We start from the raw sequence: 209,988 nt of genomic DNA on the forward strand, positions 1-209,988 counted from the left end.
TAAGCAGCATCTTGTTCTCCAGTTCTATGGGTTGGATCCTGATTTATCATGCTTAGGGCAAACCCATTGAAGTCAATGGGTCTTAAGTTAGTCATAACTGTTTCATTGACTTCAATGGGTCTACTCTAAAGATTAGAGTTGACCCTATGTCTACATTTCTGAGTTGCTGTTTTGCACCTGGCTGCAGTTGGAGGACCTTAGGTTTCTAAAACTACATCCTGTACACCTCATGTCTGCCTACCCCTGTTCTACAGAACCCAAACTAACCTAAACTGATCCTTAGGCCGGCTCTCAGTCAGACACTAACTAGATTCAGAGGTGCCTAGCTTTTGGAGGGGTGCTATAGAGTTTGCCTATAACCCATGCTCGTCCACCTTCAGTGCCACACTGTCTCTGAGGCAGGCCTGGGCCGGCCTCGCCTGTTGCTCTTGAGCGCAGAAATCAAGGCCTCACTTTCTGCAGGCTGGGGGAGGGGGCCCCTTGGCATTCCCAGCACCAAGTCACCATAGCGCGTGGACGGTAAGGAGCCGAGTCATTGGGCGTGCTGCAGAGGAGGTGGTGCCCTGCCGCTGCTTTGTTGTTGAGGTGGTCGAGAGAGGCGGAGGGGCTGTTCACGGGAGGGCCGCTGCAACCAGTCAGAATTTCATTCTGCCTCCTCAGCACGGGAAGATGATAGCGGGGACAACTCGCTATTGCTGTCTGTTATCTTAAAATAGCGAGGAAGCAGCGTGCGTATTTGTCTTCTTAACAACCGTTAGGTCTGGCGATGCCCGTCCCCGCAGGGTGCTCGGTGGGCGGATATCCAACTGGCGGCTTCGCCAGGTCTTGTTCGGCTCTGAAGAACAACAGGGAGCGGTCCCAGCCCGGAAGAGGAAGAAGCAATCACTGTAGCAGGGACGCGAGAGAGCGCAGCTGCCTCCCCTGCTACGTGGAGCTTGGAGAGCTGCGCCGCCTTGTCCGGAGGAGCTTGGACAGCTGCGCTTTCCTTGTCCCGTCTGGACGGAAACAGTGGCCAAGTGCGGCCGTCTGCACTCCTCTGTCCAGCAGGTGGGCTTGCAGGCAGCGGGAAGGGCGGGCGCGCGCCGCGCCAGGGAATTCCCTTTCTCCGCGCCCGCGCTCCAGCCCGCCCCGAGAGGCGCCTTTTTCTGCGTCGTGCCTCTCTTTGGGCGTTCCTCCTCCCAGTTGGAGACTTTGGGAGACAGAACTTTGGGGGATTCCCGGGAATAAGCGGGATGATGGGTTGGCCTCTCCGGGTGTAGGAAGCCAGGACCGACCGTCTGGCTGCATCTCGGTGCTGGAGGACCAAATGCAGCTGGATTACTCTCCAGCTGGATTCATACTGACCACCACGGGAGAACGAAAGAGCGCTACGGAGGGTTCCTTCTTTAAGGAAAGGCGGGGGAGGGGGCGGTGTTGGGTGAGAGTGGCGGTCTAGAGGAGCCGGAACGGGACACGCGCGGAACTTTTTCTCTATTTTAGTCCCCACTCCAGCCTTCCCCCTTCCTCTGCCTTCTCCCTCCTTTTGTAGCAGCTTCCCGGATTTCAAAATCTGGAGATCTCGAAAAGTTGCCCACAATTTTGTGCATATTTGCATGTTCCTAATAAAGGTATAGCATGGCCATGGATTTTGAATTTTTCACATGGACGAGCATGGCTTTCTTTGTTTTTATGTATATGATATCAGTAGCTGATCTTCTTATAGAGATCAATACGGACAATTCTATACTTTCAGATAAGTTCTGAACAAGTTCTACATTTGCATATTAATATTTTCAGTATTGTTTGAAGTGGCTTTAATCCTGCTGCATCTACGTTTTTGCCATTTTAAACTATATTTGAACAGTTGCTTTTATTTTTATTCATATTTTGTAAGCATCCCTGAGAATAGTAGCACTGGATGGCAGGATATCAAAGTTCTAATAAAGGAAGTAATTTCAAAAACTATATGGAGAGGTCCAGGACAACATTTTGCTAATCCGCTGTCTGAATTGCTTTTTAAAGGGTGATTATTATTATTTTGCTTACAAAATAGTACTGGAGCCCAGAGAGACATTTTCTAGAGAACAGAAGGAGTTTCTTGAAATCCTTCTCTGGGTTGCTTCACACCCATCATGTGGCATCTTTCCTTTGGGTAAAGACAGAAGCAACATTTCAGTTGTGCTGGAAGCAGTTTAGTGTGCACATTCCAGAATGTGTTCTAAATGTATCAAATGTGCGTTCACATCACTTCCTCCACAATCCAGAGGATGGAGACTGTTGTAACAAACTAAGTGTGAAATACAAACTCTTTGCTGCAAAATAGACCTCATTTTCAGGGTATTTTTCTATACCTGTTTATGGAGCATGTCATATGTAAAGTTGCAGTTACAGAGCACCTGTTAAGTCTAATGTGAAACTTGCAAGTGTTCAGGAAGTACAGTATGTCTTTTAAACAAGACATCTGATGTAATGCACAAAGTCTCCTTTAGATATTAATTTTTCATTTACTTTCTTCCTTATCCAATATGTTGTAATTTCAAAGCCTGTGTTTGAAGAATAATGTAAACCACACTCAAGTCAGATATGTGTTCTGTATATACTGTGGCTTTAAAAGGAAAACATGCTTTTATTAGAGATAGTGTGAACTGAATTATTTTGTGTGTAAGAGGGTGAGAGTGGCAGTGTAGTGTGCTATGAATGGTTTGGTGCTGTATCCTCTGTGTATAGGGTACAGGGGAAGGTCACCTTTTCAGAGCTGTGCCTTATGAAACCTGAAATGTTGGATCTCCAAACTAGATGTCAGAAAACAAAAATGGGATTCTAAAATTTCAGTGAATTCTGGATATACATATCCAACCCTTCTGGGTTTTCAGTGCCTACTGAAAACATAGCTTTTCCAACAGGGATTCCCAGGAAGGCAATCTTGTCCTTTGTATGAAGACTTGCTTTTTGTATGTCACTTAGAAATTTCTTTAAGTCATAAATACCATTAAATAAATAAATAGTTCTTCTTCTGATTTAGGATACTTGCCAGATTTCAGATCTAGCGTGTAGTGATCACATCTTTAGTTGTGTGTGGAACAGCATATACATTATAATGAGTAGTACAGGCTTGCATATGTATGGCCTATTCCTGCAGTCCTTATACCACCAACATGGCTGAAAGTGTTTCAGAAATCTGTAATGTTGCATATTTGCTCACACCATAATTTATGATGTTGTGCAGTATACATGTATTTCCAAATTCAACATTGTGTGAACCGGCCAGTGGCAAATATTCCCTTCGAGGGAAAGGTTCTCAAGTGTGTGGTGGGTGGCTGAACAGATCTAGGCTCTCTTGGATGTGTCTGATTTTCTGAGTCCATTTCAGTCACTCTTCAGGCCTGCTTATGGCATAGGAACATGCTTGATCACCCTGAGGGATGACTTCTGTTGGGAGAGGGACAGGAGAAATGTAATGCTGTTGATTCTTCTGGACCTCTGAACAGCTTTTGATACCATTGACCATGGTATCCTCTCTGGAGCATCTGTCAGAGTTAGGTGAGAGCAGGACAGCTTTCTGGTGGTTCCACTGCTGCTTGGATGGATGTTTTCAGAAGGTGGTGCTGAGCGATTTCTGCTTGATTCCGTGGCATCTTTGCTTTGGGGTACCACAAGGTTTCATCTCATCTCCCGTGTTGTTTAACATATACATGAAACTGCTGAGTTAGGTCATTCAGGGGTTTGGAGCGCATTGCAGACGACACGCAGCTCTATTTCTCCTTTGGATCCAGATGAGGCTGCGGAAGTGCTTGTTCACGGTAATCAACTGGATGAGGGCTAACAAACTGAAGCTCAGTCCAGACAAGACAAAGGCACTGCTAGTGCATAGCTCCTCAGATAGGATGAGAGGGATTCAACCTGTTCTAGAGGGGCTTGCACTTCCCCTGAAAGATCAGGTACATAGCTTGGGGGTGATCCTGGATCCATCACTGTCATTAGAGGTTCAAGTGGCCTCTGTGGCTCAGAGTGGCTTTAACCAGCTTTGACTGATATCCCAGCTATGACCCTGTCTGGATCCAGGACATTACAGGCCAGTTAGCTTAGCATCTGTTCTGGATAAATTGGTTGAAAGCATTATTAAAAATAAAATTAGTAAGAATCAACATGGCTTCTGCAAAGGTAAGATCAGCAATTTTGTATTTGAATTCTTTAAGAACTCCAGGATGGGCCTGGTGAAGCCTTGATAGTTATTGGGAAACTAGAACAGTTTATTTTCATCAGGTGAAAGTGAAATGGCTATATTCAGTAGGCAGAGTGCAAATATTCATATTTGAGAAATTATCAGAGTGGGTCTTAATTCCCATAGAAAAGCCTCCTTTGATTCAATGTATCTGGTAGATGCATTGATTCAGTTTAGAAATTAACTGTATGGCAAACATGCTTACCTTATACCCAGATTATTAATGGTAATCTAGTTATTATTTAAGAGAAATGTAATATTTACATAATTTTCTAAAAAAATTAAATCCAATTTAAAATGTTAAAAACCTATTTCTGAATTATTTTTTTTTTAAAAATTGATTGTTTTCCACTGCGCTATGCTGTTTTTCTGTCGTAATTAACTCCTCTGCCATGCCTGGCCCAGCTCTACCACCACATAAGCACAGAACAACTATCTAATCCAGCCTGTATCTTTGCACATGTGACTTATTTAGAGACGCATAGGGGACAGAGGAAGCTACTGGTACATAGCTGGTTCAGAACACAGGCCCATTTAGCCTAGTATTGTTGAGACTGACTGACAGTGCCTCTCCAGGGTTTCAGGCAAGATTCTTTCCTAGTCCTCTCTGGAGATGCCAGGGATTGCACCTTGGTACTTTCATGTCATGCCTCCCTCGGACTCCTCTGAGGACGAAGGGGAATGACAGGCTCCAGACCCAGGGGAAGGGACCAGCGCAGGAGCCTGAGCCCCTTCACCGCCTGTGGATGTTCCATGTCCGGCTGCAGCCCCCCCACAAAGGAGTCAGAGGGCAAAACGCCCCCAACCCCCACAGAGTGAAGGAGGCTGCATGTAGAAGAACAAGGGAGGCGAGCCTCCCTCTGTTTAAGACAGAGAGGCTCTCAAGAGTGTTTGCTTTTAACTAGTTTATGGCTTCGGCCCATTAACTCCACAAATGAAAGATGGAGTGGTAAAAAAAGTTTGCAGTTTAATCATTGTTAGTTTTATATTCTTGTATTGAATGTGTCATTTTAATGTTCATGTTTTTCTATTTTGTGTGTTTGTTGGAAACCATGTTTAGTATTCTTTTAATAAAAATGCAGGATATAAAAAAAACTAAACTCACTAAAATACTTCATTAATTGCAGTAATATTTGATCTAGGAGGGCATGAGTAAGAATAAGTTACTTCAGGAAGTTACTTCAATTCCTCTTTTCTTTCTCTCCTTCTTTAGAACAATTTGTATTTCAGAACACAATCAGTGAAAAGATGTCATTGGAAGAAAGCAGAAGGCCTCTCAAGGGGTCACTGGGAACTGAAGAGGGCTCCACTTGTGTAATCACCATAGTCTTTATTGCACTCCTGATAGACCTCTTAGGTTTCACCCTCATCTTGCCACTCCTTCCTTCAATACTGGATCATTACAGCAAGAATGATGTAAGTTAGAACTAAGCCATATTTATACTCTCACTCATCAGGTGTGAACACTACAATTGTATATTATTGGTAGAGTTTGGGAGGGGTTTTGATATGAGATACTGCGGAAGAGAGCTCCCATTTCTGCATTATGGTCACTGGCTCTGTACACTGAGATTCCTAGCAACCCCTCGGTACTTGGATCATTTGTAAAGGAGAGCAGCATCAAAATTGATTCATATACACATTTATATACAAACACATAGAGATGTGGGCAGGTTTTAGAAGAGGCCTTCCATATCTCCAGCACTGTGATCTGGAAGGAAGCACAAACAATTTTCCTTCAAATGGAGGATATTTGGTATCTTCCCCTCGCCCCCTCATTTCTCTTGATATTTGATTAGGAAATATTGGGAACGTTGCTCTGCCTTCATCTCCTCTCCCTGCCCTTCTAAACGTGTTGGAAAGGCTATAAATCATGTTCCCAGCCCCATTTCCCCATTTTGAAATCGGCAGAGACACATTTCCTCTTCCTATTCACAGACTTCCCTTAGTTCTGTGCATGACTATGCACCAAAAGTGCATCTTGAGCTAATTAGTGCAAAAGTGCATCTTGAGCTTAATAATTCCTACTCAATTCAGCATTTGCTGGTTTTTCAGTGAGGCTGAACTCGAACATACTTTTCTGAAGATTTGATTTGCTCTGTTCTCAACTTCTGTTATCTAAATAGTTTTTTGGAACACCACCTTGAGAGTATTATGGCCTAAAGGAGGTTTATAAATACTTTAATACATTTATTTATTTATTTATTATTAATAAATAAATTTATTATTAATACATAATAAATTTATTTATTTATTTTAAGTATTTTACTCCATTTCCTATAACACTGCAGTGAATTTTAACAGTGAGTGCCTATTTTAGCTGTTATCGTTACCTTAATAGTGAGACAATTTACACTTAGAATTGTGATTTTATTTTGTTTTTTTCTTTTTGTTATACGTCACCATAAGTAGGAAGGTAATACAGAAAATACATACAACTGCTTGTAGTGTTCTGTTTAGTGGATGCGAGGCATAAGATTAGTAAAGGAAGAACATAAGGAGTTCCTTCTGTTGTGACATAGTTTGAATTAAGTGAGGGGGTGGGGCGGGGTAGGGTAGGGTTAAGCTATTCCCTTTATTTTCATTAGCTTGCCTGTGTCTGAACCACTAGGAGCACAATCCTATGCAGTTTTAGACAGAAAAAAGTCCCACAACTCCCAGCACTCCCCAGCCAGCATGGGTGCATGGCTGGCTGGGGAATGCTGGGAGTTGTAGCTGTCTAAACCTGCATAGGATTGCACCCTAAGTTGCTAAGTAAAGAGTAAGTTGGGAAAATGATACAGATATTACAAATCTTGTTAAGATCTCATGATGGCAATGGGTATAGTCCTTCATTTATATGAAGGCCTCTTGTAACATCTATTTTAACAGACACCAGCATAGTTTATACTGCTTTTCCAGACCCTGTGGGAAGTGTTCTGTGACTTATCTGGTCACAATGAATCTTGGGGCTAAACTAAATATGTACTGTGCAGCTGACCCTCACCTGTTTTTAACCTCAGCATAAGCATGCAGGGCCCAATCCAGATTGGGACCACTGCACATAGGTAGGGGAGGTTTAAACCTTCCCACCCAGCCACTCCCCCCCCCAAAAAAAATTTGCCTCCCACACACATGGAGGCTAAAAAAGAAAAAACCTTTAACTCTTTTTTTTTTTAGCCCTGGAGCTTTTTTTAAACCCACATGTGGTGGTTCTGATCCAGATTGAGGCCCTGCATGATTTCACTGAGGCAAAAAAGAAAAGAAAAGTGAGGATCAGCTGCATATGATGTATTTAACATAACGAGCAATTTAGCCCTTAGCTGTAGGGGGAGTTGCAAGCTGGTGCCAGTACAGTGCTATAGTCACTGGCCTAGTTTCAGATCCTTCTGTAGCCACCTATTCTCAGACAGTAACTTTTATTTGGGCTATCTTGCAGTTTCAGTTTCCTGTCTGTTTAAAAAGGAAATAATACCATCCCGCACACATCAGCTGGAAGGGAGGCTCATGCCTTAATAAGTTTGTTAGTTTTTAAGGTGCAGGCCTTAGGGGGTGGGTGAGCTGGCTGGTTGCCCGGGGCACCAAGCTGAGCCAAAGTGGTGCCAAGGTGAGCTCAGTGGCTGTGTTTTTTGAATGTCCTGTCTGCAGTGAGCGAGGGTAGCAGAAAGCTAGTGTCTGTAACCGTTCTTTCAAGGTTCTACAGGTTGTTTGGGTACTAACTACAAAAATTATCTCCCTTCAATTAGTTTTAAAGTATTTTTTTCCCCATTCACACTTTGATATCATTTGTGCTAGGTAATAATCAGTGGAACACAGCTTAACTCTGAGGCAATAATATTTTACGTAGCTGTATATGAAACAGAACAGATGCTAATTTGAGGCTTAAGCTAGCTGTAAAATGGGTCCTTAGGAGGCTGGAAGGGAGGGGCTGCTTATTAGCTAGGTCCACAGCCCAACTGTAAGGGAATCTAAACCAATCATGGTAAGGTAAACTCTTTATGCCTGGGCAGCAGTAGAGATGAGATCAGCTAGGCAGGTTTATAATTGGCCCAGGTCAAGTAGCCCCGGTTACAGAGCTTGTTGTAAAGAGAGATGGGACAGGGAAGGCTTTTAAGAGGGATTCTGTGGCAGAGCAGTGACCTGTTCTTGTCATAGAAAGAACTCCAGGCCCTCCAGGGAAAATGTTCAAGGAATGAGTGGAGTGAGTGAACACCACCTAGAATTTCCAGGTAAGATGCCACTGGAGAGTAATTTTCTGTGGCGATTACCAAAGGTAAATGCATAGGAGTGGTGTGAGGCCAATGGCCAGAGCTTAGAGGAGGAATTCTTCCTTCCTGAGTAGTGGAGAAGGCCAGCAGCAGGTCACAACCAGAAGACCTGTGAGGCTGAGCCCCAGGAAGCAGAAAGAAGCTCTGCCAGATGGGCTTGGAATCTGGAGGAGGTACTCAGCAGAAGAACAACCCCTATTCCCTTACCTGCATGAAAGAAAAAAGGAAGCACATCTATCATTCTGTTTAATCCCTGGGCAAGAAAAAAGTGCAGGCGAGAATTCTCAGATACAGTTCGTGCATGCAATATTTCTCACATGTGGGCCCCCAGCTTTGTACACACGTGCATGCGTCCTTGTAGGGGGCAGCAGCAGGGCCACCAACATCACACCTGCACTAGGCTCCATAAACCTTCTGGGTCATCCTGCAAAGCTGCCCATGGGGTCAGGCAGGCGGTGGATAGCAAAGGCACTGGATGCTATTGTACATTTTATTATTTTTGTTGTAACAGGCTAGAACAGCTACTCCTTAGGAATCCTGTTCTGAGGAATACCAATATTATGAATAGTTAAAACCTAGCTTTTCAAAATAAGTCTGTGTTAGATAAACCTGTTGAGAGAGTCCATTCAGGGGTACTATTCCTAGTTTCAGTTTTGAGTGTGGAAGGGGGAGAAACTTCAACATGCTGATGAGATTCAAAGGCATGCTTTTGAAACTATTCAGGATTAAACTGCAAAAGACTGTGTGTTTTAAAAATATTTGTTATGGTTTCTTTTTACACTTCACAATAACCAGAAATATACCTTCCCACTAAATGATCACACATGGCTGGAGCAGGGAAATGGCTGCCACTCCCCTGCCTTCCCTGAATAGCTCCCCTGAATAGCTCCCCTGAATTCATTCCACCTGTGCACATTGCTTTTCTTCTACAGGATGGTTTCTACATGACACTGCAGGATGGGGTGGACTGGTTCACTGAAGTGGTTGGTGTGCCTACAGAAAGGAAGTACAACAGCGTCTTATTTGGAGGTATGAAAGAAGTTTCAGTATAGGACTGTTTTAAGGACAGTAGCTAGGTTTGTTCGTAGTTTGTGAGGAACACAGAACCTTATACGTCTGGTACTAAATGCAATTCAGTCATTTGTGAGAAAGTACTGGCTTGTTGTATTGTCCTCTCCTTCCCCACTTGCAGAGGAGGGTGGAGGTGGACTGGCGGGAGAGGGAGGCACCCACTAATGACATTGGATGCATGATGTTTGCCAGCTCATCCACCAGTCAGCTGGTGCCACCGCTGTGATCAATTGAGGAAAGGAGGGCAGAGACCATTTAAATGGCCTCAGAAGCCAGCCAAGGTGGGGGAGGGGAGGATGAAGGAGAAGGCAGAGCCAAAGGGAAACCGAAGAGAGAACCTGGCAAAGGAGGGCAGAGCCACACACGGTCAAGGTGGGCTACGGGAGGTGTGCTGCTATGGCGCCTCTGCCCTGCCTCATTCATAGAAGCTTACAGAAGGTCCAGACAATATTGTTTTCTACTTGTGACCCTCCCATGTTTTCGTAGCTCTTCTTCCATCTTTTTCCTTAATGCATAAAATCTGTTAAGGAGAAAAAGAGGGAACAGCTGAACAATGCCTTTTGATTGCAAGTGCTTGGCATCCTCTGCTGAGAGCACTCAAGATGAATGATCTATTAGCATTCTTATTCACTTTCTAATGCAATGAGTGAGCTTCTTTCCCATAAGCACACAGGATCACACTAATTTACTCAGAACTCACTTTTGACATTTTAAAAACACCTTTTTTTAAATAAAGAGGTATCATGATACATCTTTGATATGAAATTATTATTGTTATTTAAGGGAACTTAGCACTGTTCTGAAAATGCCCAGAGTTCTGAAATGATGTTTACCACAAAATGTTTGTTACTGGTCTCAGTGTCTGATAGGCTTATAAACGTGTAGGAGAACAATCGTATGGCCCCTAGACAGCGACTTAGGGGCCCCAGGATAGTTCGGATTCTGACCTTGGAGCTCATAATCAGGCCTTTGGCCCTCCCCTCACAGCCTGTGTGGAAAGAACCATGCAGGCTCCCTCTCTGAGGTTGGGAACGTAACCTTGGAGAGGGGGAAGGAGGGCATCTTGATGGGAGAGGAGGAGACTGGAGAGACCTCCCCAGCGCCCTTCCCCCCCTCCATGATGCCCAGCTAGACAGTCAAAAAAGCCTGTCTAGCAAAAATGCAGGGTAGGAGGATGGGGAGGCAAAGGTCACCTCCATCACTCCTCCCACCCTGCATAAAGCGATCATAAGCCTCCATGTTCGGAGGCTTTCGATCATCGCAGTAGGATTGCTACCTAAATTGGGGACAGATTACTTACTCACATTTAAATTCTGGAGCCTGTAAATTTTTAAATGACATTTGCTCAGTGTCATCCAGTGAAGCATTTTCAGGTGATGAAGGCCTTCTTGTGTAGGTTCATAGAATCATAGAATAGAATAGTAGGGTTGGAAGGGGCCTACAAGGCCATCGAGTCCAACCCCCTGCTCAATGCAGGAATCCAAGTCAGAGCATCCCTGACAAATGGCTGTCCAGCCTCGTCTTGAAGGCCTCCAGTGTGGGAGAGCCCACCACCTCCCCAGGTAATTGGTTCCATTGCCGTATTGCTCTGACACTCAGGAAGTTTTTCCTGATGTTCAGTCGGAATCTGGCTTCCTGTAACTTGAGCCCATTATTCCGTGTCCTGCACTCTGGGATGATCAAGAAGAGATCCTGGCCTTCTTCTCTGTGACAACCTTTCAAGTACTTGAAGAGTGCTATCATATCTCCCCTCAGTCTTCTCTTCTCAAGAGTGTGTAAGAGCTGGAACTCTCAAAGGCCTGCTCTGACCAATTTGCTGTACATTTTGAAGATAAAGTTGTTTGCAGTCATACCAATTTCACCGTCATAGTTTTGACAGAATCTGATATGGTGGAGCTAGCGTACAGTCTAGTCACGTTGTTATGGCTCCCTTTTGGCTTGTGCTGGCTGCTTGGAGGTTTGAGGATTATCATATGTTCCCTTGATCCTTGCCTATCCTGACTAGTGAAATCTGCCAGAGCTGGGTTGGAGATATGGACCTTGGACTTCTTGAGGGATGGTGAAATTCCCACTTCCTTGAAGGAGACAGCAATGAGGCCTTCATTAAATGAAACAAATTTAGATTGAATATTTTCAGATCATTCTTGGGCAAGGTGTCAGAGTGTGTGGTAGCTTCTCAACTCCAGTCACTGCTGGATAATGCTGATTATTTAGATTTATTCCAAGTAGTTTTTCAACCCTGCTTTGGGATGGAAACAGCCTTGTTGCCTTGCTGGATGACTTATACCAGATACCAGGGAACGAGGGGCGGGGGTACAGCCCTGTTGGTTTTCCAGGATCTCCCGGTAACTTACAATACCATCAACCATGATATCCTCTTGACCATCTATCCAGGCTAGGATTAGAAGGTGCAGTGTTAAAGTGGCCTCAGTTCTTCCTGGAGGATCTGTCCCAGAAAGTGGTGCTAGGGGACTATTGCTCTGCCCCATGGACATGAGCATATGGCAGTCTTCCCCAACCTTGTGCCCTCCACATCTTTTGAACTACGGCTCTTACCATTTCGGACCACTGGCAATGCTAGCTGGGGTGGAGGGGAGTTGAAGTCCAAAACATCCAAAGAGCACCAGGTTGAGAAAAGCTGGCTTACGGGGTGCCACATGGTTCTGTCCTTTCCCTATGCTTTTTAATATCTACATGGAATCACGGGGGAAAGTCAACTGGAGGTTTGAGCTAAGGTGTCATCAATATGAGGTTGACCCTCAACACTACCTCTCATTTCCATCTACCCATCCCAGGGAGGCTGTGGTACTCCTGTGATATTCTGCAGGCAATTTTTGAATGGATGAGGGCAAACAAGCTGAAATTTAATCCAGATAAGACAGAGGTACTGTAGGTAGAGAAACCAACTACTCCCACCCCCTGACATCTTCCAAGCTGCTGACATCTTCCAGGCTGCTGGGGGCATGGGGGGACAATCTGGCCCCCAGATCAAAGGTGACTCCCTGTCCTTCCACTAGAGCATGAATAACTGAAACATAGTCCACAGTCCACAGCCAGGTAAAGACAATGAAAGCTTTTAGTGAGCATACCTGTAATATTACATACATTTGTTGGATTCATACTTGACATTTTTAGGAGTAATGCTTACAACAATTTAGGTATACACCTAAAAAACATGTGACGTGGTCCATAGGCATATATAGCCTTGAGTAGAGGACTGACCTTGATGCTGTCGAACCCACAATGTGTCTAATTATCAATCTTTTCCAGGTCTGATTGGCTCCATATTTTCTATCCTTCAGTTTCTTGCCTCTCCACTAACTGGTGCTGCATCTGATTACTTTGGGAGAAGACCAGTCATGCTGTTGACTGTGGTATGTCTGTTGATGGGAATAGAAAATGTGCAGTGGATATTTTTCCGTTGCAACTATGACACGAAAAAGGGGGAGGGGGGGAGAACAACAAAACAACAAATATCAATTCACAGAGATCATTCACAATACCATGAATAAAAAAGGGTTCACCACTTCTATTTCAATGTATACATTAATATAGGTGGTCCATATATCTAAATAAGATGAGATTGATGACTGTAGGACATGTGTTCAAACACAGAGAGAACAGTAAGATCCTCAGACCATTGAATGATAGGTGGTGGGTGTTTATCTTTCCAGGCTTGAAGTGTGAGTCTCTTTGCAACAGTAAGGGCTCCCCACATCAGTTTTTGCTGTCTGTCTATGCTCACATCACAGGAATATAATTTAAAAGGGCATAAACATTTGCAATTGTCACAGATTTTTCAAGAACAAAATGTATGCAAGCAATAACTTCCAATGAGAGAGAAGCCACTGAGGGGCATGCCCATATCATATGCCTCAGCACGGCACTGTCTGCATTACATCAGCAGCATCTAATGGAGGAGCCAGCTTCTTCTTAACAAGCCTCTATGGTGTCTAATATACACAAAACATCAATTATTGTTGGATCAACCTTAAATCTACAGAAATGGAGCTTTGCATTGATTAGGCTGTATAGAGCATTCTAGTTCCCTTTCCCATCCATCTCTAACAGTCTGAGCAACCCTTGTACGACATTCGAAAAGACATTTATGAACAGCTATTGTAGGCTTAGCTTTCTATGAAGAACCATTTAATTCCTCCAGCACTGTAGGAGGTGCTGAAGCACTCATGCTGATGACCCATAAATAGATAGCAAAAGGTGCTGTAGTTGAAGATATTGCCACTCAGCAGCAGGCAGAACATTATATCTAAGATGCAATATTGAGAATGGTAAAAATTATTCATTCAATCCTACTAACTGATCTAACCCTGCATTGAGTGCAATTTGTTTGTAGAAAGGCAGGGTATAAATCAAATAAATAGCATACAAATTCCATTGTCGACCCAACTCCTTCACAAAAAAGACTGCCTCTCTATTTTCAAACCAGGATTCCCCCATAAGGTTAATTTAGCATGAGAATAATGGTCACAAAGCAGCCGTCAAGACTTTATACACCATATATCTCTAGCTCCTGAGACTGCAGGTAGAACCATTCCTTCAATAGATCCTAGTGCTATCCAACCATGAAGTAGTGCCAAATAAGTTGACTCCAGAATAACCCATGGAGGAGTAATAGTGGAAAAAGATGGTTGCAATTTGTATGAGTTAAAAGCTATGCCTTATGGTATAAGGTAAGATCTGGAAAATTAAGTCCTTCTTCCTGATTGGCAATACCACCTCCTTAAGTAAAAAGTGGGGAGGAGAAAAAAACAATCCCCCGGAACTTCCAAAACGCTGCATGAAGTTGTTGAAAATACATTTGGGGAATACATAAAGGAATATTGCACAATATATAAATTACCCATGGCAAGACAGTAATCTTAAGTATCTTAACCTTACCTCAAGTATTTAAGTTAAGTGATGCCCATCTAGATCAAGAGATATTCCTGCCAGCAATACACTTAAAATCAAGTTGATAATTTGAGAAATATCTCTAGGCACTAATATACCAAAATATGTTTAGCTTTGGGATACCAGCATAATTTTCATTTAGCAAATACACCAGGTGACTTGATATCAGCTAAAGGAATTAATTCAGATTTTGACCAAGTGATAGTATAGCCCGAAAGCGTGCCAAAGGTATCTATTCATCTTATTAATTCCAGTATTGAAGATTCTAACCTAATAATAATAACAAATCATGTGCATAGAAGGCCATTTTATATTCAACCTGCTCAAGCCATAACTTTTTCTACTCTGCCTAATTGCTTACACCAAGGGTTCAAAGCACAAATCAAATTTCAAAGGTGAAAGAGGACAGCCTTTCCTTGTACCCTTCTCTAAACAAATGAAGCTTGAAAGAATTCCATTTATCATCACTTGTGACATAGAGAAGAGCAAGATAATTCCAATCCATCTTAAACATTCCTACAGAAAACCAAATTTTATTAAAGTAACAAACATTTTTTTAAATATATATATCGGTAGCAACAAATACATACGGAATGCATATATATGAAAATATAACTTACTAGCAAGTATACATAGGCTTCAACAAAAGCAGACCAGATATCCAGAGAAGTATCTATTTGAAGGTGGCGTCTATATGCCACCCGTTCAAATGTTGAAAATGTTGTAAGGTCCTCAATCCATTGCAATATAGGAGGTGGGCGTTTATTCTTCCAATGTTGTAATATCAGCTTTTTAGCTGTTAAGAGAGCATGGATAATCCATTTATGCTGACCATTAGTTAATTTCCATGAAGCAGGTAAATAATTTAAAAGAGTGTTCACCAGTGAATATTAAAGACTGTTCCAGTACAAAATTTATCTGTATAATAACCTCCTCCCCCAAAGAAGCAACTACTGGACATTGCCTGCATTGCACAGCCAGCAGTTAGCTGAATTAGACATTCCCTTATTAAAGAGATGTTGCAGTGTCCAATAGAAATGAAACAAACATTTTTGCTGAATAAGACACACCCTCAGATCCATAGATGCAGTAGGTATAGACACAGCAACAATTCACTCATTAGATAGAATGGTACAGTCCAACTCCCGATTCCATTCCTGCTTAAAATCCTGTATATCATATTTATTCGCCAATAACAAGTATTTATAGACATGGATCGTGGTTTACTTTTCCAGACTAACCTTAATAAATGCTTCCAATAAGGATGGAGACTCTGATGCTGTAAAAGCAGCTGGGCAAAACCAAGATCCTAACAAATGCTGCAATTGCAAGTATTGCCATTCAGCCATAGCTGGCAAGTCCTATTGGGCATGAAGACAGAAAATGACAAAAACTCATCATTGGCACGTACCAGTTGATGATCTAAAGTAAAAAAATCACCTTATCTGTCCATGTTCACCACAAAAACATTTTCTCACCAATTTTTAGAACTGGATTGCCCCATAAAGTCAATTTAGCATGAGAAAAGGGATCAATGTGTAATTGAAGTGACATTATATGCCACATATATGTAATTGTAGGAACTGTGGGAGGGACCCTATGCATTCTTGTATGGTTAGAAACTAATGCCATCCATTTAGAGAGAGGAACCAGACAAGAAGATTCCAAAACAGGTCAAGACAGGAAAACCAAAATTCAGTTTGAGTCAGCAGATAAGCCTGAAGATATAAGGCAAGATCTGGAAAACCAAATGCACCTTCTTTTAACTGGAAGTTGCATCCTTTTCAGAGGTAATCTTGGTGGAGAGCACCTCCCACCCACCCCCCACCCCGAATTTATGAAACAAAGCATTGGTTTTCTGAAAACTTTTCCCAAGTATAGATAAGGCAATCCCATGTAAAACATAAACAAGCCGAGGTATAGCATTCATCTTAAGGGTATTTACCTTACCCCAGACATAACATAAACCGCCAATACATTTTGTCAAAGGTTTGCTCAGGATCAAGTGAGATCATTGCAGCCAAATCTGTTCTTTTAGTACTCAAAGCAATCAAATTTACTACAAGCCTTAAATTAGCTGCTCCCTGTCTTTGGTGATAAATCACACTTGATCATGATGTCCCAATGCTGAAGTCTATTGGCAAGGATTGCTGTTAATATTTTAGCATCTGTATTGATTAAAGAAATTGGCCTATCATTTGCAGTTGGTGTGATCTTTGCCAGGTTTGGGAATAACTGATATATAAGCAATCATATAACAATACTGGTAAAATTCCTGATTCAAAGGCCTTACGAAAAAGACAAAGACGCTTAGGAGTCAAAACATCTAAGTTAGCCATATACCCTTCTATAGGAAAACCATCTGAACCCAGAGGTTTCTCAGGTGTGGGCAGGCTGATAAAGGGAGAGGTGCTTCTGCACATATTTGGGTTTTAAAGGTAAACACCAGCACCTTGCATTGAACTCAGAAGCGAATAGGCAGCCAGTGTAGCTCCTTCAGAATGGGTGAAACCAGTTCTGTCAGAAGTGTCTGGCTGCACTGGTTACAATTCTGGCTGCCCTGTTAAGCACTCACTGAAGCTTCTGAGTCATCTTTGAGGGTTGCCCCACATACAACACATTATATGTGTTTATGTGTCACATTATATGTGAGGGTAGCCCCACATACAACACATTATACAACACATACAACTGGGAAGTTATCAGTGTCAGGTCTGGGGCATGGGTGGCAGGTGTCCTTGGCAAGAGCACCGGGACCAGGATGGATGGAGGTGGGCAGAGAGCAGAGGTTCCCTGGGCAAGGATCAGACCCAAACAAGGCATGGCAGGGCTAGAGGCGAAAGCAGAGTCCAAACAGGCAGGGGTAAAGAACCAGCAAGGCGTAGCAAAGATAAGGAACGAGCAACTGGAACATGATGCTGCCACCAAGATAACTTGTGTTGCTCTGGCAAGGTTTGTATGGAAGAGGAAGCTCCTTAGAGAACTCCCTGATGCTTCCAGCTGGTCTGCATTAGAGGGCCTGGGAGCACCTGCAGGGCCAGGGCCTAATCCTGCAAATACTGTGAGCCAGGCTGCCTTCTATGTCTGGCCCCCAGGTGGAGCTGCAGAGCTTCCCAGACTGAGCAGATCCTGACAATCAGCGTCTGAACTACTGTGGTTAGACGATCCCAGTCCAAGGACAGTTCTGCTTGGTGGACCAGCCAGAGCTGGTAAAAGGCACTACTAGCCACTAAGGCCACCTGGAGCTAAAGCAACCAATTTGGATCAAGGAATACCCGCAAGCTATGCACTTGCTCTTTCAGAGGGAGTTCAACCTCTTCTGGAACAGGCTGCACACCCAATTCCCAGACATGAACACCTACTCACAGGGCCTCCATCTTGTTGTGATTCAATCTTTATTGGCCTTCATACTACACATTTTTTAATCTACCACCTGTACAGCCTCACCTGACTCAGATGGAACAGAGAAATAGAGATGGGTGTCATCACATATTACTGACACCTCACTCCAAATCCCCTAATGACTTCACCCAGTGACTCCATATACATGTTAAATAACGTTGGTGGCACAGTTCTGCCACTTTATCCATAATGAAATTATGGTTGAGGACTGTTTTATTATGAATGTAGCTGGGATTACAAGCAGCACCCCCAGGCTTGAGGGTATGTTAATAGGGCAACCTCAATTCCCTGTAGAGGGAATAGCTCTTAAATGTCTTACTGCACTTCCCCTCATCTGGCTAGTCCAACACCCTGTGCCATACCTCCTTCTGTCTGTGCCTACTATAATAGGGGTGTCCCCACATTCTCCCTCATCATTCCCATTGCCCAAGCACATAATGATACCAAAAACCACCTCCTAAAGCAGCTGACTTAACAACCAGGATAAATTATCACATTAAAAGTGCAGTCAAGTTGAAGTGCAGCACAGTCAGATTAAAATGAATCAAAGAGCAGTACAGTCAAATAAAAAGTTGATCACAAAGTACAGCAGGGAGTCCTCTTCCCACAAGCCCCCAGTAGCCAAGGGCAGGGCTTTGGATAGGGGCAGGGCCTTGCCTGAGGCCCCATGGCCAGATGGGATGGCCTCATGGGCCAAATTGGCCCACAAGCCTGAGGTTCCCTATCCCTTGTTTAGTTGATTCAACTTTTAATCAATAAGAACACACACATTCAGTAAAAGTACTTATTTTAACAAATGCACATGGCAAGCACGATCGTAAGATGCAGTCCCTATTTCTCACATAAGAGGGAATCACTATTCTAAGATGATTGTTTTTAGATAATGCACATATTGTCATAGCAAAGTAACAGCACAATCTTATACTTATTGTTGTTGGGAATACTTATCTACCCAGATGTAAGTCCCATTAAGTTCAATGGGGTTACTCCCACGTAAGCAGGTATAAAATTGCACCATAAGTCTGCTTCTTGCTTCACAAAGATTGTTTTATCTGAATGCAAGTTTAATTAATAAAACACATATGATTAACATTAGCCCTCCTGCAGTCATCTGGCACTTCCCCCGTCCTCCATTATTTCTCAAAGATAATAGACAGTGGTTCTGAGAGCACTTCTGCCAGTTCCTTTATGACTCTAGGATGCAGTCCATCTGGCCCTGGAGATTTGAACTCATTCAAAGTAATTAGGTGTTCCTTGACCATCTGCCTATCGATATCAAGCTGCAATCCTGCCCCTTCAGCCTGAACTTTGCCTTTGCCAGGGGGGCCATAGACCCTCTTTTGGGAAAAGACTGAGCCAAACTAGGAATTGAGCACTTCTGCCTTTTCTTTGTCATCTGTTATCATTTTGCCATCCTTACTGAATAGCTGAACCACCATTTCTTTCCTCTTTCTTTTACTATGCACATATCTGAAGAAAGCCTTTTTGTTGCTTTTAGCATGCTTTGCTAACCTCCACTCGTTCTTAGCTTGACGCCATCCCTGCAATTCTGTGCTACCTGCCTGTACTCTTCCTTTATTGCTTGGCCTTCTTTCCACTTCCTATATGTGTCCTTTTTTGTTTTCAGGTCATCCCTAAGCTTTTTGTGAAGCCACATTGGCTTCTTCTGTTGTCTTCCACCTTTTCTTCTTGTTGGAATTGTTTGTAATTGTGACTCCCTCCCATCTTGGACTCCTTTTCTCGTCAGAGTCGCTTGCCCTGTGACCTTACTTATCATTGTTCTGAGTTTATTAAAACTGGCTTTCCTAAAATCCAGGGTACACATTTGGCTACACTCAGCATTTGCTTCCTTTTAGAACCAAGAACTCAAGTATAACATGGTCGCTTTCCCCCAGAGTTCCTGTAACTGCTACTTTATCCACTAAGTCATCTCTGTTGATTAGGATCAAGTCAAGGATAGCCGATCCACTAGTTCCTTCCTCTACTTTCTGTAGGAGGAAGTTATCAGCAACACAAGTCAGGAATTTCTTGGAGGGGCCATGTTTTGCAGAATTTGTCTCCCAACAAATATCTGGGAAATTGAAGTCCCCCATTGCTACTACATCATGCTTCCTTGAAACATTGGCAATTTGCTTTTCAAAAGTTTCATCCTCGTCTTCTCCTTGGTTGGGTGGCCGGTAGTAGACTCCGACCACCATGTTCCTTTTATTCTTTGCTGCATTTATTTTAACCCAGATGCTCTCGATGGGGCTACCAAGCTCACCCTCCTGTATTTCTGTGCAGAGATATGTATTTTTAACATATAGTGCAACCCCACCTCCCTTTCTGTTCCTCCTGTTCTTTTTGAACAAGTTATAGCCTTCAATTGTTCAGTCGTTCAGTCGTGTCCGACTCTTCGTGACCCCATGGACCATAGCACGCCAGGCCTTCCTGTCCTGCGCTCTCTCCCGGAGCGTGCTCAAGTTCATATTCATTGCATCCGTGATGCTATCTAGCCATCTCATCCTCTGCCGTCCCCTTCTCCTTTTGCCTTCAGTCTTTCCCAGCATCAGGGTCTTTTCCAGGGAGTTTTCTCTTCACATTAGGTGGCCAAAATATTGGAGCTTCAGCTTCATTATCTGTCCTTCCAATGAGCAGTCAGGGTTGATTTCCTTTAGGATGGACTGATTTGACCTCCTTGCAGTCCAGGGCACTCGTAAGAGTCTTCTCCAGCACCACAGTTCGAAAGCATCAATTCTTCAGCGCTCAGCCTTCCTTATAGTCCAGCTCTCACAGCCATACATTACTACTGGGAAAACCATAGCTTTGATTAGACGGACCTTTGTCGGCAAGGTGATGTCTCTGCTTCTTACTATGCTGTCTAGGTTGGCCATAGCTTTCCTCCCAAGGAGCAAGCGTCTTTTAATTTCATGGCTACAGTCACCGTCTGCGGTGATCTTGGAGCCCAAGAAAGTAAAATCTGTCACTGCTTCCATTTCTTCCCCTTCTATATGCCAGGAAGTGATGGGGCCAGATGCCATGATCTTAGTTTTTTTAATGTTGAGTTTCAAACCAGCTTTTGCACTCTCCTCTTTCACCCTCAACAAGAGGCTCTTGAGATCCTCTTCGCTTTCTGCCATTAGGGTGGTATCGTCTGCATATCGGAGGTTGTTGATAATTCTCCCGGCAATCTTAATTCCGATCTCTGATTCATCCAACCCGGCATTTCTCATGATGTACTCTGCATATAAGTTAAATAAGCAGGGTGACAATATGCAGCCTTGTCGTACTCCTTTCCCAATTTTGAACCAATCGGTTGTTCCATGTCTGGTTCTTACTGTTGCTTCTTGACCCTCGTACAGGTTTCTCAGGAGACAGGTAAGGTGGTCTGGTACTCCCATCACCCTAAGAATTTGCCACAGTTTGTTGTGATCCACACAATCAAAGGCTTTAGCGTAGTCAATGAAGCAGAAATAGACGTTTTTCTGGAATTCTCTTGCTTTCTCCATGATGCAGCGAATGTTGGCGATTTGATCTCTAGTTCCTCTGCCTCTTCGAAACCCCGCTTGTACTTCCGGTAGTTCTCGGTTCGCATACTGCTGAAGCCTAGCTTGTAGGATTTTGAGCATCACCTTGCTGGCATGTGAAATGAGCGCAATTGTGCGGTAGTTTGAACACTCTTTGGCGTTGCCCTTCTTTGGAATTGGAATGTAAACTGACCTTTTCCAGTCTTGTGGCCACTGTTGAGTGTTCCAAATTTGTTGGCATATTGAATGCAGCACTTTAACAGCATCATCTTTTAGGATTTTAAATAGTTCGGCTGGAATACTGTCATCTCCGCTAGCTTTGTTGTTACTAATGCTTCCTAAGGCCCACTTGACTTCACTCTCTAGGATGTCCGGCTCAAGTTCAGTGAGCGCACTATCATGGCTATCAGGGACATTCAAATCTTTCCTGTATAGTTCTTCTGTGTATTCTTGCCACCTGTTCTTAATCTCATCTGCTTCTGTTAGGTCCCTGCCTTCTTTGTCCTTTATCATGCCCGTCTTTGCACAAAACGTTCCCTTGAGATCTCCAATTTTCTTGAAGAGATCTCTAGTCTTTCCCATTCTGTTGTTTTCCTCGATTTCTTTGCATTGTTCATTTAAGAAGGCCTTCTTGTCTCTCCTTGCTATTCTCTGGAACTCTGCATTCAGTTGGGTATATCTTCCCCTTTCTCCCTTGCTTTTCACTTCCCTTCTTTCGTGAGCTACTTGTAAAGCCTCATCAGACAGCCACTTGGCTTTCTTGCATTTCTTTTTCTTTGGGACGGATTTCGTTGCTGCCTCCTGAACAATGTTACGGACCTCCGTCCATAGTTCCTCAGGCACTCTTGTCTATCAGGTCTAATCCCTGAAATCTATTCCTCACCTCCACTGTATATTCATCAGGGATATGATTTAGGTCATACCTGAAAGGTTTAGTGGCTTTCCCGACGTTCTTCAATTTAAGCCGAAATTTTGCAAGAAGCAGCTCATGATCTGAGCCACAGTCAGCTCCAGGTCTTGTTTTTACTGACTGTATGGAGCTTCTCCATCTTTGGCTGCAAAGGACATAATCAATCTGATTTCGATATTGACCATCTGGTGACGTCCATGTGTAGAGTCGCCTCTTGTGCTGTTGGAAAAGAGTGTTTGCTATGATCAGCATGTTCTCTTGGCAAAACTCTATTAGCTTTTGTCCTGCTTCATTTTGTACACCAAGGCCATGCCTGCCTGTTATCCCGGTGATTTCTTGACTTCCTACTTGAGCATTCCAATCCCCTATGATGAAGAGGACATCTTTTTTTGGTGTTAGTTCTAGAAGGTGTTGTAGGTCTTCATAGAACCCATCAACCTCAGCTTCTTCGGCCTCAGTGGTTGGGGCATAGACTTGAATTACTGTGATGTTGAATGGTTTGCCTTGGATTCGTACTGAGATCATTTTTAAGATTGTACCCCAGTACTGCTTTTCCCACCCTTTTGTTGACTATGAGTGCTACTCCATTTCTTCTAAGGGATTCTTGCCCACAATAGTAGATATGATGGTCACCTGAATTAAATTCACCCATGCCTGTCCATTTGAGTTCGCTGATTCCCAAGATGTCAATGTTCAATCTTGCCATCTCATGTTTGACCACCTCCAGCTTACCTTGATTCATTGATCTGACATTCCAGGTTCCTAAACAATATTGTTCTTTACAGCATCGGATTTTCTTTTCACCGCCAGACACATCCACAGCTGAGTGTCCTTTCGGGTTTGGCCCAGCCGCTTCACTCTTTCTGGTGCTACTTGGAAATACCCTCTGCTCTTCCCCAGTAGCATATTGGACACCTTCCGACCTGAGGGGCTCATCTTCCGGCGTCATATCTTTTAGCCTTGTGATACATTCCATGGGGTTTTCTTGGCAAGAATACTGGAGTGGGTTGCCATTTCCTTCTCCAGTGGACCACATTTTGTCAGAACTCTCTGCCATGACCTGTCCGTCTTGGGTGGCCCTGCACGGCATAGCTTATGGCTTCACTGAGTTACGCAAGCCCCTTCGCCACAACAAGGCAGTGATCCATGAAGGGGAGCCTTCAATTGCTGTATTCCAAATCAGGTTGGAACCTTAGCAATAAGGTTATTAGGGTATGATATCACTGTGATTTTAATCCTAATTCCAGATGTTTTACGTATGATGGAAACTTAAATTTTAAATAAAACAAAATGCATCCAATCCCTTGCTCATTCACACACCACACATCCAAATGTAGTGGTGTAGTGGAGCGAGGGCTCACAGGGTTGAAGTGCAGGGACTTTTGGATTTAGCAGGGATGCCAGACCTTCAGACTTCCCTGTTCCCTCTCAGCTTAGCTGCAGTCCTCACAGTAGAATGGATTTCCCCAACAACAATACATTGTTCTGAGTTATCCCATGTGCGCACGCACGCACACATATATAAATAAAAATACAGACACACATTTCCAGTTCAGGTTTGGTTCAACTCGTAGTGTGTAATATATACTCCTTAAGTGGAATGAACCAAGATTTTTGTGCTTTCTCAGTGTGTCCTCATTCAGAAAATTGTTTTATAGTGAAATGGACTTGGCTGTCTTGTCTAATGAAAATATCTTCTTCTCTCTGTAGATTGGTCTGATAGCATCATATTCCCTGTGGGCCATTTCCAGGAACTTTGAGCTATTTCTTTTCTCTAGAGTCATTGGTGGAATAAGCAAAGGGAATGTCAGCCTTTCCACTGCCATAATTGCTGACTTGCCGTGTCCAAAAGTTCGAAGCAAGGGCATGGTGAGTTAACAGCATAAGTTGGTGCCTTTGATGAGGATCTCTGCTATTTAGTCTTTGATCAACGACAATTGCAGGGTTCCCCCACCCCAAGCAAATCATGCATGTGAATACGTTCCCAGTGAAGAGTGGGCTTGGATGGGATATAAACTGACATGAACCTGGCCATTTACTAATCACCACCCACCAGCTTAGCAGCTTTTGATTGTGCATTTGCACAATACTAAGCAAGTATCACTGGGTGCCACTTTCACCAGAAGCTGGGGGTGAGGAGTTTGCCCTCCTCAGTCTTGCCTTAGGTAGCCAACAGAAGAACTGGGAATGCATTTGAGAGCAACTTTTAATTTCTTTGCTTCTGCTCATCATTTTTTCCTGTGTAAAATTCTTTGTTGGTATTGCTTGTTATACCACTGCCTGAACATGAATGTCCAGTTTTCTTACTTTGTCTGTTTTTTGATCTGCTTGCAGTCCTCCACTTTTTCAGTTGCTAGTGGTCTAGTGAAATTTATGCAGTGGCTAGTTATCAAGTTACAAACAGCTTTAGATGGGTTGATTCACATTTCATGTTCTGCGTAACTGATCAGATTTGGCCAGGGATGGGCACCTTCCTTGGATGGTAGAGGTGATGATGGTTTATTTATATACTGCTTTTTGGCCCAAAGGGCCCCCAAGACCCTTTTAGTATGAATAGCATATTAAAATACAATAAAAATAAGATACAGTGGATTAGTCAACTGAAAGCAACAATGTAAAACAACAAAATCAGGATAAGATTAAAAGAGAGCTTTCCCAAACTGAAGGGTTAAGGAGTGTTCTTACCAGTCTCCTATCCCATATATTTAGAGACTAAAAACCCAAACAGACCAGAGAGATTCTAAAAAAGCTTATCCCAGCTAGAGGAATTAAGAGGTGCTTTCACCATCACTCCATTCCAACTATTTAGGGGTTCAGGGCAAACAAGTAATGAGTAGCCAAGGCTAAAAGGGGATGTCTCTCTCATGCCAACCTGAAGGGACAACCCAAAGGGCAAACTTCCTTTTAGTGTTCCCCCCTTTGATAGTGACTGGCAGTGGTGACAGTGGCTACCACCTGGTCACAGTTGTAAAAATATCCTCATAGGGCAGAACTACCTTTTCTGCCTCATTGTTCATCCACTGCTCCATTTCATCCTTGCAACAGACAAGCACTTTAGGGGCTGAGTCCCAAGGGCATGTGTTCCAGCCACTGCTCCTCTCACTGTCTCCAGACAAACAGAATTTCTGGGGCCAGAGCCAAATATCTCTCAAAAGAGTTGCATCCCATTTTGTAGCTACAGGTGTCTTCCACACAGGAACTCTTCATAAGGATCGCAGTCAAGAGCAGGTGAAAAAGTTCAGCCTGGATCGTCTTAACACAATTTCTCCCTGCTTTAATGTAGCTAACAGAGCAGTCTAAGCATGTTTACTCAGTATTACGTCCCATTAAATTCAATAGGATTTACTTCCCAGTGTATTTAGCATTGCAGCCTAAGCATACTATTTTTCAATAATGTGGCAGCAGTCAAGCAACAATTGGTTAGGTGTTGCATTTGTTCTACAATATTCTTACTCTGAAATTACTGTCCTCAAGTGTGACAAACATGAAAATCTTGCTATCCGGGCTTAGACATATTTATTAGCCCAATAAATACAAGATTATTTTTGTGTCTGAACTTATTTTCTTGCCATCACATTTTAAATCTTATTGCTACAATCAAGATTGTTAGGGATGTTCTAAGAAGTTTGTATTTGAACAACAGCCTAAAAGCTTCAGAAAAGTATTGTTTCTTTTTGTTGCCATTCACCGTTTATTATTATTTAATTCAATTTCTGCCTGCTTCCCAGTGATACCCTCAAAGCAGCTTACAGGAAAGGTTCTCCCCCCCCCCACCCCCATATTGTCAGTACAACATAAAACATTTAAAAATGCATTGCTTTTTTTAAAAAAAAAAATGAATGTGTAATTATAGATAAACTTGTATCAAATGGTACATGTCAGTATTAGCTGCTCTAGAAGCTATTTTAGAACTAAAGAGCCAGGTAGAAATATTCGTAAATAAATACTAGCTTTTTTCCCTAGGCAATGATTGGTGTGGCTTTCTCCTTGGGATTTACTCTTGGTCCTATGCTTGGAGCATATCTCTCCATGGAGACAGAGAAAGGAGAACTCTTCTATGTTCCATCTGCTACATTTGCTGTCATCTTTGCAATTACTGACTTGGCTTTCATCTACATCTTATTGCCAGAGACGCTTCCAAAAGAAAAGCGGGTAACATGTTTTGGAAACTGATAGTAGCCATCTTGGTCTTACAGAACAAGAAGCAGAGAGCAAGAGAGAATATGGCTCGATATCTAAGTAGTATCTGCTCCAGATAAGGAAGGCATTGTCCTGCTCTGCTCCAAGTCTGTAAAATAAGACTGGAACCCCATGCATGTTGCATGCATGTGAAAGGTGCAATCCATTGGGAAGTTTTCCATGTGTCCCATTAAGAGCCCAATCCTATGGGTTGCGCCCTCACACGACGGAAGCTTCTGAACTTGGACGCTTCCCTGTATCCAGTGCCCTGATGGGCTGTCACCTCCCCAACCTCCTATTGCTGGGTTTTATGCTAGATGGGCTTTTTTTTTTCTGGTCTAGTGATGGCGCTTCGGAGGGGGAGGAAAGGAGGCCTGGAAGAGGCTCAGGGCAGCTTGTATTCTGGCCTCTCTGGTCTCCTCCCCTCCCCACCCACCAGAATGCCCCCTTTTCCCCCTCTCCAGGGTTGATTTTCTGACTTTGGACACTAACCAGCATGGTTCTTTCTGTGCTGGCTGCAAGGGGGCGGGGGCGGATCTCCATCTCCTCATTTCGAGGTTGGAGAGGTGTCTCCGACCTTGGAGGGGAGAATCCCCACAATCGTATGGCCCCTCAGGCAATGTCCAGGGGCCACAGGATTCTTCCCTAAATGATTAAAACTGCACAACACATCCTAGTTGGAGCATGATATATGGGTGTAAAAGAAGAACAGTGCCACGTGATCCAGGTCACTAATGACATGTGGCAAAGGTGCTTTTCATGGTGCTCTCTGGCAATTTTGCAACAACTAAACATGTGTTGGACATGTATTAAACTTCACCTTGCCGCAAGCTATCTTCAGCTACTGTTGGGTATTTATTTAGTGTTAGAAATCATTCAGTTCATAAAGGTAACATAGTACTTGATGACAAAGCACATGATGAGGAGAGCATTGATTTTAAGAAATGGTTTGGATGGGTCCTGGGAGTGGGGATGGGGCTGTTGGATGGTAGTGTAGGGTGCAAGTAAAGTTCTAGATTAATTTCAGAATGACCTTGCTGATTAAGTAGTTCCTGTGGTTATTTGATCATGGGCTCTCCCCACCACCGCTACCCCTTAATCTGGGGCTTAAGTGTGTAAATCCTATACATGTCAACTCAACAGTCAGAAGTCAGTTCCATTGCGCTCAACAGGTCTTAATCCCAAAAAAGTGGGTACAAGATTGTAGCTTAATGTGTCCTTGAACATCATATAGAGAATGAAACTAATTTAAATATCTAATTATTAAAAAAATCCAAAACAATGATTTCAAGATTGTATAAAAGTGTGTTCAGCAATTCCCTCCACACCTAGAGTGAAAGCATGGAGAGGGTAGTGGGACCGCTCATGCTGGCCCCATCCCCAATATTGCCATGTGTGGCTACCCCTGCTGCTGACCTCCCCACATTAGTTGGAAGGTTTGAAATGTGCCTGTGTGTATCCACCTGTATGCACTTCATGCAATTTGGAACCATAATCATGCAGGATTCCAAACTGCATGGAATGCCTGTGCACAAGACAGGTCACATTCATGGAACCTCCTTTCAGATCTTCTGGCTAATGTGGAGGCCAGAGCTGCCCTGCATATGTGGTCTCCCTCCTCCTTTTAGAATACAAAAATAATACACTTTGTATTATTTTTAAATGATGCTACAACTATGCAGAGTTGGGGAGATGTTGTCTCATATTACCAAGTGAATTTCGAACTAAGTGAATTTCGAACTAAATTTGCATTTAATCACGAGTGGGGAACCTTTTTCAGCCCGAGAGCCAAATTGGTTCTAGGCAAGTAGTGGGTGGGGCCACATCCCAAAGTGGGTGGGGCCACCCTACTGCTGGCATGTAGCCCCACCATGTGACAGCCCCCACCATGTGACAACCCCCACCACACTCACGCGTGCGCGCGCACTCACACATTAAAAGCCTGATTCCAGTGGGGGAGAGGTGATCTTTTTGTGGGAGGTCTCAGTGTTGGGGAGGAGAGGATGAGCCCTTCCCTCCCCAGCAGGGCCCCCCCCCTGCTGTAATTAGGCTTTTTTAAAAGTCTCTATTGGCATCAAGTGGAGGCTTTTAAAAAGTATTAATGCAGTATGGGCAGGGGAGCAGGGTAACCGCCTTATCTCTGATCAGGGATGCTGGCAGGCTGGATGGGGACTTCCCTTGGCTGTGTTAGGCCCATGGGAAGGAGGTTCCCCATTCTTGATTTAGATTATTATTTATTTGGGTGTTCATTCCTGTGTTCAAACAACAATGAAATTGCCTAGTTCAGATTGATGGGAGAAGCAGGGGAAGGGCAGCAAGAGTGCAAGGACTGTTCCTCATCTCTCCCACAAAACAATCTTGGGGGCGGTGGGGAGGGGATGGCTAGGTTATCATGATGAAAATGAGCCTAGCCTCTCATCGCCTTTCCTTTGCCACCATGGCTGTGAGGAGGAGATGAGACGCTTCCATTTTAGATTAACCACAGTTTAGCACGTTATCTGAACTCTAAACTATGGTTTGAAATTGGTTTGTGTCAAACAAAAGATAGATAAAATTAAATACAGTTTATCCAATTTAGTTAATAAAAATGGAAGCCAACGCATCCAAACACCTCCTCACGGCTGCACCGGAGAATTTCAGGGGAGCATGCAAGCTCAGGGTGAGGAGGCTATGCTCAATACCATCACCATAAACCATGGTTTATCATGACATCTGAACTCATCCATTGTCAAACAGGCACCCCCACATCCATCCTGTATGCTATCTCCTTGCGTTTTCATTTGAACTTTGCAGAAAGTTGGCTTAATCAAAAATCATGCCTTTTGACATCTTCCCCCCTCCACCTCCTCCATTTTTTTATTAACCAAAACTGATAAACTGTGGTTAATTTTGTCTATGGTGCCTGTTGACATCTATGTGTATGCACATTGTGGCACAAAATATTTGCCTCTGCCTGGTTGAATTTATGGATTGCCTTTGCAGTCAACCCATGACACCTATACTGGACTTGCTTAATGTTGAATTCTTACACAATATCTCTGTCTGACATGTTCTAGCTTTTATTGAAAGGAATCTCGATCAATAGCATTTAGATGTATTTAAATATATACAACCTAAATCTGTAGTGTGTTATGATTTGTAGCTCCAGTAAGTTCTGTTGTGTGGGGGACTTCAGATTTTCTTTTTTGTATGTCTGTGTGATTCCTTCAGCCTCAAGACATATTTCTTATTTTCTCTTAGGTGTCCTCTGTGATATGTGGTTTTCAGTCAGCAGCTAGCCTGATCAATCCTTGGGCTTTATTCCAGTTCTCTGCAGTAAGCCAAGGAATGGAAACCCCTCCAAAAGAGAGCAAGTTCTTAAATTTTCTGTTATAAATCTTACTTCCGTTATGAAGTTTCTTGACTATTTCAGAATCTATTTTTTCCTCTCCTTTGGATTAATCGTCATATTGCAAATGTTTGTATTCTCTTTCACCATAATGAGGGCTAGCCCTTTTCTGGTCATATTTGTGTATTCGCATGGTTAAGTTATACATTTATATAACTCCTAGACAATTGGAATGTTTTACATGTATAACATTGAACTATTTTTAACTTCTGCACTGAAAGGACATTAGGTAAGAGGAATGCAAAAGGCCACTTACTGATACTACTCAGGGCAACAATACTACCCAGAGGAATCACTGCCCTGACTTGACATGAGAGCACTTGTATATTTGTATATCTTATGTGTAAAACCAAATAATATGTACACTTATGAAGCATTTCTCCATAGAAAGCAACCTTATTTCTTAAGTGCCACCCTACTTATGTGCTCTGAGTTAGCTTCTGTTTGTAATATGCCTTACAGCAATTGAATGAAGCATGAGTTCCAAGTTTTAACTTTAACTCATGCTTCATTCGATTTCTGCCTTTTAGATAATCCTGGTGAAAGGTACAGTTACTCTGGACTACTAAGGCCTAGTAACAGCATTGGTGTCTTTCACGCCTCTTATATGTGGATGAATTAACAAAGTATGTAGGGGCAAAATGCTTTCTCTAAGGGAATTGTTCAGAGTAGGTATGTAAAAGTCTGAGCCCTTTTAAATTAGAACGTTTTTACCCCACCTTTAACACAACTTACATTATCTTTAAAATCTGACACATAAAATTCTTAAAATAATTAAAGTCAGAGGTGAGGCTGTTTTCAAAGTGCCTCAGAATTCACATCTTTGAGGTCCAGTTCAGATATAATTGGCTCATTGCAAATCATGGCTTGGAAACTGGGAGCTAGCCTCAGGGATGCATGATATATTTTAAATTGTTTTATTATGTGTTGTTTGGTTTTAATTTTTGTGAAACGCCCAGAGAGCTTCGGCAATTGGGCGGTATAGAAATGAAATGAAATGAATGAATGAATAAATAAATAAATACCTTTCCCGCTCCTTTCTCTGGTGTGAATTCCCTTCCCCCTCCCCCTGTCTGCCTTAATCATTACTGAGAGCTGCATTTGCAGCAGTACTAATCATCTTAACCAGGAAAACAGGGTTTGAACTAAATAAGCAAGCCCTGATTAAGAGAGAGCCTGATTAGCATTTATTATGGTTAGTGCTGGTGGAAATGCAACTTTAAACTGTGAAAAGGCAGGCCACAGAAGGAGCAGGAGAAGAGTGTACATACTGGGGCTGGCTCCTGAATTGTGAACCATAATTTGCAAGTAACCAGCATTACATCTGCACTGGACTTTTATTACCTTTTGATTTTAATTTACCTCCTGATCTCCTAATTCCACAACTGGAGCCAGATCCTGACCTGTGGTTAGCAAACGATAGGGTTGCTTGGTAGATGCATTGTGTTGGGATGACCCTGCATGCTGACTTTTGTAATGGTTACAATTGGGCCTTGAGCATTTTATTATTTAACAGATCTCAAGATCCTAGGCCTGGTGTATTTCCTATATCTCTTCCTGTTCTCTGGTCTGGAATATACACTGAGTTTTCTTGTCCATCAACATTTCCAGTTCAGCAGGTATTTCATATGATATTTATTTTGTGTGCAAAAATCATGAGCCTAAAAGGGGACTGATACAACCAAATAATTAAGTTCTATTGTTGTATTTACTCAGTTGAGCTCTGTGTTGTATACAATATTAGATCTCCTCTCTCCCCTGGGTAAAATCAACTCTGATTCAGAGAATTCCTCTAGTGTTGTTTTTTGTAATCCTAAGTGGAAACTCAGTTGACAGCCTTCTCTTCTGTGAGTGGGCATCCACATAGCCCTCTTTTTTCCTTGCTACATTCAAATCATGCCCTTCTCCCAAGTAACTCTGTTTAGCAATTTACCCTACCAGCAATGCTCTCCTGCGTAACTTACCTAAGGCCACCCATGGCGTTTCATGGCTGAACAGAAATTTGAATTTGAGTTTTCCATGGCTAAACCCAGCATGCTGTACCACACTGGCTTTGCTTATGCTCTTTTGCACCATTTAGGCAGCATTCGGAATCCATAGAAGGCCAGCTCCATGGTGAAGTGGGCCCTGGCAAGGTGCTCCCCATGTGGATCCAGGGTTAGCTGGCAACAGTGATTGAGTCTGGGAGGCTGCCTACCATTTAAATTTCCCACAGCGCTCTGGAGTGATGCTACATCAGGCATTTCAGGGCATTGTTGGAAACAAATTGGTGGATGTCCACCTAGACCCAAACATTGCCAGATTAGCTGAAGGAGCAGGTGGGTGAGCCAAGGCAAGTATCTGTGCCAGTGGGCCCTGCTGAGGAGGACAAGCCCCAGCAGCTGCCCAAGGGTGCCAGGTGCTGATGCCCATGGCTTTGTTTATCTCTATTTCCATCATATCATTATCGAGAGCTTTGTTAGGGTTTATTGTTTAGATAACTGTTTCTCTGTAATTCATTTAGCGAAATCAGTGCTCACAGTTTGATTGTTGTTGTTCAGTCGTTCAGTCGTGTCCGACTCTTCGTGACCCCATAGACCATAGCCTTCCTGTCCTGCGCTCTCTCCCGGAGCGTGCTCAAGTTCATATTCATTGCATCCGTGATGCTATCTAGCCATCTCATCCTCTGCCGTCCCCTTCTCCTTTTGCCTTCAGTCTTTCCCAGCATCAGGGTCTTTTCCAGGGAGTTTTCTCTTCGCATTAGGTGGCCAAAATATTGGAGCTTCACCTTCATTATCTGTCCTTCCAATGAGCAGTCAGGGTTGATTTCCTTTAGGATGGACTGATTTGACCTCCTTGCAGTCCAGGGGACTCGTAAGAGTCTTCTCCAGCACCACAGTTCGAAAGCATCAATTCTTCGGCGCTCAGCCTTCCTTATAGTCCAGCTCTCACAGCCATACATTACTACTGGGCAAACCATAGCTTTGATTAGACGGACCTTTGTCGGCAAGGTGATGTCTCTGCTTCTTACTATGCTGTCTAGGTTGGCCATAGCTTTCCTCCCAAGGAGCAAGCGTCTTTTAATTTCATGGCTACAGTCACCGTCTGTGGTGATCTTGGAGCCCAAGAAAGTAAAATCTGTCACTGCTTCCATTTCTTCCCCTTCTATATGCCAGGAAGTGATGGGGCCAGATGCCATGATCTTAGTTTTTTTAATGTTGAGTTTCAAACCAGCTTTTGCACTCTCCTCTTTCACCCTCAACAAGAGGCTCTTGAGATCCTCTTCGCTTTCTGCCATTAGGGTGGTATCGTCTGCATATCGGAGGTTGTTGATAATTCTCCCAGCAATCTTAATTCCGACCTCTGATTCATCCAACCCGGCATTTCTCATGATGTACTCTGCATATAAGTTAAATAAGCAGGGTGACAATATGCAGCCTTGTCGTACTCCTTTCCCAATTTTGAACCAATCGGTTGTTCTATGTCCGGTTCTTACTGTTGCTTCTTGACCCTCGTACAGGTTTCTCAGGAGACAGGTAAGGTGGTCTGGTACTCCCATCACTTTAAGAATTTGCCACAGTTTGTTGTGATCCACACAATCAAAGGCTTTAGCGTAGTCAATGAAGCAGAAATAGACGTTTTTCTGGAATTTTCTTGCTTTCTCCATGATGCAGCGAAAGTTGGCGATTTGATCTCTAGTTCCTCTGCCTCTTCTAAATCCAGCTTGTACTTCTGGTAGTTCTCGGTTCGCATACTGCTGAAGCCTAGCTTGTAGGATTTTGAGCATCACCTTGCTGGCATGTGAAATGAGCGCAATGGTGCGGTAGTTTGAACACTCTTTGGCGTTGCCCTTCTTTGGAATTGGAATGTAAACTGACCTTTTCCAGTCTTGTGGCCACTGTTGAGTGTTCCAGATTTGTTGGCATATTGAATGCAGCACTTTAACAGCATCATCTTTAGGATTTTAAATAGCTCGGCTGGAATACTGTCATCTCCGCTAGCTTTGTTGTTACTAATGCTTCCTAAGGCCCACTTGACTTCACTCTCGAGGATGTCCGGCTCAAGTTCAGTGAGCGCACTATCATGGCTATCAGGGACATTCAGATCTTTCCTGTATAGTTCTTCTGTGTATTCTTGCCACCTGTTCTTAATCTCATCTGCTTCTGTTAGGTCCCTGCCTTCTTTGTCCTTTATCATGCCCGTCTTTGCACAAAACGTTCCCTTGAGATCTCCAATTTTCTTGAAGAGATCTCTAGTCTTTCCCATTCTGTTGTTTTCCTCGATTTCTTTGCATTGTTCATTTAAGAAGGCCTTCTTGTCTCTCCTTGCTATTCTCTGGAACTCTGCATTCAGTTGGGTATATCTTCCCCTTTCTCCCTTGCTTTTCGCTTCCCTTCTTTCGTGAGCTACTTGTAAAGCCTCATCAGACAGCCACTTTGCTTTCTTGCATTTCTTTTTCTTTGGGATGGATTTCGTTGCTGCCTCCTGAACAATGTTACGGACCTCCGTCCATAGTTCCTCAGGCACTCTGTCTATCAGGTCTAATCCCTGAAATCTATTCCTCACCTCCACTGTATATTCATCAGGGATATGATTTAGGTCATACCTGAACGGTTTAGTGGTTTTCCCGACGTTCTTCAATTTAAGCCGAAATTTTGCAAGAAGCAGCTCATGATCTGAGCCACAGTCAGCTCCAGGTCTTGTTTTTACTGACTGTATGGAGCTTCTCCATCTTTGGCTGCAAAGGACATAATCAATCTGATTTCGATATTGACCATCTGGTGACGTCCATGTGTAGAGTCGCCTCTTGTGCTGTTGGAAAAGAGTGTTTGCTATGATCAGCGTGTTCTCTTGGCAAAACTCTATTAGCTTTTGTCCTGCTTCATTTTGTACACCAAGGCCATGCCTGCCTGTTATCCCGGTGATTTCTTGACTTCCTACTTTAGCATTCCAATCCCGTATGATGAAGAGGACATCTTTTGTTGGTGTTAGTTCTAGAAGGTGTTGTAGGTCTTCATAGAACCTATCAACCTCAGCTTCTTCGGCATCAGTGGTTGGGGCATAGACTTGAATTACTGTGATGTTGAATGGTTTGCCTTGGATTCGTACTGAGATCATTCTATCATTTTTAAGATTGTACCCCAGTACTGCTTTTCCCACCCTTTTGTTGACTATGAGTGCTACTCCATTTCTTCTAAGGGATTCTTGCCCACAATAGTAGATATGATGGTCACCTGAATTAAATTCGCCCATGCCTGTCAATTTTAGTTCGCTGATTCCCAAGATGTCGATGTTCAATCTTGCCATCTCATGTTTGACCACCTCCAGCTTACCTTGATTCATTGATCTGACATTCCAGGTTCCTAAACAATATTGTTCTTTACAGCATCGGATTTTCTTTTCACCACCAGACACATCCACAGCTGAGTGTCCTTTCGGGTTTGGCCCAGCCGCTTCACTCTTTCTGGCGCTACTTGGAAATACCCTCTGCTCTTCCCCAGTAGCATATTGGACACCTTCCGACCTGAGGGGCTCATCTTCCGGCATCATCTCTTTTAGCCTTGTGATACGTTCCATGGGGTTTTCTTGGCAAGAATACTGGAGTGGGTTGCCATTTCCTTCTCCAGTTTGATAGCAGTGCCATAAAGCCTTTCTTTGCCCTACCATTGTCAGGGGGCATAAGAAGCCACTTGTGTGGATCAGCTTCTAATTTCTGAGCATGGAAATGTTTTTCCATGAGAAACAATTTAGTTGTGATTTACAAGAATTGTCCAAGAACTTAAGTCTTTTGCATCTAAAATTGTAGGTGAAGTGAAAATTCTAGATTTCTTTATAGCAGCAATGCAGTATGGACAGCGACACAGCAAACTGTATTGTATTTGCTGCTGTAATAATTCCACAAACATCCAGTAGAAAACAAGGCTTCTTCTGGTTCCTGCTTGGGTATGACTAACAAGTACTAACAACAGAAGCGAAAGCAAAATTAAACTAAAGCAGCTGCTTTGCCACTAAGGGACCATGTCAAAATTTCTAAACTGTATAGTATGTGAACATCCCCAAATGCCCAGAACAGATATTCTTCAGCTGCCATACTAACTTCATAAGTTTAGCATAGAGAAGAGTTGACCATTCATCACCTCTTGCCTGATAATCTCTCTTGTAGAGTCAGTTTTAGTGATGTTGATCATTTACTTACCAGAAAGAAGTCTCTTACTTCATGTGAAAATTTCAGGTGTGGACTTTCCCCAACTTAAGGTCTGTTCAGTTGCCACCTTCACCTCATCCTGGTTTTCTGCCTCTAGTAAGATCAGAAGTGGGAAGAAGAAAAAAGTAGAGCATGCTGGAGACAGAAGTATTTTATTTGATATAAAATTTTTATATATTTGATTTTAGAGAGCAATTTTCTCCTTTATCAGTATCCATAATCTAACAATAAAACAAGATAAAACAGAATAAATATGTGTAATTCTTTTTTAAAAATTGGATAAACACACACAGAGACAAACACTCATAAATTCTATAGCATTTTTTTCTATCTACAAGCCCATGTATCTCATAACAGTAATGTATTCACTCACTTGAGGAAGTTGCAGTAAAAACAAAAAAAAATTTTTTTCTTAAATGTAAAATATTTTGTCATTCTATGTATAACAGCTCTCTGTTGGTAAATATCAGTATTTTAATTAATTTTATTTACCCACATGTCAAACATATCTAAAACACTAGAACTCTCCATTAGCCACAAGAGAGCCAGTGTGGTGTAGTGGCAAGAGTGTTGGACTAGGAGCTGGAAGATCTGGGTTCTAGTCCCCACTCGGCCATGGAAGCTCACTGGGTGACTTTGGGCCAGTCACAGAGTCTCAGCCCAACCCACCTCACAGGGTTGTTGTTGTGAGGATAAAATGGAGAGGAGGAGGCTAATGTAAGCCGCCTTGGTTTCCTTGCAAGAGGAAAAAAGGCAGGGTATAAATGCAATAAATAAAAAATAAAATAAAGACTCCTCTACTCGCATCCCTACAAGAATGTAATCACTACCCCACACAAAAGATGTTTTAAAAAAACAAGGACTAGAAATGTTATGAAAGTTCTATTAACACTTTGTGAGAAGACAACATGCAATAGAGTTATGTGTGTTCTCCCTTTTAATCCCGTCACAGAAGAAATTCAAAACTGTATCCCTAGCCAGTGCCACTTAGTACATGATTTACATGGTGCATCACAAAAGCCCTCTTAGATCATTCAAAAGAATGTGTAACCTTAAGGACTGCCTAGTACAGACAGACTCCACATACAGCAAAACCACTAGCGGTCAGTCAGTACTTTCTCAAACCCACAAACCAAAAGGACAGCATCCATGTGGACTTTGTTCCTACTGTAAATTTACTGAGATGGTGATAAATTCATTTCACCCTGTTAATAAACAATATGTGTCCATCATTACCTTTACAGTGTGCAATAGTCCAGGGGTTATTTATGCCATCCAATCCATGCCATAAATTAAATATTGGCAAGACTTCCAGACCCCTTAAGGTAGAATAAGGGAACATCTGTCCAGTTTGCATCATAGTAGGAAAAGGTCTCCCTTGGTAAACCATCATCTGAAGCAGCACATGATCTTGATGGAATATTGTTTTGGGGTGTAGAGAATGTTACAGGTAATGACAGACTGCTGACAAGAAAAAGAACTTCGTTGGATTATGTCATTAACAACTTTGGCTTCATTGGGTCTTATCAAAGAGTTTGATTTTCCAGCCAGTTTGTGATCAATTTTTACAAAGAAAGCTCTACAGAACTGCCTCTCAGTTATATAGGTATCAGCAGAATCAGTATCGGCGTGTTAGCGGTACTGCACAATGACAGAATCCACCACAGTTGATGGATGAGCTGTAATAAGTTGTTGCATATAAATGACTCAGGCTAAAGTACTCCTACAGTTGGTGTAGTTATTTATTTATTTCGTAATGTTTATATACTGCTCAATATAATAAAATCCCTAAGCAGTTATGAATGTGGAGTGTTTTGGTAACTCCTATCAAAGAACTAAGGATGGATAACTGTAACTTTCAAAAAATTTGTAATCATCGTTTTTTAAAAAAATCTTTTGTGATTACATTCTTGTAGCGATGCAAGTAGAGGATTCTTGTGGCTAATGGAGAATTCTAATGTTTTAGATATGTTTGACATGTGGGTAAATAGCATCAATTGAAGTTCTGCAGAGAGCTGTTATACATGGAATGACAAAATATTTTACATGTAAGAAAAAAATGTTTTTATTGCAACTCCCTCAAATGAGTAGATATATTACTGATATGAGATAGGGACAAACTTATAGAATGTACTGGCTTGTAGATAGGGAATTTTTAAAAAATAGAATTATGAGTGTTTGTCTCTTTGTGTGTTTATCCCATTTTTAAAAAGAATTACATGTATTAATTCTGGTTTATTTTGTTTCATTGTTAGACTATTACTCCTGACCAAAGAGAAAATTGCTCTCCAAAATGCGTTGAACATTTATATCAAATAAAACACTTCTGTCTCCAGCACCAGAGACACGTTCTCCTACTTCTCCCTCCTCCATCTTCTGCAAGATCAAATTAGGCTCATTGATTTTGTCACATTTAAGTAGAATGCTAAGAATGGGGCAGGAGATTCAGCACTTATTTAGATGCTGGATCTCCCTGACTGGGTGAGGTAGAACCCACAGGTGTCCTTAAAACTTAGCAGTTGGCAACTCCAATTTTTTCAGCTCCTGGTCTGCCCTCCCTTTTATTTTTTGACTACTCTAGAATGAGCAAGTTGTTCGAGATATTAAGCTATCTGTTGACCTTTCCAGGAGTGCAGGTTCTGGAATTGCATTCAGCCCCTAAATCAAATTGACACATTCTCGGACAAGAACAGAAAAAAGGAAGCTGGTCTTGTTTTGTGGAACAACAAGGGATCAAGAACAGCTGTAAAAAATCCAATGGGGGCGGGGAGGACAGCTGAATGGATTGTTCTTTATTCCCAGTTAATTTCAATATGTGATCTTTTTCAAGGGGGTAGGTTCTTTTATTAAAAAAAAGAAAACCAGGTGCACTGTTTGCTTTTTCTTCTCCAGATAATAATACATTTATTCCTAAAACACAGGGTAGGATCCAACAGGGACCTACCGCTGGTGCTGAGCACTGCTGGTTCCCAGTGCACACGTGGTTGGCCCTGGCAACAGCAGCATGTAGGCAGCCCCTTAATCTATTTTTATGATTGTATTAACTAAGTTTATTTTAATCTTGGTTGTATTATTGTTGACTGACTTGAATGCCATATTTATGGTGGAAAGGCACGATATAAATCAAATAAACAAAATCCATACAGCGATTTTTCTTTGTTGGTCTAGTCTTGCTCGTAGGGCCCTGTTTTAATTAGGGCAATGTCCAATTTGACATTACTGCTAGCATAAATTATGTTGCACTAGCATAAGCAACCTCTAGCATAACGGCAATAGCATTTGCTAGTGTGATGGGTTTTCTGGTTTTTCGAGCACAATGTAATTTATGTTAGTGGTGGTGTCAAATTGGATACTGCCCTTAGTCTCCACTGACTAGGACTCAGAGGGCTAATTGGATACCTAAAAGTGCATGTGTTCTTTTTTAATTCAGGTGCTAGCTCAACTCTTTTGAAAGGTAGAGTTGGAGATCATCATGATTTTTTTCTTTCTTGTGGAAGTTTCAAGGCAGTTTGGTCAGACTTATCATACTGTCTTCTTTGGTCAAATGCGTTTTGCAGATTTTTGTATTATTTCAAAAACTTGACCAGAGGTGAGCACATGACCAAAAGAGAGGGGGAAAGTATGCATACACTACAGGGAGAAATGACTCTTTCAGCACTCTTAAAAATTATTGAACTTTTCCAGCTGTAGTGAACAAGGGATTGAATTTCTGCTTTTTTCTTCTTTTTTGGGGGGTGCTCTGTTTTCTCTTAGTATGGAGCAAGGGAAGATGTTTTTCTTCATTGGAATTACAATGGCTGTGATCCAGGGAGGTTACACTCGCCAAATTAAGCCAGGAAATGAACTAAAGATTGTTAAAATGGTAGGTTTCTTTTTAGCATTTAAAATGTGTTATTTTTCCCTTTACTTCTCACACACACACACACACACACACACACACTTCAAGACTTTCCAGAACAAAATACTTTTTCTTCCATTTAACTCTTAATGTATCCTGTTGATTTCTTTACTTCCACTTATGAGAGAATACAAAGCATTGACAGGGAAAAGGTTCATGTTCAGTTAATGTACAATGGTCCATAATAATGAGGACTTCTTCATTCCCTGCAGCTTGGGCAGAGGCTTTCGTTATATGCCTTTGGATTATAAATAAGATTTGTAAGTTGCCAGAAGGACTGGAGCAACACATTTTGATTTGTCTTTAATGTGTTGTTTCTGGTGTTGAAGCCAATTCCATCATCAAACAGATCATCACAGAGCCAGCTATATATAAGAACTTATTTCCAACTTACAATAGATGCATGTCTCAGATTTGCAGTGTATATAATACGTGTTCAGATATTCTTAAGGGTTACTGAATTTGTAGTTGCTCTGCAAATTGGCAAATTTATTATTATTTACATTAGCAATTCTGCTCTAATGGATGTCTGGAATACAAATGTTATAGGTCTGTTTAATCCATCTCTATTCAACCTGCATATTGGCAGCATTGTTTCTAACAGCAACATCATCATTGCAGTGGGCTCCATGCAGGAGCATTGGGATTGTGTAGGGGATGCTGCTGGGTTTATGGAAACGGGTGCCTCCATGAGAGGACTGTACATTTGTCCTTGGCAATTTGCACAATTGTACTCATTTGAAAAAGTGATTTTACAATTGTGAAAATCTAATGGGCACATTCTCATGACACACTAGTCCATCATGGGTGGCAAGCTACGTGCTGTGGGTTCTTCTGCAAACAACCCACAGTGTGTGGTTTGTGCGCCTGACAGATGATCTGGCTCGTCACAGCTTGTTTCCCCCCTCCTTCCCCTTCCTTCCATCTTGGTCCTCCACCCAGTATCACAGGGTCCTGCGTGACAGAACCTGTTTGTCTGCCTGCCCTGACCCCCTCCCTGCTCTGATCACTACCCCTTTCGGTCACTGCCTTTTTTTCTCTTTGATTTTTTTGGTCAATCTATCGCAATAGCACTATAGCAGAATAGCATTTTAGCACCATGAAGAAATTTAAAGGGAGGGGGGAACCAGCTAAGGAGAGCTGGGATGAAACTGACCAAGACACTGACAGAATGGGGAAAGTAGTGAAAACATCAGGTACCAGCAGTACAATGTGGGGGGAATCGAACAGGAACATGAGCTCCCCAGCAGCTGTCAGTCACTCCATCAGAATAGTGCTATAGTATCATTAAGTGTTTTTTTTTAAAGGGGAAAAGCACTTCACAGTACCAACTTCACAAGGAGATGCCCAGGATTTAAAGGATGGACCAGACCCTTGGGGGTGTCCTTCTTGTAGTTCACACCTCCCTTTTTCATAGAAAAGTGTGCACCACCCCACTTTATGGGAGGTGGGGTGGCGTGCACTCTTCTATGATAAAGACGATATGCCGACTCAGGGAGGTGTGAACTACAAGGACAAACCCCTTCAAGTTTAGGTCCATCCTTTAAACCCTGGGCATGCCCTTGCAAAGTCAGTAATTTGAAGCTTTTCTCTTAAAAAAAAAAAAAACCTTTCAGGGTGCTATTCCCGCTCTCATCAGCTGCTTTCCCCTTTTTAAAATTTCTCCATGGTGCTATAACGCTATTCTGCTATAGCAAAAGACCAAAAAATGTTTTTTTTTTTAAGTCCATTTGCACAAATTGCCAGAAATACGATTTTTATTTTTATGGCGGGGAACCAGTGACAGAGCCTCCAAGGTGCCGCTTGGGCACCATTAAGAGGGGCTGCCACTGGTAAGGGAGGCTTGAGGTGGCTTGGCCATGATTGTGAAGAGCAGCAGAAGTTTTTGCTGTTCTTGCTGAGTGACTTGCTCACCGTTTCCCTCAACTCAGAATGGTTTGAGTGTTCCAGGTTCAGATGACTTGCCAACCCTTCATGAGTAAAACAACCCCGAGAACATTGGTTGTTGCCATGGCTTGTTTAAAAAAAAATTAACCCACCCCACAGGAAGCTGTCTGGTTTCAGATGACACACTTACCCATCATGGATGGTCCCTGTGTGCAGACCTTGATGGAAGCGGCAGCTCTAATGAACAGTGGATCTGCTTGAGAATTGCTCAACCCAGGGGAACTGTGCATAGTCCTCCTAAAGTATTTGTGTGTGGGTCATTGTAAGTATGAAGCACGTAACAAGAAGCCACTGTGACTGAATATCCCCATGGGGCTTCCTGTTGTGGCAGCTGCCCTTTTTTAATATTCAGGATTAATATTAATCCTGAATAATTAATCTGGGCATATCATAGCTTCTCCTTATGTGTGAACCCAGTGAGGGTGGTTTGTTGGAGTAGTTGACAAGCCACCTGCAACCTTAAAACAGCCCGTGGGTTCTGGGTGGTTTGTCAACGACCCCAACAACCCACCCTTGCCAGGTTCACATGTAATGAGAAACTGTGGTGGCAGGGCTTGGATTGTCAAGTTGACGTCCATGGGTGCTGCAACCCACCATGGCTAATAAGCCAAGGTGGGCTGCAGTGATTGTGCGAACCAGGTCAAATATATAAATCCTTATTTGGTTATGGGGGTTTTTGGCATAAGACTTGCAGGTGAACTCTGGTGAACAAGAGAAATGTAAGAAATAATGTAATGTAATGTAAGAAATGTAATGTAATGTAAGAAATAGCCCCAAGGCACTGGCAACGTGTTCTGTATTTCATCCTGCCAGCAGTGACAGCAGTTCTGAGGACTGGGTGTGAGTCTCTCGGTGCTGATGCATGGATGCCTAATCCTCTTATGATGGGGATGCAAAATTGGTCTTAGTGTATTCATAGGGCAGGGAAGCAAAAATATGAAGTCTCAAAACAGCTGCAATGAATATTCAAGGAGAGGGAACAGAAAAGGCAATAGCAAAAGCCAATATAATTTATTATTCATTAATTGAGAATGGCTCTTTTTTCTTCAAGAGAAATTCTTTCAAACAAGTGCGGCAAAAAACAAACTTCATATTGATCCATCTCAGAAATAAGGCAATAGAAGACCTGTTCATACCTATTTCAAAAGTAGCAAGAGAGAGGGGCACTTCAGATGTAATGCCAAATCAGGATTTGCACTGACTGTAGTTTACACTTCAAATGTACACTCAAACCATTTCTCAAAAGCAGACCAAAATGGAGTACCCAGACACAATTTCTTATTAAGGGTGTGGAGGCATCACCCACTCTCCTGACTGACAGCCTCCCCCCAACACAACATTCCCTCTCCCAGCCCCAAAGAATCCAATCTCCAAGCAAACCACCTGCACTACAGTTCAATTCAGCCTCCTCCACACATGCCTGGCTCTGGTTGCAGCCCTCTGCCTCCTCCACCAAGTAGCTTACCTTGCCCGCATCCATTGTCTCGTGACCCAGGGTCACGAGACACTGGACTCTGCTTCAAAGTGGGCATGTTCAAGATTCCTATACATGTAAGCCAAGCAGAGCATCCTCGAGGGGGACTCATGATCTCGAAAGTACTTGCCTCAGTTTATCTTTTCTGTGCAATGGATTGCTGCTGGAGAAGAATACTGTGGGTCCAAATGTGTGCTTTTGTGTTGTTGCATTGGTGAGACCACCACTTCCAACCCTCTTCCTTTCACTTATGATCTTGAAATTACTTACTTCTTGAAATTACCAAAATCAAAGGAGGGGGGGAATCCAAAATTCACAGTTAGGCAATACCTTTATTAGGACCAACTAAAATACTGCAAAAGATTGTGCAAGCCTTTGCGTTCTCTAGAACTCTTTATCAGAATAGGTGGCACAAGAGGCTGGAGATGGGGGAAGAAACAGAAAAGTTCAAAAATTAAGCCAGATGCTGTGGCCATGAGGTCTGGCTCAGTTCCAAAATGGTGACATAATGGGGATTTTAGACTGAATTAGTCACTGGTAGTGTTGCAGTTATCAGAAAACATAGCATGGGACAAAGAAGCAATGGCTGACCCCCATTTCTGAAATCATAAAGGCAGGCTGTAATTCAGATCTGCCTCTTGCCCTGGCCAAGGCACACAGGTCCCCGAGTGGGCACAGAGCAGCACTAAAGAGAAACATTACAGTCTTTGAACTGGCAAAGCCAGAGATCGCTGCCTGTTGTGGATCTTGGCTCCACCTAAACATGGCTCTGCCCGCAGTTAGCTACCCTATCATCTGCCCGGCCAGCCCATAGGCACCAGCTGCCACTGCAACTACCTCAAAAGTGTTTGTTCAGTTATAATCCATACCACAGGCACTCATTTAATAAATAATAATATAACACACCACAGATATTCACCACCCTGTTTCCCTTAATTTCATTGGGCATCTGGAGTACTTGATTGAAGATGGATGTCAACTGCGCTGTGTAGTACATTATTAACTGCACTAATTTTAACATGAATGCCTCGTCATTTAAAAATATGAGGGTACATATAATCCCACCATGCTGTATGTTGAAGTTGGCAACTTACCCACACACCTGTTTGTGCTGCTCCATTTGTCCCAAGTTTCAAATTCATGAAACTTGCTGCTTGCAACTCACGTTATTTAGACCACTCATCCACTATTTCACCCTCTCTCATCCTTTCTGAAGCATAACCACAAAACATTTCCCACACACCTGAGAAGTACACTACTTAGCAGCCAATTCCCATTCTTACAGAATCACTCTACCACCTAATATGTTTCCCAAAATGAAATAAACAGTCTTGCAAATTGGTTTCCAAGAAACTGTCAGGTGCTTGCTGGATAAACAAGTCCCTCTGCCTCTGCATGCCCCATATCCACTGTCCACCCCTGTCCTATTGCATTTTCTGTGACGTTGGTGCCAATGAAGCAGAGAACAAAACATCCTTTATGTGCTGTTCATAACTCACAAGCCTTTGCACCTGTGTTTCTGAATTTCCCCCCAAATATAAGTTTCATATAAAAATTGATATAATACATATTGTTTCATTATAAACATATAAACCAATAACATAAAAACAAAACAATCACTAGGTAGATTGAATTGAATTATTTTGCATAATTATTTTGCATTAATTATTTAATTTCAGGATTCCAAGTTTATGTAGAAAGTAGACAACCTCTTGCCTCTATTTATAAATCATTATTAATGATGTTCATTCATTTATGCTAAGGCATCATTCCAACAGGATCCATGCAAGTATGGAGGTTCTATATTGTTTGAATTATTTGTAAAATGCACAAAACCTGCCCAATTTTCATAGAAGCTGCCCTTATAGTTTGTTTAAACAAACAAACCTGGTTTGTTAATTTCTCCATCAGGGCGGTAGAGCATAACTTTTTTCTCCCGATTGGCACTGGGTTTGCTATTTACTTTCTCCACAATGATGCTATAGATAGTTGAGCTGCCACCCACATAAAAGTCAAAAGCTCTTTGTGTCTTGCGTTTTTGTTTGCTCCGTCAAATAGAGATAATAGACCTAATTCTGGCAAAAATTAAATTTTTTGTTTTCTGATTTTCTCAGCCCCTTTAAATACATTTTCCCAGAAGTGATTAACTGTGGAGCATGTCCACCACTTGTGAAAATACGAGCCAGTAATTGAACATGCCCTCCAGCATTTTTGAGATATAGCTTTATTAAAATAAGTCATTCTCACTGAGGTGAGATACGACCAGTAGACCATTTTTAAATACTTTTCTTTAATTTTACTAGATGTTGATTTAAAAGGTACACTTGTCTGCGCTTTAGCCCATGTGGATTGTTCAATTTGCCATCCTAGATCCCTTTCCCAAGTTTGTTTTACTCCCACTGTAGATCCATATTTATTTTCATTCAACAATCAACATGTTATATATTTTAGAGACTAATCCTTTTGTTTCTAATTTTGGTTGGATTATAATTTGCTCAAAATTTGTTAGTGGGTGTAATGTTTGTTCTCTAATTTGTGGGTTTGCTATGAAATACAGTAATTGTTGTAGCCAGTTTGTAGTTCTATCTTGTAACATTTCTTTAGTTTGTTGACTTGATTTTGGACTACTGCCTATATATAGATCTCGTACTCTGTATAAACCTGATTGTTTCCAATTGGCATATCTTTTCAATTTATCTGATTCATGAAAGAGTGGATGATGTACAAATGGAATTATTAGGAATGGTGCTGGAGCGAGGATTTGACACCATTTCTTCCAGGTTTCTAATGCTGCTTGAATAAAGGGATTAATATTAATTCTTAGAGCTTTCCATCTGTCAATAAATTTATTTCCTAATCCCATGATCTCACCTAATTTGTAACTAAATCCCCATTCTAAATTGTTAAAATCTTTAGTTGATGTTTGTGAAATTTTGAAGGTTTCCTGCATAGGGAAACCCCTGAATCAGGCTGTTTTCTGAAATGGGGTCCAAACCAAATCTTGTGGTTTGTGCACTCCATTACCTTCTGAACTCTAGTCACACACTCACAGTGACTTGCTCATGTCTCATGAAGTAAGGAGCACAACAAGGATAGCCTCTATCTCCAGATGCACATCACCAGCAGCCATTCTGAAGATGGCAGTAGAATGTTTAGATTTGTGACACAGGTACAGAGGACATACTGGAAAGCTATATATAAGCAATAAAGGGTATGGGTAAAGCCAGAAGATCCAAAAGATCTTGGGGAAAACTATGGGACTGGCTAAGCCATGGTCCCTGAACTGCAGGTGTCACAAACAGCAGGTGACTGCTTGATGGTGCCTCTGATTTCCCACTAAATCCTTCCCCTTCCCAGCTGTAACCCTTTCATATACTTAAAGATATCATAGAAATGAATTTTGGTGGTCAATTTTGACATCAGTGATTAAAAGCTTGAGAGATTAGATCAGCCCTCCCCAGCCTGGTGCTGTCCAGATGTGTTGGACTACAATGCCCATGATTGCTGGGGATTATGGGAGTTGTAGTCCACATCTAGAGGGCGCCAGTCTGGGAAAGGGTTAGATCATGGCACCCACAAAAATAGTAGTGGCCATTGAAGTAAAGAAGGGAACAGTAGGGACAGTTTAGAAAAGCAGTTACTTCTCCTACAATATCATTCAGTGAGTAAGGAATGCCCTGAGAAGAAGCCTGATGGTTAGCACCAATCTTCTAATCTATTGCTATGAGGGAAATAATTGTGTTACTTGAGTGAAGTTTGCTTGCGTGGTCCACTGGAGAAGGAAATGGCAACCCACTCCAGTATTCTTGCCAAGAAAACCCCATGGATTTCCAAGTAGCGCCAGAAAGTAGCTGGGCCAAAGCCGAAAGGACACTCAGCTGTGGATGTGTCTGGTGGTGAAAAGAAAATCCGATGCTGTAAAGAACAATATTGTTTAGGAACCTGGAATGTCAGATCAATGAATCAAGGTAAGCTGGAGGTGATCAAACATGAGATGGCAAGATTGAACATCAACATCTTGGGAATCAGCGAACTAAAAAGGACAAGCATGGGCGAATTTAATTCAGGTGACCATCATATCTACTACTGTGGACAAGAATCCCTTAGAAGAAATGGAGTAGCACTCAAGTTGGCAAAATGCTGACAGGTGACAAAGTAAAAGCAGAACTACTCAACTATTTTGGCTCAGTCTTCTTCCAAAAGAGGATCTGTGTCCCATCTGGCATATGTGACAAACAGGCTGAAAGGGTAGGAATGCAGCTTGAGGTTGACAGAGAGATGGTCAGGGAATATTGAAGAACCTTAAACAAATTCACATCTGAACATCGACATCTTGGGAATCAGCGAACTAAAATGGACAGGCATGGGCGAATTTAATTCAGGTGACCATCATATCTACTACTGTGGACAAGAATCCCTTAGAAGAAATGGAGTGGCACTCATAGTCAACAAAAGGGTGGGAAAAGCAGTACTGGGGTACAATCTCAAAAACAACAGAATGATCTCAGTACGAATCCAAGGCAAACCATTCAACATCACAGTAATTCAGGTCTATGCCCCAACCACTGATGCCGAGGAAGCTGAGGTTGATCGGTTCTATGAAGACCTACAACACCTTCTAGAACTAACACCAAAAAAAGATGTCCTCTTCATCATAGGGTATTGAAATGCTAAAGTAGGAAGTCAAGAAATCACTGGGATAACAGGCAAGCATGGCCTTGGTGTACAAAATGAAGCAGGACAAAAGCTAATAGAGTATTGCCAAGAGAACACGCTGATCATAGCAAACACTCTTTTCCAACAGAACAAGAGGCGACTCTACACATGGACATTACCAGATGGTCAATATCGAAATCAGATGGATTATGTCCTTTGCAGCCAAAGATGGAGAAGTTCTATACAGTCAGTAAAAACAAGACCTGGAGCTGACTGGCTCAGATCATGAGCTTCTTGTTGCCAAATTTCGGCTTAAATTGAAGAACGTAGGGAAAACCACTAAACCATTCAGGTATGACCTAAATCATATCCCTGATGAATATACAGTGGAGGTGAGGAATAGATTTCAGGGATTAGACCTGATAAACAGAATGCCTGAAGAACTATGGACAGAGGTCCGTAACATTGTTCAGGAGGCAGCAACTAAATCCATCCCAAAGAAAAAGAAATGCAAGAAAGCCAAGTGGCTGTCTGAGGAGGCTTTACAAGTAGTTGAGGAAAGAAGGGAAGCGAAAAGCATGGGGGAAAGGGGAAGATATAGCCAACTGAATGCAGAGTTCCAGAGAATAGCAAGGAGAGACAAGAAGGCCTTCTTAAATGAACAATGCAAAGAAATCGAGGAAAACAACAGAATGGGAAAGACTAGAGATCTCTTCAAGAAAATCGGAGATCTCAAGGGAACGTTTTGTGCAAAGACGGGCATGATAAAGGACAAAGAAGGCAGGGACCTAACAGAAGCAGATGAGATTAAGAAGAAGTGGAAAGAATACACAGAAGAACTATACAGGAAAGATCTGAATGTCTCTGATAGCCATGATAATGCGGTCACTGAACTTGAGTCGGACATCCTCGAGAGTGAAGTCAAGTGGGCCTTAGGAAGCATTAGTAACAACAAAGCTAGCAGAGATGACAGTCTTCCAGCTGAGCTATTTAAAATCCTAAAAGATGATGCTGTTAAAGTGCTGCACTCAATATGCCAACAAATTTGGAACACTCAACATTGGCCTCAAGACTGGAAAAGGTCAGTTTACATTCCAATTCCAAAGAAGGGCAATGCCAAAGAGTGTTCAAACTACCGCACAATTGCGCTCATTTCTCATGCCAGCAAGATGATGCTCAAAATCCTACAAGCTAGGCTTCAGCAGTATGCGAACCGAGAACTACCGGAAGTACAAGCTGGGTTTCGAAGAGGCAGAGGAACTAGAGATCAAATCGCCAACATTCGCTGCATCATGGAGAAAGCAAGAGAATTCCAGAAAAACGTCTATTTCTGCTTCATTGACTACGCTAAAGTCTTTGATTGTGTGGATCACAACAAACTGTGGCAAATTCTTAGGGTGATGGGAGTACCAGACCACCTTACCTGTCTCCTGAGAAACCTGTACGAGGGTCAAGAAGCAACAGTAAGAACCGGACATAGAACAACCGATTGGTTCAAAATTGGGAAAGGAGTACGACAAGGCTGCATATTGTCACCCTGCTTATTTAACTTATATGCAGAATACATCATGAGAAACGCCGGGTTGGATGAATCACAGGTTGGAATTAAGACTGCTGGGAGAATTATCAACAACCTCCAATATGCAGACGATACCACCCTAATAGCAGAAAGCAAAGAGGATCTCAAGAGCCTCTTGTTGAGGGTGAAAGAGGAGAGTGCAAAAGCTGGTTTGAAACTCAACATTAAAAAAACTAAGATCATGGCATCTGGCCCCATCACTTCCTGGCATATAGAAGGGGAAGAAATGGAAGCAGTGACAGATTTTATTTTCTTGGGCTCCAAGATCATCGCAGATGGTGACTGTAGCCATGAAATTAAAAGACGCTTGCTCCTTGAGAGCTTCGGCTACTGGGCGGTATAGAAATAAATAAATAAATAAATTGGGAGGAAAGTTATGGCAAACCTAGACAGCATAGTAAGAAGCAGAGACATCACCTTGCCGACAAAGGTCCGTCTAATCAAAGCTATGGTTTTCCCAGTAGTAATGTATGGCTGTGAGAGCTGGACTATAAGGAAGGCTGAGCGCCGAAGAATGGATGCTTTCGAACTGTGGTGCTGGAGAAGACTCTTACGAGTCCCCTGGACTGCAAGGAGGTCAAATCAGTCCATCCTAAAGGAAATCAACCCTGAGTGCTCATTGGAAGGACAGATACTGAAACTGAAGCTCAAATATTTTGGCCACCTAATGCGAAGAGAAAACTCTCTGGAAAAGACCCTGATGCTGGGAAAGACTGAAGGCAAAAGGAGAAGGGGACGGCAGAGGATGAGATGGCTAGATAGCATCACCAATGCAATGAATATGAACTTGAGCACGCTCCGGGAGAGAGCGCAGGACAGGAAGGCCTGGCGTGCTATTGTCCATGGGGTCACGAAGAGTCGGACACGACTGAATGACTGAACAACAACAACAAACGAATTCAAGTCCCCAGATCCAAATGAATTGTATCCTAGGGTGTTGCAGGAGCTAGCAGGTAGACTCTCAGAACCTCTATCTATTATGTTTGAGAGCTCTTTGACAGTGAATGAAGTACTGGAGGACTGGATGGGGGCAAATGTCGTCCCTATTTTCACAAAGAACAAAAAGGAAGATTTGGGGAATTACAGACCAGTCAGTCTGACATCAGTACCTGGGAAATTTCTAGATTACAGAGCACTTGATCTGTGAGTGCTTCGATACTAATACAGTGATTACTGGAATCCAGCATGGATTTTCAACAAGAAGTCCTGACAGACTAATCTTATTTCATTTCTCTATCAGGTAACTTCTTTAGTAGATCTTGGAAATACTGTGGATACAATTGGGTAGTATCCCATTGTGCCCATGCGCCTGCGAGACCATTACTTGTGCAATGGAACTTCGGCACTTCTAAAAATAACCGGAAACGTGCAAAAATGCTTGTTTCCAGAACAGGGCAGATCAACGGAGCTTACAGAAGGGAGCTCTGCTGACCTGTCCCGATCAGGGAAACAAGTGTTTCCACTAGCTTGGGGGGTTATTTTTAGAAGAGCCAAAGCCCCGTTACACTGGTGTTAAGTCCTGGTCGGAATGAGGCAATGGGATGAGTGGAAGTGGTCCCATTGGATACTGCCCAATAGATCTTGAATTCAGCAAGGCATTTGACAAAGTGCCCCATGATATAATGATGAGTAAGTTAGTAGTGGATGGCACTGCTACTAGGTAGATCCACAGCTAGCTGGAGAACTGTATTCAAAGAATGCTCGTCAGTGGTTCCTCATCAAACTGGAGGGGGGTATCAAGTGGAGTGCTGCAGGGCTTGGTCTTAGGCCCTGTACTCAACATTTTCATTAATGACTTGGAGGAAGAGATGGGGGAATGCTTATCAGATTTTCAGATGCCACAAAATTGGGTTGGATAGCGAACTCCTTAGAAGACAGAAACAAAATTCAACATGGTCGTAACAGATTAGAAAGCTGGCCAAGTGCAAAATTCTTAATTTAGGAAAAAGCAATGAAATGTATAGGTATAACATGGGGGATACCTGGCTTGGCCATAGTACATGGGAAAATGATCTTAGAGTTGATCACAAGATGAATATGAGTCAGCAGTGTGATGTGGCTGCAAAAAACACAAATACAATTTTAGGTTGCATCAATAGAAGTGTAGTTTCAAAGTCATGGGAAGTAATAGTTCCATTCTACTCCGCACTGTTCAGACCTCACCTTGAATACTGTGTTCAGTTCTGGACACCACATTTTAAGAAGGATTCAGATAAATTGGAACGAGATCAGAAATGAGCAACAAAGATGATCAGGGGACTAGAAGCTAAGTCCTATGCAGAAAGATTGAAGGAACCGGGTATCTTTTGCTTTGAGAAGAGAAGACAGTAGGACATGAAATAATGAGCTAAAGTTACAGGAAAGCAGATTTTGGTTGAATATCAGGAAAAACTTCCTAATGGTCACAGCAACCAGACATTAGTTCCAACTGCCTAGGGTGGTAGAGAGCTGCCTGTCGCTGGAGGTATTCAAGCATAGACTCGCCATATGTCAAAGATGCTTTAAACTGGATTCCTGCTCTGAGCAGGTAGTTGGACTCAATGGCTTAAATGGCCCCTTCCAACTCTGTGATGCTGTGATTTTGAGGGAAGCCTTCTTTTCTCTAATAGCTTCCTTGAGACTGTTCATTAACCATGCTGGTGGCATCTTGGACTTGGTACTTCTTTTCCTGACCTGTGGTATACGTATTGGCTGAGCTGCTATTGGGGTTTTCAGTAAGCTCCAAGCATTTTGAAGTGATTTAACCCTCTTGGCCCTGCCTTTCAACTTGCTTCTTAACAGTTCCCTCATATAGAGAAGTTTCCTCTTTTCAAGCCAAATGTGATTGTGTTGGACTTCTTTGGCAGTTTTCCACTTAAAATTGATAGCACTGGGCTGGCCTATCAAAGCCCTCTTGGATGAAGCAAATTATCTGGATTCTGCTTGGCTCCATGGCATTTGTGGCATCTCTCCTGTCCTATCTTGGACTAAAACTCCCAACATTCCTGCTGGCTCGGGCTGATGGGATGGGAGTTGAAGTCCAAAACACCTGGAGGGCACCAGGTTAGAGAAGGCTATCCTCTGCTTTTCAACATTTGCATGACTCTCCTGAATTAGGTCAGCTGGGGATTTCGAGTGAGGTGTTGTCAGGATGCTGATGACATCCAACTCTACTTCTCCTTTATATCTGATTCAGGTGAGGCAGTGGTGTGCTGAACTGGTGTCAGGAGTCAGTAATGAATTGGATGAAAGCCAATAAACTGAAGCTCAGTCTAGGCAAGACAGAGGAATTTTTGGAAGGTGGTTCATCTCATCTGGGGGTGTGAGGAGTGGAATTCAACCTGTTCTGGATGGGTTTGCACTCCCCCACAAAAAAGATAAAGTGAGCAGTCTGAGGATGTTTCTTGATGCTCAAGTGGCATCAGTAGTGCAGACTGTGGACAAGGGGGCATTCCTCATGTGGATTGGCCAGAGCTGGCGCAGGCTGCTGGAGGGCACCAGGCAACTGTCTGCGTTGTCCAACACTTGGGGGTTGCTGGTGGTCGGCCGTTGTGTTTTTCTGCCTAACAGTTGTGTTTTTCTGTACATGGTGTACACCAGTCTTAGGCACTGTATCATTCTTGTGTTCTAATTTTTGAGTCAGATTCTTGTGATTCCCCAATGTGATTCCCCAGGAGAAGAAGCTTTGGGGAATTGCTGCCAAGAGCAGCTGCAGCAGTTTCATTTTCCAATCACTCAAGATTCTGTTGTCTGGCAACCTCCTAAGGTGGAGCAATGGCCAAAATCATGGCCCATCAGTTTTGGCATAATGCCAAACCACAGTTTCAGAGTTTGGTTTGGTGGCTGATCTCAAATAATAATTTCTTGGTTTGGACATCATGGTTTGGCATTACATCTGAACCATTCCAGTGTCTGTTTGTCAATCACAGCTTTCGAAATTGGCTTGAGCAGGTCTTCTACTGCCTTTACTTCAGAGACAGATCAATAGAAGTTTTTTGGCCTTGCGTGCTGAGAGGATAAGTAGATGAAACTGCCTTACTAGTTTGTATGTACATTTCCCTCAAAAAAGGTTTGACCTTGAAAGGCATTAGGGTTAATGGATGTTCTCTTTCCCCTCACAACTGTTTTTTTTTCTTAAGACAAGTAAGCTTCTACATTGCTTCGTGGAAGGAGCTTTTTGGAGTCATCAGAGGAAAGGGGGTGGAGGGGGCGAATCACTGACTATTCCTTATGACTCATCCAAATATCACCATAAGCCTTGAGAACCACCTCTTTAACATTAATCCAGCTCCTCACAGAGTAGGACAGGCCCAGGAGAACAGGCTTTAGGTTTTTATTATGTATCCGCTGTCTGTCCTACCATGAGATTTCTAACTTTCACTCCCCCTCCCGTTTCTTTCTTTTGGCAGGCAATAATGCTGTCAGCTCCTGCTTTCCTTTTAATTGGCTGGAGTGGTAATGTGATTATCCTGAGCACAGGACTCGTGTTCTACTCTTTTGGTGAGCTCCTCAAACAAATCTTTTCAAGCACTAAAGTGAAACAAAGCATGCTAAAACTGCTCTATTGCTTTATGGAATTCATTAATGCAGATGGCTTTTATGTTTCAAAGCTGCCATCCTTGCTTATAAAACCTTGAAGGAACTGCAGTCTTGTTGGTTCTAATTCTAATGGGTATTCCTAGAAGTTGCCATGGTGATGTTTAGAAATGTCACTAGCTTGCATTGCCTCAGTTTATATTGGATCTATCCAGTTTCCTTCCAAGGCCTGAAGATAATTTGGAGATTAAGAACATAAGAAGAGCCATGCTGGACCAGACCAAAGGTCTTTCTAGTCCAGCATTCTGTTCACACAGTGGCCAACCAGCCGCCTGGAAACCCATAAGCAGGACTTGATTTCAATAGCACCCTGCCACTTCTGTTCCCAGCAACTGGTATACATAGGAATGCTGCCTCAGTCACTGAAGATACTATAAAGCATTCATGACTAGTAGCTGTTTATAGTCTTATCCTCCATGAATTTGTCCAACTTTAAAGCCAAATTGGTGGCCATCACTACATCTTGTGGTGACAGTAAATTCCATGGGTTTAACTATGTGCTCTGTGAAGACGTACTTCTGTTTATCTGTCTTTAATCTTCCCTTCATGGGATTTCTAGTTGTAGTATTATGAAAGCAAAAGAAAAATGTCTCCCAATCCACTTTCTCCACACCATGCATCATTTTGTACACCTCTATCATGTCTCCCCTTTTCTGCACCTTTTCCACCATTAGATTATGTTAATCAATAATTTTGGCTTGGCATGTTTATTTTAAAAATATATTTGATGTCCCAGAAATATATGACTCCTCTGCATTAAACACTGGACAGCAGGCTGAGGCAAGTTATTTAGTCAGAAGGTATGTCTTGATTGTCAGAAGAGATGTAAATCTTGGGCTTCGGCACAGCATGCAAGGACTCTCAGAACTAGAGAATACTTAGTATTCCACTGTTGGCTACTGAGAAGTTGAACCAGTTTTTTCTTTTGCGACTTAATTCCTGAATTAAGAACATCTGAAGTCCCACAAAAGACCATCAAGTTCTTTTCCAAAAGGAAAGTCTTGAACTTAAGAACTCTCCCCTGTGGAACTTGGGGAATTCCAGTTGTTATAACAACTGCTGCAATACACTGAATAAAATCTCACTTTAGGATGTGGTGAAGAAAGTTTTTTAGTCTGAGGGACACATTACAAACTTAAGGGCCACAACAGCCTGTAGGCCATGTGTGTAGTCTTTGCATTATCCCTCTTTCACTTATGAAGACATGCACATCATCTCACTTCCAAACATGCACCCATTCTTCAGGAGGCACCAAGAAAATGGTAGGTAAGACTCTGTCCCTTTCCTGCAGACACACAGTATGAGGAGGGAGGATGGGTTTCCTCTTATTACCTGCATACCCTCAGCACCATCAGAGTCCTTCATGAGCCTAGGGGCAGAGCAGTACGGTTTGAAGAAAAGTCAGCTACAGCATGTTGGCCATGTCTTTTCTGTAACGGTTGAAGGAGGGCATGATATACAGACAAATGGGAGAGTAGAGCTGCCTCCAGATGAGGCTGTTATGGTGCAATCACGCTGCCTTGTTCACAGACTTTTTTTTACAGGGAAACTATCCTCATCTTCAGTTTGTAGCCCTCTCATGTTTTCATACTACTACTTCTGTCTTTTTTCTTACCAGAAAAAAATAATTAAGGAAGAAAAGATGGAATAACTTCACAGTGCCTTTTGATTGGTAGCACTAGGAGCCCTCTGTCTGGAAACACCTTAGGAGTAAAAATTTAGACCCCGCTATTCTATCACTTTACCTCTTCTCATTCCTCTGCCTCATCTTTAGTCTTCGCTTCTGAGTCCCCATCGCTGCTCAGTTTCACGTGGGTGCATGGACATTGCTAGGCACTTAAAAGATTCAGGGCCCATCTTTTCATTGGCATTAATGGAAGGTTTTTTCCTAAGTTAATTCCCAGGTCAAGGGGGGATTTGGGAGGGGAACAGTGCATAGGGAAGGGAGGCTAAACCCTCCCCTCCTCAACAGTGATCCCCCTCGAAATCCCCCCTCCCCTGCATGGCAGCTAAGCTTAGGAAAAACTTCCCATTGGCCCAAATGGAAAGATCTTTCTAAACTTCATTGCCATGCAGGGGGATGGGGGGCACAGTTGCAGCATATGGGAAGGGGGTTAAACCTTCCCTCCCTAGCTGCAATCCCCATTAGAAATCTCTCCCCCCTGCCCCCCGCATGTCCATTAAACTGAGAAAATAAATTTCCATTGGCACCAATGGACACTTAGGGATCTGGGGAATAGATCCAGGGCCATGAGAAATAGATTTGGGGCTGAGACCCCATGGGCCCAGGCCTACAATACCTTTGATGGGCTGCCTGGTTTAGGCTGTTGTCATCTTATCCTTGTAATTCTGGGAGAATATTTTGAAGGCAGGCACACTTCGCAATGCTGATATTATGGTGCTAGAAGCCTGAGATTTTGGGAAATTATTTCTTCTTGACCTGGACATGTTCTTCCCAAAGCACATTTTTTTTCTATAAGCCCCTTAAGGGCCAAACCAGTCATTACTTTAATAGCATTGTTCGCAACTATGCCTGTTTATTTATTTTATCTTATTTTATTTGTACCCTGCCTTTCTGCCAAAAAATGGCACTGTTGCCTGTTGTTTTTTTAAATATAATAGGGTGGAAATGCCTGTTGGGATTGCAGCATGCAGGGAGGGGCAGCCCCCTTTCCTTCCACAACCACTATCCCAACAATAATTGCCCCCTACACTGTAATTAGCATTAGAAAAAAGCACTAATTGGTGCCAGTGGGAGCTTTCTTTCTAACACTAATTGCAGCGGGGGTGGGGGGAAACAATTTTCATCAGGATTTTGGCATCTGCCAATCAGACACTGCCTTTGGGGGAGACACAGCCAGTGAGGCCACCAGAGTGGCAAGAGACTGCCCCTTTACCACTTCAGTTCCTTCATTGGTTGCACAGCCACAGTGGCAGTGTCTGATTCGTTCAGCTCACTGCTGCTGAAAGTTAACAAACAAAAAAACCCTTTCATTTGAAATGGCATACTGTGCGGCTGCAACCTCAAAGTGCCAGTTGCCACTGAAGTTCCTTTTAGCAGCGGGCTTGGAGGAGGAAAGAAGCCAAGCCACCCCCACAGGGTAGAAAAGAAAAGAAAAGAAAAGAAAAGGGGGGACTGGCAGGGCAACAGGGAGAGGGGCCCCCCGGAAAGCATCGTGCCCGCCCACCACCACCCTCAGCCTGTTTGTGCTTCTGTGGGTATGGTGCTGTGGTGACACTTCCCCTCTGTGTTGCAAGCTGCCAGATGCCCTCCTCCACACAGTCATTCTGTCCTTCATTGCCTAGGCTGTATATTTTTCCACCTCCAGACCCTGCTGCCACCTCTTACAACTGGTGACACCTCCAGCCTCACTAGATTTACTCCACAGGATCTGAACAATACTTTCTTTTTTCCCCTCATCAGGTTTTACCCCTCAGCTCTCTTTCTCTTCCCACCAATTGCCCAGTTTCTACAATTTGACTGTCTCTTTCCCCAACATTCTAATCTCCTAAGCAATGATTGCCGGGAGCCATCCATACTCTCTTCATCCCACACTTCCTGAGCCATACTTCTTTAAGTATTTCCCACTTTTCTAGACAAATAGTTTCCATAAAGCTAGTTACAATGTAACTACACTAATACACATTTTAAACCATATCATAAAAACAATGTAAAATATACAACACTCCTGAAATACATTCAACGTAAAACAGCAACATTGAGAAATATTCCACTTTAGACCAGCAAAGATAAAACACAGGATCATGGCTAGGGACAGAAAGGTTAAATTTCCCCTTCTTTGTGTACTGTGGTCCTGATAAAAGTTGGGGAGCCAACTATTAAACTTTTTAATAATCCAGATGTGGTTACTCACCATGCTATTAAACTAATACCTGGTTTGTCCCTAAGATGGGAACATTATTTCAAGCCCTAAAGTAACAACTGCCTTTAATCTCAAGAAGTAGGTCATCTGCTCATTTTCACAGAAGACTAACAAGTTCAACATTGTGGTATATGATTATAAATCCTAATCTAGATGATACATTCAGCACAGGGATCAGCATCCCTATGGTGGATTTCCCATCAGCATCCTTATGATGGATTTCCCATCCATATTTTAATGGAACCCACTGAGTGAATTGTGGTCATCCTATACTGAGTGTGCTTCCCACTCACTTAGAACACTGATCAGGGGTGGTGAAATTTACCATTTGCAATCTGATGCATGTGATGAGCAGCTGGTGGGGTGAGTGCAAAATTAATCACAGGGATTGGTACATTCATGGCACATGATTTCTAGATGTGATTTCAGAGCTACAAAGAGCCCTGATTCAGTGATCTCTGTGTGTGTATGCATGCCTCAGCCAGTGTTATGTACATACAGACCTGTCATGCTGAACAGCTATCTGGCGGGGAGGAGGGAGTGCAAAAGAACTGCCATATATGCAGTTGTTATGTCTGTGTGTTTGCAGTTTGGCTTTGCAGGAGTGACATTACTAAATCACATGATGAATTTTTTTAATTAATCTTTTATTGTGAATTTTTACAAAACAAAACTGAAAACATTACAAAGCCTTTAAAAATGAAATAAAAATAAAAATACAACAACATATTCAAAATCCTCATTTTCTAACATTACAATATTTGAGAAACAGAAAAAGGGAAGGAAGAAAAAAAGTTACATGTAAACTTCAGTAAAAGCAGACCAAATATCCGCATATAAGTCCATCTGCAAGTTACATCTACATACCACTCTTTCAAATGTTGCTAGTGTTGTTAAGTCTTCAGTCCATTGTGTTATAGGCGGTGAGCGTTTATCTTTCCAATATCGTAGTATCAGTCTTTTAGCAACCAAAAGGGTGCGAAAAATCCATTTATACTGATCATGTGTTACCTTCCAAGAAGCAGGTACGTAATTTAAAAGAACAGTTACATCAGTAAATATTAAAGAGCTTTCCAATACAAAATGTATCTGTACAATAACTTCCTCCCAAAAGGAGGTGGCCATTGGGCATTTCCAAAACATATGAATAAAAGAAGCACTGACTGCACTACACCCCCAACAACTAGCCGAATTTGACAAGCTTTTACTAAAAAGATGTTGTGGCATCCAATAGTCCCGAAACAAGAGCTTTTGCTAAATAAGGCGTAACCGAAGATCCATGGAAATGTCCGATACAGACGCCAAAACGGCAGTCCACTGGTTACGCAAAATAGGACGTTCCAATTCCCTGTTCCATTCCTGCTGTAAACCATTTGTGTCATATTTATTCATTGATAATAAATGTTTATAAACATGAGTTGTAGGTCTATACATCTGATCAGCTTCAATAAGTATTTCCAATAGCAAAGGAGACTCCGAGGCAGTAAAAGCAGCAGGACTGAAACTAGATACCAACAGATGTTTCAACTGCAAATACTGCCATTCTGCTGAAGCTGGCAGATCACATTGATCTCGCAAAATTGAAAATACCAAAAACTCATCATGAACCCCACTAATTGATCAAAAGTAAAGATCATCTTATCTGTCCAGGTCCGCCATAAAAACATTTTCTTGCCAATTCTTAAATCTGGATTTCCCCATAAAGTCAATTTAGCATGGGATAATGGATCAAACTGTAATTGACGTGACATTATACGCCAGACTTCCCTAACTGCCAAAATTGTGGGAGGAGCTCTGTCTGCCTTAATATGCCAAGAATCTAATGCCATCATTTAAAGAGAAGCTCCAGACAAGAAGATTCCAATACTGACCACGGAGGAAAATCTAATTTGAGTGGAAAAGACCAAAATTTAGTACAGGTCAGCAAATAGGCCCAATGGTACATAGCTAGATCTGGAAAACCAAACCCGCCTTCATTAATTGGAAGTTGCATCCTTTTGAAAGATATTCTTGGTGGAGAGGAACCCCAAAAGAACTTACGAAACAAAGCATTGAGTTTTTGGAAATATTTGCCAGGTAGAAGTATAAGGATCCCATCACATGATGAAATTCTGGTGCTGAATGGGGTACGGCTACCCTTGAAAGACCAGGTCCGCAGCCTCGGGGTCATTTTGGACTCCCAGCTGTCCATGGAGGCTCAGGTATCAGCTGTGAGCCGGACAGTGCTGTATCAACTCCATCTGATATGGCGGCTGCGCCCCTTCCTTCCCGACCATCTCCTCCCATCGGTAGTACATGCCCTGGTCTCCTCTCGTTTAGACTATTGTAATGCGCTCTACGTGGGGTTACCCCTGAAGACGGTTCGGAAGCTGCAGCTGGTACAGAACGCGGCGGCTCGCCTGATTAAAGGCAGCCGCCGGCGAGATCACATCACTCCAGTGCTGAAGGAGTTGCACTGGTTACCAGTTGTTTTCCAGGCCAAATTCAAGGTGTTGGTTTTGACCTTTAAAACCCTATATGGTTGCAGCCCAGCCTATCTTAAGGAGCGCCTCCAGCAGCACCAGACAGGCCGCTTAACAAGATCAGCCTCGGATGGCCTTCTCTCTGTCCCATCAGCCAGGACAGCTAGACTGGTGGGGACGAGGGAGAGGGCCTTTTCTGTGGTGGCCCCCACTCTGTGGAACTCCCTCCCTAGGGAACTCCGTCATGCCCCCTCTTTAATGAGCTTCCGTCGTGCATTAAAAACATGGTTGTTCAGGCAGGGATTTGGGGTGGGTTAGGGTATTTTAGAAAATGTTTTTATTGTAGAATTTTATTGTTTTAAACTGTTTTATTGTATGTTATACATCGCCCAGAGTGGCTGGGTGACCAGCCAGATGGGTGATTAATAAATTTAATAATAAAATAATAATAAAATAAAATAAATTTGGTGTAGTACATCAGGGTGTCATATTGTTTTCCTGTATCCTTGACCATGTAGTAAGGTAATGCCCACATTAACTCATTTGCATTCTCAGTTGTTTAGTGACATTAAACGATGTCATTGCTTAACTTTCTTCCAGCTGCTGCTGTTGTTGTTCCTTGTTTGTCTACAGTGGTATCTGGCTATGGTAAGTGTTTGTTTAATCATGGAAAAGGCAGAGCCCTTCTCTACTGAAACTTTTGCTAGCTGTTTCAGTTGTCTCTTCAATCCTTAAACCTAGAGTTCTGCCATTTTTCTCCCTCACAGTGGGAAATGGCTTAAAAATACAAAATTTGAAATCAGTTCAACATTTCCTCTGTCCTTGCTTTGTTATAAGACACTGGGTGTGGTCCAGGCACATTTAAACACTTTAAATACCATTGATTTTGGTGGATTTTATGGTAGATACCATTGATTTTGGTGGATAAAGAGTGCTTATCAATGGGACCTTCTCAAACTGGGGAGAGGTAACGAGTGGGGTACTGCAGGGCTCAGTCCTGGGCCCAGTGCTCTTCAACATTTTTCTTAATGACTTGGAGGAGGAGGTGCAGGGAATGCTGATCAGATTTGCAGTTGACACCAAATTGGGCGGGATAGCTAATACTTTGGAAGACAGAAACAAAATCAAAGTGATCTTGATAGACTGGAGCGCTGGGCAGAAAACAACAGAATGACATTTAATAGGGATCAGTCCAAAGTTCTGCACCTAGGAAAAAGAAACCAGATGCACAGTTACAAGATGGGGGATACGTGGCTCAACAACACTACAAGCAAGAAGGATCTTGGAATTGTTGTCGATCACAAGCTGAATATGAGCCAGCAATGTGATATGGTTGCAAAAAAGGCAAATGCTATTTTTGGGCTGCATTAATAGAAGCATAGCGTCCAAATCCCGGGAAGTACTAGTTCCCCTCTACTCAGCACTGGTTAGGCCTCATCTGGAGTACTGTGTCCAGTTCTGGGCACCATACTTGAAGACGGCTGCAGACAAACTGGAGAGGGTTCAGAGGAGGGCAACAAAGATGATCAGGGGACTGGAAACAAAGCCCTATGAAGAGAGACTGAAAGAACTGGGCATGTTTAGCCTTGAGAAGAGAAGACTGAGGGGAGATATGATAGCACTTTTCAAGTTCTTGAAAGGTTGTCACAGAGAGGAAGGCCAGGATCTCTTCTCGATCATCCCAGAGTGCAGGACACGGAATAATGGGCTCAAGTTACAGGAAGCCAGATTCTGGCTGAACATCAGGAAAAACGTCCTGACTGTTAGAGCAATACGACAATGGAACCAATCCCCTAGGGAGGCGGTGGGCTCTCCCACACTGGAGGCGTTCAATACGAGGCTGGACAGCCATCTGTCAGGGATGCTCTGACTTGGATTCCTGCATTGAGCAGGAGGTTGGACTTGATGGCCTTCTAGGCCCCTTCCAACCGTACTATTCCATGAGTCTATGGAAGAGAGTTAAGGATGTGCTTAACTCTCCCACTTAGATAAATGGTGCTTCAAAATGCTTATTTTTGGCCATTATGCCAAGTATTTATAGATTGATTATTCATAAATATTGCTGGCAATTGCAAAGAGCCCAATAAGTTATAATAGAACTGCAGATTTTGCACGTGAAAATTATTGACCCATTTTCAAATCTTGTATGTGCATAAGTGAAGATAAAAGGCATTCAGTTCAAACTAATAGTATGAATTAGTAGCCACACTAACCTAACGAAGACTCAAGTGGAAGTTGAAATAGGCCCTGTTCCATAACCCAAAGACTTAGTCATTTTTCTTGTGGTGAGCAACTATATATGCAGAGTGGGTATGAGTGTAGTCTTGATTCTGAATTGTAGCAGAGAAACACAGGCAAGACTGGGACTGGCAACCAAATTACATATCACATGCTGGAAACAAAAACAGAGAGCCCTGAAGTACTTTGTTTTGAGTCGCGTTAAAAAAAAAAAGGCATAGTTTGGAAAACATCTAACATGATTAATCCAGTTGTACCTAAAAATGCAAGGGTGAATAATTAAATGAAAAGAGTTTGGATGCTTGCTGTCATGGGCCTAGCTTCTTCACCTTAGGACAGGCTGACAGAGACACAGATTCAGTGACTTAACTTTATTGGAGCAGATCTGATGACACAGATCACGCTTCAGAGGTCATAGCACTTAAACGTAGAAGTTATAAATCAACTGTTATTTCATTTCATTGTATTAGGCAACCAAGTACAGGTTGTAGCCAAAGAAAACAACAACAAAAACCAACCAATACAATAGTATTTTATATAACTTGCAGTGTAGCACGTAGTGTACTGCATCCTCAACAATGTGACTACCACAAATACAAAAACTTTGTTCCCTAAGGATGTTTATAAATCAGCTAACTTGAGAGCTAATGGCCCGTGGCTTATAGATTCACAATACAAGAGTCAGAATAGGTCATTATTCACAATTCAAGAGGACTCATGGCTAGAGCCCCAGGCAATATAGAGACATTCCCAAATGTAGGATCCCTACGCTCAAAAAACCCCAAACTGACTTGGGTTTCGGCTTCAAGAATAGTTACAGCAAGGCAGGGTCCCAGCTTAGAGTAGTTCCTTTTACAGGATTGCCACTTTGAGGGGTCCAAGCTGAACTAAGTATTCAGGAATAAACGAGGCCAATGAATCCCCGGCAATATAGGGACATTCCCAGATGCAGGATCCTAATCCTATTAGGATTAGGATCCTAATGCCTAATCCTATTCTGTTCAGGATACAGAATAGGATTAGGCAGATTTGTGTTCCAAGTATTACGGATGGTAAGTCCTGGCAAGAAGGAGTCCTGAGCAGCAGAGAGGCTTCCCCTTAGGGCCTCTAATGAAAAGGGCCCCTGGCATAACATGGTCCAGGAGACAGGCTTAAATGCAGACAAAGCTAAAAATACATGCACACAGGCAGAGATCAGGTTGAAAAACAGATTCTACACTGAAAATTTCTACTGTACATGTGTCAAGGTGAACAACAGTCCAAGAGTTACAAATAGTCCAGACCAGAAGGCGTTCTGGGGAACTGAAGATGAAGGTACTTGGTTCATGGTAGACAGGGATCCAGGGGCTAGGATAAGACTGGCATTATATTCCATGGCAGGTTTTAATGATACAAGGTTCAGGCAGAGAAGGGTCTGACTGGATGAGAGTCCAAGTGAGAAAGCATTTCAGCAGATAATGATGGAGAGTGCAAGATGGAAAGTCCAGGCAAAGGGGATGTCAGGCAGTAAAGACGGAGCAGCTCTTCCCTAACGGGGAACCAGAACAAGCCCCAAAGTCCTTGTTTAGCAACAGTTTCCAGTTTAGAGTTTTCATGTTACAAGATCCTCTAGCAGCACCAACAAACCAGGCAGAAAGTGTTTAGCACAAAAAGACCAGTGCCGATGAGGAGGGGTTCTAGGCAATAAAAGACATTGATACCAGCAAACCTGTTTGGCTTGTGTACCAGCGTATAAAAAGAGGGAGGGGCTGCAAACCCATCATCAGTCACTCTGGTGTGGCAAAAGGATCCTGGCCATCAGCAAACACTGTGTTAAAACAGGGCACTTCTGTTCTGCCCTCTTGAGCTAACGCAGAGGACTGTCACATACCCTGCCCCTGCCCTCCTCCCTCATGCTTGGTTCCCGTGGAAGGTTCCTCAGGTATTACATTATTTTGCTCTTCTTCTTTTTTTTGAATGCTTGAAGAACTCAGGTAATGCTGGATAGGCTGCTGACCAGCATCAGATAACAGCATGGGGAACTACATGTTCAGTTGCGCTGAATAGTTGCAAAACGGCAGGGTGAGGGTCTGATTTGAAGCTGATTAGGGTCAGTGGGAGCACCATGCCTAATCGTTCCCATACCTGCCGCCTTTCCCTTCAGCCCCTCACCCAAGCAGCTTTTTGCCATGACATAACAAACTAGGGAAAGGATAAACAACAACACCCCACCCCAGTTCTGCTGCTTCTCCACTACAGACTCCTTCTTCTCACCTACCACTTTGCAGCTGTTTGACAGGGATTTGAATTTTCAGATCTGGGTCTGCTGGCCAACATATAGTTCTTGTCTGAGGCTCGGGAGGAAGTGGACTCAGTCTCCTTCCTAACTTTAGCAGGGCCTCAGAATAAAGATTGTTTTCAAACCCATATCATTTATAATTTAATTTCTCAGATCTTTTTAGTATATTATCTACAATTTTGCAGCACTTTGCATTCCTTTTATTTAAAATGGTTCTTCCTTGATGGTGCTAGACATCCAGTTTTTCCTTCCTGGGAAAACTAAGGAGCAAAGTTAAAAATAGCACATGATTATTATTTTCTCTTGTTTCTGTCCTGCTCAGTCACCATTTTCTCATCCTTAGTCAAGAGGAAAATTGCTGAAAAGTTAAGTGAAGGCAATTGAGTATACACAATTGCTTTAATTAAATATGTTAAAAAGAAACACAAAAGAAACATATGGAGAGAAAAGACTGGTGTCCAACTCTTATTTTCACAGGATTAGCAAGCCAAAAAGGAACAGTAATGGGCATCTTAAGAAGTCTGGGGGCCCTTGCAAGAGCTGTTGGACCAATCATGACGGCAACAGGTAATTGCATGCACACGTGTGCATGTATGTATAGGCATACAAACATGCAGTTAATGGAAGACTGTTGTTCCTGACAGATTTCACTAGGGAGAAGACTGTAAAAAACAACTACATTTAATATGGAACTGGCGCTGTGCATACCATGGAACGAGCCCCTATTATGGGGATTTTACCTTTTTTAATGTTCTTGTCATCAAAGGCTGTCAGCAACAACATGGGTTTGGTCTATATTATGGAGAGTAGTTGTGAAATAGTTACTCCAAATGCCCAGAATAGCAAAAGACAGACTTGCCAGCAAAAAAGAACCTCCTTTCAAAAATGGCAGATCATTTCAAAAAGCTTCGTAATGAATTAGGTGGGCTCAGACAATAAAACCTTAGGAGTGCACAATTACAGATTTCACAGTGAAGCTAATGAAGTGTTCAATTTGGACATTAAACAGCAGAAAAAGTAACAAACACTTTTCAGAGTTACTCTGGAAATGCAATTAAAGATTGAGGAGCTGCAGAATCAGGACGAATGGCTGAATCTTTGAGCCCATTCCTTCCATGGAGTCTATGGAAGGGCAAAACATGGTACAATTTCTCGTACAGAGACAGTGCCAGAGCTGTCACTGACACAGAGAGGGCTCACTGAGTAATGGTGCCTAAGCCCCCTAATGCAACCAAAGCCAGGGATATTGTGGTACGCTTCACTAGGTTTACAGTTAAAGCAGCCACTCCGAAGCACGTCCATGAGTGATAATCAACACTCTGAGGGCAAGCGAATCATGATTTTTCAGGATCTCTGGCCTGGAACTCTACAGAATCTACAGCAAAGAAACCTTTAAAGTATACACAGAAAAGCACTGAGCAGCCCAAATCCCATACAGACGAGGTTTTCCATTCGACCTGGTAGCGACCTTCAAAAGTTTATTTCTCAGCAGCCACACACAGGGAAGCAAAGGACCTTACTGAGGCAGTTAAACCTAAAAATAGATGAAGATTCCAGGGCATCCAGCAAAGAAGAAGAGAATTAAACCCAAAATCAAACCAGGCAGATAAATGACTTGATTACATCCAGAATACAAGAGCAAAGATAAGAGTGTTTCATAAAGATTATGACTTTTAATCCAGCTCAAACACACCGAGTGCTGACCTCACAATTCAAGTTACATTTTTGTTATGTCATCTTCTATCATCTGGAAAGTAACACCATATATAGGTGTTTTTAGGCTAATGCTAGATGGGAAAGTTGGAGTGCTTGGTTTTAAGAGAACTTAATGGGCATAATGGAGACCTAGCGGAATAGAGAGAACCCATGGGATATGGTCATCACTTGATGCAAACTCTACAGGAAGGAAAGAGAAGGGTTTTATCACTCCAGTCAAAGAAGACATGATTTCAAGCAAACTGGGAACCTTAAAAGGGGCAAACTCCTCCATAGAATCACAGTGGGTAGCAATAGCAGGCTCCACAGTAATTTAGTACTGGAAACATGCTGCCATGACCCAGAACAAAACACTCAACATGATCTTGAGATGGAGACTGAAATCAGGGAGGCATCTGAATGATGAAATGCTGTAGCAACGGGTGACATGAATTTCCCTCACATTGAATGGACAAATGGATGGTCCAGTCATGACAAAGAGGTTGCATTCCTCAGTACCCTAAATCAGAAGGTAGATTTCCACATATTTGGGACTTTAATTCCCAGAAGCCCCTGACAGATAGTGCTATCAAATTTAATTTATATTTAAGTGGAAAGTTGCCAAGGAAATCCAACACAGTCACATTTGACTTGAAAAGAGAAAACTTCTCTAAAATGAAGGAACTGGTAAAAAGGAAGTTGAAAGAGGGAGTCAAGGGGGTTAAATCTCTTGAGGTTATTCAAAACCGCAATAATAGAAGGTCAGCCAGAATGTATACAGAAGATTAGGAAAGGGAGAACAGGTGTTAAAATGCCAAATGCAGTTCAGTGTAAGCAAGGGTAAAGTGATTCATCTTGGGGCAAAAAATCCCAATTTCATTTATACACTGATGGGATTCAAGCGGTCAGTGAGTGATCAAGAGATTTTAGGATTGTACTGGATAGCTCAATTAAAATGTCAGCCTAGTGTGCGGCAGCTGCTGTGAAAAAGGCAAATTCCATGTTGGGCATAAATAGATAAGGAATTGAAAATAAACCTTCCAATATCACACTGCTCTGATTCAAATCTTTGGTGTGATCACACTTGGAATATTGTGTAACGTTCTGGTTACCTCATCTCAAAAAAGATATTGTAGAATTGGAAAAGATGCAGAAAGGGTAACCAAAATGATGAAGAGGTTTGAGAAACTCCCCTGCAATCAAAGGTTACAATGTCTGGGACAGTTAATTTAGAAAAAAAGGCAAGAATGGGGAGACACGATAGAGCTGTACGAAATTATGCATAGTGTAGAGAAAGTGAATGAGAAGACACTTTGCTCCCTCTTTCATAATACTAGAACCTGGGTCATCCCATGAAACAGAATGGTAGGAGATTCAAGACAGATAAAAGGAAGTACTACTTCACACTACATATAGTTAAACTATGGAATTCACTGCCAGAAGATATAGTGATGGCCACTAACTTCAATGGCTTTAAAATGGGGTTATACAAATTAATGGAGGATAAGGCTATCAGTGGCTACTAGTCATAATGGCTATATATTATCTCCAGTATCAGAAGCCTTCATATGCCAGTTGCTAGAGACATGAGTGGGAAGGTGCTGTGCACTCCTGGCCTGCTTGTGGGCTTCCTATAGGCATCAGGTTGGCCACTGTGTGAACAGAATGCTAGACTAGATGGACCTTTTGGTCTGATCGAGCAGGGCTCTTTTTCTGTTCATAAGATTTCATGTGCAGGTAATTGACACACAAAGGCAAGGTTGAATGCAGATAGACATTGAAGTGTGCCATGGCTGATTGAAAGGTATACACACAATGTTAATGGACTGGGCAAACTGACAAGAAGGCGACGAGTCTCTAATACAGTGAGAAAGTTGAAGCCTCATACAGTGTTTATTCAGGAGATGCATCACAAACATCAGCAAGAAAGCCTAGTTTAGGTCCTAATACACAGCCTCCCCCCTTCATGGATCACTGCCTTGTTGTGGCGAAGGGGCTTGCGTAACTCAGTGAAGCCATAAGCTATGCCGTGCAGGGCCACCCAAGACGGACAGGTCATGGCGGAGAGTTCTGACAAAATGTGGTCCACTGGAGAAGGAAATGGCAACCCACTCCAGTATTCTTGCCAAGAAAACCCCATGGAACGTATCACAAGGCTAAAAGAGATGACGCCGGAAGATGAGCCCCTCAGGTCGGAAGGTGTCCAATATGCTACTGGGGAAGAGCAGAGGGTATTTCCAAGTAGCGCCAGAAAGAGTGAAGCGGCTGGGCCAAAGCCGAAAGGACACTCAGCTGTGGATGTGTCTGGCGGTGAAAAGAAAATCCGATGCTGTAAAGAACAATATTGTTTAGGAACCTGGAATGTCAGATCAATGAATCAAGGTAAGCTGGAGGTGGTCAAACATGAGATGGCAAGATTGAACATCGACATCTTGGGAATCAGCGAACTCAAATGGACAGGCATGGGCGAATTTAATTCAGGTGACCATCATATCTACTATTGTGGGCAAGAATCCCTTAGAAGAAATGGAGTAGCACTCATAGTCAACAAAAGGGTGGGAAAAGCAGTACTGGGGTACAATCTTAAAAATGATAGAATGATCTCAGTACGAATCCAAGGCAAACCATTCAACATCACAGTAATTCAAGTCTATGCCCCAACCACTGAGGCCGAAGAAGCTGAGGTTGATGGGTTCTATGAAGACCTACAACACCTTCTAGAACTAACACCAAAAAAAGATGTCCTCTTCATCATAGGGGATTGGAATGCTCAAGTAGGAAGTCAAGAAATCACCGGGATAACAGGCAGGCATGGCCTTGGTGTACAAAATGAAGCAGGACAAAAGCTAATAGAGTTTTGCCAAGAGAACATGCTGATCATAGCAAACACTCTTTTCCAACAGCACAAGAGGCGACTCTACACATGGACGTCACCAGATGGTCAATATCGAAATCAGATGGATTATGTCCTTTGCAGCCAAAGATGGAGAAGCTCCATACAGTCAGTAAAAACAAGACCTGGAGCTGACTGTGGCTCAGATCATGAGCTGCTTCTTGCAAAATTTCGGCTTAAATTGAAGAACGTCGGGAAAACCACTAAACCGTTCAGGTATGACCTCAGTCATATCCCTTCTGAATACACAGTGGAGGTGAGGAATAGATTTCAGGGATTAGACCTGATAGACAGAGTGCCTGAGGAACTATGGACGGAGGTCCGTAACATTGTTCAGGAGGCAGCAACGAAATCCGTCCCAAAGAAAAAGAAATGCAAGAAAGCCAAGTGGCTGTCTGATGAGGCTTTACAAGTAGCTCACGAAAGAAGGGAAGCGAAAAGCAAGGGAGAAAGGGGAAGATATACCCAACTGAATGCAGAGTTCCAGAGAATAGCAAGGAGAGACAAGAAGGCCTTCTTAAATGAACAATGCAAAGAAATCGAGGAAAACAACAGAATGGGAAAGACTAGAGATCTCTTCAAGAAAATTGGAGATCTCAAGGGAACGTTTTGTGCAAAGACGGGCATGATAAAGGACAAAGAAGGCAGGGACCTAACAGAAGCAGATGAGATTAAGAAGAGGTGGCAAGAATACACAGAAGAACTATACAGGAAAGATCTGAATGTCCCTGATAGCCATGATAGTGCGGTCACTGAACTTGAGCCGGACATCCTAGAGAGTGAAGTCAAGTGGGCCTTAGGAAGCATTAGTAACAACAAAGCTAGCGGAGATGACAGTATTCCAGCCGAGCTATTTAAAATCCTAAAAGATGATGCTGTTAAAGTGCTGCATTCAATATGCCAACAAATCTGGAACACTCAACAGTGGCCACAAGACTGGAAAAGGTCAGTTTACATTCCAATTCCAAAGAAGGGCAACGCCAAAGAGTGTTCAAACTACCGCACAATTGCGCTCATTTCACATGCCAGCAAGGTGATGCTCAAAATCCTACAAGCTAGGCTTCAGCAGTATGCGAACCGAGAACTACCGGAAGTACAAGCTGGGTTTCGAAGAGGCAGAGGAACTAGAGATCAAATCGCCAACATTCGCTGCATCATGGAGAAAGCAAGAGAATTCCAGAAAAACGTCTATTTCTGCTTCATTGACTACGCTAAAGCCTTTGATTGTGTGGATCACAACAAACTGTGGCAAATTCTGAAAGTGATGGGAGTACCAGACCACCTTACCCGTCTCCTGAGAAACCTGTACGAGGGTCAAGAAGCAACAGTAAGAACCAGACATGGAACAACCGATTGGTTCAAAATTGGGAAAGGAGTACGACAAGGCTGCATATTGTCACCCTGCTTATTTAACTTATATGCAGAGTACATCATGAGAAATGCCGGGTTGGATGAATCACAGGTCGGAATTAAGATTGCCGGGAGAATTATCAACAACCTCCGATATGCAGACGATACCACCCTAATGGCAGAAAGCGAAGAGGATCTCAAGAGCCTCTTGTTGAGGGTGAAAGAGGAGAGTGCAAAAGCTGGTTTGAAACTCAACATTAAAAAAACTAAGATCATGTCATCTGGCCCTATCACTTCCTGGCATATAGAAGGGGAAGAAATGGAAGCAGTGACAGATTTTACTTTCTTGGGCTCCAAGATCACCGCAGACGGTGACTGTAGCCATGAAATTAAAAGACGCTTGCTCCTTGGGAGGAAAGCTATGGCCAACCTAGACAGCATAGTAAGAAGCAGAGACATCACCTTGCCGACAAAGGTCCGTCTAATCAAAGCTACGGTTTTCCCAGTAGTAATGTATGGCTGTGAGAGCTGGACTATAAGGAAGGCTGAGCGCCGAAGAATTGATGCTTTCGAACTGTGGTGCTGGAGAAGACTCTTATGAGTCCCCTGGACTGCAAGGAGGTCAAATCAGTCCATCCTAAAGGAAATCAACCCTGAGTGCTCATTGGAAGGACAGATAATGAAGCTGAAGCTCCAATATTTTGGCCACCTAATGCGAAGAGAAAACTCCCTGGAAAAGACCCTGATGCTGGGAAAGACTGAAGGCAAAAGGAGAAGGGGACGGCAGAGGATGAGATGGCTAGATAGCATCACGGATGCAATGAATATGAACTTGAGCACGCTCCGGGAGAGAGCGCAGGACAGGAAGGCCTGGCGTGCTATGGTCCATGGGGTCACGAAGAGTCGGACACGACTGAACGACTGAACAACAACAACAACACACAGCCTCCAGATTCTCTAAAGCAGGGGCAATCCTCTGTGGAGCCTTCCGGGATTCCTGCAGGTGGGTGGGCTTGACCTCCAAGCTCCACCCCCTGGAGGAATCCCGACTGCATGAGTGCTGCACAGGGGAATCACTGCTGTAATCTCTGATTGGAGATAACAGTGGGGCATGTGGGCAGGGGACTCATCTGTGGAACACCCCAGGCTGAGCCAGTAGCTGGAGTGCTCCTCTAGCTGCCAGCTCAGTCATGGTGGCTTCGCTGTATGCCAGTCTCTGCAGAAGCTATCGTGCAGTGAAGTCCTTGGGGATGGCCAGCCATACAGTACATCATCTGGGAATCAAACAATATCAGGGGGTGTAGCCATGACCCTGACACCATTTGGCCTTCGGAGGGCTGGGTGGGGGGACATCCAGCCCCCACCCCAATTTAGTTTCCCAATCCTGGTTTAAAGCAAGAAGGATAGCAGTTATTGTGTCTGCTTCCCTTGATTTTAAAGTAAAGGAAACAGACAGGGACAAGATGTTCAAGGTATATCTTTATGAAGGGCTGTTTAAGGGACTGCTCCTTCATGGTGGCTTCCGTTTATGCCCCAAATTCAGAGCAGAAGCAATTTCTGGGAAAAGTGCTAGCTAAATTAAACTGCTTTAAAATGGGAAACATGATTGTAGGGAAAGTTCACTTAAACTTCACAGGAAAAGACCAGGAATAGGGGATTAAACCTAGTTTGGCTTTTACAAAAACATGGCCATGCTAATGCATGGAAGGCTGAGAACTCCAGAGTTAGTGACTTCATACATTACTCTTCCAGACACCAGTCTTATTCACATATAGATTTCATACTAATATCAGAACAGTAGACAGCAAAAATCATACAAGCAGACATAGGGCCCATAGAAATCTTGGACCATGTGCCTGTGACAATTACTCTGCAAACTAGTACCAGCCAACCCACTACCTGAACATGGAAGTTAAACCCTATGTTGATGCAGTGGGAATGTTTAGTTGAAAGAACAGAAGAAGGAATAGCTCAGGTTTTTGTCCAGAACTACTCTGATGAGGTCTCCCAAGCCTTATTATGGGGTTCAATGCAGGTAGTCATCTGGGGAGTCTTCATTATTAAGCTGGCCTTGATAAGAAAACTAAAGAAAGAATGAGAGAAATTACTGACTTATAGCAACAGTTGAAGAGAGACACAAAGAGACAGGTAATAGCAAAATATATTGAGATGTATTATAGAAAAGAAGTGAGTTAAGACTTTAAAGTTAAAGTTCACAATGGCCCTCCTTTACTTACACCAAAAATATTACAAGTTTGGTAATAAAAATTCAAAAATATCAGAAAAATGGTTTTAAAAGAAAGCTAGAAACAACCACAGCTATAAGAATGAAGGCAGTTGAAAAAAAATATAGAAGGAATAAGTCAACACTTCGCATCATTCTACATGAGCTACATTGATAGGACAATCCATCAGCTATGGCTATCGAGGGATACCTAGATAGAATGGAAATAGGTCCAGTTGAGGAGGAATTGAAAACCTTTTTTAAATCAACCTATAACAGATGATGAACTTAGGAATAACTAAATAAGGAAATCATAAATTCCCCAGTCACTGACAGATTTTCCTGTAATTCTTATTAAAACATCAGCAGTCATCTAGGGCTACATTTGACTAATCTTGGAGGTAGGATCTGTCCCCAGATGATGGCGTACCTCACAAACAATAGTTATCCCAAAATCAGGGAAGGATCTTGGAGCTGGAATCTTTTCCATGGGGTAGCCATTTTATTCTATTGCAGCAAAAACAGCAAGGAGTCTTGTGGAACCTTAAAAATTTATTCTGGCATGTTTTCATGGACTGCATCAGATGCATGGAGTATTATGGAGAGTTTCAGTTTTTTTATACAGTACATACAGCCTGGTGGTGGTGGTGGGGAGAATTGTACAGTGAAGGCTATATTAAACCTGTTGTTGAATTCCAACTCAGCAGTCAGACTCTGCTGAGAGATTCTTTGTTGTTTTAGGTGGAACCTTATAGACCTATATCACTGATTAATCAAGACACCAAGACACCAAGATATTTACAGCAATCTTGGCAATCACGTTTAACGCATTTGTCACACAATACATAAAGGTTGACCAAGCCAGCTTTATGGCAGGTAGACACATTTCAGATCTGATCCAGAGATTACTCAATGCCCTATATAACTGCAAGAAGAATAGGACACCATTTGCAATTGTCTCAGCAGACATCCATAAAGCTTTTGATATATTGGAGTGGGATTTTGTCATTGGGCTATTAATCAGGATGAATATGGGAAACAAATTTATTGGCACTGTAATTAGACTATATTGGGCATCCTTGGCAGTGATCTGGGTGAATTGCTATGATTTCCCAAGAATTCAACTCTGGAACAGAACAAGACAGGCACATTCCTTATCGCCTTTATTATTAGCAATCTCTATTGAGCAACTTGCAGAGGTGCTTTGTAACAGCACCAAATTAAAGGACTCAAGGTTAAATGAGTGGAGCACAAAATTAATCTTTATGCAGATGATATGGCATTGTTACTAAGTAATCTGTCCGCTAGGATCAATAAGACATTGTTGAAATTAGAAAAAAATTAGTACAGCAGCAAGGCTTAGAATTAACTATACCAAGTCTGAATTTATGTGTATTAATACAGACGCAAGTTCTGAACAGACTACTAGCAGTCTTACAGCACTCACACTCTGTACACATGCAATTCACTACCTTGGCATGACAATCCCTAAAATTCTGGCACATCTTCAGAAACTGAACTTTGACCTAGCAATCAGGCAAATTAAACAGACTCTTCAATGCTGGACAAAAGTTAGCTTATCCTGGTTGGTGCACATAGCCATTAAAATGTCAGCTGTCTCTAAGTTGTTCTTATTGCCAGTCATGATCCCTCTTAAAAAATCTCTTTGGCTGGCAACAAATTCTTAACAAATGCTTGCATGAAGGTAGAAACCCAGCACTTTGTGTCGGGGAATGCTACAGGGAGGGCGGGGGGGGGGCATGTATGCCCACTTACTATGATGCATTTCAGCTACAGCCCCTGCTGTCCCTGATAAACAATAACAACGGAAAACTATAGATCTCTGTGAGAACTTTCAGAAGATCATCATACAGGCATATAATTTATTCTAGGTACCCTTTGAAAAATCCAAAAAATCCAAATCCCCTTCTTTAAAACCACCCTCCAAATATAGAGATGATGGCACAAGAAACTTGGTCCTCCTATATCTTCCCTAACCTCTTTTGCGCTCCACCCCCACTCCATTCTTTCAGGCAGATATATTATGACCATTTTGAAAGTGATAGATGAAGAGGCTATAGAGGATATGAGACCTCTTCCCTAATAATAAACCAATAAGAGGAGTACGACTTCATGAAAACCCAGAATGCACTCAGACTAATTGGCTCCAAATCCATCAGATCTTACACTTGGGCCATGTTTGGACATCACTTTAAGCCATGGTGGCAATAAGCTACTCATAGTGGCTTATTTTTTAAATAGTTCATGATGCCCTGCCACATGACCGGGCTGATAAGCTACTGTGAGTAATTATGCTATGGTGCATAATCTGAGTCATCCCCCCCACCCCCTGTCCCACTGCAGTCCTCCTGCCTGAGCAGTGGCCCTGTTTCACCCAGTGACAACATTGCAGCAGCCTGTTTTAACCTTCCACAATATCCCAAGGAGAGGGGAGAGGCGTGGGGTGAATTAAGTCTGCACTTCCAGCACCACCCTGACAAGGAGGTGGTGGCTATAAAACCTTGGAGGTTTGCAGGATCGGGATCAAACTTTACACACAGCCTTCCCTAATCAGGACGCACCATCGAAACCCTATGTGATTACTTACAAAAGAGCGGAAATCCTGTGTGCACCAAAAAGGGGGTGGCACAAATAACCTCTTGGGGGTTTGCAAGATTTTGTAACAAACCTCTCAATTGTACATTTCCCCCCATATCCATTGTTATGGACATTTTCCCTATTCTCCTATTTCCTAAGTTGTGCAGTTTCAAAGTATCAATCAGGGAAGCCTGTCACTGTGTAATTTTGCTCTAGCAGGGTAGCGTGATAGTGCAAGGCTATCATTATGTAACTGTAATGATTACAGTTGTCATTTTGTAACGGTATTGGGGAAGGCTGTGCTTGTTTGGCTGCAGTTGTCCCTCAGCTGCTTGTCAGAGCTTTGAAAAAGATTTTTGCAGGCTGGAGCAGAGCGGCTACAACGGTTTTGACTGCTCTTGCTAGGCGACTCTGTAGGTGATCGGAACAAGCCACGCAGAGTGCCAGATGACAAGATAACCCACGGTGGGTTAAATAACCCTTTCTGCAGACTGTGGGTTATCAGAGTAGCTTATTTTGGCCAAATAAATGGTCGTGGATTGAAAAGTTCCCGACAGACAACATGATAACCCATGGAGGCTTATTTAACCCATTGTGGGTTATCGTGTCGTCCGAACCCAGTTTTGGTCTTTAATTCCAGGATTAAACAGCAGGCTCTGAGAGAATTCACCTCCTAGGAGCACTAAATTCTAAACTATACACTATATGTTTTAAACTATATATTGTTTGATAACAATATATAGCATAATCATGGGCTGTTCAGGTAGCAACTCTCAGGACAATTAGGACAATTTGAGAGCAATACCTAGGGGTGGACATCTTGATGGAACAGTGGGCAGAGATATGGGAGAGAGAGCCCTTTAAGTCAGTGTCAGTGAAAATTCAAAGAAGCTCTTTTAAATTAATCCACCACATTGACATGCCCTCCTTTAAGCATAAGGAAGTCAGGTTCTGAATAAATTTGGAATGGTGGAGAGGGTGTCATAAAGTGGACATGTATATGCATATATGGTAGGAATGCTCATTAGTTGCTGCTTTGGGGGGAAAAGGTAGAAATGGAATTTATTTAAATTACTGGGTGATTTAAACGTTACACCCACAGATTGTGCACTTAACCTCTTTGGAGGAGGCACCAATAGAGCTCAATTGTTCAAAGACCTATTCATTTCCCTGCTTGTGGAGGGAGATTTCTAAACACAGTAAAGAGCAGGGGCCACTGTTGCTAAGCCAGTAGTATCAGAAAATATGGGTACAGCCATGGTGGAAAAGCTGCCTAGTACCATTCAGTCCCACAGAGGCAATAAAAATGCAGACAAATTTGAGGAGGTTTGGTATAAATGTAAAGAGCAAAGATAATGAAATGAGCCCCCCCCCTTAATCCCATGAACAAATTTTGAGGGGTCTGATATGATACTAATCCCGGAAATCCTTACCTTCAAGTAACCGACTGTTCCACTTAGTGACTTAACTATGAAATAGCCGCTCCTGGACTCATGCCTCCTACTGTGTTACTGCTGGTTCATAGTTTTGCACAGCACTTGCTTATGTTGTTGACAGGAGAACTGCAGGGCTTTGAACTTTGCATCATGCAGCTCCAGTTCACTGAATGCAGCCACCATACATCTTATGTTAGGTATGGATAACAAAACTTTTAAAAAAACTGCAGCCAACGTCTTGTAGGAGTAAGCTCTAATCACTCTCCCATCCTTGTGCCTTTCTGTTTTAGGAGCCTGATCTAACATCTGCTGTCTTAGATGAGTGAGGCCTGCTTTTATTGGTACTCCAGCATTCTCTCTTATTGGACAGGAGTAGAGGGGTCTGTCTTCACCAAAAGCCTGGGGTTAAATGTTACCTTTGCTAGAGAGGAAAACCTGCATTGTTTGGGAATAACAGAGGTCTCCTCACTTAATTTGGCACAAAACTATGTTTCATGAAAGCCACTTCAGAAAAGTTCCCACTTTTTGTGATTGTTAAAAATGTTCCTAAAAGCTTTTTTTTTTCTTTCCAGTATACTGGCTGGCAGGAGCTGAAGTTTGTTTCACTGTCTGTGCCTTTTTGTTCGTGCTCCCCTTCATTCTGCTTCAATATATTCAAGAGCAAATGAAAGAGGAATAAGCAACTGTGACTATTTTTCCGAGAAACTCCAGAAATAATGCCAAAGTGGATGGCCAAGAAACCATTTTGTCGAAGATCATATTGTTTTGTAACTTCATATTGTTTTGATATTCTAGAAAGCTAACTGGAAGATCAGTGTACAATGTCTTCCACACTGTGCCCAGTAGGGCTTTGTACTTATGTACTTTTGGGCACACAAATAAGCTGTTCGAAGAAAGATTTTTAGTCAGTGAAACAAAACAATGCCTACAAATAAGTGCAAGTTATACTGCACAGTGTGTGTGTGTGTGTGTGTGTGTGTGTGTGAAAGAGAGAGAGACCCTGTTCAGGCATTTGGCTGAACGTGTGAGGACTTCGACTGGCTAGGGCGATGGGGCCACACATGCCATCACACGTTCAGTTGAATACCTGAACTGGGCTAGAGAGAAAGATAAACTGCCACATGTGGACTACATTTCCCTAGCACATCTCTGCTGAGCCCGGGTATATCTGTATACACGTATGTATATTTTGACCATAAAATGTCTCTCTTAGTTTGGTTTTAACAAGTTGCAAAGAGGCATAATTGTTGCCTTAAATCAAAGAGTAAGGTTGCAAGCCAGAAACTGCATAGGTGTGTCCTACAGTTAACTATGGGAGGTGTCAAGGCCCAGCTTTTGTTACATGCTGGCAAGCTGACACAGAAATGCAAATATCAGTGAGGTCTTTTATTGCAGTAGACCAACTTGTCAGACACCACAGTAAAAAATTAACAGCTGCAACCTCCATAAATCAGATAGCACATTGCTTAGTTCAATAAATGGTCGCCAGGCTAGATTTCACATAGTAACAAGGTTTAAAGTCTAAAGTCCAGCAAAGATAGTTCAGATCATGGTTTACATGATACAGCATTCAAACCAACAAGTGTTCAAGATTTATGATAAGTCCAGGCAAGAAAGTCAGGCAGTTAAGACTTTATTCAAGAGAAGGTTCCAATACTAGAACTCACACGTAGTCAGAAATCAAGTCCAACAATAGATTCTACATTGGGATCTTGACGTTATGTGGTTCAAGGCAAACAAGGGTCCAAGAGTCACAGTAAGTCCAGGCAAGAAAACATTCTGGGTAACTGAAAATGATGGTACACAATTCATGGGAGACAAGAGTTCACGGGAAGTCTAGATAAGAAAGTGTTCCTAACCGTTTAGATGCCGTTCCCAGAAAGGCTGTCCAGGGGAGGGGCTGCTAAAAAAACCCCTGATGATCTTGACAGGGAAATCTGGCCCCTAAGCAGGCACTATGTCAGAGAGGGCATCTTAACCTGGGTGACACCCAAGCCCCCTCCCCTGTTGGGTCCTCCCCCTGCTCGGTTCCTACAGAAGATTTCTCAGGTTGTAAATCAGAGGTCTGACTCAAGGCTTTATCTTGCAGCTGTGGCGGGAAGACAAGTCCTCCTTTGGCCTGCCATCAGATGGGAAAACAGGCAGAGCCAGGTACTCAGACCCTGAGGCACTGAGCTTCCCACAACTGTACTGGGTTTAGAATGATCCTACTCTTAAGTCTGAATCAGATTCTGGCTCTAAATCTGTAGGGCCCCAGCAGCAACAAAGTGCAACCACTCATCATGCTTGTGGTACTCATTATCTCCAGGTGACAGACAATGTGTAATTAGTATCCATAGCCTAGGATAACTGCAATTTGTTCCACAATTATGGCTCTATTTACATAAAGCAAAATATATTTTATACTCTTGACGATATAGTTACTACAGGGGTCCCTAGCCTTTTGGGGTTGGTGGGCACATTTTAAATTTTGAGTGTGTGTTGTGGGCACTCTCACAAAATGGCTGCCATGGAAGGTTGCCCATTCACATAATGGTTGCCTTGGTGAGTCTGTCATGGTTCTTCTGGTACACACTTTGGTATTCTGAGATAGGACATCCAAATTAGTGAGAATCTTTATTGTATCAAATATGGTAAAGCTTAATGATTACACTCTTCAGAAATCTTACAGCTCAATGACAGCTATAAAACTAAGCCCAAGGCTTAGTTCAAGAAGGGCTTCTAGAGCTGTCGTCTGACAATCTAACTGACGGGACGCTAGCCCATCAATCAGTAGTATGTTAAAGAAGGCTTTTCTATGTTGCTTTCTATAGATGCTTCTGTTCCAAGAAATAGGATTGAAAACCCCTCCTTCCTTAGCCCAGTTCCTCCCCCCACCTCCCAGCCTGTCTGGTTCACACACAGAGGCTATCGCTGTAGTCTTGTCATTCAAGGATGAAATTTGCAGCTGGTTAGAAGTGTTCGGCTCCCCCAGCCTACTCCCCTCTAAAGAAACCAGGTAGAATTATGCTCCAGCTGCATCCCTGTAAATCAGGTGGGAAACCAAGCCTAAGGCTCTCTGACTGAACTGGGTCCCCAATTAACCTGTTCTAAACTTGAATTAAAGTCTGGCTCTGAACCCATAGGTCCCACAGTGGCACTGGGGCTAGTGGCACTGAGGCTAATCATGACAGTCTGTCCCATCACAAAATAGCCATTTCCCAGAAACAGGAAAAACACAAGCAAACACAACAACCCAGGTAAAACACACACCACACCAATAATAATTGCTGTGAACTGCCCAGATAGCTTCAGCTATTTGGCAGTAGAAATGTAATAAATAACAACACGGCCTTCACAAAGTTCAAGTTAGCTCTCCTTACTGCTACAGGATCAAGGGCCTTTTTCTATAGTTGACAGTACAGGACATCTACATGTGGCATGAGCCTGTGGAAGAGAGACAACAGGTACAAGAACACACTGTCTCCTTGCAGCAGGTTAAGAAATATTGTTTAATCGTCAAAGTTTCCCTGATCTCGGATTTCAAAAAAGCATTCAACAAGTTCCAGTCACTCCTCAAACGCTATGTTCACTGTTCTGTATATTGAAGTTCCAGTGTTTCTAAGATGAACTCGGGAGTCTTCACCACCTCCTCCAGAACTGCATTACCTTTAGGGCTGCTAAATGTAAATCAGGAAAAATTTCCTGACCGTTAGAGCAATAGGACAATGGAACCAATTCCCTAGGGAGATGGTGGGCTCTCCCACACTGGAAGCATTCAAGATGAGGCTGGACAGGGATGCGCTGACTTGGATTCCTGCATTGAGCAGGGGGTTGGACTTGATGGCCTTGTAGGTCCCCTTCCAATCCTACTATTCTATTATTCTATGCTCCCAAAGAATGCTGGGAATCCAGAAAGGTTTGAAAAGAAAACCCACACTTCTCTGATCTATGACACTGCTTTTTTATTTTTCAAGTTCAACTGATGCGCATAGCAGTGCATGCAGTGGGCACTGGGAAATACATCACAGATCCTCTTCTGCACTCTTGCATGCTCACCATACATCACACTGGCCCCATTGTAGTTCTGAGCGATGACGTTCTTCTTGTCCCTCTCCTCTGGGAATAACTCTGTCAGCTGCCAAAGGAAGACTGCAGCAATGGTTTGCGCCCAAGAGGCTGATCCAGTGTGAATTACTAGAAGCATTCCACTGGCACGCCCTCTTTGTCAAGGTACCAGAATATCAGAATGTTTTGGCTGTCTATGGAAATGTCTGTGGTGTCGTCTGCTTCAGTGGGCACAAATGGAGCACTCTTCAACTGCTCCTTGATGTGATCCTTCGCCACCATTAACATGCAGGACAGCAGTTTGCTCTGGATTGTCTTCTGAACACCCTGGCACTCTGTAGGTGGAGTTCCATGGCCGCATCAGTAGACACCATGAGACTGACCGGTCCTCAGAAATTTCCTGGATTGTCTGACTGCTCTCTCTGATCATGTCCATGAAGTGCCAGTTCAAAGGCTCCACAGAAGAGTATGGAGTTGATAATTTTGTTGAGGATGTATCTGTTGTGTTTCCTCTTGCTTGTGCTTCCTCAAAGATGCATGGTGGCTAGGGATGTACAGACTGTGTAAAATCCGCTCCGTCTGTGTTTTGCAGATTGTCAGGCGCCTTTCGTTCCGTCATCCGCCCACAGATGGATGCAAGTATTCTTTTTCATCATGCAGAAAAATACAGAAATAATTACGTAAATATTTACCTAAGTATGTATGTATGTATTTACATAATTTACTTCAGTATGTAACATTTAGTATATTGTCCCCCATTCCATTCAATGTTTCCTTAGCAGAAACTTACGTATTGTTCTACGGATTTATATGTGTAAATTTCAGGAAAGTGAAAAAATAATCTGAAAGTCCATGGACTTTGCACGGCCTGAGGGGGTCGCTCTGCAGCGGATTCAGCAGGCTGGATTATTAGAAATCCGAACTCATTTTAATCTTATCTCAAATTTCTCCAGCATCCCTAATGGTGGCCTCTATCCACTTGCAGCACATTGTCTGATTTGCCTAACATTGCCAGTTGCAACCAGCTATCAATGTGGCTACTGGATGCCTTATGCTTGTTGGTCTTTAAAGCCAGATGCTTCAAATCTCTGACACCTGTCTCTGTCCATCCCTTGCACCAATAAAAACCAATAAAAGTACCAATAAAAGCAGGCCTCACTCATCCCCAACAGCAAGCAGCAAAAGAAGGTAAAGCATATTTCCATCAACATCTGGTAAGCCAGACTAACTTCTTGTACCATGATGGGCTGACCTGGTGAGTATATGACTTTCCTGTTGCTCGCAGACTGCTGGAGCATCACAGTGGGAATGAGTGGCCCCATCTCCTTGATTTGGAGCTTGTCAGCTAAAGTCATCCTGGAGCATGGAGTCAGCATCAGGGCTTCACCAGTGTTCATTGTGAATGCAATGAGATATGTTGCCCTGGAAAACAAGAATAGTGTAACCTTGCAGTAATGTTGAAGTTCTATGCATGGAGCCACCAAGCCCCATCAAACAGAGTTGGACTTTCTGGCTGCAATCATTAATTCTAATCAGCCATACTGCATAGGGTATGCATGGGGCAGAGCATTAAAAAAAGTTATGTGGTATAACAGGTTGAAAGACATGCAAGCATAGCAGTTTTAAAAATGTTACATTGGTAAACACAGAGTAAGGCATATTAGGACATAGGATTGCAAAGCAACCATATAATGCATTTCCCCCATATAATTCATTTTTTCTCAAGCAAGCCCATTTAATTTTGATGTATTGCCGTTTCATCAAGATGACTATACAGCCCACAGCCTATTCCCCCACCCACACAGATGGAATTCCTTAAAAAACAAACAAACCCTGCAGCATGCAAAGGAACCCAAATTCCCTTTCCATGTAATTAATTTCCCCATATCATTTTTTCAAGCAAATAATAAAGTAATAACCACTCATCCAATGGATTTTATAAGCATGATCTAGGTATGCAGGCCCCCTTCCTCTCACACATGGCCAGAGATGGAAATCCTTTTGTAAAACAAAAAAGCCTTGCAGCATATGGCATTAGCAAAACAATGCAACCCCCACATGCCTCCAAGAAAAAATCCATTTATTTTAATATCTGGTACTGGACCAAGTTGCACCTGGCTGGCTGGCTCCTAGTCCTTCCTTGTGTTTTCAAGGGACATGCTGTGCTCACTCTCGCTCACTCATTCTCTCTTTCCCCCACCCTTCAATTCTTAGAATCATAGAATAAAAACACAACCAGCCGCTCTCTGCTTGTAAGGGAAAATAAAGTGTGTATACTGGTGTTGTCATCACTGAGGCAGGAGCAATTGTGATAGTCAGGTTGCTTACCTGTAACTGTAGTTCTTCAAGTGGTCATCTGTGCATTCACATATATGGGCTCTGCGCCTGCGCAGAGACTCATTCGGGAAACTTCCAAGCTGAGAAGTTTTGGCAGGAACCCCTCCCCCACCGTCTCTGGTATATATAGCATGGGTTCCTGCCTCCTCCTCAGTTCCTTGAGACCACAAGCAGTCCGGGACCTAGGAGAAAGAACACCTCGGTACCAACAATTACGTTGACACCGAAGTGGGAATGATGGGAGGGCTCGAGCCTTATACAAGGCTTCTAAAGGTAGAAGGCTCAGACCAGGTAGCCGCCTTACACAAGTTCCACTACAGGTATACCTCTTGTAAAAGCCGTGGAAGTCAACACTCCCCTTGTCAAATGTGCTCGGATTCGAGGCGGTAAGTCTTTCCCCAAGAGGTGGTACACCAAGCAAACAGCCTGCACTATCCAGGAGGCTAGTCTCTGAGAGGAGACTGGAGAGCCTTTATTATGTCTCCCGTAGCACTGAAACAATCATTGCGACTTACAGAAAGACTCAGTCTGGGATTTATAGAAAGCCAGGGCTCTCTGGACATATAAAGTGTGCAGTCTCTTCTCTAAATCAGAAGTTGGAGATGGAAAGAAAGCAGGGAGGACAACTGGCTGATTCACGTGGAAGTCCATAACCACTATAGGGAGGAAAGCTAGGTCCGGCTTGAGTACCACCTTTTCTTTGTGAAAGATGGTGTAGGGAGAGTCTATCCATAGAGTGGACAGCTCACTTGCTCTCCTCGAGGTCGTGATTGCTACCAAGAAGGCGACCTTCCAAGAAAGCAGCCTCAAATCCACTGTAGCAAGAGGTTCAAATGGCGGAGATGTCAGGCTGTTGAGTTCTAGTGATAAGTCTCATTGAGGGACAAGGTCTCTCATGGGGGGAGCCAAATTCCTAAGTCTTCGCAAAAATTGTTTGCATAAGGGGTGGCTGAAGATAGAGCACCCATCTATGTTACCCCTCATTGCCGAAATTGCCAAGGCATATACTCTGATGGAGGAATATTTAAGTCCTTCACTGTATAAGTGTTGGAGAAAGCATAAAATATGCGGAAAAGGACAGTCATTAGGGTTATAACTGCTGTCAGTCGCAAACTTCACAAATGAAGCCCATTTAGCTGAGTACGAGTGGTGCGTGGATGGTTTTCTTGCTGCATTGAGTATGGCCTGTACTGTCTCCGGGATCAGTAGGGAGCAATGTCCGGAGGCTGGCTCCTCCATGCTGTGAGGTTAAGGATGTGGAGATCGGGATGGAGAATTTGGCCTCGGTCCTGAGAGATCAAGTTGTCTATTCCCAGGAGTGGTAGGCAACATCCCTGCGACAGGTCTGTCAGAGTTGTGAACCAAAGTTGCCTGGGCCACCAAGGGGTGATTAGGATGTAGTTTGTGGCTTCCTGTCTGATTTTCAATATCACCCTCGTGAGGAGTGGGAACGGAGGAAAGAGGTAGAATAGGCAATCCTTCCATTCCAGGAAAAAGGCATTGCCTAGCAATCCTCGACCAACTCCGGCCCGGAGCAAAATTTCTGCAGGCCATGTTGGCTGGAGTCGCGAAGAGATCAATGTCGGGTCGACCCCATTGCCTGAAAATCAGGCGTAGAGTTGTCTTGGCCAGCTGCCATTTGTGAGAGCACTGGAACAGGCAGCTGAGAGAGTCTGCCAGGAGATTGTCTTTTCCCACGATATGGAGAGTGGTCAGATGAATGCCCTTTGTAACTATCCATCGGTAAATATCCAGAGTGAGAGAAAGGAGGTGTGGGGAGTGTGTTCCCCAGTGTTTGTTTAGGTACCAGAGAACTGTGGTGTTGTCTGTGAAGATCTGGATGTGTCAATGTTGGAGGTGTTGTTCAAAGGCACAGAGGGCTTTCCAAACTGCCATCAATTCTAGGAAATGTATGTGGTAGACTGTTTCTGTGGATGACCAAAGAACCTGTGCTTGTAGAGGTCCGCAATGTGCTCCCCAACCTAGTAGGGAAGCGTCTGTGGTCAGGATCCTGGATGGAGGAGCAGGGAGAAATGGCATCCTGTGGGTCAGATGTTTGGGGTTCATCCACCACTTCAGGCTGAGAGCAACCTTCTCCGGTACTGTAAGTGTGATGAGGAGGGGGTTGCCGGTCAAGTCGAAGGTTCGGATGAACCAGCTTTGCAGGGTCTCATCCACAGCTGAGCCCATTCCACAACCAATTCTGTTGCCACCATATGACTGAGTAGGCATTGAATGTCGTGTGCCTTGGCATGGCGAGCAAAGAATATCGAAGTGGCATGTGGGATGGGGTTTTTGACGTGATTTGCAGGAAGGTATGCCCGGCCAGTTTTGGAGTCGAGGATGGCCCCTATGAATTGAACTGTTTGTGTGCAGGTCAGACAGGATTTCTCCGTGTTGATCCTTAGTTCCAGCGCCTGAAGGAGGTTCAGAATTATTATTATAGCACACTATAGGGCTTCCTGAGAGGAGTCCACTAGCAGCCAATCGTCGAGATATGGGTAGATCTCTACTTCCTTGAGGCAGAGGTAAGTGCAAACCACAGCCATACACTTGGTGAAAATGAGTGGGGCTGTTGAAAGACTGAACAGGAGGACATTGAACTGGAAGAGTTCTGCTCTGATCACAAAGTGGAGAACCTTTCTCTGTGTGCGTTCTATTGCTATGTGGAAATACATATCCTCGAGATCAACCATGGCAAACCATGAATCCTTTCGGAGGAGTGGAAGAATCGTGGCTAGGGTTGTAATTCTGAACCTCTTGGAGGCAACAAATTTATTCAGGAGGTCTCCGTCCTGTTTCAGTATGGTGAAGTACCTGGAAAGAAAACCCTCTGTACCGAGGTTTGGATGAACACGCTGGATGGCACCCTTCCTCAGGAGAGATTGTGTTTCTTCGTGAAGGACCTTTGAGTGTGGGGTGACCCGGACTAAACCCAGTGGTGGGGGGGTGTTGAATTCCATTTCGTATCCTCGATGGACAATAGAACCCAGCTGTCTGATGTCACTTTCATCCAGGTCGAGTGCAATTTGCTCAGGAGGTCTCTGAAGGGTGGTTTGTAATGGTTGGTATGGAGGGGAGGGAGGCTGGAAGACGACGCTTAAAAAAACCCTCGCCCTTCCTCTTTTGCTGGACCTTGGGAAAGGAACAACTTTTCCTTTGTTGCTGTTGTTGTTGCTGTGGGTATCTGGGTGCCCGATCCCCAGGTTGCCATGGGTGGGGTTAAGTCTGGTGTTGTCGGTACCAGCAATGTTGATGATAAGGGAGATAGTGTTGCTGGTGCTGGACTTGGCCGATGCCCATCTTACGAGCAGTAGTTCTGGCTTTCTGTACAGAGTCCATTTGCTTGTCTGTTTTTGCATTGAATAAGCCCTCACCATAGAAAGGTAGATCCTCTGTCCTAGAGTGAGCTTCTGGAGTTAGGCCCGCAGAGAGGAACCTGGCATGTAGACTTAGGGCAACCGAGCCCATCATCCCCTTGGCATTGCAGTCTGCCTGATGACGGGTGGTATTGATCTGCTGACAGGAAAGTTTGGATGCCTCTGTGTGGAACATTCTGGCCAAGTCGCATTGATCCTCAGGAAGGTACACGATGAGAGAATCCATTTTTCCCAGAGGAAAACTTGGTACCTGGCTATCATTGCCTGGTAATTTGAAATCTTAAGGCCCAGTGCCACTGAAGAATAGAGGTAGTGTCCAACAAGATCGAGTTTATGGCCCTCCTTATCCACAGGTGAGGCATGCATTTTTTGAGATCGGCCTTGAGCAGACTCTACTATGATCAAGTTCGGTTTGGGATATGCAAAGAGGAAAGCATCTGTCTCTTGAACCTTGTACATCGATTCTAGCCTCTTGGACGTCGAGGTCAAGGATGAAGGCATTTTCCATGTCTGTTGCACTGCATCAGCAGAGCTGGAAGAAAGGGAATGGCCACCAGAGTGGACATGTCTGCCGTGATGGCATCGAACACCGGATCATGGAGTTGTTATGGGGGTTGTTGTACCTCAATGCCCAACAACTGTGCCATTCTAAGCACTTGCTCAGGAAAATGCCTCATATCCTCGGAAGGTGAGGCTCTATCTCATGTCCCAATGACATCATCTGGGGATGAGATCGATGGGGGAACCAAGGGGTAGGAGGAATCAGATTGATAGTCCTCACTGGATTCCTGTGAAGGGGCAGGTCGCTGTTCCATATCAGTCACATCGTGAGGTGGGATTGGAGGCAGTGGAGCTTGATGGTCTCGGCCGGATTGGTATAGTGTTAGAGACGTAGAACGTCTCGGTATTGGAGGAGGAGGACAGAAAGTGCCATGTAATTCGAGCTGTGGTCATTGTTCGGGTTGAAATGGGGCATGTAACAGAGAAGTAGCTCCCTAGTAACGAGAGCAATCCAGGAAAAGGTCGCGGTCCCTCCTGAGCCTCCAATCTGCATCAAATTGCTGTCCATGGGGAGGAGATGACGAGACTGAAAAATGATCCCAATCACAGGATGGAGAGCCGGAGCAATCATGGTCGTATTGTCCCTGCCAATGATCCGTATGGTATCGATTCGGAGATCAGTATCGAGGAGGCTGCCTACCGAGGAGAGGGCGTCAGTTGATATTGAGGTGATTGAATATCATAACGGCGTGGTGTAGGAGACTTGGATCTCCGTTCTGGAGCTGTCCAAGCTGGACGGGGTGGTGGGGTTGGGGTGTCCCTCAACTCACCTTCCGAGATCATGGAGGTCAGATCCAAAGTCACCACCTGTGTTGGAGGAACCACAACATGGATGGGAGAATCAAGTAGAGGAGGGGGAGGCGGGGCAGCCTGCTCCTTCTCCTGCTCTTTAGAGGTTTTCTTTCTCCTCTTTTTCTCTGGTGCATCTGCTGCTGGTTTAGGGCGTTTTGTCCTTTTTGAAATTTTTTTGGCTACTGAGATAGTCAGGTTTCTTCCCAGAGTAGGTGGATCCACTCAAACTGGTGGTTTACAGAGGGGAAGATTGAGCCACAGGGGCCGCTACCATTGTACTTGTGGAAGGAGCAACAGCGGGCTGCTTTTGAGGAGTTTGAGCCTTAGGCATATCAACTGCTTGAAGGGCCCGTTGCCAAAGGATCGCCTTTAGCCGATCCGCTCTATACGTGCAAGCCTGCTTCAACAGTGATTGGCAGTGGTGGCAAGATTCTCCCAAGCAGAGTAGACATCAGGGGGGACTGTCCAAAGAAGGCACCTTACTGCCACACGCGGTGCACTTTCTGAACAGAGGCTTTTGGGCCATAAGCTGGAGGAGAAAAACACATCACTTGCTGAGGTAATCGACGCTCTTCAATACTCTCCTTCTCTCTCTCTCTCTCTCTCTCTCTCTCTCTCGTGTTTATGTAAAGGAGAAAAAAAGCAAGAAAAAGGGCCAAGGATAAGAGAAAGGTAGAAAAATATAGCTTGACAGAATGTCAAAGAAGTTCCCCATGAAGTAACACTAAGGTGGTCGAGAAGAAACTGAGGAGGAGGCAGGAACCCACACTACATATACCAGAGATGGCGGGGGAGGGGTTCCCGCCCAAACGACTCAGCTTGGAAGTTTCCCGAACGAGTCTCCACGCAGGCGCAGAGCCCATATGTGTGATGCACAGAGACCATGAAGAACTGCTGCTTGCTCATGCCTAAGTGATCTGGTTCGGCTCCCATGCAGCTGTGTATGCCCCCCCCCACCTTTTCCCACCTGGGAAGCTCACATGGAGCTAGTTACCATGCAGCCTGGGAACCCTCAGCAATGCCCATTCAGGTTTCCCCTGAATAAAACTTTTTTGTTTTGATATTACTAATTTTGCATTGCATTGGAGTATTAAAAAGCCCCTGTGTGCCTTATCTAGTAAGAAACTCAGTTAGCTTATTCTCTCAAATACTGTAGACTGTCCCAGGGGTGGGCCTGAATGTTTAGAAGAGCATCGGTTTAATCAGATCAGCCTCTGTATCTCTGACACTACACAAAGTTTCTTAGCACAGGTAAATCTGTGTGTGGCACCTAGAAGAAACAAAAAGGGGAACCACTTGCAGATAAAGGAACTGACAGCTAGAATAAACAGGTAAATATTGATTGAAGACTTAATGTAGGCATTTAGGAGCGTGCATTGGTTTTAATTCTACATTCTACATTTTACACTGTTGAAATACAAACTGAGCAATTGAGTCAAACAATGCAGCTGCAAATTGGAGCAGAGTTTTAAGGGGGTGGATAGGGCTTGAGGAGGGATAAAGTCTTGGGAGTTTGTCACCTTCTTCAACAATGTCCAAACCCTCCCACGGGTTGACAGTGCTCAGTTCTCCCCACCCCCCTCTACTGTCATCCTCCCAAGTGAGAATTCCAATATTTCTGCTTTTCAGAACACCTGACTTTGCAAACATGTAACATGGGAAATTTTTGGAGTTGATCTAATTCCTATACAGTATTACCAAATGTCTTCCCTTTTGTGCAGACACCTGTATGCACATGTATTCCCATGGACAGGCATTTGTTAAATCCAACAGGGACCTTTAGACAGTGTTCATAGAGTGCCCATGTCTACGAATCTGTGCACACAACCTAGCCCAAGAATCTGAGCACACAAGATCAGAGGATAACACCACTTGACACATGTATTGATTACAAGCAAGAATCTTAAATGCACAAGTTGGTTTTGGGGTGATTAACTTGGTACAGCAGCATCACATTAAACACAAGCATAATAATGATAATGAACTTGCAAGCCTTCCTTGAGAACTGTATGCTGCACAGGGGACTGGAAACAAAGTGCTATGAGGAGAGACTGAAAGAACTGGGCATGTTTAGCCTTGAGTAGGGATGGCGGAGAATTTTTCCACGAATCTTCGGGAGGCCGAGTGCCGACGCATTCGGCCCCCTGAAATTGGTGGGGAAATTCTCCGCCGGCCCCCCGCCCCCCCCCGGGATGGGACTTACCTTCGGCGAATGTCCCTCTCGGCGGCGGGTCCCGGCAGCATTTTGGCGGCATTTCGGTGGGGGTGGGGGCGGCGGCCAGTCTCCCGACCGGCTGCCGCCACCACCATTACCAAAAAAAAAGTACAGTAAAAAAAACCCACACACCCGTGATAGGCTACGTGATGATTTACGTAGCCTATCACGGCTAGATTTCCAAAGTCAGCCGTCATAGGCTACGTAAATTCGTCACGTAGCCTATCACGGGTGACTTCGGGGAAAAAAAAAAAAGCGCGTACGCAAATGCGTTCCTTATTTGGACAGGGGTAGTCTATGTAAAGATTTACGCAGACTATGGCGAAAATAAGGGAACGCTATTTGCGTTGCCCTTATTTTCGCCGTAGTCTACATAAATCTTTACGTAGACTACCCCTGTCCAAATAAGGAACGCAAATGGCGCACATGGGGCACCACCATTTTCATACGCACTTTTTTTTCCCCCCAAAGTCACCTGTGATAGGCTACGTGACGATTTACGTAGCCTATCACGGCTGACTTTGGAAATCTAGCCGTGATAGGCTACATAAATTGTCACGTAGCCTATCATGGGTGTGTGGGTTTTTTTTTTTACTGTACTTTTTTTTTTTGCGGCCGGGGAGACGGGGCGCTCCTCCCCGGCCTGAATTTTGCTGGCAAGGGATGGGGCACCTCCCCCCCCGGTCTGAATTTTGGCCGGGCGAGGCAGGGCACCTCCCCCCCTCGCCTGAACTTCGGGGGGAGTACCGAAGCACCTCCCCCGCACTGCGAAACAAGCTGCGGGACAAGGTAAGTCCCTTTCGTCCATCCCTGGCCTTGAGAAGACTGAGGGGAGACAGGATAGCGCTCTTCAAGTACTTGGTGGGTTGTCACAGAGAGGAAGGCCAGGATCTCTTCTCGATCATACCAGAGCAATCCTGTTAGAGCAATACGACAGCGGAACCAATTACCTAGGGAGGTGGTGGGCTCTCCCACACTGGAGGTGTTCAAGTCGAGGCTGGACGGCCATTTGTCAGGGATGCACTGACTTAGATTCCTGCATTGAGCAGGGGGTTGGACTCGGTGGCCTTGTAGGCCCCTTCCAACCCTACTATTCTATGATTCTACAATTCTATGAAATTGTTTTCAGCAAGGCCAATTTCAGAAACCCAAAATGAGGATGTGGACATACATGAACAGACTGCTGCAAGGAAGACAGGTGGATTGGGGATGTAGCATGAGGGGATCCGGTAATGCAGACTCCCACACATTCATGGGAATGGTAGAAGCGAGGGGTTATGAGGTCAGGAGGAGCTTTGTGAGAGGAGTAAGAAGAGCAGGTTGGAGGGAAACCAAACCCATAAGGAGGAGGTCGTTATCCTGCTATACTCACTACAGTTTACAAGGCTGTGATTAGGGGTCTACCCAGAGCTTGTAACACTTACACTCTCCAATTTATATGCACTTCAGGTGGCCTCTTCCCTATGAATATCTCAAAATCTGTGAAGGTCCTGCAATGTTACTGTATGGTACAACCCAACCTCTCCAGAGGTCTTGTCTTGAGCACATGGGGTTCAGGAAGGGGATACCAAGGATGCACCAATTAAACAGGAGCCTCAGCCATAATCCTTTCCAATGGGACACCAGGGCAAGGTTGCACAGAAGTGGCTGGGGCTACAACCAAATACCAATTGAAGATTAGAACCAACTTACATGAACACACATGCACATTGACACATGCTTACTCAGAAAGCAGGGGTGGAGGGGGTGGAGGATCCATTTGTAGCAGGACCTCTGAGAGCTGCCTACCTTTCCCTGGGTGATGCCCTTTCCTGCACACTGGATACTAGGAAGCGCTGCAACTCTGGTAGACACATGACTGGAAAGCTCAATCCCTTTTAGAAAGAGGCCAGTGTTTCCCGGCAGTAGACCACAGACCTATGCAGCCAAGTGGCTTCCTGTTGGGAAAAACCTAAGCAAGAGAGAAGCAGAACCTCAGTATCCTGTTCTCCTATGTCCTCCTACCCCGTAGAGGTAGTGAGTGGGATGCTGGAGTTTGCCTCCCTAGAGAAGGATTTTCCCAGATTAGGGTAGCAGATCAGTAGGGGAACCAGTCATCCAAGCTTGCCTATGCTGGGAGCAGTTGGAGTTTGCACAACACAACCACGGCTTGACACCAATCAGAGGTGGCACACTTTGCTACTGGAAACATTTGCCTTTTATACCTTTTACACAAAAGGGCAGATGCTTGAACTGACAACCCCTCCGAAACTGTTTTTTGAAGTGTTTTTTCTCTGACACGGAAACCTAGGCACAACCTGGGGAAGGCGATCCCAAGGCTCTATAGTCAAGACCTCTGCTTGGCCAAGATAGGGAGCTGAAGCACAGGGCCAGTTGTCAAGGAAAGGAGGGAGAGCTAGCTGCTATTAAAAGGAATGGCCAGCATGTGATTGGGAAGCCTCTGGCCAATGATGGTATTCATGGCCCCGAGGCCCACACTCTAACCAGTGCAACTGAAGTGCTGGACCACTGTCAGCTCCACCCCTCTAGGGGGAGGCAACATTAATCAACTGTGCCCCACCCAGACAGGGAGATTATGTTGCTAATTTGGTACTAAAAGGGTGAAATAATTTTGCTAACAAAAGACTGAAGATGGCCAATTTGATCAAGAATGGTTAAATGATGTGAATGAAGGTTTTGGGAAGAAGTCCCCCCCCCACAAGAAGACCCCCTAAAATCTTGTGTGTGGGTATTACCATAAGTGCTTATACTGGGTATCAGAAGGGTAAATCAACTTTTCAAGCATGCCAAAGTAATTGAGCAAATTACCAAAGCTATTCAGGTTCAAACAGAATGACAGAGACATCAGAAGTAGTATGAATAGAGTAGAATAGCATTTGTTCCTTGTTCTGGTCAATGATGGTACTTCAGTAATTAATCTATAGTGTATCTGATGCATTGGTGCATTTCTATGGAACAGTATAGTTAAGTCCTATAAAAATAATTGAAACCATATGAAAAGGTCCTGAGGGAGTCTATTGGAGTGAATGAGGCTAGAATGAATGCTATTACTGTGACAACTTGAAAGATACATGCTGCAAATACGAAGAATTCATGCAGCAGCATGGTGAGAGACCAAGAAGGACCCTTCTATTAAATCTATTGAGTGCATCCCAGGTTCATTGTCTACTCTGGGACCTGATAGAATCCAAAGATGAAGAAACAAATGAGGGTAAATAAAGCATTAGATGTCTGTAGTGATGTTTGTCTGTTTGGATTAACTTGGTTACCCACCAGGGTGTTAGAACCCATTTGGTGTAGGTTCTGAAGTTTAACAGGACTGAATTTATACATACCATGCCAGAATCTCTATGGATATGAGCACAGCTACAGGCATTGCATTGACCCAAGAAGGAAAACTCAGACCCAGAAGCTGTTGGAAAACAAGATAACACTGTTTTGGGAAGGGGATTCACAGGCAAGGTAAGGGCAGAGGAGTGGTGGAAGGGTGTCTGAGTGGCCAGGAAGGTGAAGGATGGCTGAAACAGAGTGGCATCAGAGCTTTGTTCACAAAGCCCCACATCAGGTGTGCCCCAAACAACCAGCTGAGCTATCTCCACTAGCACTTCCAAATGAGGCTTTTATGGCACCATTGGCCTGCCTCATTCATGGAATGATACAGGCAGGGGGCAGATGCTGACATCTCCCACGTTTTCCCACCAGTTTTTCCTTCTTTTTCTGGTTTAAGATATGGTTAACACTGAGCCAGCATAGGAGTGGCATATCTCCCCACCCCATGAGGTTCCTGTTTATAGCTGAGGTCCCCCATGCCAGGCTCCTTGTCCCTATTTCAATATTTTAAAGATTAATTGAAATGAACTTTTAAGAAAGTACTGAATATGTTTGGCTGATTTTAGCTTTATTCATGTATATTGTATTTTTTAGATACAGATAAATATGTGTAATATAGAGGGTTAGAAGATTTCTAACCAATATATAAAACATTTAGAAAGGAAATTTGTATGTATTGGGGTCTTCTATTTGGTTTAAAAAATATTTCCTGAACATGAATATTTAATACATGCACATTGAAATGTTTAGTATTCTCAAACTGCAATTTGTTTAAAAGTCCAATCCTATGCATATTTGGACAGAAAAAAAGTCCTACAACTTCCAGCCTTCCCCAGCTAGCCATGCTGACTGGGAAAGGCTGGGAGACTTTTTTCTGTCTAAACATGCATAGGATTGCACCCTAAATGACTATATCTATAGGCATTTATATTTTGAAGAAAACTTTGACCAGTCTTTTGAGAGTGGGACATTGTTCCTGTTATCACTCATTAATCCTTGGTGAGGTAGAAATTGCCAAGCATATTCAGTATTATTCAAGAAGCATGAATCCTATCTACTTACAGAGTATAAGCAAACTCTCCACAAACAATTGCTCACTGATGGCTCTGAGGGAAATGACTTTCTTCTCTCCAAATTATACCAAACTGTGTAAAAACTTGCAGTTATCTTAAAGGAACAGATACAGATAAATCCTCACTGAGGTGGACAGACATAACTCCTGCTACTATTAACTAGCAGGGTTCGAGAGAACTGTTTGAAATAGATTGTTCAAAATGGGAGTATACCAGAGACTTGTCTAACATAGCTCTTCTTGAATCACTGTTTTTCTTTAAAACAGAATCTGCTACTTTTCATGTTTATATTATGGGATTATAATAAAATTATGTATTTCATATTCAGAGGTTGCATGTAAACATTGAAATAATATTTCTATTGACATTTTCATATTATGGTTTTCCACTCATTCATATCTACATGTTATGAATCTGTTATTCTGTTGAGCTATTTTTTGAGAGCACCCACAACACTCAAAATTCCAAATGTGCCCCACCAGCCCAAAAAGGTTGGGGGAGCCCTGGTGTATAGGACTGCTGTCAGTTTCTATAGATTATTATGCATTAGCTGTGTTTACCCAACTTTTCTGTACATGTAATAAAAGTTTATCTAAAGGTGTTACAAGTCTTGAAAGGACCAACAATACTGCTTAGAAACAAAACAGAAAAACACATGTCTCCATTAAAGAATTTTATTTGTGAGTAGAACTGAATGATACAAGAAAAGAAGAAGAAAAAAACCCAGGACACTTCCCTTTCCCACCCCATCTGACACTGCCTGCTGTGTGTTACACCCCATACACAACTAGATTTCATATTTTAATAGAAAGAATTGAGAACTACAAAATTAGAACTTAAAAATCATTGCATATGTGGTCAAAAGATAGAGTTCCTACATTTTATAACAGGAACACTGAAGCAATGGCTTTTGTAATGCAATTTCAATCCCGACAATGAGACACAATTAAGCTTTTTAGTGTTCACAGGACACACAGCTAGGTAACAAGCTTAAAGCCATTAGTGCCATGCAATCCATAGGAAACATTGTTCAGGTTTCTCTTTCTCTCTCTTTCGCAGCGATCAGCACTTGCTCCCTGTAGTGGTGGTATTACTGCCACTAACCCTCATCTCCCTTCTACACTGATATTACAGAAGTAAAATTTATTTACCATTTTAAACTGCTCCAGGGTATCTATTTGGAACTTAACATAGGTGTTACACTTACAATTAAGCTGCATCCAATCACTATTTTTCTGCATTTTCTTAAAGCACAAATTATAAGGCATTCAATACTAGCTATTTTACCAAACTTTAATTAAAGAACAAAAAACAAACAAAACCATGATCTTGAAGTGGTGTATTATTAAGTTCAAGTTAATTCATAAAACTAGTATCATATGTCCCCATGACCTCAGCTAATATATGAACATTTGTTTTTGTTATAATCAGAAAGAATACCAATTATTAGAGTAAAATTGTTTGAAATATTCACACGCACCTCTCAAAGTTTAGTCTCTGCAATGTATTTTTAAATGAGCAAATCCAGAGAAGCAGAACAGGATAACAAGCTCTGCCAAGTCCCAAATATGTCACTCACTGCCAGAATATGGCAAGCCTTTCCCAGGGCTCTCAGAAATGAACCACACGGTCTTGATTGAACTGCTATTAGGAAATGACTGGTCCAGCTACCATAACGACTGCTGTCAGTGTTAGCAACAGCTGCCACATCTGTAAGCGCTACAACATATTAGAGCAACTGAATGAGGAGGTAGAAGAGTACATAAACGCAGTAGGTCTGCGTCTGCTACCAGGAGATTTTATTTCCAAGGGCTTGAATTTATCTTCCAAATTCTCAGGTGAGGTTGAATACAACATCTCCCTAGAAAACAAATTAGTAAAATAGCTGATTACTCTGTGAAAAAGATTACATTAAACATATTAGAAAAAAGTTAGAGGGATTAGCAGGAAACACCACAGGTTATCTGAGACACTACAAATAGGTTTAAATCTCAGCTATGCTACAATACAGAATAAGAGGGGAGAAAGACAGCTTTTTTAAAGCCTCAAGTCAGTGTACATTATTTCGAATTACACAGTGCTAAAGCAGATACGCTGTTCAATAATATAACCTCTGAAAACATAAATGCAATCATCTCCAAGTTGTCTGTACTTGCAACCACAGTAGGCTCTGAGACAATAATACATTTTAGAGTGAGCCGATAGCAACACCGTGTTAAGCAGAACCTTTTGAAAAATGCTTGCCTTGATAAAAAGCAACATGGGCTTTCAAAGTTACACACATTGCCATAATCTACTTTTGTTTATATACTAGGAATAAACCCTGGTTAACTTCTGTTGCACACACAAGATTAGCTCCTTCTGCTTCTTAATTTACCATTATAATCTTAATCAATCAAGCTAGAGCTTGAGGGTGTTGCTTGTTCTGCTTTTTATGTAAAAGACAAAAAGAAAACACTCAGTAAGATCTGATACATTCTAGTGGTTAATAAATGTAAGATTCTAAAACTTAAGAGCATTTTTGAAGGACTTTTAGGAGTCACTCTTCTTTTTGTTTTTCTTCAGGAAGGAAGGTGTACGGAACTTCTTCTTCTTCTTGGATGGAGACTTCCCAGGAGACTCATCACCGCCTAGTTCAGTGGCTGCCCCCTCCTCAGCCACTGGGGTCATTGTGTCTTCACCAGGCTGAGACTGGGGTTCTTGGTTTTCAGGAGGGCATTCAGTTTGGCTTTGGGTGAGATCTTTGTCACATTTATTATCCTCTTTTCCAAAGGCTGGTAAGCTGAGGGCTTCTGAAGGCTCATCAGGGGTGAGGTCTGGGAGGCTTTGCTTGAAAGTTGCAGCATCACTGTCATCGTAGTAAGTTTGGTCAGGCTGCCTCTCTAATGGAACAATCAACAGAAAACGTTAATGTGTGCCTGTTGCTTAAATGGACTCTAACAGGAATCAGCTGTATGTGGAAAAACTCCACACAAGGCCAGGCATTTAAGCCCTTATGTAACTGGCCTTTGGTCAAAAAGATGTAGATAAAGAATGTATTTGAACTCTGACTTTTCCACAATGATTTTAGAGTCAAAATCTGAGTATAGAGATCTATATGAATAAGAGTAAAAAGTTGAAAAGTTCTGCTATTCATCAGATATAACAACTACGGATTGCCTAGTTTAGACAAGAAGATCCTGAGGTGGCTTATGCTGGTTTTCCCTCATTTTGCCAAAACCACTTATTAGCCCCAGTGCACAGACTGAATAGTACTGATGACTTAATGAGGTTTTTGATTAACAGTCTTCTAGCTGGAAAATATCTCAATCTTCTCCAAAGAGGGAAGAGTGGCTCACACTGTGACCTTGTTTGGACGTAGTGTCAGAGAATTGTGAGGATGCATGCTGTGTATGAGCCACTTCTAGTTTCTAGCAACAACCAATGAATGCTGCATTGGTAGGTTACCATGATGTTTGAACCCAGACACTTGGGGTTGTTAATCATGAGTTAAACAACCCCAAGTTAAACCGAGAACAAACCATGGGTTAACTTGGGGTTGTTTACCCACCAAAACCCCCAAGTGCCCAGGTTTGGACATCAGGGTAACAACCTACAAACGCGGCCTTTGTAGGTTGTTGCTGGAAATTAAAGTGTTTCATGTGTCCACACAAATTAATAGGTCGATTAACCCATGAATTGCCACTGAACATTGCCATTACGTCCACACAGCCCCACTGTATTATGAAAACTTAAGCCATACTACTTAAACCATAACAAACCCTTTACAGATACAGGACCTTGCAAAGGAAGCCCAGCAATGTTAACTATTACCCTCTCATCTTCAAAAGACATCTGGCATACTCTATGATACCTTCATATGGATCACAGACTGTTAAGAAGAATACAGAAATTAACATTCCAACTCATGCAGAGCTATTCCTTCGAGCTTGTTCAGAGGTTACAAAGAGAGGGAAAGCAGAGGCATGAACTATCCCTGCTTCTGCTTCCCCTACTTCTACAGCACTGTTACTTTGAAGACGGTTTAGCAATTTCTCCCAAACAACAGCTGGAGTTCACAGGTCTAAGCACAAGCAAGATCTGAGTCTCTCAATTCAGGCATTGGAACAGAAGAAGGAGACAAGAAGTATAGGTGATTCACACATCTATTTTCCCCATTTGTTCATAATGCATGAACTACCTCTCATGCTTCAGAAAGATGCTGTGTTTGGCTATTTCATATCTGCAGACTTTTTTAGTCCTAAGAAGGAAGGGCAGAAAACTGAGCATTTGAGCAGAAAACTAGGTTAGAAAAGAGGCTTGAAAAGGCCCCTTGGCACAAAGCAATACATAAATATTAAAAAGCAGTAGTAATGTCCCCTATCTCTAGCATTATTAAGGTCTTGCAGAGAAGGGAGATAAGTCTCAATTGAAGAGCATCCGAAACATTAAAAAAAAACCAGATGTTGTTATGTAGATCAAGTCAAATCCTTCCGCTTGTATTTTAGGTTCCATAACTCATGTTCTCTTCACATAAACATGTTGAAAGAAGGAAGGAATGGAATTCAACCAAGACACAGGAATGCACAAACCACAAAAAAAAGTTGCAGCAGCAGACTTCTTTTGTGTGTGGAAATACAGTTTTTTGCTTTTCCAGCTTAGGGTTTGGAGATTTAATGTTAATAACACTGTTGTTCTTTATTAAATTTATATCCCAGGTCAGTGACTTTAAGTATGCTTTATTACTAACTTTGCACTGAAAGCTTACTATGCTGCAGTTTATATTATTTTATGATCAAATTAAGTGTTGTGTTTACATTTCTCTTTTATTTATATTAAACAATTCTGTATGTGGTGCACCTTTATTTTTGAAGCTTAGAATCTAAAGAATTTGTTAGCTCAGTGATGATAACCACTTCAAACTCGGCAAACCAAAACGTTAGAAGTTTTAAACTGGGTTAAGATAATGTAAAAGCAGGGTAAAAAGAGAAAGCAGGTTACAAGCTGCAATTAGTTTTTTAAAAAATTATTTCACGAGTCCCCTTTAAATACTACTTTTCAGTTTTAATTTTTTCTGTCCCAGATGTTCTCAGAAAAACATCATTACCTTTCCCTGGAATATAATATGTATTAACAAGTTTTTAAGGAACACCAAAAACGTTGTTTTATTTTTAAACAAATTCTTCAGAAATGTAAGTACATCTAGCAAATGGGGCTTCTAATAAGATTTAACTTGAAGGAATTTGAGAATAAAAATAAATGGAAAATTTGAAGCCTAGTGGACACCCATAAGGCAGTACTGTAAATGCTCCATAAAAATAATCCTTCTGGCACTATAAAGCCACACCCAGCATATGGCTCTAGCCAGTTTCAACATGAGGAGATGGAACTTTCCTATCCTACAGAAATATATGCTGAGACTTTCCCACAGTGTATATAAAAGAACTGCAGACTACCAGATTTGCAGTGTGTACCTGCTTTTCTTCCTTGTGCCTAATTTTAGACAATCATCTGTTCAATATGAAGACAAGGGGAAGTAGGGCTCCAGTTTCCTCCTTACAACAGGCCATGAACCACTAAGGACATTTAAAACACTTGGGAAAAGATAGAGTCCTGAAAAGCCAATACAATTATAAGATGGGCCTATTAGAAACATCCTCTTATTTGTCTCCTAAGACAATTTTATATTTTTGTTATTGATTGAAAGGGACAATACAACAGTAATATAGCCTCCTTTTAAAGGAAGCATTAGTTGTTTGGGGTCAAAATCAGTATCTGAACTGACAGAATAAGTTTTAGATATGTAGCTACCAAGAAAGCCACACATCAGGAAGCCACAGTCGTCTTAATTTAGGGTACAGACTGTATTCTTGTTAACGTAACTCTGATCTGTTTGTTCTGGTAAAGCAACAGAAATAGTTAAATAGCTACAACTGTGTAAATGCCTGACTAACCAAGCCAACACAAGGAGGAAACATCACAAAAGATGCAAGAGAATGAAACAAAACACAGAGAAGTCAGGGAAAGCAGCAGGAACAGGAATGGGATGATACTTACTATGGCAACAGGTACTCTTTAGCATATCCACCTCCTGTTTGTAACGCAGCCACAAGAAGAAAAAAGCACAAGTAGAGAATCTATGCATCCATTAAAGCCATTGTGTTATATTAAAAGAATGGTCAGTACCATTCTTACAGACTACAGAATGAGGTGGTGTGAATAGACAACTTTGTAACAGACAAGTGATAAATCCCAGGGTAAAAGGAAAACGCAGAACACATCTTAGATTACACCTGTTTGTGGACTCAACTTATTTTTTTTATCAATTCACTGAAATGTGATTAAAAGATGTCTCTGGCTTTGCTCTCATTAAGCAGAAACCTTAGAAGAAACAATATTTCTCTTTCATCTAAATTAAAACGGAACATAGGACTAGAGGTGTAATCCAATTACAATAATGCTTAAGAAATGTGCAAACACCAAGCAGAATTCACTAAACATTTGCCTGATCCAAAAGCCACTTGGACAAGGTTTTTCCATTCATTTAAAGGAAACAGTTCTGCCTCTCTACTAAAGTGGATGGGTGGGGCTCTGGTGCACACATGAACCACTGGACTAAACAATCCTGTTCATATCTAGCTCAGTGAATTTGCACATGCTAGCTGTGGCTTCACCGAAGTGAAAATATGGTCACATTTCAGAACTACTGCAAAAATATAATTTTGACATAGTAATTATTCCCTAGCTCAATAATTATCCCAAGCAGACCAGAAGAATCTGAAAAGAATCTCTTCAGGCTGGCTGGCTGGCTAAAATAGTGACAAATAAGTTTCAGGGTTAAAGAAATGCAAAATGATGTCCACTGGGACAATTTCTTTTCCTAATCTTACCAGTATCCTGCTGACTTGGTTTGATAGCCAGTCGTTATTTCTTAGTATCTTGGAAGAGATTTAAGGAAGAGGAAAACAGGTGTGCGTGTTATGAAAAAATATATTCTCAGTATAAAGAAATGATTTCAAAAGTCCATAGCTTCACTGTAATTTGGGCAAGTCACTGTTTTCCCTGTTGGTAAATCCTTCTTGTGATTTTGTTAATGAGATCATTCAGAAAGATGTTATGTTGTTTTCCCACACAGTCTCTTTCCTCTCAATTCCAACCCCACAGGGAGTGGGAGAAGGAAGTGTTCTTAACAGTATTGTCCTGTGCATACTCAGGAGTAGGTCCCACAGGATTTGATGGCACTTACTCCCAAGTAACTGAGATTAGAAAGAAAAAACGTTCTCAAGTTGACTCATCTTGACCCCACCAGCAACTTCACAAATGCTGCCTACCTCCGACCTAAGTTGGGAGGAGGGCAGAAATAGGCATCACACAAACAGAGTACTGAGAAACAGCTAAGCAGAAATTATGTGTACTGTATTGCACAAAGCACGAGTCCCCTGGACTGCAAGGAGGTCAAATCAGTCAGTCCTAAAGGAAATCAACCCTGAATGCTCACTGGAAGGACAGATACTGAAGCTGAAGCTCAAATATTTTGGCCACCTAATGCGAAGAGAAAACTCTCTGGAAAAGACCCTGATGCTGGGAAAGACTGAAGGCAAAAGGAGAAGGGGACAGCAGAGGATGAGATGGCTAGATATGATCACCGATGCAATGAATATGGACTTGAGCACGCTCTGGGAGAGAGCGGAGGACAGGAAGGCCTGGCGTGCTATGGTCCATGGGGTCACGAAGAGTCGGACACGACTGAATGACTGAACAACAACAGCAACAATTGCACAGAGCCCAATTTCTCATGCAACAACTGAAAGATGTTCAGCTGATCCCTCTTTGGAAAACTATGAATGGAGTGAGGGAAGAGATTTATTTCCATCCTCACTCATACAGACCAGCAACATTTGCAGCATGCTATATCAAAGGCAAACAAACCCAGCAGCCATTCATTGAACAGGAAAAAAATTGTCAATCAGTTAAGTAGCCAAATTTAAGAAATCATTTTGCCCACTTTAATTCATTCATTTTCCTTTTGTGTTTTTCTTGTTCACATGTACATTTGGTTTGGAAATGGGAGGCAGGGTAGATTAGGTCTTCTTGGCTATGTCAGTGTGGAAGGGAGAGGAGGGACACCAAGCATTAAACCAACTTCCCCACCCATCCTGGAAGCAATCCTTCCAGCACTTATTTATCTCCTGTAAATCTGCTGATTTGCTAAAAATGGAGCCAGTTTCATAGTCTGGGTGCTGGGCTGTACTTCAGGCCTTCCCCCCAAACCTGTTTTTCAGGCTGAATAATTTATCTAGCACTGACTGAGGCCAGCACAGCAGCACTAGCAGAATAGAGGGAATGGGCTGTAGCATACAGGAGAGTTCTAGATGTCTTGGTGCCCAAATTGCACAGGGAATGAGGAATGGCAACAGACATGTGCACAGAAAAGGAGTGAAAGCTACGGGTTCCGGAGAAATCCATCACAGAAGCAAATGAGTATGGATTTCTATTAATTCAACCCACAGATTCCACAGTGGACTGGCTTTTGCCGAGTAGCAGGGAATTCGCAGACTTGTGGACCAGTTTTTTTAACTTTCTGGAATGTTACACAAATTTAGTCATAGAAAAATATGTAAAATAAAAAAATACCATCAGAACATGCACATTTTCCTCATAAGCTAAAGCATGAAAATGTGCATTTGGGGGGGGGATTTGCACATTTTCATAAGTACAAATTTGCGCAAATTCGGGAAATGGAAAAAAATCCAATTCTGTCAATGAGTGGACGATGGAACAAAAGGCTGCCAACAATCTGTGAAATTCAGATTTTACAAAATCTGTACATCCCTAGTGAAAACACTTGCTCCTGCTGCTTCCATCTTTGCCCCAGCCTGAGAGAGACAAATCTCCTTTCCTTCACCAACTTGTCCGTGAAAGAAAGAAAGGAGGGGCAACTAGGCTTTTGCAGGAGGGATGACCAACAGCAAGGCGGATTTTTGTGCTTGGAAGAGAGGAAGGAGCAATCCCCAGAGACAGGAGGGATTTTCACCATGGGAGAGGAGGCAAGTGGATTTATGGAACCCTGTTGTTAGGGTCTGCATTGGTTGTGATCTCCCAAGAGATGATGGGATCACCATAGAATCAGAATAGTAGGGTTGGAAGGGGCCTACAAGACCATCAAGTTCAACCCCCTGCTCAATGCAGGAATCCAAGTCAAAGCATCCCTGACAGATGGCTGTCTAGCCTCGTCTTGAATGCCTCCATTGTGGGAGAGCCCACCACTTCCCTAGGTAGTATTGTTCCATTGTCGTATTGCTCTAACAGTCAGGATGTTTTTCCTGATGTTCAGCCGGAATCTGGCTTCCTGTAACTTGAGCCCATTATTCCGTGTCCTGCACTCTGGGATGATCGAGAAGAGCTCCTGGCCTTCCTCTCTGTGACAACCTTTCAAGTACTTGCAGAGCACTATTATATCTCCCCTCAGTCTTATCTTCTCAAGGTTAATTATACTAGGAAGTTCACTGAAAACTCAATTCAGTGTGTTATAGCAGTGAAAAAAGGCACAAAGTTGGGATTAGGAACGGAATTGAAAAATCAAATGGAAAGTATCTGCCATTATGGTATGGTTGCCCTTGGAATACCATGTAGTTCTGGACACCACCACTCAAAAAGAGAGTGCCACAGAACTACAACAGGATAGAAAAGTGCAACCAAAATGACCAAAGCACCTTGCTATGATCAAAAGCTAAAGCACTGGGGCTTTCTAGTTTGGAAAACGGAAGTTTATAAGCTTGAACATGGTGTGGAGAGAAAAAAAAATCACCCTTCTTTCATAATTTAAGAACCAGATCACCCAATGAAACAGGCAGTGTTAAGGGCAGACAAAAGGAAGTACTTATTCTCACAGTGTACGATTTATCTATCAGATTACGATGTGCTGTTGGGACTTCTGGTTGGAGATGGTGTCGTGATTGGTTCTTCGCTGCATCTCTCCCAAGTTTCAGCTTTAAAATTACCTCTTTGAGGCTGTCGCGTGACCTGGCTATTTGCAATTAAACTTGCCTAAGCTTTTGTTTTCTGTTTCCACACTTATATTTGCTTATTGTGCTTTTGGAAGTGAGAGGAGGATGGCAACATCAAGGCGGAAGAAAGGCTTGGGAATGCCGTCTATGCCCCACCCACTGACACCCCCCCCCCCGAGCAAAGGTTTCTGAAGATGCAGGAGAGGGAGAAGAGTTGCTTGCTTTGATAAAAACTATGTCCTTGCAGTTATCAGTGCAGTCAAAGAAGCTTGAAATGATTCAGGATTCCATCATTACCCTTCAAGGGTCTGTGGACTCAATGAATATTTATCTTCAAAAGATGGGAGTCAAAAGTTAACGCACTTGAAGGCTGAGTTACTGCTCATGAAACTGCTATGGATGCCTCTCATAATGTTCTGTCTGCTCAAATTTTTCAACTGGAGGCTTTTGCTCGGAGAGCTAACCTCTGCCTTCTTGGCTTTGAAGATCTGGCTACAGATCTCCACCTTTCTGAGTTCATGCATAAATTTCTGCGCGAGTTATTGGCTTTGCCTTCTGATTTTCCACTTGATATTGAGTATGCTTATCATGTTCCAGGTTCTACACAAGGCACCTGTTATCGTTCAGTTTTTATGTGCCTCTACAAAAGATTATCTTATGCATTTAGCAAGCGAGAGGGGTAAGCTTCAGTGGGGGCCAGCAAACGACAAGGTTATGCTCTTTCCTGATTATACTAAAGAATTTGCTGATAGAAGAAGACAATTCACTAAGGCAAGAAAACTGGCAAAGCAAATTAACTTGTAATATCATATCAAATATCCTGCCACATTTTGCATTTTTTTTGAAGGCCAGATGAAGAAGTTTTAAAGTTCTGATGCTGCAGAATCATTTCTCACTGGCATTAAAATCAAAATGAGGGATCCAACTTCTTCAGTTTCTTGAGCTGGAATCCAGCCAATTTCTATCTTTTTTTTTTTCTGCTCCTCCAAAGCTTCATTTAGGTTATAGTTGATAAGAAGTCTGGGCAGCATGCCAGATCAAATGCATTGTATATTACTGCTTCCCCCGCTTTCTTTTTTTCCTCTTTTTCCTTTCTTTTCTTGTATATGTATAACATATACATAATTCCTGTTTTTGAGTGTGTTAATTTACATATTTTGAGTAAATACAGGTTATATGTAACTACTATATTAAATTGCTCCTTGGGAGGAAAGCTATGGCCAACCTAGACAGCATAGTCAGAAGCAGAGACATCACCTTGCCGACAAAGGTCCGTCTAATCAAAGCTATGGTTTTCCCAGTAGTAATGTATGGCTGTGAGAGCTGGACTATAAGGAAGGCTGAGCGCCGAAGAATTGATGCTTTCAAACTGTGGTGCTGGAGAAGACTCTTACGAGTGCCCTGGACTGCAAGGAGGTCAAATCAGTCCATCCTAAAGGAAATCAACCCTGACTGCTCATTGGAAGGACAGATAATGAAGCTGAAGCTCCAATATTTTGGCCACCTAATGCGAAGAGAAAACTCCCTGGAAAAGACCCTGATGCTGGGAAAGACTGAAGGCAAAAGGAGAAGGGGACGGCAGAGGATGAGATGGCTAGATAGCATCACGGATGCAATGAATATGAACTTGAGCACGCTCCGGGAGAGGGCGCAGGACAGGAAGGCCTGGCGTGCTATGGTCCATGGGGTCACGAAGAGTCGGACACGACTGAACGACTGAACAACAGGTACATACATGTCTGTGTATATGTATGTATACACATATGCGTGTGTATGTGTGTGTATATGTATGTACATGTATGAACACATTTCCAGATATAATATTAGTTAAAATATCCAATTGGCTTTTTAATTCTTTAAAAAAATTATCATTATTACTATTTCTTGTTGGTTAAATTTGTAATGTTTGTAACTTTGCTCTGTGTTGTTGTTGTTGTTCAGTCGTTAAGTCGTGTCTGACTCTTCGTGACCCCATGGACCATAGCACGCCAGGCCTTCCTGTCCTCCGCTCTCTCCTGGAGCGTGCTCAAATTCATATTCATTGCATCAGTGATGCTATCTAGCCATCTCATCCTCTGCCGTCCCCTTCTCCTTTTGCCTTCAATCTTCCCAGCATCAGCGTCTTTTCCAGGGAGTTTTCTCTTTGCATTAGGTGACCAAAATATTTGAGCTTCACCTTCATTATCTGTCCTTCCAATGAGCAGTCAGGGTTGATTTCCTTTAGGATGGACTGATTTGACCTCCTTGCAGTCCAGGGGACTCGTAAGAGTCTTCTCCAGCACCACAGTTCGAAAGCATCGATTCTTCGGTGCTCAGCCTTCCTTATAGTCCAACTCTCACAGCCATACGTTGCTACGGGGAAAACCAAAGTTTTATTTATATGAATCTTTGTCGGCAAGGTGATGTCTCTGCTTCTTACTATGCTGTCTAGGTTGGCCATAGCTTTCCTCCCAAGAAAATAAAATCTGTCACTGCTTCCATTTCTTCCCCTTCTATATGCCAGGAAGTGATGGGGCCAGATGCCATGATCTTCGTTTTTTTAATGTTGAGTTTCAAACCAGCTTTTGCACTCTCCACTTTCACCCTCAACAAGAGGCTCTTTAGATCCTCTTCGCTTTCTGCCATTAGGGTGGTATCGTCTACATATCTGAGGCTGTTGATAATTCTCCCGGCAATCTTAATTCCGACCTGTGATTCATTCAACCCGGCATTTCTCATGATGTACTCTGCATATAAATCAAATAAGCAGGGCGATAATATACAGCCTTGTCATACTCATACTTGTCATACTTGTCAGACAGGTAAGGTGGTCTGGTACTCCCATCACCCTAAGAATTTGCCACAGTTTGTTGCGATCCACACAATCAAAGGCTTTAGTGTAGTCAATGAAGCAGAAATAGACGTTTTTCTGGAATTCTCTTGCTTTCTCCATGATCCAGCGAATGTTGGCGATTTGATCCCTAGTTCCTCTGCTTCTTCGAAACCCCGCTTGTACTTCCCATAGTTTTTGGTTCACATACTGCTGAAGCCTAGCTTGTAGAATTTTGAGCATAACCTTGCTGGCATGTGAAATGAGCGCAGTTGTATGGTAGTTTGAACTCTCTTTGGCATTGCCCTTCTTTGGAATTGGAATGTAAACTGACCTTTTCCAGTCTTGTGGCCAATGTTGAGTGTTCCAGATTTGTTGGCATATTGAGTGTAGCACTTTAACAGCATCATCTTTTAGGATTTTAAATAGCTCAGCTGGAAGACTGTCATCTCCGCTAGCTCTGTTGTTAGTAATGCTTCCTAAGGCCCACTTGATTTCACTCTCTAGGATGTCCGGCTCAAGTTCAGTGACCACACTATCATGGCTATCAGGGACATTCAGATCTTTCCTGTATAGTTCTTCTGTGTATTCTTTCCACCTCATCTTAATCTCATCTGCTTCTGTTAGGTCCCTGCCTTCTTTGTCCTTTATCATGCCCGTCTTTGCACAAAACGTTCCCTTGAGATCTCCGATTTTCTTGAAGAGATCTCTAGTCTTTCCCATTCTATTGTTTTCCTCGATTTCTTTGCATTGTTCATTTAAGAAGGCCTTCTTGTCTCTCCTTGCTATTCTCTGGAACTCTGCATTCAGTTGAGTATATCTTCCCCTTTCCCCCTTGCTTTTCGCTTCCTTTCTTTCCTCAGCTACTTGTAAAGCCTCATCAGACAGCCACTTGGCTTTCTTGCATTTCTTTTTCTTTGGGATGGATTTTGTTGCTGCCTCCTGAACAATGTTACGGACCTCCGTCCATAGTTCCTCAGGCACTCTGTCTATCAGGTCTAATCCCTGAAATCTATAACTCACCTCCACTGTATATTCATAAGGGATATGATTTAGGTCATACCTGAATGGTTTAGCGGTTTTCCCTACGTTCTTCAATTTAAGCCGAAATTTTGCAAGAAGCAGCTCATGATCTGAGCCACAGTCAGCTCCAGGTCTTGTTTTTACTGACTGTATGGAGCTTCTCCATCTTTGGCTGCAAAGGACATAATCCATCTGATTTCGATATTGACCATCTGGTGATGTCCATGTGTAGAGTCGCCTCTTGTGCTGTTGGAAAAGAGTGTTTGCTATGATCAGCGTGTTCTCTTGGCAAAACTGTTAGCCTTTGTCCTGCTTCGTTTTGTACACCAAGGCCATGCTTGCCTGTTATCCCGGTGATTTCTTGACTTCCTACTTGAGCATTCCAATCCCCTATGATGAAGAGGATATCTTTTTTTGGTGTTAGTTCTAGAAGGTGTTGTAGGTCTTCATAGAACCCATCAACCTCAGCTTCTTCGGCCTCAGTGGTTGGGGCACAGACTTGAATTACTGTGATGTTGAATGGTTTGCCTTGGGTTTGTACTGAGATCATTCTGTTGTTTTTGAGATTGTACCCCAGTACTGCTTTTCCCACCCTTTTGTTGACTATGAGTGCTACTCCATTTCTTCTAAGGGATTCTTGCCCACAGTAGTAGATATGATGGTCAGCTGAATTAAATTCGCCCATGCTTGTCCATTTTAGTTCGCTGATTCCCAAGATGTCGATGTTCAGTCTTGCCATCTCATGTTTGACCACCTCCAGCTTACCTTGATTCGCCGACCTTATATTCCAGGTTCCTAAACAATATTGTTCCTTACAGCATCGGGTTTTCTTTTCACCACCAGACACATCCACAGCTGAGTGTCCTTTCGGCTTTGGCCCAGCTGCTTCACTCTTTCTGGCGCTACTTGGAAATTCCCTCTGCTCTTCCCCAGTAGTATATTGGACACCTTCCGACCTGAGGGGCTCATCTTCCGGCGTCATCTCTTTTAGCCTTGTGATACGTTCCATGGGGTTTTCTTGGCAAGAATACTGGAGTGGGTTGCCATTTCCTTCTCCAGTGGACCACATTTTGTCAGAACTCTCCGCCATGACCTGTCCGTCTTGGGTGGCCCTGCACGGCATAGCTTATGGCTTCACTGAGTTGCGCAAGCCCCTTCGCCATAACAAGGCAGTGATCCATGAAGGGGCTGCTCTGTGTATGTATTTAATATGTGGGAGGGGCTAAACTGAGCATTGTGGTTACACGTTGGTCTAAATGGAAGGCAGAAGTTTTTTATTTTTTTGTTTTTGTTTAGGTTATTTGTTTGTTTTGTTTTGTTAGGGGTGTTTTTTGGCACTTTTTATGGTAGGTGGACACAAATGGGATTATTTGAGTTTTTGTTGTTTTCCCCTACTTTTGTTCATATTTTGGAATAATTTTAATTTTTTTCTCAGTTTCTATATAACAAGAATTATTTTGATGAAGTCTGAAATGGTTAGTCCTAAATGTAAATTAAGGATGTATTTGTTATACCAATTATGGTATATACACTTAGTCATTGTTTGTAAATCTAGCAAGATGTGTTTGGGTGGAGGGGCAAATAATTTGCTTTTGTTTTAAGTTTAACGTGACAATGTTTAACGTGACTTCATGGAATGTCAACGGGCTGCGAAATGTAAACAAACAGAAAAGAGCCAAGTTTTACCAAGTTAAAAGAGCTTCTTACAAGAAATTCAGTTGATGGCTGCAGATCGTCAGATGTAGCAAACGCATTGGGTTAGGGAGGCCTATGTCACAGACACTTCAACGCGGCGTATAGGGGTGATGATTTTAATCTGTAAGCCACTTTCCATCTTAGTTCAATAGGTGATTTTTGATACTGAGGGGCATTTTTTGATCTTGGTAGGAGCAAATTATGAGCAAATTAAATATGATCAATGTATATGGGCCAAATATTGATTCTCCAGCTATATTTCATTATTATTTTGCTAAACTGGTTGATATTACCTATGATTATTTGATTGTGGGTGGAGACTTTAATGCGGTCTTAGATCCTTTGTTAGATAGGAGTACACCTTCTCCTAAGACTCAATCTGCAGTGAGACTGGCACTTCAGGCTTATATGATGGAATATAGTTTCACTGATGCTTGGAGCATTTTACATCCTACTGACAGACAGTATACTTTTATTTCACCAGTTCACCTAATTGCTTTAGATTAGACTATTTTTTTTATTTTTACAACTTTAGTATGTCAAATCAAAGACTGCAAGATTGATACATTGGTAGTGTCAGATCATACCCCACTATGTTTGGAATTGCAATTTTCTGATACTCCTAGGGCCCTCGGTCTTTGGCGTTTTAATGTGTCACTTCTTAATGATGAGAAGTTTAAAACCCAGATGTTAGCTGAACTAACAGAGTATTTCAGTAGTAATGAGGGTACAGCAGGTTTGTGCGCCACTGAATGGGAGGCCAGTAAAGCTTTTATAAGGGGCCAAATTATCTCTTATGCTTCCTATCAAAAAAAACTTCAAAAAACTCAACAGACGCACTTAAATAAGAAGCTGAAATCTCTCATAACTCAGTTTGCCACTTCCCCTAAAGCAGACCTTTATCAAGAGCTACAGAATACTAAGTGTGAGTTGAATACTACTATCCTTTCACAACAGACGGAACTTGCTCTGACATGTCTACGACAGAAATATTGGGAAAATGGTGAACGTCCTAGTAAAATCCTTGCACATCATCTTAAACAGCACCAACATCAAAATGTTATTTCAGCTGTTAAAGATGAGAGTGGTAAAGTATATACTTCATAAACTCGCAATTTTTAAAGTTTTATGCTGATCTATATAGTACTGGTAATAAGATATAAGTGCAAGATATGGACGCTTTTCCCCCCAGATTCATCTTCCACATTTAGATTCTTCATAACAACAGCTCCTTTTAGCTCCTCTGCGTTTAGAGGAAATCATGAATGCAATAATGAAAACGCATACTGAGAAATCACCCGGACCAGATGAATTCCCAATATAAATTATTTTCTAGCTTTTTAGCCCCAAAGTTGTATTGCCTCTATAACCATATTTTTGAATATGGTTATAGAGGCATATAACCATTCAGGCATATATCCCTTTCTTCATCATTAAATGATGCTTACGTTACTGTGATTCCTAAGCCAGGAAAGGATCATGCCTACTGCACAAACTATCGACCTATATCAGTAATTAATGTAGATATCAAAATATTAACAGCAATCGTAGCCCACAGATTACAATAGGTCATGGCTGTATTGGTTAGACCAGACCAGGTGGGATTTATTACAAATAGGGGGCTTATAATCTTAGATTAGTTGTTGATCTGGTTGCTTTAAACTCTGAAAGAACTGATCAGGTGGCCATTATTTCCTTGGATGCAGAAAAGGCCTTTGACAAAATGCAATGGAAATGTATTTTTACTATATTGACCAATTTTGGTTTTCCTATAGAATTTCTGAAATGGGTTAAAATTTTATACTCAGCTCCTAGAGTGAGAATATTGACCAAGGGTTTATTCTCAGCATTTTTTTTTTACTAGGGCGGGGCACCAGACAAGGTTGCCCACTTTCCCCATTGATATTCAATTTATGTTTGGAACCCCTGGCGTGTGCTATTAGAGAAAATAATAGTATTCATGGATTCGTCCATTTTGGATTAGAATTTAAAATTAGTCTTTATGCTGATTATCTTTTGTTGTTTATATCAAGACTCCAGTTGTCAGTTCCAGCTTTGATTAAATTGATTCATAACTTTGGTGAATTGTCCAGCTATTCAATTAATTGGTCAAAGTCGGAAATAATGCCGATTGGGCGTATGATATACCCTAATGTATTAGCCAAATGGCAATTCCAGTGCCCAGAGTTTATTACTTATTTGGGAATAATTATTCCTAGAGATGTATCTCAAATGATTAGTTTAAATTTAAACAAGTTCATTAATGATATTTCACGGAATATAGATAGATGGGCATCTTTAAAGTTGAGTTTATGGGGTAAGGTGAAATACACTTAAAATGAATAACCTCCCCTGAATTATTTATATTATACGAGGGATCCCTGTACTTATACCTGGGAAATATTTCCAAAAACTCAATGCTTTGTTTCGTAAGTTCTTTTGGGGTTCCTCTCCACCAAGAATATCTTTCAAAAGGATGCAACTTCCAATTTATGAAGGCGGGTTTGGTTTTCCGGATCTAGCTATGTACCATTGGGCCTATTTGCTGACCTGTACTAAATTTTGGTCTTTTCCACTCAAATTAGATTTTCCTCCGTGGTCAGTTTTGGAATCTTCTTGTCCGGAGCCTCTCTTTAAATGGATGGCATTAGGTTCTCTGCACATTAAGGTAGACAGAGCTCCTCCCACAATTTTGGCAGTTAGGGAAGTCTGGTGTATAATGTCACGTCAATTACAGTTTGATCCATTTTCCCGTGCTAAATTGACTTTATGGGGAAATCCAGATTTAAGAATTGGCAAAAAGATGTTTTTATGGTGGACCTGGACAGATAAGATGATCTTAACTTTTGATCAATTAGTGGGGTTCATGATGAGTTTTTGGTATTTTCAATTTTGTGAGATCAATGTGATCTGCCGGCTTCAGCAGAATGGCAGTATTTGCAGTTGAAACATCTGTTGGCATCTAGATTCGGTCCTGCTGCTTTTACTGCCTCGGAGTCTCCTTTGCTATTGGAAATACTTATTGAAGCTGATCAGATGTATTAACCTACAATTCATGTCTATAAACATTTATTATCAATGAATAAATATGACACAAATGGTTTACAGCAGGAATGGAACAGGGAATTGGAATGTCCTATTTTGTATAATCAGTAGACTGCCGTTTTGGCGTCTGTATCGGACATTTCAATGGATCTTCGGTTACACCTTATTCAGCAAAAGCTCTTGCTTCGGGACTATTGGACGGCACAACGAATTTTTAGTAAGGGCTTGTCAAATTCGGCTAATTGTTGGGGATGTAATGCAGTCGGTGCTTCTTTTATTCATATGTTTTGGAAATGCCCAGTGGCTGCCTCCTTTTGGAAGGAAGTTATTGTACAGATAAATTTTGTATTGGAAAGCACTTTTATGTATGTAATTCAAAAGAACATTTACTGATGTAAATGTTCTTTTGAATTACATACCTGCTTCTTGGAATGTAACACACGGTCAGCGTAAATGGATTTCTCGTGCCCTTTCGGTTGCTAAAAGACTGATACTACGACACTGGACAGATAAACACTTACCACCTATAACGCAATGGACTGAAGACTTAACAACACTAGCAACATTTGAAAGAGTGGTATATAGACGTAACTTGCAAATGGACTTATATGCGGATATTTGGTATGCTTTTACTGAAGTTTACATGTAAACTTTTTTTTTCTTCCCTTTTTTCCCTCGAATATTGTAATGTTAGAAACTGAGGATTTTGAATATGTTGCTGTATTTTTATTTCTTTTTTTAAGGTTTTGTAATGTTTTCAGTTTGTTTTGTTTTATAAAAATTCACAATAAACGATTAATTAAAAAAAAGATGTGCTGCTGGCCACATCTTTTAAAAAGGATTAACACATTCATGGAAGAGAATCTATTAGCCATGAAAGTTAAGTAGACCCTCCAAATACACAGGTAGTAATTATGCCAATTATCTGGTGCTAGGGAGAAACAACAGGAGATGGCCTTCACTTTCATGCCCCGCTTGTGAACTTTCAGAGGTGGGCAAAAACAGAATGCTTGACAAGATGGACTTTCTTCTGTTCCAACAAGGAATTTCTTTTGTTCAAAGAATCATCAAGTTGGAAGGGGCCATTTAGGCCTTCGAGACCAACCCCCTGCTCAGTGTAGGAATCCAGTTTAAAGCATCCCTGACAGATGGCTGTCCAGTCTCTGCTTGAATAGCTCCAATGATGGAGAGCCCACCACCTCCCTAGGCAGTTGGTTCCACTGTGTGACTGCTTTGACCATTAGAAGGTGTTGCCTGATGTTCAGCCAAGATCTGCCTTCCTGTAAATTAAGCCTGTTATTTTGTGTCCTACAGTCTTGGATGAAAGAGAACAGGTTGTGGCCCTCTTCGATGTGACAACCCTTTAGATACTTGAAAAATACTATGATATCCCTCCTCAGTCTTCTCTTCTCATGGCTAAAAATCAGGGTTGATAAAAAGCAATGGTTTAATTTTGTTTTAAAAAATCAATTTTAAAAATTTAAATAAGATTTTTTTTATTTAAATCAGATTTTGAAATTTTCTTAAAACAATTAAACAAGTAAAAAAAAGCCTAGGTCAAAGATATCATCATGAATACTAATTATACAACTTCTAATTACATTCTATGAATATGTTAATAGTAGTTTATAGAGATGGGGAGAACCAGATCAGTCCTATTCTGCACTGCAGGTGGTGTACAGAAGCGCATGCTCTCTGTCTCTCAGCCTTGCCTCTGTCAAAGTGCAAAGACAGAGAAGGTCAATGGAGAATTTGGGGAGATGGAATAGATCAGAATGAGGAGGAGGAGGTCTGGATATATATGGAAGGGATAGGGGAGAGGAACAAAAATTAAAACCAAAATGAACAGAACATATTCATGCAGTCCTGATTCCTGAAGAAACCTCTGCTTCATGTATCCTCCACAAAAATCCATGTGTGTTTTTTATTAATGTTGTTGTTTGTTGAAGAAGAAAACTGACCAGAAGAATAAACAATCTGATTAGTACAATTTGGAGCCTGTTTGGTGGTGGTGATTCTGGCACATCAGGACAAAAATATCATGATTAACTGAACAGTTGGAGCTGGTTCATCTCCTGAAAGTCTTGACAAGTTCATTCTGCTTTAGTTCTAAAATGACCAAATTACTATCATATTTTTGATGAAAATTAATCTGAGAACAATTCAGAATAACTGCTTAGTGTGTACCTACCTTCTAATGAAACCTACACCTCTGATTATGTATTAAGGTTATATTAAACAATAATGTACTTCTACTAAGAAATTATGATTGAACAGAATCTTCTTCACTAGTGATTTAAACTGTGATTTAAATAATCAAAATTGAGTCCTTCAGATAAGTGATTTAAATCAATTTGATTTAAATCAAATCAGCCCTGCTAAACATATCCAGTTCCTTCAATCTTTCCTCATAAGACTTAGTTTCTAGACCCCCGATAATCTTTGTGTGCCTTTTCTGAACTCATTCCAATGTACCTGAATTCTTCTTAAAATGTGTGTCCAGACACAATATTTGAGATGAGGTCTGACGAATGCAAAGTAGAGTGGAACTATTACTTTCCATGATTTTGAAACTATACTTGTATTGATGCAACCTAAAATACCATTTTTCTTTTTACAGCCACATCACACTGCTGACTCATACTCATCTTGTGATAGACTACAACTCCAAGATCCTTTTCACCTGTACTGTTGCCAAGCCAGGTGTTCTCAATGCACATTTCTTTATTATTGTGAACACAACTACTAGTACATTTAGCTTTCCAGAGTATAATACATAAGTGATATTTTCGCCAATTAGTCTATTAAGTGAAGCACAAAAACATAGATACTGCTACACAAGGTCCTTTAACTCCAAGGGACATACCTTCCTCTAGCTTAACTGGAGTAACGGGTGAAGTACAAGCAACGGTGTGGTCAGGAGAGCTTCTTTCTCTTTGCTGTCTGGCATCTTCTGAGCCTTCTACAAAATGTACCCGTATAGAGAGGTTAATAAGACAAATCCTTGCGTATTAAATGTAATATGAAAAGAACTATAGTCCAATTTGCATGAATTATCTTTGCTTTTACTAAAGGATAATTCTACTTAGAGAACAATTTCTAATGTGAGTAAAAAAACATGAGCACAACTGGACAAAAACGGAGGCCTCTCACCATCCCACGCCACTATAGTGTCCTGTGTTAAATAAGAAAGGGTAGTTTGCAGTTACAGTTTGCAAATTTGCTGTGGCTAATGACAACTGATGCAATTCACAGGAAGCAATGTTTTGCTTTGGCACTATTAATGTGAAAGGCTTCTTCACTGTGTGATCCCAGGCAAATAAGGATCACTTAAGTCCTATGCACATTTAGTGTGAAAATCTGAAAATCTTTGTAAGCATGTTCATTCGACTGAAAATGCTTACAAAGCTCCCACACTTGCGAACTCTGCAGATGAATGCCTGCAATGGGGCTTTAGTGAACATGACAATGTAATAGCCTGTGTATCCAACTACATTTGACAATGTTGTGGTGTTACCAAGGGCCCTCACTCTTCATTGAAGGAATGAGTCTTCATTGCCCAGGCAACTGGGCTGACACTCTGTGTCTTGCCAAGCTATGCTTGCAGTTTAATTGCCTTCCAGTATCAAGCACTAAGGCTTTTGCCCCAATTCATATCTAACTGCATGTTGCTGGGGTTTCCAATGAAGTGCCCATAGGCACTTCTCTTGGCACCTGCCAGGGAGGCCACACACTGGGAAGCAGGGGGATGTTTTGCTTGGGTTTGTCTGCGGTTTGTGGGTTTTTTGCCTGTTTGTGTGTGTGTTACTCTGAGCACCACCAGTTGGTCTTCTGTGAAACTGGTATTTTGTTGTGCTTTGTGGGGGCAAGTATGTGATTTGGTATTCCGCTGACTCCACCTCTGCCTTGTACTCAGTTTCTTGGCCATGTTACTTGTCTCAGAGTCTCATAAGTTTTTCTTCTGCAAAATGGGTGCTGGAGAAGGAAAGTATGGATCCAAAAGAGTGGTTTTGTGTTTTGGAGCTCAGTCCCTAATTCCACCTTTCACCTAGGTCTTTGGGCAATTTACTTTTCATTTATCCTCAGTTTGCCTTCTGAGTGCCATGAACACCACGGCAGCCATTTTGTGAATGACAAAACCCTTCCATAGCAGCCATTTTGCAAAAGTGTCCAGAACATTCTCTCAAAATTCCAATGTGCCCTCCAATCCAAAAAGGTTTGGGACCCTGGGCTTGTAATTACACGTGCAGATCCGCATCCTCATTCTGCCCCAACTAGTTAACTAAGCATGATGGGTGAATGTGCATCTATCCAGTTGCCTTGGCAATAGGGATGGGTTCACTTTTTTCCCCCTCAACACTCCTATAAACAGTGTCACACCCTTTCACATTGAGATGCAAAAAAAAATCACTCAAGCAGAGAGGAAAGTTTTCACAGGTAATCCAAAGCAATTAGGGGCGCAATCCTATCGAGATAGGCGGCTGCCTCCAAACTTGGAGACGACCACGTACCCAAAGGAGGGCAGGAGAATCATAGAATAGCAGGGTTGGAAGGGGCCTATAAGACCATTGACTCCAACCCCCTGCTCAATGCAGGAATCCAAGTCAGAGCATCCCTGACAGATGGCTGTCCAGCCTCGTCTTGAATGCCTCCAGTATAGAAGAGCTCACCACCTCCCTAGGGAATTGGTTCCATTGTCGTATTGCTCTAACAGTCAGGAAGTTTTTCCTGATGTTCAGCCGGAATCTGGCTTCCTGTCACTTGAGCCCATTCTTCTGTGTCCTGCATTCTGGGATGATGGAGAAGAGATCCTGGCCTTCCTCTCTGTGACAACCTTTCAAGGACTTGAAGAGCACAATCGTATCTCCCCTCAGTCTTCTCTTCTCAAGGCTAAACATGCTCAGTTCTTTCAGTCTCTTGTCATACGGCTTTGTTTCCAGTCCCCTGATCATCTTTGTTGCCTTCCTCTGAACCCTCTCCAGTTGGTCTGCATCCTTCTTCAAGTGCGGTGCCCAGAACTGGACACAATACTCCAGATGAGGCCTAACCAGTGCTGAGTAGAAGGGGACTAGTACTTCCCGGGATTTGGAAGCGATGCTTCTATTAATCCAGCCCAAAACAGCATTTGCCTTTGTTGCAGCCACATCACATTATTGACTCATATTCAGCTTGTGATCGACAACAATTCCAAGATCTTTCTTGCTTGTAGTGTTGTTGAGCCACGTATCCCCCATCTTGTAACTGTGCATTGGTTTCTTTTTCCTAGGTGCAGAACTTGGCATTTCTCCCTATTAAATGTCATTCTGTTGTTTTCTGCCCAGCGCTACAGTCTAGCAAGATCACTTTGAATTTTGTTTCTGTCTTCCAAATATTAGCTATCCCACCCCATTTTGTGTCATCTGCAAATTTGACCAGCATTCCCTGCACCTCCTCCTCCAAGTCATTAATACAAATGTTGAAGAGCACTGGGCCCAGGACTGAGCCCTGCGGTACCCCGCTCGTACCTCTCCCCAGTTTGAGAAGATTCCATTAAGAAGCACTCTTTGAGTTCAGTTCTGTAGCCAACTGTGGATCCACTGGATTGTTGTTACATCTAGCCCACTTTGAGCTAGTTTGCTCATCAGGATATCATGGGGACTTTGTCGAAAGCTTTGCTGAAGTCGAGGCATATTATGTCCACAGCATTCCCACAGTCCACAAAGGAGGTTACCTGATCAAAAAATGAGATCAGATTCATCTGGGAAGATTTGTTCTTGACAAATCCATGTTGGCTTCAAGTAATCACTGCCTTGTTTTTCAAGGTGCTTCCAGATGGATTGCTTTATCATCTGCTCCAGAATTTTCCCAGGGACTGATGTCAGACTGACTGGTCTGTAGTGCCCAGGTTCCTCCTTTCTGAAGATAGGACAACATTAGCCCTCCTCCAGTCATCTGGCACTTCACCCGTCCTCCACGATTGCTCCAAGATAATAGACAGTGGTTCTGAGAGTTCTTCTGCCAGTTCCTTTATTACTCTAGGGTGCAGTTCATCTGGCCCTAGAGATTTGAACTCGTTCAAAGGAATTCAAAGGAACTCGTTCAACCCCAAAGGGGGTTGGACTCGATGGCCTTGTAGGCCCCTTCCAACCCTACTATTCTATGATTCTACTATTCTATGAATTAGGTGTTCCTTGACCTTACGCCTATCCATCTCAAGCTGCAATCCTGCCCCTTCAGCCTGTACTTCGCCTTTGCCAGCGGGGTCATAAGCCCTCTTTTGGGAGAAGACTGAGCCAAAGTAGGAATTGAGCACTTTTCTTTGTCATCTGTTATCATTTTGCCATCCTTATTGAATAGCTGAGCCACCATTTCTTTCCTCTTTTACTATGCACGTAGCTGAAGCCTTTTTGTTGCTTTTAGCATCCCTCGCTAACCTCAGCTTGAGCCTTCCTGACACCATCCCTGCAATTCTGTGCTACCTGCCTGTACTCTTCCTGGCCTTCTTTCCACTTCCTATGTGTGTCCTTTTTTGTTTTCAGGTCATCTCTAAGCTTTTTGTGAAGCCACATCTGTTGTCTTCTGCCTTTTCTTCTTGTTGGAATTGTTTGTAATTGTGCCTTGAGAATTTCCTTTTTTAAAAACTCCCACCCATCTTGGACTCCTTTTCTCGTTAGAGTTGCTTGCCATGGGACCTTACTGATCATTGTTCTGAGTTTATTAAAATCAGCTTTCCTAAAATCCAGGGTATGCGTTTGGCTACACTCGGCTTTTGCTTCCTTTAGAACCATGAACTCAAGTATAACATAGTCGCTTTCCCCCAGAGTTCCTGTAACTGCTTCTTTATCCACTACGTCATCTCTGTTGGTTAGGATCAAGTCAAGGATAGCTGATCCTCTAGTTCCTACCTCTACTTTCTGTGGGAGGAAGTTATCTGCCACACAAGTCAGGAATTTCCTGGAGGGTTCATGTTTTGCAGAATTTGTCTCCCAACAAATATCGGGGAAATTGAAGTCCTCCATTACTACTACATCGTGCTTCCTTGAAACATTGGCTATTTGCTTTTCAAAAGTTTCATCCTTGTCTTCTCCTTGATTGGGTGGCCGGTAGTAGACTCTGACCACCATGTTCCTTTTATTCTTTGCTCCATTTATTTTAACCCAGATGCCCTCAATAGGGCTACCAAGCTCATCCTCCAGTATTCCTGTGCAGAGATATGTATTTTTAACATATAGCGCAACTCCACCTCCCTTTCTGATCCTCCAGTTCTTTTTAAAAAAGTTATATCCTTCAATTGCTGAGTCATCCCACCAAGTCTCAGTTATACCTATCAAGTCATAATTTCCCTCCTGTATTAAGAGTTTAAGTTTGTTCTGTATGTTTCCCATACTCTGGGCATTAGTATATAGACATCGAAGACCATGTGCTTCATGGTCTGGCTTTCTTCCTACATGTTTGTGAAGACTATTACTGGGTGCTATTAGAGCTGTTCTCTCCATTGCGATGCATGAGCCTTCGTCCATTATTACCCCCAACTTTACGTCTCCCTACCCTGTAGGATTCAGTTTAAAGCCCTCCTGATAAAGTTCTTCATGCTTGGCCAAACACATTCTTCCCAGCCTTTGTAACATGCAACCCATCCCTTGCCAACAGTCCATTTTCCAGGAAGTATAGCCCGTGGTCCCAGAATCCAAATCTCTCTCGTCGGCACCACCTTCATAGCCAGTCATTCACCCGGAGTATTTTTCTTTCCCTTTCTATCCCTCTTCTAACTACTGGAAGGATGGATGAGAAAACTATCTGGGCCCCAAAGTTCTTGAGTTTCCTTTTCAAAGCGTCAAAGTCTGATGTGATTTCTTCATAGCTCCGCTTGGCAGTATCATTTGTTCCCACATGGATGAGAAGAAAGGGATACCAGTCAGTGGTATCCCTTTTGGTGTCTAGCTTCCTGGTTGTTCTAGAGTAGCCTGTGCCTGGTCCTCTATTCACTCTTTGCCTTTGTCTCTTCTGCCACTGCAGCTCCCCTGGCCAACTCCTGTTTGCTCCCCCTGTTCTCTCGCTCTGATCGCTCTCTCTCTGGGAGCTTGCTTGCTTCTGTAGTCCCTAGAGCAGCTGGAGCAGCTTCCTCTGCTCTGCTCAGCTGGGAGGCGGGAAACAGAGAAGCACGGAGGGGATCGTTCCCTCTGCGCTCCCCCTGCCCTGCATTTTTGGCTAGACAGCCGATTGCGGCTGTCTAGCCACAAGAGCACAGAGCGGGGAAGGAGGCTGCTGTATGACACATAGGATGTGTCATTCAGGCAGTTCCGCCCTCCCCGACCTAGAATGCCCCCAGCCACACCCCTTTTCAGCTGCTCCGCGCTCCTCTTGCGAGCGCTGAGGATGGAGCTGTTCCACGCTGCCTCCGAGGCAGCGCGGAGGTAGGTTCTCTGGGACCTGACCTTGTAGTGCAGGGTCGGTTCCCGGAAAACAACATATCCTATGACTGTCTAGCCGCTGTCTAGCGGCCATAGGATTGCTCCCTAAGGGAGTCATTGTGGTGTAGTGGTTAACATTTTGGAACATAACTAGAGAAACCCATGTTCAAATCCCCACTCAGCCATGACTTAGCCCAAGATTACTTGGTGAACTTCGTCACTATCTCTTAGTCTAATCTACCTAATAGAATTACAATGAGCATCAGGTGATGAAGAACTCTGAGTCACATTTAACAACATATTCCCAATATCTTGACATCATAGTAAGATAAATCAAAGTTTATATACACAAACCTTCTGACTGTCTCTGTTTCCTTTCTATTTCTCTGCGATACTCTTCCAGTTCTCTATCTGTGAGCTTGTTGAAGGGGTTTGGTCCCGTTGTGCTCACTACGACTCGTGGCTGGTATTCCTTCTCAATTATTGCCTTTGATGCTGTCACCAGTTCTCCCTAATTGGAAGAAAAAATATGTCTTTCACCAATTACTATGCAGAGCACTGACAATGCCTGAGGGCTAAAACAATGGGAAAATTATTTAAATCTGATGAAACATATAGCTTATAAGATTTTCATTTAGCTGAGAGAAGGTAAGATTACCCATTTTACCAGATGGTCCCAGCAGCATAGGCATCAGTGATCCGACTTGGACAACCTTTACTAGATAGCATGACTGTTGCAAACTTGTGAACATTTTTCTGGTGAAAGGTGGTCTATAAATATTATAAAAACAACTAACCAATAACTATTCACTCAGTGCACTGCATGAGAGCAGGCATTTCAGGGACAGCATCACACGTACATCAGTGTTTTTGCCAGGCTATATCCACTCTTAAGCAGCACATCAAAATGTAGTAACTGGCTCAGCATTGGTGTACACTTAGAAGCATCCTATGGGCAGCAGTTGGAATAGAACTCTTGAAGGACTAAGCTAAAAGTCCAAAATAAACTTGCCCAGAACAATTTCAAAATATCCAGGTGGGAAAAGGCCTTTCCATCCTGTAAGAGGAAGCATTCAGAGGGAGGACTTTTCTCTTGGGTAATTCTAACTAGAATCCATATATAGTCAAGGGAGTGTCTCAGGGAAATCTATGGGAAAACCAGATTTCAGAATGTTTTAACTTTTAACTTATACGTTAAAAAAGGCCACCGTTTGAGAAACCCTGCTCTAAACCCAAAGGGCTACTCAGTAAAGCTAGGCTTGTCATCTCCCTCCCAGGAGCCCTGCAGTTGAAATACAGGCAGAAAATCCAAAGGTGCTGCATCCATGCTCATATGCTAGGTAAAATTGCACCTATTGAATTTCTGCCTGTCACGCACCTGGTAAAAATAGTGGAGTACAAGGAACTCAGCAGCCAATTTGGTTTATGAGATACAAGGTTGGAGGGTTGGTAAAAGCCAAACAGCACTGAGGCTAGCAATTTTGAAGTAAAAGTGAAGCCAAATGAAGAAGACTCCTCTCAGACAGAATCAGTCAACTGTGGCCCTATAATGCACATGTACATGATGGTACAGAGAAAAGAAATTGTGATGATGATCGTTACACGATTGTTAAAAAAAATAGCAAATTCATACAGGAGAGGTCATTCGGAAGCTGTTAGCCATGGCAGCTTGATAGAACCTCTACTCCTCAATGCTCCTATCTATCTCCTTAAGGAAAGGTTGAGCCCCTTTCATGCCCTGTTGGTGGACTTCTTGGGGCATCTGGCTGAGCACTTCTGGAAAGAGGATGCTGCTCTAGATAGATCTTTGGTGTGATCCAGCCAGACAATTTCTTACAGTCTCAATTAAAGTTAGATAGAAGAACTTCCATGTTCAGATACAGTCTACTTCTGAATACCAGTTGAAATGGGGATGTCAGTGGGCTTCCTGGAAATATCTCGCCACCCACTTCTCGAAAACAGGACGGATGGACCTATTTCAGTATGATCCAGGGGGACTCTTCTTGTGTAGAGGTAAATCCCCTTGATTTTGTCCTAGTAAGTCAGCGCAGGACAGTGCACGCTTATCCCTTGATCCTATCTGTGTTTACTTGGAAGTAAGTCCCATTGTGTTCAAATGGAGCTTACTTCCAGGCGAAGTAGGTTAGGCTGAGAGATAACAATTCACCCAAGGTGTATTGTTTACTTTTTGTGTGTGTGTGCCACCAGAGAGAAGCAGCAACAGCTGGAAAGTGGAAATATCCTCCATGCTAGGAAGCAATCTACCATGCAAATCCTTTTTTGAAGGCAGACTTGCTCCTGAAGATGGATACTCCAAGAGGTCGTGTCAAAATACTTACATCATAAGGCACAAAAGGTTTGACTATCTGGACATCTTACAAAAGTTGTGGCACCTCCAAAACTGCCAGTCTTATGCACAACTTCTGGGGTGTTTAGGGGGTGGCAGCCCCCCCCATACCCCTTTATGGGGCCAATAATTATATCATGAGGTACACAGATGAAACACTCAGCATCTGTTGGGGAAAAGCATATGTAAGTCCAGACTGTCTAACCTGACTGACTTTGTTGGCCTACATAAAGCAGTTAGATTGGATATTTTAAGATACAGGAAAGTGATTGCTACTAAGTGGCAGCAGTTTCAGCCATGTACCTTATGAAGTAATTAATGGTCTCCTTTTTGTAGAGGTCAGAAAGGGGTACATCCCTACAAAGTCAGTCAGATTGGACAGTCTGGAACCACAACCCCCAGTTTAACACACACACATTATAATTCAGTCACCCAACACACACACATCTTTGTGTGGAGTGACTGAATTACCGAGTATTCCATTTCAGCATTGCGTTTTTTTACTTCCAAGGAGAAAAAGTCTCCGCAAGAAAGAAGACATGAGAGGAAGATAGAAGAAAAAGAGCCTCTATGATCAGTCACATGTTTTCACTGGTAGACTGTGACTCAAAGTAGCAGTTCTATATCTAGCGCTGTGCATGTGTGTATAATCATGTTAGGGCACCAAAAGTTAGCAGAGTGATGTGACCCCACCCACAGTTGGCATATGGCCCCCGACATGCTTAACGGTTTGACCACTGGGCTGAAAAAGGTTCCCTCCCCCTGTAGTATAACAGCAGCAGCATAAATAACGTATGTTTAAAACACAATTAATTATGCACCTCCTGTTTTCTCCCCAAACCTTGCTCTGTCCCAACTGCCTAACCTTAATTGACATAACTCCCTCCTCTGCTGCTTTCTATCCCGTCTCCCTGGTAGCCAGCCACACTCACACCCATTCTATCCCTTTGGTGGAATTGTTCTAAGCATCCCCGGAAGTATCTTATGAATTCATATAGAATAAAATGGGGTGAATTGCATTTTTAATATAAAACTACAAACATGTCCTGCTACACTAGTAGGCGTAGTGTGTATCAGACCTTCTGCGTGACCTGACACAACAAACTGATTCCTGAAAGATGCTGTAGGAAGGGAGGATTGGTATGTAAAGTTAGCCCCAGCAAAATCTATGAGAAAAACCTCACAGACAATACCTGTCAAACTGCTGAAGGATATTTAACAAAATAAACCATTTCTTGCCCCATTCTGCTTCAAAATCAGCAGGGACCATCCTCAAATCAATCTCTCCTACACTGCCAGTTTGAGATCAATCCATTGAGCCATTTTCTGAGTACAAGCCATAGAACCTACTGTTCCCTATTTCTGGTTATAACGGCAGAATGTGATTCATCTGACTCACCTTTAACATAGGGCCCTATAATAAATCAACAAGCCTTGATGCACCCATTCAGACATCAATTCCTGCCTTCATGATGGTGCTGCCTGTAGGAGGCTGTTTCACCGTGCTGCATGGCAGCCACATGCAGACTGGGCACGCCATTTTGGGACATGTATTCCCTTCCTGGAGCATGTATTCCAGATGTGATAGAGAGGCTACCAAGACTCAAACAAACTACTATTCTCTCCTGCTGATCCATCTGGGAACAAATGATACAGGGAGAGGAAATGCTCAATGGATCTTCAAAGATGATGACATTCTGAGCAGGAAAGTGAAAGAACTGGGGGGACAATCAGTGTTTTCATCACTCCTTCCCACTGAAGGTCAGGGTGTTGGTAGGGAACCTGGAAGTGTACACCTGGCTACGCAGATGGTGTACTCAGGAAAGGTTTGATTTGACCTATGATACCAATATGAAGGGCTCCTTGCAGAGAATGGGGTGCACCTCATGGTGACTGGGAAGAATGTGTTTGGCAGGAGCCCTGCAAACTTGATCAAGAGGGCTTTTAACTAATTCTGGAGATATGGGTGGCGGAAGCCTAGAACTACCTTCTGAGACACTTATTAGGGACAAGAACATGAGGGACAAAGGAAGGAGCAAGAGAGTGAAGGTGGAGCCCAATAATTTGCAGGTAAATAGAGGAGGGAAACCAGGACGGTGCAACACTCATGGCCTTCAATGTCCATTCACTAACACATAGAATATGGGAAACAAACAGGACAAAATTGAAATCCTAGTGTATGATAGTGTATGATCTGAAAGGTATCACTTGGTGAAATGAGACCTATGAATATAGCAACTGAATGGTATACCTTCTCCAAAGGAACAGAGCCAGCAGAAAGTGAGGGAGAGTAGTATTATCAGTAAAGAATGTATACACCTGCATGGAAATCCATGAATCTGAGAATGGAAGCCCTGTTGGAAGCATATGTGTAAGGATAGAAGGAGTGAGAAACAAGAGTAGCATTGTTTATGGCGAGCTATAGTAGTAATAGGGAATTTTAATTATCCTGATACTTGCTGGAAGTCTAACTCTCCTCAGAATTGAACATCCAGGGGGGTGGGGTTGGCTTGCAACCAAGATGGCTGCCTAATCCCTGAGCTCTGTACCAACACCGCAAAATAATAAAAACAGATAGCAAACTGCACATGTGGAAAAGCATAAACAAAACAAATACTCTGTGAGGAGATGTCTCAGAGAACATCACAGAATCAAAACAAAGATCTTACCTCCTATTTTGGTACAAAAAACACAGCTACAGACTCGGGCTTAGACGAAGAAGGAGAAGAAGGGCCTACAATGTCACAAAAAGCATTTAAGACAGCAAAAGAAGGTATGGATTTTACAAACTGTAAGTTCTCAAATACAAAACCTCCATGAGGAATGGATTAAAGTGCTACAACTGCTTGAAGAAAAAATAGACAGAGTTGCTGCCAAACTTGAGGCAACTGGGAACACAGCTAACGAAGCAATGGAATTGGAGTTGCAAACCAGGAGGGCTAATATTAGGCTTGAAAAAATTAATGAAGACCTACACTGACATATTGAGTCTTTCGAAAACTACAGCCACAGACCCAATATCCATTTCAGGGGGATAGCAGAATTGGTGGAAGGGTGAGAATGCAGCTGGCTTCCTAGTTACCTGGCTGTCAGAAGTAATACCTGAGCTCAAAATATCCTGAAGAGATATAGAGAAGGATCATAGGGTGTTAGGCAAGTACCTGACAAACAGCAATAAACTGTGGGAACTACTGGTGTGCGTTGCAAATCTGGAAATGAAGGATGCCATCTCATCTTGTGCCCACACTGGCCACAGGTTTTATTATAATCAATCTGACATAGCACTCCTCCAAGATATTAGCCCAGCAACTCTTCAGAAACGCAAAGCCTTCTAATACTGTACAGAACAACTGCAAAAAACTGGAACAACATACCACTGGGGCTACCCTTTTAAAATCATAATGTGGCTTGATGATATAATTAGAGTAATAACTACCCAGGAGGAGGCAAAAGAGTTCTTGATCCACATGAATTTAGATCCCAGAGGAGAAATATTGTTGAGTGTGGAAGAAGAAGAGGAGGAGGAAGATGAAGCTACTCTGGTGGCTACTAAAGTGAGGGGATGGACCCTACAGTCCACAAGAAAGAAGAAACAACCACTTTGGAAAAATAAGTCTGGCAAGAAATAAAATAATCTGAGAGGCTATGCAAGGCTTCAGGACTGTCAAACTGGCTTTGGCAATTGTGGACATCCTTAAAGGTTATTATAGCTATCTGTTGTTTTTCAGTACTATAATTAACTTATGTGGTAAGGGAGGCTGTGTATGGTACGAGTTATGGCTATTACACCCTCTAATATGATTCCTCTCAGCAGTCAGGAGCAAACAGTTCTGACAGAATCCCCTGAAGCAAGGGGTTGCGAAGAAAAGGAAAATTTGAATTTGTTTTATGTTCTTGTTCTTGTATTACAGTTATTAGTTAATACCACAAGGGAAACCTGGGGGGCGGTGGGGGGGGGAATAAAGAAACGAAAAGGTTTGAAAGGAAGATATAGAAAAAGGTTCAGGATGAAGAATTACAATGGTTGAAATAAAAACTATGACATTTAATGTAAAGGGCTTAGGTTCTACTATACAGAGGAGAAAGGTCCAAAAAGCAATTATGCAAACAAAACCAAATATTATTTTTCTTCAAGAGACTCATCATAAGAAACTCGGATAAACTACTTTATTTTCCTGGTATAGGAGAGACTTATACTGCAAAAGGTTTATGTAATGCTAGAGGTGTAGCTATAATTTTTTTTAAAAGATACCATCTTTAAAGTAGAAAGTATTCACAAAAATAGTAAAGGGAGATTTATATTTCTTAAGGGATACATTGGCACAGTAAAACTGACTTTGGGGACTATCTCTCGTCGTAATACAGAGCAAAATGTTTTTGTGGATTCTGCCTTGGAAATATTAGAACTTTTTAAGTTAAGGGATGGGATAACAATAATAGGAGGAGATCTGAATTTATTAGTTAACCCACACATAGATCGTACAGGGAAAGGAAAGAGGGTAAAGACTCAAGACAAATCCTATATCGCACCATCACTTGTATTACTTATCTTACAAAAAATATAAATTGATAGTTACATGGAGATGCAAATTTCCAGATGAAAAAGACTTCTCATTTTATTCCATGAGACATAATAACAGTTATTCCAGAACTGATTATATTTTATTTCCCCAGAATTCAAATTCACTGGTGCTGAAGGATGTGAGAATGGGGCTAATCACTGTTTCAGATCATGCACCAGTAATGGCGACTTTCCACCTAGGCCCCAAACAAAGCAAAACTTATGCTTGGAAATTTGATCCCATCTTATTATACAGGCAAGAAACTAGAGGGGAAATGAGAAAAGAAACTGAAAATTACTTTCTTAACAATGATACTCAGGATGTGAGTATTCAGACATTATGGGATGCTCTTAAAGTTATAATTAGAGGAAAATGCATAAACACTTTAAACTATATTTGAAAACAACACACATTAGCAACACAAAAACTCACAACAGAAATAAAACTAGAAACACAGCATAAACACACTAAAGAAGAAAGAGTTCATTTGGAATTAATAATGAGCTTAAATCATTAGAAATTAATCAGACAACAAATGATCTCTAATACGTCAGTCAACGATTGGAAATAGAAATACGAAATTATTAGCCAACAGATTGAGACAGAAAGCACCAAGAAGTAATATAACCTCAGTTAAGGACAAACAAGGAAAAGAAATTTTGAGTAAAAAAAATATAAATCAAATTTTTGCATCTTATTATGCAGTTTTATACACTTCTAGGCAACCAGAAACAAAGCAAATTAAAAAAATACTATCTCAAGAAAATATTTTAAAAAGATGTGAATTGAACACCAAACTTATTTAAATCAGGATATTACAGAAAAGGTTAAAAAAAGTCATTAAAATTATAAATCATCTGGGACTGATGGCTTTATAGGAGTCTTCTATAAAACATATGCTGACCAATTAACACCATATATGGTACAGCTATTCAACCAATTTTTGGATAATAATGCAGTGCATCACTCTTGGCAAGTTACCCAAATTATATTCTTACATAAACTGGGGAAGACCCCTGAAGGGGCTGATTTATATTGCCCTATTATATTACTGAATCAGAATCTAAAGATATTTACAGGGATTCTGACTGAGAGGCAAGGTACTATAGCACTACAATATGTTGCCGCAGACCAATTTGGTTTTATTAGAAAGCATAATATAGCTGACTCAATAAGAAGAATACTTAACATAGTTCATCACTGCACGAAAAAGAGCAGAAACCCTTATGAGATAACATCACTGGACACAGCTAAAGCTTTTGGCAAGCTAGAATGGCCTTACCTACTTTCCTTGAGGAAGCATACAACGATGCGAGATAGATTTCATAATTGTCTTTCTCAATTATACTTTCAAAACCAAGCAGTCATCAGACCAAATGGAACAGACTCCCCAGCAATTAAGATTAACCAGGGAACCAAACAAGGTTGTCCTGTTTCCCCGCTACTATTTGCCTTTTCTGTTGAACCCTTAGCAAACTTACTTCGCAGCTCTCTGTTGATAGAAGGTATTTCAGTTAATTCACAACCAAATCTGATTACTTTGTTTGTGGACAATATCATTTTAACACTATCAAATCCTATTAGGAGCTTAACAATGGCCATGCAGGTAATAAAAGACTTTGGACATGCAGCAGGAATGCAGATCAACTATGAAAAATCTAGTGGTTTATGTATAAACATGGATAACAGACAGCAATTTCTTTGGGGGGGAAACCTCAGAGATACCTACGGAGACTAAGGAACTAAAATATTTAGGAATAATTATACCAGTTGACCTGTCAAAAGTGATACAATTGAATTACCATCCAGTGCCAAATACATTAAACAAAAATTGAAACGATGGTCTCCAAATTGGACTTAAAATGGTTGGAAAAAATTATGGTGATCAAAATGAAATTATTACCAAAATTAACATATTTATTTCAAACTTTACAGCTTACTTTACCTAAGTAAATGTTTCAAAAATGCTGATAAATGTTTCTACATTTTATTTTTGATAATAAAAAACCTATGTTCAATTCAAACATTTTATATGAAGAAGGTAAAAGAGGGGCACTGGGAATTCCCAGATTATCTCAATATTATGATGCTTTTCAGCTCAAACAATTAATTTACGTAATATATGATGCTCAAACTAAACCTTGGATTAATATGGAGATACCAGAATAAGTATTTACGGGTATAACATTCCAATGTAAATATTCAAAATCAAGGTCAACGATAACCCCTTCTTAAACATTATGATTCATACCTGGCAAAAATGGAATAAACATTTGATGTCTTGTCCCTCCCCTGTGATTCTTTTTTTTTATGCCATCTACTTTTTTTTTTATTGTAGAGACAAATTTAAGCAGTTTGCAAAATGGGAGGAAAAGGGCATATATTCACTGACCTATATAATGGCTTGCAACCACAAACTGGGATACAGATAAGAGAACAATTATCAGAGGATATACTGTAGTTTCAATTACATCAAATTCTTCATTTCACATCTACATTGGCCATAAAGGCACAGGTTATGCACCCACTTCCTGCAAACCTAGCAGTTCAAAAGCAAGAAATTGCAAGTAGATAAATAGGTACCGCTTCGGCGGGATAGGTAACAGCGTTCCGTGCACCTCGGTGTTCAGTCATGCCGGCCACATGACCACGGAAGCGTCTTCGGACAGCGCTGGCTCTTCGGCTTAGAAATGGAGATGAGCACCACACCCTAGAGTCGGACACGACTGGTTGGGGACACCTTTACCTTTTATGCACCCACTAAACAGCTTTGGAAGTTTAGTGGCTTGGGCAAAATCTGAAACAAAGAGCTTAACTGCAAAAATGTATAAGATGTTAAATGCTGTAGTTATTGGTAAGGCAGAGGGAGCAAAAATGGCGTGGGAAAAAGACCTGAATTGCACTATCAGCTCTGAACAGTGAACAATTGCACTATGTTCTAAGGCCCCCATGAAGTCTGTGTCACACAGAGTGAAAGAAAATGCACTGAAGATATGGCACGGGTGGTATGTTACGCCAGTAAAGCAGAAGTATTTGAATTGTAATGTGAATCCTAGTTGTTGGAGGTGTGGAACCACCAGAGGCAACTATCTGCATATGTGGTGGGATTGCCCACTGGCACAAAGGTTTTGGGTCCAGGTCTTTGCCTTTGCCAGCGGGATTACACAATGAGATATAACAGTATCTGCAAAACTGGGACTACTATCGCTTTATATGGACTCTAATACACAAATAAGACATAAAGAGCTCCTGAGTTTTTTCTGGACAGCAGCCAGGTTGGTCAAAGCTTCTAACTGGAAATCAGCAAATGAACTTTCTCTTATCATATGGAAACAGAAAATATGGGACCTTGCACTAATGAAGAAAGCACAAAACATCTTCAGGTATTTCCACGAGAAGGAGAAATTGGAGACATTTAAAGAGATGCTTGTGGCTTCATATGGAGCTCTCTGATAAACTGAGGGGGACATATAACCAAGGACGAGTACAATAGAGCAGCCCAAATCTGTAAGGATGGTGTCAGGAAGACTAAGGCTCAGAATGAGCTGAGGCTTGTGAGAGATGCTAAAAACAACAAAATAGACATCTTAGGCTATGTCAGGAGCCAGAAGAAGAATGAGGAAGAGGGTAGGTCCTCTGGTTAGGGATGATGGTGAAATGTTAATAGGTGACAGAGAGAAGGCCTACTTGTCCTCTTTTGTTTCACTCTTTTCTCACAAGGGGAGTTGTGTTCAACCTGGGACAAGTAAAACAAATGATTTAACAAGGGACTTGAAACCCAAGGTAAGTAAGGAGATGGTTAGAGATTACCTAGCTACTACAAATAAGCTCAGGTCTCTATGGCCAGATTAATTACACTCCAGAGTTCTGAAAGAACCTGCAGATGTCATTTCAGAACTGCTGTCCATAAAATATTGGAGAACAGGTGGTGTGCTGAAAGACTGAAGCCTGGCAAATATTGTCCCCATCTTCAAAAAAGGCGGGCGGGAGGGAGGTGGATCCAGGAAATTACAGACCAGTCACCCTGATGTCATCACTGTGCAAAATTCTGTAACAGATTATTAAGAGGTTGGTCTGTGGGCATCTAGAAAATAATGCATTACTTACTAGGAGCAAACATGGATTTGTCAGGAATAAGTCATGCCAGACCAACCTTATCTCTTTTTTTTTTTTGAAGGACAGAGTCACTAGTCTGGTACATCTTGGGAATATCATGGGCATAGTTTATCTTGACTTCAGCAAGGCATTTGACAAGATGTCCCATGATACTGTTGTTGACAAGATGTTAAAATGTGGGTTGGACCCTACTACTGTTAGGCAGGTCAACAGTTGCTTGAGTGACTATTCTCAACAAGTGCTCATTAATGGCGCTGTGTCAACTTGGAGGGAGATTTAGAGTAGAGTGCTGCAGGGCTCTGTCCTAGGGCCTGTACATTTCAACATTTTAATAAATGACTTCGATGAGGTTATAGAAGGGATGCTTATCAAATCAGCAAATGACACAAAGCTAGGAGGGACTGCCAGCTCCATAGAAGGCAGAATCAAGTTGACCTTATGCTGGAATACTGGGTTGATAAAATTCAACAGAGTCACAAAAGAAAATCAAAGGCATGAGGATAGGGCAGGGGAGAACTGGCCTGGCAGCAATACATATGAAAAGGACTGAGCTGTCTTAGTGGATCACAAGATGAATATGAACCAGCAGTGTGATGTGGCTGCTACAAAAGCTAATGCAATCTTAAACTGCATCAACTGCATCCAGTTGATGCGGAAGAAAAAGAAAATTGTTTCATCCTTTCTTCATCTGGGACTAGTACTCAGCAAGGCAATTTAGAATTTTTTGTCCAGATGAGCAGTGGATCATGATGCGGACTCTAGCAGAACACCTTCATGCCTGGCCTGTCACAGCTACAGTCCCTGACCAAGCTCCTGATACCATGTCTGGGTTCTCTGAGTTGGGCAGGAGTCCATTCCAGACAGTTCTAGACTTTGATTTCCAGCTACACACCAATAGCAGCCTGAATGAGAGATGACTGAGTCCCAAACTCAGTCCTTCAATCCCTCAGGTGAGAAGACTTCAACATGTAAAGTGAACCAGGATAACTGGATAAAGGAGCTATTGTGCACAGCACTCATGATGGATGCCATCCTGAGTGGGTGGGGTGACCATTGTGAAGGAACTTTGGCCCAGGGTCTTTCGTATTTCAAGAACAAGGAGATGAGTATAAACCTTATGGAACCCAGAGCAATCAAACTGGTGCTTCATTTCTCACACTAGTTACGTTCATCTTTGTCAAGATAGAGAATTCAGTAACCAGTGCTTATATCAACAGGCAGGGCAGTACCCATTCAGGATTTTTCCTGAAGGAAGCGCTACTTCTGTTTTCCAGAGATAATTATGCTCAATGGATAAGAGCAGAACACCTGAAGGGTACAGTATCTTCAGCATGCAAGCAGACTGGATCAGTTGTCAGATTCCAGACCCAGCAGAGTGGACTTCAATCCAGAGGCATTCAATAGGCTGAGTCTCAGATATGAGGATCCAATCATAGACCTATTTCCATTACCCAACAAGAGGTTTCTGAGATTCAGAACAGGTTTCAAGGAGGAGGAGCAAAGCTGTTCGATGCTCTAAAATTGGACTAATCATGAGGGTTGCTGTATGTGCTCCTTCCTCTTCCCCTCATTCCAAACATGATCTGACAGATCCATGAACAGAGGGCAAAAGTGATTCCAGCAATTTATGAATTCCAGAGGGTATGCTTGCCAAATATTATAAGATTTATTTATTAAATTTATTAATCGCCCATCTGGCTGGTCACCCAGACACTCTGGGCGATGTACAACATATAATAAAACAGTTTAAAACAATAAAATTCTACAATAATTTTTTTTTCTAAAATACCCTAACCCACCCCAAATGCCTGCCTGAACAACCATGTTTTTAATGCACGGCGGAAGCTCATTAAACAGGGGGCATGGCGGAGTTCCCTAGGGAGGGAGTTCCACAGAGTGGGGGCCACCACAGAAAAGGCCCTCTCTCTCGTCCCCACCAGTCTAGCTGTCCTGGCTGATGGGACAGAGAGAAGGCCATATGAGGCTGATCTTGTTAAGCGGCCTGTCTGGTGTTGCTGGAGGAATAAGATAAATCCTTTGCTTCTTCAGAGGTAGCCTTTGGGTAGATCTCCAAAGGATCTTGCATCCATATGTGGAGACAGCATCTGAGGGGTTGCTGGCCATAATGTTCCCACCCCAAGATTTATTTTTTTCAATATCCCTAAGCTAGCTTCCTCTCAAGGCGAGAAACAGATTCTCGGCTTACCTGTAAACTCCTGTTCTTTTCTAGGGAAGGAAGGCAGCTAGACCCATCCTGTGTGTGTGATTGCCTTCTTGGGATAATATTGAGAACCAAGGCATTCCATCTCTATCCCTCCACCTTTTTTTGTTTGTTTGTTTTGAGGCTCATCAATACCTATTCATTTTGGAGGTTTCCTGGAGTAAGACCATTACCTTTGTCAAGATTCAGTGAGTTTCATTCAACCTTTGTTACAGATTGTAGCTGTGCTCTCCTGCTCCTCCGACCTTTTTTATTTTATTTTTGTTATTTGCTCATTATGGGCTAATTGAATTAGTCTGGGCTGTAATGTAATAGGATTGTGGAGAGAGGCCCCTCCGTCTCTGGATACAATACTCCTCTCTCTGCGACAGAGGACGGACCTATTTCTACACACAGAGCTGGCCCTGCCATAGAATCATAGAGGTGGAAGAGATCTTGGGGACCATCTAGCCCAACCCCTTCTCAGTGCAAGCTCTGTAATACAAGATGCAGCTACATCAGCTGTGACAGATGGCTGTCCAGCCTCTGTTTAAGTACCTCCAGCAAAGGAGAAACCACCACTTCCCGAGGCAGTCTGTTCCATTGCTGAACAGCTCTCATTGTTAGGACGGTTCTCCTAATCATAGAATAGTAGGGTTGGAAGGGGACTATAAGACCATCGAGTCCAACCCCTTGCTCAATGCAGGAATCCAACTCAGAGCATCCCTGACAGATGGCTGTCCAGCCTCACCTTGAATGCCTCGTGTTGGAGAGCCCACTACCTCCCTAGGGAATTGGTTCCATTGTCGTATTGCTCTAACAGTCAGGAGGTTTTTCCTAATGTTCAGACGGAATCTGGCTTCCTGTAACTTGAGCCCATTATTCCGTGTCCTGCCTTCTGGGATGATCGAGAAGAGATTCTGGCCTTCCTTTCTGTGACAATCTTTCAAGGACTTGAAGAGCGCTATCACCCTCAGTCTTCTCTTCTCAAGGCTAAACATGCCCAATTCTTTCAGTCTCTCTTCATAGGGCTTTGTTTTCAGTCCCCTGATCATCTTTGTTGCCCTCCTCTGAACCCTCTCCAGCTTGTCTGCATCCTTCTTCAAGTGTGGTGCCCAGAACTGGACACAATACTCCAGATGAGGCCTAACTAGTGCTGAGTAGAGGGGGACTAGTACTTCCCGGGATTTGGAAGCAATGCTTCTATTAATGCAGCCCCAAATAGCATTTGCCTTTTTTGCAGCCACATCACATTGTTGGCTCATATTCAGCTTGTGATCGACAACAATTCCAAGATCCTTCTCACTTGGAGTGTTGTTGAGCCAAGTATCTTGTAACTGTGCATTTGGTTTCTTTTTCCTAGGTGCAGAACGTGGCATTGATCCCTATTAAATTTCATTCTGTTGTTTTCTGCCAGCTTTGGACTAGTTTGTCCTTAATGCTCTTCTTGGGAGAGCGCAGCATCCTCCTTTATGGATCCTTTTGCCCTTATTTGGGAGGATACCCTGGAATGCTGTGGGCATCTTACCCTCCTTCCTGAAGAGTATGGGGTATCTTAAGGGACTTGCCTTCTAAGGCAAGAATAGTCAGCTTCTCTGGGTGTATCCTGGGTGTATTTCATGTCTATAACTATGTTGGGACAGGACTCCCTATATCTGCCCCTGTGTGGGGAAGGAGAGTAATATCTGCTGAGATTCTCACCCCTGTCTCTAGTCCTAAAGCAGTTGCAATCCAACAACATTTGGAGGGCTATATGTTGCTCACCCCTGCCATAGGAGGAAACAGATCCTATCACAGAGAAGGCAGGGTTCACTGCAAAGTGACAAAGCTGAGCTGACCAGGCCTTGGTGAAACAATTGCAGCAAGTTGTTTTCTCCCAATTAAAAAAGGCCAGGTGGATATTCTCGCAAGCACAAGGAGACTGGTAGAACATCTGAACTACCCCAGACCCACCACTGGGTGGCGGTGGGGGGGATGTGATGCCATACACTAAGTCTCACTCTGCCTGTCCCAGGGGGATGGTACTTGTTCCTTTCTTGTACCCTGTGCTGTTTTCCTGCCCATGTACATGGCAAGAACCATGTCACAATTTGTCCTGTGCAATGCAGAGATGATTGGGAATCTGTGGGTGGATGGGCAGTCTATATTATTGTCAGCCTTGTGGACTAGTGTTCTGGGTGGGGTTGGGGAAATTCCATTGCAGTGGTAGGCTAAATGTACTCCATCCTCTGGATACTGCTGAATGAGAGAAAACTTTTGGAGGGGAATATGTCCCCCTTTCTAGGAGGAGCCAGGTGAAGTGATGCTTGAGCAGTCTGGTCCAGGGAAACTGCTCCTTCACTGGGCAACCCCAGCTAGGGGGTTTCTTATTTGTAGCAAATACTTATATTTCTGGAGCTAAGGAAATCTTTGACACTATAACTCAGAGTTCCACAAGCTGACCCTTTTCTGCTGCCACCTCATATGGGCAATTTCCTCTCCTCAGCACTGGGGAAACTGCTCTTTCACTGGGCAATCCCATAGAGAAAGAATAGCTTAATATTCAAACCTTGGCTATTTACTTTCTCCCCAGCTTTCTCCTAGTCCTGGAAGGTCCACAGCCCACATCAACCAGCAGACCTTCTCCCTCACTTCCCACAGACTTACCAACTCCCAGGTGTCAACTGCCAACCTCTTAACTGTAGTTTCCCAAATACTCTTTTCTACCTAGCCAGAATCCCCAGCCAATCAAAATTGAATTTATCTGATTCAGGCCCTATCTAACAATATTCAAAGCAATTGTCTCGCTCTCCCCACTTCAGAATGTCACTAAGCAACTACGACACAGACTTTTGACAAAAACAAATACTCAGGTCTACTCAGATACACTAGCCTCACAGAGGTCACATGAAGTAAACGTTACAAAACAATAGTTATATAGAGGGCATATCTTCACATACCCTCCCCTATATTTCCTCTGCTCAAGCTGTTCGTTTTTCATTTTGATTTGAATTTGGGGGGGGGGGGGTGAGGCAACAGGCTCACACAAACAGGAGTCCTCAAAGAACCCACCTGCCCATGACAAAAGTAGGAAGTCATGTGTGGATTGAGGGGAGAGGCCTTTTCTTCTCTGGATACAAAATCTAGAGACTGACTTCCTGGCCCTTAAAAAAGGAGCCAATCTCCATACTAGCTTTCCTCTTCTCCTCAAGGGAAAAATGTGCAAATTTTTGCATTCAACATGCTAATTCAACAATTCTAAGAGGGAAAATGCTGCCTATTAGTTTATTTTTTTTCTCCTGAGGCATATACAAACAATACTCTTATCAATATTTTTGCCACTGTCCTCAAATGTTTTTGCTCAAGTAACCATAACAAATCTCTCAATAGAGTATAAACATGATCCAGTTCAAGTCCAAGTCAAATTTCCATTTTCTCTTGATGGTATTAGCCAACAAATTTGGGAAGTTTCATAATCTTAATATTAGGTACCATTAACTTTCCATTAATCACCATTTTCTGAAGAGTGTTTGGCCCCTAGTCACAACATATTTAGCCATTTCTTCAGAACACTGATAAAAGAATATTACAAAATAAAAAACATTAACTTTGGCATAGCCTCTTAAATGTCGATGTTTTTGCCATCCATGAGAGATCCCATTTTCTTCAGCATTCCAAATCTATTTCCATACTTCAGTAATATCAACATAATTAAAATATTACTAACAATAAAAGCTTGGGAACCCTTAAAAACCTGGGAGAATATAGAAGTATTTGCCTGGAGCTGAAAAGATGTCAATGGAGGATTTCAGGAGAGTCATATGCATTAGTCGGAATTGTTGCTTCCAAGCTTTCCATTCATTTTTTTCTTAGTGACCAAGAAGGCATACTCCAACTTGTCAGAAGCTTTCCATGCATCAAGAGACAAGAGAGTGGTTGCTTAGTGACATAATCAAAATTAACCATGTTAAGCAGCCTCCTCATAGGGTTGGAAAGTTCCCTGTTTGGCATAAACCAGCTTGGTTAGGCTTGATGTATGCTGATATATTCTAAGTCTAGCAGCCAGAACAGCTGTGAAGATTTCTGCATCACTGTTTAATAATGCTGAAGGGATATACGACTCCAGTCTGTATCCTTTCTTGCGTCATGAACAACCATTATTTTAGGACAGGGGTGAACAACCATTTTTGGCTGTGAGGCACACATTCTCAAGAGGATAAAGCCTTTTTCCCTCCTTGCGACCCTGGGTGCTTTGGGGTTGCTAAGGAAGGAGAAGGGAAAAGCCTCCTGCACCTCAGCAACCCCAGTTGGGTTTGCTTAGGGTTACTAGTTGCAGCTTCAGAACAGCAGTCCTGCAGCCCAGCTTGTCTGCATAGAAAAGTGGGTGGGGCTTCTTTGCGCTTGTGGGCCACATGGAGAGTGGCCATGGGTTGCACACCACTGTTCTATAGGAACACCAGGTATCTGGAATTGAACCCCAACCTAAGATATAATTTAAAGGGTTTACAAGCTGAGATATATCAGAATATCTGCAAACCTCTTATAGAAGTCCTCTGTAAAATCATTCAGTTCTGGGGACTTTTCATTTTGGCTTGAGTTTTTTTCTGCGATTTTAACAGTGATCATTATCAATAGGGTTTATTCCTACCTTGTCCAAATACATCTCTATTTGTTGCATTCCAGAGTTATCTTGTGGGAAAAGTTTTTTGAAGAATTTAACAAATTGGTGGTTGCAACTAATTGGTGCAAAGGAATAACTTTTCTCACATGCTCTTTTTTCTAGCACGAGCAGATTCTGTTGGGAAACAGGCATAGGAGGAGAGTCATCATCACATCCCTGTTTTCCAGCAGAATCAGCCCCCCCCCCCAGCTTTGGCGGGCTCGTTGGGGGACTGATTCCACTTTGGAACAGGGGATGTTGGGAGAGTCATCTGCACACACCCTGTTTTCCAGCAGGATTGGTTCTTCTCGGAAACAGACGCATGAGGGAGTCCTTCTTGCACGCATGTTTCCCAGCAGGATCAGGCTCCTGCCAGTCCATCAGACAGCTGAGGGAAGACTCTTGTTATACACCCTTTGTAGCAAGGGTGGCAGCATGCACATGGGGAGAATTGGGGTGGCAGGGCGCCCTTCGGGGGACAAGGCTCTGGGGGTGGGCTGGATGGGTGCTCTAGGGACTGCGTGCAGCTTGCGAACTGCATGTTGCCCAAGCCCTGCCATAGCCAAACACTTAATCCAAGCACTAATCCTGAATTAGATGAAAAGGAGAAATAGAGCTGTGTATCATCAGCATATTGATGACACCACAGTGCAAATCACCAGATGACCTCACTTCGCAGTTTCACAGAGATGATGGAACCCTGAGAGACCATGCAACATAACTGCCAGGGGTCAAGGAGAAATCTCCCAACACCACCTTCTGGTAATGGCCCTCCAAGTATGAGGGTTGCATTCACCCGGAAAGATCAGGTGGGCAGCCTGGGGATGGCTTGGCATGAGACCCAATCTCTATGGCTAGGAACGCATTTTCCCAGCTTATGCTGATATACCAGCTGTGACCCTATCGAGGCAGAGATAGCCTGGAGACAGTTATCCACACTCTGGTAACCTCCTAGTCAGATTTCAGAAATGCGTGGTAACTGGGGGGAAATGTGAAGATGGCTTGGAAACTTCAGTTAATTCAAAATAAGAGCTGCTATGCTACTAACTAGGATTGGACAATATGATCATGTGACACTGTGCTTCATCAGCTGCACTGGCTTCCAGTCCATTTCTGAGCCCAATTCAAAGTGTCAGTGATGGCTTGTGACCACAGTAGCTAATGGAACATCTCCTCCTGTATATACCTGTATAGACCCTTACATCATCTTTGGAGGCCCTCCTCTGGGTGCTCTCACCGAAGGAAGTTAGGCAGTTGGCTAGAAGAGAAAGGGCCTTCTCAGTTATGGTGCCCCATTTATGGAATTTCCTTCCTAAGGAGACTTGCCTCGAGTCTACATAGTTATCTTTTCAGTGCCAGGCAAGACCTTTCTTTTCTCCCAGGCTTTTTAGAGACTTTGTTTTTAGTTTTTTATGACTGTTCTTAAGATACCTTTATAGTTATCTATTCCTGTGCTTTTTTGTCATTTTTATTCTTTTTAAAAAGTGTATTATATCCTCTCCTGTAGGGGTAGGCGGGCAAAGTGCAAGGGGATCTTCACCTCCGCACTCCGGCTGCCCTGCATTTGCAGCTAGACAGCTGATTTTGGCTGTTTAGCCACAGAGCTTCAGAGTGTGTGTGTGGGGGGGGGGGGGGCTGGCTGCATGATGCATAGAAGTGTCCTGCCGGCCCTTCCAAGGTCTCCTCCCCTCCCCGCCCCCTTTTCTCCTGCTCCGTGCTGCTCCTACAAGCACAGAGCTTGGGACGATCCGTCCCCCCTATGAGGTGGCAGCAGCATTTTTTGGGAATCGAACTTCGAGTGCGGGCTCCAAAGTCAGTTCCCGAAAACTGAATAATCCTATGGCTGTCCAGATGCTATCTAGCAGCCAAAGGATTGAGCCCTACATTATTTACATTGTACTTTATTCTTTTAACAGTTTGTAATCTGCCCAGAAAATGCTTGCTATTGGGTGGATTTAAAATATAATAAATAAATACGAGTGGAACCACTGCAGTGAAGCACTACCAACACCCAACCTGGATGACCCTCTCCAGAAGGATATCATGGTTAATGATATCAAAAGCTGCTGAAAGGCGAAGGAGAATCAATATCACACTCCCCTTGCCTCTGTCCCACAGAGGTCATCCCACAGGATAGCCAAGGTTTTTGTGCCAAAATCAGGCCTGAACCTCTATTTAACGGATTCAGAAAAAATCAGATTCGCTCAAGAGTGCCTAAAGGCAAACACTTACAAACAGTGATTGAGAAGTAAACAAGGGAACAGCTTAATGAGAACTGTCACCAAAAAGACTTTTATACTGTTTTAACAGAATGCCTATGTCCCCTATAGACTTGGTATCACTGAGGAGTAGTCACGCCAAGGCTTTCAGGATTGCAGAAAGTAACAATAAGCACTTGTGTTGATCTCACAAGTCATGATTTTTTCCTAATGAATTGCTGCGTCTTTCTAGTCTTTCTAATCCATTAATACATTCTATCAAGTATTAATATGAAATTAAATTAAAATTAATATTGATACTATCAAGTATCAAAAACGAGAGCTCTGGCTATTGGGTGGTATAGAAATGAAATAAATAAATAAATCAAGTAGGTCTTGTTCTGATCATTTTCATTGTCTTCAGGATCCAAGATGTCTCCTTCAGCTCTAACAAGGTAAGCAGCCTGCAAGTTTCCTGTTGTGCAAAAATGGAGTGTGTTGTGCCATCATGGGTCACAATGAGGTAAAACAGGAACTCGTGTCTGTTTTGCATCCCTGCCACATGGAGCTTTTTCTGTGTATGGGTGGAAGGCACACATGAATCTTAAAATTTTTGGATTTAAATTTTGGTGAATCAGTTCTCCTTCATAATTAATAGACTCCGACACTTAGTTGATTAAAGAGGGGATCCTTGACTGGGAACCACACAAGTTGTATAATAAACATCCCAGGCAGTATCAGGAAGCTTTTGAGCTGGAGCTCTGTGTGCGCTTTCTATATCTGAGGCTACAATATTAGAGTCAAGTACGAGATTCGAGAACCAGCTGACTAGGAAACTGGCCATGTCTCATCCCTCCTCCAGCTCTTGTATTCTGAGGGCTTAGAGCAGAAGTACAGGGGCCAAATTTCACCCTCCTGGATTTTCCCAAATGGCCCCACTCCTTTCCCTTGGCCCTACCCTTTTTCTCCCAACCACCATTTGTTTGATGGTCTCTCTGTTTTAATACCCCCTTCATGGATCACTGCCTTGTTGTGGCGAAGGGGCTTGCGTAACTCAGTGAAGCCATAAGCTATGCCGTGCAGGGCCACCCAAGACGGACAGGTCATGGCGGAGAGTTCTGACAAAATGTGGTCCACTGGAGAAGGAAATGGCAACCCACTCCAGTATTCTTGCCAAGAAAACCCCATGGAACGTATCACAAGGCTAAAAGAGATGACGCCGGAAGATGAGCCCCTCAGGTCGGAAGGTGTCCAATATGCTACTGGGGAAGAGCAGAGGGTATTTCCAAGTAGCGCCAGAAAGAGTGAAGCGGCTGGGCCAAACCCGAAAGGACACTCAGCTGTGGATGTGTCTGGTGGTGAAAAGAAAATCCGATGCTGTAAAGAACAATATTGTCTAGGAACCTGGAATGTCAGATCAATGAATCAAGGTAAGCTGGAGGTGGTCAAACATGAGATGGCAAGATTGAACATCGACATCTTGGGAATCAGCGAACTAAAATGGACAGGCATGGGCGAATTTAATTCAGGTGACCATCATATCTACTATTGTGGGCAAGAATCCCTTAGAAGAAATGGAGTGGCACTCATAGTCAACAAAAGGGTGGGAAAAGCAGTATTGGGGTACAATCTTAAAAATGATAGAATGATCTCAGTACGAATCCAAGGCAAACCATTCAACATCACAGTAATTCAAGTCTATGCCCCAACCACTGAGGCCGAAGAAGCTGAGGTTGATCGGTTCTATGAAGACCTACAACACCTTCTAGAACTAACACCAAAAAAAGATGTCCTCTTCATCATAGGGGATTGGAATGCTCAAGTAGGAAGTCAAGAAATCACCGGGATAACAGGCAGGCATGGCCTTGGTGTACAAAATGAAGCAGGACAAAAGCTAATAGAGTTTTGCCAAGAGAACATGCTGATCATAGCAAACACTCTTTTCCAACAGCACAAGAGGCGACTCTACACATGGACGTCACCAGATGGTCAATATCGAAATCAGATTGATTATGTCCTTTGCAGCCAAAGATGGAGAAGCTCCATACAGTCAGTAAAAACAAGACCTGGAGCTGACTGTGGCTCAGATCATGAGCTGCTTCTTGCAAAATTTCAGCTTAAATTGAAGAACGTCGGGAAAACCACTAAACCGTTCAGGTATGACCTAAATCATATCCCTGATGAATATACAGTGGAGGTGAGGAATAGATTTCAGGGATTAGACCTGATAGACAGAGTGCCTGAGGAACTATGGACGGAGGTCTGTAACATTGTTCAGGAGGCAGCAACAAAATCCATCCCAAAGAAAAAGAAATGCAAGAAAGCAAAGTGGCTGTCTGATGAGGCTTTACAAGTAGCTCACGAAAGAAGGGAAGCGAAAAGCAAGGGAGAAAGGGGAAGATATAGCCAACTGAATGCAGAGTTCCAGAGAATAGCAAGGAGAGACAAGAAGGCCTTCTTAAATGAACAATGCAAAGAAATCGAGGAAAACAACAGAATGGGAAAGACTAGAGATCTCTTCAAGGAAATTGGAGATCTCAAGGGAACGTTTTGTGCAAAGACGGGCATGATAAAGGACAAAGAAGGCAGGGACCTAACAGAAGCAGATGAGATTAAGAAGAGGTGGAAAGAATACACAGAAGAACTACACAGGAAAGATCTGAATGTCCCTGATAGCCATGATAGTGCGGTCACTGAACTTGAGCCGGACATCCTAGAGAGTGAAGTCAAGTGGGCCTTAGGAAGCATTAGTAACAACAAAGCTAGCAGAGATGACAGTATTCCAGCCGAGCTATTTAAAATCCTAAAAGATGATGCTGTTAAAGTGCTGCATTCAATATGCCAACAAATCTGGAACACTCAACAGTGGCCACAAGACTGGAAAAGGTCAGTTTACATTCCAATTCCAAAGAAGGGCAACGCCAAAGAGTGTTCAAACTACCGCACAATTGCGCTCATTTCACATGCCAGCAAGGTGATGCTCAAAATCATACAAGCTAGGCTTCAGCAGTATGTGAACCGAGAACTACTGGAAGTACAAGCTGGGTTTAGAAGAGGCAGAGGAACTAGAGATCAAATCGCCAACATTCGCTGCATCATGGAGAAAGCAAGAGAATTCCAGAAAAACGTCTATTTCTGCTTCATTGACTATGCTAAAGCCTTTGATTGTGTGGATCACAACAAACTGTGGCAAATTCTTAAAGTGATGGGAGTACCAGACCACCTTACCTGTCTCCTGAGAAACCTGTACGAGGGTCAAGAAGCAACAGTAAGAACCAGACATGGAACAACCGATTGGTTCAAAATTGGGAAAGGAGTACGACAAGGCTGCATATTGTCACCCTGCTTATTTAACTTATATGCAGAGTACATCATGAGAAATGCCGGGTTGGATGAATCAGAGGTCGGAATTAAGCTTGCTGGGAGAATTATCAACAACCTCCGATATGCAGACGATACCACCCTAATGGCAGAAAGTGAAGAGGATCTCAAGAGCCTCTTGTTGAGGGTGAAAGAGGAGAGTGCAAAAGCTGGTTTGAAACTCAACATTAAAAAAACTAAGATCATGGCATCTGGCCCCATCACTTCCTGGCATATAGAAGGGGAAGGAATGGAAGCAGTGACAGATTTTACTTTCTTGGGCTCCAAGATCACCGCAGACGGTGACTGTAGCCATGAAATTAAAAGACGCTTGCTCCTTGGGAGGAAAGCTATGGCCAACCTAGACAGCATAGTAAGAAGCAGAGACATCACCTTGCCGACAAAGGTCCGTCTAATCAAAGCTATGGTTTTCCCAGTAGTAATGTATGGCTGTGAGAGCTGGACTATAAGGAAGGCTGAGCGCCGAAGAATTGATGCTTTCGAACTGTGGTGCTGGAGAAGACTCTTACGAGTCCCCTGGACTGCAAGGAGGTCAAATCAGTCCATCCTAAAGGAAATTAACCCTGACTGCTCATTGGAAGGACAGATAATGAAGGTGAAGCTCCAATATTTTGGCCACCTAATGCGAAGAGAAAACTCCCTGGAAAAGACCCTGATGCTGGGAAAGACTGAAGGCAAAAGGAGAAGGGGACGGCAGAGGATGAGATGGCTAGATAGCATCACGGATGCAATGAATATGAACTTGAGCACGCTCCGGGAGAGAGCGCAGGACAGGAAGGCCTGGCGTGCTATGGTCCATGGGGTCACGAAGAGTCGGACACGACTGAACGACTGAACAACAACAACTGTTTTAATACAGCCCCCCCCCCCTTCTTACAGGTTGAAATGCCTGTCCTAAGGCCAGTTACTGGCAGCAAGAGCTTTAAACTAAAATACACTGCTACTTTTTTTGTATTTTCAGCCCCACCCACCACTGGAATGTGGCCCCCAAAAGCTTATCCAAAATGGAATTGGGTCCTTGGGTTGAAGGAAGTTCTGTGCCCCTGGCTTAGAGATGCAGATGTTAAATGCAGTTTTGTTTATTTATATTTATTGTAAACATTTCTATCCCTCCTTTCCTCAAAAGATCTGAATCATAATTTAACAATTTAAAACATCATTTGCAATCTGACAGTAATACAGCAGCAGAAAATAACACAATACATTAGCAATAAAAAAATCCAAAAGCCTGAGAGTTAAAACCAGATGGTAAGAGACCTAGAGATCAAGTTCTATGAGAAAAAAGTTGAAGGAGGTGGGTATGTTTGACCTGGAGAAAAGATTATTAAGAGGCGATACAATAGCCATCTTGAAATATCTGAGGATGTCCCATAGATGATAGAACAAAATTGTTTCTATTGCTCTAGAGTAGGATCCAGACCAATGGGTTTCAATTACAAGAGGTTATTTTTACAAAATGTTCAACAGTGGAATGGACTACCTCAGAAGGTGGTGGACTCTTTGAAGCCTTCTATGTTTACTGTTTACATGATGCAGGAGTTAGGGCAAGCGCTGTAACTTAACATTTCCATGTTTTCCAGTGCATGAGTAGATTCATAAGCGTCTTAACCTTTTTCTTCAACTAGAAAACTTACAGATCCCAGAACTGTTTCCAGAAAAGGAAATTCACTGAATAACACAAGTGGAGATTTAGCCTTACTGCGCCTCTATAGTAATTAATTAATTGATTGATTGATTCACCCCACCTCATGGGAGGGCTGTCCCTGACTAAAAGAGATGGTGATGGCTAAGTGAGGATTTGAACCGAGTCTACATTCAAAACCGAAACTGTACATATTCAAGGAAAGTTGCTATGTATGAAATGACTGGTATAACAGTATTTGTTGCTGTGGTTAAAATCTTCTGTATTCTTCAGTATGCAATATGAAGGCATATCTTGTGGCAGACGTTAAGCTGGGCTGCAATCCTCTGCATATTTACCTGGAAGAAAGCACCTTTGAACAAAGTGGGGCTTGCCTCTCAGTGAACATCCTTACCACTGGAGAAGCTTTTTGTCCAAAGACAGCCAGATAATCTCATGGCTTATCAGAGCTAAACTTGAATCTGCAATGTGTAGCACCAACACAGGCTGGAAGGCCAACGGGGGGGGGGGGGGGGTCGCCATGGTCTGTAGAACTTCCATCTCTCTTGCCAGGAAACTGCTCCACCTTTGGACAGGCTCTGAGGGGTTGCACCTTGTGTTTGGACATAGAGACAGATAGGTGATGCCACTGGTGTACTGCCTACCCTGCTGCCCTGCAGCTTCCCTGACTGAGCTAGCTAGGAGTGCCTTTAATAGCTTATGCTCCTGGAGGTGATCTCAAACCATGGTATTGGGAGGAACCCAGGACAGTGATTCTGGGTGACTTCAATTTCCATGCTGAGTCTGCCTCTGGAGCTCCAGCTCAGGCCTTCATGGCCTTCATGACAACCATGGGGCTGTCTCAGTTTATCATCAGCCAAATACACGAAGCAGGGCAAACCCTTGATTTGGTCTTTGCTCTGGGCTGTGAGATGAGTGGTCTGAAAATTGGTGTGTGTTTTAAGTACACCTGTTGTCATGGTCGGACCATTTCCTGGTGAGATTTGAACTCAAGTGTTACTTCCCTCCTGCAGGGGTGGGGGACCCATTTGGATGGTCCACCCCAGGTGACTGATGGAATCCAATGGATTTCTCAATGCTCTTGAGGATTTTCCAGTGGAGAGAGCTGGTGATCCAGCCAAGGCCCTAGTCTCACTGTGGAATGGTGAGATGCAAGAGGCTATTAACTCAATTGCACCTGTGTGCCCCCTCCAGCACTGTAGTTTGCTCTGCTCTTGGTATACTGGGTAGTTGCAGGCAGTGAAAAAGGCTGGATAGCAGTAGAATGCAAACAGTGTCAGACTCAGTGAAGATGACCGAGCAAGTTCTAGAGCACATAATCGTGTCTTCTGCATGGCGGTGCAGGCAATGAGGATTTAGTGTGCTGCCTCAATTGGGTCCTTGAGTAGCTCTCCAGCAGACCGCTTTTGGGTGGTCAGAGGTTGTTAACACTCTCGCAAGGATCCCCTGTGACCTTTTTGCTTTGAGGACAAAATCGCTTGTCTCTGTAGTGAACTTGATGCTGTTGTTAGCGCAGCTCCATCCAAAGTGTCTAATAGCACCATCTGCCTGGTTTTGTGGGATCAATTTCAGTTGTTGTGGCCTAATGATGTGGACAATTTGCTTGCAGGAATGCAACCATGTTCCCTCTCAATCTTTGTCCTTTTTGGCTAATAAGAGTTAGCCTGGGAGGTAAGACTAGATGGGCCCAGGGAATGGTAAATGCATCTCTATGTGAAGTTATGGTTTCTGTTGCCCTTACAGAGGCAGCAGTGCAGACACTCCTGAAGAAACCTGCCCCACATACCTATGTATGTATATAATGACCACTGGCAGTGGTATTAGGGGTTTGCAGCAAAAAGCCATCAGCATGCCGATGACACGCAGCATAATCTCCCTGTGACATCTGACTCAGGTGAGATGGTACAAGTCCTGGATCAGTGCTTAGACTCAGTGATGGGTTGGATGATGGCCAATAAACTGAAGCTGAATTATGGCAAGACAGAGCCCCTGTGAGTGAGTGGTTTCCAAATACAGGAGATAGGCTTACTGCCTGTTTTGGATGGGGTTGCACTTCCTCTGCAAAATCAGGTTCATCATCTGGGGGTACTCCTAGATCCATCTCTGTCACTGGAAGCCCAAGCGGCCATGGCAGCTCCATGTGCCTTCTATCAGCTTCAACTGGTATGCCAGCTATGGCCTCTCCAGGACAGGGAAAGCTGGGTCACAGTGGTGCAGGGAATTGCACAGGCTGCCTATCCACTACTGAGTCAGGTTTAAGGTTTCGTTACTGGTATATAAATCCCTAAACAACTTGGTACCAGGGTATTTGAGAGAGCACCTTCTCCCTTACTAGACTGCCTGGTCACTGAGGTTATCAGATGAGATGCTCCTGGTGGTTCCGCATGGACCTGAGGCCCATTTGGAGTCCTGTTAGAGTAGCGCCTTCAGTGTATGGGCTCCCTCTCTGTGGAACGCCCTGCCTGTTGACGTTAGGTAGGCACTGATGTTTTGTTTTTGGCGCCTACTAAAGACATTTTTATTTAAACCAGCCTTCCCTGATTGACCTGCCATGGTTTTATTGACATAACCAGATTTTAAATATTTTAATTTTGTATTTTGATTCATTTTTTAATTGTTCATCATTCTGGATTTTTTTTTAGATATAAAGCAGTATATAAATCTTGTAAATAAACAAATAAGCAGCATAAAACATGGCAAAATGAACTTTTTGAGTTGTTCCTTTCTTGACTGACTTATGTCTAGCTGCTCTCCTACCTTAGCATAGATTTTAGGCAGACAAGTATTCCTAGTTGAGGATTTATTTTCCTGTTTTACTGTGCATACTCACTGCTTTCTCCCCTTTACCTACCCTTACTTTAATACACTTTACAGAATTGGACTATTGGGTTGTATTGTTTCCCAAGCAACACCTTCAAGGGTTGGTTTGTCTCCCTGCCCCACCCCATTGGGGTTATGCTTCCTTGTCTCAGCTTGGGTTAACTAGGAGCAGTGGTGGCAGAGATGAGAGTGTGATGGAAGCAGATGGCATGTGCCCAGTAAGCCACGCCAGAGTCCTGGCACAGCTGTCTACATCCATGACAAGCATAATCATCAATTACACCAGAGCTTCATCACCTGCACTGGCTTGAGGTCTGTTTCTGGGCCCAATTCAATAACCTTAAAGCCATTCATGGCTTGGAATAAGGGTACCTGAAGGTTTGCCTCTCTCCATATGTCACCATCTTTACTCTAAGATTTTCAACAGAAACCTTTTCCTGGCACCTCTGCTATCTGAGGTGTGGCAGGTGGCTACTAGGGAAAGAGCCTCTCAATAGTAGCAACCCATTTGTGAAATACTCTCCCCAAGGAGGCTTGCTGGCACCCACTTTTACGTTATTTCAGCACCAGGCCTTTTAATTTGTTTTTCCTCTCTGCTGATGATTTTATGCTAGTCTTTTAGTTATTTTACTGCTTATAGATTTTTTTTAGTTTTGTGCTATATATTATTGTATTTTTAGATGTTTGTGTTTTAAGCTCCCTGTGGGAGATTTTTTTTGAACAGCAGGGTAGAAATGCCTAAAAACAAACTAAGGTAGGTCACTATTAAAGCCCTCTGCTTTAACCATACAGGTGCCTCTGTCTCTGTAGAACTACAAGATGTTGAGAAAAAAATCCATTACCATCAGAAACACAAGTATATTATTGCCTTGGTTAAGCAAAAGTCCCTGAGGACAAGTGTATGTTTGAAACGTCTATACATTGGATTTTTAAGGAACCTTAATAAACATGGTTTTCTGCACCTTTAATTTTTCCCTCCCTCCCCCACCCTTCCTCACTACACCAAAGCAATGGACAAGGTAAACTAGAGTAACCCAAGATTGTGTTCAACTGGCAGCTTCTGATGCTCCAGAACTGGTATTGTACTGAACTGGGATTGCAAGAAACATCACAACACAAAGTAGGACAGCTGCACACTGAGAGTGAGAAAGTAAGCCAAACAGTCTGTTCGGAATGCACATGCACAGATGTCATTTGTATTCAACATTACAATTTTCTGTCAAATTGGTATGTGGCTAATATTCAACATAGAGATGTGATCAAACAAAATTATGCCTACTCCTGGAAACAGTGGTATCAAGCTATGGCCCCTCTTCATGGTCACTGTCAATACAAAGCTATTCCAAAGCAAACAGTATGTGGCTCCGATGGAAGGAGAAGAGAGAACACGACTTGCTAGCAATTTTCAGCAATTCAACAGTCCTTCATAATATTCTGCACAAATTCCAACTATTGCAATCAAATGTCACACAACAGCATTCAGCTTTGTTTTTAGTTTACAATTTTTAGCATCATTTAGATTGCAATTGTAGCATAACCAGAATCTTACCTAACAAGGAAAATTTGAAGCATCCCCTTGAAAACCGAAAATTCTTAATTTAAATTGTGCTGAACATAAAATGATAATCGACATCAAGCAATATGCTAGAAGTTAACAAATTTGAAATTGTTTATTTCTTTAAAACAATGATGTTGTCTGTGGGCTGCATGCAACCCCCAGCCTTTTTTGTGGCCCCCACCAATGCTAAAGTCGGTGCCATTAAATTTCAGTGGTGGCAATTTCAGCAGCAGGTATGTGTGTAGCTCCTAGTGGTTTCTGCGAGTCAGAAATTGGCGCCTGAACCATCTTAAGTTGCCCATCCCTGCTTTAAAGGATGTGTGTTGTCACAACATGTATCTATATCTAAAGCTTATGCGTCTGGCAGCACTCTCCCAAATGAAAATCATCAAAGCCTAGCAGAGAGGGAAGGCAAGACAGGGCAGAGTTATTTGGCTCATCATGATGCACTAAGGTGATGCTATTTATTTATAATACAGTTCCTCACACGGAACCGTATGTTTGTATAAGACTGCTCCATATAAAAATGGTCTATGTCAGAAATAAGACTAGTTTTCAAGCCTATTACCATGCTAAGATTTGTGTTTTTTCAGATAGAATTTCAGACACATGTATCTTCATGTGAAATTTAGCTTGTACTATTCGTGTGAAAAAAACTTTAGGAAGCCACAACTAAATCCACCTTTAGTAGTAGTACCATTTGAGGTCCATCCACCTACAACTCTTTTTATAGGTAAACAGCCACCCTCATATTTAACTTATTTGTGCTGCATTATTCTTGGTTAAGTCTGTGGATATTTTTGGAATTACACTGATGTAACTGGTGTACTTAATAGAAACCATGCATGAAGCAAGATTATACACAGAACCTTACTATCTTCTATATGTTATTAACTTCAGCATCATGAATAAGACTGACACTACTTCTTTAAATGTTATTTTAAATGATTCTTAACATTTTATATCAAACATATATACACATGCATAACATGTACATCCATCTAGCCCACCTCACATTTATAAACAAACCAGGGTAACAGAGAGATTAAAAGTGAAAGCTAAATAACAGCATTTAGAGCAGTATGACATGGCAGTAAGTACCTTTCTAACAGAGACAGATTTAGCGGGACTAAAGGCCTGCTCTGTGGGATCGAGCCCTTCAATTGTTTCCGTACAGTCTGAGAGAGGTGCATCCTGCAACAGTAAATTGAGTGAACAGAGCAAACCAAGCTCAGGCTTCAGATTATCAGCTAAGAGCGTTATGACATGGGCTAAAAACATGCAAGCAACAGTAAGTGTTGATACAGAAGCAATGACAATGAAGCAACATGCAGATACACTAATTCCAACATTAGAGATGTCCAGGCCATGATCATGACGAAGGTACAATAAAAAGTAATTTGAGTACTATTTATATCTCTTAAATTTACTTAGCCAAGTCATTACATAATATGTTTTATTGGCGAAGGCATACCTTTATAATCTTTTAAATAGATACAATGTAAAACAGTACCTTAAAATGAATGCTTCCTAACCAAAATATAATTTGCAATAAAGATTTCATTGCAGGTAAACTATATGGTAGCAATAATGTTGGGTATTCAGCAGTTTTTCAAATACAGTCAGTGACACAAAGCCTAACTAGTTCAGAGTGGGTTTTTAGTCCACAGAAAAAAGCAGCCTTTGCATGTCTCATGCACTGCAACCATCACTAGAGGCAGCACACTGCTAGGGACATGCTTCCACTGCATTTCTGACCCTGAGCATGGTTGCGAAGACAGCAAAATGTTACCTCTAACACTTACCTTATAAACAGTTACTTTCTGCCAATTAAAGAATAATTTCATAGTGATACATTAGGTGACAGCAGGAAGATACAATAAATTAACTCTAAGATTGCATTTTAAAAGCAGATTGTGCTCTCACCTGTACGAGGCTCCTGTCTACAACAACCCCAGAAAGAACCTGTGACTGCGGGCCAGCAGTTTTAATGTCTTGCAGGTTTTGCTCCCGGATCTGTAAAAGAAAAATACGTCAAATGATATGAATATCAGAAGGAACTAAATCTATCTCCCTAGTCTGTGTGTGCACCACAATATGAGGTTTTTTATATTAGCCTTAGTGAAGTTGGCTTGGATATATAAGATAGTTCCTTCAACTATCACTGCAAGTTACTATTTTATATCTTACTAATCTTTTGGGGCTACAAACATCACTTTATCAGAAGCTCCCAGGGGATCTAGGATCCTGCACTAAACCCCAAATGTCATGACTGCAAAGGTGCAATTTTATTCCAGCAATACACTTAGTTTGAATGTGCTGTTTTTGTTTTGCAAAAGGAAGGATCGAAGAGGCTCCTAGAACAAAGCAGGAGGATTTTATCTTTTAAAGCCACAGCAGCAAGCAGATTGTATCAAACATTCCGAATTCAGTTCTTAGAAAAGTGTGAATATGCAAGTTAAGAGGGGGCTGTGGGCCAGTGTGTAGGCTGGGCCAGTTGCTTCTTATGTGTGGGGATAAGAACAAGTGGGCAGTGCTGATTTGTTGAAGCCAGGAACATTAGCGATCTGGATGGGGGATGGAAGGGATCTCTGTGAAATGCTGATCTCTGTGGTATTATTTGAAAGAACAGTTGCTATCTAAGCAACGTATATGGCACACTTAGTATATACCAACAGGGCTGCACTATTCTACCTGGTTCTTGCCAACTTCAGGGAAGGGATAGGGGACTTTCATGAGCAGATTCCTGGCTCCAAGCTGAAAAGCGAAATTCCCCACAGCATTAACACCTGTTCTAATTAGGATGCTGTAGTAAGCAAATGTCTTAGGGATTCCCCCTCACCACCCTATTTTGCCTGACTTTTCCATCTTGTTAGGAATGATTATTCTTCAACATGTTTGAATGATGTCCAGTAGAGATATAGAATTTCTAAACATATCTTAATTCTCTTGAGATCCCACTACAATATATACATATTTCACCTATTTCAAGGACTATGAAAACAGAGATGACATACTGATTGCCAGTACAAACCTTGTTCCTCATTTCTTGGACTTCCTTTGGGTTAGTGTTCAATGGAACAAATAGATTTTGGACAGCAGAGGTGGCAGTTCTATGTCCATCCTCTTTAGTCCACTGTAATATGAAGAACAATTATATAAATCAAAATGGCTAAAATGGCTGGAACATTCATAGCAGCAAGTTTACAACACAGTAGATCATGCATATATATAATAACTGAGAATTGAATCAATGATTACATTCCTCAGCTTTGAAATAGCTTTTAAGCTACATTTTATGTATTTAGAAAAAATATGAAAATACAGAATATGAACATGAGTGTGAATATAAGACTAGAAAAGGTATTAAAGAAAAATGCTTCAAGGGGCCTTGGTAAGTTAATGTGGAAAACCTGAAGAATCACAAAATACCAGTAAGTATACTACGCCAAAGTAGATTCTTTTACCATTAGTATTAATCACCTAAGACTGCAGTCCTAGGTGTACTTTCCTGGGAGTAAGTCCTATTGAACTCAGTTGGTTTTAGTAAATGTACATAGGACTGGACTATAATCAGATGGAAAAGGGTGCTGAAATATAAATCTAGCAAAAATGCCAAATTTCCTCAACTGCCTTTTAAATTTCCACATCATTGATTCACTTCCCTGATATTTACACACACCAAAGCTAACAGAAAGCACAAGATGACAGGAATATGAAAAGCAGTGTGATGTCAATAACTAGGTCGAGTGAATGATTCTGTACTATGAGGAAAGAGTGGGCATCACCAAAGTTTGGATTTAAAACAAAACTCAGAATGTACTGTTTTCAGAATTGTTTTTGTACAGGTAAAAAGATGCATGAGCCTAAGGGAGGAGTTTGGTGATGTCAAAGTATTTTATATAAAGCTTACAGCTTCAAAGATTACCAAAAAAAAATTCCATACACAAAGCACTTCGTGATTTCTTTGCAGGAGGTTGTTTTAGATGGCCAGTACATTTAGTATGTTGGAAGGTGGCTTTGCACAAATACAAGCTTTCTTCTTACGCAACAATTAACTGCTCAGCCTCCTTAATTAAATACCAATTATTATTGCACAAAAAATGCACTGAACATTGAAACAAACCTGTTTTAGACAGATGCTGTTCCTTCCCCCAAATAATTTCAAGACAAAAGATAGCCAGAAGTAGTACTCTTGAAAAAGCAACAAAATTTTAAAATGTTTTGCAAGTATGAAGTAAAAAATGGAATGAACATGGAGCTATGGATACTCACTGATTCTTATCTTTTCACATAAAAATAACTCCAGCTTTTAATTAAAGATATTTAACAACAATATTAAAAGCCTTAATATAACTGAAACTTGGAAAAAAAATCTTAAGAACATTAAAAATCAAATACACAAGCCAGGGTTACTGCATAAGCTTTACAAGTTGCTCTAGCAAATATTAAGATGATTATGTTTTCAAAAGATACTTTCACTTTTTAACTTGATCTCAGATATACACTTCTTTGTGTGTGTTCAAACAAACACAAAACCCTTGTAAACATTTTAAGGCACTATCACTCTCTAGAACAAAAAGAAGTGATATTTAAGAGTTCGACAGTACTAGATATAGTATAACAAAAAGGAAAAAATCACCACAGTCAAGGAATCTCTCGGTGTTTTCTCCATGGATTTCTAGATGATACTACATTGGCTAAAAGCAACTACATTTCCCATTAATAATTCTGAAAGGGAAAACATAGCAACCAAATTTTAGGGGAATATTTGACTGCATTGAGGGAGAAAAATGTATGCAAAAGAGAACAGGAACTAAATGTAACAACTTTTGAACAGTATGATTTTTCATGCTTGAAGTTAATCTGTACTATCACTAGAATGGCTATGAAGGATTCCATTTAAAGTCTCAAGTTCCTATACTGTCAGCTTTATATTGATCAGCCATTACAAAGCCTGCATCATGCAAAAAAATCTGGATTTTAGAAATAGAATAATATACACCAGCACAATAAGCATTTCCAAACAGCTATCAATGTCCACATGATAGCATTTGAAAACCTTTAGTCAAGACTTAAGTGCATATTTTAACTTCGTAAACTAAGTTTCCCAATGGTTACCCGAGCTGCACTTTAGTCATGCCACACCCAGTTGGTACTAGAGGAAAGATTTTCAAATTATGGCCATCTTCTTACATGCAACAATTCATGCAGAAGGCTGTGAACACTGGGAGGCTTTAGGACAGACAGAAGCATAGTGGATAGAGGAGCAAAAGAGGTCAATTTATTAGGAGGATGTTTAAGAGGAAATAAAGCTTGTAGAGTTAAACACTAGCCATTTTTGATGATCCACAGATTAGCTGAGATAGATGTTGATATAATCCAAAGCAGACCCAATGATATTATTAAATGTGGTAACTGCACTTAGAACAAAGACTACCAGCTGCGAGCAGGCTCTCCTGAATAGAGACCTCATTACCTAATTTCTATATTGAGGAGTGCTCATACCTAAGGTAATACATAAATACTGATTCAGTGTAAGTTTTAACCAGATAATTTTCCAGAAAATATCACAATATGTTTGATGCAGAACAATTTTAAGTAACTGGAATATAGAAATCTACCAATAAGGCACTGAACTGTTAAATTTATTGCTAGTGTAGCAGACTAAAATGTAACTCTATTCCCCTCCACTCAAATGATTAATGAGAATGCAGGTTGTAGTATTTCAAATGGACGTCTCAAGTGAAACTGGATTAGATACTGAATAAGAAAGGGAAAGAGTTAATTTGTATTTTCTTCCCAAAGCCTCACAGTGCCTGCCACCAAAAGTTGCTCTACATCATCTAACTATGAACAGTAAGGTAGGCACAGACCAAGCAGTTGGTAATACAGCTTGGCACGCAGACACCGGACGAGAGAGACTGCAGCAAGGGTTTCACGTGATCGTGTGTAATGTTCGTCCACACCTTAGTCTTCGACTTGGGGCTGCCGCCATTCTGCCCTTCTTCAGAAGCATCATCCCCTCGGCCAGAATTCAACCACCTTGTCTTCTCTCGCTGTTGTTTCTGAAAACTATGCCGCAGAGGAGAACAAGTGCCCGAGTCCCCATCACTAGCAAAAGAATACCCTGTAACACTGGCAGGAATCTCCACATCACTGTATTTTTTAGACTTCTCTCTCAGAGCAGGGCATCGATAGGGATAACCAGTTCTGTAACCCTAAGGAAAACACCACAGCAAAATACTTCAGTCATTTTGGATCTCAAAACCTACCACTACTGAAAAACTACTGACAGTTGTTATGAAAATTTATACCATCCATTCCATCCTATCAGTGCCAGGTTCTGCACTTAAATCACCAAAATGGCATGGGTATTCAAATTCACACAAATATGTAGATAAATTATGAAACATGCCCTGAAGCAGTTTAACCATATCGGTATGCCCATGAGAGAATCAGTCCAAAGTGTCTTTGCATAGATTAACAAGTAAATACAACTTCCATTTAAGAGTAAAAACCGTAAGCCAGTCTCAGGGGCTCAGTCCTACCTATTTCCATCAGGATTGAGAGGATACCTGGGATATACACTGACCACTTGGAAACTAGACCTCATACCCACACGGCCTGGGAAAACCAATCAGAAGAAAGCTGGGTCCTTTTCTGCCTTGGACTCTCAGTGCTTCTTTTGGGGAGGGCACAATGGGTACCTGAAGGATAATGTGTCTCCACATGTGCCTGTCCATACACCAAAATCTTCAAAGGCCCTTCTGAGGTGCAGCAGCTGGTTATCTGGGAACGGCCTCCTTGCTGGAGGTGGTCCTATTATTACTTTTATAGCATCATTACTGTGCATTATAGAATGCTCTCTTCAGGGAGGCTGAATAGTGCCTATTCCAATGGTATTTTGGTGCCAGTAGAACTTTTTATTTTCCAGGGCTTTAATTAATCTTTTTCATCACTGCCCTTTAAATTTTTTTTCTGCTTTTAGTATATTGATTGCTTTAATTATTTCTATTTTATTGCAATTTTTTCTTTCTTTCTAAACTGCTTGGGAAATTTGCTTGAAGGGCAGGATAGAAATTTCAACAACATAATCAATAATCAACTGCAAGTCTGCAGCTTGTTCCTGCTATAAAAAAGAGGCTATGATGTTGCCCAACAACGGTGCTGTCTTACACTGATTTTTCCTATTTTGCTTTTCAAAGAAGGCAAATTACAGGTCTCCTGCAATTTAAAAAGTGAATGATGATCCACTTCACTAGGAAATGGCCCATAAATCAGCCATGGCTAATGGTGATCTGAATGTGTAGATGACGTACACAAACCATAATGGCTGCAGTGTGCAGTTTTTTCTGATTGCCTTCATTTGTAAAGCTGCATAAAGACAGACATGGCAGTCGGTGATAAATACCTTGCTGCTGATGTGAGCCTGCTCCTAGATCCAATTACTTGTATATTGGCACATTTCCAGTGTCCACATTTCCATTTACCATCCTTGTCACAATGAGTGTTTAATCGCAAGTACAGAGGTGGGGATCATCATGCCCTCACCCCTCTTTGTGCTGAGCTTCAGGGGCTCCACATAATGATGGGGAAGACCTCCAGCTCCATGCTAGAAGATATGGTTGGGGCCGGCCATTTCAGTGGTGGGAAGCCAAGTCACTTGGAGTGTCTTGGCTGCCCACCACCAAATGTGTTGAAGTCTTTCCCTCTGGCTAGAGTTTGGAGCTAGAGAGGGGAGCAAGGAATTGTCCTAGACCGTCTGTGAAGGCATAGTGTGAGGTCAGGGCTGAAGGCTGCAATCCTATGCGCATTTACCTGGGAGTAAGCCCCACTGAATGCAAGTGGACTTTCTTCTGATTAAACATGTAACAAATTGTGCTGAAGTGCTGAGGGAGGGTTCTGATGACCACAAATTTTGGCTTGACTACCAAGGCTAGTCAAACTTTGTGGACTCCTACACATCTCACTTTTTAAAAAGATGCATTCAGCTGGAATAGATGAAGGTAAAATACAACAAGGTAAGAGAGTCTCAACAGTAGAATAGAATATAACCTGTTAAACTTGATTTAATGTGGAAGGCACTAGCAGATTCTGCATGTTATGCTTGAATTTTAGAAGGTTAACATATCAATATTGTTGTTAGGTACTAGACTCTTGGTACCTTTCTTTGGGCAAGTAACTCCCCTTTCTACTCCTGGTACCATGAAAAAGTGTTTTTTTTCTTCCGGGGTCCATTTTCCTCTAATTACTTTTTTGCCATAAACAGAAAGAAAACCTTTGAAGACCATTAGCTATTGCTAGGCAATTGTTGCAAGATCTATCTAATTTTAAGAAGCAGTAGCATATCACAGTAGATTCTACCTTACCAAGTTATCAAGCATTCGCATAAGAGCTTCAAATTCCTGCTCTCCAGTCTGCCATTTCGGATAAGATGCTGTGCCCTCTCCTGCTAGAGACTCATTACAACGAGACTTTGCTTTATATTTTCCAGGGTCCAAAAGCACTAAGTTGTCCGGCCCTCCTGCACTGGCCAGAGTACGTACCTTAAAATATTAAAAATAGATCACATTTCTGTAGGAATGAATATATCAAACATACTGCGATGTCTAATCAGTAGTTATGCTAAATATTTCATTATAATCTCTCTAGTTAGTTTTGTTTTTGTTTTTAGTTAAAACTATTAACAAGTTCACATAACATTAGTATTCTCTTACAGTGCTAAATAAAAGTTTCAGCAGGTCATATTATTACACTGACCGGGTTTGCACAATCATGGTGGCTTAAATAAGCCAATGCAGTTTGCGGGAGCCCATGGGTACCTATTCCAAAGACCAAATCAACCCTAAAACAGTCTATCTGTTGTGGGTGGTTTGTTAACTACACCAACAACCTACCTTCACCAAGTTTGCACAACATGACAACCTACGAGGGGGTTGCTTTGTGAAACAGGTGCCTGCAAACCTGTTCTTTAAGCCACCTTGATTGTGCAAACCCAGCCACTGTCTTCTGCTACTAGTACTACCAGCCTGTTTTATTTTTTAAAATAAATTATACTGACCCCTCGCCCCCCAATCTAGTATGCTTACTTGGATCTCACATGCAACAACCAAATTATGAATATAATAGAAAGCCTCTTCAACATTTTCTCCAACTGATACCAAGCCATGGTTTCGGAGTATGAGAACCTTGGGAAAGAGAAACAGAAAAAGAAGCACCGCAAGTAAGAGGAATTTCAAAACAGAACTTTCTCCTTTCTTTTACACCTTGGATTGTTTACCTACTGACCTTGCTTTTGGGCCCCAGATTCTTCTGAATCAACACTTTCTCCTCATCATCCACAAGAATCCCATGGTAATCATGATATGCTATTTCTCCAAGGGACAATGCCTCAGGTGAGATTGGTAAGAGACCACACTTCATTGCAGACACCTGAAATATTAGAATAGGTTTTCTAAAGAGGAATACAAGATGAAACAGAAATTCTGTACTCACCGGTGAATTTCTATTATTTCTTTCATAAATTTATACGCTGCTTTCCAATGGACTTTCAAAGTGGTTAACAGGAATAATGAAAACATAATATATAAAAATAGAATGATAAAATAATAGCTGGTCGATTATAACCTTACTGGCTGGATCACCCCTCAAGAAAAGCCTGCATGAAGGGGAAAGTTTATTTATATTATTAAGTTATTATTAAGTTTATTAATCGCCCATCTGGCTGGTCACCCAGCCACTCTGGACGATGTACAGCGTATAATAAAACAGTTTAAAACAATAAAATTATACAATAAAAACTAAACTAACTAGGGTATTTACTAGGGTACTTACTAGGGTATTTACTAGGTAACTAGGGTAATAACTAGGGTATTTCTAAAATACCCAAACCCACCACAAATGCCTGCCTGAACAACCACGTTTTTAATGCACGGCGGAAGCTCATTAAAGAGGGGGCATGACGGAGTTCCCTAGGGAGGGAGTTCCACAGAGTGGGGGCCACCACAGAGAAGGCCCTCTCCCTCGTCCCCACCAGTCTAGCTGTCCTGGCTGATGGGACAGAGAGAAGGCCATCCGAGGCTGATCTTGTTAAGTGGCCTGTCTGGTGTTGCTGGAGGCGCTCCTTAAGATAGGCTGGGGCGGAACCATATAGGGCTTTAAAGGTCAAAACCAACACCTTGAATTTGGCCCAGAAAACAACTGGTAACCAGTGCAACTCCTTCAGCACTGGAGTGATGTGATCTCGCCGGCGGCTGCCTTTAATCAGGCGAGCCGCCGCGTTCTGTACCAGCTGCAGCTTCCGAACCGTCTTCAAGGGTAACCCCATATAGAGCGCATTACAGTAGTCTAAAACAGAGGAGACCAGGGCATGTACTACCGATGGGAGCAGATGGTTGGGTAGGAAGGGGCGCAGCCGCCATATCAGATGGAACTGATACAGTGCTGTCCAGCTCACAGCTGCCACCTGAGCCTCCATGGACAGCTGGGAGTCCAAAATGACCCCAGGCTGCAGACCTGGTCTTTCAAGGGTAGCCGTACCCCATTCAACACCAGGTCAACATCCCCCAGCCTCCTCTTGTCTTGAGCAGACATCTAAAGATCAACACTGAAGACACCTGTGTAATGCCAATGGGGAGCACATTCCACAGAGTAGGTGCTGCAATGCTAAACACTCTGTCACAGGTGCTCCTGAGGCAAATCTCAGGAGCATGAAGCACCATCAGAAGTACTCCTTCTGAGGACCGCAAGGACCAGTCAGGGACATGAGGAGTGAGGTGATCCCTAAGGTAACCTGATCCCAAGTTGTTTAGGGCTTTGTAGGTTAACAGCAGAAACTTAAACTTGGCCTGGTAGCTTATTGGCAGCCAGTGCAGTTCTTTTAGCAGAGATGAAACATGCTGTTGAAAAGAGGCCTGCTAGTAGCTTCACAATTGCATTTTGCACCAGCTGCAGCTTCCAGATCAGGCCCAAGGGTAGCCCCACGTAGAGCACTTTGCAATAATCCAGTCTTGAGGTTACCATGACCAAGTTACCACGGTCCAGCTGGTAAAAGGCCCTCTTAGCCACTGAGGCCACCTGAGCCTCTGGTGACAAAGATGGATCTAGGAGCACCCCTAAGCTACACACCTGTTCCTTCAGGGGGAGTGCAACCTCATCCAGGACAGGCAACTGACTTATTTCCTGGACTTGTGACCCACCTACCCACAGTGCTTCCCTCTTGCCAGGATTCAAACTCAGTTTATTGGCCTTCATCCAGCCCACGACCAGTTTAGAGCCTGCTCGACCACACCTGATTTAGACGTTATGGAGAAAGAGAGCTGAGTGTCATCCGCATAGTGATGACACCTTGCTCCAAAATCCCAGGTGATCATTCCAAATGGCTTCATATAGATGTTAAACAGCATTGGGGACAGAATAGTGCCTTCCTTAAGGGAAGGAGGACAGCTGGTGTGGGGAAAAGCTTGTCCTCTGGGACTAGGAAAGCAGTCTCCAGTTCTCACTCCTGGATGTAGAGGGGCATCTTTCCTGAAACCACAAACACTTCAATCCAAGGTAGCATAGCAAAAGACAGATTCTAAAATTGAACAAATCCTAAACTGAGGCGGGGAAAATCAAAACTGAACATGAGGATGAGCTGAACTGGGAGCATGAATTACAAATGGTGCCAATTTGTGGTTAAAAAGAAGGCAGTATGAAATTCCCTTTTCCTGAAAAATAGGGAAGCATTTTAAACCATTCCTGAAAGGAACAAAATATGTATCAGAGGTGAATGTAGAGAAAGTCTGTTTCCCTCAGTTGTTTAACTCCACCTGCAAAGGAAGGAGCCAGGGAACTCATACACCTACAGAAGGCCAGTCAGACAGAGGGCAGATCTAGCTGTCTGTCTTCCCTCACTAACAGAAATCCACTGGTAAGTACAGAATTTCTGTTTCATTCTTTGAGTGAAAGTACTAGTACAGCTAGTGTTGGGATCTCAGAAAGCAGTGGATCCCAAGGTAGGAACCCTAATTCAAACAACCCTCTGAGGCAGAATCTCTCTAGGGGCATAAAACCCTATGCAGGACATGCCTTCTAAAGGCCCCTTTGGATGAAGTGGTGTTGATCTTAGACTGTTTAGTGAAGGTAAACAAAGTGGATGCCCTGCATATCTCCTCCAAAGGAGCCCTTTCCCATAAAGTTGCTGTGGTGGTGAACCCCTGAGTGTGCCACAATACCCTTAGGAACTTGAAGGTAACTTGAAGTATGGAGTAGGGCAGGAATGTGTAAATTTCCCCCTGCCAAGGGATAACTATCCCTCTCAGGAGATGACTTATTGGGGGTCACCTGCCAACAGTGTACAGGTCTGGAGCCACCACACACAGATACACTCACATGCACGTACACATACCTAATCCCTCCCCGTTATCTATTCATTTTCTCTTTCCCACATATGGCAATGTTGACGAGTGGAATGTTGACAAGGGGAGAGTCATGGCAACAGTTCCTAGGAAATGGAAGGTGGGGAGGAGAGCAGTTTAAAGGCAGTTGGAGAAAAGAAGAACGGAAAGAAGAAGGTGGTTCCGGGAAGAGGGGTTTAACGAGCGTCTGAGCAGGAAGCCAAGGTGAGGAGCCGACCTGATCATCAAGGGACAGAATGGCTGTGAAGGGCAGCCAGGAGCAGGAGGCCTGCTACATTAAAGATATCTGAGAAATGAAGAGTTAGAGTAGAAAGAGCAAAGGCCATGTGTGCTTGCCAAGCAATGGGAATTGAGGAACTGCAAAAAAAGGATAAAGGGCTGATTCCAATGTAAAGTAGGGGAGGGAAGGGAAATGTATTATTTATTGTTACTCATTTGAAATCCAAAGAAACTTTGTTCATATACCCAGGTGTTTGTCTGAATCCTTTAATTCCCCACTCATATCTTTATTTAAATGAACCCATGGCTCCAGCTGCTACACATACAAGCACAAACCCCATTCATCAATCACAATTATCCATTCGCCCTACTTTCTCTCTTACATTCACACACACATCTACACACTCCTCTCTCTCTCATTCTCTCTCTTTCTTTTTGTGTCCTGTGGGTGAAAGGCCTGGGGAAGTGGACTGCAACATGGGCACTTGCTGATTGTTCTGGTTCAAATCAGGTAAGTAGAATCACTTCAGGTAGAGTGTAGCCAGAGCAGGTCAGGGGCATGCCAGGTCAAAGGAAGTCAAGAGTACTGGGCTGCTTCTAAATAATGGTACTAAGTTTCAAAGGCCACCTTGATCATCAGTAGCTCCTTCTCCCAAATAGTATAATTGTGTTCTAATGAGGCTAGTTTTCAAGAGAAATAAGCACACAGACAGGGAGGCTCTTCTTGCGTTTGTATTGTGGTCAACTGGGACATTATGCAGCAGTGTCCAGAGAAGCCTTTAGTCAATCAGCCAATGAGAAGCCCTTGGGCTCTGCTATGATGGGCTCCACAGTGGTTAGCCCAATGTCTGAGAGGCCCCCAACCCACAAACAGAAGTCTCATCTTTACTTACCGGTGAATTTACATTTCCCAGAAGGTTTGGGGGGTATGGTCGATTCGGGTGTATTGAGTAGCTTCATTGACTGACACTTTGAGGAACAATTTGGTGTCCCTGTGACTCCCAGTGCAGCTCCTGCCCTTGTTGAAGCCACTGATGGACATCCACTGACATCTGGCTCTAGGGACTCAGACTTTATGGAGTGAAATCTAGAACCATAGGGCGTGGTTGTCCTTTGAGTTGGTAACATCACTACACTTTCCAATTTTGTTAGGTACTACATAGTTTACTCAGTATGACACTTTCATTTGTTCGTGATACTTCCTTCTATGGTAACAGTCTCTGCTGAACTGGAATTACAGCTCCCTGTGAAGGTTCAGAAAAAAAACTGGAAAAATGAGGGGGAAAACTGTTTTTTCCTGAGGACCATTTCTGTTTTTTCAAAAAAAATTGGAACAATTGAACTGCTTTGGATTATGAAATATTTTCCTTTAGAATTTAAGACAAAGTATTTATATATTGTTACCCAGCCTTTACTCCCCCCAGAATGATTTCTAAAAACTACATAATAAGAACACTTTTATAGAAAGACTAGAGATGTAAAATGTCTGGAAATAATGAAGCCATGGGGAAAAATGTTTCTTAACCCTCTCTGTAAGATTCCCAGCATAGTTAGTTCTTTCATTCCTTATTAAACGCATTGATCTAAAGTATATTTTACTGATTGACATTTATGCTCAGTTTCCCACTGTGTGAGTAAAGTCACCATTGTGTATTCTTGACAGCTTGGGTTTTGTTCTATAGAGTCCTGTGTTTCTGATGCTGTAGCAGTCATTAAATGTAGTTCTAATCTATTCAGACAATAATTACAGATTTAATGAATTTACTTCTAAAAGTTTTAAAATTTAATGATAATTTTATGAGCAAATTAAGTCATACATAAAATAACTTTAGGAACAGAAAGGCTGCTTTATGTTCCTAACACAGCCCTCCCTAACCCAGTGTCCTCTGGATGTTTTGGACTACAGTACACAGCATTCCTGACCATTGGCCATGCTGCCTGAGGCTGATGGGAACTAAAGTCCAAAATATCTGGAGGGCATCAGATTGGGGAAGGCTTTCTTAAAGCAACAAAGTGGCTTTAGATCTGTAAAGATCACTAAAAAATAAGTACTACTTATTTTTTCAGTTTCTCCAAAATTTCCAATTTTTCAGAAACCCCTCAGGTTTCTGAAAAATTCTCCTCACCTCAAACTGCCCTATGCCCGTGCCGCTGATCGCATTCCAGGAGCTTGCATTCCCATGCATTGCCTGTAGTCCCTGTCAGAACCTGAACTGGCAGCCCTCAGGGATTTTTTGTGGATAAGAACATAAAACATGGGTTCATTGAATCCTCCACCTCTCTTGCTGGAACATCTTTTTTATTCACTAAGAAGAAGCACGGAATTACAGGTGTGCCACCAGTCCCCCAATAAATCACGTGAAATCAATACCCATTTCCTCCGATTCCCTGTCTGTAGTGGGACCCCTACTTTGCACCCAATACTGAACTCACACACAACAGTTGTGCATGCACACACATAGCGTCAAAGAAAACTATTTTGTCTACAACAGTGCCAAAAAAATTTTTGTTACCTATTCTAGTAGAAATAGTCTACCATGCTTTCCTGGAAGTAAAAGATGAATACCTTGCCTATTGTAGAGAACTCAAATACAAACATAAGCTCCCCCTTTGACAACATACAGTGCACAGACACATGAAAAATAAACACACATAGAAACTCTCTCAAAAACACACACTCAAGAAAGACAGGCTCACTGCCCCATTCAGACAAATCAATCCGGATAGCACACACACACACAGCCAGGGATGGCCCAAGATATTTTGCTACTTGAGCAGGATCAGCAAATGCTTCTGATTTCTAACTGGAGTGGATAACCTTGGGACAGTCACTACCTCTCAGCCTAGCCTACCTCACAGGGTTGTTGTGAGGATAAAAATGGAGAAACATTAGTTCCTACCAGAAAGGCAGAACATAAATGTAATAAATCCACATTACAATAGTCAAGATATGTGGCTAGGCTATTCCTATCTGGGAACAGCCATAGCTGGCACACCAGCTGAAACTGGTAAAAGGCACTCCTTGTCACTGCAGCCACTTGGGACTCCAGAGACAACGATGGGTCTATGAACCATGTACCTCCTCCATCACAGCATGTGTAACCCTGTCCAGAACAGGTAAATTGCCTAAGTCCCAGACCTGGGAACTGCCTAACCCCTATCTAATCACAGAATCATAGAATAGTAGGGTTGGAAGGGGCCTACAAGGCCATCGAGTCCAACCCCCTGCTCAATGCAGGAATCCAAGTCACAGCATCCCTGACAAATGGCTGTCCAGCCTCGTCTTGAAGGCCTCCAGTGTGGGAGAGCCCACCACCTCCCCAGGTAATTGGTTCCATTGTCGTATTGCTCGGACACTCAGGAAGTTTTTCCTGATGTTCAGCCAGAATCTGGCTTCCTGTAACTTGAGCCCATGATTCCGTGTCCTGCACTCTGGGATGATCAAGAAGAGATCCTGGCCTTCTTCTCTGTGACAACCTTTCAAGTACTTGAAGAGTGCAATCATATCTCCCCTCAGTCTTCTCTTCTCAAGGCTAAACATGCCCAGTTCTTTCAGTCTCTCTTCATAGGGCTTTGTTTCCAGTCCCCTGATCATCTTTGTTGCCCTCCTCTGAACCCTCTCCAGTTTGTCTGCATCCTTCTTAAAGTGTGGTGCCCAGAACTGGACACAGTACTCCAGATGAGGCCTAACCAGTGCTGAGTAGAGGGGAACTAGTACTTCCTGGGATTTGGAAGCGATGCTTCTATGAATGCAGACCAAAATAGCATTTGCCTTTTTTGCAGCCACATCACATTGTTGGCTCATATTCAGCTTGTGAATATCAGGATTCAGTCTCAGTTTATTGGCCCTCATTCAGCCTACCACTGCATCTAGATACTGGTCCAGAACCTGCATGGCCTGTCCTGATTCAGATGTAACAGAGAAACAGAGCTGAGTGTCATCAGTATACATCAGTATACTGATGACATTCTCCTCCAAATCTCCTAATAATCACCCCAATGACTTCATACAGACGTTGAATAGCATTGGGAATAAGATGGTACATTGTGGCACTCCTTGACACAGGTGCCAGGGGGCCAGAAACTATCACACAGTGCTACTTGCTGTAACTGGACCTGCAAGTAAGAGTACCAGTGTAAAATAGTGCCCCATACCCCCAACTCACAGAGATGGTCCAATGGCCAATGCTATCAAAAGTTGTTGAGATCGAGTATGAGTAACAGGGTTGCAATCTCCCTCTCCTGATAAAGGTCATTCTATCAGGGCAACCAAGGCCAGGCCAGTACTAAAACCAGGTCTGAACTGAAATGCATCTAGAAAACTGACTTCCTCCAAGAGTGCCTGGAGCTGGGCTGCCACCACTCTGTCGAGTATTTTACCCAAGAAATGGCTATTCGTAACTAGGTGACAGTACTTCTGGGTCCAGAGAGGGCTTCTTCAGGAGCAGCCACATGGCCACCTCTTTAAGAGTGGATGGCACCACCCTCTCAGACAACAATGTATTCACCATTAAATGAGGCTTACTCCCAGGTAAGAGGGTATATCTTCAGCCCTCTCACCTGAGAGAAAGGTCCATTTAGTTAAATGGGACTTACTTCTCTGAGTAGGTATGTAGAGGACTGCACCATTACTAAACATCAGACAAACATTTTCCTAGCCCTTAGCTTCATAGATCCCCCACTGCATTTCCCTATAAAAACCGTAATCCGCTAAAAGACTAGATAAACAATAATGGACTCAACTGCAGTGGTGTCATACACTACTCCTGCTTCCCAGCAATATGGATGTAACAATGGACTACTTTGCAGGGCTGACACAACCCATGCTCAGCCACAATGCCACTTTACTTGATTTGGCAGGGTGATTTTTAAACTGTTTACAAATCCAGTAAAAAAAACACTTTTTTGCATGAAAGCATGTACTCCTGTTGATCTTGCTACCTATTGTTTTGGGCAGGATATATATTGCTCAATTACAGCTACACTAAAATTCTGGTTTTCTCAATTGTTTTCTATGGGCAATAATCACTATTCCACAAGGGTAGACCCCTCAAACAGGGCTCAGAATGAACCATTGCGTTCCTTCTGCAGACAAGTGGTCACTCTACATTTATCTATACAGCTTGCACTCTAGCAATTGTCAATAATAGTGTTAGTGTCAATGTCAATCATAGCTGTGACTTCACCCACTGACTGAAAGGTGGTAGCACGCTCATTTCTCACAGAATTGTGCCTGAACATTTTGTCACATATCTCAGGTTTTACAAGGGGAAGAGGCTTGTTGCTATCATCATCATCATCATCATCAACGCTGGGAATCCAGGCTAGTTAGTGGGCTGCTGAGATGGTGGGCTGGTGGCCTCAGACCCCTTAGCCTACTGGTTAATCTGGCCATACTATCTGGACTCTGAGGGGCTAAGGATAACTTCAGAGGGAGGAGAGGAACCCCCATGACTGTAGATTCCCTCTCCCTGGATGGCCTGGATGCTTCAGGAGAGGCAGATCTGGGAGGTTTGCAGGCATGTGTTAATTTAGCTCTGTCCGAGGAAGAGAGTGGATTCTCTCCCTGTGTCCTGTGTGTAGTCCTGTAGTTAAGTGTAGGAGAACTGTGGCAATGGCCTCCCAAGTTGGAGTGGTGGCAGCTCATAGATCTGCAACATTCCCTATGCCTTTGGGAGAGTGGAAGTAAGATCTGCAATGGCTCCTGCACATTTATCCCTGGAGCAGTTACAGGAGAAAACATCTCTTGCAAGGGCCCTTATCCCTTGAAGTCCTACTTCTCAGGGGATAGGATGTGCCTGGACCAGACAGAGATCAAAGGTAGCTTTAATCCAACTGACCAAGTCTGTGTGAATATGTTCCCCTTCTACCACCAGGGGAGTAGGAGAACATTTGAACTCCTCATGCCCTCTGGTTTTCCCTGGAGAGAACACTGACTGACTGAGGGCCCTTCCTCAATGTCCCATGGGAATAATACTGCTGGGACCCTCTGCTAAGGAATCATGCCTCTGCATAGGTTGGGTGGTGATATGCCCAGGGATGAGGCCTCTGCAACCTGCCATTGGAGAAGGCTTCTAAGGAACACGAATATGAGCACTGAAGCAGAGGCTATCTGCCAGCTGTCAGATGCTGGCTGTCCATGGTGTGGTGCCTGTGTAGCAGCAGCCTTGACTGCAAAGGCCCATTGTTGCTGGCTGCACGGGAAAGAAATATGCTATGAGGGAACAATCCATCTATCCTCCGTGGCAGCCAGCCTGTGAAGAAAGCCCCTGGGATGATGGAGACAATGGGAAAGTTCGCCTGAGAAGTGGGAGTCTCTCTGCTCTCCATTACTTGTCTTTGCCTCTTTTCTTTTTTAAGACACTGTTCTCTTGCAAGACAGAAGTGCTGCTGGAGCCTGACTGACCATGATGAAGGGAGGAAGTCAACTGGGAGTTGAAGGGGGAGTCCCCTCTTCCTCCAGAAATGAGAATTGGGGACTGCCTTCCTGACCACGGAGGAGACACCTTTCATTACAGTAACTGTCTTCCTACACTCAATGAGGGAATCAATTGTGTAGGTTACATCTGCACAGACTGCACTTTTATTACTAACATATGACAATACCAAATTAGGGATCCTTGGCCTTAAAAAAATGTAATGATTTTGAAAAAAAAACCGTTTTACCTATCGTTCTTTATTTCTACAGCGTTATCATGTATACGGAACTTTACAGTCACCTTCCCAGCTGCACAGTAAGGATGGAATCTATCAAACAACCAGGATACTATTTTCAAAAGCATATCACTGTGTTCCCTTATACCTGCCCTAGTATATCCCTTCCATTGCAAAGGGTTTAGAATTTTGCCCTGATTCTTTGGCAAAGTAGAACAATCCATTGGGGATGATGCCACAGGGATTTAAGGGCTGAATGTTATAAAACCTGACAATTGCCTATTGCTGACTCTGTTCACAAGTAGAACAGTGTTGTCGCGTTCCTTCATTCTCCCCCTTCGCAATCAACACTCTCCAAGATACCAGGTATTAGGCTCGCTACTTTATTAGTTAACGACCAGGTTCCTTACAAATGCAAATTCTAGGAAACTCTCAGGCTACAAAGGAACCAGCTACTCCACACAATTACAAATACCAATAGAGGAGCGGAGTTCCAGGGTGGAAACTGAGCCGACAGAACCCCAGAGCAGTTCTGATTCTGAGGAGGATCAGCAATCCGTGGGAGAGGAGCCAGCTCATCCCTCACAGGCACAGCAGCTGGCAGAGATTCCTCCTGCCGGCATTCCTGAGATAGATAGTGATCCAAGCAGTGAGAAAGTGCGGGAAGGGGGCTTGCTAGACGCTCGACGCAGAGAGCGACGAGCGATGGAGGGCGCAGAAAGGAGGCGTAGCGCCCGTTTGGCGTGCAAGCAACGGACACCTCCCGTGGACCCAAGGGAAAGAGGCAGGATCTCTCCCTAGCCCTTAAGTTCAGGGTCTTCAAGTGACTCTCCTTCAAACGGGGATCAACTGCCTACTCGGAGCATAGGCCACTCTGCTGTTCCTTGCTTAGTCGCTGGTGATTAGCATCTAAAAGAGTCATTAAGTTGTAGAAGGATTAAAGCCTTGAAAAGAATCCTTTCGTCTGTGTCTTGAGTTGGCCACTGGAGTCTACTGAAAGAGGCCGCTAGGGCGCTCCTGACACCGAGTTAGAGAAGTTGCTGGTAGCTTGAGTAAGAACTTCCCGGCCAGACTAGCTTAGGGAGGATGCCCCTCCCTTACAGTTGCTCCCTCCTGAGTAGGCTATCACGCATAGCCAGCCTGGAGGAGTGTCTTGAGCTCTGCCTCTAACTTTTCCCGCTTCACTCTGCGACGGACCCTGGCATCCCTCAAGTCACACCCCTCACTCTCCTCCTCCCCCAAGACCTGGGTTCTCATGGAGGGGAGGGGCCCTCCAGGCCAAGCCATCTGTGTGCCAAGGTCTTGGGAAGAAGGCCAAGCCATATCTGAGCTCACTAGGGAGGGAGCCTCCCCCTCTTCTGGCTGTTGCCATTCTGAATCTGAGCTGCTAGCTATCTCCACATGCTCAGATTAATTCCTGACAAGTGTTCTTTGATCTAAGTCACAATATGTTCAGTTAATTTGAACTAAGTCTGAGCACTCATCTGATAAGATTGCTGCAAGTACATCTCTTAGCTTCATTTCAAGCTGATATTCAGGAAAAATTCAAAGAATTTTAAATATGACAATTTACTTCTCTGAGTTAAATTTGAGAAAGATTTCTTCACTTTAAAATATACATAAATATAATCCCACCAAAGGAGTTTTCCTCTGACCATGAGTATATCTTCGCTGAGTTACCAATTTATATACACACACACGCAGTCCTACCTGTCACTACTATTGGCTGCTGCAAGCCCCTGCTTTTCTGGAACTGGAAAATAAGTATCATATATATCTTACATGGTATGTAAGGAAGGAATTTCTTACCGCTGCCCCTGCTGGTGTGTGAATATGAACAATGCACTTAACGTCAGGTCGAGCTGCATAAATGGCAGAGTGCAACGTGAAGCCAGCTTGATTAACTCCCAGATTAGTGCTTCCACGATCAACCACATCACCTTGAATATTTATTTTAACCTGGCAATATAAAACTGTATTTTAATCCTAGAAATCATTTATTTTTATTCAAGATGTGTTTTTCTAACAGGTTCAGTTATTTAAATACACTTCAATGAATACAAATATAAAATGTATAAAAACACAATACCACCAAAAAAGGACAGGAACAAAGACAAGAATCACTCAGGGCAGCATTCCATACATTCATCCATCCTTCACCCATCTGGCAAGCATCTCTGCACTTCCAGCAAAAGTCCTATTTTACCCCTTCAGGGAGAACCTGAAGGGATAAAAGAGGAATGGTTTTTGTCCCTTCCCATCCTGCAAATATCCAGTCACTAAACAGGAGAAAAAAACAGCTCTCCCCCCCCCTCAAGTTCTCCAAGGAAAAAGGGGAAGTCATTTCTCTCCCTTCCCATTGAGATTTTGCTGGAGATGGCTGCAGCAGAGAGGTGCTGTTGGCACTTCCTCTAAAAAATTTACATACCTGTGAATGAAACCAAGTGGTTCTCTTTCTATGCATTAATGTTTTGGGAGAAAGCACCATCAGCACCTCCACAGTGAAGCACTTCCATATGGGGTCTACTTTATATTACACTTTGAAATCTGAACACAAATACATAACAGTTTAGAAACTGTTCCCATCTGAACTGTAGTCTTTTATTATTGTGTGGTCTTGGGGTCTTGAATGCGGTGTCTGCAGGCACTAATGTGCCCCCAGAAGCTGGTCATGATGCCCACCAGGCTATCTGCTCACCACTGCACTAGATTACAAAAAAATAAAATCCCACTAAAATTCTCCCCAGCCTGTGCTGCTCCTCTGCCAGCTTGCTATTCCTGGTGGGCTGTTGTTGCGTGCACACACACGTGCACACACACACTTCCATTCTGATTGGTGACAGCAGCAGGACTTTGGACTGCTCTGAGGGGAAACAGAGGACCCCTGGTGACCCAGCTGTGTCTGAACTAACCCACTGTATCAGGGATTTGAAGAAGGAAAGGCAGGTAACATGGAGTGATGGGGAAGACCATGGGGCATTTGAAATAGTACCAGTAACCTATAAAGAGCTTGGTATTGTGGTCATCTTGGGGTCAGAACTCAAGACCAATGAACCAGAACCCAATGCAGCTTTTTGGCCAACTCTAGAGATGGTGAGAGAGGCCTGTAGGTTGCTGCAAACCAACGAAGGGGAAAGGCACTGAATGTAGTGGGTAGGGCCATGCCATTGAAGGCATGCAGCCCTAATGTGACTGCCCAGATTTCATTCGCTCACTCACACAGATATATAGTCTCTCTCTCTCTCTCTCTCTCTCTCTCTCTCACACACACACACACACACACACCACCCCTCCCCCACTGCAATCAGGCTTTAAAAAAAGCCTCCATCAGTCCCAACGAAGGCTTTTTAAAAACTTGACTGAAAAATCACCCCTCCACTGACTGGAGATAAGGGCAGTAAGGAAACTGGCAGGCCAGATGGGGACTTCCCATGGGTCAGACATTCCCCATCCTTGTTCCAGGCAATATATTTTTAGTTGGTTTGTTTTGTAAGAAACTTGTTTGTTAAAAAATCACTCTTAGGGCACTAGGCATGCTTGGACAGAAAAAAAGCCCTACAACTCCCAGCATGGAAATGGTAGAACTTTGTTTTCTGTCTGTACATGGATAGGATTGGACCTTTAATGTTTTAAGGTTGTTATAAGTTTGGAAGTAAATGTTTATATGTATTTTTATGTATTCCTACATGTCCCTGACAGAGGAATTATATTCTGAAGCACTGTGGGCATGAATGAACCACTATACAATCCTATAGCTGTGAGATAACATCTAGACAGCCATAGGATTTTTCATTTTCTGGGAACCAAGCTCGGAGCCAGCGTTCTGAGGTCGGTTCCCAGAAAACCAACTCCCCTCCCCTTCTGCCTTGTAGGTGGAGCAATTCGTCCCCAGTTCTGCACTCACAAGAGCAGTGCGGAACGGCCAAAAAGGCAAGAGTTCCTGGGGGCAAGAAGGGGACAGCGGCAGTGCCATTACAACGCTTCCTATGCGCCATCTGGCCTCCCACTCCCCTCAAGTTGCCCCAGTTAGGCAGCCGAAATCAGCTGTCTAGCCGCAAATACAGGGTGGCTGGAGCATGGAGGAGAAGATCCCCTCCGCGCTCCACCTGCCCTGCATTGGATAGTCGGTTGCCTCCAAGTTTGGAGGCGCACAACTATCCCTATAGGACGGTGCCCTTGGGCACTTTGAGAATTGATGTTCACTTGGGTTTTTTTCCTGCAAAGCACTGCAGGAGGCTGTTTTCTGACATGTGTGTTATGAAAATCTGAAGCAGATGGAGCCCAAATCAACTCTGTATACCTCACCAAGGCTCAAGACAGATTTTTCATGTCTGTTGGTAATGGGGATTTCCTCCCCACAATGATGACATTGCTTGAAGAAGCTGCACTGCACCATACAAGGCTGACACAACCAAGCGCTTTAAGTACATGCGGAGGGGGGACAACAGATTCTGAAAAACTTCGTGAAGTTCAAAAGCACAGAGGATTTTCTCTGTGATGCTGTTCAGGTAGCATTCAAAAGAGTACTGGGCGAGAAGAAACTTCATTGTCCCTTGCAGCATGTGCACAGCATGGGTTACACCCACTTCCCACTTTCTAAAGCTCTAAAAGTTTCCAAGATGTTGCTTGGCACAGGTACAGAACTCACAGATAGGACTGCACACAGATCACAAAGAAGAAGCTTATAAACTATATGTATTGTTACAAATTCAACTATTATGAATCGTATCAGGATATGTTTGTTTTCCACTTCAAGAAATCTGGTCAAAAAGTGGGCTACAAATATATGTAAACATACATACATACATACATACATATATATAAAACCAATTGCAAACATTCCATTTCATTTCTGTCATGCTGCATCACTCCCATCAAATCTGGCTTTGGAGTACAATGCATGATGGAAATTAAAAACCGACAAGTGGGGGAGGGAAGTGAAAGAGTCAGTGTCTCATCTCTTTTCCCCTCCCTGGAATCAGGAGCTCCCTCTCAGTGTCTCATCATGCCCTGCTACCATATTTCTCTTCAAGCTTCAAAAAGGCTCTAGCAACACAGCCTCATCTAATTTGTTCTTTTTCTAGCACACAGAGAGAGGACACAGCTGTGACTATAGGCAGCAGACTATGGTCATGATCAAGACGTTGTGGGAAAATGAGATTTTTCCAGCCCAGGGCAGCATCAGGCCATAGAGAAGAATCCAGGAAATGGAAGGAGAAGAAAAGAAAAGCCCTAGGACATGGGAAAGGGAAGAGAGCTGGGAGGAGAGCTAGGAAGATATGGGAAAGGGCGGGGGGGACTATGGGAATTTGGGGAGGAGGGCTGGAGTGAATAAAGATAACAGCCTGGAGCGCTCCTTTGCACCCATACGTAAGTTTTACACGAATATCTAATAATTAGCTAATATTAATTGCAATAGCATCACTGATGCAATGAATATGAACTTGAGGAGAGAGCGGAGGACAGGAAGGCCTGGCGTGCTATGGTCCACGGGGTCACGAAGAGTCAGACACGACTTAATGACTGAAAAACAACATTAGCGTAACGTATGCTAAAATTAAAAAATGCTTATCTTCAGGGGAAAGAATAATCACAAAGTATATTGTTCTATGAGTCACTGTACTTAACGCATGGAGAGTTTAAGTACCAGCGCCCCAATCCAGAGTTAGTTGTGATCAAGTCTGATTGAAAGCAACTGGCCTTAAATTAGTTGAGACTAACATGTTCCAATTGGCCTCAATAGTCACCACTAAATTGAGCTGGATTGTGAGAAAGATGTTCAAGAATTTTTGTTCATGTGAATGAAAGAATCTTTCACTTACCAGACTGGATGCAGTAACCTCACTATAGAGAAGCCCAAAAGGCACAATGAGAAAGCGTTCCTGCTCCAAATTTACTCTGACCTACAAATATGAGGAAAAACTGAATATGAACAAACAAATATTACTTTAAAATAATCCTGTTTAAAATCTATAATATACTGAAATGTGTATAACCTAGATGTGTTGAAAAAAATCATAATAAAAGTCCATGAAAGACCTAAAAGCAAATTAATCCTGAAGTGCAAACGGAGTCCTGAGGATCATATTCTGCTGTATTTACTCCCTAAAGTTCTGTTGAGGCCCTAGCAAAATATTTTTGCTAGAATGCTTCCATTTCACCAGACATTCAGGAATATTCAATATTTGCAAACTGAGACTACAATCCTTAGCAAAGGTTTAGACCACTGTCATAAGAGACCTCACATATTTGGATCACTGAATAGCCGTTATCAGTATGGAATCTACACAAGAAGCCCTATTTACTCATTACATAAGAGCTGCAAATTTCTAATTAGAAATTAAAGGACAAAAACATCTACCAGGTAGAAGAATGGTCTTATAGGCCCCTTCAAACCCTACTATTCTATGATTCTATGAATCCTGAACAGAGCATTCACCAGTTTGGCCCCTATACATATTTGAGAAGCAATCATAATTTACAAGTATCCAGCAGTCTCAAATCTAATCAGAGTAACTGGTGTGCTCAAAGACAATGTTTTCCTTTGCACACAAAGGAAGTGTAGCTTCATTTATGAAGGCTGCTGACCCTGTTTTTACCTCCTGTCTGACCTCACTGTCAAATACAGTTTCTGGCTGGGGATATTCCTCACTGTGTTCTTGTCATTCTGTCATTATCACTGACAGGCCACTGTCATTCTGAAGGAACAAGGTGAAGGGTCAAGTTTGGAAAAACATGCCTGACCTCATCCTTTCCTCCACCTGTGGCAATGGATCTGATGAATATTGTGGGGGAATATTCCCCACAATAAATGTAGGAGATGTATGTAGGAGTGCAATTGTAGAAAGTACTATAACTCTTCATCCCTTTCCCATCAAATGTGATGGCGTTTAGCTAGACTTAAATGAATAGCAGAAGTGCTCTTAACCAAATTTTGTTTAATAACTGGATACTTTCATCACATATGGTATGGACATTTTAACACATTTTTATTTCATGTCGAGTCAGGGGGAAGAGTGGTTTTATTATTTTCCCATAGCTGTTGATTTATTTTATTTCTCAAATATATATTATTAATTCTGAGGAATACTGCACAGATATTTAGTTTAGCCACGGAGTCAAAATCCCTAGATTTCAAAATTTGTACATTTCTCACAGTGATATAGTTCCATTTAGTCATTTGCTCTGACTCCACCAACCCTCCAATCCAGGCAGCACAACTCCATCTTAATTAATAAGTTGCCTGTAGGTAACTGTAGCTGGTGACCCAACTCCAGGCTTTCTTGGATGAAACTGAGTATCTGGATCCTTTCCAGCTACGACTGCTTCAGTCACCTTGGTGGATGACCAGGACTAAGACAGGAGGACTATGTTGCGATTACTTCTACTCTGTGTTTCAGGAGTGTCTGATAACATTGATCCAGAGTGTCTCCTGTCTGCAGAAGGGCCAGCAATCTAGTGGAGGTTGCCACTCAAAGAAGGTGGAAGGGAGACCATTTTTGGCAATCCCCCTTTCCCTTGCAGGTCACTGCACCAGCTCCCTCGCTTTCATAGAAGGTCTTCCAACCCTCCAAAGCAGATTGGGGGTGGGGGGGACTGCAGGAGAGGAGGAAGTGTCAAAGAAAATAATCTCAATCCAGCCCACTCACAGGATTTTGTATTCAAGCCAATACATATTGATAGTAACATTAGACAACTAAAGAGGCTGAACCGTTAAGAGAAATTATACACAAGACAACCTCAGAAGTCTGGAAATATTTTCACAGCTAAGCTTTATTATAAATACAAGAGAAACTTGTCTTCCTATTCACTACAGCTGCAGTTTAATGCTCCCTTGGCATATGATAGCTCATTGTAGTTGCTGGTCATTCTTCTCAAGCATTATTGACTTGGATGCCAATAAATTACGCACAGCTCCATTAGCTAGATCATAATCAGACAGGTTAAATGTACTCACTGCCTTAAGATGTGCCTTAAGTTCCAAGGACTTTCAGTTCAAATGTTACAATTACACTAGTTTTTAAAGGGATACTAAAAGCAGGTGTCCTACTGCTTTGGGAAAGGAGTAGAATCGTAGCATTGAAGGATACCTTTATAGATGATATATTTCAATACACTGCTCGAAGCGGGACATTCAGAGCCAGAGCATCCCCAATAGATGGCTGTCCAGCCTCTGTTTGAAGATGTTCAGAGAGAGTGAACGCATCATATCCCTAGGTAATTGGTTCCACTGTTGAACTGCTCTTATCATCAAGAGGTTTTTCTTAATGTTCAACCAAAATCTATCCTCCTATAACTTAAGCCCATTAGATTTAGTCTTGCTTGCTAGGGCAGCAGAGTATTTACCCCTCTGCTGTTTGAAAGTTCTTCAGTGCTATCATGTTTTGTCCTCACTTTTCTCTTCTCTAGGCTAAACATACCCATTTTCTTATGTAACACTGATTACAGTAAGGTAAATAGTGTTATTGGTCATTAAATTTCTATATAAGAAACCCAAAACACAAATGTTTCCAAAAACAATCTTTCAATGTGAGGGCTTTTCAAATGCATTTGCATAGAACTATTCAGGGTATATATTGTCCAACATCCAAAATTTCCGAATTGTAGTTTGAATTTCCAGGGTTAGCCCTATTTCTTTACCATTTCATCTGCTCTCTAAATCAGGGATAGACAACTTCTAAATTTGGGGGGTGGGGGGAAGATAACAATATTCAGCAGGTAATAGTCCAAAACCTGAAATGATCTAACCCCCTCATAAATGCCCAGGGTCTATAATAAAACTGGCATCAACTAGCAGTAAAACCTTCACTGGTATGAAGCACGTAGGTGCTAGGAGGCTATTCACTGACTAATGAAAGCGGTCTATGAAAGAGCACCTCAAAGGCAAAGGCCTTTTCTGAATGCAAATGATAGAGCAACACACACACACAGTTATACAAAATGCATACAGAGACGCACTCGCCTTCTTTCTTGCAAGTGAAACTGTGAACCAAATTTGGTAGGGCCACCAGGGGCAGCTAAAGCTTTGGAGGGAGGCTGGGTCCCTCAAAAGTTGGCCATACCTGCTCTAAATTAAAAAAACACACAAAGAGAAATACATATAAGATAGAAATACTCACTGTTATGTGATTGTAGATAAGCTGTGACCATCCAAAGAGATCAGCTAGTCTGTAGAAAGCTGCTAGCTTACACCTCAATAATTTTTCTCCCTTCTCATAAGCAATGGAATCTGATCCCCTGAGATCGTTCACAGGTGTCACCATGCCAAGACCTAAAGAGAGAAAAGGTACATGCCCAATATTGCAGCTAAATGTTTACATCTCTTAATAATAATGTCCCCTGAACTGTACGCTGGCATTGAACAGTTGCAATGGTGGCAAGAAGTAAGATGAATTCACTGCCACAGAGTAGGCTCAAATATAAGCATAAACACGTAGTGTATCTGGCCATGATAAGGAAACCATTTCAGGCTCCCCAACTCACAGATTACCTTCTTCCTGCCAAAAACAGAAAACTAAGTGACATGCCATGTGCATTGGGCTAGATATAAACTGAGACAGGCCCATAGTTGTCACAGGGACCAAGAAATCTTGAGCCACACCTGACAAGGAGGCTTTAGTGTGGATGATGGAAATCTTCCAGGGCAACACGCCCGTGGGTCTCCAACACCACTTCTGAGATCAACTCCATCAGTTTAGGCAAAGAGATTATGCGGAACCCTAAGTCACCTCAAAGTTCCAAGAACACAGTTCCAGAAATAATCTCACACCCAACACAAAAACAAAACCCACCAATCAAACCATAACTCACAATGGTCCTGCATATACCACTAGTGTTCCTTTGGGTGTTAGGGCTAGGGGCAGAAATTAGGAAGGATAAGCTCTTGGGCATAATGGAAATGACAGCTGACCCTGTGTATAAAGGAGATACTAGTAAGAAAGCCCAAGTATAATGTGCACAGGTCCTTCCTGACCGAGACAGCCTGAACAGCATCAACCCTCCTGGCTGATGTGATAGCAACCAGGAATACCCACCTTCCAAGTCAGTTTATGCTGGGGAGCGGCCTGAATAGGCTCAAAAGGTGCCTTGGTAAGAGCCTGTAAAATTAGATACTCCAGGACAGAAATGTACCTGGGGAGGGGAGCACAGGGGAGCCCTCCAGAAAAAAATTGCTTGACAGTGGCATGGTAGGAAATCCAAATTTTTCCAGCATTCTACAACATACTACCCAGAGCTGTAATGTGCTTCAGCAATACGCTGGGCAAAGCCCCTGGTCTAAATCAACTTGACAAAAACTGAACACGTCTGCCACTGATGCAGAAATAGGTTGTCTTGCATTTCTGCTTGCACCATGTGTGGAAAACCTTCCAGGTGGTCTCATAAATTCTCCCATCAGAAAAAAGGATAGTAAATATCACTTCTGGAAGGCATCCCAACTGGTGCCGCTCAGTCTCCATGAAATCAGCTGAAGCCACTTTGGATTTGGGTGCAGAATGGGATCAGAAAGTAGCAGGTCCTTGTGTGGTAGAAGCCACCACAGTCCCCATGTTCCAAACATCAGTAGGTTGGAGAAACAGGGCGTCCATGGCCAATAAAGTGCAATTAGAATTATACTGAATGGACTGTCCTGTTTTTCCGTAATACTCTGGAGAATACTGGAATCAGTGGGAATGCATATAGAAGCTCCAGGGCCAATAGGGCAGCAAACGTTTCTGCTTCTGGTTTCAGAAACTGAAAGAATCACCATTTCATCTTCACATTTGTCCTGGAGGCTAAGTGGTCTACTAGTACCAGAAGTAAAACTTTCTGATGCAGGCTCCACCCATACTAGTCCAAGTGTTGTTGACTCAGTCAGTACCCCTGGACATTCAAGCCTCCCTGAAAGCACTTGGCCAAGATGGATGCCAGATTGTCTGAGGACGTGCCTTTGCTTGGAGACCTCTAAATGTGATGCCCCCTTGGTGATTTATATGTAACTTGGTAGCAATATTTTCTGTGCAGACAATTCTAGACCCTGTGAGAGAAGACTTTCTGGTCTCAGCTCAAGCCAACTGATGGGGTTTGCTGCCTCCTGAGCTCAACGAGCATGAGGCGCCCCAGTGACAAAGCATCAATGTAAAAAGAAGTTAAGCACACACTCTAGTTAAGTATTAAGACTTTAATACTGTATCTCTTTCCTTCCTTCCATATGTTCAGAATCAGTAGGTCTACTACTTATTATTATGCGCACAACTACCAGTATTTTCATTTTGCCTGCTAAACTATCCCAAGTATCACTAGAGAATACAATTGCTTATAGCACAAATTCATCTCTCTAGTATATCTTCTACCATTTGCTCTCTCACCTTGCAAATTGATCCTTTTCTGCAGTAAGGACATAACATGTGTACTGGAGCCACACCTGTGTACAGTAGCAAAGTGCAACCCTGGGTTTCTATGGCATCCTATTAAAAATTCTTCTAAAAGTTTAAAAGATGTGTGATTGCTTGAGTTAGGATCACTGCATTAATACTACACAATATTTTTATAGCCTATAGTGGGAGAGAAATTACTCTGTGAGAGTCTGAAACACTAGCACTATCATGAACCTAAGAGACACTGAGAAAGCATGACCCCTTCACAGAGTGTGAGGTTTCCTCATGCACCTCAAGATGAAGGCAGCAATCCAGACACATGATCTGGACAGCTACAGAGCAGAAAGCACTGAAACCTGCTATAGAGGAGACCACATGCACCAATTGAAATACCCATTTCACAGGAGTAAAAAAAGGATGAGCAATGTCAAGAAAACCATTTCTTTTTAAAGATTTAGCTGCTTGGAAGGCATCTCCATTTCATGAAGAAGGGCCTGCATGCACTCACTAAAACCACCTGTATGCGTTATCAATTTTTTTTTGTCTCCAGGCTCCTTGGGGCCAGAGTGGAACTCTTGCCAAATTAGACTGAACAATGTCAGCTGGGCTGTGAGGAGAGCTTTTCATTCCCCACTCCCCTCCTGAAAGCCAAAGAATTTATTCAGCCTGTTAGGGATTGGCTCAGATTTGTCTCTGAGGAAATTACCCAGGCAGACAGGGATTGTCTAAAGAGGCTCATTTCACATTTGTCAAGGGTTGGGAGAGGGGGTTATAAAGCTAAGGGGGGCTACTGTTGTCATCTTGGTCTTCATTTTGATATTTGGTCCTCATCTGCCCAACTGGCTTTCAAACCTGTGAGCTCTAGGAACCTCAATTGGGTCCTGTCCTATGGGAAGACCCTTACCTAAGTAAAGGATAGGTGAGGATAGGTATTGCTTTATTTTTGCCTGTAGCATTCTTCCAAAGGGTTTCTCTAGTTTTCCTGTTTTCTCTGATATTTGTACACCTTTTTATCCCTTCCTTTCCCCTTCCTTAATGTAAATAAACTTTACATCTATTTCAAAGTTTGTGTGTGTTGAGCTTTCCAGGTAAAGCTCCAGGACTAAATTCGGAGCATTCTGTTTGGTCTTGCTATTGTTTAGAATGTTTAGCTTGGGGCTTGAAATAGAGTGTGTCGGCTTGAACTTTATTTCTGTGCCCAAACATGTCCTGAAAAGTCTGAGAGTCTCCTGGCTGAGGTGGAGGCAGCCTACCAGATCACAGAATCATAGAATCATAGAATAGTAGGGTTGGAAGGGGCCTACAAGGCCATCGAGTCCAACCCCCTGCTCAATGCAGGAATCCAAGTCACAGCATCCCTGACAAATGGCTGTCCAGCCTCGTCTTGAAGGCCTCCAGTGTGGGAGGGCCCACCACCTCCCCAGGTAATTGGTTCTATTGTCGTATTGCTCGGACACTCAGGAAGTTTTTCCTGATGTTCAGCCGGAATCTGGCTTCCTGTAACTTGAGCCCATGATTCCGTGTCCTGCACTCTGGGATGATCAAGAAGAGATCCTGGCCTTCTTCTCTGTGACAACCTTTCAAGTACTTGAAGATTGCTATCATATCTCCCCTCAGTCTTCTCTTCTCAAGGCTAAACATGCCCAGTTCTTTCAGTCTCTCTTCATAGGGCTTTGTTTCCAGTCCCCTGATCATCTTTGTTGCCCTCCTCTGAACCCTCTCCAGTGTGTCTGCATCCTTCTTAAAGTGTGGTGCCCAGAACTGGACACAGTACTCCAGATGAGGCCTAACCAGTGCTGAGTAGAGGGGAACTAGTACTTCCCGGGATTTGGAAGCGATGCTTCTATTAATGCAGACCAAAATAGCATTTGCCTTTTTTGCAGCCACATCACATTGTTGGCTCATATTCAGCTTGTGATCGACAATTCCAAGATCCTTCTCGCTTGTAGTGTGGTTGAGCCACGTATCCCCCATCTTGTAACTGTGCATTTGGTTTCTTTTTCCTAGGTGCAGAACTTGGCATTTGTCCCTATGAAATGTCATTCTGTTGTTTTCTGCCCAGCGCTCCAGTCTATCCAGATCACTTTGAATTTTGTTTCTGTCTTCCAAAGTATTAGCTATCCCTCCCAATTTTGTGTCATCTGCAAATTTGATCAGCATTCCCTGCACCTCCTCATCCAAGTCATTCATAAAAATGTTGAAGAGCACTGGGCCCAGGACTGAGCCCTGCGGTACCCCACTCGTTACCTCTCCCCAGTTTGAGAAGGTCCCATTGATAAGCACTCTTTGAGTCCGATTCTGTAGCCAACTGTGGATCCACTGGATCATTGTTTCATCTAGCCCACTTTGAGCTAGTTTGCTCATCAGGATATCATGGGGCACTTTGTCGAAAGCTTTGCTGAAGTCGAGGTATATGATGTCTACAGCATTCCCACGGTCTACAAGGGAGGTGACTTGATCAAAAAATGAGATCAGATTTGTCTGGCAGGACTTGTTTTTGACAAATCCATGTTGGCTTCGAGTAATCACGGCATTGTTGTCAAGGTGCTTCCAGATGGATTGCTTTATGATCTGCTCCAGAATTTTCCCTGGGATTGATGTCAGACTGACTGGTCTGTAGTTCCCAGGTTCCTCCTTTTTACCCTTTTTGAAGATAGGGACAACGTTAGCCCTCCTCCAGTCATCTGGCACTTCCCCCGTCCTCCATGATTTCTCAAAGAGAATAGACAGCGGTTCTGAGATAATTTATTTGCCCTTGCCTGCTTTGCAGGGAGTTTGGGCCACCCTCTTCCTCCCCTCATAAGCAACATCAAGACAATTGTCTGATGTGATCTCTGATCTTTTTCTTAAAATGTATAACTGAAGATACCGTAAGAGTTACCGTAAGAGTTACCCTATCCTTTTTCAATCCCAAGAACCTAATTCAGTTTTCCTTTGTAAGGAAAGGAAGTAAGGTTAGCCTAAGAAAAATCTCCAGTATAAAACAGATAACTATGGGTTGTTTCATCCATAGTTAGCCATGGCCACGAGGCAGTGAGTGCATGAGCTGCCTCCCACATGCTTGTCACTTCCCAACAACAAACCTTGGATTAACTCTGGGTTGTTTAACCCCTTAACAATCCAGAGTTTCCAAGCTCAGATGTAACGATAGCAACCGAGGAATGGTGCGTTTCTGGGTTGTTTATGGAAGCAGAAGGGAACCAGCTTGCTCCCAAATGATCACAAACAATCCATGGTTGTTTGATTGTGCAAACTAGGTCTGTGTTTGTTTTAAAAGGGAAGCTTTTGATCTCCTCTCAGTTATAAAAGAGGGGAGGGAAGAGCATGCAAGTTTGAGGCTTATCGTGTCTTGTTTATACCATGGGAAACTATGGTTTCCCCATTACGTATAAACTGGGCCAAAAAATGTAGAATTCACATGCAGAAATAGGCCAAATGTTCCCTAGTTTCCCAACTCAAGAGCAGAAGTTTATGCTAAGATTTGGCTTTGGTTTAGATAAAAATTATATAAAGCTACTGCTTTCATGCACACACAGGCCTGCACAAATTATGATCCAACAAACTAAATGCCACAATACATGGTTGGTAGATTGCATTCCAAATCTGTTTGCGGCATCCTGGATTTTTCAGAAATAGCTGATTTTGCTTTATTGGAATTGCTGGGAAGGCCATTGGAAAATTGGTAACCCACCTCTGTCAAACCAATATAAGATTTCTTGTTATGAAATGCAAATATGAACTGTTTAATGATACATAAGAATTAAAAAATGTAAATAAGTCAAAGAATAGTGATTGCATTAAAGAAAGGACACATAAAGACACAAACAGGTTCACAATTAATTCTAGATAGCTGATATAAAAACAATTATTGTCAAGATAGCCTGGATAATATCCAGGAAAAGAATGCTGAAGTTAAAGCTCATTGTTCAAGACCAAGAGATTATTTGAAGAATGAAGATTTCATGGCCAGCACCAAGAGTTAAAGGCGACTAAAATGTGAACCTTTGAAGTTTTCACTGACCAAACATAAGCAGACAATATTGCACAAGGTACAGACATCAAGTGTTGATATACAACTACCTAGAAAGATTTGTATACTTTGTACGCTTTGAGTAAGGAGCAGTATTTTAAACATAAGATTCAAAATTAATCTATCTTGAAAGATACATCTGTAAAGGAGCAATCTTATGCATGTTTAGAGAGAAAAAAGATGTACAAGGCATAGCCTATTAGCTATGAGGTAATCTCTACACAGAAAGGTATAAGCCTGTGCTCATTTTGAAATGAAGTAACTTCTTATTAGAAGGTCACCAGGCCTGTGTACCTGTAAACTGAATAGCCTGTTGAGAACTGAACAGGAAACTTGGTATAACATAAGCTATTAGGACTACAAGAATTAGGGCACAATCCTATCAGAATAGCTGTAAGCCTCCAAACTCGGAGGCTTACAGCCATTCATTGCAGAACAGGCAGAATGTCAGAAGTGATCTTCACCTCCATGCTACTCCCGCTCTGCATTCTGGCTAGATGGGCTTTTTCACCCATGTAGATAGGGTGAGTTGGAGCACAAAGGAAGGAGGCTGGGGATATGTCATAAGGTGGCCTCCCTACTCCCCTCCTACTGCCATGCCCCTTTTCCCTTCTCTCTGAGGTCGCCTTTGCAAGCTCGGAGAGGCAGCTGGCATAATTCTTTCTGTGCTGGCTGCAAGCTTGGATTCCTGGCTCCAAGGTTGGAGCGCTGACTCTGACCTCAGTTCCAAGAATCCGAACTATCCTAGAGAACAGCAGTTCTAGGCAGGCACCAAGAACAAGACTCTTATCGAACTCTTGATGGTCAACATATGTTGTGTGAGGGCTATATTCTGAGTAGGAAATCCCAAGTTACACAACTGTGCCCCAGCACAGGGCTTGGGCAGCTGAGCAGATAGTATTCTTGCATATTAGACTTGCAAGAAGAGGGGTGGACAGGGCTGCGGCCAAGGCAAGTGATGGAGATATAAGCATAACTACTTGTGGTATTGCTGGCATAGGAGACCATGTTGCCTCTTGATCTTCTCAAGTTGCATGGATGCTACATTTTAAGAAGGATTTCAGCATTTGTTGAACTTCATAATTGATCATACCAATGCTTTATGAAAGTACTGTATTGATGTTCTTGGTTTCTAATAAACATTATGGATAGGGAAATCTACGTTAAAGTACAATATAGAGGTTTTTTTAACAAATACTGTCTCTGCATACTGCTTCTAATAAAAGTGTCATTACAACTACTACATACATACTAAAACATTACAGGTTTTCACCCATTTCAGAAACAACTGTACCCTGCCTTGATACAAAAACTGAAACCATGGATGTTTAGTGAGACAGAAAATAATTTCCTAAGTGACATTCCTCACTATTTACCCTCTTGGATAAAACTGAGGAACGTGAAATGCACTAGACTGGCACATCTATCATAAAAGTGGAATTATCTACCATTAAATCTTAAGAAATGTGTTAAAACGAATTAGGAAAGTTAAAAGAAACACACTTCTTACTATAAGAGTTACTTCACAACTTAACAAACGGCTTTGTTTACATCCTAGTTCGGATTCTAGCACCTTTAGCTTTGAGCACACCAGCTGCAATCCCTATCCACTCCCAAAAAATCCACTGGAACTCACTCATGTTTAAGGCAGCCATTCCACCTTGAGGTGCTGCTGGGTAGACATTTGGAACATTTGCTGTCATGAAGTCTGCAATCTGTTGTAAAGCCAGTAAGCCTGTTGGGTTCTTTCCTTTCTTAAATTGTTCCTGGATCATTGATTCCAATTCTTCACAGAATGCCTAACAATAGAATATTATGTTACACACTAGAATACTGCAGAACTTCAAACATTTGATTGACTTAATCCTTCCCTTCCACACCTCTTACCATCCTTAATGCTTCCCTTTCACATTTCTTTAGAAGCATCTCTAAAGGAAAAATAATTAAGCCTGCTGTTGTCATTCAAGTCTAAATGAGGGACATGAGGAGAAGATCGGCAGAAGAGTTCTGTTCTCTTAGAGCTAGAGAGTACAACATTGTGCGCCATATACTACCATTTAAAACCTAGTTACAGGCGCAATCCTATGGCCATTAGACAGTGTCTAGACGGTCATAGGATTTTTCATTTTCTAGGAACCGAGCTCAGAGCCAGTGCTCCGAGGTTGGTTCCCAGACAACTGACTCCCCTCCCCTGCTGCCTTGTATGCAGTGTGGTTTGTCCCCAGCTCTGCGCTCGTAAGAGCAGCACAGAGCAGCTGAAAAGGGGGCATTCCTGGGGACGCTGGAAGCACCATTATGATGCTTCCTGTGCGCCATCCGGCCTCCTCCCTCCAAGGTGCCCTGGCTAGACAGCCAAAATCAGCTGTCAAGCTGAAAATAAAGGGTGGCCGGAGTGCGAAGGAGAAGATCCCTGCATTGGATAGTCAGTTGCCTCTGAGTTCAGAGGCGGCCGACTATCCCCACAGGATTGCGCCCTAATTGCCTTTTATTAGTAATGCCACACCAGCCTCCCCATGCGCTGGGATCATCATCAGAGGCCCTTTTCTAGGTGCCCATACTAACATCAGTAAGGCAGGCAGTGACCGGGGAAAGGGCCTTCTCAGCTGTGGCACTTCATTTAAAGAACTCTTCTCCCAGTGAGGCTCACCTGGCCTCTACTTTGGTATCTTTTCATCACCAAGCAAATAACAGTTAAAAAGCCTCAGAAAAGAAAAAGTTAACTGTGATTATTTTTACTGCTGCCAGTTTTAAATCACTGCTTTTATATACAATAGGTATGTTTTCTTATTATGATATTTTTATTGCATAAGCCACCCTAAGAATATTTATACTGAAAGGCAGCATCAATATCAAGAATATTTATACTGAAAGGCAGCATCAACTGAGGAACAGATTTAATGCAAGTTGGCAGAACTCCACAGCTGAGTGCTGTTTCAATAATGGTATTACTTCACAAATGTAACTTGCATATAACAAAGCCACAAATGCACCATTAATATGCAAGCTTATTAATTCTATTTGGCTGTATCCTTGTGTAGCAAGAAACTGCAACCGCTTGTAGTCTTTCAGTAGAAAGACTTGCTTGCCACAGGCTACTATGTAACCCAAGGGTCCCCAACAGGGCTTCCGAGAATGCGGGTGCACCCTCAAGGCAGTTAATTGCACCCTCATAGTGATTTCTATGTGTAGAAGGCATATCTGCTAACTTCCTGGTTGCTCTATATTTTTAAGTCTATGGACCTGGTTTCAAGTCTATGTATCTCAACTTGCCATTTTGACACTTGCTTTCTGACTGGCCAAAGTAATAGGTTACAAACTGGTGTCCTTACTCCCATTCTGTGCCTGCTAGCAGTGAGTGTGAGTGGTGGGTGGGTGTTGGAAGGGAAAGGTAAGTTTTCCTCTTGAATGCAAACTGGCAGTACAAGGATGGGACTCAGTGGGCTGGAGTCTTTTTCATTTGAAAGGGAAGCACAGGCAAAGGGAGGGCATTTCCTGCCCGCTAGCTCACTCTCCTATCTGCATTTTGGGGGGTGAGGGGGATGGTGCTTGGACTCCAACCCTTTATTTTTGTGTGTTGGGAGGTGCAGTGCCCATCCTCTGTGCCCTTCTGTTTGTTTGCTGGGGGTGGGTGCGTAATACAGTGGAATGTCTAGCACGTTCATTCATCTGCCCACATTGCTTTACCTCCAGGCTTTTGTGTTTGGGGTGGTGGTGATGTGGGGGCGTTTCCCATTCTCCCTCATGGCCACCTGCCTTATGTTTGCTGTGGTACTCTGGATGTTGTATAGTGCATGTGGAGAGCGCATGAAAAGTTAAGGATTTTGCCGCATGCTCACAGCAAAAAATACCCTGTGCTATTTTTGTTCATAGTGAGTGCTAGATTTCTGGGGTCACTGGCTGCCCCACCCAGCCCCATTTGATTGTCTTTTGCGGTGCACGGCAGCAGATGCCTTTTAGGGGGGGGGGGGGAGCCAAAGCCTTTCCCTGCTTGCTTGCCCATCCAACTCCTTTCTGACCTGACCCCCACCCCCAGCAACCACCACAGCCCATGGTGGCCATTTTGTGAGTGGCCATGCCCCCTCCATGGCAGCCATTTTGCTACTGGTGCCCATGCCATTTTGTCAGGATTCCAAAAGCACCCACAGACCTAAAAAGGTTGGGGACCCCTGGTGTAACCTGTAATTTCCCACACTGAAATGATCTTGTATAGGGAAATAGTATTGGCTAAAGTAGCCTTGAATTGCTGAAAATCCAACCGCTAAACCCTTAAGCAAATGTTCCAATATTTGCTTCAGTAACAGGGTGGGGGTGGGTGGGAGGGAGGATGTTCGCTGGATAAAATTAGTGCTGGGATCCAAAAGACTGTTTATGGTGTTTCTACCTACACAAGGGCTCCTTTCAAAAGCAGCCTGAACCTGTTCCTAAAAATAGGAAGAATTTCAAGAGTAGTCTCCAAAGTAGCACAATGTTGTGTCACTGGAAAAGCAAATGGAGAAGTCCAGTGTTTGCCACAGAAATGCTTACATGTGCCTTAAGATTCCTTGAATTCTGCTGTACATGTTAATGCTACCTTTTTTGGAAATTTGTTTAAAACCACTCAACAAACATACACAAGCAACACAAATTATTGCCGCTTCTTTTCTCATTCATTTCTTGTGGCATACATTTTTGTTATCTAACTTTTAAGACACGCAGCTCTGCTTGTCATACATAATGTGAGATTACTATATATTCTTACTGGACTTTGAAGAATCATGGAGACTCTCTTCTTCTGTTCCATCATATTGAAATCCTGGCGAAGGTCAGGTGCCATGTTCCTCTCTCGCAAGTACTCTGGATTATTTTCATCGACTCTATCAAAATACCTCTCTTTATGAGGGGCTGTTGGAGGTGGTGAAGTTACCACCTCTGTTCTGGATTCACCATTCATAGCACTATTTCAATGAGTCTGTGGAAGTGAGAAAAAACAAATATCAAGTTTAGCTGGCTACACACACCACCTTTAAAAAAAAAAAAGCAATCTGATGGTAAATGTTAAAATGTGGTTAGCAAACAAAACGGAAAGCTCTCTCCACCTCAGACCACTCCCCACTGAAGGGTACTTTCAAGAATGATGACATTTGCAAAACCAGGAAGCAAAACCAGAAAGTGGGCCAGTTCGCACAATCACAGGGTGGTTAACAAGCCACAGTGGCTTGTTAACCACCCTGCATGTGCTGGTTGCATGTCAGCTGATTTGCATAATTACCCTCGCTGGGCGCAGCTTCTCATGCCATCTAAACCCAGTGAGGTGGCTTGCTGGAGTGATTAACAAACCACCCAGAACCCATGGCCTGTTGTAGGGTTGTGGGATGGTTTTCTTAACCACCCCAACAAGCCACCCTTGCTGGGTTCAGATGACATGAGAAGCTGTGGCGGCAGCTTGAATTGGCAACCTGGCACCCACAGGCACTGCAACTCACCATGGCTAATAAGCCATAGTGGGCTATGGTGAATGTGCCACCCAGATCAATGAGCAGTATCACTGTTAAATTGTCACTGCAGTTCTAATCTGTAGTGAACCTGCTCTTCCATTCAGTTAATAGTTTTCAATTTCATGTATTGTACGCTGCATTTCATGTTCCATGTTAGATACACTTTGGGATGGACTTCAGTATACCAGTACTCACAGCTGTCTCCCTGTTTTTTGGTTTTTCAGGACATCGCAACGTGCCTACAGTCTCACACTGTGAAAACTAGGGTTCATTTTTATGACTCTCTCTCAAAATAGGAAAGAGTATGTGGTCACTTTTTGACTCTAAAACCTAGGATTATATCTTGAATTTAAGCACCACCTTTTGATTCTGAAACATAGGATTATGGAGAGTATCTGATGTTAGTTCTATGTGGAATAGACCCATTGAAATGAATGGAATTTTAGTTGTGACTTTCATTTCAATGGATCCACTCTATGTAGGACTAACATTGGATAATACCCTATATCTTGAATTTAAATAACACCTTTTAATCTGACACTCTTAGCTTGATTTTCAAAGTGACAGCTAATTTTGCACATTGTTTCAAGTTTTGAATAATCTACCTATTTTTAAGCAATCATGACAACATGTTTAAAAAGCTGCATGGCTCTATCCTAATATAGAGGGGACATACTGCTAACACAGTTCACTCAGTCTCCCTCATCTGACTCAGTCTTCACCTTGCAGCCCGCCACTGGTGCCCAAGCTGCCAAGTTCCCCCATTCCCACAAATCTGCACTCCCCTAAGCCTGCAACTCAGCGGTTTGGCGGGCTTGTGTGAGCACAGTTGTGCTGGGGAGTGACACAGGAGAAAGACCTTTCATGCAGGGCCAAAAAACAGGCATCTGTGGTTAATGCACAGATGCACCCTGTGATTGTGCGAACTGGGCCACTTTCTGGTTTTGCTTCCTGGTTTTGCAAATGTCATCATTCTTGAAAGTACCTCAAGAGGGCCTCTCCTGCAGATCTTAATAACCAAAGATTCATAACAAGACAGGCACTCCCTTAGACAGCCAGGTCCTAAGCTGTTTGGGGATTTAAAGGTACAGGTGGCCGGAACCCCCTGTGCCCGCCCTGCGCTTTGCCCACCCAACCCCTGCTACTTACCTGACCTAGTGAGCAGTGCGGGGTGACCCAATGAGGCCAATGGGGGGGGGGGGCGCCTCAGCAGTGGCAGTGGGTGTCTGTTTGGCTGCCGACCCAGTCTCCATGCGAGCCCCATTTTAGCACAAGACAGAGACTCTGTTTCTTGTAGATCTACTGCAGCGAACAACAGTGGCCATGAAGGGCCATTTCAGCCATATTAGAAGCCTCTAATATGGCTGCAATGACCCTTTATGGTGACCGTTGTGTGCAACAGTAGATCTACAAAAAATACAGCATCCCCATCTTGTGCTAAAGTGGGGCTTGCATAGAGACTGGGCAGCTGCCCTAAGTCCCTGCCTCTTGCATGGCGTAGAGGTTTGCCAAGCTGGGTTCAAAGGCACAGATGGGGGGGGATTCAGCAGGTTCCCAGACTCAGTCGGGTGCTGCACCATCCCTATTTAAAGATTAAACCAACACCTTGAATTGAGCCTGAAAAACGATTGGTAACCAGTGCCAATGTACTGATGTACATCACAAGACAGTGATGTACATCACAAGACAGATGTGATATGGTCCCAGTACCATGTACTGGTTAGTAGCCTAGGTGCTGTATTTTACACCAATCAAAGCTTCCAGGCACTCTTTAGTAGCAGCACACCGTAGTAGTCTAAATGTAACGTATCTAGGGCATGGATAACTGTTGTCAAGTCAGACCAACTCAGGAAGGGTCGCAAGTGGTGCTCTAAGTATAATTGTAGAAATACACTCCTTACTACCATCACCATCTGAAGATCCAGGGACAGCATAGGATCAAGGAGCACTTCCAAGCTATAGACCTGATCCTTCAGGGGGAGTGCAATCCCTTCCAGAACAGGTTTGATTCCAACCTCCAAGTTTCTGTTGAACAACACCTCTTTCTGTCAGGGGTTTATCCTCAGCTTGTCCACCCTCATCCTGCTTATTATCCAACCCAGGCAACATTCAAGTGTTTCAACTACCACCAGGTGACAAAGAGCAATAGAGCTGGGGCTCATCAGCATATTGGTGGTACCTTGCTCCAAATGATCACTTCCAGCAGTTTCTTGTCCCCCATGTTATTTAATATTTACATGATAGAACTCTGTGGGACACCATAGGCCATGAAGAAAAACAGTAATTCCTCAGCACCACCTTCTGCACATGACCTGTCAAAAAGGATAGGAGACAGCACCCCCAAGGCCCAGTCCTGCCAGGCAGTCCAGAAGGATACCATAGCCGATGGTATTAAAGCCTGCTAAGAGGTCCAGGAGAACTAAGGCTACGCTCCCCACATCCAGTTCCTGTGGTAGGTTGTTCAGTCCCATATCCATTCAACTGAGCCGAAAACTCAACTGAAATAGGTCCAGATAATCAGTATCATCCAGATGCCTCTGGAGTTGCACCACCAACCACCTTCTCACTCACCTTAGCCAAGAATGGTACATTGGAGGCCTATAGTTAGACAGATCTCCTGGGTCAAGTGAAGGTTTGTTTAATAAAGGACTTCTTACTGTCTCTTTTAAGCAACAGGGAACAACCCCCTCCCACAAAGAGACATTGATTGCTTTCCTTAGCTACAGTTTCAGTCCCACCTTGGTACTGTCAGGACTATTCTGAGCATGTGGAGATAGTTAGCAGCTCAGACTCAGAATGGCAACAGCCAGAACTGGGGGAGGCTTCCTCCCTAGTGAGCTCAGATACGGATCGGCGTTCTTCTCAGGAACTGGGCTCACAGATGGCTCGATCTGAAGACCTCCCCCCATTTCCTCCCCCGTGAGAACCCAGGTCTCGGAGGAGGACGTGAGTGCGGGGTGTGACCTGAAGGATGCTTGAGTCCAGCGCAGAGCGAAGTGGGAAAAGTCAGAGGCAGAGCTCAGACATTCCACCCGGCTGGCTATGCGTGATAGCCTATGTAGGAGGGCACAACTGTAAGGGAGGGGCATCCCCCGCTAAGTTATTCTGGCCAGCAAGTTCTTGTTCAAACTGCCAGCAATGTCTCTGATTCCCACTTGGCTCCTCTACTGAATTGTGTGGAGCAGCTGTTTTCCTTTGTCGCCTGAGAGTCTCCAAGGATTTGCATTTGTAAAGAACCTGGTAGCTAACTAATAAAGTAGTGAGCCTGAAGCCTGGTGCCTTGGAGTGTGTGATTGCGAATGGAGAGGACCAAGGAACTTGACAGGTACATTTAATCAATGAAGGCGGTCCAGGGTCAAGTACAGAGGTGGTGCTCCTCACCACTCCAGATACCCTGCCCACATCTTAATATCTGTAACATGAAAGGAATCCAAAACAACTGGACAAGTGGTTGCTGAAGTTACATCACTCTGACCTGCTCCGATATTGGAATCCAAGTAAAAGCAAATCCAAGTAACTTTATCCACAAAGAATAAAGCAAATTGTTCACAGTGATCCATCGACTGCTCCAGAGGCCCCTCTGCAGCATCCTGCCAAAGAAGGTCTTGCACAGTATGGAAAAGCATTGCCAGTCTATTCTGTTGGTACACAATGGTGGCAGAGAAGTAAGCCACAGTATAGTCTTTAAATAGGTCTTTCACCTCAGTTCAGTTGGATTCTTCATGGGTTTTCCTCCAACGGCGCTCTAGCTGACATCCATCATGTTTCATTGCTCTCGACTCCTTGTTAAACCAGGAAGCTGACCTGGCTTCGGAGTGATAGTGTCAATGGCCCGGGGCATTTTGGTATTTCACAGATCAACCAGGGCTTCAATAGGACCACCAACAAGTAAGGCAGGAAAGTCCCCAAGCTCATTCAAGAAACCATCTGAATCCATCAGATGCCTGGGCAAACTATTTTAACTGGTCCTCCAACCTTGTGGAGGTCTGTACCAGCAGCCAGTCCAAAGCTAACCAGGTAGTGATCTGCCCATGACGATGGAGTCAGAGTACCAATTCCACCAGAACATAAAAACAGACCGAGAAGGTGACCCACTGTTCATGGTTGCCATGGCAGACATGAAATCCTGAGCCACTCCCAACCTAGCGACCTCAACCTGAAAATTGAAATTTCCCAGAACAAAAAGCCTGGGGTGATCCAACACCAGTCCCGAGATAGTCCCAGCTAACTCAGGAAGGGAGACTGTTGAGCAGCTGGATGGGTAATACACCAAAAGAATCCCTACACTGTCATGACCACCCAGCTGCATCAGCGTGCATTCAGAATTAGCAGGCTTGATGGAGCAAGACTGCTGCCAGACCGCTGCCACTGCACTGACCAAGCATAGCCTGCTGTACTACAGAATAATCTGGCAGTCAGAGCTGGGCGAGACACACTGCCCCCTGTTCCATCAGCCAGGTCTCCAGGATACATGCCAAGTCAGCATCTTCATCCAAAATAATATCCTGGATGAGTAATGTTTTTCCAACAATTAACCTAGCATTAAAAAGCAGGTCCTTTAGGCAAGGGGTGGGCAAAAGTTAGAGATCTCCAGATGTTTTGGACTTCCAACTCCCCAAAGCCCCTGCTAGCATGGCTAATGGTAAGAAATGCTGGGATCTGAAGTCCAAAACATCTGGAGATCTACGTTCTGCCCTCTCCTACTTTAGGCAGTGAGGTCCACCTTTGCTGTCTCCATGACTTCTTTCAGTAGATAACAACCTAAAAGGAGGGAAGGCCAAACTGTGGCCTACCCTCCTTTCCTGGCAGCGGTCAAGTTGGAATCTGGTGCCGTATCTCCCCCTGCTGGTTGTCACTTGAATAATCACTCCCAATCTGCTCTTATTTCCCCACTCTCTGAGATAGATCTCATAAAGCCCACTATAGCTGTATTATTATAATACCCCGCCTTTCCCCCAATACTGGGGCTCAAGGAGGCTTAACATTATAAACTTGTACAGTTAAAACATAAACAGAAATATACAAAAGTTAAAAATATAATTAAATCATCAATATTAAAATTGTATAAAATATCAGAATTTTAAAAGACAATATAAACAATAGTATCAATCCATCATATTCTCAGAGGTCCAGACTATCTATCCCCAAGGGCCTACCGGAACAAAAAAGTTTTTGCCTGCCTGCGGAAACATACCAAGGAGGGTGCCACTCTCGCCTCCCTGGGAAGGGAATTCTAGAGCCTTGGGGCAACCACCAAGAAGGCCCTCTCCCGCGTTCCCACCAGACGAGCCTGTGATGGTGGTGGGACCATGAGAAGGGCCTCTCCGGAAGATCTCAGGGCACGAGCATGCTCATAGGGGAGAACACAGTCTTTCAGATAACCTGCACCTGAGTCATATAGGGCTTTATAGGTCACGACCAGCACTTTGAATTGTGCCCGGAAACAGACTGGGAGCCAGTGAAGCTGTTTTAGCAGGAGAGTTGTATGCTCCCTGTAGCCAGCCCCAGTTAACAGTCTGGCAGCAGCTCTTTGAACCACCTGAAGTTTCTGAACACTCTTCAGAGGCAGCCCCATGTAGAGCGTTTTACAGTAATCCAAATGGGATGGAACTAAGGCATGTGTCACTGTGGCCAAGTCAGACATCTCAAAAAATGGGCACAGCTGGTGCACTAGCTTTAACTGTGCAAATGCATTCCTGGCTGCCGCTGAAACCTGGACATCCAGGCTCAGGGCTGAATCCAGAAGTACACCCAAGCTGCGAACCTGTGTTTTCAGGGAGGGTGTAATCCCATCCAGCACAAGCTGAATCCCTATTCCCTGATCTACCTTTTGATTGACCAGGAGCACCTCTGTCTCCACCTCCCAAAACCACCTCCTAAATATACAAGTTCTAAGGGGCCCAAGCAGTACTAAAAGCTCCCTATAGAACCTACAGGTTATGGGCATTATTATTCTAAGGACCCATGCTGTCTAATTGGAGGTAATGTTTTAATTGTTGGCTTTTGCCAAAATATTAATAGCAAAACAATGGCTTCAAAAGGATACATCTACAATTGATATCTGGCTTGCCAAAATTTTGGAAAAATGAAATCAAACTTGCGTTTTGGGGGGATATTTTGTGCAGGGCAAAGTTACAGTTCTGGATTTCTGGAATGAATGGATATATTTCTTTATTTTTTTAAATATCCATGATAGAATATTGATAGTGTAGGGATTAGGCCCTGCAGCACTGTGGACATGCCCCAAGAAGACATGGGAACAGACTCTGAGTCAGACGGGGAGGGGGAGATAGAAGACATGCTCGAGCCACCAAGGCTGCAGGAGGCTGGTGAGAATAACTATGCCAGAGAGAAGGAAAACCAGCTGCAGCCTAATCATTTGGATGACAGCCAGGCCAAGGCCTCTGAATCAATGGAAACACAGGTTCCTAAAGTCGAGGAGGGGGTAGGAATAAAAGACCCCAGGGTCAGACGTCAGTTGAAAAGGGAGGGGCAACGTAGGGTAACGAGATGCTCCAAGAGACTGGCAGCCAGGGAGGTGACCCTGAGATGCTCCAAGAGACTGGCAGCCAGGGAAAGATCCACCTTGAGGGCCGGACTTAATAGCCCACTTGGGTTGAGAAGGGAAGCCCATAGTAGCCTGTGGTAGTTTCATAGCAACTCTCTTTCATGGTGCCTTAACCCAGGTAACTATCTGAATTCTATGCAATCCTTATTATGCAAAGAGTCTTAGAAAAGCCTGTCTCTAGTTGATATATGAGGATACGATCTGTTGCCTGAGGCAAGGCCTTTCTGCTTGTAGCTTGCATAACACAAATAATTGACCAAAGACGCAACTTGACAGTTTGACTGCAAAGAAAGCCAGGGACTGGGTGTCAAACAGATAAGATGTCAGATTGTATTATGCAAACCTTGCTTATTGATTGGAGACCGTGTACTATAATTATCCCTTGTCCTTATGTGTGTACATATATCATTTACAATAAATGGAAAAACACCAATAAAATGCACATTCAACTAGCTCAATTCCTGCATCTTTAGCAAGAGAGGGGTGTGGGTGTGTTCATTTTCCCCCTAGAAAGCTTTGAGTAAACCAGAACATTGATTCCCCCCCCCCAAGCTCTGAATAAACCAGAGCACTCGTTCTTTTTATTATTGTGTAGACACAATAAAAGCCTAAAGGAGGGAAAACAGAGACCAGGTAAGCTTTTGCAGCAGTCTGAAATACCAAGTGGCAAACTTAACAGCTTAGATAACATTTCTGCATTAAGTGGAAAACATGACTTTGATTTCTGTAGCATTCTACTTAGCATTTTATTTTCAAGAAATCGACTGAAATGAAGTCTTCCTGCAGCTTTTAGCCAAAAGCTCCACCCTGAATGAAAGCCAACAGAAATGATATAGAAGAATTTGGCAAAGGAGAATTTATCAAGTTACAGCTTAACAAAATACAGATGTGTTATACAAAGCGACTAGAGAAGGAACAGTTGCAGGGAGCTTGTTTTGCCCTTCCCTGCCAGAAAGAACACCTATAAGACCTTTGAAACTAAAAATTAGTGCTTTTATTCAGGCCCCTCTGTAGGTATTTTGGTGACCTAGGCAAGATGGTATTTTGGCACTATGGTGGACATGCTGCCACTACCTCCTCACTCTCTTCTCTTCCCCCCATCTCCCTGCCCTGCCCCTCTCTTCTCTCCCACCCGCGGCCATTGCCACCATCCTCACCCTGACCGCCTGTTCTTTAGCTACTATACAATCCTTCTCCTTCTCTTCTTTACTCCCCCCACTACCTGCCTCCCCCTCTATACTGCGCTTCCTTCCTTCAAGTGAGGCATTCTGTTTGAGGTGGCCCAGTGGTAGCACAGGAAATCTTCATAGCATTTGAAGCATTTGGGCCTGGCCAATTCTCTGGAGAGGAGCACTGGCTGCTTTGGCTGCTTTGTGTGGCAGGCATGGCTTTCCAGAGAGCTCACCCACCTGCCCACCCAATCTCTCGCTCTGGGAGTCTTCAGAGTGAGAGATTGGGTGGGCATGCAGGATTTCTGGGTGGTATGGATGGGTGAGCAGCCAGCATGAAGGAGGAACCAGAGTACTGCAGTCTTCAAGAGGTCATTTTGTGGCTGCCCTGTTTGCCCCCCCCCCCCGCAAAGAAACATGCCCTGCCTCAGTTTTGAGTTGTTTCCTCCTCCCTCTCAATCCATTTTCCTTTCTGTGTCATGTCTTTTAGAATGTAAGCCTGAGGGCACAGACTCTTAATATTAATCTTTGTAAGCTACTATGGGAGCCTTTTTCAGCTGGAGCTGGGTAAATATGCTGCAAATAAATAAGCAGTATTGTATATAGCAGCCTCCCCCAACCTGGTGCCTCCAGATGTTCTGAACTTTAGCTCCTGTCGGCCCTAGCCAGCATGGCCAATGGGCAGAAATGCTGTGCGTTGTACTCTAAAACATAACTTTCAAATTTCAATTTCTGTAAAAGGCACACTGCCCTTGCTGGTTTTGCTAGGCTCTGGAACAAAAATCTCAAGGAAGTATATAGGGAATCCATAAAAAGGCTTGTGTTTTTGTTTAGAAGGTCAGGATTGTCAGTCTCTTCAGGGAGAAAAGGGGGTTGGATCTCTTTTTTAAATTGTCTACCTAACTTACAAAATTATCTTAAAACTAAAGCAGTTGCCAGGTGAGCACAGAATCTCTCTAAACAGGAAAGCAAAACATTTGTTAATTTCCTAGAATACAAACAGAATTAGCAGTCCAATAAAAGGAAACTCCTTAATGACTGGGTTTGGACGTCACGATAACCCAAGATGGGTTAAATAAGCAATAAATGTTGCTTATTGTGTCATCTGTCAGGAATTTTTTAATCTGCGATGGCTTACTTGGCCAAAATAACTCACTCTGATAACCCACGGTCTGCAGTAAGGGTTATTTAACCCACCATGGGTTATCTTGTCATCTGGTGCTCAGCGTGGCTCATTCTGATCACCTACAGAGTCACCTGGCAAGAGGAGTCAAAACCGTTGTGGCAATTTTGAGAATGCGAACAGTGTCTGTGCCAGCAATGCATTGGGTGCCTCCCAACTAGGGGCGGGTGCCTCCCAACTAGGGGCGGGTGCCTCCCAACTAGGGGCGGGTGCCTCCCAACTAGGGGCGGGTGCCTATGAACCTTTGTCCCGATCCTGCAAACCCCAAAAAGTTTATTGGTGCCACCCCCTTTTTGGGATTTTCCCCCCTCTGGGGTAATTGCACAGGGTTTTGATGGTGCATTGGGTGCCTCCTGACTAGGAGAGGCTTCATGTGAAGTTTGGTCTGGATCCTACAAACTTCCAAGGATTTATTTGTGCCACCCCCTTTTTGGTGCTCGTTAGGATTTTGCTCCTTGTAGCCCCTGCTGTGATGTAATGAATGGGTGAAACAATGCCACTGCTCAGATGTGAGGACTGTAACAGGACAAGGGGCGAGAGGATGGGTTGGATGAGGCAAAGTAGCTTAATAAGATACACACAGCTGCTTATTAGCCCGGTCATGTGGCGGGTCATCGTGGACCATTTCTAAAATAAGCTACTGTGAGTAGCTTATTAAGCTACCATGGCTTGAAGTGACATCTGAATGCAGCCAATGTGACGCTAGGACACTTCAGCACTACCCAGTTAGTTATATTCACTTGCTTAAAATGAGGTCACTGTAAAATTACACCTTTATGTGTAACAACATATCTAGGGAATTTTGAAAGAAGTCTGAACAACACTGCTGATATAAAAAATATTGGACTGCTAATAAAAAAATACAAAATTGTAAAACTTCATGAAGTATTGCATCTTTTCTTAGCTATTAAGCTATTAACCATACATATTTTTCCTTTTTTTTAGCAGGAAAGAATCATCTTTGACAGGCTGTATATTTATCTAAGTGAGCCAGCAGCAAATGTTACCAGGGCCAATAAAACCCATAAAGACACAAATATGACTGACCTGGAATCGTCTAGGTACCTTGTACAGAAGGCAATACAGAACATTATGAATATCTTGAACTGCTGATCATAGCAAACACTCTTTTCCAACAGCACAAGAGGCGACTCTACACATGGACGTCACCAGATGGTCAACATCAAAATCAGATTGATTATGTCCTTTGCAGCCAAAGATGGAGCAGCTCTATACAGTCAGTAAAAACAAGACCTGGAGCTGACTGTGGCTCAGATCATGAGCTGCTTCTTGCAAAATTTCGGCTTAAATTGAAGAACGTAGGGAAAACCACTAAATCATTCAGGTGTGACCTAAATCATATCCCTTAGGAATATACAGTGGAGGTGAGGAATAGATTTCAGGGATTAGACCTGATAGACAGAGTGCCTGAGGAACTATGGACGGAGGTCCATAACATTGTTCAGGAGGCAGCAACGAAACCCATCCCAAAGAAAAAGAAATGCAAGAAAGCAAAGTGGCTGCCTGATGAGGCTTTACAAGTAGCTGAGGAAAGAAGGGAAGCAAAAAGCAAGGGAGAAAGGGGAAGATATACCCAACTGAATGCAGAGTTCCAGAGAATAGCAAGGAGAGACAAGAAGGCCTCCTTAAATGAACAATGCAAAGAAATCGAGGAAAACAATAGAATGGGAAAGACTAGAGATCTCTTCAAGAAAATCGGAGATCTCAAGGGAACGTTTTGTGCAAAGACGGGCATGATAAAGGACCAAGAAAGCAGGGACTTAACAGAAGCAGATGAGATTAAGAACAGGTGGCAAGAATACACAGAAGAACTACACAGGAAAGATCTTAATATCCCTGACAGCCATGATAGTGCAGTCACTGAACTTGAGCCGGACATCCTAGAGAGTGAAGTCAAGTGGGCCTTAGGAAGCATTAGTAACAACAAAGCTAGTGGAGATGACAGTCTTCCAGCTGAGCTATTTGAAATCCTAAAAGATGATGCTGTTAAAGTGCTGCACTCAATATGCCAACAAATTTGGAACACTCAGCAGTGGCCACAAGACTAGAAAAGGTCAGTTTACATTCCAATTCCAAAGAAGGGCAATGCCAAAGAGTGTTCAAACTACCACACAATTGTGCTCATACAAGCTGGGTTTCGAAGAGGCAGAGGAACTAGAGATCAAATCACCAACATTTGCTGGATCATGGAGAAAGCAAGAGAATTCCAGAAAAACGTCTATTTCTGCTTCATTGACTACGCTAAAGCCTTTGTGTGGATCAATTTAAATTCTTAGTGATGGGAGTACCAGACCACCTTACCTGTCTCCTGAGAAACCTGTACGAGGGTCAAGAAGCAACAGTAAGAACCGGACATGGAACAACCGATTGGTTCAAAATTGGGAAAGGAGTATGACAAGGCTGCATGTTGTCACCCTGCTTATTTAACTTATATGCAGAGTACATCATGAGAAACGCCGGGTTGGATGAATCACAGGTCGGAATTAAGATTGCCGGGAGAATTATCAACAACCTCCGATATGCAGACGATACCACCCTAATGGCAGAAAGCAAAGAGGATCTAAAGAGCCTCTTGTTGAGGGTGAAAGAGGAGAGTGCAAAAGCTGGTTTGAAACTCAACATTAAAAAAACCAAGATCATGGCATCTGGCCCCATCACTTCCTGGCATATAGAAGGGGAAGAAATGGAAGCAGTGACAGATTTTACTTTCTTGGGCTCCAAGATCACCGCAGACGGTGACTGTAGCCATGAAATTCAAAGACGCTTGCTCCTTGGGAGGAAAGCTATGGCAAACCTAGACAGCATAGTAAGAAGCAGAGACATCACCTTGCCGACAAAGGTCTGTCTAATCAAAGCTATGGTTTTCCCAGTAGCAACGTATGGCTGTGAGAGCTGGACTATAAGGAAGGCTGAGCGCCGAAGAATTGATGCTTTCGAACTGTGGTGCTGAAGAAGACTCTTACGAGTCCCCTGGAGTGCAAGGAGGTCAAATCAGTCCATCCTAAAGGAAATCATCCCTGACTGCTCATTGGAAGGACAGATGCTGAAGCTCAAATATTTTGGCCACCTAATGCGAAGAGAAAATTCTCTGGAAAAGACCCTGATGCTGGGAAAGACTGAAGTCAAAAGGAGAAGGGGACAGCAGAGGATGAGATGGCTAGATAGCATCACCGATGCAATGAATATGGACTTGAGCATGCTCCGGGAGAGAGTGCAGGACAGGAAGGCCAGGCGTGCTATGATCCATGGGGTCATGAAGAGTCAGACACGACTGAATGACTGAACAAAACAGCATAGCACAACACACACAATTCTAAAACAGCAGGGAAACAGGATTCTGTTCCCCAGCACCCAGCCAATAGCTGATCACTGGAGTAAGTGTATGGGCTCCCCAGTCTGCACAGAGAGCAGCTTGAGAACAGCATACAGCCTGAGAGTTATTCACATACAGTCTACACTGTACTGAAAACAGCTCTCCAGGGGCTCTTTCCCATCACCTGTTAACTGACCATTTAACTGGATATGCCAAAGACTGAACCTATTGATCTTTCCCCAAAAGCATCTGCCCCAAGGAGGTTACAATCTGAAGTATGACACAGAGGATGAGGGAGACAGTGCAGGTAAATAGTGGGAAAATGTGCATTCCAGTTATATATTACTTAGGGCACAATCCTATGCATGTTTAGACAGAAAAATGTCCTACAGCTCCCAGCATCCCTCCTGTCAGCCATGCTGGAGAACTGGAGGGCCCTTTCCTGTCTGAACATGCACAGGATTGCACACTTGAGCTGTTTCAGTGGCAACAAGGACTAAGGATGTTTGCCAAATGCTTCACAGAAAAGGTGGATTTTCACAAGGGGTTTGAATGACCCCCATAGCAGCTGAATACTCAAGTTGTGATCAGCATCCTATTCCAAGGTAATTCTGCTCCCCCATGCATTACTGAGGGACGCAGGCACTCACTACACAAATGGTTCCAAAGGGGGAGGATGGAGGGGGTCAGTGGATGGTGGCAGTGCTCTAAGGTGCACCTCTACCACCCATTCCACAAACAAACCCCAGTCTTTCCCTCCAGAGCCAGTGAGAAAGGCTGGTATTCATCTGAAAGGTGGAGACACCATATCAACTGCTTCGCACCAACAGGAGTAAGCTCCTTTCCCACAGCAGGGGCCCTGCCCACCCTCCTCCTGGATTATTTGTGACTTCGGACAGAAATGCTGTGAGAGATTATGAACAGACCAAGCCTATACCTATTTAATGAGAAGTGCATTCTTCAGATGTTTCCTGGCTCAGGTGGAAAACACCGGGGTGTGGTGGGGGATGGAAACGAGTATCCCGAACAGGAACACCCATACCGCAATGTTTTGTTACAGATCCTACTTGTTCCCTCTACTTCCAGCATTCAGGGTTGAATGCAGTTGTTTCTATAGCCAAACCTGCATCACAACAGGAAGCTATATACAGACTAGGAAGAACGCCGAGATTTCCATAAGCACATAAATTACTTAAAACAGAGAAGGGGCGGGGCAAAAGCCCCCCAAACAAAGGAATTTAAACTGCACTCGCGTGCATCAGTATTCACTTCAAAGCTTTCCCGCCCAAGAAGGGATGCCAAAGAGGACTTGTGGGCGCTGGCCTGATCCGGGCCTTCGAAGCCCCCTCCTCTCGTCCTCGCTCTAGGCGTCTTCTCGGCCTGGGGGGGGGGGCTTTGACAGCTCCACTCCCCCCCACACAGGCAGTGTTTCCTGGGGGCCGAGCATGATCTATTTTTGTTGTTAAAAACGGGCTTTGTCCTGCAAAAGGCTTACCAAAGTGTAACACCAGAAGGGTTTCAGTTCCCAAGCGTCTCTAACATCACTGGTTGGGTGGGGGGGAGGTTGCAAGAAGCCCCCGCTTCCTTCTATGATCTCCCAAGATACAGCCGAGCCCTACACAACTTCGAGCACGCCGCCAGGCCGGCCGCCTAAAGGGCCGAGAGAGAGGTCGGAGGTGTTGTCAAGCGCCACTGCGCGAGCAAAGGGGAGCGGCGTCTCCGCGCCAGAGCGCCTGCGGGAGCGGCTCTTCGAGCCCTGGCGAGCCTTCGCCAGAGGAGAAAGCGGCGGAGCTGACTAGCGACGGCCTTATTCCCCACCCCCAGCCGAAGAGAAGGCAAAACAGGCGGCGGAGGCAGCGCCCCCGCCCCCGCGGCAGTGGCGCAGCCTCCTCACCCGAAGACGCAGGAACGGCTGGGAAAGAGCACGGCTCGCGTCCCGGACACGCTCACGGATCCACCACGGATGCGCCTCTCGCCGACCGGCCGCTGCCCGCGCCTCCCCAACCGCGCCAGGGTGCGGCTTCGAAGGGTCCGCAGGCCAATAAGGACGGCAGTCATTGGAGAGCGCCTGCGTCGGGAGCAAGCAGGCTGCTCATTCGCTGGCTTTGCAGAAGGCACTCCGCAGTTACCATAGACTTATAACGAAAAGTAGCGCTGCTGTTATTCACTGGCGGGGTATCTCGGGCCCTTTGGACAGTTGCCCATAGGAAAAATTCAAGATTTTAGCATAGCTATGATAGGGCAGCAGCGTATTAGCCACAGACGCCTCCAACCAAATGTGAAAGTGGGCGCTCCCGTTTATTCTAGGCCACATCTTATTTCATTTGAGAGTTTGTTCAATTTTTCCCCATCAACTGAAATGCAGACACCTTGCAGGGTCGTGGGAAGGGCTTGAAAGGGCAGCGCCCAGCAGTGCGATCCAGCGCAGTGCCCCTTCCTGAGACGTTATTACCGCCCCGCCCCGCCCCGAGACAGGCCCATGGTTGCGACCGGGGCCTCGAGCTCCGCACCCAGGGACATCAGGACAAGGATGTCGGCCCGAAACAGTGACAGCTACTGCGAGGCCCATGGGAAATAAGGAGAAACGAGATCGTCTATTGACCTGACTGGCTCCGCTGAACTCAATGCAAGCTACAAATGAGTTATCGGACTCGATGGCCTTGTAGGCCCCTTCCAACCCTATTCTATGATTCTATCCGTAAAGCAAGGAATGGAGCCTGAAAGGACATGGAAATGAAATAGGGCAGTGTGTATCGCGCTGTTTTGTTACTTCAAATGTTTTGTTACTTTGATTTTAAGATATTCTGTGTTAAATTTGATGTTAAACGCAGCTTAGAAGGCCAATGAATTAATTAAAATTCATCAACTACACTGATAGGGAGAGAAGATGGGGAACAGCAATGACAGACCAGGAGAGATTGGAACGATGGTCCCTGGGACTTTGATGATAAGACTGGCAGCCCAACGCATTTTAGAATAAACTCCTTCTTCAGGGCCTGTCTTACACATGCAAATTCTGAAAGCACCATCAGGGTGTAAGACCGATGTTGCTGTCTCTGTAAACTGGCTTATGTTCATTCGTTAAATGCTTCTTCCTCACATTAAAAAATTGATAATGCTCTAAAAGAATTTTTTTTAAGTTGAAAAAGTGTTCCAGAGAAGGAAACAGCAATGGGCTTATAGGAGCCAGCCAATAAGTGCTTTGCACAATCAGCCTCAGCTGTGAACAGGAATAGGCTTTCCCCAAGCTTGATCCTTAGAAAAAGATTGTTCAGACATACAAAGCACAGTAAGCACACTTCTACAACAATCGCATTACTCAAAAGTATGTATGTCTGGGCATACATACATCTCATATGGTTGCCTCCCCACTTTTGCACTAGTCTTAACCTCTCACCAGAATGCATTTCCTCATTCCCCAAGCTAGTGCCCTCCAGATATTTTGAATACCAACTCTCATCACACCTATTTGCCATGCTAGCTGGGGCTGATGGGAGTTGAAGTCCAACATTTGGAAGGCACCATATTGGGAAAGGTTGCTTAAGTCTCTTGAATCACATCAGTCATTACTTATGTTGTTCCACTGCAGCTATGAGGTTTGGTCTGTAAAACAAAATGAGTGCATAAAAGAGACAAAGGGTTGGTTCACATGGCCAATTTCATCCACATGTGATCTTCCAAGAGTGTGCTGGCAGCTACAGTCATGAAATGTATATCCTGTATCCAGTGTAATTCCTACTGATGCAGCCAGGACTTCTCAGAAGCCATTTCCACAAATATAGTGCTGCATTTTTCAACCACTGGGTAGAGTGCTGGGTAGAGTGTGGTTCATCGAAGACATTGGGCTGGTTCACACACTGTGGCCACTGTGGGTTACAGAGAGTGCCGGCGGCTATTCTGAATATTCAAGCCCGTGTCATCTGAACCTGGGGACTGAGGGTTATGCAAGAGTTTACCCATGTTCCCCGGGTTCAGAGGACATCAGCTGCAGCTTGAACAGGGCTGGCCCTAGACTAGCTGTCAGCAACTGGTGCCCTAGGCGAACCATGCAATCAGTGCCCGCCCCAAACCCCACCTCCCATGTCTTCAGAAGCGGAAGTATCATTTATAATAAAACGTGTCCAAAATGTTTTTTTTTAAAAAATCTAAGCACTGTATCAGCACAGAGCGTCTGATAAAAACAACAAAGGGGATGAGCACAGCCCTGGAAGAAGGGGCTGGGTTGCAGCCTCGGGGCAACATGGCCAACACGGTGCTGCCAGCCCCTAGGCTCAGCACTCCAAGGGCAAAGGAAGCACCTGCTCTCTGGGGTGGTGCGGGGTGTCACACTCCCTGCCTCCAACTGGGACCAACAGGAGGATACCCTGTGTGACCTGAGGGAAGACTGGCTCCCAACGGCCAGTTGGCAGCCTGTCAGCCCCACCATTCCCAGTTGGTCCCTTGCTCACCTCCACTTAACTTGGTGCCCTTGGCGACCACTTAGCTCATCTATATGGACAGGCTGCCCCTAGGCCTGCAGTGCCCATGGGCACCACAGTTTGTCGTGGCTTAAATAAGCCATGATGAGCTGTGGCCATTGTGTGAAACCAGTCATTCTCTTTTGCTTCTATCTCCAGGGAGCCTTACATGCAAACAAGATCAGATATGTGATGTGGCCCAAAGTTTCTACAATAAGTTCTGGCTTAATTAGATGTTATCCTAGGTCTGGTACAGACTAGACCAGGAGTAGGCAAAATAGTGCCCACAAGCACTAGTGTGCCCCTTGACACCCTTCTTGGCACCCACAAAGGTGTGTTACCCCTTAAAAATAAATAACAAATTTTCCTACAGGCAACTGGGATCACTCCAAAGCAAAGTGAGGGCCTATAGCCACTGCTGTCTTCATTTCTCATGAATGCCTCTGGGCCGCATGTGGGGCTCAGAGACATCCTTGGGAAATTAAGATGGCGAGCAGCTGCAGGCCTACGCTTTCCTCTGTAGTGCTTGCCATCTTCATTTCCAAGAAAAAAGAAGGTGGAGGGAAGGGACTCCTGTCACTTTTCTGGTAGGCAGGGCAGGCAGGCTAAAGAGAGCATTGGGGGGCTAGGACGGGCAATGGTAAGCCAGATTTGGGGGGGGGGAGGTCACAGACACCAGCAAGTAGGGGGGAGGGAGAGCAGCAAGATACCAACAGGGGCTGGGGGAGCCAGCTGGCAGCAAGTTGGGGGGTCAGGAAGAGCCGTATGCATGTATGTCTGAATGAATGGGTGCTGCATGTGTGCAAGAAAGAGAGTGGGAAAGAGAAAGGGCTTAGGGGAATTTTGGAGGTAGCCTGAAAAAGAATGAACATATTTTTTCATGCGTTTGCAGAGGCAGAAGGGAAATGAATGAAAGTATGTAGGCATGATGGTGCGTGCGCGCACGTGTGTGTGTGTATAAGAGAGTGGGGGAGGGAGGGAGAGACAGAGGAGCAAGTGTCTATGGGTGGGCTGGGGCATGTCAGAGAGAGTGTATGAGCAGTGATCTGAGTGAGGGAGAAAAAGAGAGGGGGGATGAATTGACTGTGGGGCGGGGGGTGGGAGAAAAAGAGAATTTTCCTTCTGTGAAATACCTTACTGTTGGTGCTGAAAATAGTGGGTTCAAAGATATTGTTGAGTGTGTCGGGGCTCAGAGCCCGCCTCTACCTTGTAGTCATTCTTTTGGGCAGGTTATTTGTCCTTTGTGACTAGCCATGTCTTGCACGGCAGCCATTTAGTGGTGGAGCCAGGGAAAATTTCTCACATTTCCAAATATGTCCATGGGCCCAAAAAGGCTGCCTACATCTGGGCAGCCAGCGGGGGGGGTGTGAGACCTTTTTGGCCCTAAGGAATGCATGTGGTGCCGGGTGAGGAGCAACCCACATATGCACTCACGCAAACTCTTCCCCCATCTCAGTGCATTTAAACTTCCCCACCTCACTGAAATGGGGTCATGGGGGGGTAGGGAGGTTAAAGTCTCCCCCCACCCAGTGATCCCCTCTGAGATCACTGTTTCCCCTTCAGGATCACTGTTTCCCCATCACTGGGAGTCACTGGGGGTGGGGAAAGGTTTAACCTCCCCCTCCAGCAATCCCGACCAAGACAGCTGCTTCCCCACCACTTTAGTAGCAGGAAACAGCAATCTCAGCAGCATCTGGTAACTTTGGAGGGAGGCCCACTTTGCCTCAGGAAGGACCAGAAATGGTCTGAAGGGGCCCAATTCCACTCAGGCTTTGGATGAATCTGATGTTCATGCCTAGTACCGTGGCTAAGT

The 209,988-nt window shown here is 43.1% G+C and overlaps 2 protein-coding genes and 1 pseudogene across 16 annotated transcripts; 1 reads left to right on the top strand and 2 right to left on the bottom strand.

Annotated features, from left to right (window-relative positions):
- Positions 1 to 884: 884 nt before the first annotated feature.
- Positions 885 to 99,505, top strand: SLC75A1 (solute carrier family 75 member 1). 3 transcript variants are annotated; one of them, XM_084859916.1, is made up of 18 exons: positions 885 to 1,047; positions 5,415 to 5,617; positions 9,381 to 9,477; positions 12,790 to 12,893; positions 23,959 to 24,117; positions 26,212 to 26,400; positions 29,668 to 29,776; positions 31,332 to 31,434; positions 39,753 to 39,861; positions 53,942 to 54,032; positions 61,075 to 61,122; positions 65,468 to 65,557; positions 77,308 to 77,383; positions 77,477 to 77,527; positions 77,759 to 79,337; positions 81,826 to 81,913; positions 97,487 to 97,655; positions 99,409 to 99,505. In XM_084859916.1, the coding sequence occupies exons 2-14, from the start codon at positions 5,450 to 5,452 to the stop codon at positions 77,487 to 77,489; spliced, it is 1,356 nt and encodes a 451-aa protein (XP_084716042.1). In that variant the 5' UTR covers positions 885 to 1,047; positions 5,415 to 5,449; the 3' UTR covers positions 77,490 to 77,527; positions 77,759 to 79,337; positions 81,826 to 81,913; positions 97,487 to 97,655; positions 99,409 to 99,505. The 3 variants fall into 3 exon arrangements, with proteins under 3 accessions (XP_084716042.1, XP_084716041.1, XP_084716043.1); XM_084859915.1 differs by lacking the exons at positions 77,308 to 77,383; positions 77,477 to 77,527 and having other exon boundaries at positions 81,826 to 81,929; XM_084859917.1 differs by lacking the exons at positions 65,468 to 65,557; positions 77,308 to 77,383; positions 77,477 to 77,527; ... (1 more) ...; positions 97,487 to 97,655; positions 99,409 to 99,505.
- On the bottom strand, positions 84,013 to 84,809 carry LOC146344352 (uncharacterized; annotated as a pseudogene).
- On the bottom strand, positions 95,582 to 205,734 carry ADD1 (adducin 1). Of its 13 annotated transcripts, XR_014792508.1 has the most exons (18): positions 205,613 to 205,734; positions 190,729 to 190,938; positions 187,627 to 187,789; positions 179,726 to 179,877; positions 176,429 to 176,509; positions 172,416 to 172,565; positions 160,624 to 160,767; positions 160,425 to 160,523; positions 159,705 to 159,881; positions 157,209 to 157,553; positions 154,367 to 154,468; positions 153,259 to 153,348; positions 152,434 to 152,526; positions 122,224 to 122,380; positions 116,346 to 116,441; positions 100,958 to 100,991; positions 98,735 to 98,792; positions 96,253 to 97,803 (listed from the first exon to the last, which is right to left on the bottom strand). XR_014792508.1 is itself a non-coding variant. In XM_084859910.1 (17 exons), coding segments are annotated over exons 2-17 (1,983 nt in total). In that variant the 5' UTR covers positions 190,921 to 190,938; positions 205,613 to 205,734; the 3' UTR covers positions 95,582 to 97,802. The 13 variants fall into 13 exon arrangements, 12 of the variants coding, with proteins under 12 accessions (XP_084716036.1, XP_084716034.1, XP_084716027.1 ...); XM_084859910.1 differs by lacking the exon at positions 98,735 to 98,792 and having other exon boundaries at positions 95,582 to 97,803; positions 157,302 to 157,553; XM_084859908.1 differs by lacking the exon at positions 98,735 to 98,792 and having other exon boundaries at positions 95,582 to 97,803.
- Positions 205,735 to 209,988: the final 4,254 nt, after the last annotated feature.

This window comes from Heloderma suspectum, chromosome 5, assembly GCF_057233095.1.
Source record: "Heloderma suspectum isolate Gila_16-S chromosome 5, 16-S_ref, whole genome shotgun sequence".
In the NCBI taxonomy this organism is placed as follows: Eukaryota; Metazoa; Chordata; class Lepidosauria; order Squamata; family Helodermatidae; genus Heloderma; species Heloderma suspectum.

Bases quoted from the DNA above. Each gene is read 5' to 3' on its own strand.
- SLC75A1 (XM_084859915.1), top strand. From the start codon at position 5,450: ATGTCATTGGAAGAAAGCAGAAGGCCTCTCAAGGGGTCACTGGGAACT. The intron at 9,478-12,789 runs GTATGAAAGAAG...AATCTTTTCCAG, and splicing joins CAACAGCGTCTTATTTGGAG to GTCTGATTGGCTCCATATTT. The intron at 26,401-29,667 runs GTAACATGTTTT...ATTTTCTCTTAG, and splicing joins CGCTTCCAAAAGAAAAGCGG to GTGTCCTCTGTGATATGTGG.
- ADD1 (XM_084859899.1), bottom strand. From the start codon at position 190,920: ATGAATGGTGAATCCAGAACAGAGGTGGTAACTTCACCACCTCCAACA. The intron at 157,554-159,704 runs GTAAGGTAGAAT...TGTTTTCCTTAG, and splicing joins TGCGAATGCTTGATAACTTG to GGTTACAGAACTGGTTATCC. The intron at 152,527-153,258 runs GTGAGAGCACAA...TTACTGTTGCAG, and splicing joins TAGACAGGAGCCTCGTACAG to GATGCACCTCTCTCAGACTG.